The sequence below is a fragment of the Balaenoptera ricei genome, chromosome 1, assembly GCF_028023285.1.
Source record: "Balaenoptera ricei isolate mBalRic1 chromosome 1, mBalRic1.hap2, whole genome shotgun sequence".
Lineage (NCBI taxonomy): Eukaryota > Metazoa > Chordata > Mammalia > Artiodactyla > Balaenopteridae > Balaenoptera > Balaenoptera ricei.
This window is the reverse complement of record NC_082639.1, coordinates 15,752,918-16,036,432: the sequence shown is the minus strand read 5'-3', so window position 1 is coordinate 16,036,432 and position 283,515 is coordinate 15,752,918. Positions and strand designations below refer to the sequence as shown.

Sequence of the window (283,515 nt, the reverse complement as noted above, 5' to 3'; positions counted from 1 at the left end):
CTTTTTTTGTTAAATAGTGAGAGCAAAATAACTTACTGGAATATAAAGATAAGAGCTGAATGAGCATGCTACTAATGGAGAAAAGGGGGTATTTTCACAGAACCAGTATTTTTCCCCATCCGATCTCCATTTGATGTCGATCAAAACATACCATTGGCCATTTAGTTTAAAAAAAAAATGCAATATGCTTGTGCACATACACCAGTTACTTTATGTACGATAAAGGAATGGGGAAGGGGAAAATGAAAGAATAGAGAAACTATACTGTAATAGTCAGGATGTGGTGGAACCAAATTGCGGTTTTCTGATTGAGAACATCTTCTTGGTCTGGAGGAACAGAATTCTGGAGTAAAGTAGCAGGTTCCCTCTTTAGTAGACACCTCCTGTCTGCTGTTGGAACACATCAATTGCATCTTCATCCTACACCTCCAACTGTGCAGGTGTGTCTGTTTCATTGATTGGCTGCCCATCAAATCGGAACCTGATCTGCCTCATTGACAAACCCTGTCGTTCACAGTAGGCTTTCATTATTTTACTAAATGGTGTATGCCTGTTAATATTAAACTGCACCACGGAACCATCCTGCCCTGCCACCTTCAAATTAATACAATCATTGTTCTCCGTCTTGATTCTTTCCTTGGGCTTTTCATCGGCCATGGTGAGCACTGGAGTCTCCTCAGCTGCCGCTTCACAAAAGAGGTACCAGGTCTGCCCTGAACAAGCACACAAGCAGCACCAGTCAAGCGTATGTTTTTAGCATCTATTATGCAGTACCATTTTCATCATCAAGATTCTGTTATTCTTCCTTACACAATAGCCGGAGGAGAGGACAAGGCTTCATGATGAACTAGAAGAAGCTAAGGATAAAGCCCGGCGGAGATCCATTGGTAACATCAAGTTCATTGGAGAACTCTTTAAACTCAAAATGCTGACTGAAGCCATCATGCATGACTGTGTGGTGAAGCTGCTAAAGAACCATGATGAAGAATCCCTCGAGTGCCTGTGTCGCCTACTCACCACAATTGGCAAAGACCTGGACTTTGAGAAAGCAAAGGTAAAAACCCCAAATCTCAGAAACCTCCGGCAGGGACTCTTTGTCAATTGCGGAAGAAGTAGGCTGTGAACACAAGTGTCCATCTTGCCCCAGCAGTCTAGGCTGCTTGTTTTTCTTCTTCTGTCCTTCTCATTGTCATTGTTGGGCCATCATGCTCCTTACCACATTTTCATTAAAGTCAGAAGTGAAGAAGGTCCCAAATTACATAAAAGCCAGTTCATGAATTGAGATTATTTGTCCCTTGTCCTTTTTCTGCATGACTGTTTCACAGGTCATTTGTATGTGTATGTATAGCAAATTGTGGACAGAAATTTTGGAGAGAAAAGCTAGTAAGGGCCAGGACTGAGGGTAAGACAGAAACAAAGAAGACCCGATAGCTTTCTCAAGTTTATGTTCTAATTAAATAGAACATTAGCGACAGAGCTGTCTAACCATAATATAAGAAATCATTAAAAGTATTATAATTCAAATATAACGTGGTACTTTCCAAATAACGGGTAGGGAAATTAGAAATGCATCAAAGAAATAATGTTAGAAATGTTTCATAACATCAGAATCAGCTAGGATTATGTTTGACTATGACAGAAAACCGCAAATATCAGTGTGTTATACAAGACTGAGGTTAATTTCTCACCCATGTAAATGAAGTTCAGGGGTAAGAAGTCTGAGGCTGGCCTGGTGGCTAAGTGATGATAAGAAATTTCAATTCCTCCAGCTTAACATTTTGTCATCACTAAGGTGTAGCCCTTGTCCTTACTGATCTGATAGCCAAGAAGGTTGGAAAGTGGCAAAGGACACAGCCACCCCTCTCTTAAGGTTCCAAGGAGCTGCAGTATGACATTTTCATTTATATTTTGTTGGCCTGTGACTGTGACCAGCTGCCTGGAATATGTAGCCTTTATTTTGGGTGTCATGTTCAATTAAAAATTCTACCACATGGCCTTTTGGCTATAAGTTGTGTTTATAGACCGTTTAAAATTCTACATGGTAAAACCACATTTGAATTCCTCAGCCAGGAATACTAATGATTTTGTATCCTGCAGCCACGTATGGACCAGTATTTTAATCAGATGGAGAAAATTGTGAAAGAAAGAAAAACCTCATCTAGGATTCGATTCATGCTTCAGGATGTGATAGACCTAAGGCTGGTAAGTAGAAAAATAAGCCTACCACTACAGTCTCTCTTCAGGAGTTGGCTTGGGGAGGATGTCCTAAGATTTACATGTATAATAATTTAATGCTTTTGCTGCCTGACTCTCAGAACTTGAACTGACAAACTTTCGTGAGGGAATTATGTGAAAGGACAAAGGGCATATACACCTACCTGTCTGTTACTTGTTTCTTTTCTTTATTCTGATTTTCAAACCACATTGCAGTTTTGAAATCAGCCATTCTGAGTTCAAACTGTGGTCATTTAAATTTAGTCTTAGCATGCTAAATAATCAGGAAGGCTCATGTTCAAAATGAATATATTTAACTTCCCTAAGCCTTACATTTTAGCCTCTGAAATGGTGATGTTGCCTACTTTGCAGATATGTTACGAAGATTCACTGAGGTAATTATGTATTGTACCCAGCTCAAAAGAGATGTTGATGTTTTCCTCTCTGTTTTTCTTACTGTATACCCTCTTGTTCTGCTGCTTTTTTTTTTTTCTCATTTCTTATACCAGGTATAGTTTTTACCACTACCACCTCTTTTCCCTTTTCCTATTTTAACTCCTACAGGGAATATACTGCAGCTGACCCTAAGCTAGAGAAAGTGAATATAGGCCCCCCCTCTTCCCTGCCCTGCACCCAGACCAGATAGTATTGATGACGATTCTTTATCTTCCTAAGCCGAGATGTGACCTCAGGATCCTTCTTATTAACAAAGCCACTACCAGTTGATCAGAATTTTGAATGCTGATTTAAACCTTTTTGCCATTCTTGCCTCAAGCTAATATAAATGTTAAAAACTTCTCCACCTGTTCCTTCAGTCACTCATATTGGTATCCGATGTTGAGACTATAGCTGGGAAGGGAAGTAAAGGGAGAAGTGTAACTATAAGGAGACAACTTGTTTTGTCCTTAGTAGAGAGGATAACCAAAGCTTAGAGTGGTGTGGCATTTTGTGTAGACACCAGAACCTTGATATGGGAGGAAGAAAAATGCTAGTCATCCTCGATTTAGAGCCCCAGTGGAGTGTGCTATGAACTGAGCAGCAATATACCAGACTAAGTCAAGCCCAAAGAATCCTGATCTTTGTTGATTCCCCTTCTCGCTCCTTTCAAAAAATACAAAATGATAAAATGCATAGATAGGTAGGTAGGAAGGAAGATAGATAGATAGATAGATAGATAGATAGTTGGGCCAGTCTTTCACTCTGTCTTTATCCATCAGCTATTGGAATGCTCAGTATACAGTAGCTCAGGATTGATTGAGAAAAATTTAATTATTTGGCTGTAATGAAAAACTGCCACAGTACCAGATTTTATATGTATTTTATACTTTTCCAGCAGTGAAAGTATAAAACAGATTTTCAAAATTTTCCTTTGTATTTTTATTTTCCTTTGTATTTTTAGTTATCTGGCTGATAACTTCATTTTCTCCTTTTATAGTGTAATTGGGTATCTCGAAGAGCAGATCAAGGGCCTAAAACTATTGAACAGATTCACAAAGAAGCTAAAATAGAAGAACAAGAAGAACAGAGGAAGGTCCAGCAACTCATGACCAAAGAGAAGAGAAGACCAGGTGAGGGGTGGAGTCCACCAGGCATTAGAGAACTTGGGAGTTTTGAGAGATAGATGTTTAAGAATTCTATTTTTAAATATGAAATGAGAGCAGAAAGACTAACCCAAAGAATGGAGTGGTGATTGGTAAGTGAAGCAGCTTCACCTGGAGACTGGTTGTTGAGTAAAAGCAGAGAATACAGGAACTAAACATGATTTCTTTGACTACTTCAAAGGCAGTAATCAATAAGACTTTATTGAGCATCTTCTGTATACTCAGTATTGGTGAGAGATGTAAAAAGAAGTAGAAGATATAGCTCCTTCCCTCTAAAAGCTTTCAGTTTATCTGGAAAGCCAAAACTAATAAAGGGGACATTTTCAAGCAAATGGAAGATACTATCAATTATGAAATGTATTCTCCACTAAGGCTGTTAAAATTCAGAAAAGGAGAGGTAGAAACCTGAAGGAAATCCTTATTTGAGGAAGGGGCACTTGAACTGGGTATTGGTGGATGGATGATATTTGGAAGGGAAGGAAAAATTTTAGTCATGAAATTAAAATAAACATATACTGTAAAGAGGAATCAATAAGCCTGATAAGAGTAAAATTTAAGTGTTCAGAAGGAATGGAAACATGTTTGCCCAGAAGAATGGAGCCAGATTAGGAACTTTCGGCTTGATTTGACATTAAGGAGCCATTGTGTGTTTTTGAGCCAAAGGAGTAATGTCATCCTAGAGATACATAAATAAAATGAGTCTGTTGCTCTTCACATGATGAATCAAGGGCTACACTGAACTCAGAAATGTTGCTGTTGCCTGAAATCCTATGTGGAGGAAGGTAAGATGAAAGATGAAATAGAAGGCATTTTACACCTGAGAAAATAGAAAGTCTATTGACTAAGTTTAGGAACATTGGAAGAGGAAAACTTTTTCAGAAAGGAAATGATCTTTTTTTTTTAAGCCTGTTTCTTCTAAGATGACATCAAAATGAGAATGCTCATTTTGTCCACTGTACAGTTAAGTGATCAGTTAAGTGACTGGGTCATATTAGTGTAGAGGTTGAGAGCATAGACTCTGGAGCCAAGCTGTCTTGGTGTGAATTTCAGCTCTCCTGCATCCTAGCTGTATGACCTTGCACAAGTCACTTAATCTGTAAAATTGATCACATAATAGTACCTAGGATTTGTGTGAGGATGAAATGAGCTAATATAGGTAAAGTGTTCAGCATAGCAACTGCCACCTAGTAAATACTCAATAACCATTAGCCCTTATTTATCACAGACACTGTATAGCTCATAGTGAAGTTCTGAGAGATGAATCCTCCAGGGAAGAAAGTGTGCTTTTCCATTTCACAAGAACAAGGAATAAGCTAGCCTGTTCATGATCATTAATACCATTTAGCAAAGAGAAAATCAAGAAGTATGTGAGGATTGGAAAAGCTTTTGGATAGACAGTTTGGTGGTCTTTCATTCATTTATTCAATAAATATTTATTGAGTGCTTGTCACTTAACAGGAGAGACGAAGTCCCTTACCTCATGCAGCTTACATCTTACGGGGAGTGGGAGGTGGGGTGGGGAACAAATACATAAATATACAGTTTTGCCAGATAGATATGTTCTATAGAAAAGCTAAAACAGAGAGGGAGGGGGTAGGAGTGCAAGGTTTGATGAATAGAGGTTACAGTTTTAAATAGGGAGGTTGGGCAGCCTATTAAAATTTGGTGGTGTTTGAGCAAAGACTGAATGAAGTAATGAGTCATGTGGATATCTGGGGAAGAAGGTTTAGGCAAAGGGAATAATAAGTACAAAGGCCCTGAAGCAGCCTTTTCAAGGATCAGCAAGGAGGCCAGTGTGGCTAGAGCAAAGGGCACAGGGGGAGAGCGGTAGGACATTGAGTCCGAGAGGCAGGGGCCAGATTATTTAGAGTTTGTAGGCCATTTATAAGGAACCTGTCTTTTTCTCAGAGTGAAATAGATAACAGAAGTGTTTTGAGCAGAGAAGTGACAGGACCTAACTCACACTTTACTAGGGTCACACTGGCTGCCATGATGAAAACAGGTGAGGGTGAAAGCAGGGAAGCCAGTGACGATATTTTTATACCAGTCAAGGAGTGTTGCTGGCTTAAACCAAATTTGTAGTGTTGGTAGTGATGAGAACGGACCAGGGCTTCCCTGGTGGCGCAGTGGTTGAGAATCTGCCTGCCAATGCAGGGGACACAGGTTCGAGCCCTGGTCTGGGAAGATCCCACATGCCGCAGAGCAACTGGGCCCGTGAGCCACAACTACTGAGCCTGCGCATCTGGAGCCTGTGCTCCGCAACAAGAGAGGCCGCGACAGTGAGAGGCCCGCGCACCGCGATGAAGAGTGGCCCCCACTTGCCGCAACTAGAGAAAGCGGTCACACAGAAACTAAGACCCAACACAGCCTAAATAAATAAATAAATAAATAGCGTTCCCTTTAAAAAAAAGGGTGTGGTTCATCTTGGTTGGTCTGTTACTCTAAAAAAAGAAAAAAAAGAAGAAGGGGCTAGATGCTGAATACATTGAAAAGGTTGAACTGACAAGATTTGCTGACAGATTAGGTGTGACGAGTGAGAGAAAGAGGAATCAAGGTTTTCTGCCTCAGCGGCTGAAAGTTTGGAGAAGCAGGTTTTGGGGGGATGATTGAAGCATAGTGTGTCATATGACACCATTAAGTGAAATAAACTTTGCAATAAATTATTTCCATCTGATCTCTCCCAAAATGTTCTCATCATTATCTCTATAAACATTAGATTTGGCCCTCCCTTGTCTAGCAGTAAATCCCTATTCATTTGTATCAGTTGGTTTCTTCTAGGTCAGTAATGTTTCATGGGAGATGGATACAAGCAAAGTACTTCTACTTGATACTTTCATGTTGTGGGTAGTAAAGAGACTGTCAGCAATGCTTTTACAATTTCTTTTGTCTTTTTCCTGGGTTTTGATTGGAGCTGCTGAGTTGAAAATATTGCTTGCCCTTTCATTGTCAAACTGATTTGAGACAGATGAGAGAGCGGCTCGCTCTGTTTTCCCTGCAGGTGTCCAGAGAGTGGACGAAGGTGGGTGGAACACTGTTCAAGGGGCCAAGAATAGTCGGGTACTGGACCCCTCAAAATTCCTGAAAATCACTAAGGTGAGTGTGACATTTAAACACAACTTCAAACAGCCCCAGAACATGGCTCTCAAACTTATTTCTCATATAAAATAGCCATATTGCAGATTTTATGGGGTGGTGGTTTTTAATGCAGATGCATTTCTACAGGTCAGCATCATCAGTAAGTGTATTCTTACCTACTTGTCCTGGCATTAGTCCTTTTATTTCTATGAGTGTTTATTAAGGAGGACTAGGTTAATTAGGTTTACTAAGGCTTACTAAGTGACTAGGTTACTTCTTAAAGGTATGAGATGCTTAGTATAAGAGAGATGATAACAAAAATTCTTGAGAAGCCATAGTTAATTGCAAGCTTTTATACAGTGTATTCTTAGCTCTGAGAAAGAAGCAGGTACCTGTCTAAGTCTAATCATGAAAGGAATGAATGGTTTGCTATATCCAAGGCATAAAAGAAATCACAGAGGACCTACCAGAAATTATTCTCTGATAAAGATTTAATGTATTCTCTTTCCTTCTCTTGAGAATCCATGGGCAGTAAGAGGAAAGAATTTTCTCCTAGCAGATGTTTTCAGCAGTGGAAGTTGATCACTATAAGTAGAATGAAGAACCTTTGAAAAGATAGAGAAAGTAGAATTACATTTTGTAAAAGTGGAAACTTCTACAGCCCAGTGAGTTTTGCAAATCACTTGCAAGTGTAGTTTGATCCTTACTTGTAATATACTTTCCATAGTTCTGAAAATTGGCAACCTGCCAGTAGGATAAAGACAACCTAAAGCTAATGCTGAAAATATCAAATGGAAGAAGATGGGCTATGTTGTTTGCATCTTTATGGTCTTGTCAAGGCATTGCTTCAGGATAGAACAGTCCCTCTCTGGGTCTCTTTTGATGTATCAGCTGGGATCCTGTTCTCTAAGATTCTGGTACATTCTTCCAGTTGTTTATGTCTCAGAAGGAATTCCATTTCTGAATACAACTTGATTCCCATCCACTTCCGTTTCCAGCAAGAGACAGTTTTAACCAAAATCATTTGTCTGTGTTTTACAATATTGTTTCTGTGCATGGGCACTATGATAAGCCTACAACATTATTTCCTTAATATTTTGAAAAATATATAAATTAAAAAGAATAAATGTATATATTCAGGTAGTTATACTGTAGGTACTCTATATAAACATCTCATTAAAAGTTCAAAACCATTAAGCAAATTCACTGTTAGCTGTTAACTGTCATATAGCAAACAGTACTGTCAGAATATAGTAATACCTTTGTTACAAGGTGCTGCTTTACAGCTTTTGTGTTGCAGTGTGCATTTTATGAGTAACTTGTATTCATTTATACTGAAGTTGTGCTGGGAGGGTTAAACCTGAGAGATATCAGGCACCTTAACTCCCTGTCTTAACATTTCATTCTCTTTTGTCTTATGCCTCTTTATTGAATGCTCCTATTCCACCTCTCCTTCCCTGCCCCACCCTATTTTAGGCTTTGCTAAAATGTGAAATCTTTGTGTCTTTCAACCTGTTTTCTGACAGTCACTTGAAGAGATTAATGAGTTAATTTTGTAGTATTTGTGTACTCCTTTTTTTTTTTTTTTTTTCCTTTTTTAAATCCCTGGGCATTATTGTAAGAGGGGAATCACTAGAAACTACTTATGTTTAGCAGATTGGCATGCCGTCTTAGAGGATCTGAATGCATTCTCCAGACCAGTGGTTTCTAACTGTATTTTGCGGAAGCTGGATTCCAGTGAGTCCTTCAGGGGTGATGGGAATCCCAGTTTAATGTGAACAGCTCCCATTTATGTTTCTTATGTGGGCATTCCAGGCAAAATTTTGTTGCTGAAATTGGTTTTATTTCACGGAAAAAAAAAGGTAAACTGTTCTTCTAAAATATTTCCTATTGTTGACTTGTGGTCACTTATGTTACAGCCCACAATTGATGAGAAAATTCAGCTGGTACCTAAAGCACAGCTGGGCAGTTGGGGAAAAGGCAGCAGTGGTGGAGCAAAGGCAAGTGAGACTGGTAAGTATGGAGTGTCCCTTCTTGGGAACCTGCATGTGGTCTATTAGCATTCACCTTACAATGCTTTCTGCAGTCATTTCATAAATAATTTTAGGAAAATATCTATAGACTAATCAATCGTGACTGGATTTATTGGTGTCCCACTCTAACATAATTTGAGCATTTCCTCCTCAGTAAGGATCCTTAGGTATTTTGAATATTTAAAAACTTTTTTTTTTAATTCAGTTAGGTTATTTAAAACTTTAATCTATTTGATTCCTTTGTTGCTGTTGTTATTTTTCACAAATTCAATATAATTAGAAAAATTACTGGGACTCCAAGTTAAAAAGGGAAACTCATATTGCTGAGAAAAATAATGTTATTACCCAGAAGCATTTAATTTCAGGGAGTTGTAAAAGAAAAAAGAATTAGATTAAAATATTTTTCAAAATCTTTGTCAAAAGTAGATTTTGAGAGATTTGGCTTTAGGACTGAAATATTTGGATCATTACAAACACATCTTAAAAGCTAAAGAAAGACCAGTGGAAAAAATGTAAACTTCATTGTTAACCTCCTTCCCGTATTTCCCTTCTACTATGTAATTTTGACCTTTTTTCTTTTAAATTAGAAAAGAAATTGTTCACTTAAACTCACATCCATAATTTTATGTAAATGACATCACAGCATTTATGTTAGTTAGCTTTTTTAAGTGAAATATTTTGTTTTGCTTTTGCTTGCCTCCTTCCTTCCTCTATTTACCATTCCCATGCCCTACTTAGGATAATTTAATTATATTTTTAAAGGAGCAAATGATTGTAATGAACAAAGATTCCTAAATCCTTTTTTGCATACAAGATCCCTCTAACACTGTGCTTCTGAGAGTGTGGTCTGTGGACCAGGAGATTGGTAACACCTCGTTAGGCTGGTTAGAAGTGCCTAGTCTCAGGCCCCACCCCAAGGAGGCAGATCAATTAGAAGCTGCATTTTAGTCATGTGCTTTGTATTTTTTTCTCACTTCTCAATACCTATAGATGCCTTAAGGTCAAGTGCTTCCAGTTTAAACAGATTCTCTGCTTTGCAACCTCCAGCACCCTCAGGGTCTACATCATCCACGCCTTTAGAGTTTGATTCCCGACGGACCTTAACTAGGTAAGATGCTCAGTCTGCCCATTAACTCAAGACTGACCTGCTTGTCAGACTGTTTCTGTCTGTCTCTCTCTCCCCCCCCAACACACACACACACACACACACACACACACACACACACACACACACAGATTATGATGATAATCCCTATGGATAGATTCCTTTCATCCCTAAAGTTGATTTTCTCCAAGATAAGGAAATTATAGATTTAGGGTGAGGTGGAAGGGAAGGGCAAGTTATCTGACAAATATCTAATACTTTGCTCTACTAAGCAAGCCAGGCCCACCCAAAGAGCCATGGAGGCTTGTGTAGGGCTCTCCAAGGTAATGCCTCAGGATGCTCTAGATTAACCTAGCACTCTCAAGCTGTGAGTTAAAGGGCATAACAGCCCACCTGTATATTTCTCTGTCACACTGTCCTTGGAGTTATATTTGAGATTGTCTTTTATTTTTCACAACTCTCTATATTCTACTGTCTTTCTACTTTCATTTTTGTAGGATTTATACAGTCAAGTGTTCCATTAACTAGTTTACAGAGAGTGGATGGGGACCTGTAATATAGTGACAGAGAATAAAATTTTTTCATGTAAACACTTTTAGAGCTGAGTTTCTTTAAACTCTCAAATTTTTGTTTTTTATTATAATCAGTATAACTAGGTAGATTTTCTAAGCTGCATTACTATTCTCTTGGCTTTTGAAACAAAATATAGCACAGGTCAACTTTTTAACGATGACATAGATTGCCACTGAGCATCGGCTGTGCTATTGAGGTGTTTGTGGCTCTTTGCCCTGCCACAGATTTCCCCTGATGGCCCTGCTTTTTGAGTACTGTGTATGTTCTTTCATAGTGGTTAGACCGTTATCATTCCTCTAGGTCGTCCCTCTTTTCTACTTTTAAATTCTCTGTTTCTGATCTGCCCTGGGCCAAGGACCTATTTGCCCAGCTGGTTAGAATTGTCTGAAAAAAGAGTAGGAAGATAGGAAGATTCTCTCTTAAAATGAACGAAGTATGCGATTTTGGCTATTCAAAAACTGTTTCTACTACTTGGTTCTCAAATATTTTCCATGTATTTGAAGTTTCTGAATAAATAAAGTATCATTGAAAGTTTTTAAGATTGTGATACCATGTTCCTTTGGTACTCTGTTTCCCTTTCACTCATTTAGCTCATACATTCATTACTGTCTTCTTTTTTCTTAAAAGATTATTTTTAATTTAAATAAGGAATTGCCATTGGCATTTAAAATTTTTAAGTGGTATCCCTTTAACATTTAAGAAAAAAAGTCGAACACATCTTAATATTCTCTTTAAAGCATGATTTTACTTGTTTATATAAATAATTATACTTTGAAATATAATTGTTGCCTCACACATCTAAAGTTATCTGTGAAAAATTCTTCTGCATACTTTTAGAAAGTCTTAGTGTTATTTTATAATTTGAATACAGAGTGGATGGGGTGGTCTTTAGTTTGAAAATTGTTGTTTTGTCTTTTAAGTCGTGGAAGCATGGGCAGGGAGAAGAATGACAAGCCCCTTCCATCTGCAGCAGCTCGTCCGAACACTTTCATGAGGGGCAGCAGCAGTAAAGACCTGTTAGACAATCAGTCTCAAGAAGAGCAACGGAGAGAGATGCTGGAGACTGTGAAGCAGCTTACAGGAGGCATGGATGTGGACAGGAACAGCACCGAGGCTGAGCGAAGCAGAATCAGGGAGTCAGGTGAGAGGCTTTATATGAACAGGTACAGGTGAAGATTGGGCCCTTAAATTTGGAAGGGAAAAAATGCAAAGGAGACTTTGTGCCTGAGTAGATTTCAGAATCAATACATGATAACAGCACACACGCCAGTGCCTTAAAAGTTAAAGGGTATCTTCATAATCTTATAACATAGTTCTCATTCCCCAGATATCCCTTTGTTCAGCAATTTGTAAATTTTCCCCTTTCACTATTAAAAGTGATGATGATGAGGTCCTCTTGCTGTATATTAAGCAGTGAATTTCTTAGAAGTTCCCTAAATTATACCCCAGTGTGCATTAGAGTGCCTGTCCTTTGTACAGCCCCTCAAATGTATGAAAATTCTGACACTCTTGAGCCACGACAGGGCAAACCAAAGAGAAAGTATCAGATTGTCTTTAGTTACCTTCATCTTGGAACCTCTGTGGTTTTTGTACATGTTGAGCATGTATGTGCTTAGAGGACCAACTCAGATGGTGCTCTAAAAACTGCCTCATGTATTTAACCTATCTGTGTTTCAGTGTCCTCATCTGTCATATGGGGATAATAAGTGTACTAACCCTGTAGAGTTGTGGAGATTAAAAGTGAGGTTAATACATGTAAATACTTAGGACATTACCTAATAAATACAAAGTTTGCAAAAGGTATTAGATGTCTTGATGATAATGACAGTGATGAAAAATAGTTTTAAATCTTAATCCTGAAGTAATACTGGTTGTTTTACAACATTTTCCGAGCTTTCAATTTTGTTTCGCTATTTAAATCGTGTCTCCCAACTGTAGTTTCTAAATGGATTTCACAGGCAAATTGAAATGTCTTCTCCCAACTGATAAAGACTTCAGATCATTTAGTGGTTTTTTTTAAAATTTTATTTATTTATTTTTTATACAGCAGGTTCTTATTAGTTATCTATTTTATACATATTAGTGTATATATGTTAATCCCAATCTCCCAATTCATCCCACCACCACCACCCCAGATCTTTTAGTTTTAAGGACATGTGGCTTTCTAATCTGAGCTAGTTTATTTTGAGAACATAACAAGTAGGGTATGAACATAATCTTGTGTGTAGTGAATAATGTAGCACAGCTGCCCTCTGCATGTTTATTGTCTGGGCCATTTGTTCATTTGCCACATGCACCTGAGCACCTAGTGACTTCTGGGTACTCGATCCCTGCTCTTGGCCTTCAGTCTGCTGGATCAGGAAGAACTTTATCAAATAACCCCACGAAAGATGATATATAAATACAAACTGAGCAAAATGCTATGAAAGAAAGAAATATAGTTCTAAGAGAGTACTTAACAAAGGAGCTAAGTACAGTTGACACAGAGGGATGTTAGGGAAGGCTTCCCTCAGGTCTGAAGGACCAAGAGGAGTTAAGACAGGTTTGCAGGGAGGGACGGATGAGAGACAGAGAGAAAGATGATTTCATACAGGAGGAGCACCGTGAGCAAAGTATTAGTAGGTGGAGCCATGGCGTATTCAAGCAACTGCCAAAGGCCGGTGTGGCTGCAGCTCTGTGCACAATTGTGTGGGCCTCATGTGCTCTTCATCATAGAAGCAATGGAGAGGAATCAAAATACAGAAAGGAAATGGAGTATAATCTAGAAAAATGTTGAATTACTATGTTGTATACCTGAAACTAATGTACTACTGTAACTCAACTGTACCTCAATTGAAGAAAAATACAGAAAGGAACAAAACTCTAATTATAAAAATTTATCATATCCCTATACCTTGTAGCTGTTGTGGATTATGAAGTTACTTAGTGCATATCTACTCTAAAAAAATGTTTCTGTATTCTGCTTTTAGGTAGCTTGCTTTGTCAAATTTGTACCTATTTTAATGCCTTTACTAAAAAAACAATGTAGCAACACATAAATATTGTCAACCATAATCCTCCCATTTTAATGATAATTTTTGTCGTTTTTACTTTCTCACTTTTTTTATCCTCACTAGTAATGAAACCAGAAATTCCAACAACGCCAGTCCCTGACAAGCCTGCCTTGTCAGAGGAGGAGATGGAGAGAAAGTCCAAATCTATCATTGATGAATTTCTACACATTAATGATTTTAAGGTAAACGAAATTTTTAAAAAAGAAAGCAACAACAACACAGAAAGCCCTGTGGCAAGAGACAGAGGAACTTGGTTCTGGTATAAATCAGTTATTGTGAACTGACGAGACTTAGAGTGAGTAATCCAAGCCCTGCACAGTTCGGTTTGCACAACTTTGATGCATTTCGGCCAAGTACTCTCTTTTAAATTGATACTGTAGTTCACAAGATCAATGGTTAGGAAGGAAGAACGGGCATCAATCCATTCCCACTATGGAGTAACCAAATTGACTTTGATATTGATGAACAAAAAACAACACATTATCATTATGAGGAATTCCTGGCTCCTTATATATTACCTGTCATTATATTTACAGTCATTTTATCATCATTCTCATATTAACTTTAAAGTACAGCTGACATTACTTTTTCTTTATTTCGTAAGTGGAAAACTGAGGCACAAAAGAGTAAGTAATATGCCAGGGTCAGACAGCCTAAGTGAAACATTTCAAGATGTGGCTTTCCATTTGCCCTTCTTTAACCTTAACCTTCACCTTGATCTTCATTTTAAGATAGCAGTGAATAAGATATACATACTGCCTGACTTCACGAGCCCTATAGTCTTAAGCTAGAGACAGATCATAAACAGATAAATTCCATAAATAGTTAAACTGTAGTAGACCTATAGGGTCTTAGGAGAGATCATATAATGAGGCCTAGTTTAGGGATCTGGAGTCAGCAAAGGCTTATCTGTTAAAATATTTGTCAGATACATTAACTACTTTTGCTTTGGCAAAAGCTTACTGAAATTGTCCAAAATTAACAAGAAGTAGGAAGAAGTTTTGCTCATGAGCGAGTTGGAGAGGAATACTTTGCAGAAACCCTTGGAAATGCAACAAAAATAAGTGAACATTAGCTGGAATGAGCCAAAGAACTGACTTCATATACTGTGATTTGATAGATTCCTGGAAAACGAGGAGTATTCTTACAAATTGGCAGCACAGCTTTTTTCTTATGTGGAAGTAGGGAAATGCGAAAGAAGAAAATGGAAAGACTAAGAAAAGATGAAAAACAGAAACAGTAAGGAAGAAAGCAGTAGAGATTGTCTTTAGAAATAATTTAAAGGATATACAAAGTCAGTGAGCAACAAATACTTTGAAAGAGGAAAAGTAGGACCCTGTGATGAACTGGAGGTTTAGGAAGAAAAAGACCTTCGTAACACTTAGGTGTTAGGTGCAACAGGAGGACCCTTTGAAGATTCTTTAGCCCTAGACCAAGCCTGCACTACGGAAGGGACAGAGTCAGTTATGACTCATGAATGTCATTATGCATTGTACAAGGCAGCTCTGCTGCTGAGTGGCAATAAGAACCAGGTGATAATGTTGGACGTAGTGAGGACTTACTATGTGCCAGGTGCTACTCCATATTTTATGTGTATTAGTTTATTTAATCCGCATAATACCATCCAGACATTAATATTATTATGATAGCCATTTTTACAATAAGGAAACTGAGGTGCAAAGATGTAAAGTAACTTGCTCTAGGTCATACTGCTGGTAAGTGGTAGACTCAGGATTCAAATCCAGGCTTCTAGCTTCAGAGCATAAACTATACTTTTTCTTATTACCTTTAGGGTATTAGTGTTCATGCTAAAGGTTTACAGAGCTCATTCTAAGGAAGTTTTTTTCCCTAATATTTTAATAGGTGCTAATATAAATTAATATTTATTGAGCCTTTGTTTTGTGTTTGGCAATGTGCCAAGTGCTTCTATCAATATATACATATTATATGCAATCCTCATAGTAACCCTATGATAGGAAGTCAAAGCTGAGATTAAGTTACATCCCTAAACTCATACAATAGTAAGTAAGTGGCAGAGCCAGGGTTCAAACCTTCGTTTGTCTGACTCCACATCTTGTGTTTTTAGCCTATGTGATACATATATGTATTGAGTACCTGAAATGTGCCAGCCACATTTTAAGGAGTACTTCCTGGAAATATTGTAGTATATGTAGTGAACAACATAGTCTGTTTTTATGTTTCTTTTATGGAGTTTATGTTCTAGTGGGAGATACAGACAAAGCTGCCCTAAAAATAAATAAACAACTACTACAAAAAAACAATGTTATAGTACAGAGAAGTAAAATTAGGTGGTATGATAGCTGGTGATTGGGCGGTCACAGGGACTATAGGAGGTGTCATTTCAGCTGAGAGCTCAAAAACAAGAATCAAACCGTTAGAAAATCAGGGAGAAGGGTAAGATTATGAACTGCTGTGAAATTAGAAGCTTCTCATTAGAAGTTCCATGATGTAGTTAGTTGGCCTGGTAGGCAGATTCAGTGACTAAATACTCACTGGAAGACACTTAGTCACTTCAGGTTTAGTACTGAGCACTGAGTACTTGCATTCATTTTTACTCTCTCCTGGAAAGGTCTTTTAATGACGATGATAGGCTTAAAATGAGGTAAAAACCCACAAGGATAAAGAGCATAAGGAATAGAGAGCAGCAGCATTCTGGAAGTTAGAAGGATGAATGGTAATTTACTGAGCAAACCATGAATGTGCGTGAGGTGCAGATGGGGCTGGAATCAGAAGGACTGATTGGTTAAAAGTGTATGTAAGAAACAGCTTTACATGACAGTTGTTTCAAAAGTACCAGTGTCATAAAAAGACAAAAAAGAGAAAGGACTGATCTAGGCTAAAGGAGTCTAAAGCGGGAATTGGAGTTCCCTGATGGTCCAGTGGTTAGGACTTGGAGCTTTCACTGCTAGGGCCCTGGGTTCAATCCCTGGTTGGGGAACTAAGATCCCTCAAGCCGCACAGCAAGGCCAAAAAGAAGGAGTCTGAAGAGACATCATGACATGTGATGTCGAGTTTCAGTTGGATCCTAGAGCAACAACAAAAAAAAGATATTAGACATTTGGGGACAATTGTGGAAATTCGAATATGTACTATATATCAGATATTTTTGTTGACATTATTGTATGAATGTTAAATTTCTTGGATATATGAAGAGAAAGAAAGCTAACAACTGATGAATCTAAATTGAAGTAAAGGTATACAGGTGTACCTTGTATTATTCTTTAATTTCTCTATAGTTTGAAAATTTTTTAGATAAAAAATTGATGTGGGAGGTATTAAATAAAGTAGCAGAGGGGAAATAAAATAGCAGTGAGACACCCAGATATGCCTTACTCCCTTCTTCAGTCAGGAGGCTGCCCTTCTCACATGCATCTTCCCCCTCAGAAGAGCTACTCTCTTCAGATGTTGAACCAAAGGATTTTGGACTCAGACAAAGTTGAGGTAGCTGAGCGCAGGGAGGCACACTGCTGTATTGGTGATTCAGTGACCCTGGCTGCCAGGCTTTTATCCTCCAGATCAAAGATATTGACCTAGCTAGATCATCCCATGGTAAGGACCAGTTTACAAGCCCCACATCCCAAGATCTTCCTAAAACATTTTTAGTACTTCAGCTAACCATGTCAACTTTACTATGAAGGAAGACATTTTTCATTGAAGATTTTGCAAATATTACATACCCAAACAGAATTACCTCAGTTGCCACATTAAGGCCTTTGAATCATGACATTGAATTTCTATTTAAATATTATTTCATAATATACCATTTCCAGTTTTAAAATGATCATAATGTAGGTAAATATTGTGTAGAAAAATACATTTTTGCCTCTGGTCCTTTGAGTGATCTTTAATAAAATTGTTAATCTAAACACATTAGCCTTATAAAGATGCACTATTATTTTTAAATATGCCTAATAATATTGCCCATATTAGCCTGCATTTTACTGAGCTATATTAATGTTTAACTATATATATATATATATGAAAACTGTCTTGTTCTTAGAGTTGTTTACTGACTTTGTCATAAGTAAAAGATTTTAAACTTATTTTTACACTCTGGTAATTCTATCCATATTTTGGAGTAAGCTTTTATTTGCTATTTGAACAGGAAGCCATGCAGTGTGTGGAAGAGCTGAATGCCCAGGGCCTGCTATATGTGTTTGTGAGAATGGGTGTGGAGTCCACCCTGGAAAGGAGCCAGATCACCAGGGATCACATGGGCCAGTTACTGTATCAGCTGGTGCAGTCAGAAAAACTCAGCAAACAGGACTTTTTCAAAGGGTCGGTATATCCTACTCGAGAGTGGTATTCAGTTACTAGGCTCTTAAGTAGTCTTTAATTTTAAAAGTACATATCTTTTTAAGTGTTTAGCTGTTTCCGTAGATTAAAACTGTATCTACCATAATATGTTGATGTATATTATATTGATAATATGTTGGTTGATATGATGGCATTGTATAGATTGTGCTAGGGCATAATGGTTATTTTCTGATTTTCTGTATCTAGTTGTTAGACATATATTATGATGTAGGTAAGATAGCAGAGACCCCCTTAACTGTCGGGAAGCTCTGAGCTCATCAGCCCATTTATATGTAAACCCCTGCATGTTCTCTAGGAAAAAGCTTTTCTTTGTGAGAAAATTAACTTAAACCTAAAAGCCTTATTCTTTCAGTAAACCCTGGTTCATTTTGGACAGGAAGTGCTTGTCTGTTCACTGTACCCCCATAGAAGCATATGTAACTCCCAAGTTGTTAATGATATAGTTTATTCCAAGTTGGTTTCATTATGATTTCTCTTGATGGCTGGTTTGATGAAGCCTGGCTGTCACTTGTGTTATATCCTTATTGGATCAGGTTCTGATTATCTTTGTGATCATCACAAATGCATGGGTCAGGTTCTTTGTGGTACAATCACAGAATCTTGCCCAGGCTTATGTTCTAAAATCAATATTTAAGGCGAAAATTGCATATGGTAAAAAATTTTGTTTTAGGAGCCATGTTGTGCAAAGGTAAACATAGAACCACACCCAGGACTGACAGGTACCCACTTTCTAAGAGAAAAGGAACTAAGACCTCCTGAAGGATAAATGTCAGATGGGATAAATCTCACAACTCATACTCACTCGGGGTATATGCTCGTTGAGCGGGATGGCCGTAAGAATTCTGCACTGTTTAAGTTATTTTTCTCATTGTAAGTCTTCTTTGCCAATCTTTTTTGTGTTCTTGTAAATTAAATGGTGGTGATCACTGTATATCTTTCAAATATGGCCAACCTCTTAGAATAGTGTAACCATTAAATGCCAAGGTCGAATGTACTTAGGAATATTCATTTGATTTTGTAAGGAATGATGACATTGTCCTCAAGGTCCCAGAAGATGTATATTTGTTCCTAGGATCATTAAGAAGTTATCCTTCATCAATGAGCTAGATTTCTCTTGATTCAGTGACTTGACTAGATTAAGGCCATCTGACCCAGTTAACTTATTAGTAAGAAACTTTGGCAAAAGTTGCTATGGTTGTTGGCCTTTAAAAGCCAGGATGTTTTTTCAGTTTTAAAAGAGATATATGAGATTCACTCCAGTAACCAGCCAGTGTAAATAATAAGAGCAAATGAGGGTATTTACAGCCTCACACATTGAGTTTTGCCCCTAGCCAACTTGAAGCTATAGTTTCAGTAATACCTATTGTATTAATTTATAAATATTTGCTTTTTACCAGATACTATGATATATTCACCAGCAAGTTTTGGAAATGAGAATGCTAGATTACTATTTACCATTTTCTGTCTCTCTTCAAACTATACTCAGAAGTTGATTCATACCTGGAAAGCCCTCAAAGGAGTGTGTTCTAGCTTCATTGGCCTTAATTGAACTTGTGAGGTGCTAGCTTGGTTTCTAAGCTACCTCACACATTTTCATTTCTCTTTGTGGGATTCCCTGAGGAAAAAGTGTCACATCCAGACATGGTGTCCACACTTTCATGGTGGTGCTGTCGCCGCTGCTGGCAGTACAACCACAACCACAGCCTTTTATTTAGACCAGAAATGAGATGAACACTTCTGTGTCTCGGTAACTACTTCATCTCTCTCTGTCCCTCCTTCCTCTGCAGCTTGTGATAATGCAGCGGCTTCAGGCCCAGCTTTTGATACTTAGTTAGACCTAACCATCCTTAGACCAAGAGCCCTATGAAGACCCCTGTTCTTTTCTAAATGCAGAGGCCTGGCACAGTGGAAACAAAGAGATAGCCTCTTGGTTATTATTTACCAAGAGCCTTCTTGCAAGTAGATCGTAGTTTCCCAATTGCTTCTGAAGCCTAAGTTATAAATAGATCATATTGTCCAGAGAGGCACATTTCACTGGAGCCACAGAAATGCCCTGTCTTCTGTCTCTTTAGTCCCAGTATCCAAAGATCTGTGTCCTTACATAGCGCTGTGGAGGAGCACAAGGTCAGCTTTCTTGGATGTTGATACTGCTTAGATGCCAACTTCTGAGCAGTCATTAAAGCTGTGATGGTTCTGGAAAACAAAGGAGAAGACCTCCAACTGTCAATCTGCCCCTTCTCCTACAGTTCCCCAAAGCATGCACTGCTACTTAAATAGTAAGATAGACTAGACAGAAATTTCAGATAGGCTCTTTGTGTCAGGTGGTTTATAAATAAAGCTTAGATCCTTTGGAATTTTCCTTACAAGATGCTGTATCAACTCTGAGCATAATAGTTGCTGTATATAAATAACATTTCCACAACATCAAGCCATCCTCTTGGAAATTTCAGGACTTGAATCTAAATACTTTATGATGCAGATTAGATAGGTAGGTACGTGGGCACATTACTGTGTAGGTGCATTTCAAATAGTGTGGTACAGTCATTTAATATCATGGCCTCAGAAGACTTCTTTTTAAAAACTGTCTACTAAAAGTAGTTGAGTGTAGCTCAGTGTTCACCATGGAATTGGAATCTCTTTGAAAGTGTAATAAACAAATGAAAAACAGGACAGTAAAAATTGGAGTTGACTAGAGACATAAAATATGTGCCCTTCAAGGAATCTTGATATATTAATATTTCATTTTGGGAGATGCTTATTGGAAAGGAAATTCTTATCTCCTCCTTGGCTACTTTTTTGGAACTTTTTTGATTACTTTTTTGGAACTTTTCTTGCCACTTAAGGCAGTTCTGCTTTGGTAAAAAGATACTATTTGGCACTTACATGGACAAGCAGACTAAGTTCCATATGCAAAATGGTAGAGGTGCTAGTTAGCAAGCGAAGACCCCATTTGCTCACATAGGTAAGATTTAGTTTAAATATTCTCTTTTGTGGTATTCCTTTGAAGATGGTACTGGCTTTTTAAACCTTTTTATTTATTTCTTCCTTTTACCTGTAGTTAGATTCTCTAATGATCAGTCATAATAATACTTGACCAGTCTGATTTTGAGATGTCTTCATTCTTTCTTCTTTGATTATCTACAGTAAGATTTATATTTTTATTAAGTTATCATAATGCAAATTGTAGAAGATGCTGCTTGACAATATCATTTCCAATTGCGGTAGATTATTTTGCCTTTTTTAGCAGATGTCTAATCAGAACTTTACTGAATTAAAAAATATATTTCTAACTTTTAACAATGTATTGCTTTCTTTAATTAAATTTTAGACAGGAACCCAATATATAAAGTAAATAAAAGTAGAGTTTCTGTAGTTGAAATGGGGGAAGGGATGTCCTAAGTCCCACTTGTGGACCTCACGGAAGTGCAGTTTAGTGGGTGTGGTGGTCACTACATGCCAAGAAGCAAGGCTACGGTGTAGCTCTATTTCATTTATTCAGCCAGCTTCTGAATGTATATTATGTAAGGCATAATATACATTCAGAATATATATAATATATAATATATTATGCAAGGCATTGTTACAGGCTAGGTAGTAGTCCAAAGACATAAAGATAATTATCTAGCAGCTTCTGCACACCTAGGATTTTTCTTTTAAAATCGTACAAAAGGATTTAGGAACTGTAAATCTGAAGAGAAATAAGTCTCTTACAAGCTTTTGCTTCAGATATCCTATGTTCAGCCAAATATTTTTTTTTTATCAGCAGTATGGATTTGATCAGTGATTGTGTTCTGCAAATTATACCATGATAAACTGACTAATCAAGAAAGTAGAAAACCGGGGCAAGAATATGGGTATCTCTTTGTTGTAATATGAGATGAAAAGAAGAGCAGATACATTGCTGCAAGACCAAGACGGCTACGGTTGTCTCATGGACTCATTAAACAGTTTAATCTATACCGCTAACCCATGGAACATGAATAGGCATTACAGGTGATCAACCCAGAAATCCTGGAGCCCGGCCAGATGATGTTCCATCATTGGCACATTAACCGAGCTGAAAGTGGACATAATGAGAGAACAGTCAAGAATCTGTTGTATAGCAAATAGATGTCAAATAATTGCAAGCTGTGAGGTCACAAAATTGTCATTAAGGATTCATGAAGCCCAGAGTTAGATAATGTGGCTGAGCTGTCAATTGTTTTGAAATGGCACCTTCAGGAAAAGGGACCCTGCCTTATAGTTTTTAAGTGAAAAAGTGTTGTGTAGGCCTCTGAGGTAGGTAAAAAGAATGGCACACTCTGGCTAGAAACTGGAATTGCAGTGAAAAAGCACACATTTTGTGTGTGCAGAGATCTAAAAGGATAGGAAGACTAATACCACCTGCTCTTGGCCCCTTCATTCATTCGCCCTTTCCTTCTGATTATGTGTATTTCCTTGTAATTATGTATATGTCTCCTATAGTTTAATTCACTTTTGTTTTTGGACTTTTTAATGTGCTCTATATTGGAACGATTAACAAAGTCTTGAGTTATGTTTTTATACTTAAAATGAATAGCTATGATTTTCAGCCTAAATAAGACTGTGCTGATGTTTTGTATTTGGTGTTTCTAAATTTTATATAGAAATTCCATTTATTTTACTTCACATTGAGAAATATTCCATAGCATGAAAGCCTGAAACCATTAGCTTTTCTTTAGAGGTCGAACAGTTTGTAACATGTCGTAATGACGATGTTATATAGTAATGTTGTCAGGCTCTTTTGTATCCATCCAGTTATCTTCCCCATTGTAAGCTCCTCATTGACAAGGATTTTTGTCTTTTCTTCTCCTTGTGTCTGGTCTGCATTACACTAAGTTTTTAGTCAGTGCTTCTGACTGACTCAGAGGATATGATACTCAACTGTGGTGAACTATTTATAGTGGGGGAGTAAATAGAATAGCTTGTTACCCTAGAACATCATATAACTGCCCCATTTTCATCATTTAAGTCTTTCAGATGTCACTTCCATACAGAGGTATTTTCTGATCACCCTCTAGGGATAGCCTAGTACCATAGTTCATGTTCTTCAGAGAATTAGCCCTGTCTGCAAATAGGCTTTTGGTTGTTTTGTTTTCCTCCCCACACTAATATAAGCTCTTTGAGAGCAAAAACTTGTTTACTTGATGCCTAGAAGAGTACCGAACATAGTAGTTGTTTAATAGGTATTTGTTGACTGGTTTATGGTCTGTTTATTTAATGTTAACTTTTGAATTACATTTGCATGTGAATTTTTTTCCTGTTCTTTTTCAGTTTTTCAGAAACATTGGAATTGGCAGATGACATGGCCATTGATATTCCCCATATTTGGTTGTACCTTGCTGAACTGGTGACCCCCATGTTAAAAGAAGGCGGAATCTCCATGAGAGAACTTATCATGTAAGTTATACTTGTTTCTTTTGATGTATATCCAGTTAAAATGACTCAGAGCTTACCAGCTGGCTTTCTAGCATAGTGCTCTTGCTGTAGTGCTTTTGAAGACTCTCACACGCAGCCTGTGGCTCTTTAAGACTTTTAATTTCAGTATAAAAATGTTATATTTTTCTAAATTGGAGAAGTGATGGGGATATAATAGCCCTGTGGTCCATTAAGGTTAGATATGGCTCCAGAATCATGTAATTGGAAGGTGATTGCTCCTGGAAGCTTAATGTTAATCTGACTTTTATGTCTCTCATTGCTCCAATGCTGTAAGAAGTTATAGTTCCACATAGTAACTTTCAGACTGTGGTACCTGCATAGCACATGCTCAGGTTGTTTTAAAAGGAGCTGAGCTCTTAGGCATTTCTAGATTTGGACGTGAGTGGGAAATTGTTGCTACATTGTGTAGACTAGTATTTCCCAAACTCTTCTTCAAAACATTAGTATTTCCCCCAAAGCTGTTCACATAGTCAAACTCTACATACTATTGTGTCCCTTTTCTTTGAGATTCACAAAGCGTATTATAGCACATTAAAGGTTATGAGAATCCTATAGTAAAACCAAGCAACAAATAAAAACTTTAGCTTTGTTTAAGTCAGCAGTGCTTCACTTAATTGACTGTAGAATCGTTTTTTGAGGAATAATTATTGATATCCTGTGGAACACAGTTTGGGAAATACTGATATAGACTGTGAGAAAATTGGTTCCTTTCTGTTTCATCTGTATTCTAAAGAAAAGCTTCCGTTCTTAAAAACACTTCATAGCTAAGCTTCACAACTCCCTGCTACCTAAGGTGCTTCTCTTCTTTCGGCTTAAGGTGGAGCTCATGTAAATAAACAGATTGTTAAGTGAGACTTATCTTTGCATTGCTTCTGTCACTGAAGCAGTTAGAGAAAAAGGCAAAACCCAGGAATTCTAAAGTCTCTTTCCAGCTTCCCCATGAAGCGTAAAGTGAACCTGAAGTCTCTGAACTACTTCCGAAAATTATTACTTAGAGATGTTCTGGAATTTTGGCTTGCCCAGTATTATTTAGGTTGCACAGTATCTGTTCTTTCGGCACACATTGTTTGCATACTGTTCTAGAACAGAGAATTTGTTCAGAGGTACTTAATCACTACTCCTATCTTTTACAGAGAATTTAGCAAACCTTTACTTCCTGTTGGAAGAGCTGGAGTCTTGCTTTCTGAAATATTGCACCTTCTATGCAAACAAATGGTGAGTGTTAAACTGAGTGTTGGATTTAGCAGCCTATTGGGAAGTGTAGTGATTTTGGTCTTGGGTTATCCGTGAAAAGCTTAGGTATCACTGTGCATGTAACTCTCTTAACTTCTATTATTTGAAGAAAAAAAAAAAAAGTGAGGTTTCTGGTTCAATCTAGTTTCTTCCAAAGGTATATTTGTCCTTCTGTTTTCTTGTAATTTGGGAAAGAATTATCTAATCTCAGATTTGGTACAATTCTAAAGAATCTCAAGATGTATTTTATTTGTGGCTAATGATTTTATCTTCTCTTGAAACAAAATGGCTATATTATTTATACTTTTTAATAGATTTCAATTAAAACTCCTCTGCTTTCAGAGAAAGATAAGATTCATAAAATGATTAATTTTACAATATTTTTGGATCACAGGCTAGGTAATCTGATTAGAAATAGGTGGTAAAAAAAATCATATTGATATCACTTACATGTGGAATCTAAAATACAACACAAATGAACTTATCTACGAAACAGGAACAGACTTACAGACATAGAGAACAGACTTTTGGTTCCCGGGGTGGGGTGGGGGTGGGGGAGGTAGGGGAGGGATGGACTGGGAGTTTGGGATTAGCAGATGCAAACTATTATATGTAGAATGGGTAAACAATAAGGACCTACTGTATAGCACAGGGAACTATATTCAATATTCTGTGATAAACCATAATGGAAGAGAATGTGAAAAATAATGTATATATATGTATAACTGAATCACTTTGCTGTGCAGCAAATTAACATACCATGATAAATCAACTATACTTCAATAAAATAAATTTTTTAATGGCAAAAAAAGAAATAGGTGGTAAAAATGATTCTGCAGGATTGTGAATTTCTATCTTAAAGTTGCATTTATTTTAGTTTAATAAATACTGCATAATTCTCTGCAAAGCTCTATGCTAGGATTTTAGTCTGCAAAGATAGCTAAACCTTCAAAGAATTTATAGACTGGAGAGGGCGACAAACAAATCTAAACCAATAGTTTCAAAAGAGAGTGTCAGTGCTATATTAGAGGTCTAAGACATTTGGGAAAGTGGTGTAGCTTCACAAAGGTGATGTAACTCCTGGGGTGAGAAACGTCAAAACAAAACAACTCACGTATGAAAATTTTAGAGTGATTTCTGACTTAAACTATTATACTTACTTGTGTAATAGTTATTCATAGATAGGTGTACTAAACAGTCTCGTCTCTAATTCTAGTTGATTATCTATTTGTTCTTAATATTCTTTGCTTGATGGCACTAAAGTTTTTATTGAACCCTAATTTGTAGCTCCAGAATTTTCTCCTCTTCTACCTACTTGACTTTAGTCCTTAAAATTCAAATTCTTGTTAACTTTTATTTGTATAAACAGAAAGCAAATTCTCACTTCTCCTAACTAAAACAAAATTCTCATAGAATATAAGCTCTGGAATTAGCCTGAGTTTAAATCCTGACTCTGCCAGGTTATCAGCTATACCTTGGGCAAGTTAGTCTGTGAAATAACTAGTACATGTTCCTTAGATGACAGTTGCAGCCTCAAAGCCTGACATTTTCCTTTATCACTGTGATTTTGTTCAGGCAGTGGACTTGTATCTCCTCATCAGTTTTCCACCTGACAGCAGCTCTTCTCTGTTGTTTCTTGGGCTCAACCTTCCACTTTTTCTTGCCCTTGAAATAATTCTCATTCCTTGATCAGGAGCAATGACTTCCTTAGTTATTCTCATGTTAGGTAGCATAATCATAATCTACTTTGAAGAGGGACTCCAGGGAGGCTTATTGAATGGCTTTAATAGCAGATGCATATAGCACTCTCCAGGAAAAGAGACAGTTTTGAATTTATAAGCTCTGTGAATTGGATTCTTTTTAGGTGATTATATTCATAAACCCCAAACACCAGCTTGCAGATCCCCAGATTAGTCATCTGGTAGAAGAAATTATTGAACGTTAAGCAACTGTACTTCATTTACCATTACATTTATGAACATTCAGACACCTCAGTTTGAAAGCTAAGAGTCCTAAGAAATTAACTTCATATCAGCAAGGAAAAGTTTCAGTTTTTTAGCCTTCCTTCAAACTTCTGTACTCTTGACTTCTTTTTCTCCTTCCAATGTAAAAGTAAATGGATTGGACTTAATCTCTGTTTTAGAGCCATAAGAAAGTGGGAGCCTTATGGAGGGAGGCTGACCTCAGCTGGAAGGAATTTTTACCAGAAGGGGAAGATGTACATAATTTTCTCTTGGAGCAGGTGAGTAAGAGCAAGGCTTGTACCTTCCTGTTTGATCGTAGTTGGTCTGTTTCTTAGAGGAGATAAAGGTATTTGTACTAGTATTCCAGTTATTAAAATTAGACCAAAATAGGAATCATGGTCAAGATGTCATTGTAAGTCCATGCTTTAAAGCCACTTTACCCAAAAAAAACCTTGTGATTCCTACGGACAAATATTTTCTGATCTCTCGTCAGAATCAATCCCGATTCTCACCAGGCAACTTTTAACAACATCGTAGCTTTTTGTCTTTGCATTCATTAGATGATAGATAAAAAAGGAAAGAAAAATTTAAGGACTTAGCCACACTTAGAAAACAAGCTACACGTCTCCATGAACCAGAAATGAAATTGATAAATAAAGCAGGGTTAATAGGGCTAAAGCAGCAAGTCTTCTGAGCTCTGGGTCTGAAAGCAAATAGAGACAGGTAGAAGTTATTTCTGTGGAGTAATAGGGTCTAGATGCCCCTTTCAAGGTAGAAGATTGGAGACAGGCTTACTGCATGTCACTGAGTGGAAACTCGATAAATAAATACAAGGAAGTAGATATAGTCTTATAGGCAGAACCTTAGCTAAGCTGCCTACTGACTTGGTAACTGGATTCAGAAATCCACAACAAGGCAGACGGCTCCATAGTCAATATAATCTGGTCCTAAGTAAAGAATTGTGGGGGATCAAATAGAGGCAACCATAAAAAGAAGAGTGACAAAACAAAAAAACTTCCTCTCAAAATGATCCTGCAAGTCAGAATCCTAAAACACCTGAGGAAAATAAATGCTAAGACAGCCAACAAAATCGGCAATAAGAAGAAAAAAATCACTCTTAGGTAAAAAGAAAATAATAAAGCAATCTGAAAATGACTTTAAGTATATTTTAAGCTGGATATATTTAAGCTGGATAAAGACATTAGGTTAACTGTGGACTTTAGCTTCCTTTTGGTTGTAGTCTAGATACACTGAGGAGCACTCCTGCCATGATAATAAGAACCTACATAAGGCATAATTTATCTTGCATAGCTGGGCTTATAAAAAGTGGAAGAAATTCCCAAGTAACAAAACGAATAAGGGGGAAAAAAGCCAAAGATGAAATCGACTCTGAGCAGTAAGCACATGTAAAGGGTGTGTTGCCTATAAGCGCTGCCAGAGATCTTGAAGATGTTTTGAAACGGTCCTAGTTCAATATTACCCTGGCTCCAAGAAGCAGCAAACCAAAATGCTCTTTGGAGAAAACTATACTCAAGAACTATAAAGCTCTTACTTTCTACAAATTAACATTATCTAAATATATGAGTTAATACTGAGAGTTCATTTAACGTATAACGAAACAGGTAACCATGAGTGACAGTAAACAGACAATAAGTGCAAGATTTAGACTCCAAAGACGTGAGATAATGGAATCATCACTCAGCGTATAAAATAACATTACTTTAAAAAGAGGGAATCACAAAAATGAGCAAACATGAAGAGAGTAGTCAAAATGACTGGGCAGATATAAAAAAAGAAGGAGAAGAAACTAGACAGAATTCTAAGAGATGTTATGAAATTTAGAGGATAGAATGAGAAAGTCTAACGTGTGTCCAATTGGAGTCCTAGAAGGGGAAATAGGGTGAATGGAGAAGAGGCAATATTTGAAGACACTGTGGCTGACTTTTCCAGAACTGAAAAATATATGAATCTATATAGAAAGCTATGTATACTACATAGGATAGTTACATTTTAGTGAAACTGCATAATGTCAAAAACAAGCAAAAAAAGATTTTAAAGTAGCTAGAAAGAAGGAGCACATTACCTACAAAGGAAAAGCAGACTTTGCAATAGCAACAATGAAAGCCAATTGTTATCAAAGTATACATAGATAACAATGAAAGATGGTGGCGTAATCTTTTTTTTGGGGGGGGGGGCTGCATCGGGTCTTAGTTGAGGCACATGGGATCTTTCATTGAAGCGCGCGGGCTCTTTGTTGCGGAGCGCAGGCCTCTCTCTAGTTGTGGCGCACAGGCTCCAGGGTGCATGGGCTCTGTAGTTGTGGCGTGTAGGTTCCAGAGCGTGTGGGCTCTGTAGTTTGCAGCACGCAGGCTCTCTAGTTGAGGCGCACGAGCTCAGTAGTTGCGGCGCATGGGCTTAGTTGCCCCATGACACGTGGGACCTTAGTTCCCTGGCCAGGGATCGAACCCGTGTCCCCTGCATTGTAAGGCAGATTCTTTACCACTGGACCACCAGGGAAGTCCTGGAATAATCTTAAAGTGCTGAGAAAATATCAGTTAATCTAGAGTTGACTTCCAAATAAACTAACCTTTAAGGATAAGGGCAACATATATTTAGAAACTTAATAACACACTTCTAAATAACCCGTGAGTCAAACGAGAAATCATAAAAGATTTTAAAAATATTTTGTACTGAATGAAAATGAAAACACAACACATCAAAATTTGTGGGATGCAACTAAAGCCATACTTAGAGTAAAATTTTTAGCACTGAACACCTGTATGTAGGAAACAAGTAAGGTCACAAATCAGTAACTTCAGCTTCAACCTTACAAAATTAGAAAATGGAAGAGCAAATAAAACTCAAAGTAAATAGAAAAAAGGAAATAACAAGAATCAGAGCAGAAGTCAGTGAAACAGAAGAACAGTAGAGAAAAGTCACTGAAGTCAAAAGCTGGTTCTTTGAAAAGATAAAATTGATAAACCCCTAGCCAGACTAATCAGGAAAAATAAAAAAGAGAAGGCACAGATTTCTAATAAAAAGAATGAGAGAGGTGACATTGTATAGATTCTACACATAACAACAGGTAAGAGAATTTTGCGAATAATGTTTATGCCAATAAATACATCAACTTAGTTGAAATGAGTAAATTTCTTGACACAAACTACTAGAGCTGACTCAAGAAGAAGAATAGATAACCTGAATATCTATGAAAGAAATTGAAATAGTTAACGTTCTCACAAAGAAAACTCCAGGCTCCGGTGAGTTCACTGATGAATTCTACCCAACATTTAAGGGAGAAATAATGCCAATTCTGCAAAGAATTCTACACCAATTCTTCCAAAACATTGAACAGGAGAGACTTATTTTCCAACTCATTCTGTGAGGCCAACATTAAATTGATAACAAAATCAAGGGCATTTCAAGAAAAGAGAACTATAGACCGGTATTCCTAATTAACACAGAGAAAATCTTGTCAACAAAATCTTCACAAATCAAATGCAACAGTATATAAAAAGGATAATACATCATAACCAGGTAGGTTTTATCACAGGAATGTAAGGTTAATTTAAAATTTAAAAATCAGTGTATGGATGGAGGGAAGATGATGTAGTAAGAAGGTCCAGAATTAGTCCCTCCACTGCAACAACTATTGAGCTGGGAAGGTCTGTTAGAATCAGCTATTTTGGAATTATGGAGTGGAACACATGCACTACCAACACCAGGAGGATGCTTGATGAAAAAAAGAGTCTGGTAAATTCCAGTGATTTTGGTGTTTTGCATAGAAAGCAAGCTATCAGCCCCCAGCTTTGTGACAGACAGCTGAGGAGACAGTAGCACCTTCTTTCTGGCGCCATGTTGAGCAGTAAAGACCTTGTCCTCTGAAGATTGGTGTTGTGTCTTTTAACCTGCCTAGCAGTTCACCGAGTATCTTGTGCAGGACCTTGATGTCGTTTCAGCTCCTCACCCTGAAGCAACTTCTTGGATGGGGTCTGTCAAAGAACTTAAACAGAACACATTTATGTCTTCCCCACGCCCCCACACCCCTCTCTTTTTCTCATTGGATCCAGGCATTCACTGAAATCTCTGAAAGGTCATTGGCTGACTGCAGAGATAATGGATCAGAGACTTCAGTACCCATATATGAGAAGGAATATAGTCCTTGTCTAAAAGTCACTAAACAGATGACTGCAACATCATACTGGGTGAGGGAGAGAATCTGATGTCCAGACTTACTACATTACACTGTCTAGTTTTCAACAAAAAATTATAAAGTATTCAAAGAAACAGGAAAATACAGCTCATTCACAGGGGAAAAAAAGAAAATGACAGAAAGCATCCCTGAGGAAGCCCAAACATTGGGAATACTAGACAAGGACTTTAACTGACTTAAATATGCTCAAGTTGCTGAAGAAAACCATGGACGAAGAAATAAAGGAAATCAGAATGATGAACCGAACAAGTTGAGAATACTGGTAAAGAGGTAGAAATTATAAAAAGGAACCAAGTAGAAACTGAAAAATGATAATAGCTGAAATGAAAAATTAGACTCTTTCAACAGCAGGTTTGAGCAGGCAGAAGAATCAGTCAGTGAACTTGGAAACAGGGCAATTGAAATTGCTCAGTCAGTCAGGAATCACTGATTCAGCACTAATTTACTATGATGAAAATCCATCTTCAGTATTCACAACAGATACACTCTTTTACTAATTGTTTTGGTAATGAAATTTCTGGCATTGTTATATGAAACTGAATATCACTGAATTTTTTAAAAAGTGCCTATAGTTTATTTTTTAAAGAAAACTTTAAATTGTAATAATACATATTGAAAAAATAATCCATTTAACATATAAAGAGGCTTTGAAAAAAGAAATTGCTCAGTTTGAGGAGCAAAGAAAAGAGAATCAAGAAAAATTAACAGAGTCTAAGGACCTAGGGGACACCATCAAACACATCAGTATATACATAATGTAGTCCCAGAGAAGGGAGAAAGGAGCAGAAGAAAGTATTTAAGTATTTGAAGAAATAATGGTCAAAAACTTCCCAAATTTGTTCAAAGATATGAATCTACACATCTAGGAATTTCAACAAACTCCAGGCAGGATAAAGTCAGTTTCACATCAAGATATAATGAAACTGTTGAAAGACAAAAACAAAGAAGAAATCTTGAAAGCATCAAGAGAGAAGAGACTAGTCAGATACAAAGAAGCCTCAATAAGATTAACAGTCAATTTATCATCAGAAACTATGGCTGTCAAAAGACACTGGAACGATATTTTTAAAGTACTGGGCTTCCCTAGTGGTGCAGTGGTTAAGAATCCGCCTGCCAATGCAGGGGACACGGGTTCGAGCCCTGGTCCGAGAAGATCCCACATGCCGCAGAGCAACTAAGCCCGTGCGACACAACTTCTGAGCCTGAGCTCTTGAGCCCGCGTGCCACAACTACTGAAGCCCGCGCACCTAGAGCCCGAGCTCTGCAACAAGAGAAGCCACCGCAGTGAGAAGTCTGTGAAGCACATTGAAGAGCAGCCCCGCTCACCTCAACTAGAGAAAGCCCCACGCTCAACAACGAAGACCCAATGCAGCCAAAAAAAAAAAAAAGAATAACTAAAGTACTAAAATTTAAAGACTGCTTATATCTGGCAATATTTCCTATAAAAATGAAGAAGAAATTAAGACATTCCCAGATAAAAACTAAGTGAGTTAGTAGACCTCCCCTGCTAAACTGAGTCTTTCAGGCTGAAGCAAAAGAACACTAGAGTGTAACTCAAAGCCATACAAAGAAATATAGATAACTGGTAAAAGTAACCACACAGGTAAATATAAAAACAAGTATTATTATGTTTTTGGTTGTAGCTCCTCATTTTCTTTGCTATATGATTTAAAAGGCAAATCCATAAGAAAATAACTATAAATATGTGTTAATGGGAATACATTGTATAAAGATGTAATTTATGAAAATAACTACGTAAGGATGTTTTCTCACAGAATTCCCATGAGACCCAGCAGTTGTACTTCTAGGTGTATATCCAAGAGAAATGAAAACATATGGCACCCTGATTTGAAGTCAAATAAACCTGGATTCAGGTTCCAGTTTTCTACCATTTAAGACTTTAAGCAAATTACTTGATTTCTCTAAGCGTCATATTCCTCACATATGAAATGCTTATAATAACTATCTGGTAGAATTTTTATGGGGATTAAATGAGATAATGTTTAAGAAGCACTGAGCATAGAGAGGAACTCACTCAGTTACAAATGATGTTGTTATTAATAAAAATGTTTAAAAGACAAAAAAATGAGGTTCCAGAAAACTTGGCCTTCTGTATCCTGAATTTTAGCTTTCTTCTAAAATGGCTGGTTTAGGGACTCCCCTGGTGGTCCAGTGGTTAAGACTCCACACTCCCAATGCATTGGGGGCCTGGGTTCGATCCCTGGTCAGGGAACTAAGCCTGTGTGCCGCAACTACTGAGCTGGCATGTTGCAACTAGAGAAGCCTGTGCACCACAACTAGAGAGCCCATGAGCCACAACGAAGACCCAGCACAGCCAAAATAAATAAAAATTAAAATGGCTGGTTTAATGCCCTTTTTCTGGAAACCCGAGTACATTCTGCAAGAGGTAGTGATGAGCTGGTCCATAAATTTGAAGCCCAGCCTTCTAGGTTCTAGGAGGATTAGATAACGTATACAGAAACACAGGGATTCTGAGAAATAAATGTTTCTCTCCAATGACCAAGGTAAACTTTACAGCTCACCACTGACTCTGTTTGGCCATGGTAAAGACGTTCACTTTCACATTTTTATGTCATATTAATGAGCAATGTAATTCATGTTTGACTTTGCTGTTGTTGTTAATCACTCTCAGACCTTCAATCATCTATGTAGGTTTAGGGTAGCTTAAAGAGGTATTCTGTGGGGCTTCCCTGGTGGTGCAGTGGTTGAGAATCTGCCTGCCAATGCAGGAGACACGGGTTCGAGCCCTGGTCTGGGAAGATCCCACACGCCGCGGAGCAACTAGGCCCGTGAGCCACAACTACTGAGCCTGCGCATCTGGAGCCTGTGCTCCACAGCAAGAGAGGCCACGACAGTGAAAGGCCTGCGCACCACGATGAAGAGTGGCCCCCACTTGCCACAACTAGAGAAAGCCCTTGCACAGAAATGAAGACCCAACACAACCATAAATAAATAAATTTAAAAATAAAAAATAAAAAAATAAAGGCAGAAAAAAAAAATTAAAAAAAAAAAAAAAAAAAAAAGAGGTATTCTGTGTAGGTGTTCAAACACCTAAGAGTGTTAGAACAAATTTGGAGAATGTTTCAAGGCTGTGAAAAATTGCCTGTTCTTAAAAGAACTTATGGCCATCTTCTTGTGATTTTGTATGTATATTGAAATGTGGTGGTTGGGATATTTATCAACATTGAATCAGAAAAATTGTAATACTGAATCATGTTTCTAAACTTTATAGGAATATATTTTAAAATGGACATAAGTGGTAAAGACAATTAAAACGATAGAATGAAATTTTTTTTTCACAGAAATCAAGGTAGTTTTTTCTTTGTGGATCAAAGGAGGGTATAGGAATATATCAGAGTCTTCTAAGATATTAGAGGAAAATATGTTAATAATCTTTAATATTTTAATATTCATGGTTTTTGCATAGAGAAACTTCATAAGGCAAAACATACTTATGTACCTCATTTCCTTATACCCTTGAAAATGAAAAATCATTTTGATTATTGATTTTTTTAACTACCCATCTAAGAGTTAAACAATTATGGCATCGTTTCTCACACTCAGGATTCAGAATGGTCAAGAGGTGTTTGAAGGACTTGACAAAACTAAAACTGTAGAGTTTTTGACAGCTCGGTGGTAATAGTGACACTAAATCATCAGCTGCAGAAAGGGAGTTAAATTGTACCCTTGCCAGTACTCCCGCCCTGCCTTAGAGCTATGTAACAGCTAAAAGCCAGACTGAAGCACCCAAGGGTATTATGTTAAATGAAATAAGTCAAGAGAAAGACAAATACTGCATGGTTTCACTTATATGTGGATTCTACAAAACAAATCAAAACCCATAGATACAGCGAATAGGTAGTTGGTTGCCAGAGGGGAAGGGGTTGGCAGGGGTGAAATAGGTGAAGGGGGTCAAGAGGTACAGACTTCCAGTTATAAAATAAATAAGTTATGAGGATGTAATGTATAGCATGGAGAATACAGTCAATAGTATTGTATTGACTTTGTATGGTGACAGATAATGACTAGACTTATTGTGGTGACCATTTCACAGTGTATACAAATGGCAAATCACTGTTGTACACATGAAACTAATATAATATTGTATGTCAGATATACTTAAATTTTTTAAAAAGACTGAAACTCAGAATGATTTGGAGGAGAAGTAAGCTTTTGTTTTTAAGAAGAAGCAGGGCTATGCAGTATTAAAAAATGGGGAAATATTCAGAAGGATAATGGAGTGAGAATCTTTTAGAACAATAAATATAGAATGGCTTCTGCTGATCATTTTGATTCCATGTGCAATAGAAAAGATAGCCCATGACTTTGTTTTCCTCTCAGGGTGATAATAATATTGAATTATGTTAATAACGTTTAACACTGTATGTTACAGAAGTTGGACTTTATAGAGTCTGATGGTTCCTGTTCCTCTGAAGCACTTTCAAAGAAAGAACTCTCTGCCGAAGAGCTGTATAAGCGACTTGAGAAACTCATTATTGAGGACAAAGCAAATGATGAACAGATCTTTGACTGGGTAGAGGTATAAAGACTATGTCACTTTCCCTGATATCTCTGCAAGAAAGATTCTTGTGGGATCCCCTTCATTCACATATTTACCCTCGCACTTAATGGGAGTTTTTAACTTTAATGAAGTTAGTTTTTATTCTTACATGTTTATGTATTTGAAACTAATCCTGTTTTTCTATTTTTATAAGATTCGTAGTCTTTTATAAAGTCAGGTAAAAATATTCAGAACATAAGCCATTTTTCTGGACCTCTCATTAGTTTTGGATACACCCTGCATTTTACCATTCAAAAATTTGCATTTCTTTCTTAATGTTCTCATGTTTTAAATACTAATCTGGATAAAATTAATAAGCAATATATAATTATTATTAAATGTGTTGACTGAGATTTTCATAACAACGCTCCCTTCTGGAAACTTTATATCTTATTTATCTTGTGTTATGGAGTCTGTTGATCATGTCCGTTTTTAATTTGTTACTTTATTCCTTTAAATAGTAACTTCTGTTTATGTACATGTGTTTTATTTGTGCACATTTCCATGGGATCATATACTAATCCAAGTTGAAAGAAAGCCATTGAAGGCTAATCTAGTTCTCTCCCTCTTGTATATATCTTGTTTTGTAGTCCTTCTAATGGGCTGTTGTTTTTTTAACAACTCATTTCCAGACACTGAGAAATAATGAAGCTTCTGATAAATTGGTTTTTTTACCTATTTTCCCTGCTGTCTATATGATAATCTATCATCTCACCTAATTCAGAATCTTTTTTAAGTAATTTATACTAGTCAGTAAGATATATCCCTATCTCCCCCTCTAGGTTCTTTCATTCCTTCCTGAAATCTTGATATCCAGACCCTTGTCTGGTTATTCTCATACAAACATAACCTGGATTTTGAACATTCCTCTCAAAGTGACATGTGCAAACTGAGCATGATCACCAGGTGTGGTCCAACAGTACAGAGTTAGGTGGTGCTTTTTGCTTTTATTTTTTTTTTTTAACTCTGTGCTTCTGGCAGGCTCACTACACTGAGCTCAAACTGCTCTTTCAGTCTTTTTTTTTTTTTTAACATCTCTATTGGAGTATAATTGCTTTACAATGCTGTGTTAGTTTCTGCTGTATCACAGAGTGAATCAGCTGTACGTATACATATATCCCCATATCCCCTACCTCTTGCATCTCCCTCCCACCCTCCCTATCCCACCCCTCTAAGTGGTCACAAAGCACCAAGCTGATCTCCCTGTGCTATGCGGCTGCTTCCCACTAGCTAGCTATTTTACATTTGGGAGTCTGTATATGTCCATGCCACTTTCTCACTTTGTCCCAGCTTCCCCTTCCCCCTCCCCGTGTCCTCAGGTCCATTCTCTACATCCGCGTCTTTATTCCTGTCCTGCCTCTAGGTTCTTCATAACTTTTTTTTTTTTTAAGATTCCATATATATGTGTTAGCATACGGTATTTGTTTTTCTCTTTCTGTCTTACTTCAGTCTGTATGACAGACTCTAGGTCCATCCACCTCACTACAAATAACTCAATTTTGTTTCCTTTTATGGCTGAGTAATATTCCATTGTATATATGTGCCACATCTTCTTTAGCCATTCATCTGTCAATGGACACTTAGGTTGCTTCCATGTCCTGGCTATTGTAAATAGAGCTGCAATGAACATTGTGGTACATGACTCTTTTTGAATTATGGTTTTCTCAGGGTATATGCCCAGTAGTGGGATTCCTCGGTCATATGGTAGTTCTATTTTTAGTTTTTTAAGAAACCTCCATACTGTTCTCCATAGTGGCTGTATCAATTTACATTCCCACCAACAGTGCAAGAGGGTTCCCTTTTCTCCACACCCTCTCCAGCATTTATTGTTTTTAGATTTTTTGATGATGGCCATTCTGACTGGTGTGAGGTGATACTTCATTGCAGTTTTGATTTGCATTTCTCTAATGATTAGCGATGTTGAGCATTCTTTCATGTGTTTGTTGGCGATCTGTATATCTTCTAAGGAGAAATGTGTATTTAGGTCTTCTGCCCATTTTTGGATTGGGTTGTTTGTTTTTTTGATATTGAGTTGCATGAGCTGCTTGTAAATTTTGGAGGTTAATCTTTTGTCAGTTGCTTCATTTGCAAATATTTTCTCCCATTCTGAGGGTTGTCTTTTTGTCTTGTTTATGGTTTCCTTTGCTGTGCAAAAGCTTTTAAGTTTCATTAGGTCCCATTTGTTTATTTTTGTTTTTAATTTCCATTTCTCTAGGAGGTGGGTCAAAAAGGATCTTGCTGAGATTTATGTCATAGAGAGTTCTGCCTGTGTTTTCCTCTAAGAGTTTGATAGTGTGTGGCCTTACATTTAGGTCTTTAATCCATTTTGAGTTTATTTTTGTGTATGTTGTTAGGGAGTGTTTTAATTTCATTCTTTTACATGTAGCTGTCCAGTTTTCCCAGCACCACTTATTGAAGAGGCTGTCTTTTCTCCATTGTATATTCTTGCCTCCTTTATCAAAGACAAGGTGACCATATGTGTGTGGGTTTATCTCTGGGCTTTCTATCCTGTTCCATTGATCTATATTTCTGTTTTTGTGCCAGTACCATACTGTCTTGATTACTGTAGCTTTGTAGTATAGTGTGAAGTCAGGGAGCCTGATTCCTCCAGCTCTGTTTTTCTTTCTCAAGATTGTTTTGGCTATTCGGGGTCTTTCGTGTTTCCATACAAATTGTGAAATTCTTTGTTCTAGTTCTGTGAAAAATGCCATTGGTAGTTTGACAGAGATTCCATTGAATCTGTAAATTGCTTTGGGTAGTATAGTCATTTTCACAGTGTTGATTCTTCCAATCCAAGAACATGGTCTATCTCTCCATCTGTTGGTATCATCTTTAATTTCTTTCATCAGTGTCTTATAGTTTTCTGCATACAGGTCTTTTGTCTCCTTAGGTAGGTTTATTCCTCGGTATTTTATTCTTTTTGTTGCAGTGGTAAATGGGAGTGTTTCCTTAATTTCTCTTTCAGATTTTTCAGCATTAGTGTATAGGAATGCAAGAGATTTCTGTGCATTAATTTTGTATCCTGCTACTTTACCAGATTCGTTGATTAGCTCTAGTAGTTTTCTGGGAGCATCTTTAGGATTCTCTATGTATAGTATCATGTCATCTGCAAACAGTGACAGTTTTACTTCTTCTTTTCCCATTTGGATTCCTTTTGTTTCTTTTTCTTCTCTGATTGCTGTGGCTAAAACTTCCAAAACTATGTTGAATTTTAATAGTGGTGAGAGTGGACAACCTTGTCTTGTTCCTGATTTTAGTGGAAATGGTTTCAGTTTTTCACCATTGAGAGCAGTGTTGTATGTGGGTTTGTCATATATGGCATTTATCATGTTGAGGTAGGTTCCCTCTATGCCTACTTTCTGGAGGGTTTTTATCATAAATGGGTGTTGAATTTTGTTGAAAGCTTTTTCTGCATCTCTTGAGATGATCATATGGTTTTTCTCCTTCAGTTTGTAAATACGGTTTATCACATTGATTGATTTGCGTATATTGAAGAATTCTTGCATTCCTGGGATAAATCCCACTTAATCATGGTGTATGATCCTTTTAAGGTGCTGTTGGATTCTGTTTGCCAGTATTTTGTTGAGGATTTTTGCATCTATGTTCATCACTGATATTGGCCTGTAGTTTTCTTTCTTTGTGACATCTTTGTCTGGTTTTGGTATCAGGGTGATGGTGGGCTCATAGAATGAGTTGGGGTGTGTTCCTCCCTCTGCTATATTTTGGAAGGGTTTGAGAAGGATAGGTGTTAGCTCTTCTCTAAATGTTTGATAGAATTCGCCTGTGAAGCCATCTGGTCCTGGGCTTTTGTTTGTTGGAAGATTTTTAATCACAGTCTCAATTTCAGTGCTTGTGATTGGTCTGTTTATATTTTCTATTTCTTCCTGGTGCAGTCTCTGAAGGTTGTGCTTTTCTAAGAATTTGTCCATTTCTTCCTGGTTGTCCATTTCATTGGCATATAGTTGATTGTAGTAATCTCTCATGAACCTTTGTATTTCTGTAGTGTCAGTTGTTACTTCTTTTTCATTTCTAATTGTATTGATTAGAGTCTTCTCCCTTTTTCTCTTGATGAGTCTGGCTAATGGTTTATCAATTTTGTTTATCTTCTCAAAGAACCAGCTTTTAGTTTTATTGATCTTTGCTATTGTTTCCTTCATTTCTTTTTCATTTATTTCTGATCTGATCTTTATGATTTCTTTCCTTCTGCTAACTTTGGGGTTTTTTTGTTCTTCTTTCTCTGATTGCTTTAGGTGTAAGGTTAGGTTGTTTATTTGAGATGTTTCTCGTTTCTTGAGGTAGGATTTTATTGCTATAAACTTCCCACTTAGAACTGCTTTTGCTGCATCCCATAGATTTTGGGTCGTCGTGTTTTCATTGTCATTTGTTTCTAGGTAGTTTTTGTTTTCCTCTTTGATTTCTTCAGTGATCTCTTGGTTATTAAGTAGTGTATTGTTTAGCCTCCATGTGTTTGTATTTTTTACAGATTTTTTTCCTGCAGTTGATATCTAGTCTCATAGCGTTGTGGCTGGAAAAGGTACTTGATACGATTTCAATTTTCTTAAATTTACCAAGGCTTGATTTGTGACCCAAGATATGATCTATCCTGGAGAACATTCCATGAGCACTTGAGAAGAAAGTGTATTCTGTTGGTTTTGGATGGAATGTCCTACAAATATCAATTAAGTCCATCTTGTTTAATGTATCATTTAAAGCTTGTGTTTCCTTATTTATTTTCATTTTGGATGATCTGTCCATTGGTGAAAGCGGGGTGTTAAAGTCCCCTACTATGATTGTGTTACTATCGATTTCCCCTTTTATGGTTGTTAGCATTTGCCTTATGTATTGAGGTGCTCCTAAGTTGGGTGCATAAATATTTACAATTGTTTTATCTTCTTGGATTGATCCCTTGTTCATTATTTAGTGTCCTTCTTTGTCTCTTGTAATAGTCTTTGTTTTAAAGTCTATTTTATCTGATATGAGTATTGCTACTCCAGCTTTCTTTTGATTTCCATTTGCATGGAATATCTTTTTCCATCCCCTCACTTTCAGTCTGTATGTGTCCCTAGGTCTGAAGTGGGTCTCTTGTAGACAGCATATATACGGGTGTTGTTGTTGTATCCATTCAGCTAGTCTGTGTCTTTTGGTTGGAGCATTTAATCCGTTTACATTTAAGGTAATTATCGATACGTATGTTCCTATTACTGTTTTCTTAATTGTTTTGATTTTGTTATTGTAGGTCTTTTCCTTCTCTTGTGTTTCCTGCCTAGAGAAGTTCCTTTAGCATTTGTTGTAGAGCTGGTTTGGTGGTGCTGAATTCTCTTAGTTGTTGCTTGTCTGTAAAGGTTTTAATTTCTCCATCGAGTCTGAATGAGATCCTTGCTGGGTAGAGTAATCTTGGTTGTATGTTCTTCCCTTTCATCACTTTACATATGTCCTGCCACTCCCTTCTGGCTTGCAGAGTTTCTGCTGAAAGATCAGCTGCTAACCTTATGGGGATTCCCTTGTATGTTATTTGTTGTTTTTCTCTTGCTGCTTTTAATATTTTTTCTTTGTATTTAATTTTTGATAGTTTGATTAATATGTGTCTTGGCATATTTCTCCTTAGATTTATCCTGTATGGGACTCTCTGTGCTTCCTGGACGTGATTGACTATTTCCTTTCCCATATTAGGGAAGTTTTCAACTATAATCTCTTCAAATATTTTCTCAGTCCCTTTCTTTTTCTCTTCTTCTTCTGGGACCCCTATAATTCGAATGTTGGTGCATTTAATGTTGTCCCAGAGGTCAATGAGACTGTCCTCAATTCTTTTCATTCTTTTTTCTTTATTGTGCTCTGCGGTAGTATTTCCACTATTTTATCTTCCAGGTCACTTATCTGTTCTTCTGCCTCAGTTATTCTGCTATTGATTCCTTCTAGAGAATTTTTAGTTTCATTTATTGTGTTGTTCATCATTGTTTGTTTGCTCTTTAGTTCTTCTAGGTCCTTGTTAAACGTTTCTTGTATTTTCTCCATTCTGTTTCCAAGATTTTGGATCATCTTTACTATTATTGCTCTGAATTCTTTTTCAGGTAGACTTCCTATTTCCTTTTTATTTGTTTAGTCTGGTGGGTTTTTACCTTGCTCCTTCATCTGCTGTTTGTTTCTCTGCCTTCTCATTTTGCTTAACTTACTGTGTTTGGGGTCTCCTTTTCACAGGCTGCAGGTTTGTGGTTCCCGCTGTTTTTGGTGTCTGCCCCCAGTGGCTAAGGTTGGTTCAGTGGGTTGTGTAGGCTTCCTGGTGGAGAGGACTAGTGCCTGTGTTCTGGTGGATGAGGCTAGATCTTGTCTTTCTGGTGGGCAGGACCACGTCCGCTGGTGTGTTTTAGGGTGTTTGTGACTTTATTATGATTTTAGGCAGCCTATCTGCTACTGGATGGGGTCGTGTTCCTGTCTTGCTAGTTGTTTGGCATAGGGTGTCCAGCACTGTAGCTTGCTGGTCATTCAGTGGAACCTTGGTCTCAGCGTTGAGATGGAGATTTCTGGGAGAGCTTTCGCCATTTGATATTATGTGGAGCCGGGAGGTCTCTGGTGGACCAGTGTCCTGAACTTGGCTCTCCCACCTCAGAGGCACAGGCCTGACACCTGGCCGGAGCACCAAGACCCTGTCAGCCACACGGCTCAGAAGAAACGGGAGAAAAAAATAAATAAATAAAATAAAATAAAGTTATTAAAATAAAAAATAATTATTAAAAATTAAAAAGTAATAAAAAAAGAAAAGAAAGAAGAGAGCAACCAAACCAAAAAACAAATCCACCAATGATAACAAGCGCTAAAAACTATACTAAAAAATAGAATAAAAACGGACAAACAGAACCCTCAGACAGATGGTAAAAGCAAAGCTATCCAGATAAAATCACACAAAGAAGCATACACATACGCACTCACAAAAAGAGAAAAAGGAAAAAAATATATACATCTATATATATATTAAAAAAAAAAAAGGAAGAAGAGAGCAACCAAATCAATAAACAAATCTACCAATGATAATAAACTCTAAATAGTAAACTAAGATAAACATAAAACCAGGAACAAATTAGATGCAGAAAGCAAACCCCAATTCTACAGTTGCTCTCAAAGTCCACCGCTTCAATTTTGGGATGATTCGTTGTCTGTTCAGGTATTCCACAGATGCCGGTACATCAAGTTGATTGTGGAGATTTAATCCGCTGCTCCTGAGGCTGCTGGGAGAGATTTCCCTTTCTCTCATTTGTTCGCACAGCTCCTGGGGGTTCAGCTTTGGATCTGGTCCCGCCTCTGTGTGTAGGTCTCCTGAGGGAGTCCATTCTTCGCACAGACAGGATGAGGTTAAAGTAGCAGCTGATTAGGGGGCTCTGGCTCACTCAGGTCGAGCGGGAGGGAGGGGTACTGAATGCGGGGAGAGCCTGTGGTGGCAGAGGCTGGTGTGCGGTTGCAACAGCCTGAGGCGCACAGTGTGTTTTCCCGGGCAAGTTTTCCCTGGATCACAGGACCAGTGGCGGGCTGCACAGGCTCTGGGAGGGGAGGTGTGGATCGGATAGTAACCTGTGCTTGTACACAGGCTTCTTGGTGGCTGCAGCAGCAGCCTTAGCATCTCATGCCCATCTCTGGGGTCTGTGCTGATAGCCGCAGCTCGCACCCATCTCTGGAGCTCGTTTAGGCGGTGCTTTGAATCCCCTCTCCTCGCGCACCCTGAAACAATGGTCTCTTGCCTCTTAGACAGGTCCAGACTCTTTCCCGGCCTCCTTCCCGGCTAGCTGTGGCACACTAGCCCCCCCTTCAGGCTGTGTTCACGCAGCCAACCCCAGTCCTGTCCCTGGGATCTGACCTCCAGAGCCCGAGCCTCAGCTCCCAGCCCCGACCCGTCCCAGCCGGTGGGTGAGCAGACAAGCCTCTCGGGCTGGTGAGAGCTGGTTGGCACCGATCCTCTGTGCAGAAATCTCTCCGCTTTGCCTTCTGCACCCCTGTTGTTGTGCTCTCCTCTGTGGCTCCGAAGCTTCCCCCCTGCCTCCCCCCCTACCCCCGTCTCCACCAGTGAAGGGACTTCCTAGTGTGTGGAAACTTTTCCGTCTTCACAGCTCCCTCCTAGAGGTGCAGGTCCTGTCCCTACTCTTTTGTCTCTGTTTTTTCTTTTTTCTTTTGCCCTACCGAGGTACGTGGGGAGTTTCTTGCCTTTTGGGAAGTCTGAGGTCTTCTGCCAGCATTCAGTAGGTGTTCTGTAGGAGTTGTTCCACATGTAGATGTATTTCTGATGTATTTGTGGGGAGGAAGGTGATCTCCACGTCTTACTCCTCCGCCATCTTGAAGGTCTCCTTGCTCTTTCAGTCTTGTAGTACCCATTCTTTTATATTCTACAGGTTAGTCATCTCTCCCATCCTGAACTTATGCATTTGGTTTTGAACCAAAATGGTGTTTTAAAAATTTATTTCTTTTTTTTAAATATTTATTTATTTAATTTATTTATTTGGTTGCACTGGGTCTTAGTTGCAGCAGGCAGGCAGACTCCTTATTTGCGGCTCGCCGGCTCCTTAGTTGTGGCACGCAGACTCTTAGTTGCAGCATGCATGTATGATCTAGTTCCCTGACCAGGGATCGAACCCTGGCCCCCTGCATTGGGAGCACGGAGGCTTATCCACTGTGCTACCAGGGAAGTCCCTTAATAATTTAATTCTGTTTACATTTATCTTCTTAAATTAGACAGTTTTTTTTTTTTAATCTTGTCAGGACATTTTAGATTCTGACTTGTTCATAAATTTTGCTTGCCATCTTTTTCACTTTGTATCCTCCTTGCATTTCATTAATATGTCAACTTTGTCCTCATTCGAGTTATGGGTAAAATGTGTGAATGGGGTAGGACCAAGGACAAAGCAGCATACTTTTTAGGACCAAATGTCACCCCACCCCTGTGGACATTTCAGCTATTAACTTGTTTATTATTTCACATCATTCTTCTGTCTAGTTCACCTTTTCATCTTGTCCATAAGGGCATATCTCTTATTAGATAATTTGTCAAATGTCTTGCTAAAGTCTAGAAAAGTGAAGGGTGTATCCATCTGAGCTACCATATACTGATTGTATCAGAAAAGGAAAGAAGGTTAGTTTAGCATGACTTGTTTTTCATGTATGTATTTATTCCTCTTAACATAACCATCTCTTTACTCTCTAAGACTTTTAAACCATTCATATGATAGTTATAGATTTTAGCATAGAATCAGCATCAGGCTTTCTGGTATATTATTGACATCAGACACCTTCTTTTATGTTTTAGAAGTCAGGTCAATGTTTGCATACTTAACATCATTCTCCTTCTCCATGATTTTTCATAGATTTCAGCAGTTTGGTCTTTTATTTCTTCTATTTCTCATGTATTGCAAAATGATGCTGTTTTTACCTCTTCGTCCATGTTGGGTTTTATTTTTTAAATATTAGTATTTATTCTGCCTACTCCAGACTAACAGTTATTCTCCTTAAATAGAAGATGAAGGGTAAATTTTACTGAATGTAAATTATACCTAATAAAGGTGACTTTTAAAAAAGGAGCAAGAAGACAAAAACGTGATGGTCACTGAGCTGACAGTACATATAAGGTGTTTGTTGCTCTGTGTCTGATACTGGTACTATATAATAATCTGATTTCGCTTATCAATTCCAATTAGCAGACCCATCTTCCTTATTGTTCTTGTGCATTTTTGTTAACATCTTTGCTTAGTCTTTAGTGTTCTTGATACTTTTCTTCGTGTCTTTTCTATTCTTGAATGTTAGAATTACAGTATTTGGCTTTATTTGGTAGAAGAAATACGCAATTTGTTTCTTTAAAACAGAAGAAACAGTCAGATGGTTTGGAAGTGTTATTTATTATCTAATCACATTTAGCTAATTTGTTTATTTTTCTCAGACTCTGCTTGAAGTCTAATCCTTGGGGATTTCAAATGATATTCAGTTGAAATAGCTCTACAACATGTTTATAAAGTATTGTTGGGCCAAAAAGTAATGGTGTGTTTTTATTCTCTCATTTATTCTTCAAAAATAATTGTTCAGACTTTGCAGAAGTAATTTCTGGGGCTAGACCAGCTTTGGCTTCAGCCTGTATATTTTTTTAAAGAGGTATACCAGCAACTGGCTATAACAAATAAATCATCATGAAATCTTTTATGCATAGTTCTTGCCCCACCCTATCCTCAGCCTTAGCTGTCAGCAGTGCCACCACATGTTTCTGTCCTGTGGGAAAAGATTGGTAACAAAAGGTATCATGGCCCTCTGTGTTCAGCTCTGCCAGTGTCCCGCAGAGCTGGCCATCTGACTTGTTAACCACTCTTAATTCTGCTCTCAGGAATCCGCCAGTTCCTCCCAGGTGATGTGCGAGGTTAGGTATTCAACAAAGAGAGAGCTGCTGGTTAGTCTGTGTCAGTTCTAAAATTCATAAACATTAAACTGATCTCTAAATATCTTTGAAATTCTTAGCTTTCTAACACGTACGTCTAAAATGGCATCTTTAATTTTTTCCTAGCCAGTCGTTTTAAGGCTGACTCTTTCAGTAGAAAATACTATGCTATGCTATTAAAAGAAGCTGAGATAAGCATTAATTCTGTTCACAGGCATAAGGAGTATAAACTCTGGAAAATATTTGAAATACCTGCCTAGGAAATGGCTGCTTTTGTTTGTCTTTTCCTTTTGCTAGTCACCTGGTTTAGTATAGTGGGTTTTTTTTCTTTGAATTTTAATTTATTTTATTTTTATACAGCAGGTTCTTGTTAGTTATCTGTTTTATACATATCAGTGCATATATATCAATCCCAGTCTCCCAATTCATCCCACCCCCCCGCTTTCCCCCCCTGGGTGTCCATACTAGTGTAGTGTTTTATAACAAAAAGATAAGATCTTAAGAGAAACTAAAAAATAAATTGGGGGCCCATTTACTCTATTTACCTTATCTCTAAATACATTTTTTTGCCATCCTTAGAAAAGCGTAATAGTTTTCTCACCACCACCTGAAGGGTTTGTTTGAGGTAATGCTTGAAATTAACCTCCAAGTCACATTAAAATTAAGATGAGAAAGCAGTGTTAGTACATCTAAACATAGTTGCACACTACTGAGCAAAGTAGGCTTTAAAATACTGTGTAGTTGTGGTGTAGTTGTTCTTTCAACTTTATAGATTTGGATAGATCATCTTAATATGGCTTATTTATTGAGAAGGGAAAATGCTTTTAAATGGTTACATTTCTGAATGTATATAGTACACAGCACTGTTTAACTGAATGAGCAAAGGATAGGGAGTAGTAAGCTCTCTGAAAATGAAATACTGCTACTGAGAGCATTTTCAGACAGAACTGGCGATAGCCCCAGTATTTTCTGGTGAATTAGGAGACTAATATTTACAAGAAAGTTGAACATGATCCCCTCTGACCTTAGTGCCAGACAAAGCCAGGTTTAGGGGAAAACAATTTCTCTGGTGTGCAAGGGTACCTTTAACTATTCTATTTACTTTTGATTTCAGGCTAACCTAGATGAAAGCCAGATGAGTTCACCTACATTCCTTAGAGCTTTAATGACAGCCGTTTGTAAAGCAGCTATTATAGGTAAGTAATATTTCTGAAGGCAGCTCTTAACACCTGAAATCCCCCGTATGTCAACTACTGATGAGATGATATGGGTCAGAGTTTATATTGCCTTCCAAACTTGCCCTGTAAAGCTCAGTTTCTGTGCCAAATGGATACCATGTCTCTCTGTAATGCCTGGCTGTCTCGGGCAGGGGGATGAATAGCTGCACTGCCTTCAGAGAGCCCAGATGTGAGCATTTGCTGCGTGCCTTGTGTTCCTCAGTTCAACAGGAAGTTGGTGCATGCTCCTTGGGTTGTTTTATACTCTGCTACATGTGACCTTTCCTTTACTTTTCACCTCCAACATTCAAAGCCTCCTGTCTTCCATTGAAGAGTTCTAAAGAACAGTTTGAATATTCTTATTTAATACCAATGAAGGACTAATCTCAACAGAAGAGCCATTATATGTAAATACATATATGAGGAAAGAAAATACCAATTATTTCTCCTGCTTTATGTTGACTTTATATGGTAAGACATAGGTGGATAGGATTCAGATTGGTAGAAAACCTAAATGTTCCAAGCTGCATATAGTTTTTACCAGTACTTGATGAGATCATCAACTTAGTCTCAGATAGAAATCCACATTTCTGTCACTGAAATAGAAAAAAAAAAAAAATCTGTCAGCTCAAAAGTTGTTCAGAATTTCAGGTCTGTCTTTATCATTATAGAGATAGCTTCAGAGTTTAAGATTTTCTGTCACATGAATGTGTTTTCAGATGAATGTTTTTTCAATGTTCTTTACCAAGGAAAATAACAGGCTAAGTGGAAAGTCTTCATTAAAATTTTTAAAATAATTTTCAGTATCTATAGAACCATAAGACTTTGGTGTTTTAATATCAGAGTTGTAAAGTATAGAAGCTGCTTTTAAAAACAAGATTGTGTCCCAGTGCTAACTTACAGAGGAAATAAAACTGCATACTTAAGCTTGCACAAGCCTCTTAGATAGTCTCATCCACTAGAGGGCAGACAGCAGAAGCAAGAAGAACTACAGTTCTGCAGCCTGAGGAACGAAAACCACATTCACAGAAAGATAGACAAAATGAAGAGGCAGAGGACTACGTACCAGTTGAAGGAACAAGATAAAACCCCAGAAAAACAACTAAATGAAGTGGAGATAGGCAACCTTCCAGAAAAAGAATTCAGAATAATGATAGTGAAGATGATCCAGGACCTCGGAAAAAGAATGGAGGCAAAGATCGAGAAGATGCGAGAAATGTTTAACAAAGACCTAGAAAAGTTAAAGAACAAACACCTAGAAGAATTAAAGAACAAACAAACAGAGATGAACAATACAATAACTGAAATGAAAAATACACTAGAAGGAATCAATAGCACAATAACTGAGGCAGAAGAACGGATAAGAGACCTGGAAGACAGAACAGTGGAATTCACTGCCACGGAACAGAATAAAGAAAAAAGAATGAAAAGAAATGAAGACAGCCTAAGAGATCTCTGGGACAGCATTAAATGCAACAACATTCGCATTATAGGGGTCCCAGAAGGAGAAGAGAGAGAGAAAGGACCCGAGAAAATATGTGAAGAGGTTATAGTCGAAAACTTCCCTAACATGGGAAAGGAAATAGCCACCCAAGTCCAGGAAGCGCAGAGAGTCCCATACAGGATAAACCCAAGGAGAAACACGCCGAGACACATAGTAATCAAACTGGCAAAAATTAAAGACAAAGAAAAATTATTGAAAGCAGCAAGGGAAAAACGACAAATAACATACAAAGGAACTCCCATAAGGTTAACAACTGATTTCTCAGCAGAAACTCTACAAGCCAGAAGGGAGTGGCAGGACATATGTAAAGTGATGAAAGGGAAGAACCTACAACCAAGATTACTCTACCAAGCAAGGATCTCATTCAGATTTGATGGAGTAATGAAAAGCTTCACAGACAAGCAAAAGCTAAGAGAATTCAGCACCACCAAACCAGCTCTACAACAAATGCTAAAGGAACTTCTCTAAGTGGGAAACACAAGAGAAGAAAAGGACCTACATAAACAAACCCAAAACAATTAAGAAGATGGTCATAGGAACATACATATCCATAATTACCTTACATGTGAATGGATTAAATGCTCCAACCAAAAGACACAGGCTTGCTGAATGGATACAAAAACAAGACCCATCTATATGCTGTCTACAAGAGACCCACTTCAGACCTAGGGACACATACAGACTGAAAGTGAGGGAATGGAAAAAGATATTCCATGCAAATGGAAATCAAAAGAAAGCTGGAGTAGCAATACTCATATCAGATAAAATAGACTTTAAAATAAAGAATGTTACAAGAGACGAGGACACTACATAATGTTCAAGGGATCAATACGTAAGGCAACTGCTTACAGCTGTAAAAGAGGAAATCAACAGTAACACAATAATAGCGGGGGACTTTAACACCTCACTTAAACCAATGGACAGATCATCCAGACAGAAAATTAGTAAGGCAACACAAGCTTTAAACGACACAGTAGACCAGATAGATTTAATTGATATTTATAGGAGATTCCATCCGAAAACAGCAGATTACACTTTCTTCTCAGGTGCACATGGTACATTCTCCAGGATAGATCACATCTTGGGTCACAAATCAAGCCTCAGTAAATTTAAGAAAATTGAAATCATATCAAGCAACTTTTCCGACCACAGTGCTATGAGATTAGAAGTCAATTACAAGGAAAAAAACGTAAAAAACACAAACACATGGAGGCTAAACAATACGTTACTAAATAACCAAGAGATCACTGAAGAAATCAAAGAGGAAATCAAAAAATACCTAGAGACAAATGACAACGAAAACACGACGATCCAAAACCTACGGGATACAGCAAAAGCAGTTCTAAGAGGGAAGTTTATAGCAATACAATCCTACCTCAAGAAACAAGAAAAATCTCAAATAAACCATCTAACCTTACACCTAAAGGAACTAGAGAAAGAAGAACAAACAAAACCCAAAGTTAGTAGAAGGAAAGAAATCATAAAGATCAGAGCAGAAATAAATGAAATAGAAACAAAGAAAGCAATAGCAAAGATCAATAAAGCTAAAAACAAAAACAAAAACAAGAAACCATGCATGCTTCCAGGCCCTGAGCATGCTTTTCTTAGCCCCTTTTTTACTGTGCCTTTTCCTCAGAAGGCTCAGATTAAATGTGTTGTTTGCCACTGTCACAGTTAGTCCTTATCCTGATAGTAATAATAAAACAGTTTTAATTCTTTTACCCTTGTGAAAAGATTTTATATGAACTGTCACTTTAATTTCCTTTCTAATTCCTTTTGTAGTTTAGAATGTCATGAAACCACTGTCCCTGTTTCATTACGATTAAAGATAAAGAACTGAGTGTGCTGCTCTTGAGGGAACCCCGCACTCTAAATATATCCCCCACCTCTGTATTTTTGTTTGTTTGTTTCAGGGAGAATATCCCATTAAGAATTTCAGAAAATTTTGGGTTTCAAAATCTTTGCCTTGGACCCCGTTGCTTCCTCTTTCCTTGCAGAGTCTTGTGTGTCTTATCGACTCAGAAAGTTGAAAATGGCTCTGTGTGTTAATGCTCAGTTCTTCTATCACCTCCAGCCGACTGTTCTACCTTCCGAGTAGACACTGCTGTTATCAAGCAGAGAGTGCCGATCTTAATCAAGTACCTGGACTCAGATACGGAGAAGGAACTGCAAGCACTTTATGCACTACAAGCATCAATAGTAAAACTTGATCAACCTGCCAGTAAGTTTACCTCTTGCTACAATTAACCCAACCAGAGGGTGAGATTGATCCAGGCCAAGACATGAGAGATGGTTGGATGGGCTTGAAGAGTGGATAATAGAAGAATCACTAGTTACAAAAACTCAGATAACCAATAACTTTAATAGACCTGAACGTTTTTAAGTGTTAGACTTTTATGAGAAAATGATAACAAGAACACTAGTTTATATTAGAGATTTAATCCTCATTCTAGGGCAGGTCTGGCTAATAAGACTCTCTGCAATGATGGAAATGTATCTCTGTCATGCAGTATGGTAACCATGAGCCACATATGTCCGTTGAGCACTTAAATGTGGCTATTGTGACAGAGGAAATAAATTTCATTTAATTTAAATGTAAATAGGCACATGTGGTTAGTGGCTACCCTATTGGACAATGCAGGTCTAGGGCACCTTGGCATTAGCATATGTGCAGTACAGTTTTTCACCTTCTTTGACACAGGTCTTAATAATGAAAGAGGATGATACTCTTCAGAATCCTCAGATACCCAACAAAGACATTAAGGCAGTTTAGACTAATTTTCAGTTACGAGTTATGATTAATTCTGGCTAACCAGACAAATAAGGTAACCTGAACACCATAGTCTTAGTGATGCTGGTAAATTAACTGAATTGTGTTAAATCTTGAAAATTCAGTTGAAACTTGTGAAAGTGGATAGTAAATATTTGGCTGTTTTAGAGATAGCACTGAAGTAGTTCTTTGGCATTTCCTTAGGTTGTAGCTTTTTCAGAGTTTTCCTTCTTGGCTAGTGCTGTTAAATCCCTCTGGGAAATAAAGGAAAAGATTGAAACAATCCTCAGGGTGTAACTGAAGAGACATTCTATCTATAAGTGTCTCTTTTTTGAACAACAATATAAGCTAAGTTTCCACTGTGAGAGCAAAACAGAGGATTAAAATTGCCCAGATCATCTGAGCATTGAAAACAATAAACAACGACTATCGTTTCACTGGATAAAATCCAGATGAGATAGTTTTTACCCATTTTTTTCATATGAATTATTACTCTTCATTTTGAAAACAACATTAGAGGGGGGGAAAGTACATTCTGCCTTTTCCTCCCAAAATTTGTAAAAATAGTATATTTTTATTGTAAAATTTCAAACAAAATGTATAAAGAAGAAAGTAAAAAAAAAGAAGTATTCTTGTATTTAATTTTTAAGTGTTTAGGTTGAGAACTACATAATATCAAACAGCTCAGCAATATCAGAAAATAGTTCAAATTGAACAAAATAATAGGAATAGGAAATAGTTTAGACTGCTTAAATCTTTTCCCCTTCTTTAGACAAATGGTTTTGCTCTTATGCTATCAAGAGGGAGTGTGATGAAGTGTCATGGATGCTCTTATCCTGGGGAGTTCACGTGCATCCGTTCACTGCTTGGAAGTACAGTCTTCTCACAGCTACAGTGCCCCCAAAACTGATGGTTTATTTTCACCTCCTTGCAGATTTGCTACGGATGTTTTTTGATTGCCTGTATGACGAGGAGGTGATCTCTGAGGATGCCTTCTACAAATGGGAAAGCAGCAAGGACCCTGCAGAGCAGAATGGGAAGGGTGTGGCCCTGAAATCTGTCACAGCATTCTTCACGTGGCTGCGGGAAGCAGAAGAGGAGTCTGAGGATAACTAAAACTTCAAATACACAAAATGAAACAAAAGAAACAATTTAAGTATTTTTATAAAAAGTGTCACGTCTTCGCCAATCACAGTGCAGCAAGGCCAATTCTCGCAGAAACCCCCACGTGTGCACGAGTGGGAGAGGGGAAAGAGAAAGAAAGGTGATCATGGAGGAAAAAGGTACTGGAAAAAAGTAAACTTCAAACCTGAGGGCGGGAGCACTAAAACCAAAATACATGTATTATTTATAGAAAGTATTTTCTGTTTTAATCTTTTCTTTTTAAACGAGGACTCATACTTTAAAAAAAAACACATCTGTTTAGCAAAAAAAAAAAAGTTAAGAACTTTTAATTTATTTTAAGGACTGCAAATGCCAGTGTAATTTTTTAATTTGCAGTTTCTGTAAACAACTTGTATAATAGAAAAGCAGAGAAATAAATTTCCCTCCCCTTCAGATGCACCTCACGTTTGTTTTAAAGCATAGTATTTAGTCCAGATTTCAGAAGGTTTGGGGTGAACAAGGTAAGAAAGATTTTTTTATTTTTTTTTTGGCATCAGATCTTTCTGCCTGCCTCTCAGCTTGCTTCAGAAAATAAAAAAATCAAAATAGTAATCAAAACATACATAACCTTGGAACAGAAGGAAATGCTGTGGACCAGAGAACTCCAAGAATTGTTTAAAAAAAAAGTGCTACCCTGGGAAAAGTACTCTTAATACTTTTGAAATCTTTAGAGCAACTTTAAGGCTTGTAAATACATAGAACAAATATTTAAAAAAACAAAAAGAAATTGACTCAATACTATTTCTTTTCACTTTCAAAATATAAAGAACAAAATAAAGACAAACATTGCAAGTTTAAAAGAAAGTAAAGTGACTTCTCCTTTTGACAGCTGCTGCATGTGCGCCCATCTCTGGGAGGTGCTGTCTGGCTTCTCGCTGTCTAATCAAAATCACTTCTGAAGTAGGGGAGAGAGTGAGAGAGAGAGAGAGTGTGTGTGTGTTTGTGTGTGTGTGTGTGTGTGTGTGTGTGTGTGTGTGTGTGTGTGTGTGTCTGTCTGCCTGCCTGCCTGCCTGTGTGTCTGCAGTTGGAAAAGGCAAGCTACTTTGAGGGTAAAGGAGGACACTTGTGCTTGGGTGGGAGAGCTTCTCTGAAGTCCAGGGGATGCTTCTTTCCAACACCAACTAGAAATGCATTCATGGTAGGAACAAACCTAACAGCAATATTTTAAATAACCACGTGTTCCCTCTATGTATTTGGATTAGGGGCACTAATTCAGTTTGATACTACCACTACCACTGATTTTTAAAATCATCATTGCTGCCAGTGCTTAAGAAACCCAAAGATGTCTTCTAAAAAATGAAAGAAACCAAAGCTAAATTACACTTTTTAAAAAGTGGGTGTGGGTCTAAAACCAAACCAATACCATGTGTGAAAATCACATTTTTCCCCAACTTCAACTTCACTCAAGCCATTCTGGTGAGTATAAAATGAACTGTGGTTTGGGCCTCTGTTTCTCCGACAGATATTGGAGTGCTGTGCTGTGCTTTGTTTTTTGTCTTCTTTGATGAAGTTGTAGTCTCTACAGGTGGCTTTCCATTTCAATTGTTTGTAGGCCATCACCCTACAAAATGTATTATGAAGAAAGCCATGCTGCTCCCAAATAAGCAGTCTTGTATTTTGTATCTGGATAACCAAAGGGTTCTTCTAGCTTCCATCTCTGAAGAAATAGTCACATTAAGAGACTTGGCAAGACTTTTGATGCACAAGAACAAAATTTTCCATAGCAATAAAAAGTTCTTCTTCAGAATGTAGTTGAACACAATACAGGATCTCACTACATGAGCCCACTGAGCCCACTGCACAGGGGTGGAAAGCTGTTCTCGAAGAACAAAGTCCTGAAAGTCTTGTGACAGGCGTATGACAGCAGCTGTCATCAGAGATGGGGCCTGAAAAGTTTCAGGGTCTGGCTGCAGGCCCTGCCTGGGAACCCTCAGTTGGAAGAAGCAACTTGATTCTGTGTTATATTGAGTTTTTAACAGCTGCCAGAATCAAAAGTGCAGAGGATTCTGATCCAGGAATCTCCTGACTGATGCAGTTTTAGGTGTCGGCAGCACTCACTCACAGGGGTGAAGGGTGGTGGGTGGGGATGGAGAAGCAAGGTGGTGACTGCCTCTTGGAAATCCGTGGCTGTTGTTTGCAGGGGTCTAGCCAGGACGGAACCTCAGGTGGTAGTGATGGCCTCTTCATGGGTATTTTAGATGTGGACAAGTGTAAGGATTGGAGGAAAGAGAATAATATTGGGGGGAAAATAATTCAAGGGTTGAAAAAATCTTCAGCTATAAACGTCTATAGTACAGTAACAGAAATAGTGTTTGAAATCTCACCTATAAGTGTGAAGTGTGATGAGGAGACTACAAAGTAATTTATGGATAACTTGTTGCTTTATGCACAGAACGTTAGATGGGATTAGCAAGATTACCTAATGGCAAAATATGAGCCAAGTGGGATAATTGATCCACACTTATACCAGCTGAAATGCAAAACACTGTCATGAATCTTACCCTGTTCACAGTTTTCTTTTTTGTTCTTGTGTTTTATTTTTTATTTTATTTATTTATTATTTTTTTTTTTAATTATTGGCACCTTTAATTATTATTATTTATTTATTTATTTATTTATTTGGCTGTGTTGGGTCTTCGTTTCTGTGCGCGGGCTTTCTCTAGCTGCGGCAAGCGGGGGCCACTCTTCATCGCGGTGCGCGGGCCTCTCACTATCGTGGCCTCTCTTGTTGCGGAGCACAGGCTCCAGACGCGCAGGCTCAGTAGTTGTGGCTCACGGGCCTAGTTGCTCCGCGGCATGTGGGATCTTCCCAGACCAGGGCTCGAACCCGTGTCCCCTGCATTAGCAGGCAGATTCTCAACCACTGCGCCACCAGGGAAGCCCTATTTTTTAATTTTTAAATTTTGATTGGCGTATAGTTGCTTTACAATGTTGTGTTAGCTTCTACTGCACAACAAAATGGATCAGCCATACATACACATATATCCCCTCCCTTTTGGGTTTCCCTCACAGTTTTCTTACTGGAAAGCAAGGTTTGGTTGTTTTTGGTTTAAAGTAATAGGTGACATGGCCAGCGCTGACATGGCTGCAACTCCTTCAAGCTGTTACAAAAGCTCTTTCACCCATTTGAACTTTGGGAAGAGGTTCATTAATTAAGGTTTAGTTCACTGATTAAGGTGCTTTACGCCTGTATTCAAACCAGCTAACTTATAGCTACTCAATAAGTTTAAATGAGAGTTTTTCCCTTTCTAGAAAAAGAACATGATGCCAATTTTCAAAATAAACCCATTTTAGATTCTTACAAAGACCAGCAAGCCTGTTCATGGCTGCATCATGAACTTGGTTCATTCAACAAATATTTACTGAGCATTTACTGTGTTCTAAGTGCAGGGAATAAAACAGTGAACAAAACAATCTTTACTCACACGGAGGTCACATTTTTCATGGAAAAAAGAAAAAAAGAAAGCTAGAAGTTTGCATTGCTACATCAGCATACTGTCCCACTAAGATGTGGGACAGATCTTTGATTTGGTTTTTGTCTTTTTTAATATATTTCAAAATACAATCTAGATTATTTACAACAATTAACCCAAAGACAGTTTTATCTGGTCTAGGACCACTCTTCAAACAAGTTATCATTCTGGGGTTTTTGACATCTTTTTGTTTCAAATGGCTCCATTCAAGGAGAATTTCCTTTTATCACTCTGTGAACTTGATCCAGTCAAAAGGAAACTTGATCCAGTCAAAAGGATTCTAAGCTAGAAGAACTAGTCTTGGGCTATTGGGTGTAATTCTGTGTTATCATTACTTAAGTTTTATAATTTTTTTTCTTTTTTCTTTTTTTGGCCGTGCCATGCAGCTTGCAGGATCCCAGTTCCCAGACCAGGGATTGAACCCAGGCCACAGCAGTGAAAGTGCTGAATCCTAACCACTAGACTACCGGAACTCCCTTAAGTTTTATTACTTTAAAAAAAAAAAAAAAGGGATCCAGTTTTTCAGTTTTGACCATGCCATTGGCCCTTATACACTCCTACATTCCCCATTTTGGAGAGAAGAACATTTTGCATTCCTTTATTTTTGTGTTGCTTTTTTTCTTATTGAGATATATTTCACATACTATAAAATTCACCCATAATTTACTATATTCACAGTTATGCAGCCATCACCACTATCTAATGTCAGAGCATTTTCATCTTGCCAAAAAGAAGCACATATCCTTTAGTAGTCTCTCCTCATTCTCTACTCTCCTCAGCCTCTGAGAGCCACTTATTCTATTTTTTCTTTCTGTGGATTCATTTAGATGAAATCATACATTGCATTGCTTTTTGTTTTGATCTCCAATCCAACATTTAGCAAATGATCAAACCTCACAGGTGTTTGCAACATCAGGGACCTGACAGCAAGGTTTAGACCCTGATTTTCCCCTGTTTTTGACTTAACTTTTTGTTCTCTGTCACTTCTTTAGGTATAACTTAGAAATATGTTTACAACCATCAGCTAATTCTGAACAAGTTCCTGAGAATTTTCTTTTGTCACTCTGTGAACTTGATGTATATGACCTGGGATATCTGACATCCTAGCACTGACAACTAGGGTCTGGTCATTTTTGACCTCTCATGTATTGCTACTTGAATAACTTTTCCATGGGGTTGAAATTCCTGCATGAATTAGAGGCTACTACAGTGTACCCTAGAAAAGTTAAGATGTAGCTTGACTTGGAGTCTGAGGTTTTATTTGTCGTCTCCATTGAGGCACATTTGGACATAGTGACTGTTGAGGCTGCTTACTTGTCATGAAAGTAAAATTACTCATTAAGGAATAAAAATGCCTTGAAACAGCCCCTACTACCTGTTAGTCCCAGTTTATTAGTCTTATAGAAGATTACTTTTCCTATTCAATAAACTTGATAAACTTGAGCTCTAAGTCTCCACATCCTCCAGTAGTTTAGGGAGAGATACACTATATGCTCACTAGCTTCAAATATCACATGTATCCCTCAGAGGGAAAAATGATAATCTGTTAATGTCGGGGCTACCAACCATCCCCTCCCCCCCCCATAAAAAAGAAGACATCATTTTGTATTACCAAATCATGAAATGACTTAACATATCAAAGAAAAAAAGCTACAGAGACCCATGTGCCAAACTTTTAAAAAATGTTTTATTTTGAAATAATTTTACTCTTACGGGGAAGTTTCAAATTTAGTAGAGAGAGTTCCATACACACTTCACCCAGTTCCCTATTAATGTCTTACACTACCAGAGGACATTTATCAAAACTAAGAAACCAGCATTGGTGCATTGCTGTTAACTCCAGACTTTATCACTACTGTCCCTTTTGTCCTTTTTGTAGTCCTGGATGCAATCCAGGATACCACATTGCGTTTAGTCATCATGTATTCTTAGTGTCCTCTGGCCTTTGACAGTTTTTTAATCTTTCCTTGTTTGTCATGACCTTGACAGCACTGGTCAGGTACTTTGTAGAATGTCCCTCAATTGGATTTGTCCGGTGTTTTTCTCATGATTATAGAGTTTGGGGTAAAAATACCTTTTAAGTGAAGTGCCCTCCTCATATCATATCAGGGGGTATGTGATGCCCCCATGACGTCATTGGTGATGTTTAACCTTGACTGCATGGTTAAAGTGGTGTTTGTCAGGTCTCCAGTCTAAAGTTATTTTTCTTTTCCCCTTTTCTTACTCTGGTCTATTTGGAAGCTAGTCACTAAGTCTTGCCCATATTGGGGGAGGGAGGGTGGAATAGGAGAGAATTATGCTCCACTTCCTTCCTGGAGTTGGAGATACCTGCTTATTATTTCGAATTCTCCTGCAAGAAAGATTTGTCTCTTCTGTTTGTTTCTTTATTAAGTCGTGTGTAAATATACACACACACACACACACAAACATATATTACTATATTATATACATACATATATATCAGTACAGATTCATGTATATTTATCTTAACACTTTGAGTTATAATCCAATACCACATTATTTTGTCACACAGATTGTTCCAGCTTTGGCCTTGGGAGCTCTTTCAAGTTGATTCATGTGTCTCTTCGACATGTCTTCATCTGTTTGTTTTTAGAGCACTTATTTTGTGACAGTACAAGATGCCACTGGAGTATCTTGTATTTTTGTATTTTTCCTGCCCTAGTCGTAGAGTCAGTCATTTCTTCAAGGAGCCTTGGTTTCTTTAGGAGAATAGTATTTAGAAACCAAGATCTGGGCACTGGGTGAGCTCATTACAACTGGGGTTTCTCTGCTTCTAGTTCTGCCAGCACTGTAAACTCTTTTTTTTTTATATACTGAATGTGAGATCTTGCCAGTTTCACAGGAATACTGACTTTTTACAAATACTGCTTCATTTTTTATATGATAACTCTGGTACCCAAAAGACTTCACCCTATAGATATTACAATTGTGCTTTTGCTCACCCTACATAACAAGAAAAAAGGATTAGAAGTATTCCCTCTCTTTCCCTATTATGATAATTTGTTTTAACTTTCCCTTAGCTAGCAATATTCAGACAGTCTACTAAAGTACCATACAGTACAGTGTTAAAGTCTTACCTGAGAGACTTAACTCAATTAAATAATAATAATGGAAATTGCTAAATAACCAGAAGTTAACTGACAATGGAAACCATTGTACTGCATATCAAAACTTGATGAGATGCAACTAAATTAGTACTTTGAGGTAAATGTAAAGTGTTAGATTTATTCAGGAAACATGAAAGAGTTAAACAAATTAGGCCATCGAAAGGAACCAGCTGAGTAAAAAAAATGTTACCTGAGTGGATAGCAAGAGTTCATATAGGAAGAAGTTGTATGCTGTAGTGGAAAAGAGATCTTGACTAGAGTTAGGAGACTTGTGTTCTGATGCTAATGCTACTGTTTACTGCTAATTTGTTCACTCTCACTTGTATGGGCCCCCACTGTCCTCTCTAAAAAGGGTTCACTCATGCCAACCATATGAGCACATCCAGAATCACTTTAAATACTGTTTGCCAAGCTTAACAGTGAATTAAGTCTTGGTAAAATAGGATATTAAACTTTTCGAAGAAGTAAGAATATCAAGATTTTCTGAAATTTTCACAACAAATGACCATCCAGCAGTTGAACTTGTTCTACCGGTGATTTCCTTTCTGACTCTTCTGAAATATTTACCTCTTGTTAATCAAAATACGTCTTCTGACCTGAAGTCCTAGGAAACTATCTTTGCCAAAGCTCTAATAGCTGTCCTATCTTAATTGCTTCCTAGAGCATAGAATAATGGGGCTCAGCATTGTTGTGTGTTAGAATCACCTGGGAGTTTTCAAAAACACAAATCCTGGGACTCTACCCCAGACTAGTTATTTCAGACTCTCTGGGGATGAAACCTTGGCATCATTTTTTTTTTAAAGTTGCCTAGGTGATACTAATATGAGCCAGGGTGGAGACCACTGTGGAATGGTGAAAATAACCTGATTTACCAAACAGTTTAGAGAACAATTTATATTTTCAGATTTTTTTTTTAAGCTTCAGTCATGTTACAACCCTTTTTCATATCTTCATTGTTTTTTTGGTTTTTTTGGCCACACCTCCCGGCATGCGGAACTTCCCTGACCAGGGATCAAACCCACGCCCCCTGCAGTGGAAATGCGAAGTCTTAACCACTGGACCACCAGGGAAGTCCTCGGATATTTTTAAAATATTTTTAAACTGCAAGGTGTTGGTTGGACACACAAATGTGGCATTACAAATGGCACATGTTTTGAAAATACAGTGCTATGAGAGCATATAATGGGTGCCCTGTGTAAACTGTGGGGTTAGGGGACGCTTCCCTCAGGAAGAGAATTTTAAACTGAGAAATCTAAAGAATTAAATAGTTATGGGGGTGGGTTCAAGTAGAAGGGATCATGAGTGCAAAGGCTCTGTGGTAGGGGGGATGCAGGGTGTATTTGAAAAATGAAGAAAGAGTGGCAGGTATGGTGAGAGTCCATGCAAAAGTAGAATTTAAACATGTCCTGTGACAAATTAATCCAGACAAACCTTCTCTGGGCAAATGGGTAAAAGAACTTTCTGAAAGTTGCCGTATTCTCTCAATTTAGTAGAATTCACTAGAGACCAACCTTAGTTGGGTTTTTTATGTTTTGTTTTGTTTTTTAATAAGTTGTCACTCAGTAAAAGGAATGGCAGTACTTTTAATCATTTCCAGTCCCAAAATTTAGCCACACAGTTAGTGGATGGGAATAACTTCTGGCTCTTTAGAATGAACAGTTAAATTTATATCTAAGATTAAGGTCATCTATAAACACCATCCACCTCATAAGGTTATTGTGAGGATTAATTAAAGGAGATCAGATAAAGCCCCCAGCATTCTGCCTGGAATACCTGGGGCATGTCCTCCCTGTGTCCAATGTTCTTTTTCTATCCCATTCTGCAACCTTAGTCATATTCAGCCGCATACAAAATTAAACTACACTACCTTGGAACCCATGCCCCCTGCAGCGGAGCATGGAGTCTTAACCATTGGACTGCCAGGGAAGTCCTTCCATCACCATTCTTTTTGGAACTTCAGGTTTGTGTTTTTTTGAACAAATGGATCCAATTTCATAATTCTGACTTTAAAAATCTGTCTTCTTTCCAGTCATAGATTTTGATTCATGTTTTCCTTTAAATTACTGGGTTTTATTGGGAAAAATATCTTCCCCTTTAAGCTTAAAGAAACTTTCTTAAACTTCCCCATAACCATGAAGGAAAGATGTGTTATGGTGACCAACTCATTTTGCTGGGATTTTCCTGGTTTAAAACCCGAAAGTCCTGCCTCCCACTAACTCTCAACCTCCCCATCAGTAAACCCTGACAGTCACCACCCTAGGTGTCATTGATCTGACTCTCACTTATCTCTGGCCACCATCACAGGCTTGGTTCCCCTTCAGGCATCTTCCTGCAAATAAGATTTACCTTTTAAGACACAAAGTAGGAGTGGAGAGAGAAGAATAGTACTGTTGGCAAATTTACTTCCTATTACACTGTCAAAACTGGATATATTTTTATTTTTAGTAAATCTGATAAATGAGTGTCTTTATTATGTCTAAAATGCGGTTGTCTTGCCTCTGGTGTTTAAAAGGGGTAAAAGACGGCTCAACACATACAATTCCCAGAACCTGACATGAACCAGACTTGAAAGCAAATCCTGTTGCTTTCCCTAGAGATGGCAGGACTAAGTACCTTAGGGACCTTAATTCTAGGTTCTAGTTCCCACTGAAAGACACCTGTAATAACATTCCCAAGTGTTTTTGTTCCTTCGAAGGCTGAATTGTAACTCCATCCAATATGTCAGATGTTTCAAACTTAAAGGGTAGCTTTTAAAACCCTTATCCTCAAAATGACAGTAAACTCTTGGCACTAACACTTTTCAGACCCCCTCAAGAAGCTAGAAACGTTGACTCCAATTGAACACCGAAGGGCTAATGACATCTAGGACAGAGGTTCTCAAACTGTGAATGACAAAATTAATGGATTACAACCAGCATTAAATATATATACGTAGAGAGAGAGAGAGAGAAGGGGGGAACATACAACAGAAAATGTTATTTTGTAAAATGTATTTGGTTTTTATATTCTGATTTATGATCCTTTATGCAAAACGATTGGGATCAGACATATTTTAGGCTCAGAATTTTTCAGAGTTTAGAAAAACGTTTTTCAGTTCGATGACTGCTATGCTGAATAGAGTTAAAATTATTGCCACCAGTGAGTAGAAGAAAGTGCAACATCGGCAGAGGAGGATCCAGGGGTGTTGCTTATCTCTAAACCAGGGTCTTGGCCTCAGATAATAACAAACAATAAAAGAGAAAACCATTAAGGGGGTGGCAGTAGTGAAGTAGTATTAAATCTCTTCATCAGTCTCCACTTTCTGCCTAATCGTATAAATTAATTCTCTTACCATCCCTTTCCAAGCTGCAGCCAAATTGAGAGCCATTTCCAGTCCTTCTGGCTGGAAACCAGAAAAGTCAAGTGACCAACAACCCTACCAGGACAATACCTTCTTAAGGGATTGAAGCTCCAGCCTGGCTTTTGGTTACTGCTGTGTGAAATTGCAAGCCCTCAGCCTTGATTTGTGGGGAAAATAAAGATCAGGCTTGCTAGGAACAGAAACTTCTCTCCCCACCAGGCAATCAAGAATTATTCTTCAAACATCTGTGTTAACACGAGGTGGAGTGTGAGTAAAATAGGTTGATGTATCTTTCATGCTCAACCTTGTGAGGCAGTGTCATAGCTGTGGTCTGGAATATTCTTGGAATATGCAATTGCTTCAACTTCCTCTATCCTTATGCCTAAATCTCCAAAGTCACATATTTTGCTTTTCTATACAAAACAAGACCTTTTAGCCTAACAGACTTAAGTATCACTTAGCTTTAAATTTGTGGAATAGCAAAAAACCTATTACACTGACAACAGGCCATGAAGTCTGCAAAGCTTGCTGTATGCTAAAGTTGCAACAGTGACTTGGCTTCTGAAGAAAATGGGTGTTTTTGTTGAAAACTAGAAATGATGCAGTTGCATTTTGGGGACTTTTTTTTTAAATTTAATTTTATTTATTTTTTTATACAGCAGGTTCTTATTAGTTATCCATTTTGGGGACTTCTTAACACTTGCTTTTCTAGTTCACAAAACCCTACATTTCTTCATGTTTCTGGGACTCCAGAGTCAATCCTCTAAGCTGGTTGGCCCTGGGCAGAAGTGTGAAGTCATCACAGAGGACAGCACGTTTACTCCTTTTCTCTCTCCTGGAAGCTCTTCCTCTAGTCAGACACCCGGAGTTCTCACTCTTCTGATCCCTGACTGTCCAATGGAAAGCTTTAGATTCTCAAGTTCAGAGGTTAAAACAATGAATTCTGAATTATTAGTTTGAGGCCTGTATGTTAGCTCTCCTTGATAGCAGCACTTTAAAATTGCTATAGAAGAGATTAAAAGGAATGAATGGTGGAACTTCAGGGACTTTGATATCAGTGTGAGAGGTCTCTGTGCAAGAGGGTCTTACTGGTGCTCTGACCGTAAACTCCACACACTCCGTAAGAACTGAGCTGCTCTTAAACTTGCCAAGATGCGTGTTCCCTCGGTGCAGAACATCAAACAGCCAAACAGCTTAAGTAAAGGGTGCAAAATTCATCATGTAAATCTGTTTTTAACAAACACAACTGAATGATGTTTTTACTAGTATAGCTCAAAGAAAGCCAAGTGAGATAAACTATAAAACCATACCCCATGTCATCTTAACTCGGATGCGGCTAAGTATAAAAAGCAAAACTGACCAGATGTTACATTTAGCAGAGGTAAAATGCCTCAAGCAATATACATGTCCAATAAAAACTTCAAATCCCTTTGGAAGTGAAAAACTTACAGCTTCAGACTTCAGCGAGTGGTAGCTTTAGTGCATGGTTGGGGGGCGGTTGTGTGCAAGCGCCTCCATGCGCACACTCTGCAGAAAGAATTGTGTTTTCAGGGTTTTCCCTCCTTGGGTGTACATGTTGTAAACAACAGATAAGTTGTGTGTGTGTGTTTTAAACAAAAATCTGTGGAGTGGAGAAATCTAGTTTGCCCTTAATCTGTGTCAGCTTCTTGCATGAGATGGGGCTAAAGACATTTCCGGGAAAAAGAAGAAAGGTAGGACGTTTTAAGCATATGAACACATAAAAATGGAAGAGTCTTTAAAAAAGGAGACAAAAGATAGAAATGTTGGTAAGAAAGGAAGTGAGCAGGATGAAGCTTGGGCACAAAATGACCAAAACGCCTTGTGAACATGTTTAATGGGACACCAGAGTGCCAGGGCATTGGTAATGCCATCGGGACATTAATGGTAACACTAACCTTGTAAGGAATTTTTGGTGGTGGTGGTTAAATTTTTATATACCTCCCTTTGGAACTGATGGAGTGGATGGCTATGCCTGGGAAAGCTGGTGAGACAGTTAAAGTGCTAACGGCAATGCCAGAGCCTGAGGACTGGACTAGCAAGTGCTTAAATGGTTTCATAATAAATCTTTGGGATGACAGGCACATGCGTTTGAGTGCTAGTCACACTGCTCTGATCCTCAAGGCAATTGTAGTGTTTATTATTTCCCTATATTCATTACCCGAACCCCCTCTATCCCCGACAAAACACCTACTACTTCAGGTACATCTAATTTTCCCAAACCGACTTTGAAAAGTTACATTTTTAAACAGTACGTACAAGCCGAAGTACGCTGATACCAACGTAAAATGGCAATCCAAAGGGAATTCCCTGTTTTCTAATGCCACGGTTTCCTTGTTGAGAACCGTCCCTGCATATGCAGATTAGGGAGCCAGGGAAGACCGTTTCATTGATTAGAAAAATCAACTTTTACAGTTCTTTTCCTGAGTCATTACGCTACCCTGTACTGTATGGATACTTAATGGGAACGAACGTGAGGTACTGAATTTTCCGCTCTCTGGGTTTCTAATAATTCCAACCGCCTTCAAAGAAGTGTAGTTCTTGTGCTGTGGCTAAATTCAGAAGCGGGAAATGCCAACCCCTCTAAAGGCAGACGACGGATCGCCAAAACCAGGGACTGAACCAGAGTAGAGAAGGGTTGAGTGAAAAGAGTGCCCTTCCGAGGAAACCGAAACCTCATCACCCAAGCTAACGGACGCCACCCGGGAAGCGCCGGGTGGAAGGTGCGAGGATACACAGACCCCGCCCGGGCGTGCCCACATCCCGGAGCGCCCTCTCGCGCCCCCGCGCGCCCGACCGGGGAGGCAAACCTCGCGCGCTCCCTCCGCTCCCGCGGGCTGGGGGTGCGGCCGCCGGCGCGCGCGGGGGCGGGGCCGGCTTGGGGGGCGCGCGCGCGGGGCCGCGGGCAGGGGGGCGGGGCGGCAGAGCTCAGCGGCTGGGCCTGGAGGACAGCGGCGGCGGAGGTGACGAGCGGCAGCGGGAGCGGCGCCGAGAATCCTTGCGGGACGCGGGCGACAGGAAGGGGGGAGCGCAGAGGTAACTCAGGACGGAAAAGGCGGGTGGGGAGTGGGCGCGGGCCCGCTGGACCCCGAGGGCGAGTGGCGGAGGCCGCTCGCCCGGGGCGCCGACGCCGCTCCCCGAGAGGAGGGGGCGGGGCGCTCGCGTCCCCGGAGGTGGTGCCTTTTGTCTGCCTTCCCCGACCGCTCCGCCCCCTTCCCTTCCCCCCACTGCGACCTATCCCCCTGCCCCTCTCCTGGAAGCCTCCTCCGGGGCCCTCTGGCGCGCGCGCTCCCGCCCTTGTTTTGTTTGGACGGGGGAGGTGGGGGAGCTCTTCCCTGATCGAGGGCCCTGCGTCCCAGCGCGCCTGCGCCAGCGTCCTCCCGCCCGCTCCGATTGGCTAAGGTCTTGCGCATGCTCCCGAGGCCCGCGGTGGGCCCCGCTGTCCGCTCCCGCCCTCCCCCTCACCCCACTCAGCGGTTTTCGGAGCCGGTTCGAAAGATGCCGGCGGCGGTGACTGGCTGTGGCGAACCCGCCCCCCGGGTTCTCCGCCCCCGCCGCCGCCATTACGGAGCTCCCAGCGGTGAGTGCGCCGGGCGCTGGGACTCGCGGTCCGCAGCCTCTTGCGTCGCGCGGGCGGGCGCTGCTCGGGTCGCGGCGTCGGCCTTCCCGCGCGCATCCCGGAGCTGGAGCCCGAGCTGACAGCTGCAATGAGCGCGCACCTCGGTGTCCGCCGCCGCTGAGCCCGCCGCCCTTTGCCTCGCCGCCTTCATCCTGGCTCCGCTCTCCCCCCCGCCTTGTGCTCGGCGCCGCACCGGCCGCTCCCCGCCTTTGTCTCTGCTGGTCTTCCTGCCCGGTTCTCTCGGCGGTCCGGGCGCGGTGTCAGCTGTTGGCGCCCCTGAAAAGCCTTTGCTGCTGCTGCCGCTGCCGCCGCGACGCGGGCCTAAGCTTTCGTTTTCCCGTATGGCTTTCCTAGAGCTTGTTAGTCACTGCTCCTTAGGTGATGGGAATTTAGCTAATAAAGTCAAACCTGTGAATAGGGGCGTTTGTAAAGAGCTGGAGGCAGGAGTGGTGAAGTGAGAGGCCCAGATTTGAGATTTTGATACCGAATTGACCACTGTCTGTGACCGAGGACGAGTCACTTAACCACTTTGAGGGAGTGTTCACCCCTGCACAGAGGACGGCCAAGGTGAACTTTACCGCCCTTTCCGCGTATACATTTTCTCTCTGTTGTTTATCATGCTTCCCGACTTTATGTTACATTGAAAAGTGAGAATCTAGTTAAAAGTACAGCTAGGAATTCACCTGGGACTTTATGGACAAAGCTGGCTTGTCTTAGAGTGAAGTTACACGTGTCTAGTTTTATTTTGGAAGATAGTTTAGTTTTGTTTAATTTGGCATAGGCATAAAACTGTTAAGAGCTTTTAAAATTCTTATTGCTTTTTTCAAAAGTTTAGTGTAATGTGTTTCAAAGTAGAAGTAACATTTTTAGAGGTTATTTTTGGCCTTGTTTTTAAGCTTAATTGGAAGATTGAGGGCGAGAACTTGGAGGAAGTGTCCTGAACTCTTCGTGTATAGATGAAAATCCTAACTCTTTAGCCAGTTAGATTGTGCGTGTCTTAGGAATAGGTCCCTGTAGTGTCCATATCATCTGTGCCCAATATAGACACTGATATATTGAAATAGGAAAGCGAAAAAGAAGTTGCTAGCTAATTATACGCATGCTTTTTGTGACATTACCCGTTAAGTCTGAATATAGTTAAAGATTTTAGATTGGGAACAATTTGATGTAATCAATGCATAGCTAATGATATTATAGTGTACAATGTCTTGTGTACATTTTATGGTAAAATATGAAATAATAATACTTTCCCTAAAATGCTTACTTTCAAGGATATCAGTAAACTGAAATACATTGTTGAACTACTTATTTTTCTAGTGCTTTCTCAATGTAGAGAAAGTAAATTAGAACTCTGAAATTACAGACTTTCTACTTTTACAACCTTTTCTTTATTGCCTGCATTTAAACAACTTAGCACCTCCCTTGACAAAAGCTAATCTTTGTTATGTTAATCTGACATTAAATTTAAAAAACAAACAGATTGATGACCACAGAAAGACCACATAAACCACAGGTAAACTCAGATGGCACATATAAGAACCCAGATGAAAAACTTATTCAAGTTTCATCTATTCATTCTTTCACTTAATAAATATTTATTAAGCACCTATTCTGTGCCTGGCATGTTTCTTAGGCACCAAGTATGCAGCAGTGAACCAGCCAGATAAGATTCCTGCCAGGAAACAAGTGTGGCGGCCTAAAAGTCTGATCATTCAGAAATGTAGCAACGAAAGTTAAATTAATGGGTACGTGTGATGTTAAGGTAGTGTGAATTAACCATTCATATAGTTTTGTTAGCTCTGTGATGAACAGTAAACTTACGGAATAACTCATTAACCAACCTATTATAAAGAAAGTGCTATAGACTGAAGCCTTAAGTTTCATGACCTTTACTAAGGAAATGAAGAGCTGAGGCAAACGTTTCTTAGTATTTATATTAAGTTTTAAATATTTAGTTTTATTTTTTAAGTGTTCTTCACACTTGCTGAATATAGTAATAAGTACTGTCAGGTGTCATTGTTCGTTCAACTTTTTTTCCCCAATATTTATCCAGCACCCAGTATGTGCTGGGCATCCTTCTAGGTGCTGGGAATACAGTGATGAATTAGTCCTAGCCCTTGTAGTGCTTACATTTCACTGGAAGAGACACATAATAAAAAAGTAAATAGACATATATTGAATTACACGTGGTGTTAAATGCTATTACAAATGCAATATAAAGAAACCTGAAAAAGAATAAGAAGGATGGGAGGGCTTTCTGAGGGGGTGACACTGAGCAGAAATCTGATTGAAGTGTCTAGGAAAAGAATGTTGCAGTGTAAAAGAAGAGCATGTGCAAAGCACACACTGAGGACCAAAAGAAGATCTGTGTGTTTGGAGTCAAGAGAGTAGAGTGGTGGGTGGAATAGTAAGGGGTGAGATTACTGAAATAAGGGGTGGTGGTGATGGGGAGGTTTTAAGCAGGAAAGTGTCAGGCCCTGTTTTTTTTGGTGGATGCAGCCAGGAAGACTGGCAAACCAACTTATTTCTCAGTTATTCCATCCTGGGCATACTTCTTACCTGACCTAATTTAAACTAACATTCTTGTCCTCAGGTTAATGTTGTCTAATGTCTTTATGGACCATGTACTTGTTGCCCTGATTTCAGTCAATTTTATCATCTTGGCGTTGAGAGTAGTTTCCCTCGCACCCCCACTCCTTTTCTGAAACCTGTTTGTTTCAATTTTGAGCAATTAGTAAATATAGAGTTGACTGGAAGGGTTTCGACTTTTTTTTTTTTAGTATTTTACTTTCAGGGAAAATATTTTTTAAAGATCCTCTACGAACAGAGACTACTGAAGGTTTTGCTGACTTCACAGTATCATTTTCAACCTAGCTAGTATTATCATAGGTTAAGAAAGATGAATTCATTAGTATCACTTCACCAAGAATAACCTGATCATGAAATTTTACTTCTGTATGGTATTTACATGTAAAAGTATCATCAGTTTTGCTTTTTTTTTTTAATCGAGGAAAATATATTACTATGTTAAGTTCTAGTTGGATGAGGGAGCAAGTTTATGTATTGAAATTATTCCAAGATAGACTTTTAGCTTTCACAAACCTAAATAATGCCCTTAAACCCAACTTTTCACAAATGAGAAAACAACTATTTTTATTTTTGTGTTTTATAGTTGTTGAAGTGAATTTCTATATGAGCATTTTAAGTAGTTTTTGTAACAGTTAATAATTTTAAAATATTCATGGATATTCCTAATTTACTCTTGATAATAAGTTTTTAGCGTATTATATGATCTTGAATTCTTTCAGCTGCCTTTCATTGCAGTTGACGGATAGTTCACAAGTCTGGCATTGCTCTTGGTGTTCCCATAAAAAGGTTTTCCCTGTAAACGTGAAAGCGTCCTGTATGTTTGGAGCTTGAAACTATTACCTGACAAATTGAAAGTTCTTAAATTCCTAGACAGGGTTAGAGCTTAAAGTAGAAGCTGAATGACTAGTCTACTCTTTCCCAAGTCTTCATTAATGTTCAATGGCACAAAGATCTAAACGCCTAACTGATGATTTTCTTATATTTTGGAAGAGTTTTTATTATAAAATGTTATTGAGTCCCAGATGAGGATGGGCAGGGCAGAGGGTGTTAATGATCGGGTAAATTTGAGTGATTTACGTGCGTTTTATTTTTAAATCTTTAATTTTGTTCTTTTGTGCTAATTTTGCTTAGCATTAAAAATATGACAAACAAGGTCTTAGAGGCATACTTATTCTCCTAGGTGATGGTCTGAATTTGCTTTTCTGAGTCTGGAGGCTCTTAGACTGTCATGTTCTTCAGCAGTATTTTTGCCCTTGTATTACTTCTCTGATGGAGATGGAGTTAAGGTTACAGTTAAGTTTCCTGACCCCTTTGAGAACAGTAACAACAATAGCCTCTCTCTTTAGTAAACTGATCTTTGAGTAAACCTTGACTAAACTGTCTCTAGGTCTCCTTATTCTGTTCTTTCTAAGTTCCTGATACTAACAGGCGGGGATGGGGTTAGGTCCCTTATGAGCTTTCTTGTCCTTGTTGCCTTTGTTCGTGTGGAAGGTGCAACAGCTGCTGTGGCTTGTGCATTTGTCTTAATCGCTGCTTTTACATAGTCTATATTTTGATAGTGATTTTATCTTTCTGAATGATAACTGACCAAGTCATCTGTCACTTAACTATAAGTTTTATAGTGAATTTTTTTTCCCTTTGGATGTATATGAAATTTAGACGTTTTAGTTTAGTTTTGTTTCTGTTAATCTTCATACCAGGTCTTTTCTGTGCTTTAGGTTGATTCTTCACCACACTGAAACCATTAGGAAAAATCCTTGTGGTTAACAGCAGAGGCTTCAGAGTGTAACCTGTACTCGGGCCTAGAAATTATTTTAAATGGCGACTGATACGTCTCAAGGTGAACTCGTCCATCCTAAGGCACTCCCACTTATAGTAGGAGCTCAGCTGATCCACGCGGACAAGTTAGGTGAGGTAGGGGCTGACACATTCTTGAAGCTCACTCTTGGATCAGTCCCTGACTTCAGGCCCTGCTGGGTCCTTCTTGGTACCTGTTCCTTCCTCTGCTTGGGGGAGTCTGGGTTATGCATCTGAACAAATCAAGTAGATACAAAGTTCTTTTCATCTTCCCTTTCCCCTCAAACTCCTGAGAAAACCTCCAACCTTCTAAATTTATTCCAAATCAAGTATAATTACTTATTTCCATTTGAAATTCTAGCTAAAGTAAAATACATTGAAAAGTACTTCTTAAGAATCATATTTCATTTCAAAAAACCTTGTTAAAAGTAATTTGCATCAGATCCTGGAGTCGACTTGAAGAATTCTCCTACATCTTCTGACACCCAGTTAGGCCCCTTGAGAAAGAGAGAAAAGAGAAATTTTGTTTGCATGTGTGATTATGGCCATTTCTTTTCTTAGAAGGTAGAAGATAACACCATGCCGATTCGTCGAGCTGTGAATTCTACCCGGGAAACTCCTCCCAAGAGCAAGCTCGCTGAAGGGGAGGAAGAAAAGCCAGGTAAAGTAAAGCGGTGGACAACTTCAAAAGGCAAAAGTTTCTGCTCCAGTTTGGAGTGTCCCATAAATTCCCTTGAACTTAATTGTTCTTTTTTTATGCCTCAGTGTTTGGGGGGAGCATTTAGAGAGAGAGGTGGTACGTGTTGGTATGTCATTTCCAGACCATGTGGGCAAAGAAAGAATTTCATCTTGTCTCTAAAGATTTTTAGAAGGTGAAAATTTCATGTTCTTGGAATTAAAAAACAGAAAGATGGTTGGAGAGAACAGGAATGGTCGAAGAGTAGCTTCTGGGCATACAGTGTCATGGGGATGAAGACCCTGCAAGAATGGAGGACTTGGGCCTTCAAGGTGGACATCAGAAGGCTCAACCAGAAATCATCAAGAGACCTTAAGGGAGCAAATGGGCGATCAAAGCATTGGTTTGTAACTTTGGTGTTGGTGGAGAGAAGATTGGCCAGGCAGAGGTGGGAACATAATCAAGAGAAAGGTAGAACTGTCAATCTGGAGTATTTGTGCTCCTTTATGGCACCTCTAACCACTTCTTCAAGTGGAACTGCTTTTCTTGTTCTTGTGACCTTTTTCTTTTTCTTTTCTTTTCATTGCCAGGGACGAGCACTTGGTGCTGTCCCTGTCGTGGCTGTTAGAACCAAATATTTGCTGACCAGCATATATTACGAATAAAATAATACATGCACCTTTGATGCCTCTATCCTTGGTGCACTAGGGATCTGCTCTTCTCCAGCTGAGCCTGGATTTTGTCTCCGAATCCTCAGACGAATACTACAAGCATTTGGGGTACTCTGGCCTAAGGCAGTGAGGAGATGTGGGAATCAGCATATTAAAAAAAATAATAGTTGCTGGTGAGTTGAGGATAGGTTATTTTTTTCAACACTGAGATAAGCCACTTGATGGCCCATCTTGAGCCACATTTAACAGCCAGCTAAAGTCACTATGTCACTAATAACGTGAGTTTTCAGAATACACCAGAGTGTTCAGGTGTAAGGTATTAGAAAAGTCAACCGAGAATTTATAAAGGACCAGTAAGACACTTCACAAGTTGTGTTTGTTTATCTTATCTCTGTCCCATTATAGTATTTTATACATGAAAATAATTGGACTTCACTCATGTTTTAAATTTTATAAATCCAAAAAGGCAGACACAATAGTTCTGTGAGTTGGAAACAATGTCTCATATGTAACAATGTCTCATTATCTGTTGAGCAGTTGAACCTTTATTAAACCGTAAGCTTTAAGCGAAAATAATGTGGAATTTAATTTGTAGCCCTGTTGTTACAGTAAAACTCAGTAAATGGTCTTGGCTTTTCAATTTTTTTAGAATAAGGCAATGTAAAAATAAGTAAACATGACTAACTAAAAGTAAGTTCTTACACAGACAGTTAGATCGGCCAGTTAGGTCAGATCGTTGGGGCGAAGGGTGGTAAAAGATACATCGTGATTAAAAAAAAATACATCTTGTAGTTATCTGTATCACCAGATACCATTGTTATACTGAAGTTCTAGCCTTAATATTTGCATAACAGCTCTAGAAGCAGTAAAAGAGGCCAGAGGAGGATGGGAATCAGTATGAGTGGTAGCCTACAGGTTTCCCCTAAAGCATTTTGTATAATGTTCATAATAACTCTGTGAAGTAAGGGTACTGAGATTTGGAGATGTCAAAGAACTTTCCCTAAGATATCAAGCTAGAATGTTAGAAAGTCTGAACTTGAATCCAGATATATCTGACTCTAGAGCCTTGATTTTTGCTGAGCATATATGGGAGGATTTTTCACTTACCTGCAAGTCTGGTTGAAGAGCATAATCCAGGATGATTTACAAATTATAGTTGACTATCCTGAAACTTGAGGTTTAGAATTTTAATTTGTAGAATTCCTTTAGCATTGTATGTATATGTGGTTTGGCTATCAGAAGGAAGTGGCATTTTTAAAAATTCTCTTATTTATGTGAAGGCCCCAAAGAAGTCTTCATTATGCCAGTAATGAGTTCACATAATTTAAATGACGAAACTCTTCAAGCATATCCTTTTTTTTTTTTGCCTAGTTTTGGCCACTGATGCCCTTTTCTTTGAAGTCTCTGCTTAACCATTTCCTGGGGTTCTGTCTTCTGTAGTGGCTGCTCAAGGAGACCTACTGAGAAAAGACACAGACAAGCAACTGCAGACCTCAGTATTTCCCCCTCTTATATTTCTACGCTTGCCAGAATCATTTCACTTGGAAAATAAATATTAATTTTCTATTATTTATTCCCTTACTAATATTAGCCTGTTAAATTATGAAATGACTAATTTCTTAATTATGAGTCTCATCATTAATATTATAGAGTAAAACACTCAAGAGATTTGATTTGGGGTAAAATGAGTTTCCCTTTCTGTACGATTTCCTGATCCTTCTTTTCTCACCTAATGGTCTGGATCAGCAACCCCTTATATAGGCAGTTTGCGTGACATAAAGCAGGAAAAAAAACTGTACTCATAGTCATTTGTTCATTTTAGGATACAACTGTTAATTGCAACATTTGGCTTATCTGTTTAAAGAGATAAACTTTTACCTTTTTATTGACTCAGGTTCTAACGTATTTACTTGATGCAGTTCTACTCACCTGATTTCTTTTTTTTTTTTTTTTTTTTTTAGAACCAGATGTAAGTTCAGAGGAATCTGTCTCCACTGTAGAAGAACAAGAGAATGAAACTCCACCTGCTACATCTAGTGAGACAGAGCAGCCAAAGGGGCAACCTGAGAATGAAGAGAAAGAAGAAAACAAGCCTTCTGAGGAAACCAAAAAGGAGTAAGGACTTATGCCTTCTTGCTATTTATAAGTGAAGACTATGTAAAAGGACTGTAGGTCAGATTTTTTTTAAGTGATACAACTTAATTTATGCTAGATACATGCTATTTGGATTTACTTTTTTTGCAATTATCTTTTGGAGTAGGCTTACGATGTAGTCATATGGCCTATTAGGATTTGTAGTAGTTACCAGAACAGTGGTTTGACTGATGCAAAATTCATTCTTTCTGGCTTTGGCATGTGTTTTTGTGCTTAGAATTCATTGTGGGAGTGTCTGCTATTGTAAACATTGACATAATTTCAATAAGAAATGGGACGTGACTATAAAAATCTGACCTGAGAGATTCTTTTTCGTTATATTCCTCCCTCTGTGCAGGAATGAGTTATTTTTACGTGCTTATGTTAGAAAGCATTAATCTATACCAAGACATTGCTAGAGTGATCTAAAACTCTGTATATATTTGATGAAGTATTTAATTGGAGGGTGACTTTGAGAATCTGAAGGCAGAATTCGCTATTGATAATCTGTATAATGTGATGGTGATTCTTTTTTAATTTAAATTTTTTTTGCAGGACAGCTGGTAGCATTCATTCTATTCTTTTCATAATTGGTGAAAACAGGAATTACTTTTTAAATAAAAGAATGACTTAGAAATAACTATCCCTTCCAGGTATAATCCTCAGGGAATCCTTCATCCCAGTTTCATAGGTATATGTAAGGTCTGTGGAATTTTTAGCAGCTACCCTTTCTTTTAGGTACATGGAGTGTTATTATTACTTAGAATAAAATTTGTGTAATGCTCTATGGTTCACAAAACTTTTTATAAACATAATATCATTTCTTGCAGCACCTTGTGAAGTATTTGGTATTATATTACTGTTTTACAGCTGAGGAGATTGAGACTCAGGTCACTTGCTAAGATCATATAGCTAGTAAATGTTGGAGCTGAGACTCAAACCCAAGTTTTCTGACTTCAGAACTTGAGTTCTTTGCACTGTACTGAATCGCATCTGTTGCAGTTGTTACTAGAATTCATTTTAAAATTCTCATTTCTGTACTGGCCCTTCATACTAGTGCTGATTTATATGACTCCTCTCTCCTGTGTGCAGCTGGGAGAACACACCTTTTTGGTTCATTTGTAGAACCCAATTTTTAAAAAATGTTTTATTTTGTAAAATGTTGCTTATTTTACGTATCACCTCAGTGTGGAAATGAATTAAAACATTGATTTTTATCCCTCTCTGGTCTTTTCTTCTTTCTGACTTTATACTTCTTTCTGAAGAGTTTATCTTGCATAATAACAATTCTTTGTTTTAAAGTGAGAAAGATCAGTCTAAAGAAAAGGAGAAGAAAGTGAAAAAAACAATACCTTCCTGGGCTACCCTTTCTGCCAGCCAGCTAGCCAGGGCCCAGAAACAAACACCGATGGCTTCCTCCCCACGTCCCAAGATGGATGCAATCCTAACTGAGGCCATTAAGGCAAGTTTTTATTTCAAGCAGTTCATCTTAGATTTATTCTGTTTGTCTCTTGCGTATTTGAAAATGGCATACTCCTGTGCAGACATCAGAAATCTTGCTCTGCTTCCTAAAAGAGATTTAAATAGAAGAAAGCCATTGCTAAGTTCATGTTTTTATAATATTATCACATTTGGTGAGCACTGTTAATTTTTTTAAAAATTCAGATTTACTATAGCAAGTATTTTTAACTTATCTTTAGATGTTTTTTTTTTAAACTCAGTTTATTTTCAGTATAGTTTTTATTTGAAGGCTGAACATGTTAATTCATTTAACAAACAATTAAGGACTAGCTTCTCTGTAGCAGGCAATCCTACTAGTGATATAGCATAGAATAAGACAAACAGAGTCCTTGCCCTTATGAAATTGAATTGTGACTCAGGGTAACTGAATAGCATTGAGAAAATTTTTATTTCAAAAAAGTATGCTATCTTTAGGTTCATTTTCAAAGCTTATGTCTAATATTAGTAGTTGGTTATCTTTCACACCAGAACTCTTTTAGAAACCTCACTACTTTGCTTCATCACCTAGTCATTCCAAAATACTTGCAAAATCTATCCTCCTTTCATAGCTTTATAACTTTGCTATAATTCATTGACTTTCATTAGCTTGTGTGATCATCAGATACTGTTTTCCTGTTTTAAGGGTATCTTCTAATCTGACCTTGCCTTTTTGTGTGTAAATTTTTCTGGTTCATTTTGCCATGTTTATTTCACATGATCAGATGACAAGAGGAGTTAAAGTAGAAGCCATAGACACTCTGATTTCAGGGACCTTGTTGTTAGGATCTGAGTCAGAATTGGGGAGAGAAGGCTACAGATCAGTTTAACCAACGGTGGTTTACATAGGAAAGAGGAGCTTGGTGCTCATTCTTAGAATTTGAGAAGACGGCACTGACAAACTGGAAAAAGGTTTGCCTTCAGACCTCTCCCTACACTCCTTCAAGACAACTCTCAGCTCATTAAGAAAACTTTCCTGGTTTATATAGCTTGATTATATAGTGAGATCTCTTTTCTTTGTGTAGCCTTTCTTCAAGGATTTCACTTTGTGACCGCTCAGCCTAGGTTTGGAGGAGCAGGGTTACAGTGAGGGTGGAGAAGGGACTAAATTTTAAGATAATAAAACAAAAAATTTAAACAGTATAATTAGGCCTGAAAAATAGTTTGAATATGATTATGCATATTTGTACAAATGAAATACATATATATATATATATATATATATATATATATTTCATGTGTATTCCATGCAGTGTAAAAAATCACAATTTCAGACCATTGACACCATTTTCTGAATTGAACAGGAATCTTGATACCTATTTTCATCTTATTCAGTTTGGTGGAGCAAGGGATTGTTTTAGCATTAGAATGTGCTTTTCTGCTTGATTTTCTTTACTCTGTGTTTTCTTATAAGATCAGGAGAAAACTTCAGTAGGTTGTAATAGGTCAGAAACATTTACTTGAAGCAGGTGATTCATTTCAACACAATCCATATTAAATTGTGTTGTACAGTCTTTTCTGGTCCATCTGTCTGTGACTTATTTTTCTTTATTGTCAGTGTATAAAATAACATTCAACCAAGTCTTTATGCAACGACAGTGAGTAAATCCTATGGTCATTTTATAGACAATGGCTACGCAGAATTGGTGGACTAGCTCATTAGGTAATAGATGCTGCTTGTGTGCTTCAAAATGTAAAGCTTTTGAAACAAAATTGCTGCCTTTGTGACGTAATGACCTGCTTGAGTTTTCCATGGGCATTAGTCAAATGGAATATAGATAAATAGGATGGAAAAGGAAGAGGGCACTTTAAATTGCAATCAAATGCTCTCATTGTTGTCCAAAACTCCCCTTAAGGCTTTGCATCTGTAAACCCAGTTTTGTGCCATTTATTCAGATTATCTTTGCTTATGGTATCTGCTGGCATTCACACAAAGCCTGCAGAGGAATACTGGTTCTGGTGTGCTGAAGTTCATTCCATAAAATGGGCCAGATCCGTGAACCTACAAGGGATAGAAATGCCCTGCTTTCCTCACTTTAATGCTAAAGATCTGTCTTCTAAATACAGAATAGAATTAGAATGGAAAGAGCTTCTTCATTAACACACAGAATGTTGTTCACATGTTGTATCTTCTCTTTGGCTGTTTTGAACAATTTAAAATTGTTGCAGAAATATTGTTAATTCTGTATTTCTCCACAGCCATGATGAACTGAAGTTACCTGCAATACTGTTCACTCTTTCCTGCCATTTTTATCATCCATTATCAAGTTCACTTCCAAAATAATTTATTTTGAAAACATAGGTGTCAGAAAACATATGAAAAACAACTAGTTTAAATTAATGTATATGGTTTGATAAATCTGTTTCCTAGGCATGCTTCCAGAAGAGTGGTGCATCCGTGGTTGCTATTCGAAAATATATCATCCATAAGTACCCTTCTCTGGAGCTGGAGAGAAGGGGCTACCTCCTTAAACAAGCACTGAAAAGAGAATTAAATAGAGGTGTTATCAAACAGGTATTAAATGGTTGTTTGTAATAAGATCATTTCAACATGTATTAGCTATAAATCCATATTTAGTAACGTTTAGGCTTTTTGTGCTTTGTGAATTTGTTAGTTAAAATAAGTTAACATGATGATGAAAAGCTTAAAGATAACTATTCTAGAGAACAGAAGCAGTATGGTAGTGTAACTTTTTTTCTAGCAGCCTGTACTTTTAATTGGATTTTTGTGGGGCTGCTTGTGCTTGAGATTATGTAGTGCTGCAGATTAGAAGTGGGGTTGAGGAGTCCAGTTACTGCAGCAGCAGAAAAGGTAATTGTTCTTGTCTTAGGGTTGTTAGTTTTAAGGCCTAACTTCTGTGGCTAGACTGGTTATCATTATAAATTAGATTTGCACATAGGTTCACCTTAACTTTTTAGTATCTGAAACTATTAAGGCTTTTGGGAGCATCAGATAAACCTGAGTAAATTGAGAATAATACTAAAACCAATATTGATTTCAGGCATAAATCCATGTTACTTTGCATAGTACATCAAAACTTTACTTAGAGCTATGAGGATATTTTGTACAACACAGTGAATATAGCCAATATTTTATAATAATTTTAAATGGAGTATAATCTATAAAACTTTTGAATCACTGTATTGTAACCTGAAACTAATATAATAATTGTAAATTAACTATACCTCAACTTAAAAAAAAAAATTGTTTAAGATCATAAAAATCTAAAGCTAGAATGAACTTTCTTGTCAATCTTAGAGGTCCAGAGGGAGGAAGTAACTACCAAGGCGCCATGGTAATAGCAAAGATGGTTCTAAAGATCTAGTCCACTGCATTTCCAGAGTCCTATTGCCTTTTTTCTATATCTTTTTGCATGGTTTGATTAATATAGAATTCTGTGCCACTCAGGCATTTAAACTCCTCTTAGGAACTTTCAACAAGTGCTTAACTCCACAGATACATTATTGAGTGTGTCCTGTGTGCCAGGTGCTTGGGGGTCCATCTGTGAGTAAAACAGATTCCTGTGATGGAGCTTACATTCTTCCTTTCTCAAAATGTTGTAAGACTGATATTTAAATGGCCTTTAAAATAATCATTGCTTAAAATATATTATCTAACCATTATAATTAGTATCATAGTATATGTCAGCACAGTTTATTAGCTGGCTTCATGTTTTTCTTTTTGAAAATATAGTTTGTGACCTATTTTGCCTCATAGGCTGACCCTCAGTTTGATGCTTCAACAAGTTTATAGGCTGAAAGCATTTCCGTTTGATTGCTGTATTCACAGCGGTGTAGGTGAAGCTAAGGTGTGGAGGACTCAGGTTAATGTGAAGTTCTATGACAGCACTTCGTAAACTGTGGAAGTATGTTCTAAGACTTCCACATACCGTCATGTGCAATGTCTAAAATTGCTAGATAACCTTTCCCATATGCAGTAATAATCTGTAACGGGCGAACTGTAGGAAGCATTGTGGCCTGAGATTAACCAGGCCTGAACTTTTGCCAAGGAGCTGTCTTCCTTTCAAGATAGAGGTTTTCTCACTTCTTTTTTTTTTTTGAAAGCTTATAGTAGACTGTTTAACCTGGTATCACCAGTTTTGTAGATGAGGAAACAAACGCTCAGAGGGTTTATGAGGTTGTCCAGTATTGAATAGCTAAATGGTACCATAAATAGGATTTGATTCCAAGTCTTTTGACTCATCCATTCTTGTTTCTCTGAGGAGTTCAGCAGCACTTTACATTAGTTCTTGCATCACCGTGCCCTGTAATTCGCTTAGTCTAGTATAAAGTTATCAATATGAGTACCAGAATAATTTAAAATAAAAATACCTGTTATTGCAACTAAAGTTAATTTACTTTAGGTAAAAGGAAAAGGTGCTTCCGGGAGTTTTATTGTGGTCCAGAAATCAAGAAAAGCACCTCAGAAGTCCAGAAACAGAAAGGTAAGAAGTCTGTACCAGTTTGAGCACTGTAATACTATTACTACTACTAACAATACAGTGCTGACTGAGTGTTCACTGTGTGCGCTGTGCAGGATGCAGCCTTTCTATGAAGGCCTGGAGAGGTTATCATTCATTTGCTCATTATGGTTCAGCCAGAGAGTAGACGGGACAGTGTGTGACTCCAGGCACTCCAGCCCTGGGCCCTTGGGCGTAACTGCCCTCTGTTGAACTATGGGCAGCTGTATGAGTTACACTGCTTTTTTGTGAAATACCTTTTAAACTAGAAGAGGCATACAAGTACATGTTTACCCAATATTAGATCCTAAAACTATACCTTAAGCCAGTTTTTCTTTTTTGTAGATACTAACACTCCCCCTCCTCCAGACACATAATTTCATTTATGGGAAGTATACGATAATAAAGTGAAATATGTAATATTTCCTGTGTGTCAGTAATTGAAATCATGACTATCCCTCTGCATCTCCAGTGTTACAGCACTGGAGATTTTTGTACTTTCTTTATAAGGCTTTCAAACTTTCAAAATGAACTTTTTTGTACATTGCTGTCTGGTGCTGCATGATCCTTTTCATTCTTTGTTATTGAAGGCCAACAATGTATTAAGACTTTTAATACCTTTTAATTTTTATATGTATTTTTAACTCTCCCAGTTCAATTTTTTTTTTATTATGATTATCTTTGACTGCATTGGGTCTTCGTTGCTGTGCGTGGGCTTTCCTAGTTGTGGCGAGTGGGGGCTACTCTTCATTGTGGTGCATGGACTTCTCATTGCGGTGGCTTCTCTTTGTTGCGGAGCACAGGCTCTAGGTGTGCTGGCTTCAGTAGTTGTGGCTCGTGGGCTCTAGAGCGCAGGCTCAGTAGTTCTGGTGCACGGGCTTAGTTGCTCCACAACATGCGGGATCTTCCCGGACCAGGGATCGAACCCGTGTCCCCTGCATTGGCAGGCTGATTCTTAACCACTGCACCACCAGGGAAGTCCCTGAAACTTTTATCTCCAAGAAGTTGCCACTCAAGTGACATTACACCACTGTGGTATGAATTATTTGAATATTTGCTAAAAAGGGATAGCTTTCTTTTGCTTACTTGATTTGGCAGTCAGCTTGGGAAAGCCTTTGAGTTGAATATAGAAGCATTAGAAAAGAAAGCTCTATATCCTGTAATGATGATAATTTTTGATATTACATTTCAGAACAGGAGCTCTGCAGTGGATCCAGAACCACAAGTAAAATTGGAGGATATCCTCCCACTGGCCTTTACCCGCCTTTGTGAACCTAAAGAAGCTTCCTACAGTCTCATCAGGAAATACGTGTCTCAGTATTACCCTAAACTTAGAGTGGACATCAGGTATGAGCCAGAGGCCTGGACTTTAAAGCACAGATGTCTGTGTTACTTCCTTAGCCCCTTTTTCATGAGAAAGGAGAAAGATTAAATATTCAGTAAGGATTACTTTCCGTTGAGCTAGGAATAAAACCTTTTTTTGTGGGTTTTATTTTTTGTCCCATTATATTTTCCTTTTCATATCTCCATATGTAGTTTCTTTTTGAAACTCAAACCGCATGTTGACTTTCACAGGACTCTGATAGAATAACTCTTTTCATGATGTCAGCTGCTAGAATATTCAGCATTAAACTGTGTCCATCTCAGCTGCTTATTATTTTTTTAATTTTTTCTAATTTTTTTATTGTGATAAAATACACATAAATATAAAATTTACCTTCTTAACCATTTGTAGTGGTAACAGTGTTTAGTTGTATTAAATACTTCCATAATGTGCTACCATCGTCACCATCCATCTCCAGAGCTCTTTTCATCTTGTAAAACTGTGACTCTGTACCCATTAAACAAGAACTCCCTGTTCCCACTTATCCCCCAGTCCCTAGCAGCCACCATTCTACCTTATCTCTACAATGTTTGACTCCTCTAGGTGCATACTTCATACAAGTCGAATCATACAGTATTTTTGTGACTGGCTTATTTCACTTAGCTTAATGTCCTTAAGGTTCATCCATGTTGTTGTGCGTGTTAGAGAATTTCCTTTCTTTTCAAGGCTGAATAATATTCTATCGTATGTATATACTACATTTTGTCTGTCCTTTTGTCTCTCCGTTCATCTGTCATTGGACACTTAGGTTGCTTTCATATTTTAGCTATTGTGAAATAATGCTGCTCTGAACATTTGTGTACTAATATCTCTTTGAGACCCTGTTTTCAAATACCCAGAAGTAGAATTTCTGGATGATATGATAATTCTATTTTTAACTATGTAAAGAACCACCGCACCATTTTCCACAGTGACTGTACCATTTTACATTCCCACCATCAGTGCACAGGGGTTCTGATTTCTCCATATCTTCACCAACACTTATTTTCTGGTGCTTTTTTGTTTGTTTTTTGATAGTAGCCATCCTAATAGGGAATGAGGTGGTTGGTGGCTCATTATTTTTTATTTAGAGGTATAACTGAGAACATAGGAGAATTCAGGCTTCTGTAGCACTTCTACATAGAAATAGCATAATATTTTCATCATTTAAACATTTAATGTAAAATTCTGAGAGAATTTTGATAGTAATTTATTTGTAAAATAATTGCCACTTAAAAGCATCTAGACTGATTAGACTGTCACATTTGCTTGTGGATTCATGCAGACACATTGTCTAAATTTGTAATTCACAGAGTTTGTGTTTTGAATGTGTTTGTGTAACATCTTTGTTATATTGACTTCTGGGAAATTGGGTTTAATCCAGAGTCCTTTCTACAGACGATTTCTGTATTGGATGCACATTGTCCTGATATAGTTTAGTACTGGTATTTACTTTGGATTACTGAGGCATACAGTTAGAATTGCAGGGGTTTCAGCCCAGAAGCCACATTTTCAGAAGAGCACTTAGTGGTCTTCAGAGTGGCCAGTTAGTGAAAGTGCAAGTGCCAAAGAAAGGGGAATCATAGAAGCAGAAAATTTGAAATTAATATCCTGATTTTTTCATGCTTCTTATACCCTGATTATGAGCCACAGATATAACTTTTGGTCCAATACGCGTTGTTTGGCGCATTTAAAGATGGAAATACATTTCAGTCTTATCTCCTGTTACTCTGTTTTTGGTGACTAGAGACTGTATCCTCCCCCAGCTTTTTTCTTTCCTTACGGTTCTACTTTACTTACATGAGACATGCTGGTGATTGCAGTGTAACTTTGCTCTATGTCTTTGGGAACATGTCCTGTTGTCATTTTATGTTGAAACAAAATTTGCCCGAAAATAGGTGGGTTGTCAGCCCATAGATGATGATGAACCTGAAGACCTTTTCTTACTACCTTATTAAATAGTAACTTCTTTCTTTGAAGCTCTTTTTTCCTTTACTTTGATTTTCTCTACCACTGACTGTAGTGGAGTCCTGCCATGCATACATTTAACGTGAAAGTTTAGCCTACTTAACGCTTGACTGACCAAAAGAACAAGAAAAGTACAGTTTTAAAATATGAGTTGTCTGTACTTGCTGTCTATAATTTCTCTCCTCCTACTTTCTCTTAAACCCACTTTTGTCACACTTTACCCCCACCATTTTACCTGAAGTATTTCTTCCTGTCAGTGTCACTGAGGGCCTCCACATTGCAAATTACAATAGTCAGTTCATAGTCCTTGACTTACTTGCTGGTCTTTCTACCAGCATTTGACACAGTTGATGGCTCCCACCTGCTTGAAACACTTTCTTCACTTGCCTTTCAGAACACCACACCTTTCTGATTTACCTCCAGCTTCACTACCCACCCATTCTTCCTCAGCCTCCTAAGGATTCCTGATTTCCCATCTCCTGACTCCTTAATGTACGAGTGCCCTGTGGTTAGACCTTAGGCCCCTTGTCTTTTCTGTCCACATTCACTTTGAATGAATGGTAATTCTTTCCATTCTCAAAGCTTTAAATAGCACCTCTACAAGATTAGTGTACAGGTATATAAATCTGGCCCACACTTCCCTTCTAACTCCACATTTATATATACAGACACCTATTTGACATCACCGCTTGTGTGGCTAATTTCACATGTTCAAAACTACACTCCTAAAACTCTTGATCCCCACCCCACCCTTGCCCCGCCCCTCCTGCCCCATCTCTGCCGCCCCACCAGAAAGGCCCTGCACTTCCCATACCTCCTCCATCTCAGTTAGTGGCAATAACATCTTTTCAGTTGCTGAAGCCAAAAACCTTGGGTTTGTCCTGGTCTCTTTATCTCACACCTAAATGTAATCTATAAAAAATTACTTTGTCTTTAAAATATATTCATAAACGGACCTCTTTTCATTACCTTCACTATTTTCACTCTTTTCGAAGCCACCATCATCTCTCACATGTATTAGAGCAGTAATCTCCTGCTTCTCCCATGCTCCCTCCCTTTCAGTCTGTTCTTAACATAGCAGTGAGAGTGAGACTTTTAAAATGTAAGTTAGACCATACCACCTTGCTACTCAGACCTCCCAGTGGCTTCCCAACCACCTCACAGTCAAAAAGTTTAAAGCTACAGTCTTTAAAATGGCCTACAAGACACTATACTTCCATTGCATCTCCAGCCTAATCTGCTACTACTCTTCTCTCCCTTACTGGCCTCAGAGACTTCACACTTGGCTGTTCCCTTTGCCTGGGTGGTTTTCCCCCATAACCCACCTTGCTCACTCTTTTACTTCCTTTAAGTTTTTACTCTCATATCATCACCACATGCCTGCCTTGATTACCGTACTATTTTTTAACATTTTATTTTGGAAATTTTCAAACATACACATAAATGTAGAGAGAAGATAACCATCATACTAACCTAATTCCTAACTAAATTAATAATTCCTTAACATTATCCAGTACCCAGGCCATGTTCAGATGTCCTCATTTGTCTCCAAAATGACTTTTCACAGTTGGTTTTTTCAAGTCAATATCCAGACATGGTCCACTCATTGCATTTGGTTGATAGGACCATTTAACTTACATTTGCAACCTTTCCCTCCTCTCCCAGCGTGCAGAATTCTATTTCTCTGCCTTATTTTTCTCCATAGCACTCATCATGTTCTAACATACTATGTATTTTATTTGCCTTTTTTTAAATTACCTGTTTACCCCATTAAAATGGCAGATTTTTATATTGTTCACTTCTGTTTTTCCCAAGCCTAGCACACAGTACATGCTCAATAAATATTAGTTGAATGAGTGAACTAATATGGGCACTTCACCTGGCCATTTCACTCCAGGAACTTTTGCCCTGGCACATATGAGATGAGACATGAATTTCTGCTACCATCCACTGGAGGCTATAGAGCATTGTGGTAAAGAGCACAGACTTTGGAACCAGACCCTTATGTTTAAATCCTGAGTCTTGTCATTTCTAGCTTTATATCCCTGAATAAGTTAATCTCTTTGTGTCTTGGTTTCCTCATTGATAAACAGTGTATAAGTCATAGAGTTGTTAGGAACCTTAGTATGTGTTAAGCACTTAGAACAGTGCCTGAGACTTCCCTGGTGGTCCAATAGTGAAGACTGCGCTCCCAATGCAGGGGGCCGGAACTCGATCCCTGGTCAGGGAACTAGATCCCGAATGCTGCTGCAGCTAAGAGTCCACATGCCGCAACTTAAAAAAAAAAAGATCCTGCATGCCACAACAAAAATCCCACGTGCCACAACTAAGACCCGGCACAGCCAAATAAATAAATAAATAAAAAACAGTGCCTGGCACGTAATAAGAACTCATCTAATGTTAGTATTATTAGTCAGTCTCAATTCCAATGTAGTTCTCATGGTATGAGCATCACACCATACTAAATATGATTCTAATGTTTAAAGACTTTTTATATAACATGCAAGTCACCTCCTTTATTTGTTAACAATGTTTTTTTCAACCCTAGAGAAAAATGGGGTATGTTGGCTTTATATAGGCTTTGGGTTGGCCTCTAAGAAGGTGCTCTCAGAGGTAATTCTGTCATATGACATTAGAAATCAAATTTTAATATCTAATCCTTGTGTATGGTATAACTTCTTCATATTCTCTTTGATTTTTCTCTTTCTGTGCATACCAAAGTATGAGCATAGCCCAAGATTCAGTTTTACCCCCTATACTTTCCTCTAAACATATTAATTTCTTTGGACATCCCTTAATTTCTTAACAGTTTAAACTCTTTAATTTCAAGAGTCTTTTGATCTTCTTAATTCTGTCCATGCGTTGCTAACAGATTGATGTAACTCTTAGATTCCTGCCACTCAGAACCCCTCCCTCCCTTACCTTCCATTCGCTTTGTGCATTGCTTTCGTTTTTATCTCTCAGTGCAGACTAACTTTCTCCACAGTTGAAAAACACAGCCACCAACAGTCACTCACTATTCCCTGCTTTCTAATTAAACTGGTCTATTCATCTTATTTTTAAAAAGAAAAACTTGTTACAATAAATATAAAAATTTGTTATAAATTTGTTATAATAAACAAATTTGTATAAAATAAATTTGTATAGGGCTTTTAAAAACATTTTAGTTTGCATTGTTTTCTGTAATTCTCAAAATAGACTTAAAAATAGGTATTCCTACCTCAATTTTGCAGACAGAAATCTTACCCTGGGTTACCTGGCTATTCACTGGTGAAAGCAGAACTTTATTTCATTTTTCTATTATAACCTCTTGCTTTTTCCACTGTCCAGGGCTGTCTTATATTGGAAAGTGCAGGCCTACCTAGCATAGTAAGTAAAAATGCAAAATCTGGAATCAGACTGCTCACGTTTATAACCTGGTTCTTCCACGGCCTGGCTATGTGACCTGGGAGAAATGACTTAATTTTTCTGTCACTTAACTTTTCCCCTTCAGTAAAGTATGGGCAATAGTAGTACCTATTTCTTGGGGTTGTTGTATTCTCTTGTTTATTCCACACATGTAAAACATTTACAGCAGCACTTAGCACTATCATAAGTACAAAATGGTGTGATACAGACTAGAATTTTTTAGAAAGAGGAGTTGTGCCTGGGATTTAGCAGTGAGTTAAAAAGATGGGGATTGATTGGGCTCCGTCCAGTCAAGATGAGGATCCAGTCGGGTCCCATCCCATTGAGATGGGTCTAGAGAATGTGTAGAATTTAGATGGGATGATAGAGTGGAGAAGGCATCTTAAAGGAGCTTCATGAGAAAATTTCAGAGGCAGGAGTTAGCATTCTTTTTGGGGAGTGGAAAGAAGCCTGTGTCTGACTGGATCTAGACTAACAAGGGCTGGCACCAGGCCATGGAAAGCTTTGAAGCTGGGTGGAAGCATTAAGACCTGACACCTGATCAACTGAGTAACACATTAAAGGAGGCCTTTATAGGCTTATTGACCTAATAGTGGTGTGCACTATGAAAACAGTAGCATAGTGCCCAGAAGGGAGACTATGGTGGCTTGTACAGTGATGAGAGAGAAAGGGTCAATCTGAGAAGCTTTGAAGCACTTGGTAAGTGTGGTTTTACCTGAAGGTAGGAGTGAGTGATAGAACTGTGAGATTTCTAAAGGCTCAGGATAAAGGTGTATGCTAAAGTAATGATTGGTATTGCTGAGAAAACAAAAATATTAAGGGAACCGATTTAACTGATAACTCATTCCTGAAGCATTTGAACCTTGGTTAAGAAGATTCTTCTCAGGGAATTCCCTGGCGGTCCAGTGGTTAAGACTCCGAGCTTTCACTGCCAAGGGCCTGGGTTCAATCCCTGGTCGAGGAACTAGGATCCCGCAAGCATCGCGGCACGGCCAAAAAAAAAAAAAAGATTCTTCTCAGATTAGTTGTTTAATTTGATACAAGAGACTAGGGTTTCAGGGCTTCCCTGGTGGCGCAGTGGTTGAGAATCTGCCTGCCAGTGCAGGGGACACGGGTTCGAGTCCTGTCTGGGAAGATCCCACATGCCGCGGAGCAACTAGGCCCGTGAGCCACAATTACTGAGCCTGCGCATCTGGAGCCCGTGCTCCGCAACAAGAGAGGCCGCGATAGTGAGAGGCCCGCGCACCGCGATGAAGAGTGGCCCCCACTTGCCGCAACTAGAGAAAGCCCTCGCACAGAAACGAAGACCCAACACAGCTGTAAATAAATAAGAGACTAGGGTTTCAGTGGTTAACTTAAGCTCTATGATCCTCCATTGGAATCTAACTTACAGAGCAACCAATAGTAAAATTGTTTGACACTTAAATGATTCCTTCAATTGTGTTCCCAAAGCTCTATGCACGTGCTTCAACACTGAACCTTATCATTCTCTACCCTAATTATTATTTATTCATCATCTCTTAAATTCCTTGAGTTTAGTGACTAGATCTAAGTGTTTATTCCTGCATAACCATAATAAATACTGAGTAAATACTTGTGGGGTGAATGACTTTGAGTGTGTTTTGGGTTATGGCATAAATCATATTTGTCCTGAATGGAATAGCACTGGCTTAGACATACTTGGATTGTGATTTGGCGGAGAGGGAGTTTCTTCATTTGGAGTGTCAGGATGTACAAGATTTGATAGCATGGTTTCTGGTCTTTAGCACCCTGTTAGAACAGGGGATCCCCTTCACCCTTCCGCCCCAGACATGTGGATAATGTAATTAATAACTCTAGTGTCAGCTCAGGCTCTAATGCTGAGTGGTTAGAGAAAAGATTTAAAATTTCTTCTCCAAACAAAAGTATCAAAGCTCGATAAAGCACCTCAAGTGGTAATAGTTTGGCCCTCATCGTTCTGCCCCTCAGTGGGCTGCCAAGTTGTTAATCTTTTCAACTTAACTTATCAAGTAATCAGTTTCAAAGAAGTCTCATGATTTTCTGCTCCTTGGGTGCTATTCTAGTAATTCTGGGGAGGTGTGGCAAAACACATCTCTTAACTTTTGGGTTACGATTAACCCTTTCTTCAGATGTCCTGTCGTTGGCCTGGGTGTATAGCTTTCCATTTTGTCTTGTTCCATACCACAGACCCCTTTAAGCCCTAAGTCAACTTGATTGATTTCTCCCTGCACCTGAGATTCTTCACCCACCATTCAGGCCATTGCTCCTTGACAGAGCAGCTTTTGCCTCAACACTTTGTTCTTATGTGTTTCTATTTTGTTTTTGTTTTAATATTTTATTTTACTTACTTTTATTTTTTTGGCTGCGTCAGGCCTTGGTTGCGGCACGCGGGCTTCTCTCTAGTTGTGATGTGCAGGTTTTCTCTCTCTAGCGTGGCGCGCAGGCTCCAGAGCGTGTGGACTCTGTAGTTTGCGGCACGCGGGCTGTCTGATTGAGGCGCATGAGCTCAGTAGTTGTGGCACCCGGCCTTAGTTGTGGCATGTGGGATCTTAGTTCCCGGACCAGGGATCAAACCTGCATCCCCTGCATTGGAAGGCGAATTCTTTACCACTGGACCACCGGGGAATTCCTGTTCTTATGTTTTTAATGATACTCAATTTCTTCTTGCCTGCCATTTGGTTTTGATGACCTAGTTTTTTGTTTTTGTTTTTGCTTTTTTTAATACAACCCTCTTAAGGCAGAGATACTATGTTAAAAACAACCTATTTTCTTTCTCAGGGAATTGTGTTTTATTAGGCTGACTTTAGATACTGGTTTGTAAAAAACAACTCCATTTTTTGTTAATGTGTATATACTTTTAAAAAATCAGGGGCTTCCCTGGTGGCACAGTGGTTGAGAATCTGCCTGCTACTGCAGGGGACACGGGTTCAAGCCCTGGTCTGGGAAGATCCCACGTGCCGCGGAGCAACTAGGCCCGTGAGCCACAACTACTGAGCCTGCGCGTCTGGAGCCTGTGCTCCGCAACAAGAGAGGCCGCGATAGTGAGAGGCCTGCGCACCGCGATGAAGAGTGGCCCCCGCTCACCGCAACTAGAGAAAGCCTTCGCACAGAAACAAAGACCCAACACAGCCAAAAATAAATAAATAATTTTTTTTTTTAAATCAGGAATTTTGCCGCAGAGAATATCAGAATTAGATGGGACTTTAAAGATATCCATTCTTTGCTTGATTACAAAGTTTGGTTGCTATTATAGTCTGATGGTAAAAAAGAGGCTTTTGGAGTGCCCTGGCAAGTTGGAAATTGGTTCTGTATGGTTCATGGTTCTGTATGTACAGGTAATGACTTAGCTTCTTTGCTTGAAGAAAAAAGAAATACCACTTACTAAGGGTGCCAACAATTTATTACTTTACTGTTTTAACAAAGTACTACACATCTAATAGGAATCAGAACTTCAGTTCTTTAGAATAACCCTGGTTCTGTTTTTTTCAAATCTTACCTTCATTAATATATTTATTATTTTATGTTTTCTCTGCAGGCCTCAGCTGTTGAAGAATGCTCTGCAGAGAGCAGTAGAGAGAGGCCAGTTAGAACAAATAACTGGCAAAGGTGCTTCTGGGACATTCCAGGTTAGAGGCTAAAAAGGCTTGGTTGTAGAGAAGTAGTTCTCAAAAGTTGTGGTTTCAGGACCTCCTTATACTCCAAAAATGTATTGAGGGCCCCAAGAGCTTTTGTTTATGTGGGTTATGCATATCAATATTTACCATATTTGAAATTACAACTGAGGAAAATTTTAAATATTAATTCATTTAAAAAATAATAAACCCATTGCATTTAACATAAATAACACTTTTTATGAAAATTATATTTCCCATAGGACTTTCCTGGAGGTCCAGTGGTTAAGGCTCTCTGCTCCCAATGCAGGGGATACGGGTTTGATCCCTGGTCAGGGAACTAAGATTCTGCATATGCCACGTGGCACGACCAAAAAAAACCCTGTATTTCCCAAAATAAAAAAAATTTTAATGAGAAGAGGATTACTATCTATCACATTTTTACAAAAGCTTTACTGTCTAGCTTAATAGAAGACAGCTGGTATCTGTTTTAATATATTTTGGGTTACATCTGTGAAGAAAATCCAGCTCACACAGGAGTACAGTTAGATAAATGTGGAGTATTTTAAGATAATTTTCAGATAGAGGTTGATACTGTTCTTTGATAGTATACCAAAACTCAACAAATGATAGTTTTTTGTAATAGCTTTATTGAAGTATGATTTATACACCATAAGATACAATCATTTTATGTTACAATGTATAATTCAGTGATTTTTAGTAAATTTACAGTGTCATATAACCATCACCACCGTCCAATTTTAGAGCATTTCCATCACCCAAAAAAGATCTCTTGGGCCTGTTTGCATCACTCCCTGTTCCCATCCCCATCCAACCTGTTGATCTATTTTTTCTCTGTATAGATTTGCCTTTTTACATATTTCATGTAGGTAAAATCATACATTATGTGGTCTTTTGTGTCTGACATCCTTCACTTAGCATCATATTTTTTTAGGTTTATCCATGTTGCAGCATGAATCAGTACTTTCATTCCTTTTATTGCCAAATAGTATTCCACTGTATGGATCTGACACACTTTGTTTATCCATTCACAAGTTGAGTTATTTCCACTTTTTAGCTATTATGGTTAATGTTGCCTATGAACATTTATGTCCAAACCTTTGTGTGGATATACATTTTTATTTCCCTCGGGTATATAAGTAGGAGTGTGGACTGCCTGGACTATATGGTAAATTTGTTTTAAGAAACTGCCAAAGTGGCTGCATCATTTTGCATTCCCACCAGCAATGTATGTATAAGGGTTCCAGTTTCTCCTTATCTTTGCCACCCCATGTATTGTCTTTTTTAAATTATAGCCATACTTGTGAATACAAAGTGGTGTCTCATGGTTTTGGTTGGCATTCCCCTAAGACTACTGATGTTGACCATTTTTTCATATGCTTAATGGACATTTATTTATCTTCTTTGGTAAATGTCTATTCAAATCCTTGGTCTATTTTTAAAATTGAGCTATTTGTCTTATTATTGAGTTATGAGTTATATAACTAGATACAAGTTCCTCATCAGATACACAGTTTGCAAATATTTTCTCCTAAACCCATGCTTTCACTTTCTTAATGGTGCCTTTTGAAGCACAAGTGTTTAATTTTGATGAAGTCCAGTTTATCATTTTTTTTTAATTGCTTGTATTATTGGTGACATATCTAATAAATTATTGTCTAGCTTAAGATCAGGAAGATTTACTCCTATTTTTCTTTTAAGAGTTTTATAGCTTTAGCTCTTACGTTTAGGTCTGTGATCCATTTTGAGTTAAGTTTTGTTTATGGTGTGAGGTAGGGGTTATAAATTCGTGTTTTTGCACGTGGACATCCAATTGTCCCAAAACCATTTATTGAAAAGACTGTCCCTTCCTCACTGAATTGCCTTGGTACCTTTATCAAAACTTAATTGACCATGAGTGTAAGGGTTTATTTCTGGATTCAGTTCTGTTCCATTGATCTGTATGTGAATCCTCATGCCACGATCATGCTGTCTTGATGACTGTAGCTTTGTAGTAAGTTTTGAAGTTGGGAAATATAAGTCCTCAACTTTTTCAAAATTATTTTGACTATTCTGGATCTTGTGCATTTCCATATGAATTTTAGGATTCACTTGTCAGGTTTCACAAAAAATCCAGCTAGGATTTTGGTAGAGATTGCATTGAACCTATAGATCAATTTGGGAAGAATCACTGTCTTTACAATGTTGAGTCTTCCAATCCATGGACATTCACTGTCTCTTCATTTATTTAGATCTTTAACTTCTCTCAGCAGTGTTTTGTAGTTTTCAGTGTACAGGTCTTATATTTCTTTTGTTAAATTTATTCCTAAATATTTTACTCTTTTTCCATGCTATTGTGAATGGAATTTTCTTATTTTCATTTTCAGATTGCTCATTGCTAGCCTATAGAAATACACAGTTGGTTTGTCTTTTGATCTTGTATCCTGCGACTTGCTGAACTCATTTACTAGCTCTAGAGTGTTTTTTTCTATAAATTTTTTTTTTAACTTTTATTTTATTTTTGACTGCTTTGGGTCTTCGTTGCATGCGGGCTTTCTCTAGTTATGGTGAGCGGGGGCTACTCCTCATTGTGGTGCACGGGCTTCTCATTGGGGTGGCTTCTCTTGTTGTGGAGCACGGGCTCTAGGCACACGGGCTTCAGTAGTTGTGGTGCATGGGCTTAGTTGCTTCGCGGCATGTGGGATCCTCCTGGACCAGGGCTCGAACCCATGTCCCCTGCATTAGCAGGCAGATTCTTAACCACTGTGCCACCAAGGAAGCCCAGTTCTAGAGTTTTTTTGTGGGTTCCTTGGGATTTTGGGGTGGATTCCCTAGGATTTTCTACATACAGGATAATGTCATCTGCAAATAGACCATTTTACTTCTTCCTTTCCAGTCTGGATGTCTTTTTTTTTTTTTTTGTCCTCCATGCCTGATTGCACTGGATAGAACCTCCAGTACAGTGATGAGAGTAGATGTCTTTGTCTTTTTACCCATCTTAAAGGGAAAACATTCATTCTTTCACCATTAAAGCTGTGGGTTTTTCATAGATGCCTATTATCAGATTGAGAAAGTTCTCTTCTGTTACTAGTTTGTTGGAAGTTTATTACGAAGGGCCGTTGGATTTGTCAAATGCTTTTTCTAAAACTCTTGAGATGATCATATGGCTTTTGTCCTTTATTCTGTTAATATGATATTACATTAATTGATTTTGTGGTATTAAAATACGTTAAAGGTGCCATGTGGAACCTGAAACCGTATCAGTGAACTCCTTGTACTCTTACCTTAAAATCCTTTGCTCTGTCTTGAACTTTGAGTGTATCTTTTAACCATGATTTTATCACTTGGTCATTTGAAGAATAGTAGTTCATTGAATTATGCAGTTTAAGTATTGGTAAATTATTGTGCTCATGATGGTAGATACAAGTTTTCCACAATCTAAATTTTCTCTTGAAAAGTTGAACTTATCATTGGCAACAAATACTCTTAGTTGTTTTCCTTGATATGACGGGCTCACTTAATTCATTTTCAAGAAAATGTCTACCAGATACCCAAGTCTGATTAACCATAGTTTATCTGTTAATTGTTCCTTCAAATAAAAAGGATATTCCATGAAAAATGCAGCTAATTCAGCTCACAACTCAATCACTAGGTGCTTTTCCTTGAGACTACCACCATCCCTCCAGATGCAGCTGACATGCTTTATAAATTCTTCCCACTTTGCCCCATCAAAGTATCAAAAAGACATGCATTGGAGTTGAGATTTAATAAAATCATTTTTATATCAAGGACATTCCTAAGTGAAACTGGGTTTTTTTGGTTTTTTTTTTCTTTTAACCATAAGCGTATAGCAGTAAAGAATGCAGTAACTACTGGTACATTTCTGTGCCTCCACCTTGATTTGTAGTAAGGTAGCAGCGGTTTTACCCATCATTGTTTTTCCACCATTAGTGCAAATGTCATCACAGTGAAAAAAGCAAATCACATCTTAGTATTATGAAAATAGTTTTAACCTTGCAGATCCTCTGAAGGGATCTCAGGAACCCCAGGGGGTTTGTGGACCTTTCTTTTGAGAGTCAGTATTGTAGACCATACCTCAGTTTGTCCTTTAACCTTTTGGCTTATTGGTGCTAACCTTTGTTCCCCAGCCTTTTGTCCTTGAAGTATGCTATATAATTTTCTTTTGTATGATACCCTAAATATTTATCAAACTTTTCCTTTGCTGTTTTCCTTACAGGATTAAAAAGGCTATTTATTATTTTTATAAATACTCCATTTTTCAGATTCAGAAAAAAGGAAGTATTCTCAAAAGTGTTAATTTATTGTGGTCATAACAAGTTAACCTTCTTATTGGAGTAGAGCTGTCACTCTCTTTGGGTTAGGTTGGCTTTTGCTATCTTCAGTTGGATGGAGGGGTGGATAGAAGGAGGAAATATCCCTAGGAGGGTTGGGACTCCTCAGTTAGGTTGAATACCTGAAGAGTGGGAAGAGAAAGTCCCTAACCTGACAATTTATTGTAAAACATATCTGTGCTAATGCAGGAACTCCGACCCACCTGGTGCAGAGGAGTCTTGTCTTGACCTGCTTTGGGAGAGTGTTGTCTTGATGCTTTTCTCTTCCTCCTTGGAAAACAGCTGAAGAAATCAGGGGAGAAACCCCTGCTTGGTGGAAGCCTGATGGAATATGCAATCTTGTCTGCGATTGCTGCCATGAATGAGCCGAAGACCTGCTCCACCACTGCTCTGAAGAAGTATGTCCTGGAGAACCACCCAGGGACCAATTCTAACTATCAAAGTAAGACTCAGAGTTGAGCACATTTAACGGGGATCCAGGGGATTGTCTTGTGAAAGGATCCCTAGAGATCATGCTGTTAATGATAAAGCACTAACTACTGACTGAAAACCAAGAGGGAACAACTTTACAAACTTATTTATTATTTACAAAAAAATAATCAAGACTTATCCTTGATTTACAGTGTCTGCTGAGGATCAGAATTTGATTTTACTTTGCTATAAAGATTTTTCTGATATTTATTTTTATTATAATAGAGACAAATTTCTAGGTTCGAAACACCTCTCAAGTATAGTATCTTTTCACCGACTTCTGAATGTTTACCAGAACATCTAATATCACCCTGAAACCAAGCCATTGTTTTAAAATACTTACCACTTAGGTTATTTCTTATTGACTTAAGCCTTAAACAGAAAATACTTTTTTTCAGTAAAGTATATTTACCCTTTCAGGTGGTGATTTGAGATTAGAAACCTTGCCTTAGCAGCATTATCACATATAGATTAGTGAGAGTGTATATTTTCTCAGTGAACTATGAGAGTAGGCACAATGGTGTAGGGTGAGGAATATGAAAATTAAGTAACAGAAAATGCATACTAGAATATATTGTTTTAAATGAGAAGCTAATTTTGAAGTCTTTTTTTTTTTAATAAATTTATTTATTTATTTATTTATTTTTGGCTGCATTGGGTCTTCGTTGCTGCACGCAGGCTTTCTCTAGTTGCAGCGAGCAGGGTCTACTCATGATTGCGGTGCGTGGGCTTCTCATTGCGGTGGCTTCTCTTGTTGCGGAGCACGGGCTCTAAGCACGCAGGCTTCAGTAGTTGTGGCGTGCACGCTCAGTAGTTGTGGCTCGCGGACTCTAGAGCGCAGGCTCAGTAGTTGTGGTGCACGGGCTTAGCTGCTCCACAGCATGTGGGATCTTCCCGGACCAGGACTCAAACCTGTGTCCCCTGCATTGGCAGGTGGATTCTTAACCACTGCGGCACCAGGGAAGCCCCTGTATGGCTGTTTTTTCTCTTTCCTTACTTTAGATATGTACTGTGTTTAATTGTGCATATTGACCCTGTAGATTATTCTGTGGTTTTCTCTTTTGACCACGTGTTATAAGAGAAGATGGATTTGGTTATTAACCTTTTCAGTGTCACTAATAATTGTGGCAGCTATTTATTTGGACACTGAATCACTATAAAATGTATTTTTAAGTGTTTTTATATGAAAGATGAGAACTGGTGAGGCCTTTAGGAGCCATGATACTGTTTTTTTACTATTTGCTGATTCTTGAGAAATTGGTTTTCTCTTTATAGATATCCTTCTAAATGCTTATCAGTACTTATAGGCACTCAATAGATGTTCGAATGAATAGAAATGAGAGATTGAGTTTTAAGTTGGCTATTAACCATTTATGTGCGACTGTAGGGTAAGGCATTACCCACCCTTGGCTACTATTCCACTTTTGTGCAATGAGGAATTTGACACAGTGGTCTGTAAAGTCTCTTCCCGTTACAATTAACTCTTTCCAAATTTATGGACACTTAATAATAATTTAGTGAATTAGTTAAAAATCCCTATGACCACAAGGGATTCACTTAGCACATGTCAGGACAATAAATTGAGGTATAACTGATTGTGGTTGAGGGAATTATCAAATCTGAATAAATAAGTACTTTCTTCATTTTTGAATTTATTGTTCAGTGCATTTGCTGAAGAAAACCCTACAGAGATGCGAAAAGAATGGGTGGATGGAACAGATCTCTGGTAAAGGATTCAGTGGCACCTTCCAGCTCTGTTTTCCCTATTACCCCAGGTAAGCACCTAGCCCATAATGTGAAGTAGTGGTCATTGCAAATTTAAAATCTGACTCCAGATTAAAGGTTTGGCTTAACTTATTTTGCCCTTATTATTGTTATACTGAACTGAATATACTTGAAAATAAAGACTACTTAAGGCAGTATTGTTTTAGAGCTGAAGGTTTTCATATAAGAACAGGGGGATTGGGGCTATCCTGCTGGAACTTATTGTTAGGCACATGTTCCTGAAATCAAGCGTTGAATTCTTTGAGATCCTTGGCCAGTCATTTAGATGTTCATTCCTTCTAATAAAGAATGAAGTACATGGTAATGACAGGAAGATTATTAGAGGATTATATATGTTTTAATGGTCCAGCACCAAGTAGGGAGAGCATTGGCTACTTCTAAGAATCCTAGTCTGCCTCTTCATACTATAGAGACAAGGCTATTTATTTGAAAACTTGTCTCTTATACATATCTTATTTATTCATTTAACCAAAAAAATGTATTGAGCACCTCCTATGGACCAAGCATTTTTCTGTGTACCCGTGCTTTCGCCTTCTTATACTTTCATGTCTAATAAAGTGCCATGACATGTACCACTAAAACCTATTTCAGCAGTATAGTGTAGCTTTCTTATATGGTTCTTTGTGCATAAACATAAGTGTTACTTGATTGAATGTATATTATTTGAGTTTTTCAAATGTTTAAATATTCTTAAAATCATACACGTACAGTGTTATTATTTAAGGACTTATTAATCAGTGGGATCAAGTTTTCTACCATTAAGGACAAAGAAAATTTAGAATATCCTTGCTGAATTTCTCAAAAACTTTGAAGAGATTCAGGCTTTATGACACTTTTTGAGGTCTTTTGCCAGTATCATAAAGGCAAAAAATATATACTGCTGTGTAGGCTGTTCACCGCTGTATAGACCATTCACTGCTATATATTCAATGGCTGATAACAGTGCCAAACACATGTCAGGCGCTTAAATAATTGTTTACTAAATAAATGATGGAAGTATCAGTTTTATTAAATGGAGAGAGGAAGGGAATGAGGTATGGTCTGGGACTTTTATAGATTTGTCATAACTTCATATGTTTGTTCAAAATAGGTTAAATTGTACCTGACATTTGTAACCTAACTTGACATAATTGGGGAGGGTGGGAGGAAGTGGGTCATGTCCAGGGAAGAGCATATCTAGGTTCACATTCTTTTCCTTGTCCTGATGGGACTTCTCTTTACCTTTTTTTTTTCTTACTAGCCCAGGAGTTCTGTTTCCAAAGAAAGAGCCAGATGATTCTAAAGATGAGGATGAAGATGAAGATGAGTCATCAGAGGAGGACTCTGAGGATGAAGAGCCACCACCTAAGAGAAGGTGGGGACGTGTGGAAAACGCTTCTCAGAGCTGAAAATGACAGCACTAGGAGAGGCTGTGGAAAGTGTTTGAACAGTTCAGGATCCTTCTCAGATTCTTTGTGTATCATTTGAATTTGTCTTGTTCTTGAGCATTTAGAGGCTCTAAACTTGTGAAACACTGTGAATATGTAATTACTCTTTGGTCAAACCTGTGTGTGTGTGTGTGTGTGTGTGTGTATGTATATCCATAGTTTGGTTATTTGAAGAAAAAGTATTCCATATTTTTCTAGGAAAAACATGGAATTATGTGTAGACTTCAGGAATTGGTTGAGTTTTTATACAATTTTAGTAAAGCCTTTAAGTAAAAAGTAACAACCCACATTCCTCTTCTTAGCCTAGGTGACTTCTACCTGTGCTGTTTCTTTTTTGGCAAAGTATCTGGTCATCCTGGTGAAGTGAATCTCTCAAGTACTAAGTAATTGCCTTTGCTCTTTGGTTCTCACAGGTTGCAGAAGAAAACCCCAGCCAAGTCGCCAGGGAAGGCTGCATCCATGAAGCAGAGAGGGTCCAAGCCTGCACCTAAAGTCCCAGCTGCCCAGCGAGGGAAAGCTAGGCCCCTGCCCAAGAAAGCCCCTCCTAAGGCCAAAACTCCTGCCAAGAAAGCCAGACCCTCACCCCCAGTCATCAAAAAACCTAGTGGTAGCTCTTCAAAGAAGCCTGCAGCCAGTGTGAGAAAGGAAGTGAAATTGCCTGGCAAGGGCAAATCCACCATGAAGAAATCTTTCAAAGCAAAAAAGTAAATTTTATATGAAAAAAGGGTATCATGATGAAACTCAAAATCTTATTTTCTAAGGTCAGTGTGCATTTGTTTTAGTTTGATGCTTTTAAAATTACATTTTTTTCCTCCCCTATGAACGTTATGGGGAGGGAATATAAATAAACCAGTTTAGCCATTTGTTAGCTTTAGGTGCTCTTCTTGGTGCCTGCCCCTCCCCCCGCACCCTCCCTCCCAGTCATTTTAATTTCTGCGATAATTCTGGACTTCCCTGAACTGTATAATCTATACTTGTCCTTTTTTCTCCCCCCACCCCAATCCTCTTTCTTTTTTTATGGTCAGCTTTGGCTTTTTTTTTTTTTTTTTTTTTCTTCCAGTTTTATCTAAACAGTTGCGAAGATTTTTATATTTGTTAGAAAGCATCAAGAATGGGATGCTAGTCAGGTGCTGGAAGTGAAAAGGAGGCAGTATAGCACTGGCTGAATCATGAAGCCTCCTGCCTGGAGACTTCAGTTATAGCTATAATAACTAATCTTATTTATAAAACCACTCCACTAGCCCTTTCTCTCCAACTGTAAACACAGAGATGTCTTAGCTTTGGGAATAGGCCAAAAACATTATGATCTCATTCAATTCTGAAGATGCACGACTCCTTTGGGCCACTTTTCACATTGATCAATTTCTAGGTATTTTTCATTGGCCCCTGGGCATTGCATTCCCTCAATAGCAAGCACAAGATCTCTCCACCACTTGGTTTTTGACTAAAGGGGAAATACAGGAACATACTGAATTTGTGATTTCTGGTGTCACCTGTGTTACCAAAAATCAAAACATATAAAATCTTCTTGATCAAATATTTAAATATATTTTTTAATATTTGGAGCATGAGTTGTCACTTCCTCTTTGCCTTTTTTATTGGAGAGTTACACCATTGCTAATGTAGAAATGTTAAGTGGAAAAACATACAATTTGCTAAAATAAACTGTGGGTTTTTTCCCCTTCTTTCTTTCCATAGCACTTTTGATAACAAGCAAGTGGCTTCCTTTTTGAGTTATTTAAAAAGAGAAAAGAAAAAACAAATGAAGGCCGACTACCTAACCCTTTCTTATTTGTATTTGTTTTAGTATTGTGAAGTTGTGTTAAATAGCACTAGCTTTCTAAGAAATATTGATTTCTGGTTATCATTTATCTTCCCTGTGGCACTTGACATTTTAATTGTCTTAAACTTTTTGGTGTACATCTTCTGGCCCCTTGAGTGCTGCCAGAGGCGAAAGATGTTTGTTTAATTCATTCCATTTGCATTGTCTCCTGGGATCCCATCTGCAGCCTAAAGTGTGGCTGGGAATTGGACTTGAGAAGATTGGCTTGAATTAGATCCATAATCACGTGTGATCCCATCATGAGTTTATTGGAATTTGTGTTGCATGTAAGGCAATCTTTCCTGTTGTAAATCTTCCTTTTTTTATGTACATATATTTTGAAAAATATGAATAAACATGAAATTTTAAAAGCTGCTGAACTGTAGCTTACATTTAAAAGTTTCCAGTATATCCTCTGAAGTAGCCATAAGTGTTACACTTACTTTGAGTCTTTTCCACTCCTTGCACTAGCCACCATCCATTTTCTGTTTAAATACAAGCTCCAGTTTATTTGCTTTTTGAATTTTTATATGGATGGTAAATGTTTCTAACTACATTGAACCTGATTATTTAATGCATAAGAGATTTTTAAAAATCATTTTGTATTAAGGTCCTTGTTTTCAAGATCATAAATTCCAGTTTTTCATGTTTAATGTCTACATATGTCCTTGGACTAGAAAAATACAGCACTGCAAAAGAGTTGATAAACCCTAGAGACCTAATTCTAGAAAGTAATTCTAAATTTCTGTTATGCTATTTAGCAGGTAGTAATTCTTAATAGTACAGTTGTTAGGAACCTGTGCTAAGAATACTCTTATGGAATCAAAAGTGGCAGGATTTTGGTTGGTTTCTGTGTTTTATGATACTGTTTTATTTTAAAAAGAAGGCCTGAACAGTCACCTGGTGGCTATGTTGTATATCAGGTACTCTACCATAGAGTGAGACACTTAGATCATTTAAGGTCCCTTCCTACCCTGACACTCTGTTAAATTCACAGAATTCAGGTAAGGACAAAACTGTCCTTGCTTTCAGCATGGGAAAAGACAAGAGGGCCATTGCACTCTTCCAGGGAAAATCCCCAGCTGTCAAAGACATGCACCTTCCTGACGTTGACACAAAAAGTTGTTTGGGTTTTTTCCCTTCCAGCCATTCTCAAGGAGCAGAACACAGTTTTTACTTCCATGTTACATAAAGGAAAACAGCAAACCCAAGAGATAACCCAGCAATTCTTCGTGTGGATCAGTGGCTTCAGTACTCTCTGTTAGTGGCTTTTAGTGAACTCAGCTACAGTGTTTCATATGTCCTTAAACCACCTACAAACTGCCTTTGATAAATGAATCTCACAAAGTGCTGGGAGAGAGATTGTTGGCTTCTTAAAGCTCAAATGATATACCATTGCAGGAAGGGTGGAGTCTCCTTAGTAACGTGACAAAAGCATTCAACACAGGTAGAAATCTATCCTAACCATCCACACAGATTTAACTACAGGAGGCCTGGTCCAGTCATGTCTATTGCCTATAACAGGAAAATTACTTGGAAACAAGAGCTAGGTAATATACCAATACCTTTGATGTTTTTTCCATCGTTGCTCTTTTATAAAATTTTGTCAGCCCCAGGATAGGCTTGCTAACCTATCCTTACACCTACTTTATTTATTTTTTAATTTTTTTTTTTTTAATTTATTTTTGGCTGCTTTGGGTCTTCGTCGCTGTGCACGGGCTTTCTCTAGTTGTGGTGAGCAGGGGCTACTCTTCATTGTGTTGCGCAGGCTTCTCACTGCAGTGGCTTCTCGTTGCGGAGCACGGGCTCTAGGCGCACGGGCTTCAGTAGTTGTGGCATGTGGGCTCAGTAGTTGTGGCTCACGGGCTCTAGAGCACAGGCTCAGTAGTTGTGGTGCACAGGCTTAGTTGCTCCGCAGCATGTGGGATCTTCCCGGACCAGGGATCGAACCCTTGTCCCCTGCATTGGCAGGCAGGTTCTTAACCACTGTGCCACCAGGGAAGTCCCCTTATACCTACTTTAAAGAACCTAAGAAGTTATTCTTGCTCAGGCCGAGATACCCTTGCCATCCTGATCTGTCAGGAGAAAGAGGTTAAGCCGGCCTTACACGTGAACTGCTGTACTTAGCCAATTAAAAGAAACCTTAATCCAAAAATTTAGGATTATAATTGAAGTTTCTCATCTTTGGAACCTGATAAATCACAATTCTTTGGGTTAAGCAAAAGTTCTAATCTTATCCATGAAGAGAAATTCTATTCTTAATTGGATAAAGACCATTATTAAACTGTTTCCCCCTGTCAGTCAGAGGTTCTGACGACATTACTTTCCAGCGTGTAGAGTTGCTTTTGCATTTTTGTGGTAGAACAGATGGTCACTCAGTTCTGCAGAGCTGAAGCTGAAGAGCTAGAACTGTTGAAGCTCTTGGCTTAGGAACTCCTTGATGAACACGTGCTTGGAAGCCAGGAGAGATGCTAAACGGCATCCCTCAGCTGCATTGAGTTTTCCTTTTTTAAGAAACTAATCTCTACCATCTTTATTACTGTATTCTATCATTTCCACAAGATTCTTAACTTTGAAGGCTTTTTTTTTCTGTTGGAGTAATTTTCTACCTTTATTTAAATCTATTAGCTTAGTTTTAACTGCTTCTAATTTGTTTTGTCAACAACAGGTATGTCAAAGGAGATTTCTAAAGGTACCTTCCCAAGCTGTTTTCCTCAAAAAATTGCAACTCGTGGGACTTCCCTGGCGGTCCAGTCGTTAAGACTCCGCGTTTCCACTACAAGGGCGCAGGTTCGATCCCTGGTCTGGGAACTAAGATCCCACATGCCCTCAGCTCAGACACACACACACAGACACACAGACACACACACACACACACACACACACACACACACACTGCAACTCTTGATATTGTATGTAAATGTAGAATTTACACCATTTGCTTTTAAATCTTTATTAGAGGAGAGTTCTTTCTCTAGGGGGCCTTGAATATGTTTGACAAAGCGTAGTTATTATTTTGACTTATTATTTAAATAATAATAGTGACAATAATAGCTAACACTAAATGAATTTTTTTTATGTGACAGGCTCTGTACATATATCAACCTTGTTTAACCCTAGCAACCCTATGAAATGGTCATTGTTTATTATTCCCATTTTACAGAAGGGAAAACTCAGGCACAGAGTGAGGCTGAGAAACTTGCCTCAGGACACAGTAGGTGGCAAAGACAGAATTAAACCCAGGCACTCTGAATGCAGAGCCATCTCTAGCTGCTCTGCTCCATTGTCTCCCCTTGACAATTTTTCAAGCTTCTGAATTCTCCCTTTATCTTACAGCACAATGACGCTATGTTCTATTCATGGAAAAGAAAGGATTTAAGAGTGCAGAGGATTTGGAAATGAGATTAAATTATTAAATTTGCTAATTAGGAGTCAGTGTGACTTTTGTCTTAAGAAGTTTGGTAAGAACTATTAAAATTAGATCTTGGATTACTGGAAAATGTTAGCTAGGCTGCCCTAAGGTAGTCTTTTGTTTGTTTTTCTTTTAGGACACTATGCAGGCACTTGATCACTCTCAAATCCTAGCCATGGGACACTTTATGGTTTCCTCACAATTTACTTATTCCAGGCAAATTCTTTGAGTTCACAGGATGCTGATAGTTGTGAGCACTTTCCCTCCAGGGGTCACAGCTTCTATCAGAACTTTTGTGTTGCTAAGTGAGCAGTGCTCTTACCCTTTATAGACTGTAAACTTGCATTCCATGAGGCCTACCAAGAGAAATTCCAGAATGGGGATTGTCTGACAACTGAATTTTTTGTAATAATACCGGCTTAGTAATCATGAACTGGAATATTAGAAATCCTTGCCCTTGATTCTGAAAGAAACCTTAGTCATCCGGTCTCTCCTACCATCTCTGTCTGCTTTGTTTGCCCAATTCCAACAGATAATTCCTTTTCCTAAAACCCAGAGTTGCACAACATCCTTGCTCGTCCATTTTACTGTTTAAGAACTTTTACTCTGATGAAATTCTTCTCATGTCAAACCTAAATCCTTACGTTGTAACTTAAATTCGCTGGTATGTAGAATAAGACATTTTCACTAATTCCAAATTGGGATTGACCCCTGGTTAGAGTATATGACTCAGCCCAGCATACTAATAACATATTTAGCTGTGGTCTTGCACAGTGGTCTTTGGGGGCTGTATCACTTACCAGCTATGTGACCTTGGCTAAGACAATCTCCCTGTGCCTTGATTTCCTCATCTGTAAAATAAAGGGGTTCAAATCCACAGTTCTTGGGGTTTTTTTAGAATAGCCATCCAAAGGCAATGTGAGATGATCAAGTATCAAAGAAAGACTGAACCATGTTCACTAAGGTTACTAAGGCATTTTAAAATTTTAGGAAAGACTTTTTAAATGAGACAGAACATCCAATTTCACAAGAATTCGGTTTTGTTGTTTCAACTACCATTCATTGTAGTTTCCTGTTGTTAGGCACTTTAATCACACTATCTCAAATCGTCACAAATATATTCTCAAAAGTATGTGATATTGGACTTCCCTGGTGGTGCAGAGGTTAAGAATCCGCCTGCCAATGCAGGGGACACAGGGTTCGAGCCCTGGTCCGGGAAGATCCCACATGCCACGGAGCAGCTAAGCCCATGCACCACAACTACTGAGCCTGCGCTCTAGAGCCCGCGAGCCACAACTCCTGAGCCCGCGTGCCACAACTACTGAAGCCCATGCGCCTAGAGCCCGTGCTCCGCAACAAGAGAAGCCACCGCAATGAGAAGCCCGCTCACCGCAACGAAGAGTAGCCCCAGCTTGCCACAACTAGAGAAAGCCTGCACGAAGACCCAATGCAGCCAAAAATAAAAATAGATAAATAAATTTATTTTTTAAAAAGTATGTGAAATTATCCCCAATTTTCAGAAGCAAATTTTGCTAATTTCCCCTCAATTAAACATGTAGTAAGTGGTGGAGTTAGACGTAAACCAAGGCGTGGCAGACTCGACCAATCACCTTGCTGCCCCACCTTCCTTAGCGGGTTTATACACTGAGAGCTCAGGTAGGAAGATGTCTGGCAACAAGTTACAAGAGGGACAGACCATAGATGAATTGGCAGTGGTTAACAGAATTTTTTTTTTCCAGTTAGCAGATATTTAAACCACTAGGAGCTTACTTGTTAAAAGATGAGCAGGAAAAAAGAAACATATACAGCTTTGAGTTACAGATGCCAGGGAGCAGGAGAGAAGAGCAGCCAGGTGGACGAGAGAAGTGAGTTCCTTCTAGGCTGGGGTCACCAGAGGCCTAGGTAGCCATCGGCTGCCACCTGGGCCAAACCTGGGGCCTTAGCTGGCTGTGGATGAAGAGCGGGGCTGCAGAGAAACTGCAGCTACTCGATGTGCAATCTTTTTAAAATCTCCGTTAAATATTACTACCAGCTTATGTTTTCAACATAGACGTTATTTTGGATAGTATTTGATATTACCTGCCTTTCTTTACTTTCTGAAATGCATCCCTAGACTCCTGTCTGACAACAAAGCCTCTAATGAGTGTATCTGGGGAGGGGTCCTCTTTAAACCTGTACTTTTCAGTTGGAAAAGTACTAGGAACTATTCCTTGTTCCCCTGCTTCTCAAATGGGGTACAGGTAGCAACAAGATTAAATACCTATTTCTGGGGCACTCGTTTTATTCCAAAGTATGGGGGCAGTGCTTTATGTTAATATCAAAAGAAGTAGAAGGAAGTCCAAAGTCCACAATAGTCACTAAGATAAAACAAGATTTCCTAGAAATAAAGCAGCGGCGGCACTGAGGCTCTACCAGGTGATACCCAGGGAGTGCCCGTTCCCTCTTCTCCAAAACCACTGGAAGCACTGCCCTAACCGTGACTGAGAGGGTGGGTGGAGGTGCCTGCATTCTGTACCCCTTTGGAACTAAGACTGCAACTTCAGGCAAGCCACAGAACCTTCTGGTTCTCAACTGGAAACGAGAGAGAGTTGAACTAGATTAGATAACATTTCTCTGATCCTGTAACCTCCACACTTCCTGCCACCCAGAAGACACCAGAAAGAGAGAGGATCTGGCCATAGAATGTTGTGGTCTAGTCTGCTTTGTGAATGAATGAAAAGGAATCTTATTTTAATCACTGTATTAGTCTCCTTGGCCCATAACAAATACCACAGACCAGGGCGCTTGAACAACAGCAATTTATTTTCTCAGTTCTGGAGTCTAGAAATCCAAGATCAAGGTGTCAGCAGGGTTAGCGCCTTCCGAGGGCGGAGGGAAGGATCTGCTCCCTGCCTCTCTCCTTGGCTTGTGGTTGGCTGTCTTCTCCCTGCAGGCACGTCATCTTCCTTCTGTGTGTGTCTGTGTCCAAATTTCCTCTTATAAGCATACCAGTCATATAGGATCAGTGCCCACCCTAATAACCTCATTTTAATGTAATTACCTCTTTACAGACCCTATCTCTAAATATAGTCATGCTCTGAGGTACTAGGTGTTAGGACTCCAACATATTAATTTGGGGAGAAAAGACACAATTCAGCCCATAGCATATCTTAGAATTAAAAAAAAAAAAAATCTGTTCTAGGTCACTTACATGAGGGGGTGTGTAAGATGTTGGGGGGAGGAGGGTAAGTTGCAGGGATAGCCATTAGGACACACCCGAGGGAAGGAAAGCATGGTGCTCAAGGTTGAAAGTAGCTACCAACATGGGAAGGTATTGCTGAGGAAACATGGAAACGTGCACTGTAAAAGCCAGATGCGTATGGGATGCTGTGCTGAGGCCTGTTCCAAGCTCACCATCTTAGCTCCAGTTTCAGTCCTCTTGTTGCAGACGGGCTTGGAAAGGATGTGATGTTACTTCCCACTCACATTCATCAGCTGGCAACTCCAGTACCAGATGCTGGGGTTTCTAGTGAAAAGGGAAGATTGTGATAGCAAGATCACACCTGTATGGTTTAGTCACTGTCACTGACTCATCAGGAAATGCCATGACAGGGCCATGCGCCCTCACCTGTTCAGGGATCACGACCCCACCACCCTAGCTTGCCTTGTCATTCCTTCCCCTGCTTAATAGAGATGATTTCTCTGGTCTTCCAGCAAAAGTGAGTCATTAATCCAGTGGTTGAGGTTCTATACCTGATGGCTCCCAAGAGCTGTCAGGAATGTAGGATGAGATATGTGGGGCAGATAATGATGCGGTGGTGGCCGTTTCATGCTGCAGCCCTGAGCGGAACTAGCTTGGCTCACCCAGGAGACGGCTGACTCCCACTGAAGTTTGTTTCCCTTGGTGCAAACCTCGGAGCTTGTACATCTATTGTACATTTACTAAGGCTACATGCATGGTAGAAGCTCAGAGTTTCTGTGCTTTTGGTGGAATTAGGTCCACTGAGTGTGGTAACCTGAGCTCGGGCGGTTACATTACTCTGGTACACAAATAAAAATGAAGAAATGAACTTCAAATGTATAAATCCATTTGGTTTTGAAACATCATATTCCTGAGTGAGTGTATTGGTGAAGACCAATAAGAAGAGGATCCTTGGTGGTCACAAAGTCAGGAGTCAATGTCACATACATTTTCCACACATGTATCTTCCCAGGTCTGGTTTTTGTGATGTTCTGTTGTAAATTTCTGTGTCTCGGGGATCTAGCACAGTGCCTGCCACTCAGAACTTCACCCTCTGTCCCTTTCTCCTGAGAAAGATTTAGAAGGCAAAATTCTCCCTCTGGTTTTAACGGTTTCACCATCTGAATTTAATTCCTTGGTCTTTTTTCATTTTGACCTGAAACAAATTCCTGTTGCTATTTTTAAAATTATGGGCATCAGGATGAATTGTGTGCCTCAGGAACTCATTAGAGCCAGTAGTTAATTCTGCTGTGGCTTGTGTTGTTTTCTCTGAAGAGTATCAAAATGGGGACTGTGGTCTAGTAATTGGCAAGTCCTCTATTTAAAATTTACATGCTTTTTAGGAAAGCTAGTAAGAATTAACCCTTCATCCTTTGTGTACCCTGAGTTTCATAAATTGGGATTTTCGGAAAGCAGGACCAAGTTGTAAATCAATCGATCCTTCTCATCAATGGGCTCAGGGTTGTCCCATGGCCTCGGTGAAGGGTTTTCCAGAGCACCTGGCATGCGAACTCAACAGACACTTGCCGTTCAATAATGTATAAAAGAAAAATAATAATGTATAAAAGAAACTCAAGAAAAACAGCAAAGTCTAACAGCAGCTAATATCCACTGAGCACTTCACTTACCGTGGGTCAGGCACTGTGCCAAGCACTTTGCCCACGCTAACTCGTGGGAACCCTCACGTCCCTATGATTCAGGTGTTAGTAACGCTTCCAGATGAGGCGCAGGAGGATTAAAGTGATTCAGGTGCTTGCCCAAGGTCCCACACCTAGTCAGAGGAAGTGCCCAGATTTGGGACCAAGCCTCGAAGCATTACACCTCGCTGCGGCCTCTTGGAAGGGCATCCAGGTGCTCTGGGGAGACAAAGCAATGCCCCGCAGGCCAGCATGGCTCACACGTTCCTCCTTCCCAACTCCCCTGAGGCCCGCAGACCTCTGCTGTGCCCGCCTACCTCTGTCAGGGTGCCCACCTGCGGGGGTGCAGCCTGTGCCGCCCCTGTGTCCCTGCTTTCCTGCCGTGTGGCAATGCTGGTGTTTCCTCTGCAGAATTCAGGTGTCATACCCGCCGAAGGCCGGACTGAATCGGGCTTGCTGTTTATTTTTTGGCACCTACAAGGTTCTGGGCCCTTTGGGAACAAAAGCGCTCTCCATCTCCAAGCTGTGGCTGACACCCTGGGCTGGATTTGCTCACCAGTTTCCCCCCATCTCAGTGGATTTCCGTGTAACCCGAAGGGCATGGTCACGGCCCCGTGCAGTGATAAGTGATAACGTTCGTGCCGAGATTTCTCGAGCGGGCTGGGCAGGCTCAGTTAACTCTCTCACAAGAAAGGCCCAGAACGGCCGGCGGGAAGAGGGCGAGGAAAGGGATGCGCCACATCCCCACCCCGCTGGGGCTGAGGGAAGGAAGGGAGAGACTGGCCGAGTTCCCCAGAGGCCGGGCCCTGCGCGCATTCATTCACTCATCAAGATGACAACCCCTGAAGGCCTCCTGCGGGCCAGGCTGTCCTGCGCACTGGGGATGGAGGCCCTTCTGGCCGAGGCTGCTCGCACTCTAGTAAGAGGAGTAGGATGACGGGCAGGAGTGGCGAGGGCTCTTCAGGGGGTGGAGGAGTCACTGGTTGTCAGGGAAGCTTCTCGGAGGAGTAGCTGCCGCAGCCGCCGCCGACAGGACGAGGAGGAGCTAGCTAGGGGGCGGGAGAGAAAGACCCTTCAGGAGGAGGGAACCTTCGGCGAGGCCCGAGGCACGAGGCACTCGGGTGCCCCACCCGGGAAGAGGCGCCCTCGGCGGGAAGGAGCTGCCCCTCCCTCCCTTTAAGGCGGAGCGCCGGGGTGCGAGACGGCGGGGGCGGCACCAGGGCCCCTCGCGGCCGCCGATTGGACGGCGCGGCCGAGCGGAGCCGCCCCGCGGGCGCCGATTGGGTGGGCGAGGGCCGAGGTGACCCGGGCGCTGGTTCCCGCGGCCACGTGGGGGACGCGCGGGGAGGGGGGGGGACCCTGAGAGGGAGGCGGTAGGGGCGGGGCGGGCTCCCGGGTGGGCGGTGGAGACGCTCGGGGCTGCGCGGGGGTCGCAGCGCCGAGCTGCAGGACGGGGCTCGAGACGCGGCGGCCGCGGTGAGTGAGCGCCGGGGAGCCGGGCGGGGGCTGGGACTTGGACTGGCTGACCGGCGGGAGCGGGACTCGGTCCCCAGGCGCGGAGATGGGGGAGGTTCTCGGATGGGGAGAAGCACCTCTGTCCCTTCCCCATCACCGTCATCATCCATCACCTCCACCATCACCATCCGTCACTTCCACCGCCCCTCCGCTAGCGTCCTGCCTCGGTCGCCCCTCCGTCGGTCCGAAGACTTTCTCCGCCCCGGGCCGGCCGTGGACCGTCAGCTGAAAGCCCTGGCAGCGCTCCCCAGGAATAAATACCCACGCTATGGAGCGCTCCGTACCGCCTGGGCGCTTGCCCCGTATGTGGTTTGGCCCCACTTAATCCTGAAAACAGCACTTTCCGCTTAATGTCGTCTGTATGGAGAGACCGCCCTGTACTGATAGTACCACCTTACCCACTCCACACGCACACACACCTCGTATCTTCTTCACCTTGCTGTATTTTCCTCCAAGTAACTGAAGCCCCCTGAAATGTTTGGGGTTTTTTAAAAATTTATTTATTTTACTTTTTATTTTGGCTGCGTTGGGTCTTCGTTGCTGCGCGCGGGCTTTCTCTCGTTGCGGTGAGCAGGGGCTACTCTTCCTTGCGGTGCGCAGACTTCTCATTGCAGTGGCTTCTCTTGTTGTGGAGCACGGGCTCTAGGCGCGCGGGCTTCAGTAGTTGTGGCACTTGGGCTCAGTAGTTGTGGCTCGCGGGCTCTAAAGCGCAGGCTCAGTAGTTGTGGCGCACGGGCTGTTGCTCTGCGGCATGTGCAATCTTCCCGGACCAGGGCTCGAACCCGTGTCCCCTGCATTGGCAGGCGGATTCTTAACCACTGCGCCACCAGGGAAGCCCCTCCTGAAATGTTAATTTCTAGTACCGTCCCCCCAACCCAGCTTGGGTGCTCCGTGAGGGCTGGGACTTTGTTTTGTTCACCTGGCACATAGCGCTTGGAAATATTCTCAGCAGGAACAGATAGATGAACAACTCCAGGAGGCAGCTGCTATTACTACCCCACTTTAAGGCTGAGGAAATGGAGTCTCAGAGGTTGTGACTTGTTGGTTACATCAGCCAACCTTGTGGGACCCCACAGTCCACGATCTTGACCCTAGGCTGCATGGTTCAATCTCTCCCACCCTGTGGTCCAGGCAGGTAGGGGCGGCACCAGGGGTTGTACTGGGGGCAGGGGGCTCTTCTGTGCTGCTGAGCCAAAGCCAGTGGAGGTGAGGCAGGTGACTGGAGTGGCCCTGGCAGCCCCAGACCATCTGGCCCAGGAGGCAGTCAGAAAGAAAGCAGCTGTTTTGCTGATCAGATCCGCCCCCAGCACCGGAGGTGTTCCGGGCCACTGCCGCTGCTTCCTTGCCTCACCTGCCCCTGGATAGGCTGGGACCCACCAAACTCCAAAGGTGGACACCCTGCTCACTTGGGGGAGGGCGCTGCCATGGCCTGGGGAAAGAGCCCCCAGAGACCCAGGCTTGCTTCCGAGCTCTCCCCTATGCTGTGTGACCTTGGGCAAGTGACTTCACCTCCTGAGCCACCATGTGCTAAGCACAGAGTCTGCAGGCTGAGTGGTCTCCCACGATGCTGGAAGGTGGGCCCTCCTTATGACAACCATTCAGCTACAGTGCAGTGCAGCAGAGGGCCTCTGTCCGTGACCCTCGAGGTAGTCAACTCATCCAGTTCCCTGTCTCTAAGCAGGGCCACCTGGAAAACCTCAGAGGAGCAAGAGAAGTGCCCCAGTCTCATTTCAAATGTGTCCGCTTAGGAAGGTTCTGGCCCAGAGCCAAGCTCCTGTGCAAAACCTCAGAAAAACAGGTCTGATCCAAAGGGATAAGTGGGTGTCTGTGCCTGGAACAGGTAAGCGGGTCTGTTTCCAGGGTTAGGGTGAGCCTGCACCCTCCCTGCTCCCCTGGGCAGCCCCCAACTTGAGTCCTGGGGCCGAAATGCACTGCACCTCTCAGGCTTGGGGGGAAGAAACTTCCAGTTTTCCGGGGTGGGGGAAGGATCAGGTGATGGGGGGTGAGGGGGGACCCATAAGAGGGCCAGTGGCCTCCCCACCCGCACCCCGCAGCCTGCACCCTGGGGTGTCCCCAAGGAAGCTGCGGCTCTGGATCTGGAGGGAGGAGGCTGTGCACAGCCTTAGACACAGCAGTCCCGGCCTGTGCGTGCGCACAGCCCTCGTGGCTCCTTTCCATCTTACACGCTTAGCGTCTGCGGGGCTGTGTCAGCAGCGCAGGCAGCATGTGAAATGTGCTCCCCATCTCTCCCTCCTCCCATCTCTCCTTTATCTCTTTGTCTACTGTCTTTCTTCCCACTCCTCTGTTCCCACTTCTGTTGGCTGCCTTTTCATCCTGGGTTCCTTTGCTCTCTCCCTTTTGCCCCGTTTGGTTTTTGGTCTTTGCCTCCTCCCACCCCCTTCTCCCCGCCCCCGCCCCGCCCACGGGTTCCGGGCATCCCAGCCCAGGATGTGATTATGAAGTTGAAAGGCGAGTTCCCTGGAACCGAGGCCACGTAGCTCTTGTGCCAGTTACACACCTAACTTGCTGTATTTAAACGTAAAATGACAGTAGGTAATGGACGTGATGTGAAAAATAATTAGGATCAAAAAGTAGAGAGGTGCCAGGAGGGCGGAACCAGGAAGTCTTCAAAGGGACCATGCAGCCTTTATTTGCTGGCTTTTCCCTTACTGGCCGCTCACCGGATGTGGTCGATTGCTGCTGGTGTCCCCCCCTGGCCTGAGCCTGGGGTTGAAGGTCAGGGGCAGGCTGAGGTAGGGGCCGTTCCTGGGCCCTCGGCGCTGAGTCAGCTCCAAAGCACCCAAACCCTCCTTCTCCAGGACTCCTGCAGGTGCGAGAGCACACCTGGGATGCACCCATTTCCTGCCCAGCGCCCTGTCTGATCCCTGCTTTCTCCTGGCGGGAATCATGACTCCCAGGCAGGCCCCCCCACTCCTGGACCGGGTGGTCTCTTCTCAGGTGTGGCCCGGTGCAAGGAGGGCACTGAAAGTGGTCTGACCTCGCTGTCCTGCCAAGCTCCTGCCTGACCATCAGGTTTGGGGGTTCCCCATCCCTCGTGAGACTGTACTTGTTGATCACAGCTCTGAGCCTGGCAGGCATCGTGCTGGGTTCTGCGCCTCCATTCAATTCTCATTGACTCTTCATGTCATCCCAGGTTTGGGGACAAGGAAATGGAGGCTCAGAGAGGTGAGGCAGCTTGCCCAAGGTCACACAGGATTTGGACCCAGGTCTCTCTGATCCCAAGTGCAGTGATTACAAGTAGCCTGGTGAGACGGAGCCCGCCAGGATGGGGGATGGAGGTGGGAGTCTAAGTTGGCCCCAGGGAAGCCTGAGGGAGCTGAGTCCCTGGGACCTAGGCAGAGGCATTCAGCCATTCTGTCTGTGACGCGTTTACTCCACGTTCACTGAGCACCAGCTGTGGTCTGAGCTCTGACAGGGAGTAAGTGCTCTCCCTGCCCTTGAGGATGGTCTAGAAGGCAGCTTTCCTCCTCTTCCCCCCCTGGTGGATCTGGGAGAGGGGCCCCAGGAAAGACCAGAACCTGGGTGGCAGGGCTCCTCAGCACCCCGGGGGCAATTGTGCACCCTCCCTACCCCCTGCCTCAGCATCAGTGTCCGGTCTGGTTGGGGTGGGGTCTTCTGGCAGGGGCTGGAGTCAGGCTGGGTGGAAGGAGCCCGGGCCCCGTGACGCAGCCTTGGCCATCCAGTGCCCCCTGCCCCTGTGGACTCCAGAGCTCCTGCCCTGGAACCTGCTGTGGCTCCCCACTGCCCACAGGGCAGAGCCCCAGTGTGACATTTAAGGCCGATCCCAACCCGGCTGCTGCTCTGCTAAGTTCTACCTCAGGGCCCCAGCTGCCTTCACTCCTCCGTGCCTTTGCAGACTCTGTCCTCGCCGCTGTCACATCCCTCTTGGGTGCTGCCCTCCCAGGCTGTCCCCCTCCCCTGGCGCTTTGCACAAGCTGGTTACATGTCTGCACCCCCTTCCTCCAGCTCCTTCCTGAAGCTCACTCCTCAGCGAGGCCTTCTCGGCTGTAGTCAACCCCAGCCTGCCCTTCATTTCCTCCTCTCTGCTTTATCACCATCTAGCATATTCCATATCTTACTTATTATTTAGTTTACTGTCGGCTCCATGAGGGCAGGCAGGGAGTTTGTCATATTGGTCAGGGCCGTGTGTCCCCTGGGTCCCAGCGCCCGGGATGCTGCCTGGCACACAGCCAGTGCTCAGGCAGCATTTGTTGGATGCAAGAGCTTGGCGGCCTCTGACGGGCGCTCTGAGGCTCGACCGCCTGGGCACCAGCCCTCCTCCCCCGCCCTTTGCAGCCTTCTCTCCTGCGGACCCTGAAGCCGGGCACCCTGGGGGCCATGCAGAAGGCCGGGGCAGGGGGCCGGAGAGCCTCCGACTGCGGCCCTGCCCCTCACCGGCCCAGGTGCATCACCAAGTTTGCCCAGGTGGGTGGGCCCGCCCCGCCCCACCCCGCCCCACTCGGTGGGCTCCGATGGGCCGTGACTGGGTGGCAGGCCCTGGGGGTGGGGAGGATTCGTGGGTCACGGGCCCATTTCGGTGGCCCCAGCTCTGGAGTGTGTGTGCACGGATGAGGTGATGGGGCCGCAGAGGGGCCGAGTGGCTTCACCAGGGAAAGTAGCAGAGCCTGGACTCCGAGTCCGCGCTCTGTCACCGTCCACAGCCTGCCCGACAGAGCGGAGTGTGTGCGTGGAGGGCGATTTGGAGGACGGGGGTCAGGAGCCATGGGCCTGACTCCCCGCGCCGTCCTCCCACCCCCCACCCCACCCCACCCCACCCCCAAGCAGTACGTGGGCTCCTTCCCCGTGGACGACCTGGACACCCAGGAGAGCGCATGGCTGGTTCAGCAACAGCTGTGGACACTGAAGGTAGGGGCTGGGGGCTGGGGAGCGCACTTCCCTGCAGGGGATCACAGCCTTGGGGTGTCGGCCTGGGAACGGCCCCGAGACCCTGTGATCCGTCCCAACCCCCATTCTGAGAGATGGAGCAAGTGAGGCCCAGGGAGGGGCAGCACCAACGCCATTCCGAGAGATGGGTCCTGTCAGGACCACACCCGGGCTCCTGGAGCCACGCCCCTGAAGCCCTGGGGCCCCCTCCCTTGGGCGGTCATGACCTGTGCCCCACAGGTGGAAGCCACAGGTGGGAGAGATGCGGGGTGGTCACAACATGGCCCAGGTTGGCCTGCCAGGAGCCATCCACACTTCCCCGGCTCCTGGGGGCTCCCTGTCCAGGGCTCAGTCCCCTGGCCGCTGGGGTGGAGGTGGCTGACCAGCCCAGGGGGACTAGTACAGAGGCTGGGCTGGGCAGGGCAGGGCCTGGGAGGTAATGTCTGCCCCCCACCAACTGTCTCCCCCCCAGGACTGTCCCCGCCGCCGGGCTGTCATCCTGAAATTCAGCCTTCAGGGCCTCAAGATCTACAGCGGGGAGGGTGAGGTAGGAACCCGTGTGGGTGCAGGTGAGGACCGGACAGGTGTCCTACTCCCTGGGGATGTACTCGCCTCCACCCAGCCCTGCACTGCCCCTCTAGCCTCCCCGGCTGCCCAGCCTGCTCTGGGCCTTTGGACGTCCTCTCTCCAAGGCCCTCCCTCCCTGGCAAGCGTGGACGACAGTTTCTCCTCCCTCTCACCCCCCCGGCCGCCAGCCCTCCAAAATCTCCGGGGGCCACCTCCTGGCCTGAGCATCAGGACCAACCAGCCCCATGAGGTTTCTGTGGGTCCCCGGGCTTGGCCAGTGGGCTGTGGCTAGCCTCTCAGGACTGTGGAACAGGGCCAGGCAGGCTGGAGGCCAGTTGGGAGCCCCTGCTTGGTCCGCCATCCTCCTCTTGGTGCAAACCAGTGTTTGATGAACACTAAACCGCGTGCCAGACTGTGAGACCCACGACTCCGGCGCCGCTCACCTAGGACTGGTGCAAATGTGTGCAGGGCTGTGCATTGCGGGGCCCTGGGTTCAGGGCCTGTGCCACCTGCACGAGGTCTCGCTCACCCCCCAGCCCCACTTGTCACAACAAGGACTCAGAGAGCTGCCCTCACCGGCCCAAGTCACCCGGAGAGTGAGTGGCAGAGCCAGGATTTGAACCCCGGTCACCTGACTCCAGAGACCAGGCATGCAAGCCCAGGGCTGGCCACAACTGCCTGTCCCCGTGACCCGCAGGCCGTGAACCCTCTGCCCCTCAGCTCCGTATCTTGGCATGACCACCCCACCCAGCAGGTTGGCAGCAGGGAGCAAGGGACCCGAGCTCAGGTCCCCTGTGAAGGATGAGGGTTCCCACGTGAAGCGTGGTTTGGGCAGGCCTGGAAGGAGGGCAGAGTTCTTCACCCCAGGAGCAGGGTGGGCCCGAAGCTGGGCATGCAGGCTGGAGAGCAGACCCGGGAGGCCTGCCAGCGGGTGTGCGGGGCCCTCGGGGCTGGCACACGCTGGGCTGGCAGCTGCAGGCCACGCGGTGGGTCTGATGGAGGCCGGTGTGCCTGCTGCATCCCCAGGTGCTCCTGATGGCTCACGCCCTGAGGCGCATACTCTACTCCACCTGGTGCCCAGCCGACTGCCAGTTTGCCTTCATGGCCCGAAATCCCCGGAGCCCGGCCAGCAAGCTCTTCTGCCACCTCTTTGTGGGCAGCCAGCCTGGAGAGGTACCTGGGGCCCAGGGCAGAGGGCGCAGCACTGGGGGGTGTGCTGTGCTTCAGTGTGGGTTCCAGGGACCGAGGCCGTGGACGGCTCAGCCAAGCTGGCCTGCGCCCCCTCCAGGCATGCACCCCTTGCCACCCTGGCTCCTTCTGTGGCCCTGCCCTCTGAGGACTCCCTCAAAGCGAGTCAGTGGCCTCAGCATTCCCCGAGCTTGGAGGTGGGGACCAGGCTGTGCCCTTAGAGATCGGAGGGTCACACTGCCAGGCCTTTGCCCTTGCTGTTCTCTCTGCCTGCAACCCCTTCCCCTTCTCATCCTGGCAAATTCCAACTTGCCCTTTGAGGCTCAGCCCGTGTGTCTGTGGAGCCCACCTTGAATCCTCCAGACCGCCCCCCACACCTTCTGCGGTCCTGTGACACGAACTGCACTCTGTCATCGGTCTGTCCCTAACTACAGTCACTGGAATTCTTTGAGAGCAGAGGCTGGGTCCGGGTCTTGAACTGTTCTGGTGCTTGGCCCCGTGGGGAGAGTGGGTGGGCGGGTAGATCCCGAAAGTCAAAGCCAGTGTGGCCGCCATGAACAGTGGAGCCTCGGCAGCCAATTGTTTGGCAAGCAGAGGCTGGGTTTGGTTCTGCGCAGCAAGCATTTGCCATCACCCCTGTATGTCAAGCCCTGTGCCGGCCACTGGAGTGACAGGTGGCTGAGACATGGCCCTTGATCATCTGGAGCTCAGAGTTCCAATGTGTTGGGCCTGGATGATGTGTGTGGTGGATGGAATGTGTGGGCCCCAGAGTGCTGGGCTTCTCCAGGGGGTCTTCTGTGGTCCATTTCATTAAAGGGGCACAGGGAGGTGGGGAGGAGGAAACTGAGGCGCAGAGATGCCATGCTGTACCCAGGGTCACACAGCAGCTCCTAAGTGACGGAGCGAGGATTGGATCCCAGGTTCTGTGACTTCAGGGCCTGGGCTCTTAGCCACTCCTCCAAGAGGGTACAATGCACAGGGTGAGGGTAGTAAACCTAGGGGTAGGAGTGCATTTAGCCCATGTCGTCCCAGCTCCAAGCATGATGCCTGGAACAAGGTAGATGCTCGGTGTTTGTTAAATGAATAGAGGAAGCTGGCAGGGGATGCTGCATGGTGGTGAGGTTTTGAGGGATAAGAAGTTTTCCCCGGAAGAATAGGGAAGAGCATTCCAAGCCAAGGGGCTGCATGCCCCCCTGGTGAGTGGGCCGATGCCTGAGGAACCCCCCGGGAAACCTCCCCCCGCTGAGCCCGCCTCCCTCTCCCTCCCCAGGTCCAGATCCTGCACCTGCTGCTCTGCCGCTCCTTCCAGCTCGCTCACCTCTCGCAGCACCCTGAGGAACGGGCACGGCCTGAGCCCTGCCCGGGACCCGTAGGGGACGTGCCCCTGAAGCCCCTGTCCGGCCCTGGGGGCACCCCTGGCCTAGCACGGGAACCCCTCGGCGGTGATCAGCTCTCACGGAACATTAACGCGCTGGTCTCCTTCGGGCGGCTGCCAGCAGAGGGGCCTGGGGGCAGTGGGGTACGCGGCACCCCAGCCAGGGAGTGGGCCATGCACAAGGGAACTGGGCAACGGTTTGGGGATCAAGAGGGGCGGGTGCTGGACTTCCGTGGGAGGGGCTAATGGCTGGGCCTAAGTCTGGCCGCCCCTGCGGGGTCCTCTTGGTGCCCTAGAAGGAGCCGCCGGAGTCGGAAAGCCGCGGGGGCGCCCGCCACGCCCGCCTGGGGAACCCGTACTGCTCGCCCACGCTGGTGCGCAAGAAGGCCATCCGCAGCAAGGTGATCCGCTCCGGGGCCTACCGCGCCTGCACCTACGAGATGCAGCTGCAGCTGTCGGCTCGGGAGGCCTGTGAGTGGCCGGGCACGGGTGCGCGAGTCGGCGAGGGTGGGCCTGAGTGTCCGTGTCTGCGGGGCCGTGACTGTCGATGCCTGCGCCTGGGAGTGCTGAGGCCTCGTGTCCACGCGAGGGAGGGCAGGAGGGCGCAGCCGGGGCTGCGTGCCCAGGGGCCTGCAGAGGCGACTGCGTAGCTGCCGATGTGCTGTGACTGGGGCGCCGCTGTGCTTTGGGGAAGCAGGATGTGTGCAGACTGGGCCGGGAGCAGGAGGCTGGGGAAGAGACGAGCGCGGGGGTGATGAGGCCTGTGGGCGTGGGCCGGGCTGGGCGCGGGAGGGGACCACCTCTCTTCCTCTGTGCCCTGGATGGTCTCCATAGTTCCTGACGCGTGGGAGGCCTGGCCCCGGGGTCCTGGGGGCCCCCCATGCCTGGTGGAGAGCGAGGGCAGCCTGACGGAGAACATCTGGGCTTTTGCTGGCATCTCCAGGTAGGAGGGGGTGCCCAGCCCTTTGGGGGGGGGGGTCAGAGAAATAGGCTGTGGGCTCCCCCAAGGCCCTGAGGTGTGTCCATCCCTGCACTTGGGTGGAGGCCTCCTGACCTCGGGACCTCAGGCCAGGGGCTTCCCCCCGTGGGCCTCAGTTTTCTCAAGTGTGAAGTGGGGTTAATAAAAGGACCTTCATTGAAGGGCTGTGGAGAGGATCAAATGAGTTTATTCAGGTAAAGCCTTCAGCGCCTGGCCTGTCACAGGGTTCAGCTCCCTAAATGCCAGCTCTCTACCGATTGGGTCTTGAAGTTGTCAACAATTAGGATCCCCTTGGAAACCTTTTAGAAGGGAAGGCTAAAAGCTTCCTCCCGTTGCGGGCCTACTCTGGGGCAGGCGCTGTGTTTACGATACTGTGGAGCTGCGACGCCATTAAGCAAGCTGAGGCTGGGTCCTGACTGGGGGGCCCGCCCTCAGCCTCTCCCCTCTGCCCCCCCAGGCCCAGTGCCCTCGCCCTGCTGCGGAGAGACGTGCTTGGGGCCTTCCTGCTTTGGCCTGAGCCAGGCACCAGTGGCCAGTGGTGCCTGTCGGTGAGGACACAGTGCGGCGTGGTGCCCCACCAGGTCTTCCGGAACCACCTAGGCCGCTACTGCGTGGAGGTAGGAGTACTCCTGGCCCTGCCCCTCGCCCTCCAGCCCCGCCCTTTTCTAACCACTGAGGTCCTGAGCCCGCCTCACCCTCATCCCAGGTCCCCATTGGCTCTCTCTGGCCCCACCCCTTATTTAACTCTCCATCCAGCTCTTTCGTCCTTGGCCCTTCTGGCCCCGCCCCCACTGGCCTATTGGCCCCACCTGTACTCTGCTGGCTCCACCCTAAGGCCTCTCGCTCCAGCGAGGTAGAGCCTTGGGCTAGGGTGGTGCCTCACATTTTTACGGAAATCCCGGCTTTTAAAAAGTCACGCTTTCCCACACTTTAACTCATCTTTTAGCAGTAGAGGAAACTGATCAGAGAGGGTAGAGGCTTGCGTGAGCTCACACAGCCTCCGAGTCTCTAGGTCTGGAGTCTTGGCCTGATCACAGGTTTCCAGGGACAGGGGTGGGCAGGAAGGACTTTTTAAATGTGTGGCCTTACTTCCACGCTGAGTGCCTCAGTCCTGTCCAGGCTGGGAGGAGAGAAAGGGAGGGAACCGGGGTGTGGTTTCGCTGTGAGCAGGACAGCGTCCTCTCTGGGCTGAATATCCTCCTCCCTCCTGGGGCAGGATCCTGTGTGAGGGGGCGGTTGGTGCGCTCGCCCGTGTGGAAGGGGGAGCTGGAGCTGAAGTCCCTTCCCCTCCTCCCCCCCACCAGCACCTGCCGGCTGAGTTCCCCAGCCTGGAGGCCCTGGTGGAGCATCACGCTGGGACGGAGCGCAGCCTCTTCTGCTCCCTCGACATGGGCCGCCTGAACCCCGGCTACGAGGAGCAGGACTGCGGGCCCGAGGGCAGGCTTCCCCCGACTCTCCGGCCCCTTGGTCATGCCAAGTCCGAAGCAGAGCTGCAGGGCCTGGGCTAGGACGCTGAGCCCCACGCCAAGAGGCCCCGTCTCATCCTGGCTCCTGGGCCTCAGCAGGCTGCTCTGCTCTGCCCTTCTTCCACCCCGCTGGGCACCAGTTCCATCCGGTCACTGCCCTTTGGACCAGTCTTCCATCATTACCCTGCCTGTGGGCGGAGCCCTGAGAGTGGGGATTGCCAGTGGCTTCTCACAGGACACGGCCTGTCAGGATTGCAGGAGGGGCAGGCAGAGCTCCAGGCTTCCATGAACTTGCTGGGTGACTTTGGATGCTTGTCTTCTCTGGGCTTCACCTTACTCCTAGGTGGGGAGCTTTCCAAGGTGGGCAGGAAGGTTTGCTCCAACAGAGGTGCAGCCCTCTCCTAAGGAGGCCAGGCCTTGGGGCCCTGACTGGGCATCTCCAGAGAGCTCCTGATCAAGGCAGCCAGACACGTTGAGGGAGAGGTATCTGGGGAGGCAGGAGCGAGTTCTCACTTTGGGCGAAGGCGTGGGGACGGGCCACCCTCTCCGTGAGAGAAACAGGGGTGACGTGGTGGAGCTTGGGGGCTACATCCAGGCTAACGGAGCGAGGCCTGTTTCCCATGTCCTTTGAGGCTAAAGGAGTCTTCCCCTGAGTTCTGAAGAGTGGGGGTTAAGAGGGTGCAGAAAGGGCAGGACGGACAAAGAGCCGTGCCACCCAAAGCCCACACGCAGGTGGACGCCTGTGTGCAGAAGGGGACGTGAATGGGCCGACAGGGCAGAGAATCGCAGTGAACCTTCAGACTAGGAAGGCTGCTTTTTCTCCACTCAAAACCACGGACTTGTGGTTCCTGCTTACTTGGAAGGGATGTCCCAGTCTCATCCCCGCCAGCACACCCCTGCCCCCCCAGGCTCACTTTCTTTGGCCATTTGACTGGGAGGGGCCAGCAGTGAGCTGCAGGCTTAGAGGGGTGACCGGGGTCCTGCTCCACTCATCCTGCAGGCCAGACTGGGTTTGGTGGCTGCCTGGGAAGCCCCCCAATGGTGGCATTTCCCTTAATGGGCATCTGTCAGGGGCCACTTCCCTAGGCCAGCCCCCTTGGGGATGGGGGTCAGGGAGGAATCATCCAAAGGTAGAACTGATGTGGGCCCTGCCAAAGGGTATTTGGCCTCAGCGGGCAGTGGGGGTCCATCCAGGGAAATAACACTAGTCTAAGGCAATGGCCCTGCGGTGATTGACGGATCTGGGTGTTCCCCTGTATAAGTAAACTTGACAGACAGGCATGAATCTACCAGATTAAGATAGGGAGCAAGTTCACTTTGGATGAACTTCTATTCCTGAGGCAGAGGCCAAGTCATGAGTCTGGGGGCTGCCCTCTCCCCCATCTGGGGAGGGGATGTGACTGCTCAGTGCCTTGAAAGTAACAGACTTCTGACTCCTGCATGGAAGAGGGCAACCCCAACGGAATAAAAAGAGGGGAGGAGCCTCAGAAGTTCAGGCCTGGTGTTCCCAGCTTACAACCTCCAGCTCAGCAAATGGTCTTGGCTGCGGCCTTGTCACTCTTGTCACAAGGGATAGGAGGAGGCTGTCCTTTGGGGGCTCTTTTCACTGGAACCACAGCACTGATTTTATACTGAATGTGAGTGGGAACCCAGCCTCATTTTACGGCCATTACTACCAGAACCCATCTCCTCCCTGGGCAAAGCCCTGGCCCCTCGTGGGAGGCACCAGGTTCACATTTCCCTGGCAAGGAGAGGGGTTTGGTGACATGGGGCCCAGGATTACAGCCCTGGAGTCTCACACATTTAAGAAGACCTGATAACTGGTCTTAACCTCTATAAGGGATGGATTTTGTTGCACAAGTTATCTGTGTGGACAGGGTGTCAGGAATGTTCCCAAAGTACTTTAACTTCCTTCTCACAGCATTTATGGATCACACAGTACACAGGTTTTTGACCCACATGTGCAGATGCCTCAATGTCTTAATTATAGACCGCAGTTTTCTGTTCCAACCAGCGCCACCTGGGTAGCCCAGCTCTCCTTACTGTGTGGACTTGAAATAAATAAAATGCATTTCTTCGGATTGTATAGTACAGACTTTTCCTTTGAAAGGCAAGGTCTTTGCCAGTTTGCCGGCTTCGCTTTTGTTTGCCAACCATACCTTCCACTGGTGCTGAATGATGAACCAGACAGAGATCCTGTCCTCCGGGGCTCAGGAGGTCTTGAAGGAATTGGGTAGGTAGGTTCAAGCAATGATTATACTGCTTAAAACCTTCAGTGGGTATTTCCTACAGGAAAAAGACTCAAGTCCTTATATTCTGGCCACTCGGGTTTTCCTTCTGCTCCTGCAACATGCCACAGGGTCTTTGCACAGCCTGCACAGGCCTCCTTGTCTTCCTCTTCTTCCTTTACCTGATTAACTCCTCAACCTCACCATCTCTCAGTCTCAGGAAGCCCTGCCCTGACTGCCCCCTGACCTCCTGCCCGGCCTGGGTGAGGTTTCCTGGCTAGATATTCCATAAAACTGGTCCTTTAGTTTGTTAATACTCTTACTTATGGGATTTTTGTTTGTGGGACATTTGTTTCAAATGTCAGCCTCCCCCACTAGACTGTGGGCTCCTGGAGGGCAGGGACTGGGCTGTCTCCCGGCGTCTATCACTGTGCCCGACAGGCATGTAGCTGACAATTTCTGTGCAAAGGGGAGCGTAGAGGAGGTGTGACGGCCGCTATTCTGGAGGGACTTGTGTTCGGGGTGGGGGTGGGGAGAGAGGCCAGACAGCCTCTCCAACCAAAAGACCAGCTTTCAAAGTTTTTTGTTCTGTTTCTCAATCTTGAGTCTTAATAAAAACAAGGGGCAGCGTTTGAGGGAAGCTTTGCTCTGTCCCCGGGGCTGTGATAGGCTCTGGGGCAGCCCTCCCGAGTCAATACAGGGATGTGGATAAAGGACAGCAAGGTCCTGTTGCCTTTCTCGGTAGGTCTCTAACCCCCGGGTGAGGCCGCTACTCTAGTATTTCTCTCCGAGGTGGAGTCAAGCCTGGCTTCCCCTGGGCCACCTCGGGCAAGTTGCTTAACCTCTCTGAACTGGGGCTGTGGGGACTGGAGAAGAGAACGCTGTGCAGCACCTGGCACCGAGCCGGCAGATGCTCCAGCAAAGTCAGTGCCGGTCCTCCCCGACGGCCACTCCCGCGCGCCGGCCTCCAGCCGGGGGATGCTCTCGGGGCCCGCCGGGCGCGGAGAACGCGCGGACGTTCGGGAGCCACGGGCTGTGACGCCAGGGGCGTTGCCCAGCAACCGCGAACGCCGTGGCAGCGTGCGTGCTAGCGGGCGGCTGGGGCGGCTCCGGGGGCTCGGGTCTTGCGGTGGCGCCTGCAGCGCTGATCCCCCACTGCTCCCGCCCGGTCCGGGCCTCAGGGACGGGCGAGCCCGGGAGCGTGAGGAGGCGGCGGCTCCGGCTCGGGTCCTCAGACTCCCCCGCCGCCCCTTCCCTCCTATCGAGGCGTCCCCTCGGCCGCGAGGCCCCGCCCCCCGCGCCGGGCGCTGGCCCCGCCCCCCCGGCTCCGGCGCCCCGGCGTCCCCCGCCCCGAGGTCCTGTGTCCTGGTCGCGGCGTCCACGTCGGGCCGCACCCCGGGGACCCCCGCCGCGGCGCCATGGCCTCGGAGTCGGTGAAGGTGGTGGTGCGCTGCCGCCCCATGAACCAGCGGGAGTGGGAGCTGAACTGCCAGCCTGTGGTGACGGTGGACTCCGCGCGCGGCCAGTGCTTCATCCAGAACCCGGGCGCCGTCGACCAGCCCCCCAAGCAGTTCACTTTCGACGGCGCCTACTACATGGACCACTTTACCGAGCAGATCTACAACGAAATCGCCTACCCGCTGGTGGAGGTGAGGACGCCCGCGAGGCCGCCTCCGAGGACCCGCCGGGCAGGACCTGGGGCCCCTCGGAGGGGTCCTGAGGGACTGCCCTGCCCGCAAGCCGGGCGGGAAGGCCCTTCTGGAGGGGCGCAGGTGGACAGCAGCAGGTTGGTCTGAAGACTTCTGTCCTGTCAGCAGACAGCTGGAACCCGTCTACAATGTCTGTCCGGGTCTCCACTGCCCCCGGTGCCAAGGCTGGTCCTCACCCCCATCCTTCCAGCCTGCTTCCCACAGGAACTCCAGCCCCCAAGACCACTTGCCCTCCACCCTCACCCAACACCTTCAGGACTTCTCTAAAAGCTCCAGCCACTTCCCCAGCCTCCTCCTCTTCTCCCAAGAGCCCCAGGTCTCCTCCTCCTCCCCCTCCCCCTCTCCTTTCTCCTCCGCCCCCTCACTAGTTCCCTGCTTCTGCAGAGAGAAGGCTGCTGGCCTGGCCTTGGTCTTGGAGAACTGGAAACCCTTTACCTTTGGTCTGACTTACCTTCCTCCTTGGCGGCTGAAGAACAGGGAGGCCACAACAGTTTCTGCCCCTTATAGGGCTTTTGCTTTTTTTCACACTCTCACACTAGGTAGCTCCTTGGTGCTGCATGACAGGGAGGTTCACATTTCACAGATGGGGAGACTGAGGCCCATAGGGAGGAAACATGGCAAGCTCCCACAGTGAGTTTCTGGCGGAGGTGGGGCTGGAGCTACTCCTGGCCCAAGGCCTCTTTCCTTGCTACCACCATCTCCCCAGCTGTGCATCGAATCGCTAGTGAAGTGAGATGTCACAGGTTGTTTCAGGAAAAAAGGAAGTTTGGGAAGTGCGGCATACACCCTCCCTCACTTGAAGCTGCACATTAGGGTACTTGAGGCTCTGGGGAGCCTTGCAGTGGAGAAAAGAGTTTGGCTTATTTAACCCAGCATTTCCAAAAGGTATTTGCCCATGGAACCTTTTTGTTTTGGCCGGCAGGCCAGTTAACATCCCCCAGAGCACCTCCTTTGGCCGCAGTCAAAACCGCCTGTGAGGGTGGAAGTGTTCTGGAACCCAGAGCCCCCCAGTGGTGAGGGCGTGACTGTAGAAGATGCCCAGGGAAAGAGAGCAGCTCTCCCCAGAGGGTGGTACCACGCTCTGGAGATGGCCAGGCTGTCCTACCATCCTGGACTCCCAGGCTGGAAGGACCAGAATAGGTCCTCTGGTCCAGCTCCCCCCGCCTACCCCGGGTCCTTGAATGTCCACCCTGTGGCAGGAGCTCACTCTTCCCAGAGCTGCCTGCTCCACCTTGGCTTCTTAGCTCCTAGAAGCCCGTTCTGCACGGTGAGTCAGAGTCAGCCACCCTGACGCTTCCAGCAACCTGCCGTAGCTCTGTCCCCAGGGCCCCTCTGCTTCCTCGTCCAGGGTTGCCCCTCGGAGATTGGAAGATTCCGAGATTGAGTTCTCCTTGGCTTTGCCTTCTCCAGGGCCTCAGCCTTGCTCATGGGTTCCCCTCCGCATCCTGGAAATAATTCCCCTGAGCAAGCCTCCCTTGTCAGGGTTCCCAGGAAGCCCCAGCCCAGAGGGGGAGACCTAAGGAGACAGTGGCTACCTCAGATCTCCAGTTCTCACTTCTGTCCCGAGTTCACTGCTACAGGGGATTCTGTCAGACCCCTACCTCCAGTCATCCCACAGAGCCTCAAACTCAACATGACATAGGTTCCTTCTCATTCATTCATTCATTCAGCTAACAAATAGTATTCTCATACCAGGCCCCATCCTAGGCATGGGGAGCGCCACCCTCAGCCAGCTCATGATCAGGTGGGGGAGCAGCTAAGCTAGTAGCTACAAGCCAGGGTGATGAGTGGGAGGAGAATCCTGGGGGACTTTGGCAGCATAGAGAAGGCTAGCAAACCTGGGCTTGGAGGGGATGGGAAGGCAGGGAGGACTTCCTGGAAGTGGTGAGATCTAAGCTGAGACCAGAAGGATGAGAGGAGTCAGCCAGGCAAGAAGGTGAAGGAAAGGGCCTTTCAGGTGGAGACCAGCATGTAGCATTTGATCTTCACCAGACATATGTAGAGCTGGGGGCATCATTCCTGGTGAGGAAACGGAGACCTTGAATGTCACAGAATGAGTTAGGGGTGGTTTTGCTTCCCAGCGCAGTGCCAGGTCCCCATGATCCGTCCTGCTGCCTCTATTAAATGAGAGGCATGTGAATCATATGCAAAGCACAGTTCAGCAACTTGGAGCCAGGAGTAGCTGCACCCTTAGGCCGGGCGGCTGTGTGTCTGTCCTGCTGGGCTCTGACCACCTCCAGGTGGCCTCCTGCCCAGGCGCTTCCCTTCAGTTCCTACTGCACGAAGCCCCCAGCACTTTGGACTGACCCTTCCCTTCCCTACCCCCCACCCCCACCCTTAAATCCAGGCTCTGTTCCTGATCTTCTCTGTCACTGGGTGACCTCTTCCACTCTCCTGGGAGCTGTCCAACTCAGCATGTCCTACCCTGAGCTCCTCACCTCCACACCCGGCCCACTGCCTGGTCTGTGGGTTCTTTCCCAGCCAGTGGCTTTGCCATCTCCCCGTCCTCCCCACTTCACACCCATGACCTTAGAGTTGCCTCTGATGACCCACCACCCAACCCACCCAGGGACCAGGTACTGTAGCTTCTACCAGGACAGACTGAGGACGGGCCTGGTTTCCAGAGACATCGATGCGGTAGAATTTGGCCCCTGGATGGAACACAGAACTGTTCATTTGGGAGAGGACAGAAAGGGGACATGAGGCAATTTAGCACAGATGCTGTTATTTCAATTTCAATAGTTATGCGTTGATTTTAATGGGAAGTAGAAGAAATATTTAGCACGTCCAGCCTGTAATGCAGCTTCACGGGAATTATTGCTGAGGATGACATCAAGTTAAGTTAAAAAGAGAGTCAATTAACAGTTTGATTTCATGAAAATCATTTAGTAAATAATAATACGGGGAACATGGCAGAACCCGGGGTGGACAGAGTGGCTGACACGTAGGACCTGCTCCATGTGTGCGCACGTCTCTGGTGGGTCTGGAGGTATCAGTTGATGGGTGAAGCGTTTCTGAAATCTTATGTTTTGCCTTAATGCATGTAAAATTGTCTTCTGCTTCACTCCACAGCAGCGTGGTTCTGCAGAACTTTCTGCAGTGGTGGAAATGTTCTGTATCTGGGCTGTCCAATTAGGGACTACCAGCCGTATGTGGCAAGTGAGCACTTGACATGAGGCTAGTGCTTTTGACGAACTGAAGTTCAGTTTTATTTGATTTTTTTTTTTTGTATATAAATTTATTTATTTATTTATTTATTTATTTTGGCTGCATTGGGTCTTCATTGCTGCTCACAGGTTTTCTCTAGTTGCGGCGAGTGGGGGCTGCTCTTCCTTGCGGTGCACGGGCTTCTCGTTGCAGTGGCCTCTCTTGTTGTGGAGCACGGGCTCTAGGCACATGGGCTTCAGTAGCTGTGGCATGCAGGCTCAGCAGTTGTGGCGCACGGGCTTAGTTGCTCCGTGGCATGTGGGATCTTCCCGGACCAGGGCTCGAACCCGTGTCCCCTGCACTGGCAGGCAGATTCTCAACCACTGCGCCACCAGGGAAGCCCCTGAAATTAATTTTTTTTTTTTAATTTTATAGCTACTTTATTTATTTATTTATTTATTTTTGGCTGTGTTGGGTCTTCGGTTCGTGCGAGGGCTTTCTCTAGTTACGGCAAGTGGGGGCCACTCTTCATCGTGGTGCGGGGACCGCTCTTCATCGCGGTGCGCGGGCCTTTCACTGTCGCGGCCCCTCCCGTTGCGGGGCACAGGCTCCAGACGCGCAGGCTCAGTAGTTGTGGCTCACGGGCCCAGCTGCTCCGTGGCATGTGGGATCTTCCCAGACCAGGGCTCGAACCCGTGTCCCCTGCATTAGCAGGCAGATTCTCAACCACTGCGCCACCAGGGAAGCCCCTGAAATTAATTTTAATAATACATTTTATTTGACACAATAGTATCCAAAATATTATCATTTCGATAAAACATAATAATAGATACTATCATGGCATAATAGCTATTAGGGAGATATTTTACATTGTTTCTTCATACTAAGTCTTCGAAATCGGGTGTGTGTTTCATACTTACCGCACGTCTCAATTCAGTTGCTTAAGTGTCCATAGTTCAAATGAAATGAAACACAAAAAAATAAAGTTGTGTTTGATGGGAAAATATTTTACACTGCTTCAGTTTTTAAATGTAAATTAACATAAATTCAGTTCCTCAGTCGCATCAGGCACACTTCTGGTGTGGCTTGTGGCTGCCCTACTGGACAGGGCATATAAAATATTTATTTTGATATAGAATCCCTTGTCAGGTCTGGGTGACATTGATGGTCCAGGCACTGCACCGTGTTGTCCCTGGGGCTTCGCATGCCCTGCCTCTGAGGCTCCTGGTTGGGTGACTGGTCTGCCATGGCTCTCCCACACCTCAGGGGGCCCATCCTGGTGTGTCGCATCTGGCCCTCTGATGTGCTGCGGATCGTGACTTCCGGTCTTCCTTCCCCAGCAGTCCCTGGAGATCCCGAGCCCCACAATGGTCGACAGGATGGGTCTTTTGTTTTGTTTTTTTTTTAATATTTTTAATTAAAAAATTTTGGCTGCATCTGGTCTTAGTTGCAGTACCTGGGATCGTCGTTGCGGCATGCGGACTCTTAGTTGCGGCATGCGTGTGGGATCTAGTTCCCCGATCAGGGATCGAACCTGGGCCCCCTGCATTGGAAGCATGGAGTCTTACCCACTGGACCACCAGGGAAGTCCCTACAGGATGTGCCTTTGCAGTGGTAACGGGCACAGATGCCACCTGGGCCCTGGGGGCCTGGGCACAGCTCTCTGGGCCCACATTCTAACACAGGATTCCCCTGCCCCCATACTAAGTTCTAGAATTTGTGATCTCATGATCTGGGTGAGGGCAGGGACTAGGGTGTCTTCCTTGTTCATGGCTCTGTCACCAGCCACAGTCCCCCTCAGAGAAGAGAGTCAGTACCTGTGGAAAGAACAGTCGCATCAGTGAATGAAGGATGCCCTTGGGGATGCCACCTGGTTTGCCTCCTACTTCCTCCCAGCTTCGTCTCCATCCCCCTCGCCCGAGTGCCACCTGCTCTCAGCCTCTCACCTCTCTGGTCTTTGCTCAGGCTGTCCCCTCAGCCTAGAATGCCTTCCTCTCCCTGTCACCTGTTAAAATCCAAGCCACCCTTTCTGCTCCCCCTTTCTTCTCCACCTGCCCAGGAAGCTTGGCCTGGCTCTTCCTGCACCTTCTGTCTCCCCCTCTTGGCACTCTCTCTCCTTGCCCGTCCTGTACGCCACCATTACATGCACCTCCACCTCATATGAGGATCACGTGTATATGTCTGTCTCCCGCACGTTCCAGGCAGACACTTAGGGAGCACCTACCTCTGTGTGCCAGCACTTCGTGTGCCAGCACGTGAAATCATTCCTGTGTACGCCTCCCGACAGCCTCAGAGGAGGTGCTGTCCTTACCCTTTGTTGCAGGTGAGGAAACTGAGGCTCCACGTGCCTGAATAAGGACAGGCCAAGGGCACAGTCGGTAAAGGATGGCGGCCAGGCTCTTAGCCTTACACAGGGACAGTCTCCTACCCCACCGGGCAGTGACCCCCTTGAGGACAGAGCTGTGCCGCCTTCATCTCTGCACTGCCCTCCCCCAGCCCTGTGCCACCGTGGTGGGAGAACCAGGGAGGGACCCTAAGTCTGTGAGTCAGGAGGCAGCCCTGCAGCCCCGGGCCTGGCCCCAAGCCTGGCTGAGCTCGGCCAGCTGAGCCCTGGGCTGTGTCCTCCCACGCAGGGTGTCACCGAGGGCTACAACGGCACCATCTTTGCCTACGGCCAGACAGGCAGCGGGAAGTCCTTCACCATGCAGGGCCTGCCGAACCCCCTCTGCCAAAGAGGCATCATCCCTAGGGCCTTCGAGCACATTTTCGAGAGCGTCCAGGTATGGGCCTGGGGGATGGAAGGGGCAGGGTTGGGCTCCCCAGGCGTTACCGTGAATGGTCCCAGAGCGCTCTTGACCTGGGCAGCGGTTGTGGGATGCGGTCAGAGCGGCCTTGACGCGGCACGGATGAGCAGACCCAGGCTCTGGTTTCTGAAGAGCTGATGGGAGAACTTAAAGCTGAGAAAATCCTACCTGCTGTGTTTTCCTCCAGCCATTTTTGGATTTTAACATTTCGTATAACACTTCACATGGATATGATGACGTAGAGTGCTGGCCCAAGAAATGGCTGTAAACAATCATAGCTTCCTTTTTTAATTGAGCAGTTGCTACAGACCAAGCATTGTGCAAAGCCCTTTGCATAATTATCTCACTACCACCCTGGCCCAGGAGGTAGCTGTTATCCTCATTTTTGAGACAGGGAAGCCAAGGCTTGGAGCCCTTATGGGCTGGACCCAGACCAGTTATCCCAGTGTCCAGGCTGCAGCTGAGACGTGCCCTGCTGACCACTCGTGAATGCGCAGAGATTACTGCATCTGGGAAATGGCAAAGCAGGGACCAGTCAGCTGCAGAGCCCACTGTACTACACCTGGGACTCATTTTGATGACCCACAGGAACATCAGGCAACTGGAAGAACTGCCGGGGATTAGCCCAGGGCCAGTGCTTGGTCCAGGCCTTACCCGTGGCCTTGGTCTCTCTACCTGAACAGTGGGGAGGCCTCTCCCATTTCCTTTGCCATGAGGCTTGTAGAGAGAGCATGAGTCCATAGCAGTAAGAAAATGATGCCACTCTGAGAAGCCGGAGAGGAGGGGAGAGCTTGCCAGGCAGGCGGGGCCAGGTGAGGCTGGGGACACCTCCTGCCACGATGTCCTCTTGTGATGTCCAGGCAGCGGGTGCTCAGGTATCTTTGCTCTCCCTGCAGTGTGCAGAGAACACCAAGTTCCTGGTCCGGGCCTCCTACCTGGAGATCTACAATGAAGATGTCCGTGACCTGCTGGGCACTGACACCAAGCAGAAGCTGGAGGTGGGTGCAGCCCCAACAGGGGTGGGTGGGGGGAGCTAGAGGGGGAGGTTGGCATTGGGGGTGCTCCCTCAGAAATATGGGGAAGGGTCCTGAGGACACAGGTGCTGGTTCAGACTAGAATGGGAAGTTTTGAACTTGAATTTTGGAGTAGTCTCAGAGTCTTTGAGGCAGGGGAGGGGTTAATGGGCCTACCCGCACCACGCAAGGGGAGGGGAGGCCTTCTCTGGGGCAGTGACACTTACATCTGTTGAAATAGATGGAATTTGGTGACGGATTTCATTTGAAAAAGAGTTCCACTTCTAAAAAAATATATTGAAACATTCTAAGGGACTTTCAAGCTAAAAAGGTAATAGTGATCATTTATTGAGCACTTACTGTTTACTGACTGCTTTAGGCACGTTATCCCATTTAATACTCCCAGTCACCTCGTTAGGTAGATACAGGTCTCCCCCACTATCGGAAAGCAGAGAGAGTGTTTTGTAAGCTGAAATGGCATAAAGGGAAGAGTATCCCCTGCTTTCCAAAATCTTGTTTCCACTTTGCTTTTATGAAAGACTGACATTAGTACGACAAAGGCTTTTTTGGTAAAAGTGAAAATTGGATTTCTTTCCGACTTGAACTTAGAGAAAGTTGAGGATACCCATATTATTATCCTCAGTTTACCGATGTGGGAAGGGAGGTTTACAGAGGGGGTAATTAACTTGCCCAAGCTTCAACAGCAGGAAGCTGGCCAAAACTGGAGTTGAACCCAGATCTGTCTGGCATCAAGTTCCTGCATCGCAAACATCCCATTTTACCGCTGAAGATGGGCTCAGATTCTGGGACCTTGTCCCCCTCTGAAAGGGGTCTGGTGTGGAGGTGTGCAAAGATCGATGATATGACCTCAGAACGTTGTTGTGAGGATTGAAGAGGGTAACAAGGGTGAGCTGCTGAGCAGAGGGTCGGCGCATAGTAGGGGCTCGATGTGTGAGCTCTTTCGTGCCATTGGGATTCCGAGAAAGGATGAGGAATATGACCTGGGGGTTGCAAAATGGACTCAAGACAGAAAAAACTACGGCTGGCCCAACTGGTCACTGAGCATTGCTCATCTTGTAAATTGTCCTCAGTCTCCTGAAAGGCTAGAATCAGAATGAAAGAACATCATTTCCCAGCTGGGTGAAGCAGAATTAGATGCTTTGAGGGCTCTATCAAGATGGACAGAATGTGGCTGACCCTTTGGAGAGCCCAGCGAGGTCAAGTGACCTGCCAGGACTGGACAGCCAGGTGGTGGCAAGGCTGGACCAGGTCTGGGACCTTTGGGCAAGTCTAGGTTATGTCTGCTGTCTGGGACTCTCTGAATGCTGGATGGGCCAGGTCAAGTCCAAGGAGGAGGGACTTCCCTGGTGGTCCAGTGGTTAAGACTCCTCACTCCCAATGCAGGGGGCATGGGTTCCATCCCTGGTCGGGGAACTAAGATCCTGCATGCTGCGTGGCGCGGCCAAAAAAAAAAAAGTCCAAGGAGGAGCCCAGTGAGGGGAGACTGATCCAGATCTGTGGCCAGCATGCTGGTGGCTGCCCCCAGACTCTGGGGCTTCTCATCTGACCAAGAAACCAATGCCCCCCTCCACGCCCCCCGCAAGAGGCCCGCAACCAGCGGTGGAGGTTGACCTTACCTCCTTCAGAGTCAGAATGCCTGAGCTGGCGGAATGTCAGTCATTAATGAGCAGCAGTCCTGGGAGGTTGCTATGGAGATTCCCATTCTGCAGATGAGGAAAGGAGGCTGGGAAAGAGGCGGTGACTTGCCTGTGGCCACTAGGTTAGGAAGCCACAGAGTCAGGGTTGGACATTTTCTGTGGCCGAACTGCCTAAGTCTCCCCAGGGCACAGGCCTTGACAGCCACGGGAGGGGGCGCAGAAGCAGATAAAGGGGCTGCTGCCGACGCCGCCCAGTCTTCCAGACCCTCACTGACCTCTAGATTGGACAGGACGTTGGGATCACCTGGGTCCCGTCCCACCCCATCCATGTGGGGCAGGGCTGTTTCCCTGCTCAGATCCAGAGCCCCCCACTTGCCCCTAGGCCCCCCGGTTGTCCTGGCTTCATTTGGAGGGACTGTGAGTTCCTCTCTGACCCGCAACCATCGTGTGGCCCAACTGAACAAATCCGACCTCAGGGAGCAGCTGTTTTGAAAAAAAAACTTGCTTGTGCTGGCCAGATAGTGGAAAAATCCTTAAAATTTTGAGCCAGAAAGACCCTTAGAGAGCTTCTAAGTCCAGTCCTTTCATGGTACAGATGAGGAAACTGAGTCCCAGGGAGGGGAAGGGACTTGGCCAAGGTCACACAGCAAATTACTAGTAATGGCGCTAAAACCAGAATATGTGGGATCTGAGTGGTCAGGTGCTTTCCTCCCAGACTTTTCGGGGTGGGAAGTATAGGAAACCCGGGGGGCAGTGAGAAGCGAGTAGTGGGGTTCCATTTGAGGGGGGAACATTCATGAGTTGAGTCATCCATTCAACAGAGACTTACTGGGAAGACCCTGGAGGTCAGGCCACAGACTGTAGCAGGTCCACATGGGTGTGAACTCCCCCCCACCAGTCCCCATCCAGACCAGGACTGGCCCCCAGCCCCCTCCTCCTCAGCTCCTCACAGACACAGCAGTGCTCTGCCCTTTCTACACAGGCACCTCCAGCCACCCACCTGGGGTCTTACCACTGTCTTCTCTCTCCTGGAGCTGGAGCAGCTGAGTCATAGCTCAGCCCCCAGACAGGGAAGTGGGGAGGGGAGGGAGGCACAGGGAGTTGCTCCGACTTGTCAGCCGGAAAGGCCAGCCTGCAGCATCGGGGCCCCTGCCAGCCGGAACTGGGGCAGCAGGGCCCGCCCCCCTCCACTTCCTCCATACCATGGACCCTAGGATGGGTTCGGTTACCCAGGCCCTGCGGGCCCAAGGGCTGGCAGCTGCCTGTACGTGGTCCAGCTGGACCGCGGGCCTCAGGCTCGGTGAGCCAGGCTGCCTGGGTTTGAGGGCCGCCAGTGACAGATGTGCTCAGAGCCATTCCCCATGGGTGCACGGAGCTCTCTCAGAGGAGGGACAGCTGGGTTCTCTATAACCCTCACAGCAGCCTTAGGAGGAGCTGCTGTTCAAGAACTGGCCCAAGGGCACAGTCAGTAAAGGGTGGAGATGGACTTTGCACCCAGGTGGCCAGGCGCCACAGCACAGGGCCTGGTAATTCTGGTAATGAGAGTGGTTAGATCAGCGAGGGCCAGCAAGGGATTTGGGGAAGCAGATTACACCCCCTCCCCCAACACCACGAACCACCATCATGGAACCCAGCTCAGTACTGGGTGGCGGAGGTGGGGCCCTCAGGGGCCTCTCCAGTTGGTTCCTGCAGCCAACGTCGGGCCATTGGCAGGACCCCGCACCTCCGTGGGGGCGTTTCCCGGCCAGCTGTGGTCCCGTCCTGCATGCGCGCCCCCCGCACCCGGTTGCATCCCAGCTGGTTGCCATGGCGACCACGCTCGGCCTGGCATCCGGGAGGAACAGTTACCAAGGAATGCGGGCACGGCTGGCGGCTGACACTCGGGAGGTGGGTGGAGGCCGGAACAGCAGGGGAGTGGTGGAGGGATCCAGGAGGTCAGGAGGTGAGGGGGGCGAGCCCTCCTGGGCCTAAAAATAGGGTGGGTGGGAGACCCCTACATTAGGTGTTGCCTCCCCTGCCCTCCTTTCCTGCTCGTGAGGTTGCTCAGGCTGGAGAGGACGGCCTCATCCTCTTGGTATCCGTGTTCACCGAACCCCCCCCAGAAACCCCCACAGAGCTCCTTTCACGTCCATTCTCTTTTCAATCCTCCCAAAGGTCTTGTGGAAGTAGGATTTATCATCCTCATTTTACAGATGAGGAAACTGAGGCAGAGAGAGGCAAAACGACTTCCCCAACTAGCAAGTCACAGAACCCGGTTTCTAACCCGGGTCTGTCTGACTGAATAGGAAACTGCGTTCTTCCTGAGGCCAGGAGCAGCCATCCGTCACCTGTGCCTACCATGTACCAGGCAGGTGTCTAGGCTCTGAGAGTGTGGCAGTGACTGAAGCAGGCACACAGCATCCCAGGCTACCATCAAGCCCTGCTCTGTTTGCAGGGTCTCCTGCTCCTGTCCTTTGAGCTCCGTCCTCACAGCCACCTTCTAGGTCAAGGTCAGCCCTTTGTCATATCAAACTTCAGTTACTCCAGGATGCTGCAGCCTCTCTCCAAGCCCTGCCTCTGGAGTCTTCCACTGCCGGTGACCCCAGTGCTGCCCTGCCACTAATAGCTGTGTGACCTTCAACAAGCCACTTAACCTTTCTGTGCCTCCGTCGCTTATCTGTTCCATGAAACCCAGTCCTTCGGTCTGGGTCCGGCTCTTTCTCCAGACTTGGAGAGATAGGGCAAGCCTGTGCTTGCCCCTCCCCGCCCCCTGCCCTGCTCTGCAGCAGGGGCCCAGCCCCACCTGGGACCCTGAAGCTGCCTGGGGCAAAGCCTCTGAGCCTGCTCTGGCTCAGACCAGCGGACAGATGACTTCTGTCCTAATTCATTCTGCTCTTCCCAGAGTGGTTTTACTTCCTCTCACATTGCCTTCCACAGCTCTGTGTCAGCAACAAAACAGCTCAGCTGCCTGGAGAGCAAGCAGGCAGCAGTCAGATAAATTGATTTACTCGCTGCCATCGTGCTGAGGGCTGGGGGCCAGTGGGAGTTCTGGGCAGCAAATGGCCCTTCACCCGCCATGATCCAAGGGTCTGGGAACGTTCTTGTTGCCGTGGAGCCGCGGCAGGGAGGCGAGCAGAAGCCACGTTGGCAGGTCAGGGGAGAAGCACTCAGAGCCCTTGGGTGAATGACTACAGACAGGGTTGGCCCCTGGGAGCTGAAGCCCCAGACCAGAAACCACCTTCACAACCACGGCACTAACAACAACAGTGAGACCGCGGCTGCCATTTATGGAGCAGTTACCATGTGCCAGGCATCATGCCGTGCGTTGTACGAGCCTTAGTTTACAGAATCCTCACCACCTCCCTAAGGAATAGGTATCTTGTACCCATTTTACAGATGTGGAAATGGAGGCTCAGAGAGATGATGTCACTGACCCAAGGTCCCACAACAAGGAAGAGGCGGGGGTGGGTTTGAGGCTCGTTCTACCTAGGACAAACCCCCAGCCTGTGACAGGGAATTCGAGGTGCCAACCCGCCCTGCAGGAGGGCAGAGGTGGTGGGAGCTGGGCCCTTCCCTCAGGTTCCCCGGGGAGCCCTGACCCGTGCCTCTTGCCCGCAGCTGAAGGAGCACCCGGAGAAGGGGGCGTACGTGAAGGGGCTCTCCATGCACACGGTGCACAGTGTGGCCCAGTGCGAGCGCGTCATGGAGACGGGCTGGAAGAACCGCTCGGTTGGCTACACGCTGATGAACAAGGAGTCCTCCCGCTCCCACTCCATCTTCACCATCAGCATCGAGATCTACGCGGTGGGTATGTGGGGCCGGGCGGGGGCGGAGGGGGCCGGACCACCAAGCCGGGTGCCTGCTCCTAGTAGCCCAGACCCTTCACCACTCGGAGCCTCGAGGGCCCCAACTGGGAAGAGATGCTGGGGTCGCCTGGAGGAAACACAAGAGGACTGTCCCTGTGCCAGGACCCGTGTTTCCAGGATGAACAGCATCATCAACAACAACAGTAATAAAACTGGTAGCTACCATTGAGCACTTACTACGTGCCATGCAATGTATTTGCATTAACTCATTTGCTCCTTCCAACAACCCCATGAGGTGGATACTCATATCATCCCCATTTTACAGATGAGGAAGTCGCGGTCACACAACTAGAAAGTCTTCGAGCTGGGCCTCTATCCCAGGGGTCTGTCCCCAGAGTGTGTGCCACCCAGAACTTTTGGATTCTCCTCTTTCTTTAACATTCTCTACTCCAAAGCCATCTCACTCTTCCTTTATTTCTGGAAGAGTTACTGAGAAAGAGAAGAAGAAAAAAAGGAACTCGTTTATTTCAGGCCACCTATAGACGCTGTGCTGAGTCCTTTACACACCTCATTCTATTTAAAGCCCACAAGAGTCCTAAATGCAGGCATTATAATTCCCATTAACAGATGAGGAAACGGAGGCTCTGAGAGGTCAAGTGACCTGCTTGTTCAAGGTCTTACTTAAGTGCTTCAAGGTACCGCTTAACTGCTAAGTGGTAGAGCTGGGATTTGAACCCAGGTTTCTCTGGCATCTGGGTTTTTCCCACTAACACTGCAACTGCCTCCAAGTTTGTGGTTCATCACAAACAGAACCCTGGAGAGCAGTGGAGCAGGAAGCAGCCTCAGCCCAACTAGGAACATAATTGTGGAGAGATCCCAGCCCAAGGTCAAGGCCTGGGTTGACGGAACCCCCAGCAGCACACTGCCCACCTGTGTGGTGACCTGGCTCCAGGCCAACCCCCTGGTGCTGGCTGGGTCAGAGTCTCCCCCAGGGGTGATGATATGGGGAGGGCGGGTGGTGTGATCACATCCTCATATGATGATGCTGTAGGTGGGGGCAGGGACTAGGGCCTGAGAGGACAGATCAGGAGGGAGGAGGAGAGAGCGGCCCTGTGGGGTGCCTCGTGGTCTCTGCAGATGGGTTTGAAGGATGAGGCAGGCTGCCTGCAAACAGGCTTTTAAAAAATTTTTAAGATTTTTAAATTTCCATTATAAAATAAGTTCAATAAAGATATTTGGGAGTTAGAGAAAGGTAGGGGAAATTACTCATAAACACAACCAACTGTTAACATTTAAGCATATGTTCTTTTGGTCCTTTTTTTCCCTATGCAAATTTTAAACACACTTGAAATCTTCTGCTCTGTATAAAGTTTCTTCCCCATGTTTCATTTCCCATGCCATCCCTAAGAATGTTCCCACATCGTTCCTGCCATGTCTTCCTGACCATGGGAGGTGGCTGAAGGACCGTGCATCAGTCACCACCCTCTTCTACCCAGCCCTCTACGAGCTCTTAATGCTGTTTCCGGTTTCTCAGTGTTGTAGATAATGCCATGATGAACATCTTTGTGCACAAAGCCTTTTCTGCTTTTATTTATTTATTGTTAAACATTTATTTATTTATTTATTTTTGGCTGCGTTGGGTCTTCCTTCCTGCACACGGGCTTTCTCTAGTTGCCGCGAGCGGGGGCTGCTCTTCATTGTGGTGCGCAGGCTTCTCATTGCGGTGGCTCCTCTTGTTGCGGAGCATGGGCTCTAGGCGCGCGGGCTTCAGTTGTTGTGGCTCACGGGCTCAGTAGTTGTAGCTTGCAAGCTCTAGAGCACAGGCTCAGTAGTTGTGGCGCACGGGCTTAGTTGCTCCGTGGCATGTGGGATCTTCCTGGACCAGGGATTGAACCTGTGTCCCCTGCATTGGCAGGCGGATTCTTAACCACTCTGCCACCAGGGAAGTCCCCTTTTCTGCTTTTAGAGTCATCTCCTCAGATTAGATTCCCTGGAGCGGGCCTCCTGGGGCAAGGGTACAGACCTGTTTAAGGCTCCTGGTACATCCTGCAAAGAGCTTTCCAAAAGGGCATTTCCAAGTCCCTCCTTCCTGCTGCTCCTTAAGAAAAATATAGCCCAAAGAATCAAGCCCCCTGCATGTCCAAGCTTCCACTGGGTGCCAGCCAGACCTTTTTACTTCAGGTAGCTGTGCTCACGGGCAAAACCAGGCCAATTCTGGTTTCAACCAGCAGGAAACTAAGGAGGAAGCCCCTGCCCCTCCCCCCTATTTCATTTGGAACCGTTTACCGTGTCCTCTGGTGACAGTAAGAATTATTAATAGTATCAAGAGCCGCAAGCTGTCATTTAAGGAGCACTTGCTGTGTGCCAGGCACGACCCCGAGCTCCTCGCGCCCGTGCTCTCTGTGTAATCCTCACAACAGCCCTCAGGGTGGGTCTTAGATTCCCATGTTACTAAGAGAAGGCCGAGGCTCAGAGTTAATTTCCCTGAGTTCCACAGCCGCCGAGGGGTAGAATCAAGATCGGATCCCTCAGGTCTCTGCCTTCAAAACCTGTGCTCCGGGCCCCTGCTCCCAGCCAGTGGCCGGCTCCCGTCACCCCCGGCACCCGGGTCTGCCCTGCCAGCACAGCCGCGGTCGCTGCAGAACTGGGCCCGTTCTCAGGGCGAACGAATCCCTGCTGTGTGCTGGGCCCTGTGTGGACTCCGTACAAGCGTGCTGTCTGTTTACTCCTTCCACCAACCAACGCTGGTGGGGAGCTATCCTTAGTCTCATTTTGTTGATGTGAGAACTGAGGATCAGAGAGGTGCGTGGCTTTGCCAAGGTCACACAGCAAGTAGGAGGCAAGACTTGGATGGGAACTGGGTCCAAGGTTCTCCAAAGCCGATGTTTTTTGCATTGAAGGATTCAGCTCCCTAGTGACCCAATCACATCCCCTCACTGCCGCCCACTCCCCACCCCAACCCCGCCTCGCCCCGCCGTTGCCTCACAAGAAATCTGTAAGAGCTGTCTCAATAACCGTAAGAAATCCTGCAGCACTCAGAGAACAGTCTGTACCTCCCAGCCCCTGCTCCCTGGAGTCAGTTGGCCCTGGCTTCTGCTCTTGGAAGCTGTGTGACCCTAGGCATGTTAAATGCCCTTTCTGAGCTTCACTTTTCTCATCTGTAACGGCACAATCCTAGCACCCCCTCCATGGGGCTCCTGTGCGGCTGCAATGAGACCCTCGGTGGGTGGGGAGCTCCCAGGGCCTCCTTACCGTGGGGGCTCGCCCCAGGGCCCTCACCCCTCTGCCTGGTCTGTCTGCAGATGAGCGGGGCAAGGACCACCTCCGGGCAGGCAAGCTGAACCTGGTGGACCTGGCAGGCAGCGAGCGGCAGTCCAAGACGGGTGCCACGGGGGAGCGGCTCAAGGAGGCCACCAAGATCAACCTGTCGCTGTCGGCGCTGGGCAACGTCATCTCGGCCCTGGTGGACGGGCGCTGCAAACACATCCCCTACCGGGACTCGAAACTGACGCGGCTGCTGCAGGACTCGCTGGGCGGCAACACCAAGACGCTGATGGTGGCCTGCCTGTCGCCCGCTGACAACAACTACGACGAGACCCTCAGCACGCTGCGCTACGCCAACCGAGCCAAGAACATCAAGAACAAGCCTCGCATCAACGAGGACCCCAAGGATGCCCTCCTGCGCGAGTACCAGGAAGAGATCAAGAAGCTCAAGGCGATTCTGGCTCAGCAGATGAGCCCCAGCAACCTGTCAGGTGGGCGGCAGGGGGAGGGAGTGGAAGGGAGGGCCCGGGACGAAAAAGGCCCTCTCCCTTTGTCTTCCCGCCTCCGGTTTCCCATCTGAGGGGTATGGAAGCAATGTCCCACCTCCTCGCAACTTCACGTGAGCATAGGTTTTTGAACAGCCGGGGAGAGCCCTGGTTGGTGACGGCCCAGATGGTTTCTGCTCACCGATGACCCAGCATGAGGTCCGCCTGCCTGGCCTGTCCCATCATCTGGAGGCTCTGTCCCCCGTTCCCTGCCTCTAGGCTGCACATCCGTCCGCCCTCCTGTCTGCCTGCTGTCTCCATGGCAGCGTCGTGATGCTGTGCTGCTTAGCAGCTAGGTGACTCACCCTCCCCCGACGTCACACGCCCACTCCCAGTTAGGCACCTTGTGATGACTGCTCTCACACCCCGGTGTTTGGCTGTCAAATGGCAGGTAGAAATCTATACCTGGAGCATGGGCCTGCAGGGTCCTTGCAACCAAGGGACTCCACAGAGTTTTCTTTATCTGAGAATCCCTTGGGAGAAGGGAGCATTAAAGAGCCTGAGTCCATCTGTCCGTTCAGCCACCTCTCCACCCACCTTCCTCTCTATCCATCCATTCTACACACCCATTGATCTACTCATCCACCCATGCATCCATCCATCCACCCAGGCATCCATCCATCCACCCAGGCATCCATCCACCCACCCAGGCATCCATCCACCCACCCAGGCATCCATCCATCCACCCAGGCATCCATCCATCCACCCATGCATCCATCCACCCACCCAGGCATCCATCCACCCATGCATCCATCCACCCACCCAGGCATCCATCCACCCATGCATCCATCCACCCAGGCATCCATCCATCCACCCAGGCATCCATCCATCCACCCATGCATCCATCCACCCACCCAGGCATCCATCCACCCATGCATCCATCCACCCACCCAGGCATCCATCCACCCATGCATCCATCCACCCAGGCATCCATCCATCCACCCATGCATCCATCCATCCACCCAGGCATCCATCCATCCACCCAGGCATCCATCCACCCACCCAGGCATCCATCCACCCACCCAGGCATCCATCCATCCACCCAGGCATCCATCCATCCACCCATGCTTCCATCCATCCACCCATGCATCCATCCACCTACCCATGCATCCATCCATCTACCCATCCATCCACCCACCCAGGCATCCATCCACCCACCCATGCATCCATCCATCCACCCATGCATCCATCCATCCACCCATGCATCCATCCACCCACCCAGGCATCCATCCACCTACCCATGCATCCATCCATCTACCCATCCATCCACCCATCCATTCAACCCACCTGTCCTCCCACCCACTCCATTATTTATCCATCTACCCACCCATCCATCCCTTTAATACACCCATCCATCCATCCATCCAACCCACCCACCCTCCCACCCACTCCATTGTTTATCCATCCACCCACCCCATCCATCCTACTGTCCACATGTCCACCTACTCATTCACTCTGTCCTGTCATCCATCCTTTTATCTATCTTTCCTCTCACCCCGCCCCCATCCATTCATACCTGCTCTGTGTGTGGACCTGTGCTGGGCATGGGGGCACAGAGATGAATGAGATCCAGGCTCTCCCTCATGGGAATACCCGGTTTCCTCAGGGAGAAAGACACTCCAGCAGACCATCGTGTGCATCTGGGGCAGAGAGCTGTACAGGGCACTGCAGGGCAGAAGGGAGTGTGTGGCCAAGGCTACCTGGGGGTAGGGTGTGGTCAGGCAGGGAAGGCTTCAGAGAGGAGAAGGGGTGATTGAACAGAGTCTTGGGGGATGAGAAGTCTCCTGTTAGACAGGATGAGAGTGGTCAGTCTGTGCAGAGATGCACAAAGCTCTAAGGTCTGTTTGGGGACCCACAGGTAGGTCTGCCGACTGCCTGGCGGTCGGGTGGTGGGAGATGGCTACGTAGGGGTTGGCCGGGCCTGGAGTGCAGAGACCCTTGAACACCACTGTGAGCGGTTCCACTTGGGCAATCTGCCTTCCTCCTCTTTCCCTCCTGCCCCACCCCTGACCCTGCTTAGCCCCCCGATCAGTGAGGGGAAGCTAGATGGAGGAATGGCGAGAGGTACCAGGAGGGGGTTGGGGCAGCTCTGCCGGCGGCTCCCCTGACCCAGCAGCTGAGATGCCTGCAGACTTCCCTGGTTACCACGGCAGCCTTGTGGGGTAAGCGCTCTTAGCACCCCCTCTTCCTGAATTTGGAGCATGGAGCCCAGCAAGCTGAAATGACGGATGCAGGGCAGGCAGAGAGCTGAGATCAGGGCAGTAATCACCAGTTCACATCCTGGCTCCTCGGGGAAGCAACTTAGCCCCCCTGAGCCTCAACGTTCTCATCTGTAAAGTGGAGATAATGACAGCACCTGCCTTGTTATTGCTGTGGGGTGGTTGAGAGGATTGCACGAGATGATTCACGTGTGGGCTTAGCACGGAGCCTGACACGTAAGGCTCAACAGACGATACCAGATGCTTTAACTTTATAGTTGGGTCTTAAAACCAGGTGTGTCTGAATCAAAGCTCCAGGTGTTTCCACCACAGGCACTTACTGTTAGCCGTTGCCCCCTCAGCCCTAATTCTCCCTCTGGTCATTGGCATATTTCTCTCTCCCCACTTTCAGCAGAACTGGAGACATTTGTCTGTTTTCACTGGCCCTCCGTGCTCTGCTCTCTTGCCCCTAGTCCAGGCAGGCCCTGCGCCCGCATCCCACTGAAGCTGCCCTTGTCATGGATGCCCTCCTGGTTGTTAAACCCAGTGATGGGGCCTCAGGAGGCCTCACCTGTCCTCTCAGCGTCAGTTGACTCAGATGATCCCTTCCCTTCTCCTTGAAACCCTTGCTTCCTGGACACCCTTTGTCCTAGTTCTCCTCCTGCCTCTCCGGCCGCTCCTTCTCAGCTCCCTTGTGTGAGTCCCCCCGTCCCTAACCTCCTGATGTCAGGCTGTCCCAGGGCCGGTCCTCTAGCCTTTTCTGTCTCTATGCTCACTCCTAAGGTGGGTTCATCTGGTCTCATGTCTGTATTTTTTTAATTCTTATTATTTTTTATAAATTTATTTTATTTATTTATTTTTGGCTGCATTGGGTCTTTGTTGCTGCGCGTGGGCTTTCTCTAGTTGCGGCGAGCGGGGGCTACTCTCCGTTGCAGTGCGTGGGCTTCTCATTGCGGTGGCTTCTCTTGTTGTGGGCTCTAGGCACGCCTAGGAGCTCTAGGCGCGTGGGCTTCAGTAGGTGTGGCAGGCGGGCTCAGTAGTTGTGGCGCACGGGCTTAGTTGCTCCATGGCATGCGGGATCTTCCTGGACCAGGGATCGAACCCGTGTCCCCTGCATTGGCAGGCGGATTCTCAACCACTGCGCCACCAGGGAAGCCCTGGTCTCACATCTTTAAACACCACCTCCGTGCTCATGATTCTCATATGTGGACCCCCTGCCTGGCTGTGTGATGCGTGTCCAGGTCTTAATTTATAAAGGTGACTGAGTGGTGACACAGAGAGATCAATGTCATTGAAAGAAAGGGTAATGAAAGTGAGAGGCACGCCATGCAGGGCCACAGGGGGAAGCAGCAGTGTGGGTCAGGAGGCAGAGAGGAGCGAGGGACAGCCCGGGCCAGAGCCTTTATCGGGGTTTTGGTGGAAAGACACAGCCATGCAGGAAAAACAGCTCAGGACTGGCTAGCTTGAGTAAGCCGGCAGGATTGGGGCATAAGGGCTGTCCCTGCTTGCCTGGTCCAGGCCCCGGTTGACTTTGGGCAGGGGAAATACTGGCTGTGTGGGAGAGTTAGATAGAGGTGGGTGTGGACTCGGAATTGGTTGGTTTGCATATGAAAGGGGGGCTCCTCCGGACAAGCTGTTTACTCCCTCTAGGAATTGGCTGGCCCTGGGAGGGGCAGTCTCTTCCTGGCCATCAAGTCCCCCAGGCTGTCAAAAACATCAGGAAATAAAACCCAAACCTGATTGATAAACCATGTCCTCTGATTTCCAGACTTGCACATCTGGCCATCTATCTAATTGTCATTCCAAACTTAACATATTGGACACTGAACTCTCGACCTTTCCCAGACCTGCTTGTCCTGCAGCTGTCCCCAGCCAGTGACACCTCTCTCCTTCCACGTGTTCAAGCCAGAAACCTTGGGGTCATCCTGGGCTTCTCGCTTTTGCTCAAACCTCAATCCAATCCAGCAGTAGATCCTGTTGTCTCTACCTTTAAAGCAGGTCCAGAATCTGTGCCGTTGTCCCCCCAGTACATTCTCCACACAGCAACCAGGGAGCTCCTGTTCAAATGCGAGTCCTTTCACTGCCCTGCCCAAACCCTCCAATGGCCCCGTTTAACCCAGAGTTGAAGCTGAAGCCCTCGCCACGGCTTGCAAGTTTCCCTCTCTGACCTGCTCTTTGCTCGTACTCTCCCTCGCTCACTCTGCTCCAGCCTCAGTGGCCTCCCTGCTGTTCCTGGAACAGTCACAGCCCCTGCCTGCCACAGGACCTTTGCACTCACCATTCCTTTCTGTCTGTCCCCAGGATCTCTGCCCGCCCCACTCCCTCACTTCCTTCAAATAACTGCTTTCCTCCCACCTTGTCTAAGAGGTCTTTCCTGTCCACACTATTAAAATTGCAGCCCTTCCCCCTGATCCTTACTTCTCAGCACCCTCCCTACTTTCCTTCTCTTCTTAGAAAATATCACCTTGTTAACATGTTATGCATTTTGCTTACCATTCTCCCCCAGTTGAAAACAATGTGTGTGTGGAGTCTTGTCTGTTTTTTTTTTTTTTTAATTTTTATTCTATTTTTGGCTGTGTTGGGTCTTCATTGCTGTGCGCGGGCTTTCTCTAGTTGCGGTGAGCGGGGGCTACTCTTCGTTGCGGTGCGCAGGCTTCTCATTGCGGTGGCTTCTCTTATTGTGGAGCACGGGCTCTAGGGTGCACGGGCTTCAGTAGTTGTGGCATGCGGGCTCAGTAGTTGTGGCTCACGGGCTCTAGAGCACAGGCTCAGTAGTTGTGGCGCACGGGCTTAGTTGCTCCGCGGCATGTGGGATCTTCCTGGACCAGGGCTCGAACCCCTGTCCCCTGCATTGGCAGGTGGATTTGTAACCACTGGCGCCACCAGGGAAGGCCTGTCTGTTTTGTTTAGTGCCAAACCCCCACGCCCTGGAACATGTAGGTGCTCAGGAAATACTTGTTGGATGAGTATATGAGCATCTTACACAGAGACATGCTTGAAATAAGTTCAGTATTTTGAGGTCTTTTTTGAATGAGCACGCAGTTGCCTTTTTACGGATTTTTGCTTAGTTCCTGCAAACCATGTGCACCTTGGTCTCAGCCCCTCATTTTTGCTTTTCTCCCAGCCCTGCTGAACAATCAGGTGCCCCCAAACCCCGTCCAGATTGAAGAGAAGCTGTTGCCCCCATCTGTGATCCAGCATGACACGGAGGCCGAGAAGCAGCTGATCCGGGAGGTGAGGCCCTGGGCAGGTGGAGAAGGGGCAGGCAGGTGGGGCCCAGCAGGAGACCGTCTCCAGAACGATACCATTTCCCCGCCACCATCACCTTGGGGTTGGTACTCCAATCTCCCTTTGGAGCTCAGAAAGCTGAGGCTCAGAGAGGTGCCATGACCTGCCCAAGGTCACACAGCTAAGGAGAGTCTAAGCCGGGATTTGAACTCAGTTTCCTGACTCCAGAGTACAGTCCGTCCCCCGTTGGTGCCTCTGTGCGCAGAACAGAGAGGGCTGTGGGCGTCTGCAGGGGCGCCATCTCTCGTCTGTACTGCATGAAGGGCTGGCTGTGGATTGATGGCAATGGAGAGGGCATCCCTGGTGGTAGGGATGGCCAGTGCCTCGGCGAAGAGGTCAGGGTGGAAGGGCTCTGGGCTGAGAGCAGGCAGCCTGGGTGGGCCGTGGGGACCCCTGGGCACCCATTTGACTTGACCAGTGGATAAGTGGGGCGTTAACCTCCCAGCAAAAGCTGTCACCTCGGGGCACCTGGGTCCTCCCACAACTGTGGCTTCCAGCACACTGGGACCCAGCAGGGTAGGTAGCACCCTGATTTACAGATGCGGAGCTGACCCCAGGGGCACTTACACAGCCAGACACGCAGCGCCTCCTACCCCTGGCTTAGGCTCTGTCCCGACTCCAGGCTCTGTTGATTTCCGGAGGTTCCTGCCATTTGAGGGCCGCATTCTGAGACCTGAGCATGTGGTGGGGTTTGACATTTGATGGTCCCTGTAGGTAGGGCACTGGCTTCTTCCTGTTGGAAAACCTAATGCCAGGGAAGGACAGCTCTGCAGGGACTGGGGCCTGGACGTGTCTGCAGCTGGGCCTCTGCCACTCAACTATGACCTCAGATGGGAGCAGCCCTGGGGCCCCCAGAGGCCCTGGGCAGGCTGCGGGGGCCTGAGGCCCAGCCTCTGGGAGGCAGACCGGGTACGGCCTGGGGGAATCTCGGTCCTGTGGGCTGGAAGGCTGGGAGAAATCGACCAAAGAGCCCCCAGGTGCTGCCCATGACAGGTGGAGGCTTTCACTGTTTGGGGAGAGGCTCAACTGTAGCTCCTGGACGGCCCCATCCAGGCCCCTGTCAAGGTTCTGGGAACTCAGCCGCTCATTCTGCCTTTTCCTCTGCTGCTCTGGGAGCTCCTGGGGCAGGGGCAGGTTAGCTCTGGAGCCCTGGGCCCGGCTCCCCGGGGTGGGGTGGGGAGGTCCCGGGAGGAGGGGGCCTTTGGGGATGGCTGAGCGCAAGCCCACAGGATGAGAGAGGTTGCGCTTCAGGGTGTGTTTTGGAATCACGTAGGGACAGGTGGACGCTGGTCACAAAGCAGTATGGGGAAGGGGGGCGGGGGGCGGGCCTGGGGCTGGGATGGAAGCCTCCTCCCTGAGGAAGCCGGGTTGGGTGGGCAGGCATCCTGGCTGTGTGATATGCAGGGCGCTGTCGCCCCCTAGTGGTCATAAGGGAGAAGAACGCTGTCTGGGTTGGCTGCTGGAGTAGCCAGTGATTGGAGGGTCCTTCTGCTCTGGGGATGGGGGTCGCCTGCCTCCTCCTCAAGGGCAGCCTAGTGGACGCTGCGTCAGACCGCTGTCCCCTGGGGCTGCCACCACCAAGTCTATTTTATGGCCCTGGAGTTTCTTCTGTGAGCCACACTCAGAGGAAGAGTTGAGGGGGTGTGTCCTCCCTCCCATTTGTTCTTTCACTTAAGACTCTCTGTGTGCCTAGACTGTGTTTTCCTTTCCATTCCTGAACCAGTCAGGATGCTGAGGATGAGGGAGGTGGCCCCTGTGTGTAACAGAGAGGGTGCCGGGCCAGGAGTCGGCTCAGCCATGGGCTGCAGCTTTGACTTCGTGGGCTTCCGTCTCTAGCTGCACCAGGGGATTTGGACGAGAAGATTCCTAGGGCTCATCCGGCTTTTACATTCTGTGAGTCCAGTTCTTGCGGGCTCTGTGCCCGGGCAGGTTGTTTAAGCTCTCCAAGCCTGTTTCCTCATCTCTAGAGTGGGTATAAGGCGGCTTTCCTGCTGCTGGAAGAGGCTGGGCTGTGTAACAGGTGCCAGCTGGGGCTCGGAGGTCTGGATTTGTGCTCTAGCCCCCCTACCCCATTCAGTCATCAACAAGCATTTTCTGAGCACCTACTAGGCGCTGGGCGCTGGAGCCAGAGGCGCAGGTAGGCCCAAGGCAGAGTTTTATTGTTTTTAATATTGGAAGTAGCATGGGAATTCCTTGGTGGTCCAGTGGTTAGGATTCCGCTGCCAGGGCTTGGGTTGGATCCCTGGCTAGGGAACTAAAATCCCGCAAGCTACATGGTGTGGCAAAAAAAAGGAAGTAGTAGAGCATGTTTTGTGGATTGTGGGGAATGATCTAGTGCCAAGGGAGAAGTCCGAGGTATAGGAGGGAGGGGGGACTGAAGGAGCAGAGTCCTTCTGTGGGGGGGTTCGGCTTTGGATGGTTTGTCCTCCGTCACAAGAGGACACAGAGCTTTCGGGCAGAGGGAGGGTGAGGGAGTTCACCTCTGCCCTCTTCAGGGCTCTCTGTGGAGGACGAGACAGGAAATGGGGGGAGCGGAGGGTTTCGGAGAGAGGGAAGCTGGAAGGACTAGGAAGGGGTGGGACACCACTTAGAGGTCCTTCTGAGATTCGGGATCATACATTTACAGGTAAGAAAGGAAGCCGGTGCTGCCGTGTGTGCGTGTGTGCAGGTGCGTGTGTGCAGGTCCGTGTGTGCGGGTCCATGTGTGCATCTCCAGCCAGGTCTTTGAGGGTGTAAGTGCCACTGGGCCTAGGCCTGGGTTTAACTAGGGTCAGGGCTGTGCTGGAGGGAGCAGGGGAGGGTGCTGAAGTGAGGGAGTCAGGGGTGCTTGCTGAGGGATGGATGTAGTGCTGGGCCCTGGGATCCCAGCTGGATGAGGAAGAAGGCGAGGGCGGGGGCAGGGGCAGGAGAAAGCAGATGGGGCGTGGGCTACAGGTCTCCACGAGGCCATCAGAGAGCTGCGTGGTTCTGGGCAAGTCTGGACCCTCCCTGGCTCTCAGTAACGTTGCAGGTATCGCCCTGAGGCTCAATGCATCTCAACTATGCTGCATAAAATTGTTACATTTAAAAAAAAATATTCATTTGGCTGTGCCGGGTCTTAGCTGCGGCACGCAGGATCTTCGTTGCCACGTGCGGGATCTTTAGTTGCAGCATGTGGGCTGTTTATTTGCGGCATGTGGGATCTAGTTCCCTAACCAGGAATCGAACCCAGGCCCCCCTGCATTGGGAGCGCAGAGTCTTAACCACCAGACTAGCAGGGAAGTCCCAGAAAACGTTAAATTCTAATGGTTGTCTGTCTCCTCTTCCACCCCGAGAGCCCAGGTCTTGCTGTCTGTGTTGTTGTAGGATTCTGTGCTGGTTCTGTACTTCCTGGGGGATCTGGAGGGGTGGGCGTGTGCAGGGGCTCTCCCATCTTTAACCCCGTCCCGCCCCTCTGGCTTACTGCCGTTGCAGGCCCCTCTGTCAGGAGCAGCTCCAGAAGACAGCGGGTCACAGACGAACATTAGTTCATAAAGGCCCGGCCCTCCCTGTGGGGGACGCATATCAGACACCTGAATAGCCTGCCTAGCAGTTCTGCTTCATGCACTTGCTGATTCAGCAGCGATTCCCCGAGTCCCTCCTCTCTGCTCAGCACCGAGGCTGCAAGACGGGAGGGTGCGTGTTCTCTGGTGGGGAAGCTAGACGGTTAATCTATAATCAGACAAATGCAGAGAATGATGGAACTTATGATCCAGGCTAAGAAGAAATAAGCGAAGTGACAGAGAGTGGTGGTGGCGATCTTCTGAGAGGGTAACCAGGGAAGGCCTCTCTGAGAGGTTGTTACCAAGCCGAGGACTAAAGGGAAGAGCTTGCCAGGGAGTGAGGGCAAAGGCCCTGAGGCTGGCGGGGTGGGGGGCATGGGGGGGAGTGGGCGTGTCTAGGAGTGGAAAGCACCTGGCATGCCCAAGAGTGGCAAAGATGGGGTGGGCTGTCCAGATCACTGGTGACTGGAGGTCAAGTTGAGGAGGTTAGATTTTTATCCTCCAACTTGGGAAGCCACTGAAACATGATCTATGGATGCGTAGCTGCCATGTGGAGAAAGGTTTGGAGCAAGAGTGGAGGTGGGGAACCAGGCCCGGACGACAGCTGGTGGTGATGGCAAAGATGGAGAGAGAAGCAGATGCATAAAAATACATTTTGTCTTTGATGGCTTGAGGACTATTTGGTTAAAACATATTTTTTGATGCAGAAAGGTGTTCATGATCTATTGCTTTGTGGAAAAAATAGATTACAGACAGATATGCATATTATTAGCCCATTAAACATGTATAGAGAAAAGTGCAGAAGGGTCTTCACCAGCCAGGAATCATCTAGTGTTGCGGAGGTAATTTTAATTTTGTTCTTTTGGCTTATTTGTATTTTCTGGATTGTTTGAATGACAAAAGAGGATTACTGAAAGCTGCGTTTTGAAGTGGTGGTAAAATGCTGCCCCTCTTGTTATCCCCCCGCCTCTGCCAGGAGTACGAAGAGCGCCTGGCCCAGCTGAGGGCCGACTATGAGGCAGAGCAGGAGTCCAGGGCCCGGCTGGAGGAGGACATCACTGCCATGCGCAACTCGTACGATGTGAAGCTGTCCACACTGGAGGAGAACCTGCGCAAGGAGACAGGTGGGCCCCCGTCCCCCCAGCCGTCAGGAGGGAGGCCAGCCTGCTCTCCTCCTCACCCCACTGACTGACATTATAGAGCACTTTCCATGCACCAGGCTCAGTTCTATTTAGTCCTCACAACAGCCCAGCAAGGCAGGCACCACAGTCACCCTCACTTTGTAGATGAGGAAACTGAGGCCCAGAGAGGCTAAGTAACTTGCCCATGGTCACACAGCTGGTAAAGTGGAGCCAGGACTTGAACCCAGCAGTCTGATTCCAGAGCCAGTATTCTTACCCACAGCACTGCCTCGTGATGCCTTGGCCACAGGCTGGATCACCGCCCAAGGTTGACTTAGAGCTATAACATATCACCCATGTTTTATGGGTAAGTCCTTTCCCCCAGTTTCTACATCTTCTACAGTCTCTTTTCACATTTGAGACCATTTGTTACCAAAGCAACCACATCCCCAAATAAGCATTTAATCATTAGCAAGAACTTTTACCTTCCTGGAAATTTTTATCTTCTATTTGACATTCTAGAACGTTCCATCCCACCACTATCTTTCAGACACCTGTGCTGCCAGGCAGCCCAAACTTCCTAATACTCAAATACTATACTCAGTTACTATAACATCCACCTCGTAATGATGACAGTATGTTCATATCATTGGTACCGTTTATTGGGCATTGTGTGTGCCAGGTACTGGGTAGGTAGGTGCTTCTCCCGAACTCCCTCAGTGAGTTGGGACTCACCGCATCCTCACATTGCAGGTGTGCAAACTCAGGCTTGGAGAGGGTCAGGCCATGAGCTAGGGAGTGGATGTCTCTTTCAGCAAAGGGGACATCAGGACTTTCTCAGGGGAGCCCAGGACACGGTGACAAAGAAGAGGTTGGGATGTAAAGGAGCTGGTCTACTGCCCATGAGCTGGGAGCAGGAGGCCTGTGCGATCATCTCCCATCCCAGATGGCAGGGAGATGCCCCTCTTGGTGTAGACCTGGAAGAAGAGGGAAGGGCAGATTCTAGCACTTTCTGTCCTTGGGAGTGTTCCCTCCAGGCCACTTTGAATATCAGGCCTCCAAGGGATTTTATTTGGTCTCGCTAATATCCATCCACAGCATTCATTATATCCCATGGCTCTAGCTTATCCTGTGGATAAGGGCCCTGAGACTCCGGCGAGGCCCCTGAGGGTCTTGGGTGTGGAACCTGCTGATCGGGAGCTCTCTGCCTTGGAGACAATAATACCTGCAGGGAAGTCAGTTTATGTATTAAGAGCAGACCCAAGGCAGAGTGGTAAGAGCCCAGCACATAATGGCTGGCTGGGGAGGTCAGAGAATGGAAAGATCATGGAGCTGGTCAGGGAAGGAGCTTCCTGGAAGAGGTAGAAGGAGACAGGCCTTGAGTTCTGATGCGCAGACGGGCAGAGATGGGAAGCCAGTATTTGGGGGCCTGGGAGGCTCTGACTCTTAAGCTGGTCTCTTGGAGATGGTGAGCTTGGGGCCGGCTTCCAGGGAAGGGTCCCGCCTGTCCACCCTGTAAAAAGCTAAAGGAAGGTCTCTACTTGCAGAGGCTGTCCTGAAGGCAGAAGTCCTCTACAAGGCCGAGGTCATGTCCAGGGCTGAGTTTGCCAGCAGTTCTGAGTACTCACCTACTTTCCAGTACAAGATGGCCGTGAAACCTGAGATCTACTCCATGCCTGGCACCCTGCCCAGTGAGGGTGTCTTCAAGACTGAGGTTTCTTCCAGGTTTGAGGAACTGCCCAAGGTGGAGGCCTCCGAGTCGGAGGTTTCTCTTGGGTCTGATGAGTCTCCCACGCTCGAAGAAAATTTCATCTCCACGGCTTTCCCTGGGCCCAGGGAGCCCTCCAGCCTGGAGGGCCCTGTGCCTGAGGTGGAGGCCCCGAGTGGACACTTCCTGGATGAGGATGTCAGCCGGGAGGCCACGGAGCCCCTGTGGGAGGAGGAGCCCTTCCTCCAGGGAGAAGAGCCCCACCTGAGGGCCCTGGAGCTACTTCCGGGCCTGCACGACCCATTTGCCGAGGTGGAAGCCAAGCTGGCCAGGCTGTCCTCCACGGTGGCCGGGCTGGACGTGCCCCAGGCAGACGTACCCAAGGTCACCATGCAGGTAGCTGATGTCATGCAGGATGCCATGGGGGCAGAGCTCAGCTGGGGCACAGAGGTCATTGGGCACGTGCAGACGTCTAACCTCTGCCGCTCCAGCACCGCCGGCGCCATCTCTGCGGTGGCTCTGGCGTGGCGACAGCTCAGGTGTTCAGGGGTCTGGGAAAGAGAGGCTCTGTCTAACGCTCTGTAAATCAGTAGGAAGGTTGGGATTGAGATCCCAGGCGATGCCAGCTGGGCACCTGTTTTGCTGACGGAGGGACATCTGTGCAGGGAGTTTGCTGGTTGCCATCGTTACACTGAGCTCCAGGCCTGAAAGAGCTGGAGGTGGCCTTGGTCAACCCTCATGCTCTTGTGGGGGAGGAGTTTCTGTGAGAATCCAGCTACCTTTCAGGGGCTACCCAGGAATCCTGAGATGCTGCTCTTCCTCCGTCCTGCCCCTTTGTCCAGTGCCTTCTCCCTTTTCAACCCTCTGTTTTTATGTTTAAAAATCTTTTTTTCTCTTTTCTCCCCTTTGTCCTTCCCTTCCCGTGTGTGTGATTCTGTGGGTATAAAGACCACAGGCCTTTGAATCGGACCTGGGCTCAGATCCCAGCTCTACCACTCACTCAGTTGTGTGACCTTGTCCAGTCACCTTTCTGGGCCTCAGTTTCCTCATCTATAAAATGGGGATACTGACACGTGCTTCACGTGAGGTCATGCAGGTAACGCTCCTGCAACATAGCAGTGTCTCTCCTCTCTCCCCCATTTCCTCTCTCCCCTGTTCTCCCCCCTCATCTAGTCTCCCCTCCTTCCCTCAGGAAGAGGTGGTGGGGTTGGTGAGCAGGTGGGGAGCTGAAGGGGGAGGTCAGGGCAGGGCAGGGCAGGGCAGGGCAGCAAAGGATGATTCTGGCCCAACCACTCCTCTTCCCCCTGCCCCCGTTCTCCGGCAAGCACCCCTCCCGGACAGATCTGCTGGAGCCTGGTGACCTCAGGTCTGAAGCTGAGGCGGCCGACGACCTCCTGCCCAGGACTGTGAGTGCTGACGGGTGGGGGCATTTCCAGGGGCCTGATTCTTCCCGGATGCTTCCGCTTGTCTCCTCCCTCTCTGGCCTCAGTTTCCTCACTCGTAAAACTGGAACAACAGGGACTTCCCTGGTGGTCCAGTGGTTAAGACTCTGCACTCCCAATGCAGGGGGCTCGGGTTTGATCCCTGGTCAGGGAACTAGATCCCACACGCCGCAACGAAGGTCCTGCACGTGGCAGTGAAGATCCCATGGGCCGCAACTAAGACCCAGTGCAGCCAAATAAATAAATAAATAAATAAATAACAAAAACAAAACCAAAAAAAACTAGGGACAACAACCCCAGCCCTCCCCCAGCTTATTCCCATCTCAAAGCAGCGTGCAAACCAGAGGAGCCATCACCTCTCTTTTTGTTGATTTGTCAATAAGAGGCCACTGATCCACAGCGATTTTCAAACTTTCCTCAGCCGTGGAGCCCTTGTCTAAAGCATAGAGGCCCATCATATGCAGTGGAGGAGGGCCGCAGAGCAGGGGCTGGGGGCCCCGGAGGCACCATCAGGGAACCCCTGCGGGGGTGGGGGGCCCATTTTGAGCTCTGCTGCTCTCAGACCCCACCCTTGTTTTCTCTTCTGCTTCAGAGAACACAACGGGCCAAGGGCAGTGGGAGGAAGGCTTTAAATCTGCCCACATTTGTGGAGAGAGAAAGCGATCTGCCGGCTTCTGGACCTGATCTCTGGGTAGGAGCCGGTGCTGCAGGTTCTTAGGAGATGGTAGACAGGGAGGTTGGGACGCCCCGGCCGGCAGGTGACATTGAGATGGGACCGAAGCAGGAAGAAGGTGCCGGGGGGAGCACCAAGCAGGGGTCAGCAAGTGTCAGAGTCCTGGGGTTGGAAAGATCTTGACTTTCTCAGTGACAGAAAAGGAGGTCAGAGAAGTGGCAGGATGGATGGGGTTGGGGGGAGAAGGCAGGGAGCGGGCACGGAGGGTGCGGCAGCCCATGGAAGAAACTGGATTTTACTGCAAATGTGATGGGAAGCTGTGAAGGATCAATTTATATTTTAAGAAAATCCCCCTGGCTGCCGTGTGTAGCCTGGAGGGTGAGGGGTGGGAGAGGGAGCTGGGGGACCGTTTTGGGGGGCTGTTGGTGGAAATGGTGCATTTTTGTATAACTGGGTGTGCCCGAGCCAGAAGTGATCCGTCCCAGACTGCCAGGGGCCGGGCTGCCCCCGTCTGGGATTGAGGCCGCTGTGAGCTCGTGTCCAGGAGTTGGCCTCCCGCCTCCACCTGGGTTTCTCTTTGTGCTCAGGAGGTTGACCTGGGCCCGGGAGTGACCGAGGAGGTGGTGTTGGCAGCAGAGCCCAGTGTGGGAGCCGAGGGTGAAGCCCAGGTGGCCTTGGAGGCTCAGCCTCAGTCTCTGCTGGCCATGACAACTGCTAGAAGGGACAGTATGGAGGTGGCAGTGCTGACTGATGACCTACTGCCCACTGTGGACCAGCAGCAGGTGCTTGCCCGGTAAGCACCTGAGCCCGGGGGGTGGTGGGACCCCACGTGGGGCGGGAGGGAGCTATGCCCTGCGCGCAGGGGTGGAGGTGCCCGTAGATTCTTCCTGAGCCCCACCCAGGTCTTCTCCTGATGTGGCTGATCCTCTCCAGGAGCAGCGGGGCAGGGATGGTCACTTCTCGGGGCAGCCAGGTGGCAGGGCTCTGCTCACAAAGCAGCACAGGTGCCACCAGATCCCATCAGGGCGCCTGCGGGGGATCAGCTGCTCCAGGAGGGAGGGAAGGGACTGTCCCCGCCTGGTTTTCGAGGGGCCAGGCCTGCAGGCTTCAGGAGCTCAGGGCAGGTGATGCAGGCTTTCCCCAGGTCCCAGCCAAGCCTCCAGTTCCTCCCTGTTGGAAGATGTGCTCCCCCTAGGGACAAGCCACCCCAAACACACCCTGGGGCCGCCTGCGGGGCCGGGCTTTCCTCACTTGCTCTGCGGCTTTGTGCAAGTCACTTAACATCTCTGAGCCTTGGTTCTCACCTCTGTAGATGAGATTACTGTCAGGCTCACCTCCATGACAGAGTCAGCCCCACGGCCAGGGGTTCAGCCCCCTCCGGGCCCCACAGTCCACGGTTCAAACATTAACTGAGCAACTACTACGTGCTGGGCACCAGGATGCAAGCATAGATGGGATGTCGCCTTGGCCTTCAAGGGGCTCTCAGTCCAGGGGCAGGCAGGTACACGAGGCCCGGGGAGGCAGGTTCTGGAGCAGTTAGAACCAGGTTCTGTGTAGTCACTGCCTGGGTTCCCGTCCGCTTCCACCACTTCCCAGCTCTGCCACCTAGGCTGAGGTTAACCTCTCTGTGCCTCAGCTTCTCGTCTATACAGTGGGTGATAGTGAGAATCTCGAGAAGCTTGTTGTGAGGGTCAAATGAGACGACGCCTACAGAGGCGGGAGCTTGGTGTCGCGCACAAAGAAAACACATGGCTCATGTGGCGGCTTTCACGGTGTGTTCTGGAGTGTGGTTGAGGAGGGCTTCTCAGAAGAGGGAACACCTGAATAAGGTTTGCACGAAGATGCCTCAGGGGTGGCATTTGAGGTACAGGGCACACCTAAGGTGGCACAAAGGTGCAGGCGTGGAAACAGTCTGGATGTTTGGAGAAGCAGCCGCCCTGAGTTGAAGCTGGAGTGAGTTAGGGGTGGTGGCGGCAGAGGGAGGTGATACAGGGAGGCCCTGTGTGCCCCCAGGGCTTGGGCTTCATCCTGATGGGGACCCTACAAGGGTCTTAAGCAGAGCAGTGACTTGCATGTGCCTCCCCTGTATCCTGGCTGCTGTCGAGCTGAGAACTGAGCCTGAAGCGGGTCTGGGCCCGGCTGCTCGGTTTGCGTGGTCCCGTTCTTTCCCTTGAGCATGAGCTCCTATCCTGTTATGAATCCTGGGAACATCTTTGGTTATACTCCCCTTATGTCCCTTTGGAAAGAGGCAGAGTCTAAAATACTTCTGTGGTGCTTTATTAGAGAGTAGGGAATTCTACATAAGCCTTTGTAGTTATTTCAAATTTGTACTTTTAGAGGCAAAACTCTAAACTTTTTTTTAGCATTTTAGATACAAATATTAAAGAAAACAAACTGTTCATAATGTTCCCTGATTAAACATTATGCACTGACTGTATGGAACATTCTCCACAACCCAGGGGTATTCTGATCCTTGAGGTTGCCTGGGAGCACGGCCGCGAGCCTGCTCTGTGGTGGCACCATCAGTCCTAGGAGGCGGGAGGCGGGTGGAGCAGCTCTGGCTCCAGAGGGAGACTCTCGCCCTTCCTGTGGGGCAGAACCAGCTGGGTGGCTGAGCACACAGGCTTGGAGTCAGGGGCATCTGGCAGGAATGCGGGGTCTGATTCCGAGCCAGCAGCTTCACCTCTCTGGGCCTCAGTTTACGTGTCTGTGAAGTGGGGTTGTTGGAAGGAGTCGATGAGATCAGGCTGGACATCCAGTGCTCAGTGCTCGGCAGACTTTGTCACGTTTGCTTTCTCCTTCGTGAGGGCAGCTTGCAGCTGTTGGAGCAGCAGGTGGTCGGGGGGGAGCAGGCCAAGAACAAGGACCTGAAGGAGAAGCACAGGCGGCGGAAGCGGTATGCGGACGAGCGCAAGAAGCAGTTGGTGGCGGCCCTGCAGAACTCGGACGAGGACAGCGGGGACTGGGTGCTGCTCAACGTCTACGACTCCATCCAGGAGGAAGTGAGGGCCAAGAGCAAGCTGCTGGAGAAGATGCAGAGGAAGGTGAGGCCCTGGGCTCAGGCCGCGCCCCCGCTGGCCCCGCCCCCACACGCAGGCAACGCTGGGCGGGGCCTTCACACCCGGTCTTGACAGCTGCGTGTATGTATTCGGTACCTGCTGTATGACACGCCCTATTCTGGAAGCTGTCACGGTGACAGGTGCGTCTCTGCACTCTTGGAGCTCGCGTTCCAGGGGAAGTGTGTGTGTGTGTGTGTGTGTGTAAGAAACAACGCAGCAGAGAAAGAAGCAAGAGACTCTAGGGAGGGGTAGCCCGATGAAGAGAATGGGGGGCTGGCAGGAGGTAGGGGCGGCTTTATTTTTATGTTTTTACTTTTTTTTAAGTACCAATGCCCAAATCACAAATGCACAACTGAATTCATTTCCACAAAGTGAGTGCCCTGTGCAACCAGCACCCAGATGGAGGCACCGAGCATTAGCAGAACCCCAGAAGTTCCTGGGGCCACCTTAGATGGGGGGGGACAGGACCGTTCTGGTGGAGGTGGTGACTTCTCAGGTGGGACCTGATGGAAGAGCGGTCTGGGCCGAGAGACCGTCCAGTGCCCGGAATGAGGTCCGAGGTTCGGGGAACAGAAAGGCAGCTACCCGGCTGAGCTTGGGGAGTGAGGACAAGAGGAGAATGAAGCTGTGCCATCTGTGACGGACACTTGTGTGTCGTTCAGAGCATCCTCCGGGTGATCTGGGTCTCATAACGTCCTCCTTGGCCACCTGCTCCCCCTTCCTCATCCCCACTCAACACAGGCGACCAAGGGATCTTGCCAAAGCATAAAGCTGATACTTTTTCCTCTTTAAATGTCTTTAGTTTTAAATTTTTCTTGGCTGTTTTCATGCCTTTTCTTAATACCCTTTATGTCTTTAATTGAATTTGGTCTTTCTTGTACTTTGGTCTACATATCTTAAGTTTTTGAAAAATTCTTTCCTCGTTTTGTGTTAATGTCCCACTTGACATCTTCTTCATCTTTGTCCATTTCAAGATTTTGGATTTCTGATTTGAAAATTTCACATCTGTGAGTGCTTGTTTAAGGAAACTTTATTCACACTGGGGTGTCGAGTTATATTTTTAATCTGTTTGGTTCCGTGTGCTTTTGCTTTGGGCGGAATTTTCTTCTGCTGAAATGCTTTGATTTTCATTTTCTATATCTTACAGTAGCTTTGATTAGATACATCTGCTCACTTCTGTTTATTTCATAATGTCTTGTTTTTCTGCACTCTCAGTGACAATTGAATGCAGAGGTTGTTGGAGGATGGAGGGAACAAAAAGTACCCACCAAACTAAGATACCTTGGGACAGAAAAACGAGGCAGGCAGCTCCATATAATCAATGGATCAGTTGATTATAGGGTAAGGTACTCACAGGGTGGGATTGGGCAGGTGACAATTTGGAAGCATTCGCAGCTGCGCTCTGCAGCACCGAGGGGCTGTTGGGACAATTCTGTATTTACCTAGTGTGTGGGGGTAGGTACTTGAAAACAGGAAGAGCACTTTTAAGTCAAGATTTATGAATGGGTAACTAGTCTTGTGGGCAGTGGGAATGCATCAGGGAAAGTCTTCATCATTGTTTGGAGACTACCAGAGCATAGAGGCCACCTGGACTTAATCATAGTTAAACAATACCTATTAACTACAAAGCCCTACACAGAAGAGATTTACTACCCTGTACAGCCCTAGGTAGGGTCCGTGAAAGGACAAGAGGAACTGAACGGGCCCAGGATGGCATCAGTTATGCTAACAGCCATACAGAGGTAAAGGTTCTGGGTGGCTTGCTAGGTTTTCCTATTTGATAGCACACTCTTCTAGCCATATGGAAGCGCAGCTTTACATATAGAGCTTTTCATTAGTGTCCTATGGCTGCTGTAGCAAATTACCACACATTTAGTTGCCTGAAACAACACAGATTTATTATTTCACAGTTCTGTAGGTCAGATTCCAGGTAGAGCGTGGCTTGGTTTCTCTGCTTAGAATTCCACAAGGCTGAACTGAAAGTATGGCAGGACTGCATTTCTTTCTGGAGGTCCTAGGGGAGAATCCATTTGCAGATTGTTGACAGAATTTATTCCCATGTGGCTGTAGGATTGAGGTTCCCATCTCCTTGCTGGCTGTCAGCCATGGTCATTCTCAGTTTCTGGAGGCAGCCAGCATTTCCTGGCGCCTGTCCCCCTTCAAAGACAGCCTGGATGATAGAGTTCCTCTCTTGCTTCCAATCCCTTTTTTTTAAAATGGATTTTTAAAAAAAATAAATTTATTTATTTTATTTATTTATTTTTGGCTGCATTGGGTCTTCATTGATGCACGTGGGCTTTCTCTAGTTGCAGCGAGCAGGGGCTACTCTTCGTTGTGGTGCGTGGGCTTATAATCGCAGTGGCTTCTCTTGTAGAGCACGGGCTCTAGGCACGCGGGTTCAGTAGTTGTGGCGCATGGGCTTAGTTGCTCCAAGTCATGTGGGATCTTCCTGGACCAGGGCTTGAACCCATGTCCCCTGCATTAGCAGGTGGATTCTTAACCACTGCACCACCAGGGAAGCCCAGGAAAAAGTTTTACAAAAGAAGTACAAAACTTATATTCCAAAAACTATAAAACATTGTTGAGAGAAATTAAGAATACCTAAATAGAAACTTCCCTGGCGGTCCAGTGGTTAAGACTCTGCACCTCCACTGCAAGGGGCGTGGGTTCAATCCCTGGTCAGGGAACTAAGATACCCTGTATGCTGCGCAGCGTGGCCAAAAAAAAAAAAAGAGAGAGAGAGAAAAGGATACCTAAATAAATGGAAAGATATACCATGTTCATAGATTGGAAGACTTAATTTTGATAAGATGGCAATACTTCTCAAATTGATCTGCAGATTTCAAGGCAATCACTCTCAAAGAACCAGCTGGCTTCTTTGAAGAAATTGACAAGCTGATCTTAAAGTTCATATGGAAATTCAAGGGACTCAGAATAGCTGAAATAATCTTGAAAAGAACAAAGTTGGAGGACTCATACTTCCTGATTCAAAATTTACTACAAAGTTACAGTAATCAAGGCTGAGTGGTACTGGTGTAAAGACAGACATATAGAATCAGTGGAATGGAACTGGGGGTCTAGAAATAAACCCTCACATTTACAGTTAGTTGATTTTCAGCAAGGGTGCCAAGATGATTCAATGGAGAAAGGATAGTCTTTTCAACAAATGATGCTGGGACAACTAGATACCCACATGCCAAAGAAAGGTGCTGGACTCCAACCTCGTGTAGTATACAAAAATTACCTCAAAATGAGTCAAAAACCTAAATAGAAGAGCTAAAACTATAAAACTCTTAGAAGAAAATGCAGGTTTAAATCTTTATTACCTTTAATTAGGTAATGCTTTCTTAGGTATGATACCAAAAGCACAAACAACAAAGAAATAAAAGATAAATTGGGCTTAATCAAAATTAAACTTTTGTAGGAATTCCCTGGCGGTCCAGTGGTTAGGACCCCACACTTTCACTGCTGAGGGCCCAGGTTCAATCCCTGGTCAGGGAGCTAAGATCCCACAAGCTGCAGGGCGCAGCCAAAACAAAACAAAGCAAAACAAAAAAAGTACCAGCAGGTATTTAAAAAAAATTAAACTTTTGCACTTCAAGGAACACTATCAAAAAAGAGAAAAGACATCTCACAGAATGAAAGAAAATATTTTCAAATCATATAGTATGATAAGATGCTTACATCTAGAAAATATTAAAAAAACGTACAACTCAAGAATAAAAGACCACCCAATTTTAAAATGGGCAAAGGATCTGAACAGACATTTCTCCAAAGAAGATATACAAATGGCCAATAAACACATGAAAAGATGTTCAACATCATTAACCATTAGGGAAATGCAACTCAAAACCACAGTGAGATACCATCTCATACCCACTGGGATGATTGTAGTAAAAAAGACATACAATAACAAATGTTGGTGAGGATGTGGAGAAACTGGAGGCCTCATATACTGTTTGTGGGTATGTGGAGCCCTCATACACTGCTTTGGAAAATAGTCTGGAAGTTCCTCAATTGCTTAAACATAGTGTTACCATATGACCCAGCAGTTACACTCAAGAACAACAAGAATATATCCACACAAAAAATTGTACACTGATGTTCATAGTCGCATTATTTATTTATTTATTTATTTATTTATTTATAAATTTATAAATTTATTTATTTTTGGCTGCCTTGGGTCTTCGTTGCTGCGTGTGGGCTTTCTCTAGTTGCGGCCAGCGGGGGCTACTCTTCGTTGCGGTGCGCGGGCTTCTCACTGTGGTGGCTTCTCTTGTTGCGGAGCACAGGCTCTAGGCACATGGGCTTCAGTAGTTGTGGCACTCGGGCTCAGTAGTTGTGGCTCGCGGGCTCTAGAGTGCAGGCTCAATAGTTGTGGTGCATGGGCTTAGTTGCTCCGTGGCATGTGAGATCTTCCCGGACCAGGGCTCGAACCCGTGTCCCCTGCATTGGCAGGCGGACTCTCAACCACAGCTATATCTCAATAAAGCTGTTATAAAAATCATTGTGAATGATTACAAATGTACAAAAATATATTAAGATTGTTACCATGAATGCCATGTATCTACTATCTAGCTACATTCATGGAGCATAATTAATTTAGTTGAAGGCCCTGTGTACCCACCCCTCCCTGATGGCTCCCCGCCCACCTGTGTCCTACCAGGCATCCTCTGTTCTCAGGTGGTTACATGTGACTCTCATTCCCATGAATTTATTTTTAAATTTTTTTAAAATTTATTTTATTTTATTTATTTATTTATTTTTGTCTGCATTGGGTCTTTGTTGCTGTGTGCAGGCTTTCTCTAGTTGCGGTGCGCAGGCTTCTCATTGCGGTGGCTTCTCTTCTTGCGGAGCATGGGCTCTAGGCATGTGAGCTTCAGTAGTTGTGGCACGCGGGCTCGGTAGTTGTGGCTCACGGGCTTAGTTGCTCCGCGGCATGTGGGATCTTCCCGGACCAGGAATCAAACCCATGTCCCCTGCATTGGCAGGTGGATTCTTAACCATTGCGCCACCAGGAAAGCCCTCCCATGAATTTAAAACAGGCTTCTTTACTAATCAAACTGTCCCTGCTCTTTGAGGAAACAGATTGCGCCAAGGTGTCTTGGGGTTCAGGGAGGGCCTGGTTGGAGTTGGGAGTCCCCAGCTTAGGAGGCTATGGAGGGCCAGTCTGGCAGACCTGGGCAGGAGATCAAAAAAATCTGGAACCCATGGTTAAATCAAGGTGGGTCTGATTCTTAAGTCTGGTGTTTGTCACATCATAACAGGATTGTGGCAGTGGGAGAGCAAGGACTGTTGAGTCTGAGAATTTATGCCTATTGCTTCTTTTAGAAAAAGAGTTTGTGCAGTTCTCTGAGATCTTGTAGGACTGTGGTGACTACAGTGTTATGTGTGGAGCCTTCTGAAAGGCTCCTGAATAAAATGTATGAGTGTGGGATGGAGACTGAGGGCTGGCAGTGGGGGCTGATGATCAGCCTCTCTTCCTGCTTTCTGCAGGGCTGTGGACCCTGTAGGTGCTCATTTAAACCCTGAGTGGAGAGGTGGGAGGGAAGGTGAATGAATCAATGGAAGGATGACAGGACAGATGGTGGAGATCAGAATGGACGGGTGAGTGGATCAGTGAGCAGAGGATGAGTGGCTGGCCGGAGGGGCAGGGAGTGGATGCAGAGGTCAGATGGATGGTAAGATGTGTCCATGTCTTTCCTGCTCACTGCTTGTCATCCTTTGTGTTTAGCTTCGGGCGGCAGAGGTGGAGATCAAAGATCTGCAGTCAGAGTTTGAGCTAGAGAAGATCGATTACTTGGCCACCATCCGTCGGCAGGAACGTGACATGATGCTCTTCCAGCAGCTCTTGGAGCAGGTGCAGCCCCTGATTCGCCGAGACTGTAACTATAGCAACCTGGAGAAGATAAGGCGCGAGTCCTGCTGGGATGAGGATAATGGCTTCTGGAAGATCCCCCAGCCCATCATCCTGAAAACCCGCCTCCCAGTAGGTCAGGAGCTCTGCTGCGCTGCCCCCCACCAGTTGTCCCCGCCCTTCTCCACAGTTTGCCCTCCTGCAGGCTGACAGGTGGCAATGCACCTCTCCCTGCTGGCTGTGGGTGCAGCAGACATGTGACTCTGGGTACCCAAAATGTTGGGGACCTAAGAGTCAGACAGATGTGGGTTGGGATTCTGGCTCCACCATTCCCTGTGTGACCTTCTGGGGACTCAGTGCCCTCCTCTGTGAAATGGGGATGAATAACAGCACTTTCCTTAAAGATTGCTGGGTGGCTTAAAATGTGTTAGTACACGTAAAACCCTTAGAGCCATGCTTGGCACATTTTCAATGTGTGGTACATTTTCTTATCGTGATCATCATTGTCATTATTTCATCCTACAATAACCCTGTGAAGGACAAAGATTTTTTACACCTGTTTTACATATGAGGAAACTCAGAGAATGTAAGTGACTTATCCAAAATCACAGTCATAGCGGTGAGTTGTAGGCCAGGGACAGAAACGAGCTGTTCAGAGTTTCAGGCCTGGTTCACCTTCTGCTTTTGCTGCTGACCTCCTGTGTGACGTTATGTTGGTCAATGTCCCTCTCTGGGCTTTGGTCCCCTGATCGTCACAAAGAAGGGGTTGGAAAAGATGATCTTGAAGACTCCCCCACCTCCACTGAGTCCGAGTAGGGTCAGACTTGCAGTGGATCCTCTCCAGCCACCTGCTGGCTCTGCCCATTCAGGGAGCAGCAGTCTCCTACATCCCACGGGGCCCGCACTGGTCCTCACCTGGTCAGAGGGTACCCATCCAGGTCCTACATCTCTGACAATCACGGATGGCACTGGCACCATCCCTACTGGAACTCCAGCCACCCCATTTCCCACAGTCTGCAGGCAGAGTGGCCTTTCTCCCTGCGCCCACCTGCTCTCTAGCCTGGAGGCAGGGGAGTGGCTTCTTTGGTCTGAGCCCTCCTGTTGTCTGTTTCCCAAAGCCAGCCCCTTGCTTGGGCTGGAAGGTGTCCTCCCCTAGCTCCAAGCCTGAGCCAGGCCTGAGCGCCCAGCCCCCCGTCCCTCTGGCCCTCATTCCAGGCAGCAGTGACCTCAGCTTCTGTTTTCTCATAGCAGTTTCAACAGGGCTACAGAACAGATCAGCCCGCAAAACCTCCACAGCGGACAACGGTGAACCAGGCACGGTAAGGTCTCTGGGAGAGCGAGGGGAGAGCTGGCATCGGGCAGGCTTGGCCCCCAAGGCGCAGTGGGTCAGCGCTGCTGTAGAAACTGGACTCTATTTCTGTCCACCTCATGATTAAAGTGGGGGGCTGAGCCAGGACCCTTTCTGTGTAATTCTTTGTACCCAGACCCTCCACCCCCTCTGGCCCTCATTCAAAAGCCCTTTATGCGCATAAAGACCAGAGGAAAAGCAGGGGTTCAAGGCAGCCCACCCTGCTGGTGAAGGACAGAAGCTTCAGCTTCAACCCAGTGGCCAAGGAGTTCATTCTGGTTCCCTTGGTCCCAGCTGGTACCCTTGGACTGAAAGCATCCTCAGAGTTTCCATAAATAGTCATTGGGATTCTGAAGTCACTTTATTTCATATCTCCCTTATTTTGTATTACAACAAATATATATCCTTAAAGCAGAGGTCAGCTTTTCTCTAAAGGACCAAACAGTAAATATTTTAGGGTCTGGGGGCCATATGGTCTCTGACACAACTACTCAACTCTGCCATGATAGCACAAAACCAGCCATACGCAATATGTAAACAAATGAACACAGCTGCGTTCCAATAAAACTTTACAAGAACAGCCTGTGGGCCAGATTTGGCCCATAGGCTGTAATTTGCTGATCACTGTCTTAAACCATTACAGATATTTTGGAAAACCTACACAGAAAATACATTTGCAGTCATGATAAGGCCACTCATAGGTTAATGAATTCCAGCTAAGCATCTCCGCCTGAGCAACTCAGGCTGGTTAAAGCTCTGATTGGCTGCTTTTGATGCCTTAACTTTGTAAAAAAAAAAAAAAAAAAAAAGTGTTAAGTTGTTCCTGAAACAACCATTCTTAACCTGGGACCACAAATGGGTTATATTAGAATGCTTTTAGTTCCAGTAAGCAAACTAGGGAATTTATTGGTTCATGTTAAGTGTACCAGTTTCAGGCATGGCTGGATCAAGGGGCTCAGCCAGTCCTGGTTCTGTGTGTTTCTTGACCTTTTGGCTCTGTTTCACTTGGAATCCTAGGTTTGGACTCAGGCAGGCTTTCTCCATGTGGCAGGAAAGATGGCTGCTAGCAATTGGTGATCCAATAGGAAGAGAGACCTGGTCTTTTAGAGCATCCTTAAACCAATGCGTGTGGCAAGATTCTGATTGGCTCTGCCTGGGTCATGGGCCTACTTTTGGACCAATGACTATATCCAGAAGATGTAGTTCTGTGATTGGCCCAGTCTGGATCACATGTCCAGCTGTGTAGCAAGGGGATGGGCAGGTGGGAGTGGTGATATTAGGGTGCTATGAATGATCACCCCACCAGGACCATGTCAAGTGGGAGAAGGGTAGTTCCCTGAAGGAAGAGATTCAGGCTGAAGAAAAGAAATCCACTATAGCAGTGAAAAATACTAGTCCTTGGTGATAAAAATGTTGGGACTCCAGTTCTCATGATCATAAGTGAGCTCACGAGTTGAGTACTGTATTACCTATTCTGTGAATATATTGTGATGGGTTTAAGGGTGTGTAACATCATCCTTGCCCCGATGGACCTTGTTTTGAGCTTTGCAGGAGGAACAAGGCACTTCGCGTCCCAAGGAAGATGGGGGTGGAGGGTGGGGAGGAGCATGTGTAGGCTTGGCTGGTGACTGTGACCCTTTTGCCCTGAGCTGCCTGGATCCCACTGCAAGTGTCTGGGGTCTGAAGTGTAGGGTACACCAACGTGGGCAGTGAGGTTCAGGGCAGCCCTGCCACCCAGGCTGGCAGAGCCTGCTGAACCCTGGGTAAGGGCCCAGATAAGAACTGCACAAACAAGGGGTCTTAACCTGTGAGGATTTGGAATCTCAGCAGGAAGAAGACCGCTACAGGCTGATGCTCAGCCGGAGTGACAGTGAAAACATTGCCAGTAACTACTTCCGGCCCAAGCGGGCCAGCCAGATCCTCAGCACGAATCCCATGAAGAGCCTCAGTGAGTACCCTGCCCACCTCCTGTCCCCCAGGCCCTCCCTGAGCGCTCTGGAGGATTTGGAGTCACACAGGCCTGGGTCAGAAACCCCTTTCCCTCTCTGAGCCTCAGTTTCCTCAGCTGTAAACTGAGGGGGTATGCCTTCTCCTCAGGATCAGGTGAGATGAGGTGGGAAGTGCTCAGTACACAGCCTCCCCTTTCCTCCCCCGCTCCGTCTCCCGGTGGGGAGGTGCTGAGCTGGATCCTCTGTCTCCCCGACACGCAGAAGGTCCTCAGCACACAGCTTGGGCCCCGGCCTGGAGTTGTCTGGGACTTGGTCAGTTGCTCACCAGCTTCCTCAGATGCCAGTATGGTGACTTTCTCCCACTGAGCCAAGTGGGGGCAAACAGGACCACAAAAGCAAAACACATTTTTACAAGCAAGAATCGAAAATCACTTTGTTCCTCTGCTTTTAAAACTAAAATCAAAGTCCACAGAGCTTCCAATAAAATACCAATAAAAAGCAAATCTCAGTTCTACACAGAGGTTATTTGAGAGACAGAATGGGTGGAGTTGAGGAATAAGGAGGGAAAAGCTGGACAGGAAAGAAACTGACATCAGCTGAGTAGTTGGCATCGTGCCCATGTTGCAGATGAGGAAACTGAGGCTCAGAGAGAAGTGGCTCCCTAAGGTTATACTTCCAGGAAGTGGTGGAGCAGGGATTTGAACCAGGCTTGTGTGGCTTGACAGTCCAGGCTGCCTCAGCCTGAGGCTTTAAAACTCCATGCTCCCAGCCCAGACCCTTTGGATGCAGATGTAGTGCTGGGTCCAAGGCCTCAACCAGAGCAGCTTCTCAGAGCTTGGGGTCCCAGCTGCGGGACCAGGGCCTCTGGCTGTGTGGGGGGTGGACCAGACTTTGCACCCCGCACACACGGAGTCTTTTCTCTCCATCCTCTGTGCTCCTGGCTTACCAGCGCTTCTGCCCTGCTTCTCCACAGCACATCACAGCTCGCCGCCAGGCCTCAGCTCCCCACTTGGCAACAGCTCTGCCATCCCACCCACCCAGGCCCCTGAAATGCCCCAGCCTCGGCCCTTCCGACTTGAGTCCCTTGACATCCCCTTCACCAAGGCCAAGCGTAAGAAAAGCAAAAGCAGCTTTGGCGGTGAGCCTCTGTGAACACATTGCCTGCTGCTGCCCTGCCTCTGGGCTCCGTGAGACTGCCAGGCCCCTCTGGGGAAGACCCAGCTAGGTCTCCTCCTACCTGCCCCCCACAGTTCTGGGGGCGCCCGAGGGGGCCCTGGCCCTGGGAAGGCACAGTCCCCTCCCTGCTACCCAGAGAGCCCACTCTGCCCGGGGCATGAGCTCCTTGGAGGCTGGACCATCCTTGGAGAGACGTGCTCCGGCTCTCCACGCCACGTCAGTGTTTTCATCTGCCCGCCACTGTGCCCACCAGTGTTGTCCTGTGCCTCCATGGGCTCAGAAACCTCAGCTCTGCCTCAAGGCCTTCACTAGCAGCCCGATAGAGTGGGGCAGTGACTTCCACATGGGTCAAGCTCAATGTCTTGGCGATTGAAAATTGTGCCTCCATCTAGTAGGCCCCGCTTGGTGAGGAAGCCCTGTGGGACGGGCACAGGAGTCTTGGAGCAGCTGTTCCCGCGCTGCCCACTCCCAGCGGGTCTGCGGCCCAGAGGAGGCCACTCCACATTAAGCTGCCCTAATAAACTGCCTTTAACTGATGAACTGCCCTTCTCTGATCCTCTGACAGCATCACTGGGGCCCCTCCCTGCCACTGCCTGGCCTTCATGGGGAAGCTCTTTCGGAGCAAGGATTCTTTTTTTTTTTAAATTTATTTATTTATTTATTTTTGGCTGCGTTGGGTCTTTGTTGCTGCACGCGGGCTTTCTCTAGTTGCGGCGAGTGGGGGCTACTCTTCCTTGTGGTGCGGGGGCTACTCTTCCTTGCGGTGCACGGGCTTCTCATTGTGGTGGCTTCTCTTGTTGTGGAGCACGGGCTCTAGGCACGTGGGCTTCAGTAGTTGTGGCTCACGGGTTCTAGAGCGCAGGCTCAGTAGTTGTGGCACACGGGCTCAGTTGCTCCGCTGCATGTGGGATCTTCCCGGACCAGGGATCAAACCCGTGTCCCCTGCATTGGCAGGCGGATTCCTAACCACTGCGCCACCAGGGAAGTCCCGGAGCAGGGATTCTTAACTGCCTGTAGGCTCCAGGGTTCCTGCAATCCCCTGTAATTGTGAGTGTAAGTGCATTTTGTCTGGGGAGAGCATGTGAATGTGAACTGTCGTTAGATCCTCGAAGGATCTGTGACCCAGGAAAGCAGAGTCCTTGTTTTGGAAAATAGGGGCCACATCTTGCTGAGGCCCAGAGAAGACCCAGGTCTTGATGGCCCTCAGGGGCTGTGCTGGAACTGCATGTCCTAACATGGCCAGAAATGAATCCAGGCCACCCCAGCTGCCTAAGACAGACCCATCCCTTTGCCCATTGTATCCCAGGCCTGCCCTGTGGGAGGGGCCCACAATCTGAGGGAAAAGTCTTGGCCTTTGGTGCTATCCTAAGCCTCATTTTACGCTGAGCCTCATCTGTGATATGGGGATACCAACCTCATAGGGTTATCGTGAAGGTTAAATGAGATAGTGTGTAAAGTTCCCAGTGTGTAGCAGGTGCTCTGTGTTAGTCCCCCTAAATCCTCCCCCTCCATATTTTGTATTAATTACTGTGATACCTGCCACAAGCCACATGTCTGGCCCAAGGAGCTCACGCTCTGGAGAAGCTAGGGTGGAAGGTGATTAGGAAACTTTGGAGATCAGTCTAAGGAGAGTCAGGCCGCAGTGCATACTTTGAGCAAGAGGATGTAAGATCAGGTCTTTATGGGGAACAGAGTGCCCTTGTGAAGGGAGCAGCAGTGGGTAGGGCTACCATAAAGGATGGAGAAGATCGCGGGGCTTAAGATGGGAATGTGAGAAGAGGGTTCCTGGTGGAGGGGGCTGCATGAACAAAAGGCAGGAGGTGGGGAAGCTCAGGGTATGTTAAAGGTGGGAGGAGAACTGTTCCATGGAAGCCCTGAGCAGGGATGGAGAGGCTGATGAGGCTGCCCAGATGCGTTTAGGTGGAGACCTGCGTGAACAGCCTTTGGGTGCCCCTGAGCTGTGGCAGGCTGCTCAGCAACGGCCGGCACCATCAGGTCTGAGCTTGAGGTGGATTGACGTAGCATTGTGTGCAGAAGGGCAGGCGGGCTGGGCTGCGGGGCAGGAGCTAGGGGCAAGAGGCTTAACTGTCCGTGCAGCCCTAACCTTCCATGCAGGGGATGGAGGTAGAATCCATTAAGGAGATGCACAGAGCGAGACTTTGACTTTTGCCCCCGCATTCTTGGCTTGGTGGACAAGTATAAGAGGTCAGAAAAGAACGGCTACCTTCGCTCTCCACAGTTACCGTCACCATTTGCCCTGGGATTGTGTTTGGGACCCAGAGAATAGCTGAAGTCTTGGAGATGCTTGTGGTAGCTTTTACTTAGAGCCGTGGTGGGACTGAGGCAGGTCTGAGGTGAGCGGGTTGCCCCCGTGTCAGTTTAGAAGGGGCGGGGGCCAGCAGTACTGAGTGGAAGCTCAGACTGGCTCTGCACGAAGTGCTTCAAAACCCGCCCTAGTCCTCCCACGAGCCAAGGCTGTTCCAAAGGCACACAGGTAAGTAGGAGAGCTGGGCCTCGCCAGTGTCTATCGCCAACCTAGGACAGTGGCCTGGAGACCAGGGAAATGCCCAGGTAACAGGGCTAGTGAGAGACGGGGATTGGAAATGAACTCAGCTAGAGCTTTTGATTGGTAGGCCAGTCCGCCGCCCATCCACACTGCCTCCAGTGTGGTCCACCAGGCCGGGGAGGACAGGCTCGCGCCAAGGCCCTGGGCCCGTGAGCAGCAGGACAAATTCCCCACCCCCTCCGCGGTCCCTGATCTTTTTCCAACCACTTTCTCCCTGGAGACAGTGGGGGTGGGGCCTTGTTCCTAGTCGAATCTGTCCTGGGCCAGTGAAGACCGAGGAGGTGGCCCGAGTTGACGCCGCCACTGCCCCAGATCCTGTCCTGAACGCGACGGCTCAGACCAGGACCAATAGGTTGAAGAAGCGGGATCCGCCCATCCGTCCCAAGCTCCGGCGGGAAGCGGGTTCTGGGCTCCGGGCGGAAGCCCGGGATGGGCGGAACCAAAGGGCTATTAGCCCTGTTGATTGGCCGCGGCAGCAGAGCTGTCTCTCTAGGATTGAGCCTTTTCCTTTCGAGAGTCGGAGCCGCGCGCCCCTTCCACCAATAGCGTTCAGAGTATCCGCCTCCTACCGGTGCACTTCCGGTCGCGCTCCCCGCTCCTCACCGGTCCGAGCAGCGGCTCCGAACGCCCAGCCCCGACGTACTCGGATCACTTCCGGGTGGTACTCCACGACCACGGGCCGCGATTGGGCGACTGTGGAAGGGGCACTTCCGGTGTCCAGGTGCTTGGGTTCTTCGGCAGGAGCAGGAAGATGGGGCTCGGCGCCGCGGCCCGTGCTTGGTCCCTCTTGTGGCTGCTGCTGCCCTTGCTTGGCCTGGTCGGCGCCAACGGCCCCCGCACCTTGGTGCTGCTGGACAACCTCAACCTGCGGGAGACGCATTCGCTTTTCTTCCGGAGCCTGAAGGGTGAGACTGGGGCCCGGGAGGGCGGCAGGTGAAAGTTTGGGGTTGGAAAGGTCCCCAAGCCCGAGGACATTGGCCGCCCTCCCTCCCACTCGTTTTCCATGAGCTGGCCGTCCAGGTCTGACCTGCCTCTAGTGGGGCGGGAGGGTGGGGGCGGAGAACGGTCATGATCTCTGTCTGCAGCGGTGGTTTCCCTTTGCGTCCCCGTCTGCCTCAGCTCGCTGTTTTCTTCTCCAGATCGGGGCTTTGTACTCACATTCAAGACCGCAGATGACCCCAGCCTGTCCCTCATTAAGTACGGGGAGTTCCTCTATGACAATCTCATCATCTTCTCCCCTTCGGTAGAAGGTAAGGGCTGCCGGTCGCTCCCAGAACTGGGATTCGAGGCCCAGGACTGATTTATCCCTTTCTTCAGGATCTTGGGCATGTTCTGGGATGGGGTGAGTCGCCAGCCTTGGGCGCTGCTGCCACCAGAGAAGAGGAAAATGTTAACTTCTAACCTGGGCTTAGGAGAGGACATCTCCTTTCCAAAAGACACAGCTGAGGATTGTGGGATCAAGTGTTTTTGCAGACCGTAGAACTCCGGGCTCGGGATTCCCTGGCCGTCTGGTGGTGAGGACTCTGTGTGCTTTCACGGCCGAGGGTGCGGGTTCAATCCCTGGTCGGGGAACTAAGATCCCACACGACGCCCGGTGGGACCAAAAAAAAAAAAGAACTCCTGGCTCTGCTACTTAGGGAAGGGAGTTTTCTCTGTTAAAGGGCCTGATAAGAAAGATGGACACTCCCCCCACCCCGCATTGGGTTTGCCTGTGTGGAAAGAGGAAATGGCGTGCTATAAATATGGTTTGCTGTAAAGGGGCACTGATGGTAGTTGATCCTAAGAATTCAGATGGAGTCATAGTTAGGCTGAAAAGAACCTTTAGTGATTACCTAGTCTTACCCCCCATTTGAGGCTGGGTGGATATGTCCAGGGCTTAGCAGAAGGCTGGTTGTTGAACAGAATGAACATCTTCACTCGATTTTCCAATTGACATTCCTGTGACGGAGAGCTTACTATCTTATGAGGCAACCCACTCCACCACTGGACAGCTCTGTTAAGAAGTTCTTATATTTAACTGGAATTTGTCTCCCACTTCCTGCTTTGTTTATTTGGGGGCAGGGAGAGAAAGGGTTTCTGATACTCCCCAGGGCCTTAGAGAATAGGTCTAATGCTTATTTTGCTTACAGACGTAGCCTTCACATAATCAGGGCCCATTCAGGTGTTTCTTCTCCAGACTCAGTATCCCCAGTTCCTTTGGCTGTTTCCCTTTTGTCCTGCTTTTTCTGTGAGCATCCCAGTCGTTCTCTTCTTTAGTGGCTTCAGTTGATCTTTTTCTCAGAGGACGCAAGTTGTCCCTGTCCGGGGTAAGACAGTACTGCCATCTCTTCCTTCAGTTGATGAAGCTTAGGAAGGCTTTCACTTCACTGGCATCAACTTTATGCTCTGTGGTTTGTGTGAGACGGGGTTCTGCCAAATCCCTGACGTATTTTCCCCAAGTTCCCTTTACTTATCGAGCTGCCCCCACCTCCCCTGCAGCATGTGCCTTTGGAATTGGCTTTTTGGAGGCAAGTGTAGTACCAGTTAAAACCTTCAAGTCACTAGGCAGGCGAATGGAGCCTTTAGCAGGTTAATTGGCGTTTGCCAGGTTGCTGCTGTGGTGGAACTCTGAAATCGGTACCGAAGAGTGACAGAGAGCCTGCCCTTGAGGAGTTTTTCAGTGTGTCTCTGAGGAAATAAAAATAATTAAAAATAAGGACTTGAAAGGAGTTACCAAACCATGTGTCGGGATGTCCAAGATGGAGTGGCGGAACCGCCCAGGTTGTGCTCGGGAGTGTCTCTGAGAGGGAGGGAAGCAGTGGCAGGTGGATTGGGAGGAGGCTGAGGTAGGCTGCTGTTGGTGGGAGAAACGGCGGAGCCTAAACAACTGCTTCACAAATCTCAGTCAATTCTATACTCCCTTCATGATTTTTACCATTTTCCATATCATTTGTGCTAATAAAGTTTTTCTTCAAATTGACCTGCTTTAAAAAAAAAAAAAGGGCTTCCCTGGTGGCGCAGTGGTTGAGAATCTGCCTGCCAATGCAGGGGACACGGGTTCGAGCCCTGGTCTGGGAAGATCCCACATGCCGCGGAGCAACTAGGCCCGTGAGCCACAACTACTGAGCCTGCGCGTCTGGAGCCTGTGCTCCGCAACAAGAGAGGCCGCGATAGTGAGAGGCCCGCGCACCGCGATGAAGAGTGGCCCCCACTTGCCACAACTAGAGAAAGCCCTCGCACAGAAACGAAGACTCAACACAGCCAAAAATAAATAAATAAACAAATGTGGGGTTTAAAAAAAAAAAAAAGATTGGTCATGAGTTGATAAGAACAGAAAGTACGTTTTTAAAAAAAAAACAAAACAAAACACTAAAATACCACTTTAAAAGGAGACTAGTAATGAACCCATTATCACCACTGCAAATGGAAAGCCAGTGCTATCATTTGCTGTCAGTAGCGGGTACCTGTAAATAGAATGAATGCAGTGCTGTCAAGTTCTAGCTGATTCTCAGTCTGCTGAAGGCTTTGGGCCCGAGGCGTCCTCTTAAAAGAGGAGGTGAGCTAGCTTAGAGACGCGTTAAGACCAGTATCGGACTGTGACCATTCTCTTTGATCAAGAAGGCTGAAAAACTAACTGGAAAGGGAACGACGTCTCTGAGGTGCAGTGCTGTTTGAAGCCCTGCCCCACATCTGTTGTCACCCTGTCTGCCCTGCAGGGTGGGGAGCGCTGTCATGGGAAACCCTCCCGGGCGCCCGGGGAGGAGGCCACCGTGCTGGGGGCTGGGTTCAGGGTAAGGGTTTGGCCCCCGCCCCGAGGGCCCTCCTGTGCTACCACCGTGGTCCCCTTAGGTGTGAGGACGCCGGCCTGGTTCCCGTCTCCATGTATCGGTGGGTTCCTTGCCCTCTGGGACCCGGAAGCTCCCAAGGCACACGCGGTAACGGCTACAGGAGAAGGATCCTTCGCACATCCTCTGCACCCAGGAAACACTGGGCTCCTGTTTTACAGATGGGGAAACGGGCTCAGAAAGGTGAAGGGATTGCCTGGATCGAAGCCCGGGTATCTCAATTTCATAGCCTGTGTTACTATGCTAGAGTTTCAATGGCAACACTCTTGACGTTTTGGGCTGGACAGTTCTGTGTTGTGGGCGCTGTCCTGGGCCCCTACGCAGCAGATGGCAGTAGCCTCCTTCCCCTTCGTGACGAGAAACATCTCCGGGCATTGCCCTGAGCAGCACAGTCGCCTGGCTTGGGAACCACTGTGCTGTACCACGAAGCTGTCTTTGTGTTGTCTGAGGATCTGCCTGGCCTCTCTGGAGGAGGGTGGATGGATGGCTTAGCGTGCTGTGAGGGGTTGAGTCCCCACACACAAGATGTTCCGTCTATGCCTGATGGAAAGGCACGACGCTTTTAGTTTTTTCTCCTGAAAATTACCCCGCAGAAAAGAGGGCCGTTCTCCTATTCACATCTTCACAAAGTTATATTGTGGACTCATTTCTGACTGCCTGGTGGATGTAATGGACAGACTTCTGTGTCCAGTCCTAGTAAGTGGTACCTGCAACCTTCCAGTTGCTCAGGCCAGAAATCTTGGGGGGTTGTCCTTAGTGCCTCTCTCCCTCTCACACCCCACATCAGGCTTGGCCTTCAGAATGCAGGTGTAGGCCCGTCCCTCCTCCCCATTTCCCCTTCCCACCTCCCCTCTTCCCCTTCCCACCTCCCCTCTTCCCCTTCCCACCTCCCCTCTTCCCCTTCCCACCTCCCCTCTTCCCCTTCCCACCTCCCCTCTTCCCCTTCCCACCTCCCCTCCACCCCTCCACCCCTGTGGTCCAGTCACCACCCTTCACCGCCTGGGGGATCGCAGTGGCCTCCTAACCCATCACTCTGCTTCCACCCTCACCCCCTTGTACCCCATTCCCCACCTAGCTGCCAGAACCATCCTTTAAAGATATAAACAGATCACGTTGGTCTCCTGCTCAAAAGCCCTCCAGTGGCTCCTCCGCGTGGCCATTGTCGTCACGGGGCCTACAGAGCCTGCAGGAACCGGCCTGCTCTGCTGCTTCTCGCCGCTTTGCTCTCTCCAGTGGAGCCACGCTGGGCTCCTCGCTGGTGACCTGTTCCCCGCTTCGGGGACCTTGCCCCTGTCGTTCTCAATGCCTGGGATGCTCGCGCCCCCATCTGCCCAGCTCGCTCTCGCACCTGCTCAAAGGCACTGTGCTCTCCCAAGGGCTTCCCTGATCAGCGTACATGTATTACAGCCCCTCTCCCCCCTTTTTCTTCTCAGCACACAGGAAATAATTTTCATGTAATGAATAAGTGAATTACTAAGCACTCCCACCATTACTTTATGTTGAATGTCAGGGTGCACTTCGGGGAAGACTCAGGAGCCTGCAGTAGCCCCACTCAGTGCTAGTTCTGGATGCTTGTGGCTGTCCCAGCTGACTGACTAAAAAAGGGTATGCTCTCGCAACTACAGGTGCTGGAAATTAATGCACCTTTTTGGTGATCACTTTCAAACAGTATGTGAAGTGGTCCTGTCATGGCTGTCCTGGATCTAAATCTGTAGGATTAATAGGGAAAAAACCTCTCATGTCAGGCAGAGGCGTCCTAGTGTCAAGTGACAGCATCATCCTCAAATTCAAAAGGGCTGTTTCTCAGATGGCTTAGATGGAAGTGAAGTTGATGGGCCCTGGAAAACTGTGTTAGGTGACCCCAGAAGTGGCTCAAGTGAAGACAAAGATACTGATGTGAAAGGTGCAGGTGATAAGTTTGAATGAAATTGTTTCATGAAATGTGAGTGGGAAAATGTGACATTTCTAGATGAACAGTTTATGTGTGACTTGAAATATGTATGACTAACTTGACAGCTATAATTGGTAGGTGTTTGATTATTTCACTTGTACTTCTAAAGGTTTATCAATTTGAGCCATTATTTTTGGCTCTTCACACTGGGGAAGCTGGGAGAATTGCCCTGTGTCGGGGCATGCATGGTAAAGGTCCCTCTCGTTTTGGGCCTCCAGAGGGTGCTATCCCGTGATTGATTGCGGCTGGTCTGCGGGCCACCTTCCCCGCCCAAGTGTCAGAGGAGCAGTTAGAGGAAACTTCTGGGTCACGCGTCTGGTGATTCTTTCAGATTTCGGGGGAAATATCAACGTGGAGACCATCAGTACCTTTATCGACGGTGGAGGCCGTGTCCTTGTAGCTGCCAGCTCAGACATTGGTAAGTCTGACCTGGGAAGTTCTGGTGTTTTCCACCATTTCTCCAGGGAGCTTAGAGAGCTTTACAAATGGAAGCTGCTAAATTGGCACTCACGGAGCGGGGCCTCAGCCAGGGAGGGAGTGAGGGAACTCCAGTGCCATTTGGTCCCTCCTGTGCTTTCCTGTGACCGGAGCCCATGAGATGAGAAGTGGGTCCTTTAAAGGACTGGGGTCCCTGTTTGTTTGTTTTTCCTTTCTTCTGTTTTTGTCTTTTTCCTTTGTTTCTTTCGTGTTGTTTTGGTGGCTCTTCTTTGGTGACAGATTATTTTTGTGTTTCTTACATTGGACATTTTCAGAGATACGTAGAAGCAGGGAGAGGAGAGTTCCAGTGTTCGGAGTCCCGTGTACTTACCACCCAGCTGCACCAGTGAACACCACTGACCAGTCTTGTTTCATTTCTTCCAGTGTTGATAGGTTTTTAAAACCATATTGGGTGGGGTTCTTGGTGGGGCGATGATGAGGAAGAGAGAAACCTTGTAAGCCCAGGCTCATCCAGATCAAGTTCGCCCGTGGCAGTCACTTTGCTTCCAAGGAGGTTTCTTCGAAGAACCAAGGTCACTGTGCTTGCGGAGGGAGAGGGCCAGGTGGTGGCACTTGTCAGTTCAGGGTCCGACTCCCGCAGGCAGAACACCAGGGGTCCAGTGGGCGCTGCACCCGGACAGCTGAAGCTGCAGGGCCCCGGGGCTGACTGGTAGAGAGCGGCTCGTGAGGACGCTAGGACGAGGGGCACTGCTTAGCCCAGGGCCTGCCTTAGGGTCAGTCAGGCATCTCTTGGGTCTGTGCTGCAGGTGACCCTCTTCGAGAGCTGGGCAGTGAGTGTGGGATCGAATTTGATGAGGAGAAAACAGCTGTCATCGACCATCACAACTATGACATCTCAGACCTTGGCCAGGTAATCAGGACTGTCACCTTCCAGGTTTCAGGCCTTAATAGCAAAGTTCAGCCTAGAAACCGGGAGGGGGTCCGGAGAGGCTCCGTGGCTTGGGGTGCCTCTTCCTGACCCCCGTCTTCCCTCTGCCCCTGCAGCATACGCTCGTCGTGGCCGACACGGAGAACCTGCTCAAGGCCCCGACCATCGTGGGGAAGTCGTCTCTGAATCCCATCCTCTTTCGAGGTGTCGGGTGAGTGAGCAGCGAGAAGCCCGCAGAAACCCGGGGGGAAGGAGGAATTGCTTTCTTTTGTCAGGAAACCAGCCCAAACTTGTGACTGTTGGGGGGCTTTCCTTCCCCCAGAGGATGTGGATGAGATTAACATGTGACATTAAGAGTTAAGACTCCGTTGTTACAGCAAGAAGAGAGCTAGGTGTTTGGCTGTTAAAAGTAGGATTAATTCTTGTGAAGAAATGGCTCCTGGAGGACCCCAGGTCCTTTGGGCTCCGTTCTTGGGGTCAGGGTTGGACCGTTCTCTTTTCCTTCTACAGGATGGTGGCTGATCCTGACAATCCTTTGGTGCTGGACATCCTGACGGGCTCTTCCACCTCCTACTCCTTCTTCCCCGATAAACCCATCACCCAGGTGAGGGGCCTTTGCAGCCTTGAGGCCTCCTGGGCCTGGGCCTGGTAGCAGAGCACTTTTTGTTTGAAAACGAGAAGCAAGCAGGAGAGCACCCGTCTCTGAGGCAGTGAAATGAGAAGTTGGTGGGAGGGGGACGAGGGCAGCAACAGCGGGGGAGGGGGGTGGGTCTCAGCTTCTGCCCTCAGCTGGGGTCTGGGTGGTCCTGAGGCCCCGCTGCTGGTCCTTCGCCCTGGCTCTCCTGGCTCACGGCCTCGTGTCGTTCCCAGTACCCCCATGCCGTGGGGAAGAACACCCTCCTGATCGCGGGGCTGCAGGCCAGGAACAACGCCCGGGTCATCTTCAGCGGCTCCCTTGACTTCTTCAGCGACGCCTTCTTCAACTCGGCGGTGCAGAAAGCCGCGCCCGGCTCCCAGAGGTAGATGCAGGGGGTGCTTAGGGGTGTGGTCTGGGCGGTAGGTCTGCGTGGATGGGGAGGAAGGAGGCTTTTAGCTAAAAGTGTCAGAGGCTACGTATCTTCAGGTGCTTTCAAATTATTTGAAGACTTTATATTGTTGGTGTTGGTAGTCCAGACTTTTCAGGGTAGTGACGGCTTATCTGGAGATGTTTTGATAATTGTGTATTTATTGTGCAGGTGACATCCAAAGCAACACCTTGCACCTATCCTTTCCTGTGTTCCTGTTCACCAGCATCCCTAGATGTGTATGGCCTCTAGGCAGAAATTGGCTGTGTGTGGTTTATCCTGGTGGATAGTGATTGGTTTACCAGGCGCCACTGGAAGCAAGCTGGTTCCAGCGCTCCAGCCTCTTCCGTTTCCCCTTCTGCAGGTATTCCCAGACAGGCAACTACGAGCTAGCTGTGGCGCTTTCCCGCTGGGTGTTCAAGGAGGAGGGTGTCCTGCGTGTGGGGCCTGTGTCCCATCATCGGGTGGGCGAGACAGCCCCGCCCAACGCCTACACTGTTACTGACCTAGTGGTAAGAGCTCCTTGGAGCGGGAGGGCCCCCGGGTTTTGGCCAAGTTGATTCCGCTCAAAAGCACTTACTGAACATTTCTGTGTTGGGCCTGAGGGACCTAAATAAGGCTGAATAAGTTCATCTTCACTGTAAGAAAGTCAGTTGAGGTGTTGAGAGCCTGGCAAGTAAACCCGTATCCTAACAGGCGGCCTTCTTTGGAGGAGGTGTGCTTTCGCTGTGGGAATGCAGGAGTGGGAGGGGCTTTGCTGATTCACTCTGCTAGGAACGGATTTCACAAGAGAAACCACACTTGAGTTGGGTCTCGAGGGTGAAGCTGTCAGGAAGAGAAGTAGGGAAAGGCGAGAGCGGTGAACATGGAAGCAGGGATGCCCAGGAGTGCCCGCTGCATTCGGGGAGGGCAGCGTCTGGGTGCAGGCTTCCACGGGCTTGTAAAGGGGTGCAGGTACGGGTCAGAGGGGTGAGCCAGCTGGGTGGCGTCCTCCATCACTGTCCAGGGGTGGTGGGTGGGGCTTGCCCAGGTTTTCAGAACTCCTGGGGGTTCCTGCCAGACTCACGGTGGAGATTCAGTGCAGCTGAGGGCTGGGGGCGCCCCGCCAGTCCCCGGCCACCCCGGCTAACCGGCCTCTCGCCTCAGGAGTACAGCATCGTGATTGAGCAGCTCTCAGACGGCACGTGGGTCCCCTTTGATGGTGATGACATTCAGCTGGAGTTTGTCCGCATTGATCCTTTTGTGAGGACCTTCTTGAAGAGGAAAGGTGAGTGCAATTCTTGCAAGAGAAAACTCTGGGAAGCCTGTCCCTGCCTGGGGCTGGCTCTTGTGTGGCCGACAGATGCCGTGGGAAGCCCCTCCTGGTTACGTGTCTCGGCTCTTCCCCAGCTGGCAAGTACAGCGTCCAGTTCAAGTTGCCTGACGTGTACGGCGTGTTCCAGTTCAAAGTGGATTACAACCGGCTAGGCTACACACACTTATACTCTTCCACTCAGGTAAGCCGGCTCGCAGCCCCGTCCCCAGCCAGCGCTTGCCCCGCCTGGGCCTCCGCGTGGCCGGGGCCTGCCACCTCTGTCGTGTCGCAGGTGTCCGTGCGGCCCCTGCAGCACACGCAGTACGAGCGCTTCATCCCCTCGGCCTATCCCTACTACGCCAGCGCCTTCTCCATGATGGTGGGGCTCTTCATCTTCAGCGTCGTCTTCTTACACATGAAGGAGAAGGAGAAGTCTGACTGAGGGGCCGGCGCCCCGGACTCCTTACAACAGAGACGGAGGGTTTTTATAGGATTGCTTTTTCTCCCCTCTATGGTGGGTTTTTCTGGGGGGTTTTGTTTTTTTAAAGCTACGGACAGTGGCACAGCTTACCTCAGCGGGAGATGGAACATCGAGTACCAAGGGGTTGGGGGGTTAGGGAATAATTTCTGAGTTTTTCCACCTTGAATGCTAAGTGTGTTTTTCACATGTGAAGTCAGCTCTCATTTCTAAAATAAAGAGAAACATCGCCCTCAAACTTCATCTGGCCCCCATTGTGCTTTGCTGGTGTGGGTGCTGCTGAGAAATGACTGGATACAAAACAGTAAGTAAGTAAGTGGGCCTTTTTTAGTTTTGCTGAAAATGACAGAGCTTCTAAACGTCAAGGGATAAAATAAGGTTAATAAAGGCCAGTGGGGAAATCACTGAAATGGGAAATCTAGGAAATCAACAGTGCTTGACTTTGTAACAGAATTACAGAACTGCTTGGTTGAAAAGAACCTTAAATTTTGTTCACCTTGCTTTAGGCAATAATTGTGTTCCTAAAAAGCATGTGTAAAGTTGTATATAAAATCCCTTCCCCATTATTGATCGTTTCTTGTCTTTGTGGTATAAGAATCACTCTCAAAGCCAAGTATTCAGTTCCAGGCACATACATGTTCTGCAGTTGTAAATATGCATTTAATTCTTCACAATTCCTGTAAGAAACGCTAGTCAGAAGGGGAAAATCAGCAAGTTTAAAACACTGCCCTGTTAATTCCCATTTCATCAGTCATGTTAGCTCTGCTAGACTCAATTCAGTAGCTGGACGAGCTCCGTGGCGACGCTTCCCCCAGACCACCCTCAGAGCTGTTCCAGGACGCGTGACTGAAGTGCAGAGGCTCCCGCATCTCGGGCCTTACTTCAGCGTTTTTCACTCTGGTACCTGCATACCCTGACCTGTGCGAACATTTGCCTCAGCGCAGGTAACACGCAGACTAACGTGGTACGCAGGTCTAACCCGCCTCAGCTCGGCCTCACCTGCTCGGTCACTGACTTTTCAGAGGTCTGTGAAGACAGGACACGAGCTTAAGGTGGGACTTTTTGGTCAGCAGCTTACACCCGAGTAGCCCCTCGCCTGGTACAGTGGGCTCATTCCTTTGGATTTGTATGCAGAGTCACATTTTTAGCGCTGATACACAAAGGGGCCTAGTGATTAGCCAGCGCTTCTTTTTAGAGTTAGTTAGGCCCTCTGAATTCGTCTAGACGAGGGGTTGGCAAACTTGGCCTGTGGGTCAGTCTGGCCTGCTGCCTGTTTTTTGTAGGCCTGCAAGCTAAGAACAGTTTTTACGTTTAAGTGGTTGAAAACAATTGAGACTATTTAGTGACACGTGAAATCCAAATCTCAATGTCCCTAAATGAAGCTTTATTGGGAAGCCGCCACACTGACTTGTTTACATATTTAAGGCTGCCTTTGCGCTGCAACGGCAGAGTTGAGTAGCTGCAACAGCCTGAGTACTGGCCCTCTACAGACAAAGTTTGCCGACCTCTAGCTAGACCAGTTTCTTCATTTTAGAGGTAAGAGAACTTCAGTCCACACAGGTTATATGATGCATAAAGAATCACACTGCTTGAGCGAATTAGTAGCTAGACTGTGAACTCAAGCTGTTCCTTCCGCTTGCCAAACCCGAGGCCTTCTCTCTGCCTGACTGGCCCGCCCTGCACCATCTTTTCTCCTGACCGACTCCCCCACCCCTCACCTAGGAGCCCCTCCCTCAGCATTCACAGACCATCACGACACAGATACTGGAAGTCCTTTTAGTAATTCACCAGCTACATCGGCTGTCACGGGGCCGCCCTCCACGAGCAGAGGAGGAGGGCTGCCTGACTCAGCGCTTCATACTCCAGGTTGGCCAGAAATAACATCTTCATTTTTGTTTCCACACAGTTCTTCTCTGCAAGCCTGCTGGCCAGCAGAGTGGCGGCTGATTGCTGGAGGAGCCAGCCGATCATCCTGTCTGGTTTCAGGTTCTTCAGGGCTAGAGTACGTTCACCCCAGAGGCTTAAATGAAGCACGTTAGCAGCCACTCGGGCAGATGGCCTCTGTAACAGGAAGGGAAGCTGACGCTTAGAACACCTGTGACAAAGTCTTCACCCACAGCCTGCTTTGTTAATGCATCCTTGATGCAGGGCCTTCCCTTCTCTGGCCCCGAGCAAATTCTTCTCCACCCTTCTATCTCCTACAATACCCTGCACTCACCTGACACACACTCCCGGCTTTTCCATGGGTACAAATTGGTGGGGGGGGGGGGGGGCAGGGGGCAGTGTGCATTGCTGGAAGAGCCTCCCCACCCTGGAAGGCCCAGGAGCCGTGTCTGGGGTGAGGGGAGTTGTCATGACTTAATGACGGGCAGCAGCGAGCACCTACCGTGACCATGACAGCCTGCAGCACTTGGTGAGGGGTGAGGGGTAAGTGGTTGGACAGGAGTTTGAGCCCTGGTCTGTCCAGGCTGTTTCCACTAAACATGCCACCTCAACCGGACCTGCCACTCCAATTCAGGTTTCAAATATGTTAGCCTTTGTAGTAGTTTCACAATGTCCAGATCTCTTAGGAGATGTCATCACATCTGTCTGATTAGATCTCAGCTGATTCTTTAAGCTACATCTTCATTACATGTTTCTTAAAACTGCATCTCTTTCCCTCTGAGTAACTTTAAGCAACTAAAACCAAGAGGAGTTGAACTGCTGGAATCCTGACTAATTTGGTGGCCAGCTCCCATACTCCTATCTATACGCAAGTCTACTTTGTATTCTCCTATACTTGGCCTTTACCTTTGTAAGACAGAGGAGCTGCCTGTCACTCTAGTGCTTGCCCAGCCCTGACCTTTACTCTGGAACATGAACCGAGGTTTCCATCCACACAATCCCTGTAAACCTGGGGACGGCCTCACCTTGCTGGCATCTCGCTGGAGCAGTGACCTCACCAGCTGTCTCGCCTCCAGAGGCACCGACTCGGGCAGTGCTGGCAGCTGAGCTTCTTGGTAACTGCGGCTTTCAAGGTGGGCCCTGCCCTGACCGTAAAAGGGATTGGGGAGCCCGAAGATTTCGTAGGCGAGCGCTCCCACCGCCCAGGCATCAGCCTTGCTGTAGTCGATCACTGCCCTGGGGCCAGGGCAGGCTGTGGACACCTGCTCAGAAAGCAACCGGTGAGCAGTCATGCTGCTGGTACTTCTAAACTATTCATGCTCCTGCACGGCACCCGATTCACAGACTAATCTGAACTCTGTCCCAGGGAACCCAGAACCTGAGTGAACTGTAGCTCAGATGCAGGAGAATCTGCTCAGCTCTGCTTTGGGCTGATGACAAAACTCACATCTCCTGGAACATCAGACAGATCCAGATTTAAGCAAAGAGGCAGGGAAGGGACTTCTGATAAATTGTGGGTCAGAGAAGATGAAAGTGTTGAGTAAACAGTGAGGAGACCTGGTGGGAGAGGCTCTGCTGACGGCGCCTGACACGCTCAGCAGGACTCACCTCAGGGGCCATCAGGCAGCTGTTTCCACCACGGTCCACATACCAACTGGTGAAAGGCAACCGCAGGCCGACGCGCTCGTCAGCCAGGCAGCAGCCGAAGTCTGTGATCACCAACCAGGGGCAGCCGTCTGCAGACGGACAGGCAGAGGTGAGTGGCCGAGCCTCTCCCCACCAACCGCCCCCCCGCCCCGAGGTCCTGTGTTTCCACTAAAGCCACCCTCTGGATGTGGGTACGAGGGGCTCACAGGGACTCCGTGTTGACCCAGGAGCACAGGCCAGCAAGGCCTGGACAGCTGCCCGCTCGCCGGAGAGCCGAGCGGGGCCAGCCACACAAGTACAGATGTGCCTCTAGGAAATCAAGGTCCCCAGGCAAAGAACGGGATAAAATTTGGCTCAATCTAAATAATCTAGTAATTGGAGCTCTCCCAAGATTGAAGGAGCAGCTCTTGTTTTACTCATCAGGTGGTGCTGGCTCAAATGACCGCCAAGAGTCTTTGAACTGGAAACCTCAAATCCAAACCTAAAAAATAGGTGCGTTATGAATTAGTTATTTGTAAAAGGATTCATACAGACTTCCTTTAAAAAGCCAGTTCCTTAGAAATGCATATTTAGTTATCTTTAACCTTCTAGTTCAAAACTGACCAGAGGTATGACTCTTTTACAGGATCCCCAGGCAAGTGGCCATCCAGCTTCACTTGAGTGCTTCCAGTGACGGGGAGCTCACTGCCAGGGGCAGCTGGGCTGACATTCAAGCAGTGCTCACTGTTTGAAAATTCTTTCTTATATTAAGCTAAAGTCTACCTCTTTTTCACTTTATTCAAGAAAATGTCCGCCACTGAGGTTTCTGTTCTGTAAGCGGACAACCGAAAGGAACCTGGGAACCGTTCACCACCGCTCCGCGGCTCCTACACAGAGAACAAAAACCTCCATCTTGAAGGAGGGAGTGCTCATCTCCTGTGTACAGAGCTAAGACACAACAACTTAGAACATAAAAATCAAAAAAGACCCAAAGGCTCCTAAATGTCCCCAGACCTAAAGTCCAGCGTGCCCTGGACCGCCTGGAGGTGCAGCGGGGCACCTACCTGCGTCCAGCTCCACGAGGACGTTGTCGGATTTCAGGTCTCTGTGTGCGACGCCCTGCTGCACCAGGTGAGCCACCCCTTCCAGGAGCTGCAGAGTCATCACGGTGGCCAGGCGGGGGCTCGGGCTTTGCCCACGAAGGTACTGGCGCAGGGTACAGGAGTAGCTGCCAGAGAGGGCGACAGGGCCTCGGCTACTGTGCACCAAGATCACGAGCACCTTATTTCCTATTAGGGGGATGGCCTTTCCTCTTCTTCCTGAACTTTTTGATTTCTTTTTTCCCCAAGTATCCCTTCTGTTCCCACCCACCATCTTGAAATTAGGAAGTAAGAACTGGGGCCTCACATATTAAAAGTAACAGTACAGATACTTGTTTCCTTAAAAACCCATACGGCAATGCCAGGGGTGCAGGGATGGAGGAAGGAGCAGTTTGTGTTAAGAAACCAGGTAAGGTGAGCACAGAGGGGGCAACAGTCAAAGGTACTAACAGCACTAGGGGAAAAGTATGTTCCGACTCAACACGTGTTTCTGTTTTCATGAAAAGTTGTCCTACAGGGAAACTGCTCCACAGGGCAGACACGCCCTCAGCCTGGCCTCCCAGAGGGCGGGGATTCCTCTTCCCTGCAACCCCGGGCTCCAGGCACACCGCTACTACAGGTCCTGCCACACCCCTGCCACTTACTTCTTCATGACAAGGAAGAGTGTCCGCCCGTGGCCCAGGCCTTCGGGGTGAAGGCGCGGGGGCAGCACGTCAGGGTAGTCGAGCAGGGCCCCTGGCAGCAGTGGCACAGACGATGTGAAGGCGCGGAAGACGCGGATGACGTTGGGGTGTGCGGCCAGCTGCTTGGGACCCCCCTTGGATCTTCTTTTTCAGCCAAGTGGGACAAACATGAGGCCAGTAGCAGATATGACACTTGGAAATATAACAGTCTAAGGCCACATTCAATACTGACATGCATTTATGCACCCAGTTCCTCATATCAACTCTGCCCCAGGTGCAAAGCCTGGTTTTGGAAGGAAAAGCCACAATGACTCATCGCATTCAGTGACTCCACCAGCCCGTCCCCTGTCCATCCATCCCAGGTGGCAGAACACAGTGTAGGAGACCCTGGAATCGGACTGCCTGGGATTGAATCCCACCCCTGCCACTCCAAGTCCTTGGCCAAGTTGCTTAACTTCTCTGGGCTCAGTCTCAAATGCAAAAGGGGGATAAGGTGGTAACATGCCTCATGAAGTTGTTAATGCTTGTAAAGGACCTGGAATCTCCTCACCAAGTTCTAGCATAACACTTGGCATGGAGTATGAGCTCAATAAACCTTTGAGTGAATGGATACACATGCAGTTCATAGTAGAGATGTCACCTGCTGCCACGCCCACACCTACCGCTCAGACAAAATGGCCACGTTCGGGACGGCATGACCAGGGCTGCAAAACCACCTGCTGTGTACCAGCCCTGCCCCTGGCTCAGAGCTGCTGGGACTAAGGGTAAGCACCTACCCCAAGGGCAACAAGCCTGCAGTCATGTCTGAGGCCCAGTGGCTGGCAGGAAAAGGGGAGAGTCTCTCTTTGTGGAGTGAGTGAGTGAGGAAATGTGGCAGTAACTGGGCAGTCAGCAATGGAGCTGAGGGTGAAAGGATGCTGTTACAGAGCAGGACCCTGTGGGGCCTTCCCCTGAATCCTCTGCTTTAGCTCCTCTCCGAAGTACCTGGATAACAGTATCTGATGCACATTCCTGAGCTGTTTTACAGATGTGACAACCCCCCCCCCCACCATATGGAAGATGCTAACTACGTGATGACCACGGGCTCACGGCCCCCAGACCTACTGGCGCCTGAGGATCAATAATGTGAACCTGTGACACCGCCCTGCCACCTCACCGTCAGCCAGTCAGAGAACTGTGCACGAGCCACTCACACACCCTGTGACCCCCTCCCCTCACCTGGCCTTTAAAATCGCTTTGCTGAAACCCTTGGGGGTGTTTGGGGGTTTTTTGGGCATGAGCCATCCTTCTCCTTGCATGGCCCTGCAATAAATCTTTCTCTGCTCCAAACTCCGATGTTTCAGTATTGTTTGCCCTCACTGTGCTTTGGGCACATGAACTTGAGGCCTGAGGGAAGCCAGAGGTGTAGCCATGGGTAGGAAATAAGGATGCTGGGTGGCAGAGGAGGAGGAGGGAGCAGAAGCCCAGAGACATCAAGACAACACAGAGAGTTCGACACATGCCCCGTCCTCAGAGCTGCCTCACTTCTGAGCTTTGAAGCCAGTCCACCGTGTGGCCTTGTACAGCTCCTCTGGACTCCACCCAAATGGGCCCCTGTCCTAGGCGATCAAAGGAATCAAAGCATTGTTCCTAGCCTGGGGCCATTGAGGCCAGTGGGAGAATCATGATCACAGCACAAGGCTGTCAGCGCCACAGTGGGAAAGCGCTGCCTGGTTGACACGAGAGCCCAGAGGAAGCGTGTGGCTGTGCTGGGGAGACGTGTGTGTGTGTGTATAGAACTGGAGCGGGACTGGAGTGTGTGTGTGTGTGTGTATAGAACTGGAGCGGGACTGGAGTGTGTGTGTGTGTGTGTATAGAACTGGAGCGGGACTGGAGTGTGTGTGTGTGTGTGTATAGAACTGGAGCGGGACTGGAGTGTGTGTGTGTGTGTGTGTGTGTATAGAACTGGAGCGGGACCGGAGTGTGTGTGTGTGTGTGTGTATAGAACTGGAGCGGGACCGGAGTGTGTGTGTGTGTGTGTGTGTGTATAGAACTGGAGCGGGACTGGAGTGTGTGTGTGTGTGTGTGTGTATAGAACTGGAGCGGGACCGGAGTGTGTGTGTGTGTGTGTGTGTGTATGGAACTGGAGCAGGACCGGAGTGTGTGTGTGTGTGTGTATAGAACTGGAGCGGGACTGGAGTGTGTGTGTGTGTGTGTATAGAACTGGAGCGGGACTGGAGTGTGTGTGTGTGTGTGTGTGTATAGAACTGGAGCGGGACCGGTGTGTGTGTGTGTGTGTGTGTATAGAACTGGAGCGGGACCGGAGTGTGTGTGTGTCTGTGTGTATAGAACTGGAGCGGGACCGGAGTGTGTGTGTGTGTGTGTATAGAACTGGAGCGGGACCGGAGTGTGTGTGTGTGTATAGAACTGGAGCGGGACCGGAGTGTGTGTGTGTGTGTGTGTGTGTATAGAACTGGAGCAGGACCGGAGCGTGTGTGTGTATAGAACTGGAGCAGGACTGGAGTGTGTGCGTGTGTGTGTGTATAGAACTGGAGCAGGACTGGAGTGTGTGCGTGTGTGTGTGTATGGAGAACTGGAGCAGGACCGGAGGCTGTGGTGGGGGTCTAACTGCACACACAAGAGGCCTGTGTGCATCTGGGGAGGGCATATGAATTCACCATGGTGGAGCATAGGGTGTAAACGGGAGAAGATCACAAATCAGGTGGGAGAAGCAGCCACAGGAGCAGATCACAAGGGCTGAGTCTGAGGTCCCCAGATGAGCAAAGGCTAGGAAGAAATCCACCCAGGCTCTCAGGGTCTCGGAGTCTTTCTCCCGAGACAGAGTTGATGTCATCAGTACTTTAGGTAACAGACCTTCTGCCATATTCATCTAATCATTCCACAGACATTCCCTGAGCTGTTGGGTGTACACAGTAAACAAACACAAAAGCCCTGCCCTCAGAGAGTGCGGCCGGAGAGACGATGAATAAATAGACAAAGACATCTACAATTTAAGAACAGATGGAGATAAACACTGTGAAAAAACTAGAGTGGGTAGAAGTCTGCAGAGCGACAGGTTTGCACGCAGCGCCATGTCAGCTGGCTGACGCTTCCACCGCAAAAGGAAGCACCAGAGGATAAACTTAGCCCCTAGGAAGCAGCTGACACCCACCCTTCCCTACAAAGGAAGCCGGAGAAGAGGAGGACAGGGCTAAGCCCCCCAAGCAGCTACTTCCCTAGGCCTGCACCGACCCTCAGTCACACTAGAGCCTTCCAAGCCCTGGAAGGGGTCTTCCATGTATGTTTCCTAAAGTCCCCATTTCCACCTTCCTGCTTCTGATCTACAGACCAACCCTCTAGTAAGTCACCAAAAACGCAGCGGGCCACCTCTTCCTGGTGGTCTACAAATATTAAAGGGAGCACAGCGTCTCCTCTGGCACAAGTATTATCTTTTACAACCTGTGGGTTTGCAAAGCCAAGGTGAGCTTAGGCTGCCATCCAGACTCTTCCCTCTGTGGAGGGAGCCTCTTTTCCTACTTCTTTGCCTAGCTAATGGCTATCCATCTTCCAAGAGGCAGAACTGTCCCTTCAAGAGGCCCTTCTGAATGGCCCCGAACCCCTGCAACACACACACCTCTGGGCTCCCTTAGCACCTGAGCGTACGCCATTCTAGCACTTACCACGCTAGACTCTGCTCCCGACTTCTCAGGCTCCTCTGTCACATGGAGAACAGGCCATTAAAAAAAAAATCTCTTGGCACTATCAGGTCACGGCAGCTATTCGTGAAGTGAGTGTTGCCTCCGCTGGGGACAGAGGTCGATTTGTTTCTACCTGGGAATTACTTAGGAATCAGAAACCAGATCCGTTTTCCATCGTTCTGAACTGGGCAGCTTTGGACGGCCTTCTCTCCCTACTCCAGCATGAGTCAGCCACCTGCATCTTCCACCGGAGTCAGACCGTCTACAATCTTTCCCAATTATCCACCAACTGAAAATCCATCACTGACTACATCATTCAGTGAGACTTTATTATCTACTGTGTGTCGTGTCAGACACTGTGCTGAGTGGTGAGGGCACAGGTGGGGATTCTGCTCTGTGTGGTGGGCAGATGGGTGCTTACCTGTGAGTGACCGCTCCATACTCCCCGGCCAAGGCCACTCGACTGGCTGGGACGAGCTCCTGGCTCATTGTGCTAAAGATGGCTTCGCTGGATGAGCCCGCCTGGAACACAGCCATAATGGATCCAGGGTTACACAGGCCCAAGCAAGTCCAGGCCCTCCTTATAATCTGGACCAGGACGGCTACTGCCTAGAATTGGCTTTGACCTTCAAGCTAAGATAACCTCTCCGGAGTGGGAAGCCAAGCTGAGCTTCTCCTGGGAGAGAGAGGGCAGAGGTGCCATCCATGCCAACCCAGAGGGCGCTTCCCACATCTCACACTCTTTGGCAGCTCAGGTGCCCACGGCAGGAGGAGATGTCAAGATGATCAAGGCAGGGACCCTTCTTCCTGCCACAGATGCCTCCGGTCACCACCAGGCTCAAACCTGACCACCGAGCGCTAGCGCGCACCCGCGCAGGCTCCCTTCAGCAGACAGGCCCAGCCCGACAAGCCCCCGCTGGATAAACTCGTGCCGAATCACGGAACAGCCCTCTTCATCACCCGGTAAAAAACAAAAAACAAGGAAAAGCACCCTATTTTCCTCATTTCATTATGAACAGCTCTCAGGACTTGTGAAACCTGTCAAGAATCCTTTAAGAATCAAGTCTTTTAGCTTTTGTAAATGCATTTGCTGTCGTGCCCCAACCAGTGGGAGTTTTGATACTAAGACTGGATATTTCCTAGGCCGAGGATTTGGCTACTTGCTAGCTATTAGCCCAGCGTGGAAGTATAGTCTAATAACCTCCATTCCCCAAATCGAAACCTGAACCTGCATCCTTCAGTGTCCAGCATGAGCTGTGTGGCTGTGTCCCACCTTAGCCTTGGAAAGATGCTCTGGGCAGGAGGAAACGCATCAGGTCTTGATGAATTTCCTAACCTCTCCTCCCACCCCCCATGTAATGGCAAGATAAATTACTCTAAATGGACAGAAGTCTTTGTTTTCAGGTGGGAAAAATACTCAATTTCCCAAAGTCTCGAGTTCTGCAAGAGTTGAGAGCAGAGAGGCGACAAGCCAGCCTTGGGTCTGCAGGGGCGGTGGGAGGCGTGCGGCCCCTCGTGCCCAGCGTGGCAGGTCAGGGAGAGAGAGGCCAGTGCAGACTGCAGCCCTGAAATTAACTGATCGGCCTGGATGCTTTAGGCACTTGCTACTCAGTGTGGCTCACGGCCCAGCAGCGTGGGCATCGCCCGGGAGCTCGTTAGGGAGCGGGAGTCTCAGGCTCCACCCCACAGCAGCTGCCCACAATCTGCCTTCTGACCTGACCCCAGGTGATGCATGGACATATTACAGTCTGAGACACGCTGCTTCAGACTCTTGTGCAAGAGCGTGAGGCACCTGTACTGTGGAGAATCTGTGTTGTTTCCTATTTACTGCCTGGGAAAAAGCGCCATGAGGTTCCCCCAAGATCGGCATTTTGAGCAACGCCGGCTTTAAAGATGGAAGGCCCCACCCTTACCGAGATGTTCCACATCATCTTGATGGCCAAGGGAAAGGTAGGGGCCAGTGGGGCTTGCTCCTCTTCTCCTCGTGGAACGATCTCTGGGCCTCTCCCTGGAAGAAGCCCGATGCTCCCTGCCACCTGCTGATCCTGGGGCAACACAGGCATGGTGGCCTCATAGACAGCGGCACTGCAGCCCTTGCCAATGGACTTCCCGATCAGATACTCCTCCAGCCGGAAACCCTGCCAGCGTCTAGCGTCCAGTGGGTCAGGGAGCAGCTTGTTTTTCTGGGTGAAAACTGCCTGTGAAGAAAAAAAGCAGGCACCGTGAGCCAGGGAGCCCAGTAAGGCTTCAGTGAAGGGATGGGGAGGTACAGTGAGGCGAGCTCTTCACTGACAAGACCAAGAGCCAATAAAAACACAACCAAGTTGGGTTTCACTGCTCGTCCTGGGCTCAGGCCATCCTGCTTTCTCTCTCATTACTCAGAATAATTTTTCTCGAAGTGTCACTTCATTGCAGTCACCGAGACAGCCCAACACAGAACATCATGAATTAGTTAAGAGGTCAGAACTCTCAAATTCTGCAGCCGGCATATCACTCCTTTGCTGCCTGTCAAGCTCCCAGCACAAGCTTGGAGGTTTCTGATTATGGAGACGGCTCCTTCTGCAAAGACCTCGGCAGGCAGGTATTGGATGGTTCCCAAGAACTGTGTATGGGCAGAAGCCTGTGGCCAGCAGCCACCCCTCCCACTTGTGAATGACCTCAGGCTGCTTTTGCAGGCAAGGGGGTAAAATCAGGGGGCTCCCTGGAGCCGAGTCATCAGGTCCTGTTGTTGGGCTGCACCCCACAGGCCTGCAAGCCTTGTATCTGCCCAGCCTTGAGACGACTGAAGAAAGAGTCTGGAGACAGTGACAAAGACATCAATGGTTTATTGCACGGGGCATCTCACACGTCTGCAGCATAAGGTCCTGGAGCAACATCCCAACGTGTGTGGCAGACAGCAGGCAGGACACGGCAGCAATCTTCACTAATCTTCACTTGGGGGGAGGGGTGAAGGAGGCTACCATTTATAGGGAAATTGGTATCAGGTTGGCTCATGAGTTACCAGGGAAACCGGCGACTGGGGCACATCCCTCACAGCCCCTCAGGATAATGACCATCACGAGGGCAGATGTTTCCCTTTAATAAACTAGCAGGTGGAGCTGTTTTGGCCTAAGGCTTAGAACAATCACTAGCTGGGGCAGGGGGCAAGCACCTTCCTGTGAGTAGGATGTAAGTGAAGCAGGGACTGGTCCAGCAGGGGATGTACAGAGAGCAAGAGGACGGCCATCTTGAGTGGCCTGACCATACATCTGTCTTCCTGTCTCTACCTCTTAGGAATCTGGTGGGCCATTCTGTTTGCAGAAAGGAAACAAGAATACAAGAGTTCTGATGGACATAGATGGAAACGCAGGTGCTGTGGGGAGGCACTGGGATAGAGGCTACTTCCCCCAAATCGGGGTTCTTGCCTACTTCAGGCAGGTGACATCATTTCTCCAGTCACCCAAACTCTGCCTTCCCCCTCAAATCTCGTCTGATCTGCTGATCCCCCCTTTTCTTGGTTAGTCACTCAGCTCCAGACTCTCCCACTCACGTCCTCCCTTCCACCTGCTTCTGAGCCAGATGAAACCACACTGCTTTCACGTGTCACTCATCAGGTTCAAGACCTGATAGGTTATTCAGTACCTTGTCCTGGTACTTCCTACATGGGAAAATTGTTCTGCAGGCTGGTCTGCACTGGCTGTACTGGTCTCTCACATGCCTCTCCCTGAACCTTTGCCCAAACTATTCCTCTCCCCTGCCCCCTATCTCTACTGTCTTCACTCTACCTGCTCATCCTTACTCATCCATCAAGTCCCAACTCAAGCTCCTGCTTCCCCTATAACCAGTCCTGACAACCCAGCCCACAGCAACCTTTCCTTCTGGAGGATTCCTAAAGCACTGAGACCTTATGAGCTAATACACCTCGTATGATAACTTCTAATGTTTTTAAAAAACGAAAGTCTGTCTTGCCTTGCCAACTAGCTTCTAAACTCTGTGGAGTGGAAGCAATATCTTGTAGAGTAATCCTTTAGCAACCATGGTTTTGAGAATGAGATACATGTTTTAAAACTTTTAATTTTGAAATAATTATAGACTCACAGGAAGCAGCAAAAAAAAAAAAAAAAGTACAAAATGTCCTGTGTACCCTTCACCCAGTTTCCCACAAGTGACATCTTATAAAGCACTAGTACAATATCAAGCCCAGGAAAGTGACAACATACACTACTGTTAACTAGACTACAGATCTTACTCAGTTTTCACTTTTTTTTTTTTTTTTGGCCGCACGGCAAGCGGGTTCTTAGTTCCCCGACTAGGGATGGAACACGCGCCCTCTGCGGTGGATGCGCGGAGTCTTAACCACTGGACCACCAGGGAAGTCCCTCACCATCTTTTCTGACCTGCATTCTTTCGTGTGTGCACGCGCGCGTGCGCACGTGTAACTCTATGCAATTTTATCCCCCGTACAGATACATGCAATCACCACCACAATCAAGACAGAGGAGTGTTCCGTCACCACAGAAGAACTCTGTGCCACCTCTTTGTATTTGGGCCAACCCCACCCGTCCCAGTCCCCTGGCAACCAGTGATCTGTTCTCCATCTCCACAGTTTTGTCATTTCAAGACTGTTACATAAATAGAATCGCACAGGATGTAACCTTTTGGAACTGACTTTTTTCACTAAGCATAATGCCCTTGAGGTTCATTTAGGTTGTTACCTATCAATGGTTGACTCCTTGTTATTGCTTAGTATTCCACTGTATGGCTGTACCAGGGTTTGTTTAACAATTCACCTGCTGAAGGATGTTTGGGTTTTTAATATTTTGCTATTATGAATGATGCTGCCGTGAACATCTGTGTACAGGGTTTAAAAATTATTCTTAAGAATTGTGGTAAAATACACGTAACAAAATTGGCCATTTTAACCATTTTAATTGTACAGTTCAGTGGCATTAAGTACATTCACACTGTTGTGTAACCATCACCACCATCCATCTCCAGAACTCTTTCCATCTTGCAAAACTGAAATTCCATACCAATAAACAGTGACTCCCCAGACCCTCTCCACTTTCCATCTCTATGAATTTGACTAAATACCTCATATAAGTGGAATCATACAGTATTTGTCTTTTTGTGACTAGCTTATATCACTTAGCATAATATCCTCAAGTTCCTCCATGTTGTAGCATGTGTCAGAATTTCCTTTCTTTTTAAGGCTGAATAATACTCCATTGTACGTATATAGCACATTTTGCTTATTTTTCACCCACTGACGGACACTCGGGTTGCTTCCACCTTTTGAGTACTCTGAATGATGCTATGAACATAGGTGTACAAGTATCTGTTCAAGTTCCTGCTTTCAATTCTTTTGAATATATACTCAGAAGTGGAATTGCTGGGATATGATAATTCTATTTTTAATTTTTGGGGGGAACTGCCATACTGTTTTCCATAGCAGCTACTCATGTACAGGTTTTTGTGTGAACATAAGTTTTCATTTCTCTGGGTAAATGCCCAAGACTGCAATGGCTGGATCATACAACGAATACATGTTTAGCTTTGTTAAGAAACTGCCGACTATTTTCCAGAGTGGCTGCACCATTTTATATTCTCACCATTGGTCCGGTTTCTCTGCATCCTCACAGGCATTTGCTACTATCACTAATTTAAAAATTTTAGCTGTTCTAATAAGTATGCAGAGATATCACATTGTATTTCAACTTGCATTTCCCTAATGGCTAGTGACGTTGAACATCTTTTCATATGCTTATTTGGCATCTGTATCTCCTCTTGGTGAAATATATATTCATGTCTTTTGCCTATTTTATATAGGTTTCCCCCACCCCCCCAAATGCTTTCCAAATGCATCTAAAGGCACTGGTCAGTGTTCTACCCCAGTATGACACCATACAGAATTTTAGCACTAGAGTTGCCAGATCTGGTGATTTTCTTTCAAAAGAAGTCAAATGCCCGAATTTTTTAAATTGGCAACTAATTAAAAATTTTAAGTCACAGAAAGGTGAAGTGTGAGGAAAGGACATGGAGGATGGTAAGCTTAGGGGGTCAAGCTCCTCAGTTTAAAAACAGCCTCCCTAATTTTAAGTAGGATTTGTCAAGTTGGCCGCCCTTGGCTTCTGCCAGTTGAGCTGTAGCAAAAGACAAGTACAGAGGCTGGGGACTAGGTCAGGTGTCACCTGTTGCCCCAAAGGGGACAGAGCGCAAACGTGAGACACTCTGGTGATGAGTAACACGAACTGGGCTGAAAACCAGGAAACATGGGAGACACTGCTTGGTTTTCAACCAGCTGTGTCCTTGGGCAAGTCACCCCACCTTCCACCACCTCAGCGCTAAGCTGTGAAACGCAGGGGCTGTACTAACTCAGTGAGTGTTTCCAAACCCCAGGAAGAATGGCCTCCCTGGAAGAGGAGGGAATCCTGCCAGCAGATGGCCTTCAGACTTGAACTCAACAATGGTTCTTCCTTGGGTGTCCAGCCTGCCCACCGACCCTGCAGATTTTGGACTTGCCAGCCTCCAGAACGGCAGAGCCAATTCCTTCAAATAAATCTCCCTTTTTATAAACACATCCTATTGGCTCTGTTTCTCTGAAGAAATACAGATTTTGGTTGAGCAGAAACAGAATTCTCTGAGCTATTTTAAACATTTAAAAAGCCTAAGAACCCCTATGTATCTAGTCACCTCTGATAACTCTATCCAGGTTAACTAAAACCCATTAGGTCTGCTGTTTTCTCCTGCTGTTCTTGCTTTTTACTGTGGCTTCAGTTATGTCACTAATTGGCTAAACTGGATGCAGCCTGGCTGGCACAGTGGTTTAAGGGCACAGGCTCTGGAAAGTCAGACATGGGGCACTGCCCTTTATTAGCTGTGTGACTTCAGCAAGTTACTTCACCTTTCACCTCTCACCTCTCTGAGTATGTTTCCTCATCCATAAATTGTGGATGACAGCTACCTCAGGAATAGAAGTGTTATTATGATTTAGTTGTCCTTAAATTTTAGAAAATTTATGGAAAGTCACTGGCCTCGGTGCAAGAGGAGCTATAATTAACATATCTTTCAAAACATGCTGAGGAAGGGAAGACAGTAAAACAAAAGTGAGGTCCTGGCCGGGTATGAGGAGATCAGTAACAAAGAAAATGAGCCTTAACCGATGACTGCCAAGAAATTCCAGCTCCGACAAGATAAACCTTGACCCAGGGCCCCAAATCAGTACATGCCTCCCAGCCCCGCCCCTCACCACACCCACATCTGGCCCCGCCCCTCACCCAACTCGGGACCCGCCCACGCGCTTAGTCCCGCCCCCCCCCGCCTGACTCCGGCCCGCCTCCGCTCCAGCCCCCGCCCGCAACCAGCGCTCACCTGGATCTCATCACAGGCCGAGGCCGCCCGCCGGCCCTCCGCTTGCTTCTCCTCGATAAGACCCAGCCCCAGCCCGAAGGCCAGAAAGACGGCCCGGCCGCAAGGGCCCGCGCCGCCCCGGGGCCGCCCCACGAACTGCCTCTGGAGCCGCGCCGCCAGCCCGGCCACCGACTGGCGGAAGAAGCGGTAGCGGCCGGGGAGCCCGAGCCCGAGCCTGCGCGGCTCCGCGCCGGGTCCCGCGGCCTGGCCCGGGCGCTCCCCGCGACCCCAGCCCGCCGCGGGGCCCGGCCGCTCCGGTCGCCCCCAGCCGTAGGTCGGGCCAGGCTTGGCCGTGAAGCGCAGTAGCAGCGCTCGGCCCAGCTGCAGGCCCCGACCCAGCGCCTGCCGCACCGCCATGGTCTCCCCGGAGCCCCAGGCGTCGGTGACGCCAGGCAAAACAACAAACCTCGGGGGCGGTGCCTCTGCGCAGGCGCGGTCGCTAATGGGCGGGGCCGCCACTCTGGCGGTTTCCTGGCTGGGCGCGCGAGGGCGCTGTGCGCGCACTTGCGCGGCGGGTAGTTTCTTGCGCTTTTGTACCCAGGGTCTAGGAGTCGCGTGTCAGGGTGGTCCTCAGTGTGAACATCGCTGGTTCTGGGCAAAAGCGAATAATTAAGAAAGGAAACTTATATTTATTATCATCCACCGTGCCAGACTCTTTACATTTGTTAATTTTCCCACCAATGAGATAGGAATGTCATTTTTATAGATACGAAAACAGGCATGGAGAGGGCAGTGAGGGTCCCAGGTCGTATGTGTCAGAGCTGAGGTTAAAGTTCACGTTGCCCTGATTGTTGGGTCCTTGTCTCCCAGTGCCCTTAGGCTCCTCTCAACAAGCCCACGGTCCCTGCTCGCTTCTTAGGACCCCAAGAGAAATCGCACCCAAAGGCCACATTTTTCAGATTAGTGAACTGAGTCCCCGAGACGTGGAGCGACTTGCCCAATGTCGCACAGCTTGTTAGTGGCAGAGCCCTGTTACCCAAAGCTGCTGTTAGAAATGGCCGATAAAGGGATTCGTACTGATTTCTTTTTTCTTGCCTTTTTTTAAATGGGAATTTTCAAACACACAATATTGGAATAGTATAGTGAACCCCATGTACCCATTACCCAGCTTCAACAATTCTCAACAACTGGCCGTTATTTTATTCATCTGTGCATACCTTCCTATGCCCCATTCCTCCAACTTTAAAGCAAATCCCAGACATCGTATTGTAATGACTTTATATTATAAATACCTAAATATCTATTGCTAAGTGATAACTCTTTTAAAGAAAACATAAACAATATTATTATCACCTCTGAAAATATTAACATTAGTTCCATAATATCATTTACTATCCAGTCAATATTCAGATTTCCCTGTTGTTTTGTCTTATTTTACAGTTATTCAAATTGGGATCCAGACAAGGTCTACATGATTTATTTGGTCAGTGGGTTATTCTTTAACAAGGGACTATGCCTTCCCCAGGCTAAGGAGGTATATTTTGTGGTGCTGCCATTTAAAAAACGTTGCTGTAATCATGGGTACCTCTATTCTCTTTACCCCTAAGGATAGTTGTGGGTAAGAGGCCCTGGAAGAGATGTAGAATGTTTTTGTAGGCGTAGCCCTGTATCTCTGTGTGTGACAGGTGAGCTTCAGGGCAAGGAGACATTTGTCTGGCCTGAGACCCACCTCAGCATTGCTTGGGTAGAAAGGCACAGCCTAATCCATTTATTTTTGGGCTCATTTGCAACGTTCAGCACAGCTCTGGTTCTGTGCTGTATAGTAAGTAGGGATAGGAGTAAATACGAATAAAAATAAGGCAACTGCAAAAAGATCCATCTTTGAATTGGTGAATTTAAACATATTGAAATATATATATATATATATATAGTGGGGAGCTGGTAATTTTACTTTTTATTTTATGTATGCATTTACCTATAGAAATGCATACATAGTTTCCCCAAGAATGTTTATAGCAACACTATTCCACATAGTGTAAAACTAGAAACAACTCAAATGGCCATCTACAGTAGACTGGATAAATTGTGGTATATTCACCCAATGGAATACTAAACAGCCATACAAGTGTCTACAACTGTAGACAACAACATGGATATATTTTATAGATATACTGATCAGTTAAAGAAGGCAGACATAAAAAGCAATAAATACTATGTGATTCCATTTATATAAAGCTCAAAGGCCGACAAAATTAATCTACAGTGTTAGAGGCCAGTATAGTGGTTGCCCTTGGAAGGGTAGTTACTAGAAGGAGACTTGAAGAGGCTTTTGGAGTGTGGTGATGTTTTCTTTCCTAATCCGGGTATGTTCATGTCATGAAAATTTACCTAGATGTACACTTTGATTTGTGCAATTTTTCTGTGTGTAATATTTCTGTAAACATTTTACATAAAGCTTTTTAACATAATGAAAGCTTTTTTGAAAAATTCAGTCTATCTTGTCTCTCCCCCCTTCCCTCTTCCCACTGGTAACCACTAGTTTGTTCTCTAAATCTGCAAGTCTGTTTCTTTCTTGTTATATTCACTAGTTTGTTTTATTTTTTTAGATTCCACATATAAGTGATATCATACAGTATTTGTCTTTCTCTGTGTGACTTATTTCACTAAGCATAATACCCTCCAAGTCCATCCATGTTGCTGCAAATGGCAACATTTCATTCTTTTTTTACGGTAGAGTAGTATTCCATTGTATATACATACCACATATTCTTTATCCACTCATCTGTTGATGGACACTTAGGGGTAGGGGATTAAGAGGTACAAACTATTATGTATAAAATAAATAAGCAAAAAGGGTATATTGTACAACACAGGGAATATAGACAATATTCCGTAATAACTATAAACTGAATATAACCTTTAAAAATTGTGACTCACTATGTTGTACAACTTACATAATGTTGTGCATCAACTATACTGCAATAAAAAATTTTAAAAATAGACACAAAAAAGAAAAGGTGGAAGCAAATTTAAAAAATAAAATAAAATAAAGCATTTTGAGGGAATTCCCTGGCAGTCCAGCGGTTAGCACTCTGAGATTTCACTGCCGAGGGTCCGTATTCAATCCCTGGTCGGGGAACTAAGATCCCGCAAGCCACACGGCGCGGCATGGCCAAAAAAAAAAAAGTTCAGTCTAACTCATTCATGGTCTCAAATTTTTTTGAAAAATGAACTTAGTTTGAATAGTGTGATAAAGTTCACAGAATTTACTTAATTGTCTTTGCACTCAGTGGTTTCAAACAACAAATACATTTTAATAATGAGCTTTGTTGTGTCATAGACCTTGAGTTGAACTTTGCTCTGTTGTAGCACACATCTCAGTCAGCCTTTTCCTGAATGAACAGAGGATGGGACTTTCCACTGTTTAAGGCCAGCCAACATTAGGGAGCATCTTCACTTTGATTCTTCTGATGATGGTGTGATAGAAAAGGCGGGACACCAAGAGAGAGCAAGCAAAAGGCTTCACACTCCTTCCTTCCTGCTTAAATGTGAAATTAAGGGACATGTAAATAGCAGCTGTTGCTGGAGGGATCTTCAATTATCTGAAGAGTTCTGGTCCCAGGCTTGCTTGGCCATGGTGTGGACCCCTGGTTAGAGACAGGTGGCCAACTGTTTCAGCAGTTTGTGTGTTCTGATCTCTCCTATGGGGAGAAATAGCAGGCCCCTTGTCATATGCAATCATATTTATTTGGGAGAGACATAAATAAATAAGTAGATGAATTTCCTTCCAATTTATTTATAGAGGCACATGGAGATCAGATATTATCTTTAATTTTTTGATCGATCTCAGAGAATTTTAAATTACAATTTTAAAATGTTCCATTGAAATTGTCCTTTGGAGAAAGGTTAGGAAGAGAAGGTTGGAGAAACTTCACACTCCAGTGACCACAGGCTCAACTATGGAAACTTAGTCAGTTGGGGCAAAGATCTCCTTTAAAGTTTAAATCTACCCATCTGCTGTGTGTCATTATCATTACAGCTCTTTAATGTTTACTGAGAAGGAACAAGAAGGTCTCCGAGATATTTAATATTTTAACGAAAAAGATTTTCTTTACCCTCCTAGGAATGTAACCTTTTACCATAATGCTTGTAATGACCGTGCAGCTTGTAAGACATTCACTAAAGGGACATTGCATCGATGTTTTTGAGTTAAAGAGTGCAGTTGTTACTGGCCTTTGGGTTTGTTCCCCTAAGCTGCAAATAAACCTGCTGAACCTGTGATGCTTAATCTACCCACCTGTAGAAATGAAATCTCCAGGCTCATATTAATTAACCGTCCATTGTAGACAGTGCAGTTTCTTGTTCAACAGAGAGCACTGGACTCATTCATTTCTCCTTCTGTAGAAAAATCTAAGGTGCTTGTGACATGTCTAAACCAAGCACAGAGTGAAGCTCAACTCTTCAGCAGACCTCTGTATAGAAAGGGCAAGCAAAACAAAACAGAAAAAACAAAACAAAAGAAAGGGCAAGCAGGTGGATTTCTACACAGAGAAGCTTCCAACAGGGATCACAGGGTTCCATGTTCTCCCTTCTCAGGGTAGAGATACAGCTTTATCATGTGGGGCCCAGGGGCTGCCTTTCGTAGGGATCATGGCCCTGATTCCACTGTCCTCATCTGTCCTCCTGAGAAGGAAGTCTTCCATGGTGGTACCATGTCTCAGGTCTCAGGGGAATCATCCTGAGTTTCTCCCATAATGGTATCCCACGCAGGTGAAGTCAGGGATATGGCATATGCTTTTCTGCTAAAATATCTGTTTATACTGCAGATTTAATATTCTGTCTGAGAGTCTCATTCATTCAGAGAATATTTATTAAACATCCAAGGCAGCCTTTACTATGCTCAGCCACAAGAATTAGAGGAGAATGGAAGGGGTTGCTGGAGAGGCCACAGGGTTCTTTTCTGGTATACTCTCTGCTCTGTGGCATCCTGTGTCTTCATTGTACCCTTTTCCCTCCAGGCAGCAAGACTGTATAGTTTTGATAAAGTGCATAATATTCCTAAGAAGCATCATTTAACCTTCCCCCAAAGGACATGGGGGTGAAAAAGGCTGATGCTAATGGAAAAATGGAAAAAGACAAGACTTAAAAAAGAGAACTGTTGAGGGCTGTTTGACCTTCCCTCGTGGACCATGTCCTTTGGCACCATTTCAATGCTCTTTGTCTCCTCCTGGCAGGAGACAGACACGTTTTCCCAGGGCAGCAACATCCTTTATCCACAGACCATTTCAGAAATGTTATCTGTAAATTGCCAGCAGAGGTGGAAGGGGTTTTTTGCTAAAACTGTTGACAGAGCAAAGCTGCTGCCAGATCAAAATCCAGCTACTTGGAACTCCTGGGCTGTAGTTTTTGGAGGTTAGAATCCGACAACGGTGGGCAGAGAGTGAGATTTCATTGGGAAGAAGTGTCTCTGTTTTTCCTGGGCAAGATGGATGCAAATGTGGTGGTGATGGATTGTGGAGGTGTGGTGTTGTTGAGACATTCAGACAGTCTGTGGTTTATGCAGTCCCATAAGTTTGCTGCCCTGCGGTGATTATTCAAAGTACAAATATGGCTATGTCACCTGCTGCTTAAAATCCTTCACAGGCTCTTTGCCCTTGCCTATTGCTCTCAGGATAAAGCCTAAGCTCCTTAGCCTGGCAGAGAAGGTGCTTCACTCTTTGGCCCTAGCATCTTTCTTGCTGTCCCCCTTCCCTGCCCTTTGTGGTCCAGCAATACCGAATTACTTGCAGTTGTCCCAAGCATCATGCTGATCCCTCTTGTCTTAATTTACCTCTTTGAAAGAATCCCCATTCACATTTGAGGTCACCTCCTCCAGGAAGCCTTCTTTGACCTTTCCTAGACTGGGCTAGATGCCCCTTCTCTGTCTCCCCTTCTAAACAGTCAGTTCTGTAAGGACAGGGATTGTGATTTTTAAACCTTAGATCCCCTAGCACCCAGCATGGGGCCTGCTGGATCTCCAGCCCTCCCAAGGGGGTGGAGAGAGGAAGGGGCTGGGCTATCTTTCAAACTCGCAATCACATGACTCACTCCACCTTCCCAGGGGTGAGCCAGAGGAGAAGTCAGAAGGAAATAACAGGAATGTCAAATAGCTCACTCCCCAACCCCAACAGAATCAACTGCTGTGTTTGCTCTCTAGAATTTACACTACATTATTGCTAAATGAACCTCCTTTCTACAAGCTTCTTTCTTTTATTCTTTCTGGTTTTTTAAAAATTAAAAAGTCTTTTAAATAAAAGTAATATGCATCCTTGGTTTAAAAAAACACTAACAGTATATAGAGATGGGTTCATCATGAAAAGCAAACGGTCTCCTGTTCCAACTCCCTCTAAACCCAGAGGCATGCTATTTTACTCCTTTGGCTATTTCTTCTATGATTTCCATCAGTTCTCTACTATCTCCTGATTTGGCAGACTGAGCTATTTAAGGCACAAAGCTGACCATGTCACCCCACCCCACCCCGTCTGAAACTGATAGCTGCCCTTTGGAATAAGGTCAACTCCTTAACAGGGCCAACCAGGCCTGCTTCTTCTGGTCCTCCTGCCGCCCTTACCCACTTTTCTGTTTTCTTTTTTCCTGTCTATGTGCATTTTCAATTTTTACATCTTTAGAGTGACACCCCACCCCACCCCCCGCACCCCATATCCATGGCTTTGTGGAATCCCCTCCCCTTGACTGTGGGCTGGACTTTAGTTACTTCTTCTAAGGAATAGAATTTGGCAAAAGTGATGGGATGTCACCTTCATGGTTAGGTTACCAAAAGACTCTGGCATCTGTCTTGCTCCCTTTTGCTCTCTTGCTTGCTTCTTCTGAGGGAAGCCAGCTGCTGTGTTGTAAACTGCCCTGTAGAGAGGTCCACGTGACAAGGAACTAAATGGTAACAGCAACAGCCCCTAGGAATCCTGCCAACAACCACACCTGTGAGCTCTGAAGTGGATCCTTCCCCAGTCGAGCCTTTGGATGAGCCTGCGGCCCCAGCTGACACCTTAACTACAGCCTTGTATGAAACCTTGAGATGACCTAGATTAGCCCAGAGTCCTGACCTGCAGGAACTGTGTGATAATAAATTTTTGTTGTCTCAAGCTGCTAAATTTTGGCATAATTTGTTATATAGCAATAGGTAACTAACACAATCATTATGCCATTTTTTTTCCTTTTCAGTCATAGAACAGGAAACAGGTATTTAATTTCCCCTCCCTTAACTTCCCCTTCCCATACCCCCTCAAAAACGATTTACAGACTAGGTGTTCCTTCCACGCCTGTTTCTGTGCTCATATAATTGTATAAAAAATACTGTGTGTGTGAGACTTATTAGGCCATTCCATTATTTATTCTTGAACAGCATTTTCTGGCTTCATTTCTGACACAGGCACCCAAAGTACCCCTGGCATCCGTCAATCATAGTTGTGCCCTTCTCCCTCCCAAAAGGAAATCCTAAAGAATCTTGTAGTTTACATAAGCAATTAGCAGAAGCTGGCAAGAGCCACAGAAATATACATGCTTCTATTGGAACATGTCCATGGGAATCTGGGACTCAGCTTTAGAGTCCTAAAAAACACAGACAGCCCTGAACAATAGAGCACGTGCTGCTCTGAAATCACAGCCCTCAGAACAGCAGGACTGCAAAATGAAAGTGCTTTTATTTTAAACAAACATCCCAGCTTCTCTGCAGCCAAATGAGTGTCATTCTTCCGAGGGGACATTGTTCAAATAATTTCTGGAATCCTTCTTTGCAAATTGCCTTCCCCAGTCTGTTTCCATGAAGTATAAGAACACTGGGCTTTGTCCTCCAGACAGTCCTCATTCTTTGACCCTCCCCAAACCCCATTCCCTAAAGGGCTGACCCTTCTTGTGCCCTGGCTGAAATATCCCCTCCTCAGGGCTGCTCTGCCCATTCTCAGGCAAGCTCCACTCCTCCTGCGACCTGCCCCTGGAGCACTTTCTTCCCCTTGGGTGACCCTTGTCATGAAGTACTAGAATCATTTAGATGTCATTTGCCACAGGTAGACAGAACCCTGTGAGGGCAGGGATTTTATCTGTCTTATTTACTATTGTATCCCCAGGGTCAGGTCCCAGCCCTGCAACACAGTAGGCACTCAATAAACAATTGTTAAATGAATGTAAAAGCCTGTTTGCAAAAATCAAATCCATCATCAAAGGACCCAAATTTGTCACCCTTAATAAAAGGAACAGGTGGCATGTATCAAGAGTTTGCTGAGGACCCAGCACTGGGCTCTCAATAGGGCATTATTTCCTTTGATCCATACGACAATGCTGTACGCTGGGAACTGTCATCCCTGATTTACAGATGAGGAAATTGAGACTCAGAGCAATGAAATCGCTTGCCCAAAGCCACACAGTTTGGAGGCTGTTCAACTCTGAAGTTCAAACTTTTAACCATTGTGCTATACCATTTTTTTCTTGTTAAATAGAAAAAAAATGTTTTGGAAATTTAAAAAATACAGACATGTACAAAGGAAAAACCCCACTAATCTAGATCCCCATCAAGCAGAAGTTTAACTGATGTTAACATCTTGGCCTATTTTCTTTCACCTTCCTTTCTTCTTTTTCTTTCTCCACTCCTCTTTATTGAGAACATTCAGAAGAGTGTGCTGGAGGCCACAGCAGCCATTTCTAAAGAAAGGCAGGGTGGAGTTTTGCATCATGCAGCAATGTTGGAAATACTTTCCTGTATTTCCTGGTTACTGCTCCCAGGTTGGCAGCAGGTAGGTCTGGGTGTGTAATGAAAAAGCCAGTCTTACCAGACAGTAACCCCTGCAGATGCTCTGATCTCAGTAGAAAGGACTCCCAGGGAAGGGGTGAATTACCTGTCCACCTCCTGTGCCCTCAGCAACTTGCTTGCCTGGGAAAGAGGAAATCTACACCCTATTCGTACCCCAGCCACCAAAGCTCACCCCAAGGCCAACTCCTCCAGGGAGGACCCCCAGAGCTGTCAGCCCCCTTTACAGGGCCAGCCTAGCTCCTTCCCTTATTTAGTCCTCACCTCCCTAATTGTACCAACAGACAGTCCCCTTCCTGAGCCTCCTCACTCCCCAAAAGGCAGCATGCCCCCCGTAACCATGCCCACCCTGCACTTGGTACCCGCCTGGACCACAGTGTGTATTTCTGTGCATTAGTCCTGTTTGCACCTCTCTCTCCCCGTCAGGCTGCAAGTTTCTCAAGGGCAGAGACTGTTTCTTATACATCTTTCTCTCTGCAGTATTTGGCATATAAAAGAGACTCAGTAAATAAAGGCAGCCAGACATCAGCTGTGGGAGAATGGAAAAAACACTCAGAGTCAGACAGACCTGGTTCAAATTCCAGATCTGCCACATCACAGCGCATGGCAAAGAGCAGGCACTGTTTCTAGACCACAGTGGGAGTTACAGGACCTGGATTCTGGTTTGAATTTTGCTGCAGTCCTAAAGCAAGTTACTCAACCAGGGCCCTCATCTGTAAGAAGGGGGAGATAGCTACTTCGCCAAGTTGTCAAGTACTTTAAATACAAAATAATCCACGCAAAAGTACTTGACACAGAGTAGGTCCTCATAGAGACATTTGCTATGCTGTCTAGACAAACTCACGCCTCCCCCTTTATAGTTGGGGGTGACAGCACCCAGTGCCCCGGTCTAACCGAGCCCAGAACGACTCTAGAAATGGCCGTTGGCAGTAAGATCCAGCCCAGTGGCCTCCCATCTGGAGAAGGCAGGGGCAAGAAGCCTAAAAACTCAGCTCTCCACACCAGCTACACAGGTCCAAGGTGCCTGTTTCCTCTCCTGGAAGAAAGAATCCAGGTCTTTCTATAAAGACAAATCACCCTGCCCCTCCTAAGAGCTACAGCAAGGATTGAGACAGAGCAAAACGTGCTCTCCTGAATCAGTATGTTCTGTAATGTTAGAATTAGAAAAGTCGCTCAGAGCAGGATAGAACCTTAGATAGGATAGAACCAAGCAGGATAGAACCTTAGATAGGATAGAACCAAGCAGGATAGCACAGACTTGGCTGGAATTTGAAAGAGGGCCCACAGGAAGGAAGAGAGGGTCGGGGTGCTCTGAGTCCTAGGGAGGACAAGGAGGGTTGCAAGGAGGGGCTGTGGCCCAGGCTGGAGTGAAACCCTGTATCACTTCAGTAGAAACCCCAGTGCTTGAGTGTAATTTGGAAAAGTCATCTCTGCCCAGCGCCTGTGGGGTTGGGGACCACTAGGCAGGCGTCCCCAGGTCTGTGAGTCCGTCTTCATGAAGTTCTCTGGGTGGCTGTCCCCTTAAGCACGTGTGGGAACCCAGGGTCTCCCAGGCGGTGGGTGTTCCCCATCCCTCACTGGATCTTCTGCAGGTCCTCGGGCCCAAAGGAGGCAGGCAGCAGCTCCTGGACTGTCCTGACAACGTACGTGCCATCTGGCTTGGTCATGTAGACAGCCCAGTCAGTGCCAAACTGGAAAAGAGACAAAGCCAGTGTGAGGGAAGCAGTGTGGCCAAGGGGTGAGGGCTGAGGGCTGACCTGGGTTTGAATCTGGCTCTACCTCTTACTGTCTAACATGCCTCTCTGTACCTCAGTTTTCTCACCTGTAAAATGGGAATGACAATAATCATACCTGGTGCATAGAGCTTGAGGGAGGAGCCCATGAAAGATGGCACGTTAAGCAGTTAGCACAGTGCTTGCACATTGCTAATGGGCACTCAATGCTCCACTCTCTGATTAAGGACTCACCCAGGGCTTTCCAAGAACAATATCTAACCCCTGGGGCCAGATCCCCTCCTGCTGTGACAAAGAACAACTAATATCTGCTTCCCTTAGAGCCTCTGACAACCAGGAGAGGTGGCACGCCTGCCTCATCACACACCCAACATTGAACATGCAGGACTTCGCCATCTACCCTTTGAGGGAGGGGGATATTATCCCCATTTTACTGATGAGGAAACTGAGGTTTTGCAGGGTAACGTCAGGAAAGCAGAGTTTTAGCCCAAATCTGTGTCCCCATCTTTCTCTTACATAACAGGAGCTACCACTTGCTGGCTGTGTGATGTGGGGCAAATGATTAAACTCTTTGGGTCTCTGTGTGTGTCTTGATCTGTGAAGTGGTTTTAGAGACAAAAGACTTATTAGGAAGGAAGATAGGTGTCCTAGGTGGAGAGTTAAATCAGCTGTGGTGTAATGGAGAGAGTCCTGGAGTTGGAGTCAACAGCCCGAGGCTCTGCCTGGCCAGTGCTGAGTCCTGGAGGTGCCTGCACGCAGTGTGTGGCACGTAGTAAATACTCCATCAATGGAAGCCATTCCTACTGATGACTTGCGTTTCCTAGTGACCGCTCAGCTTTGCCGCCTGCTGTTCACGCCTCAGTCTGAATCACCAAGTTATTACCAGGCACAATCCGTCTCTGGCTTTTTATTTTATTTTACTTTATTATTATCTTTTTAAAATTTAATTTTATTTATTTTTTTATACAGCAGGTTCTTATTAGTTATCCATTATATAGATATTAGTGTATACATGTCAATCCCAATCTCCCAATTCATCCCCGACCCCACCCCCACCCCACCCCGCCACTTTCCCCCCTTGGTGTCCATACGTTTGTTCTCTACATCTGTGTCTCTATTTCTGCCCTGCAAACCGGTTCATCTGTACCATTTTTCTAGGTTCCACATATATGCGTTAATATACGATATTTGTTTTTCTCTTTCTGACTTACTTCACTCTATGACAGTCTCTAGATCCATCCGTGTCTCTACAAATGATCCAATTTCGTTCCTTTTTCTGGTTTTTTAAAATTAATGTTTTAAGGATGGAAATTTTTCTGCTTGGCGGGCTCTGCCTGACGGTATGGGTGAGAGTCGAGTGGAGGCGAGTTTAAGCGCCAGGCCCCTGGCCCCCAAGCTTCAGCTCTTATTATTTGCATTTTGGTTTCAGTTTTGCCTCTCCCTCCTTCAACTTTTCCATTCCCCTTCTCTCATCTGCCAGCATCTAATCTGTTTGGAGAAAACAGCAATGAGCAATTAGACTGAGGCAGGGCCTCGGGAGGCAGGGAGTTGGCATTCTGATGTGCTTTCCTTATGTGGCCTTGGACATGCCACGGTGCTGGGCAGCCATTCGTGCCCCTCTAACGGGAGGTGAAGTGCCTATTGTGAATTCAGTGCCTTCGTGGTGGCATTTTTCATCTGGATTTGGGACATGGGTTCTGCTAATTGTGCCTGATTTGCAGTCCTGGCAAGAAACAGAAGGAAGACGGAGATGTTTGCATGTTCGAGAGATGCTTTGAAACCCCCAAGGCACAAAAGCAAAACTGAAGCAAGCCCCACTTCCCCCCATTTCAGACAGCTCCCAGAGCAGAAGCCCCCATGGAGCAAGCAGGTCCTATTCTGCAAAGCATCATTATGTCTCTACTGGGGCTGAAAATAATTTGTTCCATTTATAGGACCGTAAAGGCAGGGAGGCATCCGGGGGGAGCGTGGGCTTTTCAGTCAGCCTGAACTGCCGTGAACGCCAGCTCGCCACTGACCGGCTGCGTGCCCTTCAGCAGGTCATTTCACTTCTCTGAGAAATGGGGATAATGACCCACACTTCCCTCCAGGTGGGGGGTGGAGATTAAATGAGACGCTCTATTTACAGGGGCCAATGACGTCACATCAGAGCCCAAGGGCCTGGGGATTCTTTAAACTGGTGGCTTTAGCCTCTGGGGACTCTGGAGGACACAGGCCCCTTTGCGAGTCCACCACAGCCACGGACATCCCCCCTCCCCCAATGTACGTTTACACATCAAAAACTTCACTGAGCCCAGATTCAGAAGCCACGACCAAATCCACCCCTTTGTTTTTAGGATTGAAGAAACTGAAGTCTTCCACCAAGAAGATCTTTGTAAAAAGTACATCAGATCCTTTAAGTCCCCTCTTAAAAACATCCAGTGAATTCCCTTTATTCTTTTCTTCCCCCAACTTTTGTTTTAATGTCGTAAAATCATTTTAACCATTTTTAAGTGTACGATTCAGTTGCTAATGGGCAATCAATCTTTATTCTTGGAATAAAACATACCCGCCATTCATGGCCTACTGTGTGGTCTGACCCCTGCCCACCCCTCTGACTTCCCCTCCTATCACCACCACCCCCAACCCCTGCCCCCGTGTTCTAGCCTCTTTGTCCTTCATACGACTCATCCAACTCACCAAGTATATGGGCATTAAACTTGCTGCTTCCTCTGCCTGGAAATCTCTAGACCTTGGTCTGCCTCATCTTTTCTCATTATTTGTATCTCTGCTCAAATGCCGTCTTCCGAGGGAGGCCCTTCCTGGCCATCTAAAGCAGGGTGTTGGCAAACTTTTTTCCATAAAGGGCCAGGGAGTCAGCAGTTTAGGGCTTGCAGGCCATAAGGTCCAGGTTGTAACTCCTCATCCCTCATGTGGTAGGACCAAAGCAGCCAGAGACAACGTGTGAGTGAGTGGGCATGCCTGTGTGCCAATAAAACTTTATTTACAATAACAAGCAGCAGTCAGGATTTGCCCCTGGGATGTTGTTTGCTGACCTCTGACACTGATCTAGAGTCAGCTGCCCCTTCTGTCACTCTCAACTCCTTTTTTCTGCATTCTTTTCTCTGTAGCCCTCACCCCTCTCAGGAACTCTACTGTTGATTTATTTTCCTCCTGTTCGTCTGTCTCCTGCACTAGACTATAAAGTCTGTGAGTGCAGGGCCTGGCCTGTCTTTTCACTGCTGTCTCCCCAGAGCAAGGTCAATGCCCAGCACAGAGCAGACACTCAGTAAGTATTTGTCGAATGAAAGAATAATTTCCAGTGATTCATGCAAGCTTGGGAAGGCCTTAGGAGTCAGCCAACCCAGCAAACAGGACAGTTGCTGTGTCTCCTCGCTGGCAGCTTGGCTCAGCTCCCAAGGCCTGGGGAAGAGCAGGGAGGCATCCGTTCCAGAAAGAAAGGGAAGCTGCTTACCTCTCTCATGACCTGCCGGCAGGCCCCACATGGGGAGATAAAATCATCTTGCAAGTTACTGCGGAAACAGAGAATCAAACACGGATCAGTCTCTTCGGAGGCCAGAGGACAATTGCTAAAATTCAGGCCCCAAGTCCTGCCCGCCTCCAGATTAAGTCAAATCCCACCAGGCAGTTCCTGGTTCACAGGTGTGCTGCGTCCTAGAGGCTGAGAAGAAGCGCACAGAGCTTTCCGCACTTGCAAGAGGCAAGGCCATGTGCAGGACCATTACTTTCATCAGTGAGTTCAGTAAACGTTTAGTGAGCACTTACTCTCACCAACGCCCCAGGGACACAAAGGTTAAGGAGAATTTGTCTCTGGCCTTCAGGAGATTGCTTAGCCCAGTGGGTGACATAGAAAACTAGATGAGTTATCATTTCAAACAAAATGCAGTAAGAATGCATGGTAACTAGGAGACCCTCCCTGACTAGGGAGGGAGAGAGAATATTTTATGGTGTAGGTGGCATTTGGCCCGGTCCTTGGAGGAAGTGTAGAGTTCATATGTCACCATTAGTGAGCACCTGCTCTGCCCCAAGCTCCTTGATAGACATTATTTCATTTAATTCTCAGTATGACCTGAGTGTCAGAATGACCATTTTACCTTCAAGAACATATATTCAACTTTGTTATAAAGCAGAAACTAACACACCATTGTAAAGCAATTATACTCCAATAAAGATGTTAAAAAAAAAAAACATGTATTCAGTGAGATGAAGTAACAGAGTGCTATTCTGAAGCTCTGGGGTTTTCTGTGTTGCAGGCAAGGGATGTAGTATGTGCAAAGGCCCTGAGACATATGTGAGTCAATGAGAAAACTGGGCTCCCTGCATTGTAGAAAGTCAGAGAAGAGAAGCTTACAGCCCAGGGGTTACCTCTGAGAGTGAAGGCACCTGAAGGCAGTCCTCCAGCCCTGAGCAGGACAAAGGATGGTGTTTAAAGAAAGAGTAAACTGTAAGAGCCTCCAAGCCTGATGAAGCACCAGACGTTAAGCCAGTGGCCACCATCATCCTTGCTCTTCTGAGACCCAAAGCTCTGTGATACCTCTGGACGATTACAGGATTTAAAATTTGGTTCTTGATCAGTTCTACCTTTTGCTAACTACGTGTGACTATGACCAAGTCATTTTAACCCATGCAAGGGTCATTTCTTTGCCTAAAAAATGTGGGGAATAATGTCATCCACTTTGTAGGAATGCTTAGAAGATAAAACAAGATCAGGTGTGCAAAGGCCTTGGTAAACTTTAGAATGCTATACACACATTGTTATCACCTCTGCTAATCACGGGCACTCTTCCTTCACATATATAAGCTCTGTCATAATTTTAGTACCTTGTCATATACAGTTTTATTACATACTGTGTGCTTTATGTACTATTATATAATTAATTTACCTTATTGTGTATTAACAATAATTATCATATTGTTTAATAGGTGCCTAGAATGTGCCAGGCATCCTCCGAAGTACTTTATAGTCATTATCGCATGTTAATCAACAAACATTTATTTACTGAGCACCTACTCTGTGCCAGGCACTGTCAGTGCTGGGGATACAGCAGTGAACAAACCAGGTAAAATTCACTGTTCTCAGGAGTTTTTGACTAGTGAGATAAGCCAGATAACCAACCAACCAATCAACCAACCAGTCAACCATGATCGAGTGGAGACAGAGACAGATGCTATGCATTGAATAAAGCAGCTGAGGGGAGAGAGAGTGGAGGGGTGCTATTTATTTAATCCTCATGACAATTCCCTTTTACATGTGGAGGTCCAGTCAAAGAAAGCTTCTGCTCATGGAAAGGTGGGTCCTCTCTGAACACACTCTCAGCTTCAGAGTGATCCCATGGGAACGTGAGAGGGTGGGGACCCCTGCCCAGGAGGCACCCTGAGCCAAATTAACCCATCTGGTTACCAGGTGACCGATGTTGCAGCCAGAGCCTCTCTTAAGCTCTTTGGAGGCTGGACTCTGTTATTTTTTATTTCATTGCACACATGTTGGCTCAGAGTTTGCTCTGTGATAGGCAAGCATGGGAGGGAACAACAAAGACCAATCAGAGAATCCCTGACTGCAGGGACCTTGCCGTCTGGAAGGGAGATAAAATCTGCGTGCCAATGTCATAACTACAGGCAGACTGTGGTTAGGGTCACGGGAGAGGTGTTCTAAGTGAAATTCAGCCTCCCTTCCATGGCCTAGAAGGCCCTGTATGATCTGGCCCCTACCAAGCTCACCACTTCCTTTCCCAATCTTGTGACATGCATGGCTAACTGCCCAAGGGACAGCCCCTTGGAGAGGGTGACCTGCATTGGGGTTTTCAAGGTGGGGTATGAACATGCATTCCACTGGAATGTTGGATTTGGTCTCAGGTTCAACCACCAAAAGTCACAAGATGGTACATCCTGGCAGCAGAGCTCTGAGAACTGGGAGACAGCCCGATAATAATGGCTTACACTTACATTGCACTTCTCTGGGCCAGGTACTGTGCTAAGGGCCATATATGTATTAACTCATTTAACCCCTTATAACCTTATAAGACAGGAACTATGTAGGTACTCTTACCATCTACATGTTAAAGGTCATGAAAGGTGAAGTGACCTGCCCAAGGTCACAGAGCTGGTAACCAGGATTTGAACCCAGGATCTGTCTACTCTGCCTTTGGTAGTTCTGCAGCTTGTAGAAGTAATAATGATAATGTTAAAACAATAGTTTTAATTTATTGCATACCCCCAGTCCTCCCAACAGCCCAATGGGTAGGCATTACTCTCCTCCACTTTACAGAAGAAGAGCTGGGCTCAGATTGTTGAAGCAATGTGCCCAAGGTCAGTAGTGCAGCAGGATTTGAAACCAGGTCTCACTAACCCGGGAACCTGGGCTCTTAAGCATTACTCAACATTCCAGCCAAGAGAAAGAATGAAAAGCTTGGGAAAAGAAGCATCCCAGAAGGTCCTGGGTGCATGGGGACCTTTTCTCCTTCCTTTCCCTTTCTCCCTCTCCGCTGCCCTTTGCCTCTTCCGCCTTGTGCCGGGTGTTGACAGTTTCCTGTGGTTTGTGCTGACCTTAGTCACACACTGAGGCCAGCTTATCAGACTTGACAGGCTGGAAACCTATCGACTTTGATGATGACAGCTGGGACCCCAGTGGGGCAAGCTTATCTCCCTGTCAGCAAAATCCCACCTGAGCTGTGCACTTTCTACTTTACAGATCTCGAGGGGGCTCTCTGAGACTGTTCACACTCATCAGTGTTAACAAGGGAGCTGGCACCTCCCATTCACCCTCTAAATCCACACTCTCAATTTAACAAATCATTAGTGCAGTAATGACTGCTTTTCTGGCTCGGGAATGCTGGCACAGCCTGAGTACCCGGAGAGGAGCAGTTGGGTGCTGGAAAAATGCGGTTTTTGTGTAAACAAGGACATTTGCTAATCATCACTAGCAAAACTCAGTCATGTTTTTTAAGAGTAGATAATGACCAAGAGAAAAAGCCTTTCATCTGGAACATTCTAAACAGAGCAGGGCCACCTTACCATTATCCTTTTGTTGACTTTGGCCTCCTTTTCCCCAGAATATCATTATTTTCTTGGATCAGCTTTGAAACTGAGTTACCCCCACCCCTGTTTTATAAAGTGTAATTCACATCCTGATCTCTGCTCGTCCGCACAAAATGTTCCCAGGGCGGCCTCATTTATTCCTCCCAAAGCCAGAGGGAAGCCGGGACAGGCCTTGGTCACAGGGAGAGCTCTCGGAAGCTGGGGCCCTTCTCCAGAAGTGCATCCTTGGCTTCCGTTACTCAGGGAAGAAAACCTTCAATAATGTGGACCACCTTGCGGGCCAGACTGAGGCCAAATTTAGGATCTTATAAAAGAAACAGAGGGACTTCCCTGGTGTCACAATGGTTCAGACTCCGTTCTCCCAATGCAGGGGGCCTGGGTTCGATCCCTGGTCAGGGAACTAGATCCCACATGCATGCCACAACTAAGAGTTCGCATGCCGCAACTAAGGAGCCCACCTGCCGCAACTAAGACCCGGCTCAACCAAATAAAAATAAATAAATAAATAAATACTAAAAAAAAGAAAAAAAGAAATGGGGACTTGTTTCTGTCACACAGACGTCATAGGCCTTGCTCTCAGCCCCTACATTTCTACCAGAAAGGTCCTGCATCTCCACCACAATGAAGAGATCATTCACACCTAGTCCATGACCCATGCACCCGGATGTCCCTAAAGACCAACACTTGGTCAGCCTTGCAGTCTCTTCCTGGGTGGATTCAAAATTTCCAAAGTTATTTTCCCTGCACCGTTATCTTGCTACGAGAACTCTCTCTCATAGACAATGCAACGGTACACACAGAAACAATTCGTCATTAAATCAGAAGCATAATGGGGTCCAAATTAATAAAAGAGCCCATTCATATGCTTTGAATCCTGAAGACACTGAGTCTGGGTCCAGGGCCAGTAAGAACTCAACGAATTCCCTTTGAGGGCACACACGTGGGAACTTGGATAATTATGCCTGCGGCCTGTAGAGAGAGTTAACAAGTGCTCTTGTTCAGCCAGAACCTGGGCTGGAATCTGATCAGTTTAGACCATAGCCTGGGTTTGCCTGGGTGTCACCCCACCAGCTTGTCCTTTTATCCTGGTTCTTGCACCTAGAGGTGATTGATGCCAAGTGAAGGAGCTGGCACAGTGAAGGACGGATCTCAGTATCAGCTCAAGGAGAGCAGGGAAGAAGGTTTCCTTTCCTGGCACAGCATGGCACAGTGGAATGAGCCCTGGAGTCAGACTCTAGATATGTATCTGTCCCGGCTTCTCCACTAATTCCTAGGAAAGTTGTCCATCGTCTCTGGGTCTCAGTTTCTTCAACTGTAAAATGGGTATAGTGGCCAGGCAAGTCTATACCAGGTGATTTTTAGGTCCCTCTAGTTTTAAGTTTCTATGCTGCCTTTCTATTGTATCTTATAGGGATTCTGTTGTGTTTTGCGCTATTATTAGAACAAGAGCGCGCCTGCTTTTGTCTTAGAGTTGTCTTGCTTGTTTACCTGCTCTTCAGGCTCACCAAGGGCAGAGTCCCTTTCTTATTTATCTTCTACCCTCAGCACTCAGCCCAGCCCTAGAGTGCCCCACACCATAGGAAGCGCAGTATAAACACATGTTAGATGAATGAATGGATGAGTAACTGGTGTGTGGTGGATGTTGGCTGAATAGGTGAATGAATATTGCTGTGAGCAGCCTTTCCCACTCACCTGGAGATAGCAATTGCCCTGAACTCTTTGTACCCTTCTGAGATGGCCTTCTGGATGGCGGTTCGTTCAGCACAGACGCCCAGCGGGTAGCAGGCATTTTCTATGTTGCACCCTGAGAAGAGAAGAGAGGCCAGTGCTATTTGCAGCAGAGCCACTTCCTGTGGCATGTGTAGAGTAAGAGGCTTGCCCCATTCCAGTGCCGGGAGGGAACTGCTACTAGAAACAAGGTGCAGGCAAGGAGAGGGCAACCTGACCAGAACTGGGAGACTCTGTGACCCACTGGTGCAGGGGTTCTTCCCAAGAACCTCCCACTCTCATCACGTATCCGATGCCTGCATTTCGAAGCACAACCTGGAAGCAGGGGCAGCATCACAGGGCAGATTAGCTCAGCCTCATCTCCCCAGCAGAGGTCAGGTCAGGGCCAAGGGAGATGCCAAGGCTTAAGAAGGTGAGCAGAGCCCCCCACCCTGGGTCTCAGAGACAGAAGCCACAGGGTGGGGTGTGGTGGTGATCCTGATTCAAAGATTGCACCTGAGTAAAAAAAATATATATATATTTTTTTTTAAATAATTTTTGGCCATGCAGTGTGGCGCGGCATGTGGGATCATAATTCCCCAACCAGGGATTGAACTTGTGGCCCCTGCAGTGGAAGCGCGGAGTCTTAACCACTGGACCGCCAGGGAAGTCTCCAAAATTTTTGGTGTGGATACCAGCTGTCAGAGTTCAACCAGGGTTCTCTGTGAGTTGTATTGCAAAACAAAACTGTCAAAACCAACGAACAAACAAAAGCTCTCAAGCTTTGCAAAAGGTGTTCGTGATTGCCCAAAGGGATTCCACCCCAGGGGCCTCTCTGGAGTGTTCCTGGGGACAATGGGCAAGGGCTGCTCCCAGGAGACAAAGCACTGGCATAGCCAGATTGGCTGACTGACAGACTCTGCATTTTCAGGGAGGTGAGACCATGAACCAATGGCCACAGGAGCTGGGCTTTCCCCTGACCATCAGGGTGTCATATTCAGTATGTCACTCTTCATAGCTTGCCCTTCTCCCTGAGGCAGGATATTCATTGTTCCCTAGTATTCATTTTCTCCTTCTCCCTTTAAGTAATACAAGTGATTCCCGTTCCCATATGGCTGATCACATGGCCACTCAGAGACTATATTTCCCAGCCTCCCTTGCAGCAGAGTATGGCCATGTGACTAAGTTTTGGCTAACGGGATGTGGCCCAAAGTGAGGTAGGAAACTTCTGGATCACATCTTTTGTAAAGAGACTGCTTGCCTTTTACTTCCTTTCTTTCCCCCTCCATAGGCTGGGTTGGGGTGGGACAGCTTTGACCACGTGCTTTATGTTCATAGGGATGGAGGAGTAACAGCTCAGAAGGAACCTGGGACCCTGGCCAACTCCTGGAGCAGAGTTGAGTTGCCTACTTGCCCTGGACCAGCTGCCTACTCTGAATCATTATGTGAGAGGAAAAGAGAATTCTGTCAGGTATGAGTCATTGTATTTTGGGATCTTTTTGTTACAGTAATTTAACCTGTATCTAACTAAAACTGAAATTTGTGCTAAAAATAGGATGTAGCTTTGACCAAAAAAAAAAAAAAAAAAATCAAAAATATGTGGCCTTGGCTTAGCAGTTGGGCAATGTGAAAGAAAATACAGATGTGGCAAGATGGAAAGCTGATTGATGGCCCTTGCTACTCTGTGGCAGATTATTCGGTAAAACCCCACCCTGCAATAACCTGGAAGGCAAACCATGGTACATACTCTTGGGACTTTTCTACCTAGCAATGTGAGTCAGCCCTGTGGCAAAGATCTGACTAAGGCTGTCATTTCCACCCAGTCATTGTTTCGGGTGCCTCAAGGTAGCCACCGTTACAATGAGGCAGCAGGGCTGGGCTGGGCAGGGAAGCCAGTTAGTAAAAAAAAAAGGGAGTTGGCCGGCTTAAGAACTATTGCACAGAAAGGATTCTTTGGGTGTGCTACTCCTGTATGAAAGTGGAAGCAAACAGACCAGAAGGTTTCTAAGTTTTTGATAGATTTGGATAGCCAGAGAAACCAAAAGTCTGGCCTACAAAAGCCTGTGATTGTTCAATTCCTAAAGAAATCTGGGGCCCCCAAGACTCCACCATCAGAAGTAATTTGAGAGAGCCGTGTGCCCCCAAGGAGAGCATTCTCTCCGACACCCACTTCAGAGGTATGGCTGAGGAGGATAATGGTCAAGGAAGAAGCTGCCAGAGGGCAAAGCCAGGGGCCCCAGTGGGCAGTGGACAAGGGGGTGACCCCCAGGGCAGAAAGGGGAGGCAAGGTGTACCCCGGGGCAGGGAGTTTTCACACTTCTTGCCCAGCAGGTCTGATAACTGCAGGGACTGGTGGCCAGCAGGTGTTCTGTTCTCCTAATGGGAGATGTGATGACTGTTAGCCTTTCCTGCTCCACGCTGTATATGGCCAGAGCGGGTGTGACGTGGGGGGCAGATGATTATTTTTTAGTTTTCAGGCCACTGGATTAGCAAGGCCACACCCGACCTGAGAAGGGGGACTGTGCCCCAGCAAGGGGTCCTGCTCTTAGAGCAGGCTGCAGTGACCGGGTGGACTTCGGGTTGTCACCCTCAGAAAGTTCAAAAGTGGGTCTTACGTGTGGGAAGAAAGATGTACAGATACTTACAGGCCACAGGGGGTCTTGTGGCAAAGACTAATTGTTCCCAGTGTTCACACATTCAATAGAATCCTTTGGAGTTTAGTTGGGCACATGCCTACCCAGCTGGAGACGATGTTTCCCAGCCTCCCTAGAAGCTTGGGGTAGTCCTATAGGGTTAGCCAATGGGATGTGTGAGTGGAAGTGTTAGGTGAAACCTGACCCACACTGGGCCAATCAGAGTAGAGCACCTGACCCACACTAGGCCAATCAGAGTTCTCCTCTGTGAGGGACCATCAGTCCCTCTCTAACACCAGGAGTTGGGCCTGGGCCCAACTAGTTTCCTTTCTTTATGGAGAAGACCAATAGGAGGCAATGAAATGGACACTCAGACGAGAGATGGTGGGAAAAGAGTCTGGCCTCCTGATGCTAGTTGCCCTTGAAGCCCAGAAACACTCCAGCTCTGCCACCATTTAGTTATAGGAACCAATGCACCCTCCTTTTGCCTAAAATAGTTTAAAAAATAGTATTCCTGGGCTTCCCTGGTGCCCCAGTGGTTGAGAATCTGCCTGCTAATGCAGGGGACACGGGTTCGAGCCCTGGTCTGGGAAGATCCCACATGCCGCGGAGCAACTAGGCCCGTGAGCCACAACTACTGAGCCTGCGCGTCTGGAGCCTGTGCTCCGCAACAAGAGAGGCCACGATAGTGAGAGGCCTGCACACCGCGATGAAGAGCGGCCCCCGCTTGCCGCAACTAGAGAAAGCCCTCGCACAGAAACGAAGACCCAACACAGCCAAAAATAAATAAATTAATTAATTAAAAAAAACAGTATTCCTATCATTTGCAACCCTACAGAAATCAGTTAATACAGTTGGGATACAGGACAGGGAGCCATCAGGGAGCTGCAACCATGAAAGACGTGGTTGATATTTATCGACTGCCTACCTTGGCAAAACATTTGTTCATATTCACATGTGAGTTACTGTAGCCTGGATAAGTGGCCCCTAAATGCTCAAGCTCTCTGCTAGGTCAGTGAAAGTTAAATGAATAAATGAAGGAGTCTTTCTTGCTCCCTACCTAGTCTCCCCAGCCAGGTTCCTGATGCCTGCTGGAAATGGCTTCCTTTAAACATACCCTTGCCTGCTCATACCTGCCTGCCCCTCCCACCTTCGCTGACCTGTGACCTTGCTGCATTTGACTTCTGCCTCTCCCAGAAGCAGAAGAGTTGCTCCCCACTCCACTTCCCGTCTAGCAACCCTCCCACCCCTGCCTCATCCCTGACTCAGGGACACTTTTCCCATTAGACGTGATTCACATAAACCTTGGGTTTTGCTGATGTGACGTTAAAGCAAACTGCCAGACTGCAAAGGGCCCGGGCTCTCAGGATGATTGCCTGTGTCTGCTTTTGAAGTTCACAATGACCTCATATAGAGAACTCTTCCTTTACTGTGTGTAAAAACTTCAATGGGCCAGTTAAGGAGAGGGAGAGTTTGTTCTAGAAGGGAGTGCACTCACATACCCTACTGTTCAAATAGACTTTTGTAGAAAGATCCGGTAGGTTTTGTTCTGCCCTGGGACCCTTAGCCCTCCTGGCTCTGAGAATTTGGGAAAGGGACTGAACCTCCTTGAGGCTCAGCATCCTCATTTGTAAAATAAAGATGACAGCACCTTCCTCGCAGGCTTCTAGTGAGAATGAGTTGAGATCGAGTGTGTAAAGCAATGAGCACAAAGCCTGGCACAGAGTAAGTGTTCAGCAGCTGGAGCTGCTGTTCTTAACTGCATGCAAGTCAAGGCTTTGGTGGTGGTAGGCCTGTATGACTGAGCTTCTGTTCCTTCCAGACAAGGTGTCACAGTGGCCCTGTCTCTGTCCTTCAGGCAACTTTGAAATTCTTTCCATGACTACAAGGCCCTCGTAATCTGGTGCCAACCTGCCTGCCTCCTGGACCTCAACTCCTTTTGCTTTCCAGCTGTTCCCCGAGTATATACCTGCTACAGGGCCTTTGCACTGGCTGTTCTAACTGCCGGGAACTCTCTTCCCCCTATAAGCACATGGCTCACTCTACCCAGGTCATCTCAGAGAAGCCTTCCCTGATCACTCTATCTAAAATTGTTTCCTCCCCCCTCACCTCCCACCCTCTTAATCCATTTATCCTGTTTTAACACTTCACACTTTCCTGAAATGAATGTCTTTAATATCTAATTCCCCCATTATCCCCCAAGTAGAAATTCCTGAGGGCAGGGACTTTGTCTATATTGTACATCGCTGTATGCCCAGGGCCTAAAACACTGAGGCCAGTGAGGCCTGTTATTGAAAGAGTGGAATTCCCCACTTTAGTGCTAAATCTCTGAGCTGCAAAGGAATAACTGTATGTGGGGCCTCTAGCAAGTTCAAGTGTAATTTCCGAGTCTTGCTTCTAAAAAAAAAAAAAAGAGGAGGAGGAAGGGAGGAAGGAAACCCATAAACTGCTGATCCTGAAAGGCCAGACAATTTTGTTTTGCTTCCCTAAAGCCCAGAGCACAAAACATCTTCTATACAGGCAAACCAACTCCATTCCCTGTGTTCCCTTCACTGACTCTGAAACACACAGGAGAGACGGGCTGGGATGGCACCAAGTTAGAAATCCATAATTATAAGATTGGACCAGAAATAACACTATGATGATAGTGCTATTATCACTCATTGCTTTCTTTTAATCTTTTCTTTTATTGCTCTCCTTTTATCTGCCAGGCACTAGTGGAACACTTTATCTGCATTCTGTTGTTAATCTTTTTAACAACTCTGTAAGGCAGATCCTATTCTAACCCCATTTTACAGAGGGTAAATCTGAGGTGGGGGTCAGGGAGTCAACTCACATCCTGGCACGGCAGATACAAAGAAGTGTCTTTCTCTGTGGCATTTCAGTGAGGCCATGTTCTGAGGAGGTTTGTTGCTTAAGGCAGGGCTGGAGTCCGATGTCATTGAGACATCAGCCAGGAAAGAAGTTCACAAGGTGACTGGGACCCAGTCCCCCAGAGAAGACAGCACTGCCAGAGAGCATGTCCCCCTCTCTGCGTCCGCTCTGCCTTCCGAGGGATCTTAAGATTCGAGCAGGGGTTCATCACACTCAAGCAAGTGGGCCTCGGCATCTTCTGGAGGGCTTCTTAAAGATTTCTCAGCTCCACCCCTGGAGTTCCTGCTTTAGTAGTTCTGGGTTGGAGCCCGTTAACTGGCACTTCTAACAAGTTCCCAGGAGGTGCTGAGGCTCTGGGTCTGGGACCACACGTGAGAATCCCTGGACTAGAGAACTGTCACGTTCGCGTGCTTGAAGAAATACTCCACTCTCTCCAAGTTCCTGCCTCTGCTGCAAATGCAATGCACAGTTTCACGAATGGATTCTATTCCAACTCAGCTATAGAGTCGAGGGATTTTAGTGAAGCTCATCTTTGTAATAAGCTGCTTTCGAGTGACAGTGCAGAGGACCAGCGGACGAAGCTGGGGTGGGGGGCACAGCGGGAGCGAGGCGTGGAGGGTGGGCGTGGAGGGTGGGAAGGGCTGTAAGGAGAGGACGCTGGTTAGGGAAGCCTGCTTTGACTCACCTAGAAGTGCTATGGGTGGGGCGGGGAGGCGTGGAGGGTGGGCGTGGAGGGTGGGAAGGGCTGTAAGGAGAGGACGCTGGTTAGGGAAGCCTGCTTTGACTCACCTAGAAGTGCTATGGGTGGGGCGGGGAGCCTGCGTTGGGTCAAACGCTGTGGAGCGGGGCCATATAGAGCTCAAAGGGTGGTCCTGGGGAAGAAAGGGAGCCCAGGGAGGGAATCAGGGGCTGGTCGGGGGAAGACAGATGAAGGATTAGGTTTAAAGGTTAAGCCAAGACAAACCAAATTCAGCAATTAACCAGGATGTCCTTAAACGTTTTTTTTGTTTGTTTTTTAATATGGTTTTTTTCCTCCCAAATTAATTACACGTGATCCAGAAAAGTGCTCCCCTTGCCTCCCCGCCAAATGGCAATGAAACATATGGAGTGCTGCAATCCCTCTGAGGAAAGGGGGAGACAGACCACCATCCCAAGAGCATGAACTGAAGAAGAGAAACTCCCCCATCCCTTGGGTGATGCCCGCAGGGTGGTCCTCCATGGGTTTCCTCCACCCCCTCCCACCCGGCAATCCACCACCGCTGGCTGAGCTCCGTCACGTGGGGGGCCCCGGGCTGACTTCGTCTCCGCCATCCCCCTTGTGTCCCATCTTAACTCTTCTCTCTGTGTCCTCACTGCCCCTTCCCCCAGCATCTGTTTCTTCCCCGGTGAGCTCCTCCTCTCTCTGTCGCTCTCCCCACAGCAGTGACAGAAGGTAATTGTTGTAGTTATTAACTACCATCCTGATGGCCCAGCTGCGAGGGGCACAAGGCCCTGGCTGGGGTCAGAGGTAATAGAGGAAATAAGATCATTATTATGAGATTGTGACAGCAAAGCTCTCAGACTTGCTTTTGAATTGGACAGAACACCAGCTGCCTCTGAGGGTGCAAACTCCACGGAGGCTGGTCTTTTGTTCAGCGGGAGACAGTCACAGAACTGGGCAGACTTGTCCCGCTATGAGTTGTAAACTCAGTGTCTAAGTTCAGCTGTGCCCTCTCTGCCTCCTAATCGTCTCTAATTCACCCCCTGATGCCCTATCAGGTTTCCTCTGGTTGTTCAAGGTCCCTCCTCTCCAAGCCCTGCCTCACTGCCATCTACCCTCCCTTTCCTTCTAAGTAAGGAGATCCAGGGATTCTGGTAAATGCCCTCCATCTGTCCCCCCTCCTCAGCACAACTCTCTCTGCCCCCTTCTGTGTATCCATATATCCTCATGCAGCGAGGGGCAGCAGAAAGAGCAAGGAATTTGGAAGCAGATAAAACTGATCCTCAGTTATCTCATTTATAAAATGTGCGTTTGGCTCTTGGTTTGGTCTGCTTGGCATCTCCGAAGTCCTTCTTGTGGTAATAGACCCACCCACCCTGCACTGAGAAGGAATATGTGTGTGAATCAGCTGGCCCCATCACACTACCCCATCACGACAACAGTGATTGGCCCAGGGATGTGCATGAGATTGGAGATGGACCAATCAGAGCCCTTCCCTGGAATTTTTCCATCTCGAGCTAGTGGGAAAGAGTTCTTTCCTCTCTGCTTTTAAGGTTGTAAGAATGTGAACTAGGAATGCCTGCACTCATGTTCCCTGATGCCTGGAGAAAGCCCACCTTTAGGATAAGAGAAAGAAACCAGCATCCAGAAGGCTAAAGAAGAGCATGGTGGCAGTTCCTGGATCCAGCTGTCCCTGAGGCAAGATCTACCCTTGACCATTGTGGTTCTGTTTGGTTTCTGACATTTGCAACTCAAAGTGCTCTGACTAATGCATGTGACACTCATTGTCTCCTCTCATGTGGTGGCTGTGAGATTACAAAAGATCTTTCATGGAAGTGCTTAGAGAATGCTTAATCCATTGTAGTTATTAATATGGCTGTTGGTCCCTGCCCACCATGTCCCCAGCACAATCCAGTTCTGTCTCATCCTTTCCCTGGTCTCCGTGGCTGGAAATCCTAGAACCATATTCCTTTCCTTTATTCTAATACTGCCCACACTAGACCCAGTCCATTAGTCCTGTACAATCCCTCTCAGATCTTTCCTTCTTCTTCATCCCACCTGCCACTGTCCTAGGCCAAACCACTCATTCACACATTCAACGAACCTTAACTATAGGCCAGGCAACATGCTGTCAGTGAGTAAGACAGACATTGTCCCCCTGACACTCTTTCCTCTGTCCCAGTCTTCCCTGAGTACCTGTCAGACTCATTGTCCTCAAACCCCACGTTCCTGCCACTCTTCCTGGCTCCCCACTTGCTGCCTCATCAGATCTCAGTGTCTCTACCTGGCCTTCAGAAGGGCTCCACAATCTGCCTCCAAATCATCATCACCATCCCATTAATAGTAGAAGCAGCCGCCATTTGTGATATTTTTATTTTGGTCCAGAAACTGTGCTAAGCACTTTAGCTCCTTTAAAGGCATTAGCTCATTTAAAGCCTCACAACCGGGGGTGAAATTCAACATCTTTAATGACTAATGCAGCACAGGCACCAACAATCAGGGAGGACCGCCAGGCCAGAAACACCAGCTTTGTTCACAGCCATCCTGAAAGGCCGGTATTGTGATCTTCGGTTTACAGATGTGTAAGCTGAGACTCAGGAGGGTGAAGGGTCTTGCCCAGGGTCACACAGCTGAGAAACAGCAATGCCAGGATGCAAACCCAGGAGCCTTTAACTGCTCCAGGGCCTGTACCCCATCCCATAAGAACTCCATAAGTGCCCAAGGCATGACCCTTTTTCTGGCGACATCAGGTCCTTCTCCGCCCTTTATATAGGCCACACCTCTGCTCACTTCATCCATTCTCTCCTGCAGTCATTGGTTGAGGCTCCCACTTTGAGCCATGGCCTGTGCAAGAGGAGGGGACCTCCATGGGGGCAGGGACTGTCATTTCTGCTCACAGTGGTATCTCCAGCACCTGGTACATTACCTAGCACATAATTGGTGCTTGGCAAATATCTGTTGAATGAATAACTCAATGCAAGGATGGGGAAGGCCCCTCTCCGTACACCATCTGGAGGGGACATGGAAGTGCTGGAAGGAATCAATGGCTGATTGCATGTTCAAGGCCCTGAGACACGGGGCAGTGTGGATTGCAACGTTGTTTGAGGTGGTGGTTAATATTTAATGCTCATCTGAGCCCCCGGGCCAGCACTGAATTTCCACATGACACTCAGAGATTCTTTATTCCCCACAGGAAAGCAAACTTGGGAGTCAGGGGAACTCTGGGTTCCCATCTCAGCTTGTGATCTTGGGCATTTAACCTCTCTGAGCTTCAGTTTCCTTCTCTGCAAAGGGCCGATATAATAACTGCCTTGCAAGACTGGAAAGGTTAGATGGATAACGTGAGTCACGGTCCTTTCACATGGTAGCACACACTCAAGGTCACCTCTCCAGCTCAAAGATGTTTAAGACCCAGGTGACTCGTGAAACCAGAAAGAACCACAAAAGACAAGAGATAAGATGAACATCAAGGACAGCCCAGAGGGGCCACTATAGAGGGGGAGGTGTGGCTCCCAGCCAGACTGGCAGCTGAGCAGTGGTGGAGGCGAGGGGCTCACACCTGGCCCGGGGCTGCTGGGGGTGTGGGTGGGGTTACCAATGAGAGGCACACAAGCGAGCCTCCGGTCCTTTAGCTGCTGCCCAAGCGGAAGGGGCACTCCTGGCAGCAGGGCTGGGGCTTCCCATCTATCACTCTGGGCCAATTCTCATCTGCCCTGCGGGCAGGGCGGTGGTGGGAATGGGAGGGGGGAGGGGCACGGCTTCCCTGCCACCTCCATGCCCTGTTCCCCACTGTCCTAAAAGAGGATGTCCCTAAGCTTAGCAAAAACAAGTCTGAATTTTTGTTCAAGTGAGCTTTTCTATAAGAACAACAAACCAAAGAAAAGGAATTTAGGAACAGATTAGTGCCAACTCAGATTCCTGTCCCTCCCTCCCTCCCCAGGCCGGCGGTGCTCAGTGCTGGTTACCCAAACCCTGACTGCCTTCTTTCCCTTAAGACCCTCTGTAAGGCCCACACCCCACTAAGGAGTAAACCCTGGATTCCTCGATTTCACCCCCAGCCATCCCCCTGGATGGTAGGTGACAGGAAGAAAGCAGGGTTTGAGGGACCCTAGCACTGGTCACAGCAACCTGTGTGACCTTGAGCAAGTCAGGTCACCTCCGGACCTCAGTTTCTTCATTGAAAAATGGGCATAACACCTGGCTCAGTGCGTGGGTGGTGAGGACTTGCCTTGTAGCAGTGGAAGCCTTTGTAGGGTGCCAGACGTAGAGGAGGGCTCAGAAAGTGTTAACCTTCTCCCTCCCAGCTCAGGGACTGCCCATGCTCTGCGTCTATGGCATCCCTTTCCTGCTTCCCCTTCCCACTTCCTTCCCCATCTCTCCGCAGCTTCCCGGTCCTCCAAGAATGGAAAGCCACTGGATTTGAGCAGAATATTCATCCTCACTGTCTGGGACAGCAAGCAGGGCAGGGGTGAGTGGCAGAGTTACAGGAGAGGCCCAGGAAAGAGGGGAGAGAGTGCCTTCCTTCCGCCCTTCCTTCTTGTCCTCCCCTGGCCTCCCACCCAGGCTGCCACGGAGGGGGACCCCAAGGCGCCGCCCTTACCCGAGAAGACTCTCCCGTCCCCGGTGAGGAGGGCGGCCCCCACGGGGAAGCGACTGTAGGGGCAGTAGGCGGACTTCTTGGCCTCCCGGCAGGAGAGCAGCAGCCGCTGGACGTGCTCGGGCTCCAGGGCGGGGCTGGGACTCTTCTGGGCCATGTCGGTCCCCTGGGGCCAGCGGAGGAGCAGAAGGGGAGCTCCCAGCCAGTGTGGGCTGGGCCCCACCGCGACAGCAGCTCCTCCCCCGGGGAGTGTCCCTGCCGAGAGTCTCCCAGGTGCGTGCCTCTGGGGAAGCTGGGCGGGGCCAGGTGAGGGAGAGGAGCCCCCCTTGGTTTGGGGACAGAGGGTGTGGTGTGTGTCCCAGTGTGGAAGGATGCCACTGTGTCCACGTGTGCTTCACACTCTCCCTTGGTGAGACTCCCACTGCTGACACGCTGATGGGCGAGAGGGTCAGGGGATGGGTGCCACTGTGATCTCAGCTGGAGGGAACCTCTGAGATCATCTACTCAGGACGCCTCACTTTTTGTTGTTGTTGTTGGCAAAATAGACGTTGGGCTGCTGGCAAAAGAATTGAGTTTGCATCCTGGCTCCACTATTTCCCATATGTACAACTGTTGGCACGTGACTTGCCTTTCTGAGTCAGTTTCCTCATCAGTACAGTGGGGATAGTGACCATCTCTGTCCTGCATTCTAGGATTACAGAACAGCTCCAGCTTTGGAGTTTAGTAGACCCTAGTTTGAATTCCAGTTCTGCCATTTATTAGCTGTATGACTTTGGGAAGTTAACACCACCTCTCTAAGCCTCAGTTTTCTCATCTGTAAAATGTGTGCACTAACAGTATCATGTAGCGTTTGTAATGAGGATTGACTGAGATATAATTTGTTACAGTGAGCATGGTTGGAGGATTCCATGACGTCATGATGTGATCATCCTTTGTGATTCCATGCAAATGGGGTTTTTGTCATTAAGTGACCTGGCCAAGATTATATAGGAAGGGCAGAATACCAGTTAGGGCATCCAGAGGCATCCAAATGTCCCCAGACCCCCAGCAAACAGGCGTGAATCTGCAGCTTCTCTTAGGGCTTAAATGGGTGGTGTGGGGAAAGGGAAGGGGAGGGGAGGTGGGAAATGAAGCAGCATCTCCATGCCCTGCACGCTGACATCTCTGGGTTCTGCAGTGTAGCATCTCTGTGTCCTGAGCCTGGAGCTCTCAGCCACGTGGAGACACAGGCAAACACCCAGCTGTAGAGTTTCCTCTTCCCCTTCCCTCCCTTCCCTCCTTCAGATTCCCTACACCTCCTTTCCACACATTTGGCCCTCAGAGAAGCAGCTGGTTCCCTCCCCCTCTGTTGCACTCTCCTCCTGGATTTATACCTTCGGTATCTAGAGCAGTTTCTGGGATCTGAGGCAGGGCTGGTGGAGAAAGCAGCGAGAGGGCTCTCCTGCCTCTTCTACCCCTGTACAGCCCAGGCACCCCAAAGGCCCTTCCCCCAAGGCTCGAGGAAAGAAAGCAAAGGATGTCCTGGGACCATGTGCACCCACTTGACATAGGAATAATTCTAAGGCTTTTGGTAGCCAAGTAGAATCACAATTGGGAAAAGACTTATCGTGCCCTGCTGGCCTGCCAGGCCTGTTAAGAGACCTCACTAAGCAGCCCTGTATCTGTCCCCTGCCCTGTCTTGACTCACCCCAGCTCAGCTCAGCCCAGCCCTGCCCAGGCCAGGGGCTGGACTCCTTGTCTCCACGGTACCAAGAGAACATGGATGACCTCCAGGTACTTATGGCCCTTGGCACCTTCAAAGCTCTTTACCTGCCCATGTCATAAAGGGGGACAGTGACCATTACAAAGCCAGCTGTGTGGAGCTTGAGAGGCAGCGGTAGCTCTGGAATTCCTTATAGAGGGGGCTTGGGGTGGCCATCTGGATAGAAGGAGAGAGTAGGCCTGGAAACTTGTTTAGAGCTAAGTTATAGATCAACTATAGATAAATACGTATATAAAAACATTTTTTTTTTGGCTTGCAGGATCTTAGTTCCCCAACCAGGGATCGAACCTGGGGCCCCGGCAGTGAAAGCTCCGAGTCCCAACCACTGGACCACCAGGGAATTCCCAAGATGAACAATATTAATGGCATTTTCTAAACATGCTTTAATCTCCACTTTACATAAAATTAAGAAAACTTAATTGCCCAGATCAAAGAATAGGAATATTGAAGAAGATGTTTTGAGTGGCAATGGAGATTATCAAGGTCTCCAAACCCTCTCCAACCTCCGCCCCCAGGCCTTTGCTCAGTGAGAAAAACCACCCAGAGTCCCCACGTTAGAGCTCAAATACCATTTACTCACTTATTTATTCAATAAGCAGTTACTCATGATCATAGCTAACTCTTTTTTTAAAAATAAATTTATTTATTTACTTATTTTTGGCTGCGTTGGGTCTTCATTGCTGCATGCCAGCTTCCTCTAGTTGCAGCGAGCAGGGGCTACTCTTCGTAGCGGTGCACGGGCTTCTCACTACGATGGCTTCTCTTGTTGTGGAGCACGGGCTCTAGGCGCGTGGGCTTCAGTAGTTGTGGCGCACGGGCTTAGTTGCTCCGTGGCATGTGGGATCTTCCTAGACCCGTGTCCCCTGCATTGGCAGGGGGATTCTTAACCACTGCGCCACCAGGGAAGTCCCCATAGCTAACTCTTATTTTGCTCTTTCCATGTGTGTGCTAGGGCCTATGCTAAATGCATGATTTGCTTTATTTCATATAATATTCACCACAAGGTAGATAATGTCAATATTGCTCATGTTTTACTGATGAGGACACTTGAGCTCCTGGAGATCAGAAGTGGATCTCAAATCTGAATTTGCTGGGCTCTCATCCATCCCAGAACTCATCGGGAGCTGGTTTAATGGACATGCAAGGGGTGCAGGTTTTGGCATCAGACCAATCAGTTTAAATCCTCCTCTGCCTCTTGTTACCAACTGTATACCTAGGCAAGTTAGCTCATTACTCTGTTCCCCCTTTCCTCGTTAACACAGTGGGACAGCACTGCTACTCACCTATGGTGAAGCATGGTGACCAGAGTCAGATTCTGCCCAGGAAGCTTTCCCATTTCTTTTATTTTGGTTCTTTAAGGGGAGACCTCCTGGTGAGCTGTCAGTCACTGCGCTCCCACTCCCTGGTAGGTAGAGGCAGTTGACACAAGATGGCCAGTCAGAGACCTCACTTTTCTGCTGAGTCAGTGGGAATGCTGGTTTCTCCCACAGTCATTGCTAAACTAGGAGGATGTGACTATTGCTGACAGCTACTTTGCCCTCTGGGTAGAGAGAGCCTGCTTGTGAAGTGAAGCCAGGTGAAGAGAAGCAGAACTGAGAGATGAAGGGAAAGAACCCTGATTTCTCTTTGAGCTTCTGGATCCAGCCCTGCCTGAAGGCACACTTCTAGACTTTCCTTTAATTGAGCCAATAAACTCACTTCTTTCTTAAACTTGTTCGAGTTTTGTTTGCCAACCTGGTGGCATCTAGACTAACCTACTACCTCCTAGGATTGTTGTCAAAATCAAGTGAGATAATATAGGTGCAGCTCTTAGCATAGTTACTGGCATATGATAAGTGTTCAAAAAGTATTAGCTCATATTATAATGAATACTGTGTGCCAAGCCCTGTGCAGGACACTAAGGAATCAGGTGAATGAGACTTAGTATCTGCCTTTGAGAATATCACACTCTAGTGAAGGAGACAGACAAACCAATAGACAGATATAAAGCACTTAAGACATGATTAAGTACTGGGTCCCATGGCAATACTGAATAACTAATTGTCTGGAGGGAGTGGTGGGTAGGTGGATTGGAAAAAGAGTCCCAGATGACATGAGGTTAAGAGGAGTCTTAAATGATGGGTGGTTATTCATAGTGGACAAGGTGGGTGTTATGGGGTGAATTATGTCCCCCCCGCCCCCCCGCAAAGAAATGCTGAAGTCCTAACCCTCAGTACCTCTGAATATGACCTTGTTTGGAAATAGTCATTGGAGATATAATTAGTTAAGATAAGGCCATACTGGAGTAGAGTGGGCCCCTAATCCAAAATGACTGGTATTGTTATAAGAAGATGATCATGTGAAGATACAGAGACATAGGGAGAATACTATGTATGGATGGAGACAGAGATTGGAGTAATGCATCTACAAGCCAAGGATTGCTGGCCATCACCAGAAGGTAGGAGGGAGGCATGGAACAGATTCTTCCTCCTAGCCCTCAGAAGGAACCAACACTGCTGACACCTTGATTTTAGATTTCTAGCCTCCAGAACTGTGAAAGAATACATTTCTATTGTTTTAAGCCATCTAGTTTCTGGTACTTTGTTATGGCGGCCCTAGGAAACTAATAAGTGGATATAGCAAATGCTGTCAGTGCTTCACCTACCTGTACCCTCAGCCACCTCAGAGGTCACCTCCAGTTTTAGTGGATAGATCCTGGCTTCTACCTAAAGCATACCCTAGGCTCAGCCCATACTGAAGGAAGGCCAGAAATGTCAGGGAATTAACACCTTTAGAAGGATTAGGATCAATAATTTATCAAGAATCCCTAAAATCAGTAAGAAAAAGACAAACACCTCAGAAGGATAATAGGCAGAGACTTGAACAATTTTACAGAAGAAATGGGGTGAAAAGAACTCTACAAGTTTTCAAGATTTCAAACTTGGCCACATAGAAATTAAGGAGTTGTGTTCAATTGAGGACTTCATAGACAAAGCTATCAGAAGGTTGAAAAACTGGGGGAAAAAACTATCTTTTTCATGGCTAGATAATAGCAAATGGGTAACATAGTCACTATGTAACAAACTCATGGCAAATTAACAAGAAAAAGACAGGAAACTCTGTAGAAAGATGGACAAAGGATATGAGTAGGCAGTTTACAGAAGGGGAAATGCAAATGGCCAGGAAGTATTTGCTCAACCTTCTTATAGTCACAGAAATGAAATTAAGACAATGAGATGTTACTTTATATCTATCAAAGCAGCAAAGAGAAAAAAAAGTAAGAGGAGGATAAGTGTTGGCAAAGATGAGGGGACACTGGAAACTTCTGTACTCCTGCTGGGATTTCAAACTAGCACAGTTTTCTGGAGAGCAGTCTAGCAGGACTTAATGAAATTATGTATGTGTTTACCTTGAGATTCGCTGATCCCAACCCTAGGTAAACAGAGACACTATTACATATATCCATAAAGGGATTTGTACGAGGATGTTGTCTGAAAAGTTTTAAAATTTTACTTTTCACTTTTAAGTTTTTCATTCATCTGCAATTAAAATTTTTATTAATTCTGGTGTGAGGTAGAGGTCCAGTTTAACTTTTTCCCATATGGATATCCAGTGATTCCAGTACCACTAACTGAATACTCCGTCCTTTCCCCAGAGATCCACAATGATGACCATGTCAAATTTCAATTCTGTATGTGAGTGGGACTTGTTTTGGACTCTATTATGTTCCACTGGTGAATTTTTTCACTCCTACACCCATACCATACCTGTCTTTATTATAACTTTATAATAAGTATTGATTTCTGGAGGCCAAATACCCTCACCTGCCCCCATGCCCGCCTGCCACTTGAGCCTTTGCTCTTCTCTGTGCATTTTATAATCAAGTTTTCAATATCCACTGAAAAGTTTCTTATCTGGCCTCTGAAGGAATTTGTAAAATGTTGGAGTAATCTATTTGACTTTTTGGAAGAATTTTCCGTAAGACCATCCTGAACCTCATGTTTTCTTTTAAGAAAAAAAAATTAAACTATCAACTGAATTACTTTAACTATTATAGAGCTATTTGAGTTTTCTATTGCTTCTTGAGTTGGTTTTAGTAAACTAGTTGTGTGTGTTTTTTTAAAGGGTTAGGGCCACTGTAGTGAGAGCCCAGAATCCTAACCATTAGGCCACCAGGGAACTCCCCAATAAAACTCTTTTCAAAATAATGTTTTAAATGCTTAGAATTATAAAGCAAGCCAGTTGTATTGAAATACAGTTATCAGAATAGTTAAAGTATTTGTGTACTTTTAAATTAATGCATTAAATAACAAGCTCTAACAGTAAGCCTAATAACTACTGTGATTTTGAAGTCATGATAGGAGTAAAATGTGTTTTGGAATACTGCAATAAAGTGATGTGAAAATATTTATGATTTACATCGGTGACAAAGTCACAGGTACTGTAATATTTCTGTGATTTGTTGTCTACCTTTATGAATGATGGGAAGGCTAAACTTTAGTTAGAAGTTAGTAAAAATAAAGGCATATTTTTTTCCTTCTAAGGTCATGGACTCCCTGAATTCTATCCAATGACTCAGTGGGAGTCCATGGGTCCTACAGTAAGAACCCTTGCCTCGTTTTTTAATCTTTTCTTCCTTTGCTGTGAGTCTGTTATAAATGACGTAGTATTGGCTTTAAAAATATTTCTTCTAAAAGTCTCTGTCTTTTGGTCAGATACTTCAATCCATTTACACTTGCTGTAATTATCGTTATATTTTAGATTTTCCCTGCCATCTTTTTTTTTTTAAATAGATCTTTATTGGAGTATAATTGCTTCACAATACTGTGTTAGTTTCTGTTGTACAACAGAGTGAATCAGCCACATGCATACATATGTCCCCATATCCCCTCCCTCTTGAGCCTCCCTCCCATTCTCCCTATCCCACCCCTCTAGGTGGTCACAAAGCATGGAGCTGATCTCCCTGTGCTATGCTGCTGCTTCCCACTAGCTAGCTATTTTACATTCAGTAGTGTATATATGTCAATGCTACTCTCACTTCGTCCCAGCTTCCCCCTCCCACCCTGTGTCCTCAAGTCCATCCTCTATGTCTACATCTTTATTCCTGCCCTGCAACTAGGTTTATCAGTACCATTTTTTTTTTTTTTAGATTCCATATATATGTGTTAGCATACAGTATTTGTTTTTCTCTTTCTGACTTACTTCACTCTGTATGACAGACTCTTTGTCCATCCACCTCACTACAAATAACTCAATTTCGTTTCTTTTTATGGCTGAGGAATATCCCATCATATATATGTGCCACATCTTCTTTATCGATTCATCTGTCGATGGACATTTAGATTGGTTCCATGTCCTGGCTATAGTAAATAGTGCTGCAGTGAACATTGTGGTACATATCTCTTTTTGAATTATGGTTTTCTCAGTGTATATGCCCAGTAGTGGGATTGCTGGGCCATATGGTAGTTCTATTTATAGTTCTTTAAGGAACTGTTTTCCATAGTGGTTGTATCAATTTAAATTTCCACCAACAGTGCAGGAGGGTTCCCTTTTCACCACACCCTTTCCAGCATTTATTGTTTCTAGATTTCTTTTTTTTTTTTAAAGATTTATTGATTGATTGATTGATTGCTATGTTGGGTCTTCGTTTTTATGAGAGGGCTTTCTCTAGTTGTGGCAAGCGGGGGCCACTCTTCATCGCGGTGCGCAGGCCTCTCACTACCGTGGCCTCTCTTGTTGTGGAGCACAGGCTCCAGACGCGCAGGCTCAGTAGTTGTGGCTCACGGGCCTAGTTGCTCCGCGGCATGTGGGATCTTCCCAGAACAGGGCTCAAACCCACGTCCCCTGCATTAGCAGGCAGATTCTCAACCACTGCGCCACCAGGGAAGCCCCTAGATTTCTTGATAATGGCCATTCTGACCAGCATGAGGTGATATCACATTGTAGTTTTGACTTGCATTTCTCTAATGATTAGTGATGTTGAACATCTTTTCATGTGCCTCTTGCTCATCTGTATGTCTTCCTTGGTGAAATGTCTGTTTAGGCTTTCTGCCCATTTTTTAACTGGATTGTTTGTCTTTTTGATATTGAGCTCCATGAGCTGTTTGTATATTTTGGAGATTAATCCTTTGTCTGTTGTTTCATTTGCAAATATTTCCTCCCATTCTGAGGGTTGTCTTTTTGTCTTGTTTATGGTTTCCTTTGGTGTGCAAAAGCTTTTAAGTTTAATTAAGTCCCATTTGTTTATTTTTGTTTTTATTTCCATTACTCTAGGAGGTGGGTCAAAAAAGATCTTGCTGTGGTTTATGTCAAAGAGTGTTTTTCCTATGTTTTCCTCTAAAAGTTTTATAGTGTCTGGTCTTATATTTAAGTCTTTAATCCATTTGGAGTTTATTTTTGTGTATGGTGTTAGGGAGTGTTCTAATTTCATTCTTTTACCCATAGCTGTCCAGTTTTCCCAGCACCACTTATTGAAGAGGCTGTCTTTTCTCCACTGTATGTTCTTGCCTCCTTTGTCATAAATTAGGTGCCCATATGTGCGTGGGTTTATCTCTGAGCATTCTATCCTGTACCATTGATCTATATCTATGTTTTTGTGCCAGTACCATACTGTCTTGATTACTGTAGCTTTGTGGTATAGTTTGAAGTCGGGGAGCCTGATCCCTCCAACTCCATTTTTCTTTCTCAAGATTGCTTTGGCTATTCGAGGTCTTTTGTGTTTCCGTACGAATTGTAAAATTTTTTGTTCTAATTCTGTGAATAATGCCATTGGTAGTTTGATAGAGATTGCATTGAATCTGCAGATTGTTTTGTGTAGTATAGTCATTTTCACAATATTGATTCTTCCAATCCAAGAGTATGGTATATTTCTCCATCTGTTTATGTCATTTTTTATTTCTTTCATCAGTATTTTATAGTTTTCTGAGCACATGTCTTTCGTCTCCTTAAGCAGGTTTATTCCTAGGTATTTTATTCTTTTTGTTGAAATGGTAAATGGGAGTGTTTCCTTCATTTCTCTTTCTGATTTTTTGTTGTTGGTGTATAGGAATGCAAGAGATTTCTGTGCATTAATTTTGTATCCTGCAACCTTACCAATTCATTGATTAGTTCTAGTAGTTTTCTGGTGGCACCTTTAGGATTTTCTATGTATAGTATCATGTCATCTGGAAACAGTGACAGTTTTACTTCTTTTTTTCCCATTTGTATTCTTTTTATTTCTTTTTCTTCTCTGATTGCTGTGGCTAGGACTTCCAAAACTATGTTGCATAAGAGTGGCCCTGCCATCTTAGTTACTAAAAATATCAACTAGAATGAAGTTTGACTTATACTATAGAAAACTCCAAATAATAATGGTTTAATTAAGATACAATTTTATCTCTCTTTTAGTCTAGGACTCCATAGTCATCAGGGATCCATTTTCCACCTTCTTAGTTGTAGCTTCCATCTTCAAGTTTATCCTAAGATTCAAGATTGCTGCTGGAGCTTTAGCCTTCACAAACTCATTCCAAGCAGCAGGAAGGAAGAATGGTGGAAGAATAAAAAGGGTGCACCTCCACTTACACTTCATTAGCCATAACTTAGTTATCTGGTCTCATTAATAGTAGCAAAGGATACTGGGAAACGCTTTTTTTGGTTGGGTACATTGATGACCTGAATAACATCAGGGTTATTTTATTAAGGAAGAAGAGCATGGTGGACTTTAGCAGTCTCTGCTTTAGTCTCCCGACCACAGGTGTGTCCAACTGTCAACAGCAGTGGCTCTGAACCTTCAGTATGGTACCTGACCCATAGAGGACTGGCCTGCCATCTGGTGGCAGGTTGGTTACATTGGATTCCTTTCATTGTGCAAGTGGCATAGATTTGCCCTCACTGGAATAGACATTTATTCTAGCTATGGTTTTGCATTCTCTGCTGGCCATGCTTCTGCCAGCAACATCATTAGTGGATTTACTGATGTCTTATTCATAATCATGGTAGGCCAAATAGCATTGCTGTTGACCAGAGACGTTTTTCAGCAAAAGAAGTAAAGAAATTGGCAGATGAGTATGAGATTCACAGTTGTTGCCACAAACTCTTATCATCAGAATCATCTGGCTTTATGGGTTGGTGACATGGCCTACTGGTACTTGGTTAGTATTGGCTAGAAGACAACTTTGTACAAATCTTAAGTGCTGGCCCAAGTTGGCATATGCTCTGATTCAGCAACCAATGCAAGTTGATGTTTCTCTCTTTTCCAGAATCCATGGGTCATGGAATCTTAGGCTGGATCACTTAAAAATTTTTTGCTCCCTTTTCCCAAGGCCTTGGGCTCTGCTAGTTTAGAGGTCTTGGTATGCAAAGGAAGAATGTTTCCACCAGAGCACCACCGAGGTCCCATTGATTTGGAAATTGAGACTGACATCTGGCAGTTTCAGACTCTTCATGCCCTGGATGATTCCTCCTGAATGAAGCTCAGGTGATTCCACCAGGTAAAAACCTTTGACCACATGAAGTGCTTGCTGAAGGCAAAGGAAAAATGGAATGGATAGTAGAGGAAGGATGTTATAAATGCCTCATGACCAGTAACAGAAATGAGAATTATATCACTTATCTATATATTCTTCCTTCCTTGCTATGCCATGCATATATTTAGTGATGGTGCTAATTGTCTCTCTTTCTTCTTCTACCATTTTGTATAGGGTCAAATGTTGGTGGTAAACTGTACAGTTTAGTGCATAGATTATAGAATATGGAATATTGTGGGACTGAGGTTAGAGAAGTGAACATACTCAAGCTCCCCGGAGTGGGAGCTGGGTGCAGTTACTGCTGGGGCTTTGGATTTTTTTTTTTTTCCTAAGGAAAGGATAAGAATGTTCTTTTTTGAGATACCTTTGCATTAATTTGGGCAGTAACATGTTGTGGTTGTTTTATGGACGTTTCAGAATGGAAAGTAGGGTGGAAATGGATGTTGAGGAACTAAGGAGTGAACTGTGGCAAATACTGAAGACCGACCCTACTCAGCATCTCTTCATAATGACTTCTACTGTAGAGGCTGGAAGGCTAGAGAAGACATTACCAGGCTCTCTTGCAGCTAGGATTTCCATATGTCACCTGGCTTCTGCCAGGAAGATGCAAACAAACCAGAAATGGAAAGTAGAATTGAGCACTGGGAGGAGGTAGACACATGGCTCTTCTGGAGGTACTGAAGTGGAGGCATTTCAGTTCTTCTGAGGCAGGTGTGGAGGAAGCCCTAGGGCCAGTCCAGTTCCCACCTTCTTGGTGCTAACAGGAGTGTCAGCTGCTTCCCACCTTGGCAGCTTTCCTGACTGTGACTAGGGCAGTGAGATTCTTGAGTCAGCAGTGGTGGCAGTGGTGGCAGAAGCGCCCCTGAAAGGCTAGTTTTGCAATGAGGTTTGGGGATTATTCCTGGAATAGAGTCTGCTTCTCAGCCCTTCTAATGAGTTTGAAACCAACCTAATCACCTTAGTTAACCTAACAGTAGTTCCCATGCTCCAAACATCCCAGGGGAGCTCCCAGGCCAGTCCTTTCCCTACTCAGAGCCCAGGGACAGAGGAGTGAGGGCAGAGCTGGTAGGGGAGAAACAACTTCTTCTGGAACTCTCTGCGCAGTGGCCTACTCCGGGTAGCACCAGGCACTTGCAGATTAATTTTTAACATGACCCAGGGGAGTCCAAAGGGCTGAGTTCCCACCTCTGAGATCATGAGATCCTATTCCCTTCCAGGGGTCTCTGGCCCGTGGGGGAGGCAGCAGGAGAGCTGGACCCAAAGGTGCACCCTCTGTGGCAACCCTCTGTGCATCTCTGACCAAGGTGAGCCAGGATATGTCTGCGGTGTTTCCCTCCCCTCACAGGTCATGGCTGCAAGGACACAGGGGAGGAGGAGGAGTTTGTCTGCCTGGGGGTGGGGGGCAGCAGGAAAAGCCCCAGAGAGGAGGTGATACTGCAGCTGGATCTTGAAGGACAAGTAGTTCACCAGTGAGTTGAGCAGGGAAGGGCATTCCAAGAAGAGGGAACAGCTTGAACAATGGCTCAGAGATGCTGTCCACTTCTGTTTCCCTATAGTGATTAATGGTAAAATCTTTAACGCGTCACGTGTATGGGGGCTTGTTCTGGGGCCTGCAGAGGAAGATGCGGGGGAGGGTATTCTAGGCCCTGCCAGTCTCAGTTAAAACACATCCCAAATGATTGACTGGATCGGGCAGCCGTGAAATGGGGGACATCAGAGTTTGATGGGTGCCTGTCAAGTGTGAGGTCTTGCGCTGGGCGCTGTGACACACCTGCCATCCTCACAGCCGCCCTGTAGGGGAGGAGGGCTGCCCATTGTACAGATGAGGATACTGAGGCTCTGAGAGATGAAATCTTTTGCACAGGGTCCTTCAACAAGCAAGAGAGTGGCAGAACCAAGATATGACACAAGATTTTTATGACCCTAAATGCCATCCAGGGAGAGGACAACAGGTTCAGTAAGACATGTGGCAAAAATGCAGCTGCGTTTTCCTCCTGCCCCTGGGCGGCTCAGTGGAGCTTGGGCTGTTCCCGTAGCAAGCCTGGTTCTTAAAAGAGAGGGGCCTTCTGCTCTCGCTGGGGTGGGGCTCTGGGGGTGCAGAGGGCCCCTTTGCTACACAGGGAGACCACATTCTCCTGGCTTTGCTCCTACTTCTCTGCCGTCTCCATCCTTGGCTTCTTCTCTGCTCAGCCACCAAGCACAGAGAGGTCTCTGCCTCTGTCCACGTTCACTCCTCTCCTCTCCCAGGTGATTTCATCCAGAATTATGGCTTGAAATGCCATCAAGAATCATCACTTCCAAACTTACATGCCTCGTTCTTGGAAATAGTCCTGCTTATCCAGCTGCCCACTTGGCCTCTCCGTTTGGATGTTTATTAGCATCATAACTCGAGGAGATCTAAAACAAAACTTCTGTCCTCACCCGATCCCCGACCTGTCCCTGCCCCTGCCCTGGTCTGTGCCTCAGTTAAAGGTAAGATCAGTTACTCAGGCCGCAAACCTAGAAGTGACCCTCTATGCCTTGCTTTCCTTCATCCCCCATTCACTCCATCACCAGGCTCTGGCTCTACCTTCAACATACATTTTGAATTCAGCCACTCCTCCCCATCTTCACCGCTGCAGCCCTGGTCTACGGCACCACCGGCTCACAGCTAGACCTCTAATTGGTCTTCCTGCTTCCTCTCTTACTCCCTCTCCCAATTCCATCCTTTAAAAAGGGGTCTGAGTGAGCTTTTGAAAACACAAACAACCCCGTAGTTTCCACTAATTGGAATAGAACCCAAAGCCTTCACCGTGGCTTATGCAGCCCTGCCCACCTCTCTGGCCTCATGTCCTGTGAGTCTCCATCACCCACTAGCCACATTCAACACACCAAGGACGTTCTCATCATAGGATCTTTGTGCAGGTTGTTCTCTCTCCTGGATGTCTCTTCCCGGGGGGCCTTCAAATGGCATCTGCTTTGAGAGCCTTTCCTGACTGCATCTCCCTATTACTCTCTCCTGTTACCCCACTCACTTTCCTTCAGAGGGCGCTTCACTATCTGATAACATTAGCTATGGGCTGACTGTCTGTCTAGAATGGCAGATGGATGTCTATGTTGTCTCCTGGGCACCTATGGCCTGGCACATTGTAGAGGTTCAAAAAACACGTGAAAGGGAGGGGAGAAGCCCCCCAAAGTACAGTTCAGGGCAAACTCTGGGGCCCCAGAAAAGACCCAAGAGTCATAGTAGATTTGTCCACCTTGGTTACTTAACCTTAAATAACTGCCCATTGGGGCCACCTGGTCTCTGTCTGAAATTCCTTTCTCCCTGCATTCAAGAGTAGTCAGGATAAAGTCCACCCAAGGCAGCCCTTAACCTCCTAATCTGCAGCCACCACAGGCAGATTTAAGGTGACCTCACAGAATTCTCCAATATCAATTCACCTTACACTGGGGTAACTAGAAGGGCCAACAGAGAGGGTTCCCAAAGCAAAGAAACTTGGATCCATAATATGATAATGACTACATTTGACTGAGCTATTATTTCATGCCAAACAAGATATAATGCTTTCCATACATTTTCTCATTCAATCCTCAGAGACACACCTTGAGGCTGTTGTATTCATTATCTACTGCTGTGTAACAAACCACCTTAACATGGAGTGGTTTAAAGGAATAACCATTTTACTTGCTCGCAATTCGATAGGCCAGCAATTTGAACTGGACTCAGCTGGGAAGTTCTTTTGCCGGTCATGCCTGGGGTCACTCACGTGCAATCATCCAAGGGAACAAATGGGTTCAAGAGGTTTAACATGGCTTTGCTCACATGTCTGGAGGTTGGTGCTGACTGTTGACCAGGTCAGGTGTCTCCAGCAGGCCAGCTTGGGCTTCTTCCAGGGGATGGCAGAGTTCCAGGACAGCAAGCCCCAGTGTGCAGCATTTTTCAAGACTTTGCTTGAGTCACGTTTGCTGATGTCCCATTGCCAGAGGAAGTCACACTGCCAAGCCCAGAGTCAATGTGAGAGGGGACTTACACAAGGAGAGATAATTCATCAGAGGCCATTATGGAACAATCTATCATGGAAGTTAGTATGTTATTATCCATGTTTTTTAAGTGAGGAAACGGGGAATCAGAAAGGGTAAGAAACATGCTCCAGGTCACATGGCTATGAAGAGGCAGAGTGGAACAGAAATCCTTGGCTCACAAGCCTCAGGATCTCCACTGCTTTGCAAAGGCAATTAAGTCCCCACTGTGAGGAACCAAATTCCCACCAAGGGAAATGATACCAAGCTCATCTTCACCAAGCTCTCAGGTACACTCCTTTTATTACATCCAGTCAAAATCACATCAGCTGGGACTTTCCTGGTGGCTCAGTGGTTAAGAATCCACCTGCCGGGCTTCCCTGGTGGCTCAGTGGTTGAGAATCTGCCTGTTAATGCAGGGGACACGGGTTCGAGCCCTGGTCTGGGAAGATCCCACATGCCACGGAGCAACTAGGCCCGTGAGCCACAACTACTGAGCCTGCGCGTCTGGAGCCTGTGCTCTGCAACAAGAGAGGCCACGATAGTGAGAGGCCCGCGCACCGTGATGAAGAGTGGCCCCCGCTTGCCGCAACTGGAGAAAGCCCTAGCACAGAAACGAAAACCCAACATAGCAATCAGTCAATCAATCAATAAATCAATAAATCTTAAAAAAAAAAAAAAAAGAATCCACCTGACAATTCAGGGGACACATGTTCAAGCCCTGGTCCGGGAAGATCCCACATGCCGCGGAGTAGCTAAGCCTGTGTGCCACAACTACTGAACCTGTGCTCTAGAGCCTGCGAGCCACAACTACTGAGCCCATGTGACACAACTACTGAAGCCGGCGTGCCTAGAGCCCATGCTCCTTCCGCAATAAGAGAAGCCACCACAATGAGAAGCCCGCGCACCGCAACAAAGATTAGCCCCTGCTCGCTGCAACTAGAGAAAGCCCGCGAGCAGCAACGAAGACCCAACGCGGCCAAAAATAAAAATAAATAAATAAGATAAATTTATAAGGGCTTCCCTGGTGGTGCAGTGGTTAAGAATCTGCCTGCCAATGCAGGGGACCCAGGTTCGAGCCCTGGACTGGGAAGATCCCACATGCCATGGAGCAACTAAGCCCGTGTGCCACAACTACTGAGCCTGTGCTCTAGAGCCCATGAGCCACAACTACTGAGCCTGCGTGCCATAACTACAGAAGCCCGTGTGCCTAGAGCCCGTGCTCCACAACAAGAGAAGCCACAGCAATGAGAAGTCCGCACGCTGCAATGAAGAGTAGCCCCCGCTCGCTGCAACTAGAGAAAGCCTGTGCACAACAATGAAGACCCAACACAGCCAAAAATAAATAAGTAAAATAAATAAAAATAAATGTAAAAAAATTTATAAAACAAAAATCGCATCAGCTTAAGTTACTTCTGCTTCTCAGGCTGCTCATCTGTAAAGTGGGTCTAGTAACAGAGCTCTCTTTTCACTATTGTGTTTATTGTCTGTTCTTGCCCTGCTAGAATGGAAGCCCCTTGAGGGCTGGGATTTTTGTCTGTGTTGTTCACTGCTCTAACCCCAGTGCCTAGAACAGTGCCTGGAATAGGGTAGCTTCTCAATAAATCTTTGTTGAGTGACTAAATGGATGGATGGATGAGTGGGGGATTAGGAGCAGGATAGATGGGAGAAGATGAGGAAAGGATAGAGCCATGGCTTTGAGAAAGCTTAAAAAAAAATTGAAAAGCCGCTGGCTTCTCTTCTCTGCCTGGAATGGTTTGCAAACCACCTGCTTGGTCTTCAAGCCTGTGGTGAAGCCCCTCATCCCTCATGCAAAGTCTAAGCAGGTGGGGCAAGGGGGTCGCCTCTCTTCAGGGATGCCCACTTTTTTTTGGCTCTGCCCTCCTTAGCGCTCAGCGTCCTCTCCATTCAGCTGGCAGATGAAGAAAGCAAAAACAAGGCTCACTCAGGGCAGGAATGTGGAATAGGCTCACATGCCATTGTCTAGAACGTAGTCACATGGCCGCACCCGGCAGCAAGGGAGGCTGGGAAATGTGTAGTCATGCCTCTGCAGGGAGAGGTGACGGCTTTGGGGATCATCTTGCCAGTCTCTTCCACGACCATTTCTAGCCCAGAGATTTCATAACCTTGGAATTTTCCATCTCGTAGCACCCACTTTCCTTACACCACTCTACTTCTTCTTTTCCATACATGTGTCTCCTTCTAACAGAATGTATTCATTTACTATGTTTCTTATTTATTGTTGGCCTCTCCTCACTAGGATGCGGGCTCCACAAGGGTAAAGGTCTTTGGTGTTCTGTTCACCACTGTCTCCTCAGGACCCAGGACAGGGCCTGGCGTGCAGAAGGCACTCAATATTTATCAAAAGAAAGTTGAATGGATGCGAGTGTGGCCCTCTGGCCTGCAGCCTCATCCTGAGAGCACAGTAAGCCCTAGACAGATGGTAAGTCTCTCCTCTGCCTGCTGGGAAAGCCACAGTGGGGTCTGGGGAGTGTCCGGGCCTGGCTGAGAAAGGGCACTGTGCCTGAGCCTTCCCAGGTGACTTGCCCTGTGCAGGTTGGCAGCCCTCTTCCCTGGCACAGCTCCACACCCAGGATGCCCGGACTCCTGACTCCATTCAGACCAAGAGGCTTACCTCTCTGGGGAAGCGGCCATTGCGGCCGAGTCACCTGTACTCCGTGCGGTCCTCATGCACAGGGCAGCCTATACCAGTTCATTTTCCAAGACAGAACCTGATTTTTTATGTTTATTAAAAATATTTATTTTATTTTATTTTTTTATTTTTTATTGTTTTGGCCACACCGGGAGGCTTGTGGAATCTTAGTTCCGTGACCAGGGGTTGAACCTGCACCCTCGGCCATGAAAGTGTGGAGTCCTAACCACTGGACTGCCAGGGAATTCCCTGGAACCTGGTTTTTTAAATGTAAAACACAGAAGGGAGCTTGGTTCCTCTTTTCCAATTTTAGGGGACAAACACAATGGTCAGGTGGCAACTTCAGAACATTCGAGCTATAGAGCCGTCCAGCTTCCGTAGCCTTCCTGTGCCTCATTTTCGAGAGAAGGAGACAAAGCCCAGAGAGGTAAAGAGACTTGACCAAGGTTGCCCAGGGTTCCGGTGACCAAGAACTCCCGGGCAGTGCCCACAGCATGCTCCCAGAGGACAGGTGTCTAGGTCCCCCTCCTGGCTGGTTCCCTTCTCTGGGCAAGGCACCAGTGATGGGAAGGGCACAAGGAGACAAGAAGAGATGGCTTGGGGTGGTGGGGTAGGGGGGTGAGGAGAGACCACCCAGAGCTCCTCCTGGAAGCACACAGTGTGGTCAGGGACCAAGCAGAGAAGAGGGTAGAGGCAGCAGAGAAGGGTGGTGGCCTGAGGGCTCAGAGAGAGGCTCTGGTCCTGGTTTTGAAGGTGAAGAAAGAACATCATCCTGACTTGTTGCATTTTGACTCCTTGCAGGATCCCTACCCCCTCCCAACCTCTACAGAAGCTGGCAACCAGCACTCTCTCTAGGACCCAGGGCCACCAGCCTCCACAGCCCTGTTGTAGCACAGACACCTCTTGGTGCAGAGGAAGCACCACTGGACAAGCAATCAGGAGACTTGGGCTCTATCAATTCAAATCATTACTAAGCACCTACTACTTGCCAGGCACTGTCTTCAGCAGGCAAGGGCTCTGCCTCATGGGGCTTCTATTCTAATAGGGGAGACTGTTGATGAACAGACAAACACACGCCTGAGATCATTACAGATGATGAAAACAAGCAGGGTAATGGGACAGATGATGGCTGAACAGGTTAGTTTGAGTTGTGGGGAGGGTGGAAACAAGGAGGGCCTCTCTGAAGAGGTGACATTGGAGCTGTGATCTGTATGTGAGAAGGTGGCAGCCATGTAAAAATCTGAGAGAGGTGTGGTCCCTCCCTGGGAAGTGGCAAGTGCAAAGGCCCTGAGGCAGAAATGAGCTTGTGTTTGGGCAAATATGACCGGTGAGAGGGACAAGAGGAAGAGTATAAAAAGAGGCTCCTTCCCTTTGTCATTATCTCTGTGGGATTTGAGTACATCTTATCTCCTTATTTGACCCCTAAATTTTGGGCATCTGTAAATTTAAACAAACCTTTCTTGGTCCTATTTCCAATTTTTATTTTAACATCTTTTGTACAGAGGACAGGATATTATTAGTCTGAGAGTCAGAAGACCTAAATTATGGCCCCAGAGTTTTCAGTAGCGAGCAGTGTGACCTTGGACAAATCCCTTTTCTCATCTTTAAACCAGGAGATTGGACCACAAGCTCTAAAGGCCCTTCCGGCTGAGACATCCCAGCACTGAGAATTCATGTTAACTCTTCTTGATCCTATTTATTTTCAGCCCACATGTGGAGCTGCTCAGGATACATCTGCTCCTTCTTCCAGGATCTGCACACATTTATTAGATGCTTTTAAAAACGCGAGACAACCTGCACAGACATTAGCAGGAGATGGTCGAATATATCATGCAGCTATTAAAAGAAGAATGACTTACACTAAAATCCCCTGAGCTGGACGGAAGCGCATGATGTAAGTGATAAAACTAGCTGTGGGATGTTAGAGAAAGACTCCGTTTTTGTGAAAACCAAACGACACAATCTCTGTGTGTGTGTATGTGGGTTTGTTTATGCTCACAAGTCAGGAGAAAGGTGGGAGAGAATAAGCAACAGTCTGCAACATTAGTTATCTAGGAGTGTGTGTGTGTGTGTGTGTGTGCGTGTGCGTGCACGTGCACACGTGTGCATGCTTCCTCTAAAGGCAGCAGCACACTTCCCAGAACCCATCCCACCCTCTGGGTCTGTTTATCAATGAGATTCTGGCAGAGGGTACGTGATGCCGGTCTCCGAGTTTGTGTCCTTTGGAGACTGAGGGAGGTAGAGAGGAATAGGTGTGGGCAGTGTCCACTTTGATCTTGGAATGTCCCTCTCACCTCCTGGCACCTGCGCCTCTATTTCAAAGGCTGCTGAATGATCACAATCTGAGGCTGGTTTTGGTGGCAGGAGATGCACCAGAGCTGTCCAGGGCCTGTGGGATCCAAGATCACAGGCACGATTACAACATGAGAAGCAGATGCTCCAGCCTGCTGTTTCCTGCTCCTGCTTTAGGACTTCAGAGGCAGCTTGGGCTGCAAGGGTCTTCTGGGGCCTCCCTGGCCATCCCTCTGACTGCAGATGGGATGAAACCAGCCATCCCTCCAGGCTACCCTGGGGGGGCGGTGTGTGTGGGGAGCTTATTGTTTGAGCTTCTTCTTGGTCATGTAACTCTCCCCTCCAGGGAATCCCTGCAGATGTCTATTTTAAACCTCCCTTGCTGCCGTCTGTGTTCATTTCCTTTGCCTGGGCTCCTCCCCCCAAATAGGAACCCTTCAGCTTGGATGTTGTGGAGCGGCCTCACTCCAGCTTTCTTGTCCGTAAGGAAGTCCGTAAGGAAGCACCCTGCCCCGCATATGGTGCTTGACGCTTTTCAAAGCCTCTCATGTTGCATCCCATTTGAATGGCCCCTTACAAGAATCCTCTGAGGCAGAAATACCTAGGAGTACTGCCTCCATACTACAGAAGAAATGGGGATGCAGAGCAGTTAAGTGACTTGTCCATGTCCCAGAATGAGTAACAGGCAGTTCTGGGTCTTGGACTCTGAGATCAGCCTGCTCGGGTCCCAATCCATCATCAGAGGTGCCCCCCTCCACATTGAAGTTCTCCTGGGAGATTGGCTCAGTGGCCAAATTTACATCTGATGAGCCGACTCCCCAGTTGCCGGGGAGTGGACCAGGGTGGGCTCATGATCTGGGGTGACCACCTAGAGCCTCGTGCTAGCATTTGAACGAAGGCCAGAAACTGAGTGAAGAGGCACGTGGAGTCAGGGTCAGAGCCATGTGCTGATTGAAGGCGTGGAGGGATGGGCACTATGAGCTCCATCCACAGAGGGAAAACTGGGAAGGTGTGCGAGGGGCAGCCCGGATGGGAGACCAGGTGACCTCGGAGAGGGGCAGGGCCTGGGGACTTCTGGATCCCCTGAGCTGCCTGATGTCCCACAATCAGGCGACCCTGGCAGACCCTGAAGCTTTTCAACAATCCCCCTCTTCCAGAGCTGGGGACCTGATGAGAGCAGAGACGGCAGGGCCAGGGCTCTCTTAGATGCAAGCAACAGAAGGCCCAACTCACACTGGCTTAAGCAAAAAGTACAGCTTAGGGGCTCAAGGCACTGAAAACTCCAGGGGCAGACCTGGGCAGGTCCAGTGAGATCCAGGGGCTCAAGTGATGCTTCGGGGCTTGTGGCCTGCTCTGCTTTTCCCTGCTGGCCTCTCAGGCTCTCTCTCCTCATGGTGGCAAGATAGCTGCCAGCAACACCAGACATACTCCCTACCTCTCAGCAACTCCAGCAGAAAGTGAGCGTCTCTCTTCCCAAGAGTTTCAAAGAAAGTCCCAGAACTAAGTTCCACTGGCTCTGACCATGTCACGTGCCCGTTCCAGAACCAATCTCTGGGGCTAAGGATACAGGATATTCTGATTGCTCAGGCCTGGATCACACGTTCTCCTCTGGAGCCCATGTGTGTGAAGTCAGCTCCACCCAAAGCCCAGGGACCAAGAGCAGAGAATGATGGTTTCACCAGGAGCATCAGGGCAGTGGGTCTCAAGAAGAGTGCGTTAGTCAAGGTAAGCTACGTGCTGCAATAAACCCCCCAACATGTCAGTGGCTAACACAGTACAATTTCATTTCTTGCTCCCATTGTTGGCAGGGCTGGGGCTCTACTTCACATGCCCATTCAGGGACCCAGGCTGGTGGAGGCTCTGTCATCTTCATCATATAGCTTCCAAGGACACCCTGGGTGATGCCATCCAGCAGGCCAGCAGGAGAATAAAGCAAAGGTTACGTTTTGTTTGGTCCAGGCCCTGGGAGTGACACTCATCAATTGGATTGGGCAGAACTCAGTCACATGACCACATCTCAGTGCAGGGGAGAATGGGGAGGCAGTCTCTACCATAAAGGGGAGATGGAAGGATGCTGGGCAGACAAAAACAAGATCCACCTGAGCTTTCCAAGTCCTTTAGCCTTTGTCAAGGGTTCCCAGCATGCCGCAGTACCGGCCCAATCTTCCCGGCTGAGGTCTCCTTTATGATGGCTTGAACTCCACCTTCCCCCTTAATGCCTCACCTGCCCAACCTCTTTCCCTCTCAAGTTGAGTGGTGAGGAGGCTCAGTTATTATGGATCAGTTGACAAACCCATATGTGCTTTACGAACAGGAGGCAGTCGAGCAAAGGGAGAGAGAGGACAGTTTTGGCTCAGAGATTCGTCAGATCTGCGTGTCAGCCCCGCGATCCTTTTCTGTCCTTTACTGGTCCTTAAGCCAGCAGCCCCCTCCTCTTCTCCATAGCCTGTAGCTAAGGGCAGACAGGGACTTGAGGGAAGCTGATCCGTCACTCACAAAGGACTGGCATCTCAGCTTTCTGTAGACCTTAGCTGGGAAGACTATGTGACAACATTGCTGCCGGCAGCAGCTGAACATTCATTCATTCATTCATTCACTTACCTCTGAAGTGCTTACTGTTTGCCTGGCATTGCGCTGGGTGCTAAGGCGAAAAGGAGATACAAAAGCTTAAGATATTAGATCTAATCTAGTGTTAAGGCGATCAGGCTTATGTCAGTTGAACAACTGGTGATGAAAATAAGACAAGCTGAAGCTGAATCTTCTACCGTGATTTAGAGATGATGCCACCCCAGGGCATGAACAAGCAGCATCTTTAGTGTCTCAGGGACCAGGCACCTGATCTCCTCATCCCAGAGCTGTCAGTAAGGGGAGCTCCAGGTAAAATGATAATAATCAACATAATAGCAGCAGCTACAACTTATTATGTGCGCCAGGCACTGTGCTAAATAAATTATCCAAGTGCAAAGCTTTCATTCTCCCAACAACCGTATAAAATCTAGACTCACCCACCCCTGTTTTCACAGATGGAAAATCAAGGCTCTAAAGCCTTCAGAAACCTGCTCCAAGTTATAAAGCCATCAGGTGGCAGCTCTGGGAAGGGCAGTCAGGTCTATCTGATGCTCAAGCCCAGGTTTGACCACCTGTGTGTTAAATTAGAGATGGCATCTGTCTGGATGGTCCTCCCGCTGCCCAGACAGCGCACCTGGAGTTGGTTGGTCTCCTCCAGGAGCTGCTCTGTATTGTGAGTGGCAGCCCTTTGCTGGGGCTGGGCTAGACCAGAGAGTGAGAAGGCCCAGTCCTGGGGATTTGGAGCTCAGAGCAGACCCTGGGGACAGAGGCTTCAGTTTCTTCCACTGGCCTCATCTCTTGAGCTGCTGTTTTTCTCCCCAGGAATAGCCATCCATCTGAGCAGGGCGTCTGAGGATAGCTCTCTTTCAGCATCTCCAGGCGGAAGCCTGGCAGAAGGAACACTTCTCCACCCACTTGGTTTCCTATTCCATGTGGGCTCTTCCATCTGGCTCATTCATTCATGTGTTCATTCAACAAATTAATATTGAGCCTCACTCTCTGCCCTGCCGTGGTCAGGGTACTGAAGGGGGTGGGGAAATGAAGATGGATCAGTATGAGAGACAAGACACTTCCATATAAACAGGAATCCCAGGGGTAACCTGATGAGGACCACGAGAAAAGTATAGGCCACATCCTGTGTGTTTGAGAGGAGAGATCACCCCCAGGTTTGGCAGGAGTGGGGGAAGGGTGTGCATTAAGGAAAGTTCTGAGGAGGTGGGATTTGTGCTGGGCCTTGAAGAGAGGGTAGGATTGGACACGTGCAGCGGAAGGAAAGGACATTTGCGGTAGTGAGAATAGCAGGGGCACGAGCCTGGAGGTGGGAGCACGTGGCCACGTCTGGGGCCTGGGAGCACGTCCATGTGTGGAAGAGAAGCAGCAGGAATCAGGATGGCATTGGTGGGCCAACTCTATCCTGTAAGCTGTGAGCTGTGGCACAGTCACCCCAGTCACAGCCCAGCCCCTCCGGAGCAGGATCAGGAGAGCAGGAAATAAGGCCCCAGAGGCCCCGGGAAGAGGCTGGCCCAGCTGAGACACACTGTCTGAGTGGTCCCCGGCTGTCTGTTGCTCTTGGAAAGCCCTCCATTGACACATTCACACTCCAGCGTTACTTCTCAGGCCTAGTTGACCCAATGGACCTAAGACACACACAGCATGGGGGCTGGAAGGAAAGTTTAAAGGGCATCTCACCCAGTGTTTAAAACTCGAAAAAGAAAAATCTGTAGGGTCCCCTTATTCAACTGGAATCGCATAAACCCCAAAGGGAAAACAGAGAAGATGCTCCAGCTAAAGCAGGTGGGGGGCGGCCTCCCCATTCTGTCTCCCCATCACTCCCCACAAGCAGCTCCCGGGGCACCCCTGGGAAATCTAGGACTGGGAGAACTCTCCCATTTTTATTTTACAGGTGGGGACTCCGGTGCTGGAAAAGAGCCACAGGGACACCAGATGGCTTGCCCAGTGCTTCAGGGATCTTCTTGAGCTTGTGTCTAAGATCGAGGGAGAAGGTCAGTCAGTGCATAGGTGGAGGGGATCTGGTTTTCCAGGATGCATCTTCCACCTTTGGTAGCAACGATGCTTGGGGCCTGCTGGCTGGGGCTGCCCTCAGCACCCACTCTGTGGCCTGGTGGCAGTTGGCACTGTGCTGGGTCCCCTGTGGCTTATCTCATCCTCAACCCACTGTGGGAGGCAAGGTGGACCAGGCCCTTCCTCCATCACACGCATTGAGAATGGAGATGTGGAAGTTAGGATTAGTGGTTAGGATTCCGGGCTTTCACTGCCATGGTCCTGGTCAGGGAGCTGAGATCCCGCAAGCTACACAGCGTGGCCAAAGAGAGAGAGAGAGAGAGAGAGAGAGAGGGAGAAAACAACTGATAATCACCGTTACCAGGGAGAGTGGAGTGGACGTGGGGGGAAGGCACACTAAAAATCCTAATCTAAAGAGAAGAATCCTATGGGTAAAATGGTTGTTCTTCACATGTGCTGGGCATTTTATTATCTGCCAAAGCTTTTTCACAGACATGATTCTATTTACTTCTTATAATCAGCCTGTGAGGTAGATATTAGCCCCCTCCCATTTTACCACTGATAATGGTGAGGCTCAGAGAGGCTGAGTGAGTTGCCCAACATCATACAGCTGGTAAGGAGGCAGGGACAGTCCTTTCACTCTGGTCTTCTAACTCCAGGTCTAGCGAGCATACTGTGAGCAAGGAAAGGAAGAAGGCAGTTCTCTCTGTGTGTGTGTGTGTGTGTGTGTGTGTGTGTCTATGTTTTGGGAGGCTGCCAGAGAAGCGTGGAGGAGCAGAGGCTAAGGCTGGGAGCGTGCTTGTGAATTATTATATTGCAAGTGTTCCTTTAATTGTATGCATTTCACTTGAGAATCTAAGAGCCACAGGGAAGGGACTCCTGGACCGCTAGGACCTAGCTTAGTGCCTGTCTCAAGGCAGGCATTTAGTAAATTTCTGCCGCAAGCATCTGATTAAAGAGGGTGTGCTTATGACCTCGTTGCTGGGTGAGGGTGTCTCTAACGCCAGAGGCAGCCCATCCCCCTCTCCCAGGGCTGACATCTTCCCACTTCCTTCTCTCCTTCTGCGTATGGGGAGAAACACCAGCAAATCCCCTGGGAATGCGTAAGAGGGAAGCAATGAACATGCCGGCCATCCCTGTCACCCCCCAAACATGTGAAGTCAAGCCCAGCTTTCCCCTTCAAAGTGCACCCTCCGACCCTGCCTGGGTTCCTCCAGGGTGACGCGGCAGTGGTACCCTCTGTTCCAGCAGCTCCAGGAAGCAGAACAATCCTGATTGTTGGTGATTGCAGAGGCCACTCGTCTGGGCTCTGGACAACTCTGGGATCAGTGCCCAGCTCAGCACAGAAGTAAAGAAGATATCCAGGCTCAGGACTCCTGCTGTTATAATGGTCTGGACAGATCTCTCCAGCTCCTCTGAAAGCAAATTGGGTTGCCCACCCCTCTCCCTTACATCCTTGAGGAGACCCAGCAAATACCACCTGCTTTGGCATACATACACATGAATCTTCTCAAAGATACATGGCTGATGAGAAGGCCCCAGCCCAGTGACCCCTCCCTGCCCAATGTCCCAGAGACACTTGTGTTTGGTGCCCAGGCAGAGAGACATTCTGGGACGCCGAGACAGACAGCTGACACCCCTTCCAGGCTTGGCACAGGTGCTGTGCACCTGCTACTGTCTCCTTTCCCGACATGAAGGGAACAGCTTCCTGGCAGCAGCCCCTTCGTCCCCCCATATCCTGAGAGTTGGCTCCAGCTGCTAAAGGGGATACTTCCTGGGGTCTTCTCCTGCCCTTTAAGGTTCTGATGATAATCTTTTCACCCCCAGCAGGCCTGGCATCAAACACAACACAGGAGTGGTGACAGGCTGAAAAAGCAGGAACACTTTATTTACAGTGATCATTTGGTGACACATAGATCTTTGGGCTTTTGGTGGCCTTGCTGAGAGACACGTGGGCAGGGGCCCGCTCTCTCTGTTGGGTTCCCGCATCCTCCTGCCTCATCGTGCTATGAGAATCCAGCTGCTGTCAGGACCCTCGCGCTCTGACAAGCCTCAACTTGGGGGCATCCCTCCTGTGTCCATTTTCTGGGTAGCCAGTGTCCTCAAGCACTGCCAGAGGTCCTCCTTACCTCCTCTGGAGGCCTCGTCTTGGTCCTGGTTGTGGGGCGCCTAGGGGGGAACCACACACATCGGTATGCAGAAAGATGGGGTGGGTGAGGAGTCCTGTGGCGGGTGGCAGGTGCCAGGGCACAGGCTTGGACAGCCATCTGGTGCAGGGAGCTGTTACCTGGCCCAGCCTGTGGTTGGGGTTGGTAGGAACGTCCCAGTCTTCTCCAGAGCCAGAGGAGTGAAGTCCCAGAAGTCCTCCAAGGGGTAGAGAGGCCAGGCATAGAGAAGTCTTCCTTGTGTGTACGGCAGCGGACTCAGTTGCCACTTTGGGCCTGGCCTCAATTCTCCGGGGCTACTTACTCTTCCCCCTACAAGAATGCCTCGCCAGCGTTGGTCTCATCCCAGGGAGGAAGGCTAGCCTGGTCAAGGGCAGGACCACTGCCTCCACCTGGCCAAGATCCAAGGCCACCCTCCTGGATTTCTGGAAACGTCTCCCCCCCTTCTCTTGAGAGGATGCTTGGGGAGGGAGGGCGTGGTCTATGGGTAAGGAGACTTGGTGTGAAGCGTAGGGGGCAAATCCACAATGGAGGGCTCCGGGAGACTCAGGTGGGGGGAGAGGTGAGCACTGAATCCTGTGGCTCCCTCATCTGGTTCCCCAATACAAGGGCGTGTCAGGCGTCACCATGAGCCAAGACGAGGCTCGAGCGGACAACAGAGACCATGAGGGAGGCAAGGGCCGGGGTACCAGGGGGAGCCGTAGCGGGCAGGGCCGGGGTTAGAGGCTGTAAGTCAGGCCGGCCGGGTCTGGGGCCGCAAGTCCTGTCCCTTCGGCTCTCAGCGCGCCTGGCCCGCCCGCTCCCGGTGGCCGGCCTTCCAGCGGCGAGGCTGCGAGGGCGGCGGAGGCGCCGGGGCGCCCCGCAGGCTGCACGTCCTCAGCTCCCGGGCCAGGCTGAGCACCTCCGGCCGCTCGCTCTGGGGGCCTCCTTCCTCGCGCTCCTCCGCCTCCTCGTCCTGGTCCTCGTCCTCCTCCTGGATGCTGCTAAGGCGCGGCGCCCCGCGGCCGCGCTCGGCGGCCGGCGGCCGGTAGGCGCACTTGGCGTTGAGCAGCCGGCGCAGCGGGGCGCGGGGCACCGAGGCGGCGGCGCCCCCCGCGAGGAGGTGCTGCTGGCGCACGTGGCGCGCGTCGCTCTGGCGCTGCAGGCGCTTGAAGTCGCTGAAAGCCGCCAGCGCGGTCTGGCGGAGCAGGCGGGCCAGGGCGCGCGCCTTGTGCGCCCGCGCCAGCAGCACGGCGTGGCAGCGCAGCACCACGGCCTTGTGGCGCGCCTGGTGGCGATAGACCCAGGCGAAGACGCGCGGGTGGCGCCCGTCCGCCGTGCAGTAGGTGATGCGCGGCAGCAGGTAGGCGTGCGCCGGTCTGCGGCCCCCCGAGCCCCCAGAGCCGCTGCGCTCGCACGGCTGCATGCGGATGCCGTGGGGCCCTAGCGTCAGCTTCATCTTGGTGCCCCCGCCCGGCCCGCAGCGCGCCCAGATCTTGCCCACGGCGTCGTCGGTGCAGCCGTCGCCCTTGGCGTGCAGGGTGACGGCGTTGCCCAGGTACCACACGGTGTAGGTCGGGTCCTCCTTGTTGAGCTCCACTTTCTGGCGCCGGCTGCGGAACATGCGGCCCAGGCGCTCCAGCGGCCAGTCGGGCAGCAGGTCCGGGCAGGAGCGCAGGAAGCTGGAGAGCAGCGACGTATAGGCGAGCCCCGGGCTCAGGCTCTTCGCCTTGCACTTGGCCTCGTCCTCCACCAGCACGAATTTGTTACGTCTCCAGGGCAGCATCGCGGCGGCGCCCAGAGGGGCTGGGGACGCCGCGAGCTCACGGGCGTCCTGCCCCGCGGCCGGGGGAAGGGAGGGCGCGCAGAAGCCCGAGGCCCCGGGCTTTCGAGAAGCTGGGCGGCGCCGGAGACAGTCGGTTCCCAGAGATGCCCAATGCCAGGCAGGGCTAGCTAGCTTCGCAGATGCCCGGTGCCCAGCCGGGCTGGCAGCCGAGATGCCCGGGCGGCGGCCGAGCGTCCGGGAACAGCGTCCCCCGGGAGTCGCTCCAGCCGTCCGGGAAGCAAGGAGGGGCAGGGACTGGGCGGGGAGGAGACGCCCCCCCAGGCCCAAATAGGGGGGATCCCACGGTCCCCGCCGCTCAAATTGCGGCGGCAGGGAGGTCGCCGGAGCCGGGGCTGGCGGCTGGCTGCTCGGAGGGGTAGACCGAGAGAGCGCGACTGCGGTGGGGACTCCTTCAGGCGTCGCGGCTCCACCTCCCCGGGCTGCCTACATCACCGGGCGGGACCGCTAGCTCTCTTGTCCCCTCCTCTCGCCCTCCTCTCTCTCCTCCCCCGCGCAGGCTAGCAGTGCTCTTCGCCCGAGACCCGGCACAGGCGCGGTGCATCGGGTTTAATCATTATCGTCGGAGGGGAAGGCGTGGAGGGGGAAGTTAAGGAGTAGGAATCTCCTGAAATCCACCCGAGGGCTTTGCCAACGCAAATTTCTCAGGTCTCACTGGTGGTCTCTAAGCTCCTCCTGGAGCGTTCGGTATTCCCCTCCTCTTTCTAGGATTCCCATTGCCCCTCACATCCCTACCCGCATCTCTGAGAGTGAGTTCGGGTGGGTTCCTGATGGGCCGGCCTGGCTCACTTTGCCTCTTGTCTGCACAGCAGAAAGCCAGATGAGGTGGCCGAGCAGTGCAGTGGAAAAGTACTGTCGCTTGGTGAAGCTTTCTCCCAGGTTCTTCCAAGGTCGTGGGCCAGGCTCCTGCGCCTGAGCTGGGAGACCAGTCACAGCTCCAGCGGCCAGTAGTGGCCCTCGCCTGGACTAAAGCCGGGAGGGTACTCTCTGAGGGTGGGGAACCTTCCAGAGTGGTCCTGGGTCTGTGGGAATTGCAGATTAAAAGCTCCTTTGGCCAAAGGGCTGCCTCTGGACTCTCCCGGGATTAAACAGATACCACTCCTGTGTGTGATCACCTCTCCTCCTCCCTGCCGCCACCTCCGGGGGTTTGCATTCATTATCTCATTATCGCAGGACTACCCAGGCTCTCAGTTAAGTGACTTGCCCAAGGTCACAAGGCTGACAGGAGGTGGAACTGGGGCTCCACTCAGGCTCGGGTGACCCACCACAGGGCCCTCACTCTTCTATGAGTCCACCGTATGCTGCATATGGATGGGGCGTTTTCCACCCTCCCCTGAGACCTTCCAGTGGGGCCTCTTACTAGGGAGGGGTCCTAGTGTACTGGCAAAGAGACACTTGTCCCTGGGTATGGGGACACACCTGCCCCTTTCAGGATTTGTTAAATCACAAGCTCCCTAGAATCTCAGGACTGCTCTGATGGGGGCCCAGGAGTCTCCTACAGAGCCAACACCCAAGCCCTTTCGGTGGCTTCAGAACAGGTCATTCGGGGAGTCTTCCAGGTCAGGAATGAGCCCAGAGGCTTGGGCTAGGCCAGGCCAAGCCAGGTGACCTCCCAGAGTGGGGACAGTGGGAAGATGATATGTCCCACAGCCTGGCCACATTCGTCCCAGGCCAGCCGGTTGGGCTCAGAATCCCTGGGGGGATGGGGTGGGGGGATAAAAGCAACCCTCCCCCTCACAAGGCTGCCTCACTGAATGCTCCTAAAATGACATGCAAATAAAGAATAGGAAATTACTTGGAACTGCAGAAGCTTAGCTTCAGTGGGGGCCTCAGAGACTACCTGGTCCACTGCAGCCTCATTTTATTTTATTTTTAAGGTAGAAATGTCTTTATGGCTTGTTGCTGATTATAAAAGTAATACATGCTTGTGGTAAAAAAAAATCACTCCAGAAGGACATGGAGGTCTCCTACTGTCCCCACGCCATAGCCATGGCCTTATTTCTCCATAAGAGGACAGGCTCTGAGAGGCACAAGGATCCACCCACTGGACCTCACTGCCTCGGGGTCCTCTTCGCCACAAGCATCAGGAGGCTGGTGGGAGCAGCCAGCAGCAAAGTTTCCACTTGCAAGGCTGAGATATCTCCAAGCTTTTGGGAAGGCGTAGCCTCCTGGGGTTGCTAGAGTTAATGTATCATGACACAGGAAGCCCAGTTAAATTTGAATTTCAGCTAAATGACCATTTCTTTAGTATAAGTGTGTCCCAAGCATTGCCTGCATTCCACCAGTAACTAAGCCTCCTGCCTCTCAGAGAACAGGAAGGGGTGGGGCGCTGCACTTCGGAGCCGAGTGTAGGCTCGCTCACCTAGTCCTGCTTCTGTTCTGTTCCCACTGCTTTTGGAATATCCTGGCAGGGGAGTGGGCGTGGGGAGGGTTACCCAGGACTGCGCTGAGATCACAGTGTGCAAGGGTCTGTTTTGTTTGTTTGTTTGTTTTTAATTTTTATTTTTGGCCACGCGGCATATGGGATCTTAGTTCCCTGACTAAGGGGAACCTGTGCCCCTGCAGTGGAAGTGCAGAGTCTTAACCACTGGACCACCAGGGAAGTCCTGCAAGCGTGTGTTTATGTTAAGTCCTCTGGACCACAAAGCAGCATTTGACATTGTTAGCCATTTTGTTACCTTGTGGACAACTTACCTTGGCTTCCGTTGCAGGGATTTCCTCCCTCTGGCACCCGCTCTGGGACCATTCCTCCCTTCAGGGGCTCCTCCTTACACACTCGGGCCTGATGTCCTGCCTTCGGCTCCTCTTCCTCTAAACTTGTCCCTTGGAAGGGTTCAGCTGCCCTAGAGCTCCCACTGTCCTTTGTCCTTTCTATTCAAAAGACTGGAGAGGCCGGCCTGGTCCCATTCATCCAGGCAGAGCTCAAGGCTGCCCCCTCCCTTAAGTCTTCCTTCCCTTCTCTCCCGTCCATGGTAGGAGCTCCCAGCTTTGTACCAGAGCAGTACCATCACGGCTTCACAGACTGGCATGTAGTTGGATTTTTTTTTCTTTTTTCAATTTAATTTTTAGCTCTAGCATATTTATACTGGTATTAGTTGAAAAAGTCATATAACTGCCTTATAGTAGACATATAATTAAAAAATCAGTCCCCTACCCCATGCTTTCCCCAGTCTCAAGTCTCACTTCCAAAGACAACCCCTCTTTCATGCATTTTAGATGGTACTTCTGTCATATGCCTCCTTATTTTTAAATAACACACCTAATTCAGATTTTCCACTTTTTGAAATTTATCTATTGCCTCTCTTCTATGGAAGGTGAAGATTTAATGCCCTTTCATCTACCCGCATCCCACACATTATTTTCCCTTCCTTCCTCTCAGTTTAGTTATATCATTTTGTTGCTGTGGCATCAGTATTCAGTGTTTAAGTATTATGACTATGTAACTGTTGTTCATAGCTGAGCCTTGAAGTGTGTTATGATTTCATTTTTCCTTACTGGAAAACATTTTTGCTTTTCTAGAGGTATTTAATCACCTTATTAAAAAACAAAAACAAAACAAAACAAAAAAAACTTCCTTAGGTACCCATCACTAATTCATCCCCCAACTGTCCAGCAGTACCGTAAAACGTCTCTCTACCTGGTTGAACACACCAGGTGGTCCTTCAGGTCTCTGTGTTTCTTAGAGACACCCCTCCTGAGGCATCCTCCCTGGGCTCCAACCTGGACTGCTTACCCTACAGACCTGTAGAGCTATCGTCCTGGGACCTTGTTTTACTACCACCCTGGAAATTTCCTTTGATTCTTTCCTGTGTTGGATCCTGTTTTCTGGTTCCCTTGCTTTCTGCCTTCCCCCCCACCCCCGCTCCCAAACAGGGTTTATTTCCTTGTTTTAGTAGAGCATGTATTCCAGTAGCTTTGATTGCTAGTTCTGCTGGGTGTAGAGTTCTAGATTGGAAATAAATTTCCCTCAGGATTTTGAGGAGTTGATCCATGGTTGCTGTTGAAAAGTCAAGTGACATTCTGATACCCGATCCTGTGCGTGTGTGACTTGATTTTTCTCTCCGAAAGTATTTAGGATCTCTCAGAGGTCTAAAGTTTCAAATGATGTGCATTTACTACGGGCACTTCTTGGGGAACCTTTCAATCTGGAAATCAATCTCTTAATCTGAAAATCAATTTTGGGGGCATTTCTTTGTGCTTATTCCCTCCATTTCATTTCTGTTTTTGTTTTTTCTATTTTAGTTGGATGTTGGACCTCTTGGATTGATCCTCTAATTTTTCAAACTGTTCTTTCCAATTTTCCATTTAAAAAATGTTTGTTTTATTTTCTGGGATGTTACCTCAACTTTATCTTCCAACTTTTCTATTTGGATTTTTTTTTTACGTCTCTTCTCATAATTTTTCACTTCTAAGAGCAATTTCTTGTTCTTTTTTTATAGCATCCTCTTCTTGTTCGTGGACATATTATCTCCTGTTCCTCTCAAAATATTAATTATAGTTGCTTTAAATTTTTTTAAAATTTTAATTGTGGTAAAATACACATAACACTTACAATCTTAACCATTCTTTTTTTAAAAAAATTATTTATTGATTTATTTATTGGCTGTGTTGGGTCTTCATTGCTGCATGTGGGCTTTCTCTAGTTGCGGAGAGTGGGTGCTACTCTTCATTGCGGTGCGTGGGCTTCTCAGAGCGCAGTCTCAGTAGTTGTGGCACACAGGCTTAGTTGCTTCGTGGCATGTGGGATCCTCCAGGACCAGGGCTCAAACCCGTGCCCCCTGCATTGGCCGGGGGGTTCTTAACCACTGCGCCACCAGGGAAGTCCCGATCTTAACCATTCTTAAGCATACAGTTCAGTATTGTTAAGTATATTCACATTGTTGGGCAACCGATCTTTAGAACTTTTCATCTTGCAAAATCAATACTTTGTGCTAACAAAACAACTCTCCATTTCTCCTCCAGTCCCCACCGCCCCTCCACCCCCAGCCCCTGGCAACCATCATTCAACCCTCTGTCTCTATGAATCTGACTACTCTATGTACCTTATATAAGTGGAATCACACAGTATTTCTCTTTTTGTGACTGGCTTATTTCACTTAGCATAATGTCTTCAGTGTTCATCCGTGTTGTAGCATGTGTCAGTATTTCCAACATTTTTAAGGCTGAACAATAATCCACTGTATGTATATAACATATTTTGTTTAGCCATTCATCCACTGATGGACACTTGGGTTGCTTCCACCTTTTGGCTATTGTGAATAATGTCACCATGGACATGGGTGTATAAATATTTCTTGGAGGGACTTCCCTGGTGGCGCAGAGGTTAAGAATCCACCTGCCAATGCAGGGGACACGGGTTCGAGCCCTGGTCTGGGAAGATCCCACATGCCGCGGAGCAACTAAGCCTGTGTGCCACAACTACTGAGCCTGTGCTCTAGAGCCCGCGAGCCACAATGACTGAGCCCATGTGCCACAACTACTGAAGCCCGCGCGCCTAGAGCCCATGCTCCGCAGCAAGAGAAGCCACCGCAATGAGAAGCCCCTGCATGCACTGCAACGAAGAGTAGCCCCCGCTCGCCGCAACCAGAGAAAGCCCGCGCGCAACAATGAAGACCCAACGCAGCCAAAAATAAATAAATAAATTTATTAAAAAAAAAAAATTTCTTGGAGACCCTGCTTTCAATTCTTCTGGGTGTATAACCAGAAGTGGAATTGCTGGATCATATGGTAATTCTATTTTTTTAAAAATAAATTTATTTATTTATTTATTTTGGGGTGGGTCTGCGTTGGGTCTTCGTTGCTGTGCGTGGGCTTTCTCCAGCTGTGACGAGCAGGGGCTACTCTTTGTGGCGGTGTGGGGGCTTCTCTTGTTGCGGAGCACGGGCTCTAGGCACGCGGGCTTCAGTAGTTGTGGCACGTGGGCTCAGTAGTTGTGGCTTGCAGGCTCTAGAGCACAGGCTCAGTAGTTGTGGCGCATGGGATTAGTTGCTCCGCGGCATGTGGGATCTTCCCAGACCAGGGCTCGAACCTGTGTTCCCTGCATTGGCAGGCAGATTCTTAACCACTGTGCCACCAGGGAAGTCCCTCTCATTGTGGTTTTGATTTGCATTTCCCTAATTAGTGATGTTGAGTATTTCTTCATGTGCTTGTTGGCTATTCGTATATTTTCTTTAGAGAGATGGCTATTCAAATTTATTTTTTTGTTGTTGTATTGTAGGAGGTCTTTTTAGATTCTGGATATTAACCCCTTATCAGATATATGATTTGCAAATATTTTGTCCTGTTCCTTAGGTTGCTTTTTAATTCTGTTGATCATGCTCTTTGATGCACAGAAATTTTAAATTCTGATGTAGTCCACTTTGTCTGTTTTTACTTTTGTTGCCCATGCTTTGGTGTCATATCCAAGAAATCACTGCCAAATCCAATGTCATGCAGCTTTCCCTCATGTCTTCTGCTAAGAGTTTATAGTTTTAGGTCTTATTTTTAAGTCTTTGATCCATTTTTGAGTTAGTTTTGGTATATGATGTAAGGCAAGGGCCCAACATCATTCTTTTGCACGTTGATATCTAGTTTTCCTAACGCCATTTGTTGAAACGATTGTTCTTTCCCCATTGATTGGTTTCGGCACCCTTGTTGAAAATCATTTGACCATATATGCAAGCATTTGTTTCCATCTCTATTCTAGTCCATTCGTCTATATGTCTGTCTTTATGCCAGTACCACACTGTTTTGATTACTATAGCTTTGTAATAAGTCTTGAAATCAGGAAGTGTGAGACCTCCAACTTTATTCTTTTTCAGGGTCCTCTGAGATTCCATATGAATTTTAGGATTGATTTTTCTTTTTCTGAAAAAAAAAATACCATTGGGATTTTGATAGGGTTTGCATTAAATCTGTAAATTGCTTTGGGTAGCATTGGCATCTTAACAATATGAAGTCTTCCAATCCATGAACATGAATGTCTTGCCACTTATTTGTGTTGTCTTTAATTTTTTTCAGGAACATTTTGTAGTTTTCAGTGTTCAAGTCTTTCCCCTCCTTGGTGAAGTTTATTCCTAAGTATTTTATTCTTTTTGATGCTATTGTAAATGGAATTTTTTTCTTAATTTCCTTTTCAGAAATTGTTCATGGCTAGTGAATAAAATGCAACTGAGTTTTGTGTGTTGATTTTGTATCTGGTCATTTTGCTGAATTTATTTATTCTAAGGTTTTTGTGGAATCTTTAGGGTTTTCTAATGATAGTTGTTTTTTTTGTTGTTGTTGTTTTTTTATTTCTTTGGTGTTTTTATTTTTGCGTTGGGTCTTCGTTGCTGTGCATGGGCTTTAGTTGTGGCGAGCGGAGGCTACCCTTCGCTGCGGTGCGTGGGCTTCTCACTGTGGTGGCCTCTCTTGTTGCGGAGCATGGACTCTTGGCATGTGGGCTCAGTAGTTGTGGCTCATGGGCTCCAGAGCGTAGGCTCAGCAGCTGTGGCGCACAGGTCCCTTTGCTCCGTGGCACGTGGGATCTTCCAGGACCAGGGCTTGAACCCGGGTCCCCTGCATTGGCAGGTGGACTCTCAACCACTGCGCCACCGGGGAAGTCCATGATAGTTGTTTTTAAAAGCTTTTTTTTTTTTTCAGTTTCATGCATTGCTCTTCTCCCTGAGTTCTTTCTGCATGTTTAAAAAAAAAAAAATTAAAAGATGTACATCTCTGACTGTCATGCTTACAGCTTTCCTCTAATGTCTGGTAATCACTATCATCTAGCCCTATCTGAGAGGCACAAACACTGATTGGAAACTCTATATATGGGAGGTGCAGGGGGATGAACAGGACTTGTCATATATGGGCCTCCTTATCTGATGACATGCTCAGCAAGGTTACAAAGAAACCCTGGCAAAGACTCTCTCCTTGACCAAACTTGGCTCAGGCTCCTCTGAATCCTTTTCTTGACTAGGCCCCCTCCTTGTCCACCCTGCATCACCCAGTTTTAGCAAGAATCTTGTTAAGTCAGTTTAGACAGAATCCCCCACCCTGGATATCTGATCACTTTCCTCACCCTCCCATCACCCCCTCTGTTGATAGCTGATCACCCGGGTCGGCCTTCAGCAAAGATCCTGCAAGTCGGTTTAGTCAGAATCCCTTCTTAGCTCTGACTTTTCCTCTTAGTAATTTGCCCTCCACTGACCCTCCTCCCTGCTTCTTGGCTCTAAATGCCCCCTTGTTCTTGTTGTATTTGGAATTGACCCCAGTTCTATCCTGAGGTTTCTGTATTGCAATCGTTCCTGAGTAAATCTGTTTTTAATCACTTTCCTTCACCCCTCCCCCCCAAATCTGTTTTTACCACTTTAACCACCATCCAGCTCTGTTTTTTTTTTTTTAACAGCCCTCCAATGTTGAGGTCTGTAGGTCTTTTCTTTTGGGCTGGCCAGGGTCCCCAGGGAGAACTCCTAGAGCCTCCTGGCCATGGGGGGAGGGAATGTATAAACCCAGCTGCCAGCATTCTGGGGGCGGAGTAGAGATGGGGCCTCCTGGAGGTCTCACTGATCAGTAGGCAGGCTGCCACTTCATCCGTGTTCAGGATGGTGCCTCCCTGCCCTTGGCCACGCCTGGGGTCCTCAGTCCAGAGGCGCCTTGGGTCCATCTCCCCAGAGAAGAAAGCTCCAGTCTTCTGGTGCAGGGGTGGGGTGGGAATCTCCATGCTGCTCCAGAGAGGGGAAGGTACCTAGGGCTCTCACTGCAGACTCTCACTGATCCTCGGTTTTTACATCTGACCTGCTGTCACCAGAGATGTCTGGTGCGTGGGATTCCTGGGTTTCTGGGGCTCCTCAGCATGACACGACTTGATTGTTTCTGGGTTTCCATCCTTTGCGCTCCAGCGAGCTTGCTACCCCTTGTCAACGTGACTTCCATCCTCCAACACGTTGTTAAAGCCTCTCAGCGGCTGTCATCGCCTCCTTCTTTTTCTTTGTCAGTTTATGCCACTTTTGTTCCTTTATTGTCGTTTTAGTGAGGCTTGGGGAATGAATGGGGACTTTATCTCAATGCTCCGTGTCTAATGAAAATCTCTCCTCAGTACTTTTCTGATGGTTCATTATTGTGCTCAAGATTCATGTATCACATTCACTTGGTCTCATTATCATTTGTTCCTGGCAATGTAAACGTACCTCAATGCATACCAATCGATTAATTAATTCATATTTATTTATGCATTTATTCAGCAGCTTTGTTCTGACAAATGAGGAAGTTGGACTAATCGCCACAGTTCCTTCTGGTTTGGACATTCTACCATCATAGGAATCATTTTATTAAGTGGGTGCTGAGTTCAAAACTGGACACCGTGGGGGCACCTAGAGATAGGTAGAGATGTGTAAGACGTTCTCGTTGGAGCCATCCTCCACGACGGCTCCCAGTGAGCCTCACCTCCTCGTATTCATGCCTGTGTGTGGCCCCCTCCACCCCGAATAGGGCTGACCTGAGTAATGAAAAAGATATTGTGGATATGACACTGGGTGATTTCTTTTTCTTTTTTTAAAAAATATTTATTTATTTATTTGGCTGTGCCGGGTCTTAGTTGTGGCATGCGGGATCTTTTAGTTGCAGCAGGCAGGCTCTAGCTCCCCAACCAGGGATGGAACCCGGTGGGCCCCCAGTATTGGGAGTGCGGAGTCTTAGCCCCTGGACCACCAGGGAAGTCCCCAGCACCAGGTGATTTCTGAGGCTAGAACTTGAAGGACATTGTGGCTACTGCCTTGTTCTCTCCTGGATCACTCTTGCTGGAAGATACCAGCTGCCATGTCATGAGGACACTCAAGCAGCCCTACGGAGAAGTCCTCATGGCAAGGAACTAAGGCCTCCTGCCAGTTCACCACCCATGTGAGGAAGCCATCTTGGAAGTGGACCCTCCGCCCCAGCCAAGCCTTCAGATGACTGTAGCCACAGCTGACATCTAGGCTGCAACCTCATGAGAGACCCTGAGCCAGAACCACGCAGCTCCCAAATTCCTGACCCATAGAAACTGTGAGATAATAAACAGTTATTCTTTTTTTTTTTTTAAATCCTTCATGGGTTAGGTTTTTTTTTTTTTTTTTTTTTTTTTAAAGAGCTCCTGACTTATTTATTTATTTATTTATTTATTTAATTTTTTTGGCTGTGTTGGGTCTCCGTTTCTATGCAAGGGCTTTCTCTAGTTGTGGCAAGCGGGGGCCACTCTCCATCGCGGTGCACGGGCCTTTCACTGTCGCAGCCCCTCTTGTTGCAGAGCACAGGCTCCAGACGCACAGGCTCAGTAGTTGTGGCTCACAGGCCCAGTTGCTCCGCTGCATGTGGGATCTTCCCAGACCAGGGCTCGAACCCATGTCCCCTGCATTGGCAGGCAGATTCTCAACCACTGCGCCACCAGGGAAGCCCTAAACAGTTATTCTTGTCCTAAGTCACTAAGCTTTGGATTTGTTTTTTAGCAAAAGATAACGAACATAATCCCCAGTCTGTCACACAGGCCCCCAAAGCTCTGATTGCATCCCCCTCTCCCTGCTGCCCAGCTTCCCTCTAAGACCCTCTTGCCTACATCTCTGTGACTCAGCCATGCTTTACCAGACTCTTCCCAGTGCTCTAACCTCTGAGTACCATCTTGCCCCAGGTCCTTTCCACATGCTGTTCCCTCTGGTCCTCATCCTTCTTTCTCATCTCCTCTTCCAGCCTATTCATCTTTCAAGCCATTACTTAAAAGTCACTGCTCTTAGGGAAGTAGTTCCCTGAACTGTCCTGACTTCCTTGGTTGCGTCCCTCAAAGCACCCTTCAAAGCATTTATCAGAATTGTTATCAATTCATTATTTGTCTTTTTGTTGTTTTTTTTTGGCTGTGTTGGGTCTTTGTTGCTGCACACGGGCTTTCTCTAGTTGCAGTGAGCAGCAGCTATTCTTTGCTGCGGTGCACAGGCTTCTCATTGCGGTGGCTTCTCTTGTTGTGGAGCACGGGCTCTAGGTGTGCGGGCTTCAGTAACTGCAGCACGCGGGCTCAGTAGTTGTGGCACGTGAGCCCTAGAGTGCGCGGGCTTCAGTAGTTGCGGCGTGTGGGCTCTGGGGCGCGTGGGCTTCAGTAATTGTGGCTCGCAGGCTCTAGAGCGCAGCCTCAGTAGTTGTGGCGCATGGGCTTAGTTGCTCCGCGGCACGTGGGATCTTCCCCGACCAGGGCTCAAACCCGTGTCCCCTGCATTGGCAGGAGGATTCTTAACCACTGCGCCACCGGAAGTCCCTCAATTCATTATTTGTGTAATCATCTATTTAATGACTGCCTTCCTTTACTCCTAAGCCTCCAGGTACTCTCAGGGCAGGGAATGCATCCGTCTTTTCCACTGCTAACTCCACACTGCCCTGGATGGCATCAGGAACATAGTAGGTACTCAAAAGATAGTTGCTGAATAGCTGAGAGTTTGACTCAGTTTTCATTCTCTCCACTATGAGAAAAACAGCTTAGAGCAAATCCCTAATTGATGGCAGGTCAGTACATTATTCTCAAAGGACAGCACATACACTTTTATTTAAAAAAAAAAGTCTCACTTCTGAAAATGACTCATTTTGTGACCTTGGGCTGCTTAGCTTTCCTCTCTGAAAAAGGTAGATAGCAATTGGTAACAGTGCTTCTCTTGAAGGCCAGGAACTATTTCATTTAGAGAGATTTTGGCAAGGTTTTCAATGCTCTTAAAGTACAATTATCTTAATATCCAGGTGGTTGTAAATGATTATATAAGTGATGAATATAAATGCACTATGATTTACCACGTGGATATATTTCAGTTATAAGGATGTGTGTGTGTGTGTGTGTGTGTGTGTGTGTGTGTGTGTGTGTGTGTATGCATGCCTTTTGGTGCTAAATTGGTAAACATTTGTGTGTGCATATGTCTTTTTAAAGAAGCATTTACTCTAGAATGCTCATGAACATCCAAAATTCTGCTGTAGATTTGTTTGAAGCTGTAATTGTTTGACTTTGCTCAAAGCTGTATTCATTTCTAATAATAACAAACCAATATTTATTTATGTGTCCAGAATTATGCAAAACCTTTCCCTTTATCAGAGCCAGTCCTCATGACTACTTTTGCAAGATAGGAACTATTATAATTCCCATTTTACAGATGAGGGAACAGAGGCTCAGAGAGGTAAAATAACTTCCCTAAGGCCACATAGCTAGTAACTGACAGAGCAGTAACTAAAATCTGTTTGGCACGTTCTTAACCTTTGGAAGGATCATACATGTGTATTTGTACTAAGAAATAAAGAAAAAGAGGAAGGTGACCCAAATTACTATTCATTCTGAAGGATTTTAAGCATAAAGGAGCCTTCAGAATAGCATTAGTCTGTAATCAGATACCCCAGTACTGAGTGGTATGAATGTAGGAGGTGAGCAAAGGTGATGGATGAAAATGTTACCTTCAGCGCACCTGTATTCATGAGATAAGCTCGTGCATCCATCAAATCATAGTCCAGTGCAAAGCAAAATCATGTTTGCATAACAAACAGAGCAGCCTAAATAAAGGCTGGTATTTGGATACAGCTGGATCTCAGGAATGCAGGCAAGAGGAGACTCCTGCAGCCCCCTGGGCCCTGAGCAAGATGGGAGCAAAGACAGGGTCAGAGGAGGGGATTTAGAGGTCGGCTTCATTTTGTACTGACGCTGATCTCACTGTGAATCCCTCTACTTGACCCCCTCTTCTAACCACATATAGTCACTCTTTTTTAATTTTAAAATTAAAAAAAATTGAAGTATAGTTGATTTACAATGTTGTGTTAGTTTCAGGTAATTCAGATATATATATATATATATATATATATATATATATATATATATATATATATATATATATATTTCAGACTCTTTTCCATTAGAGGTTGTTACAAGATACTGAATATAGTTTCCTGTGCTATACAGTAGGTCGTTATTTTTTATCTATGTTATATCTTCATTCACTCAATCAGCCATTCAACAAACGATTTCTGACCACTTGATATGTAGGCACAGGGTACGGGAGAGAGCAAGGAATACGTGGGCCCTCTCCTCTGGAGCTTACAGTCCTGCTTGGGAGAGGGCTGTGTGTCACAGGAATATACAGTATGAACTATTATGCAAATAATTATGTAATTATGTGGTGAGAGGATGGAGCGCTCTGAAAGGGGCTCCTAACTTAGTCAAGGGGATCAGAGGCCACTTACCTGAGGAAGTCATTTCTTTAGAAACATAGAGGAGTTGTTGGGGGAGGGACTATTAAGTAATAAAGAATTAGTGTCTTCATTATCTATGGGTAATAAATCACCCCAAAACATAGTGGCTTACAACAGCAATAATCATTTCATTACCTCTCCCGGTTTCTGTGGCTCAGGAATTTGGGAGCAGCTCAGCAGGGCAGTTGTTGGGGTCTCTCATGAGGTTTCAGTCAGATGTTGGCTGGGGCTGCGGTCATCCGAAGGGTCGACTGGGGCTGGAGGGTCCACTCAGACACGGCTCACCCGTGTGCCTGGCGAGATGCTGTTGGCCATTGGCTGAGGCCTCAGTTTCTCTTCATAGCTCTGCTTGCATGCCCTCATGGCCTGGTGGCTGATTTTTCCCAGAGTGAATGAGCCAGGAGGCCAAAATGGAAGCTGCAGAGTGTTTCTCTGCCATAGTCTATTGGTCACACAGGGCCAGTCCTGATCCAGTTGGGGAGGGGACTACATCAGGGTGAGTGCTGGGAAATTGGATCATTGGGAGGCATTTTGGAGGTGGGTTAAGAAGGACACATCAATAGGGGTTAAATGATGGTGCTCCCATGCGATGTTTTCCTGCAGCCCCCTCCAGGGAAGGGTGGCTTCTGTCCCACACCTCTAACCACTGGACCAGCAGTGGGACAGATGTCCTTGTTGCTCCCAAATCAAAATCCCCTTTTCCTCCCTAAAATCTCCCAGGTCACTAGACCATGCCATCCAATACTCCTCTTTGCTACAGTCATCTACCAGCCCAAGGGGCCTTCATTCCTAACATCTGAGCTCCTGGCTCAGTGTTCTCTGCTCTGCCACTCCTGCTTAATTCTTGGTGACTTCAATATCCACAAAGTGATCCTCTAACATTCCCACCTCCCGGTCCCTCCTCTGAGGATCCTGTCTTCCACCCATCTCAGTACTCATCCCCACTGTCATACCCTTGACCTTGCCATTATCAAAAACTGCAACCCCTACATAATGTCAATTTAAAGCATCCCACAGTGTAAGAACTTACCTTCTAGTGTCTCATCTCCAGCACTGCTTTGACCCCACCTGGGCCTCCAATTCACGGATCTTGCTACCTTTCCATCCTTCTCATAGCTCATTTCCCTCCTCCCTCAGCTTAAATCCCACAACTTCCTTGCATATCCCTGTATTAGTTTCCTGTTGCTGCTGTAACAAACTGCCACAAACTTAATGGCTTACAACAATAGAAATTTATTCTCTTATAGTTCTAGAGGTTAGAAGTCTGAAGTAGGTCTCACTGGGCTAACATCAAGGTGTCACTAGGGCCACGTTCCTTCTAGAGGCTCTAGCGAAGAATCTGTCTCCTTGCCTTTTCCAGCTCTTAGAGGCCACTCGTATCCTTTGGCTCATTGCCCTTGCCTCCATCTTCAAAGCCAGCAACGTTGGGCTGAGTCTTTCTCATGCTGCCATTTCTCTGGTTCTCTCTTTCCTTCCTTCCTCTTCTGCTTATAAGGACCCCTGCGATTACCTTGGGCCTATCTGGACAACACAGGATAACCTCCGCATTTCATGGTCAACTGATTGGCAACCTTAGTTCTATCTGCAGCCTTATTTCTAATTCTCTTCTGCCATGTAGTCTGCTATATTCAGAGATTCCAAGGATAAGGATGTGGGCATTGGCGGGGGGGCCATTAATTTGCCTCCCACAAACCCCTCAAATGCTTTTCCCGTCCCCCGGGTTATTTTACTAACCTGAGCAAAATCCCAAATCTCGTTTCATCCAACTGTCTACTTATTCCGTGTCTGTACCCACGCAGCTCAGCCTGGCTGGAGAAAGACAGAAACCACAGCTCGCTCCACATTCATGACCACTGGGCTTGAGTAGACTCTTAGACCGCCAGGCAATTCTACTACATTTCCCTAGTCCATTCACTCTCCCTCTCCTGCATGATGATCTCACACCTCCTCCTCACTCTTCAAATCCCCACACTTCCTTCCTTGTCCTTACTCTCAGCTGAGGCTCTTGCTTCCCCGAGAAAATTGGGGCAATAAGAAGAGAACATCCTCAGACTCAGCCGTGCATCCACCTGCCCACCTGCATCTGTGCTCATATCCTGCCTCCCTCTCACCGCTTTAGACCAACAGCCCAAAGCCAGCCCCTCTACTGGAGCTTGGAGCCTGTCCCTGCTCATGTCCTCAAGGTCGTCACTCCAGAGAGCCCCTGCACTTCCTTCTGTGGTATCAGTACCCACACCCCCTCTTTTGGATCATTTTCCCGTCAGCACACAAGCATGCTATCATTTCTCCCATCACACAAAACCAAACCGAAATAAAACCCCGTCTCGATCTGACATCCTCTCTCCAGCCAATGCCTATTTCTCTGCTTTTCTTTACAGCAAAACTAGAAAAAGTGCTCTCTTGCTTCTTGGGTCCAATTTCTTGCCTCTCACTTTCTTGGATCTGCTCACATCCAGCCTTGGCTGCCACTGAGCTTCTCAAGGTCACCAGCAACTGCCAAGCTGCTAAATCCAGTGGTGGATTCTCAGTGCTGACCTTCCTGGGCTCTCAGTGCTGACCTTCCTGGGCGTTTGATACAGCTCACCCCTTCCTCCTGAACGTACTGCCTTTGTGCCCTCACTTGGTGTCCTCTGCTCTCAATGGCCACTCGTCTCAGCCTCCTCTGCTGAGTTCTCCATATCTCCTTGACCTTGAGATGTTGGAGTGCCCCATGCTCCCTTGGTGATCTCATCCAGGCTCTTAGCTTGAAATACCGTCTTATAAGCTAACCACCTCCAAATTCTGTCTATAGCCTGGACCGCTCCTGAATCCAGATTCTTTCCTACCCTCCACTTGGAGGTCAAATAAACTTCTCAAAATTAAAATGACCAAAACCAGGGATGGCCATGCCAGCCTCTCAGTTAGTTACTCAGGCCGAGAATTTTAGCATCGATCTTGACTCTTGTCTTTCCCTCACACCCTTAACCAATCTGAACCAGTTCGTGTCAGGTCCCCTCCGAGCACATCCAGGATGTGACCCCTTCCTGCCACCTCCACTCCTCCCACCCGGGCCCACCCACTTTCACCTCCTGCCTGGAGAGGGATGCAGCAGCCTCCTCGCTGCTGTTCTGCCTCTGCCCTGGGCCCTACTCAGTCTATTCTCAACACAGGGACCCTTCTAGAAGGTAAATCCAATCAGGTCCCTCCCCTGCTCAAAGCCCTTCAGTGGCTCCCTGTCATAGTCTGTTTGGGCTGCTGTAACAAAATACCATAGATCGGGTGGCTTATAAGTAACAGAAATTCATTTCTCACAGTTCCAGAGGCTGGGAAGTCCAAGGTCAAGGCACAGGTAGATTCGATGCCTGGTGAGGGCCCACTTCCTGGTTCATAGACGGTCATCTCGTTGTGTCCTCACGTGGTGGAAGGGCTGAGGGAGCTCTCTGGGGTCTCCTTCACAGGGGCACTGATCCCATCCATGAGGCCTCCACTCTCATGACCTAGTCACTTCCCAAAGGCTCCACCTCCTAATATCATCACATTGAAGAACACATTTGAACACATGAATTTTGGGGGGAGACAAATATTCGGTCTATAGCACTCCCCATGGGCTACCAGGCCTCAAATGAGCAGCCTAGCTGAACTTGTCCCCTGCTGTCCTTTTCCTTGATGTGATCACTCCCCACTGGCCTCCTTGCTGGTCCTCTAATGGGCCAGGCACACCTCCACCTGGGAGTCTTCAGACACCCACAGATCCCCTTATCTCTGCCTTCACATCTTTGCTCAAATGCCACCTTCTCAGACCAGCGTGCTGACCATTCCATTTAAAACTGTGACCCCCTGACCCCGACCCTGTGCCAGCACTCTCTGCCCTCATCCTCTGCTGTATTTTTCCCCACTGACCCTTGTCACCATCTGCGTTCGTTTCCTGTTGTCCCTGTAACAAATGACCGCAAGCTTAAAACAACACAAATTTATCCTCTTACACTCCTGGAGGTGAGAAGCCCAAGATAGGTCCACAGAGCTGTGTTCCTCTTGGAAGGTCTAGGGCAGAATCTATTTCTTTGCCTTTTCTACCTTCTAGAGCTGCTGACATTCCTAGGCTCGTGGCCCCTCCTCCACCTTTAAAGCCAGCAGCATAGCATCTTCTCCCTCTGACCTCCTGCCTCCCTCTCATAAACATCCTTGTGATTACCTTGGGCCCGCCTGGATACTCCAGGATAGTACCCTCATCTCAGGATCACATACGCAAAATCCCTTTTGCCACGTAAGGTGACATATTCACAAATTCACAGAGATTAGGATGTGGACATCTTTGGAGGGCAGTATTATTCCACCTACCCACCTTCTGCTAAACTATATTTTACTTCTTTATTTGTTTATCATCTAGCTCCTTGAGGATTTGGACTCCTCAAGGAGGATTTTGGTCTGTATCCCCAGTACCTAGAACCATCCATGGCTAGTAGTAGATGCTCAATAAATATTTTTTTGAATGAACATCTGTTGTTTTGGCCATGGCTGTGTTTGCCTGTTCTTGAGATATGTACCACCAGCAACAGCGACTCTGTTTGAAAGCACGTACCCACTATGTGCCAGGCGGTGTCAACAGCGCCTGGAGTAACTTTGAGGAGTGCATTGGGCAGCCCCCCAATCCAGGCAGCCTGATGGGAGCTGCATTTTCCTTCCATCAGCCATTTTTTTTCCAGGCTGCTTCAGTGCAATTTGATTGAATGCTTTGATGTTTATCAGAGTCCCGAGGTGGAAGGCTTCGTCCCGCCCCACCACTCCAGGAGATGTCCAGAAAGAACCTCCTCTCTCTCAGATCTGAGCCGGAGATTCATCTTCAGTCTCGCAAATGGTATTTTGTTACCATGGCAACCGGACTTCTAAAAAAACGATGTCAAGTAACATGCGGATCCCAGTGCTCATGGCAACCACCATTCTGCATATTTTGGGGAGAAAATGTGTCTTGCCTTCTTCCTGCCTGAGTTGAGGAGGGGGAAGGTGAGCTTAGCAGCACCAGGTTTCCTTCCAGAATTGATGAGACGTTGAGATTTGGGGCAATAGCAGGGTCAGAGGCTGGACACCTCCTCCAGTGTAAAAGCAGCTCTTTTCTACAGGGTCGCATAAGCAGTGCCTTCCACCCCACCCCCCATGCTTGAACGGAGATCTGTCTCCTGCCTCTCCTGTCTTTGATGTTCAAACCTCTGGAGACTTGCTTGGGTTCTACCAGGGAGATACATGGTAACACACACACACACACATACACGCACACGCACAACCCTGTGGGCTGAGGATCTGAAAGGTGTAGGTATCACTCTTCCCTCATTCTTGCATTTATTTGCTCATTGATTCATTCATGTGTCCCCTCAGTAAATATTCACTAAGAGCCAGGCCCTGTGCTGGGGCCTCTGAGGCAAATAGGACGTGATTCAGGATGTGATCCCCATTCTCCAATCCAGAACCTTACAGAGGAGATAAGTAAACACACAAATTACTCTGAAGCTTGAAAGAAAAAGGCGTACATAAGGCACAGGAAGGAAGGGAGTGATTAACTCTGGCAGAGATGTAGGTGGGAGTGGAAAACAAAGAACCCAGCCTTGTTTTAAGTTCTTTTACAGAAAAGATTGACCAAACTATATACATTTGAGGAAGATTTAAGAAAAGATCTCTGACAAGTCTCTCAAAGGCATTTTTCACAACATACTCCATTGCCTCAACTGAAGATGAACATTTTCCCCATTATAATGTTTCTGAAATCAGGATGTGTTTTATGATCAAGTATATATTCAATGAAATGTTTCTTTTCCTAGTCCCAATTAAATTGATGGTGTGTCTTAGAATCAAGGAAGTATGAGATTTCCCTTTTTTCATTCCCAATATTCATTAGTAACTGAGCCTGAGACCTCAGAGAATCTTCTTGGGCTTGGACTCCTCCTATTTCTTCTCTGAAGAAGTGCAGCCTTTCCCATTAGAGACAGGGTGTGGTTCAAGTTACAAGGATTTTGAGGGGTTTCTCCGCACTGGGTGGCAGATTGGTTAGTGTTTAAGAGGGTGGGTTCTGGAGCCACACTACCTGGGTTCACGTCACATCAAGGCTCCATCACTTTCTAGCTGTGTGGCCCCCTCGGAGCCTCAGTATCCTCATCAGCAAGGTTGTACTACTACATACTGTTAGGGCTGGTGATCCTTCAGTTTGTCCATTCTGGACAAGCCAAACTCTGTACACTGAATACAACAAAGCAGAAAGATGAGTTTACTGCAAGGCTTTCAACCTGCGAGCTGGAAACTCAGGGCCACAGGAGCAATGAGTTCCAAGTTGCTCACAGATTAAGGGATTTCGGGGGGGTAAATGCTGAAGATACTTGGCTTTTTCAGCTGATTGGTTGCCTTAGTGGTCTTTTTTTCCTTGTCTCTCTCAGGTTTGAGCCTGAAATTCATCTGCAGTCCTCTCTAGCACATGGGTTTTGTTATCTCTCTTCCAGTCCTGACAGGTGATGGTCACACAGTTTGGTGACTTTTCAGCAGTTTCTTTTACTCTGACATGCCTCTGCTCAAAAGCTCCGTGCTGCTAACAGAAGAGAGTCCGGACTCCACGGTTCCTGGCACCTAAGTCTTCTGATACAAATTTATTGAAATATTGAAAGGACCTCCATGATCTTGCTCTAATGTGTCTTTTCAGCCTTTTCCTCCACTACCTCTCCCTGACCCTGGGTGGAATCTATTTTTCTGTAACTCAACTGGTGCATTTTTTAGGAACCTCAGGTTATCAAACTGTGTTGTTTAATAATAATTGTTTCAATAGAAAAATAATAAAGGCTAGAGTGTTTCGGTTTTGGGTTTTTTTTTTTGTAAATTTATTTATTTATTTATTGGCTGCGTTGGGTCTTCGTTGCTGTGTGCGGGCTTTCTCTAGTTGCAGTGAGCAGGGGCTACTCTTCATTGCGGTGCGTAGGCTTCTCATTGCAGTGGCTTCTCTTGCTGTGGAGCACGGGCTCTAGGCGCGTGGGCTTCAGTAGTTGTGGCACGCGGGCTCAGTAGCTGTGGCTCACAGGCTGTAGAGCGCAGGCTCAGTAGTTGTGGTGCATGGGCTTAGTTGCTCCACGGCATGTGGGATCTTCCTGGACCAGGGCTCGAACCAGTGTCCCCTGCATTGGCAGGTGGATTCTTAACCACTGTGCCACCAGGGAAGTCCCAAGAGTGTTTCAGTTTTAAAACACTGAGAGTTGTCTTTGTCTGCTCATCAGACCCTCCTCTCTTCCAATCCCAACCTCCAGCCTCTAGACCACAAGGGTGAACACATGTCCCAGATTGCGCAACCACATTATCCTATCTCTTGGCCACAGTGATTGGTCCAGGCAAAGACATATGACCCAAGACAGCCAATGTGAGGTCTTCCCTGAGATTTTTCCCTTGTCATCCATCCCCCTCCCCACCCTGCCCCAGTTCTTTTTGCACGATGAAGAGCTTAACCTGATACTTCTTGCAACTATGATCTAATTGAAAGGAGAAAGACTAATGGTGCTAGGAGAGACTGAAGCAAACAGGCAGAGGAAAGCAAAGGAGGGGAGGAGGGAGAGGGGAATGGGAGAAAAGAAGAGAATGAATAAATACTGGTGAATTAGAGCCCTGGATCCATGTGTCCTAGAGGCCAGCTTCACAACTATGCTTTTCCTACTTAGAATATTGGGTCTATAATTCTTCCATTTTGGCTTAAGCTAGTTTGAGTTGGGTCTGGCAAGGACTACAGCAAGGCAAGCTTGCTTGTATGCTCCTGAGAATGAGTGTCCTTAAATTTGTACCCTAGACTCCTCATTGCCTAGTCTTGGCCTGAGTTAAGTTTCAATGACTTGTAACTGAATGAATTCTTGGCTAATAAAAACTCTGCTTATATTTTGTAATTGCAAGTTAGAAACATATTAGTTTCTATTTGATCAACATATTAGTTGATCAAATTAGCCAAATACATTTAAATATATATATATATTTTAAAAATTTTTATTTATTTATTTTTGGCTGTGTTGGGTCTTCGTTGCTGTGCACGGGCTTTCTCTAGTTGCGGCAAGCGGGGGGCCACTCTTCATCGCGGTGCGCGGGCCTCTCACTATCGTGGCCTCTCTTGTTGCGGAGCACAAGCTCCAGACGCGCAGGCTCAGTAGTTGTGGCTCATGGGCCTAGTTGCTCCGCGGCATGTGGGATACTCCCAGACCAGGGCCCAAACCCGTGTCCCCTGCATTGGCAGGCGGACTCTCAACCACTGCGCCACCAGGGAAGCCCCATTTAAATATTAATGAGAATATCCTGAAGAACACAGACAACTGGGTCAAAGTCAGTGGATTTCTAGGCTAAGAAGGTAAACTGTAGCCCATTTCACAACTGCCAACCACTGGCTTGGTTATAACAGAAGCTATGAATTAGAAAACATGACTGTATTGGTTATAACTTGGTCAGATATCATTTGTAACCTTCTCAGAGCTCCTGTCACTCTGACCTGTCTTATGGCTGGTAGAATGGACACTGAGAACTCATTCCTCCTTCCCCAGTAACAGTGCCTAGAACAGTGCTTGTTGCATAGAAGGCACTCGATTGGTATCTGTTGGATTGAACTGCATAGCACCTGATCTCTGGACACCTCCCTCCTCATACACGTCTAATAGCGGGTATGTCACTTCTTGGCTAGTCAGTGTTTTTCCTCCCCTGGCTTCAGTGATTAGCTCAGGGATGGATATGTGACCCAAGGCAGTCCATGAGACTCAGATTCCTGGACTTTTCTTGAAACTAGTGGGAAAGAAAAGTCCTCTTCCGCTGGGGTTGCAAAGCTATGAGGATGTGGTTCCGGGGCTCCCAGTGGCCATTTTATGACCTGGGGAATGACTGTCAAAGAATGGAACTAACAGGAGTGAGACAGAGAAAGGTGAGTACTGATTACATTGATTTGAGTCCCTGCGGGGTTCGGGGGGGCAGCTGTGGCTCACCCTGGGGACACAGATACTGGCAGCAGCCATATTTGAGAGCTTTGGGCACTGCTGCCCACATCTTAGGATCCTCCCTCTAGTTCTTTAGTGCCAAGACCTGACCCCACCCAACAGCCTGTGGGCACCAATGCTGAGACTCCTCAGGCCAAACAACTAACTGGGCGGGGACACAGCCCCTCCCATCAGCAGACAGGCTGCCTAAAGACCTCCTGAGCCAACAGTCACCTCTAGACACGGCCCCCTAGACAGTCTGCCTGCCAGACACTCTGCCCCCCAGAGGGCCAAGACCCAGCTCCACCCACCAGTGGGCAGGCAAAGGCCCTGCCCTCCAGGAAGCCTGCACTAGCCTCTAGACCAGCCTCACCCACCAGGGGGCAGACACTGGACAGTAGAAAACCATGATCCCACAGCCCGTGATACCTACCCTGGGACTAGTTGGGCCCCAGTCCTGCCCACTAGCAGGCCAACGCAAGCTTTGGGACACCCCGGACCCCATACCCAGTTGTGTCAGGAACTGGTCCCCCTTCTGCCAGTGATCTGACACAATCTCTGGGATCCCTGGGCTCTGCAGCCAGACTCCAGGACCCAGCTCTGCCTGCCAGTAGTTTAGCACTAACCCTGGGACCTGGCTTCACCCACCAGTGTGTGGGCAACAGCCCCGGAGTCTTTGGAACCCTGACTCCACCCACCAGTGAGCCAGCACTAGCCCTGGGGTCCTCCAGGGTTCTGCAGCCAGGTTCCTCATGACCAGGCCCCGCTAACTGGCAGCCAGCAGCATCTGTACAAGGCAGGGCTTGGCAACCAACAGGGCTAGGGGCCAACCAAGCCTACCAGACGGTCCACACAGTCAGCCCTCTACAAAAGAAGGACCCATGCAGCCCTCTCAGGAGGAACCCCTAGAGCATGTAGCTTGGGTGATGAGAGGGACACATAGGACATCTCCTACAAAGGGCCACTTCTCCAAAGTCGAGAGCCATAACTAACCTACCACATACATAAAAATACAAATAGCAACTTAGACAAAATGAGGTGACAGAGGAATATGTTCCAGACAAAGGAACAAGATAAAACCCCAGAAGAAGGACTAAGTGAAGTGGAGATCGGCAATCTACCTGAGAAACAGTTCAGAGTAATGATCATAAAGATGATCAAAGAACTTGGGAGAACAATGGATGCACAAAGCGAGAAGTTAGAAGTTTTAAACAAAGAGTTAGAAAATATACAGAACAACCAGAAATGAAGAATATAGTAACTGACGATTACACTAGAAGGAATCAACAGACTAAATGATATAGACGAACAGATCAGTGAGCTGGAAGATGGAGTTGGGGAAATCACTGTCACTGAACAGAAAAAAGAAAAAAGAATGAAATGAGGACAGTTTAAGAGACCTCTGGGCAGGGCTTCCCTGGTGGCACAGTGGTTGAGAACCTGCCTGCCAATGCAGGGGACACGGGTTCGAGCCCTGGTCTGGGAGGATCCCACATGCCGCAGAGCAACTAGGCCCGTGAGCCACAACTACTGAGCCTGCGCGTCTGGAGCCTGTGCTCCGCAACAAGAGAGGCTGCGATAATGAGAGGCCTGCGCACCGCGATGAAGAGTGGCCCCCACTTGCCGCAACTAGAGAAAGCCCTCGCACAGCAATGAAGACCCAACACAGCCATAAATAAATAAATAAATAAATAAATAAATAAATAAACCCAAAGTTTAAAAAAAAAATTTATAAAAAAAAGAGACCTCTGGGACAACATCACATGCACTAATATTTGCATTATAGGGATCCCAGAAGGAGAAGAGAGAGAGAGAAAGGGCCTGAGAACATATCTGAAGATATAATAGTGGAAAACTTCCCTAACCTGGGAAAGGAAACAGTCACCCAAGTCCAGGAAGCACAGAGTTCCATACAGGATTAACCCCAAAAGGAGCACACACCAAGACACACTGTAATCAAAATGACAAAAGTTAAAGATAAAGAGAGACTATTAAAAGCAGCAAAGGAAAAGCAACGAATAACATACAAGGAAACTCCCATAAGACTATCAGCTGATTTTCAGAAATTCTGCAGGCCAGAGGGAGTGGAACAATATACTTAGAGTGATTTGAGTCCCTGGATCCAGCCAACCCTGAGCTTTTCAGTCACTTGAACAAACATATTCTATTTCTTCTTAAGTGTATTAGATTTGGGCTTTTGCACTTGTCTCTGAAAGAGCCCTCATTAATGCAGATAGTTTTTAAAATCTGTTAGTTTTTAAGATGCTCTTGGTGGTGGTACTTACCAATGTCAGTTCACTGGGATTACACAATGAGGTTTACTATCTCAGTGACAAGAAGTTCAGGGATGCAGTGCCTTCAGGCACAGTTTGATTAAAGCTCTGGCTCCACTTCTCTATGATTCTCTTAGCCTTGCCCTTCTCCATGTATTGGTCTTGGTGGCAGCAAGATGGCTTTGACAGTTGCATTACCTCCAGATGCATTTGTCAGAGGAAGAAAAGGGACCATGTCTTTGCTTCTCAAGAGAGGACTTCCCCGAAGCCCCTCAGCAGACCTTCCATCCAGCTCATTGGTCAGAACTGGATCACATGCTCATTCCCAAGCCAATCCCTGGCAAGGGCAATGGGACCACCATGATTGGCTGGGGCTGAGGCCAAGGTCTGCCTCCCTGCAGCACAGGGTCCCACAGCGGGTCCTACATTTACCCCTTCCTCTCCAGCATCTACAGTCTGTTTTCTTTTCGAGTTCCACCCTATGTGTTCACACAGAGACAACTCCCTCCCATCTTAAGGAAAAGCTCTTCATTCGACCTTGCACCCTTTCTAGCCACCATGTTTCTCTCCTGACTTCCATGAGAATGAGGTGGGCTCATGGTTGACAGAACTCAAAGGAAGTTACTGAGGTGTGCAGAAGGGCTCTATATTCAGCGTCTTCCTCAAAATGGACAGAGGCTCAAGAAGGTAGAACCAGGGCCGAGGAGGTGAAGTGTCAGAGATACAAGATGGCAGTAGACTCTTTGTGAGGTGATGACTTCTCCACCAGGGGAACTATTCAAGCAAAGGCTGGATGACCCTCTCTGGGTCAATGTAGAGAGCTTCTCCTATTGGGAGTGAGTTTGGATTGAGTCTATTCATTCATTATTTATTTATTCAACAAATATTTATTGAGCACCTACTGTATGCCAGGTACTGGGCTAAATACTGAGGATGCAGCAGTTAACAAGACAGAAACGCTCCTGGGGTCACTCAGCTTAGGGGTTAGCAGGGGAGATGGACCTTAAGTGAATAACTATACACATAAAAATATAGTTACAGGTATTGTAGAATGACCCTCAAAATTCCTTCGAACCAAAGATTTATGATTTTTACATATAATGCTTAGCTCAGTGCCTGGCACATAGTAGGTGTTCAGTAAGTGTTAACTACTATACGTATTCCCTAACCTTGGAGCCTATAGCAATGTTTCCCTCCTCCGAACCTCTGTATTATTTATGTCTGAGTGGTACTCATTTGCCATTCAGACATACTTTTATTATTAAACTTTGAATTTGTTTATCTGGTGACTACAGTAAACATTTTTTCCCCCCAGAAACTATAATATTAACCTACCAAATGATGCTGAACAGATTCAACTGGTTAAAAAACAAGAATTGTTCACATTCATCCACTTCCTTGCCTATCTTTTGCAAGCCAAGAACACAAATAATAATTAAAAGGAGAAGAATTCCTAATATATCTACAGCACTTTCCCACACATCAGCTTATCTGGGCCGACAGCAATCCTGTGCAGAGAGCAGGAATATTATCCCCCCTTTCCAGCTGAGAAAACTAAGGTTTAGAATATCAGTTTTCCAGTACCTGGGGAGGAAAGTGCTTCTTCTTCCACTTCTCAAGCGGCTTGAATAGAACCCCTGCTAGAAGACACCTGGGGAATCATCTACTTCTCTCTTCCCACTTTACAGATGAGAAACTGAGACTCAGGAAGGTGCTGGGACTTGACAGTCATCACGTGGCTAGTAAATGGCAGAGCTGATGTAGGACTCAGGACACCTGACTGCCAAGCCTGTCCTAATTCACCCTTTCCTAATACACAGGGTGCTGGTCCTTCCCACTGACCAACAGGTGCTGTTAATAATTAAGGGTGAGTGGGGGGATGGGGGATGGGGTGGGGAGAGGGGTGGGAGTGAGGGGAGGGGTAGGGAGGGGGATCCCGCATTTCCCAGGTGAGGCTGGAGGTAAAGGTAGTCACAGGGCTTGAGGCTTACCTGGGTCCCTGATACAGCTCAGTGTGGAGCCACAGTCAGCCTCAGGGCTCCGCTTGCATCTCCAGCCCCCGCCATTCCTTCATCTCCCTTCCCTGGGCCCTGGGCCCTTCTCCCTCGCTGTTTGCCTTCTACATCCTGTGCTCTTGGCGCCCCCTTGTGGCTAAAAGTATCCACTGCCGCATTGACTGCACCTGTTCCCGGGAAAATCCCAGAGATCATGGAATGTGGAGATGAAGGACCCTTAGAGATAATTTTACAAATTGTTTCCATTTTTCTTGGTGGAATCCTGTCTTCCAGACTAGTTTCCCAAATGCATTGTTATTGACTAACTCTCTGAATAGGAATAACGTGTGTGGTTCAGGGTAGGAAATGACTCCCATCAATCACCAAGTTGTTTGTAGTGCCAAACAACCTGAACGAGATAGAAGTCGGTATAGTTTAGTGCGTAAGCATGTAGCTCTGGAGAAAGATGAAGCTGGGTAAACTCTGCCACTTCACCTCACTGAACCTCAGTTTCCGCATCTGTAAAATGGGGATAAAAATAATACCTAACTACTTCGTAGGGAGATGGGAGAATGGCATGGAAAGCAGTGCCTGGAACACCATATACAAAAATTAACTTGTGTGATATATAGGGCAGTGGTGAAGATACCAGATCCTAAGAGACCTCATCACATGGAGAATTTTTTTCTTTTATTTTTATTATCTATATGAGATGATGGATGTTAACTAAACGTATTGTGGTAATCATTTCACAATATATGTAAATCAAATTATCATGCTGTACACCTTAAACTTACACAGTGATGGATGTCAATTATTTCTCAATAAAACTGAAAAAAATTAACTCAAAATGGATCACAGACCTAAATATAAAACCTAAAACTATCAAACTTTTAGGAGAAAACATAGGAGAAAAATCATTGTGATTTTAGGTTAAGCAAAGATTTCTTAAATGCAACACCAAAAGCTTGATCCATAAAAGAAAAAAACCGATAAATTGGACTTCATAAAAATCAAGAACTTCTGCTATTCAAAAGACAATTAAAGAGAATGAGAAGTCAAGCCACGATATTGAAGAAAATATTTGCAAATCACATATTTTGTAAAGGACTTGTATCCAAAATATACAAAGAACCCTCAATAATTAGAAAACAACTCAATTAAAAAGTGGGGAAAAGATTTAAGCAGATACTTCACTCACAAAGATATGTGGGTGGCAAGTAAGCACATAAAAGATGTTTGACATCATTAGTCATTAGAGAAATGCAAATTAAAACCACAATGAGATGCCATTACATACCTAAGAATGTTTAAAATCAAAAGACTGATTATACCAAATGTTGCTGAGGATGTGAAGGACTTGGGATTCTCATATACTGGTGGGAATGTAAAATAGTACAACCATTTTTGGGAACTTCTGGGCAGTTTCTTAAAAAGTTAAACATATATCTGCCATATGACCCAGCCATTCCTGTCCTAGGAATTTACCCAAGAGAAATGAAAGCATTTGTCCATACAAAGACTTAAACATGCGTGTTCAAAGCAGCTTTATTTGTAATAGTTAAAACCTGGAAACAACCCAAATGTCCATTAACAGGTCAATGAATAAACAAATTGTGATGTATTCATACAATGGAACATTATTCAGCAATAAAAAAGGAATGAACTATTAGTGATATATACAATGATATGGATAAATGTCAAAATAATTATTCTGAAGAAAGAAGCCAGAGAAGAGAGAGTACATACCATGTGATTCTATTTATACGAACTTTTAGAAAATGCAAACTAACTTACAGTGATAGAAAGCAGATTTGTGGTCGCCTGGGGATGAGGTGGGGTTTAAATCATTATAAAAAGAAAAAGGTCTCCCTGATACCCTGCATGAGGTCAGGGGGCATGTCCAGCATAGTATCCCTGGGTCCTACCATATCTGGGAGAGTACATTGGATGGGTTGAATGCTCATTAAAAATATGTTGACATTCAATAACTCCTAATAATTATTATGTTAGGGGCTCTCCCAAGGGAAAGCTCTGTAAGGAAAGTGAGTGATAACCTGATGTGATTGTCAACACTTTTTCTATTTTCTATTTCCTTTGGCACACCTGTGTGGCAACATCAGCACAGGATGCCTGCTTTCATATTTATTCATTTTATTTATTTATTTTTGGCTGTGTTGAGTCTTAGTTGCGGCACACGGGGTCTTCATTGAGGCATGCGGGATCTTTCATTGCAGCATGGGGGCTCTCTCGTTGAGGCACGTGAGCTCAGTAGTTGCAGCGCACAGGCTTAGTTGCCCCCAGCATGTGGGATCTTAGTTCCGCGACCAGGGATCAAACCCGCATCCCCTGCATTTGAAGGCGGATTCTTTACCACTGGATCACCAGGGAAGTCCCAGCCTGCTTTCAAGTCTATCAGGTGCCTGGACCCTGCCAAGTGTCTCACTGGAATGGACAGCCTATGAGGGCATTTACCCAGAGACTCATAGGGAAACCAACAGCCTAAGTTTGGAACTCAGTGCTTCCAGTGGTGATGTTGTCCTTAGTAACCCCATCTCTCCCAGGTTT

General features: G+C 46.4%; 9 protein-coding genes across 31 annotated transcripts in view; 5 read left to right on the top strand and 4 right to left on the bottom strand.

The window, feature by feature from the left end:
- EIF4G3 (eukaryotic translation initiation factor 4 gamma 3) overlaps positions 1-53,301 on the top strand; it is a 399,095-nt gene extending 345,794 nt beyond the window's left edge. For all 12 annotated transcript variants that reach the window (XM_059915394.1, XM_059915429.1, XM_059915351.1 and 9 more), the window contains 16 exons: positions 818-1,054; positions 2,098-2,202; positions 3,650-3,782; positions 6,814-6,908; positions 8,810-8,903; positions 9,914-10,031; positions 11,522-11,742; positions 13,718-13,836; positions 17,781-17,953; positions 23,285-23,410; positions 24,583-24,664; positions 26,826-26,924; positions 35,274-35,420; positions 46,952-47,033; positions 50,633-50,779; positions 52,263-53,301. In XM_059915394.1, coding sequence (XP_059771377.1) covers positions 818-1,054; positions 2,098-2,202; positions 3,650-3,782; positions 6,814-6,908; positions 8,810-8,903; positions 9,914-10,031; positions 11,522-11,742; positions 13,718-13,836; positions 17,781-17,953; positions 23,285-23,410; positions 24,583-24,664; positions 26,826-26,924; positions 35,274-35,420; positions 46,952-47,033; positions 50,633-50,779; positions 52,263-52,444 — 2,160 coding nt within the window. In that variant the 3' untranslated portion in view covers positions 52,445-53,301. The remainder of the gene's footprint in view (positions 1-817; positions 1,055-2,097; positions 2,203-3,649; positions 3,783-6,813; positions 6,909-8,809; positions 8,904-9,913; positions 10,032-11,521; positions 11,743-13,717; positions 13,837-17,780; positions 17,954-23,284; positions 23,411-24,582; positions 24,665-26,825; positions 26,925-35,273; positions 35,421-46,951; positions 47,034-50,632; positions 50,780-52,262) is intronic.
- On the bottom strand, positions 129-657 carry LOC132348169 (small ubiquitin-related modifier 2-like). The gene has a single exon (XM_059895463.1). It carries the CDS (start codon positions 655-657, stop codon positions 421-423), a length of 237 nt encoding a protein of 78 aa, XP_059751446.1. The 3' UTR covers positions 129-420.
- Positions 53,302-65,368: 12,067 nt separating the features above from the next.
- Positions 65,369-100,474, top strand: HP1BP3 (heterochromatin protein 1 binding protein 3). Of its 9 annotated transcripts, none has more exons than XM_059915275.1 (14): positions 65,369-65,487; positions 67,704-67,815; positions 70,378-70,573; positions 71,018-71,117; positions 73,765-73,918; positions 75,239-75,398; positions 77,805-77,948; positions 79,798-79,878; positions 81,086-81,240; positions 90,168-90,258; positions 94,878-95,037; positions 96,730-96,841; positions 98,092-98,205; positions 98,692-100,474. In XM_059915275.1, the coding sequence occupies exons 3-14, from the start codon at positions 70,478-70,480 to the stop codon at positions 98,984-98,986; spliced, it is 1,662 nt and encodes a 553-aa protein (XP_059771258.1). In that variant the 5' UTR covers positions 65,369-65,487; positions 67,704-67,815; positions 70,378-70,477; the 3' UTR covers positions 98,987-100,474. The 9 variants fall into 9 exon arrangements, with proteins under 9 accessions (XP_059771258.1, XP_059771250.1, XP_059771286.1 ...); XM_059915289.1 differs by lacking the exon at positions 65,369-65,487 and adding an exon at positions 66,080-66,637; XM_059915267.1 differs by lacking the exon at positions 67,704-67,815.
- Positions 100,475-114,243: 13,769 nt separating this feature from the next.
- SH2D5 (SH2 domain containing 5) lies at positions 114,244-120,486 on the top strand. The gene is made up of 9 exons (XM_059895448.1): positions 114,244-114,330; positions 114,691-114,771; positions 115,262-115,336; positions 116,383-116,529; positions 117,815-118,063; positions 118,216-118,390; positions 118,754-118,862; positions 119,356-119,515; positions 120,203-120,486. The coding sequence occupies exons 1-9, from the start codon at positions 114,244-114,246 to the stop codon at positions 120,404-120,406; spliced, it is 1,287 nt and encodes a 428-aa protein (XP_059751431.1). The 3' UTR covers positions 120,407-120,486.
- A 3,524-nt stretch (positions 120,487-124,010) lies between these two features.
- On the top strand, positions 124,011-167,911 carry KIF17 (kinesin family member 17). Of its 2 annotated transcripts, none has more exons than XM_059895433.1 (15): positions 124,011-124,241; positions 130,082-130,228; positions 131,149-131,250; positions 136,521-136,710; positions 140,011-140,463; positions 145,840-145,949; positions 150,501-150,648; positions 152,193-152,749; positions 153,679-153,759; positions 155,056-155,261; positions 157,281-157,512; positions 163,262-163,520; positions 164,636-164,703; positions 166,563-166,680; positions 167,655-167,911. In XM_059895433.1, exons 1-15 carry the CDS (start codon positions 124,011-124,013, stop codon positions 167,831-167,833), a joined length of 3,081 nt encoding a protein of 1,026 aa, XP_059751416.1. In that variant the 3' UTR covers positions 167,834-167,911. The 2 variants fall into 2 exon arrangements, with proteins under 2 accessions (XP_059751416.1, XP_059751408.1); XM_059895425.1 differs by having other exon boundaries at positions 164,633-164,703.
- A 3,195-nt stretch (positions 167,912-171,106) lies between these two features.
- DDOST (dolichyl-diphosphooligosaccharide--protein glycosyltransferase non-catalytic subunit) lies at positions 171,107-180,643 on the top strand. The gene is made up of 11 exons (XM_059915259.1): positions 171,107-171,328; positions 171,563-171,673; positions 176,530-176,616; positions 177,443-177,546; positions 177,681-177,775; positions 178,075-178,168; positions 178,435-178,583; positions 178,993-179,140; positions 179,775-179,895; positions 180,018-180,124; positions 180,215-180,643. Exons 1-11 carry the CDS (start codon positions 171,175-171,177, stop codon positions 180,362-180,364), a joined length of 1,320 nt encoding a protein of 439 aa, XP_059771242.1. The 5' UTR covers positions 171,107-171,174; the 3' UTR covers positions 180,365-180,643.
- Positions 180,644-181,016: 373 nt separating this feature from the next.
- On the bottom strand, positions 181,017-197,165 carry PINK1 (PTEN induced kinase 1). Of its 3 annotated transcripts, none has more exons than XM_059915252.1 (8): positions 196,721-197,165; positions 191,284-191,568; positions 189,792-189,892; positions 185,655-185,834; positions 184,975-185,138; positions 183,893-184,020; positions 183,310-183,546; positions 181,017-182,461 (listed from the first exon to the last, which is right to left on the bottom strand). In XM_059915252.1, the coding sequence occupies exons 1-8, from the start codon at positions 197,114-197,116 to the stop codon at positions 182,204-182,206; spliced, it is 1,749 nt and encodes a 582-aa protein (XP_059771235.1). In that variant the 5' UTR covers positions 197,117-197,165; the 3' UTR covers positions 181,017-182,203. The 3 variants fall into 3 exon arrangements, with proteins under 3 accessions (XP_059771235.1, XP_059771228.1, XP_059771238.1); XM_059915245.1 differs by having other exon boundaries at positions 185,655-185,837; positions 196,721-197,164; XM_059915255.1 differs by lacking the exon at positions 183,310-183,546 and having other exon boundaries at positions 185,655-185,837.
- A 6,910-nt stretch (positions 197,166-204,075) lies between these two features.
- On the bottom strand, positions 204,076-227,039 carry CDA (cytidine deaminase). Its single transcript, XM_059895412.1, has 4 exons — positions 226,779-227,039; positions 215,957-216,068; positions 210,684-210,741; positions 204,076-207,187 (listed from the first exon to the last, which is right to left on the bottom strand). The coding sequence occupies exons 1-4, from the start codon at positions 226,930-226,932 to the stop codon at positions 207,071-207,073; spliced, it is 441 nt and encodes a 146-aa protein (XP_059751395.1). The 5' UTR covers positions 226,933-227,039; the 3' UTR covers positions 204,076-207,070.
- Positions 227,040-252,424: 25,385 nt separating this feature from the next.
- Positions 252,425-254,889, bottom strand: FAM43B (family with sequence similarity 43 member B). Its single transcript, XM_059895397.1, has 2 exons — positions 252,845-254,889; positions 252,425-252,726 (listed from the first exon to the last, which is right to left on the bottom strand). Exon 1 carries the CDS (start codon positions 254,485-254,487, stop codon positions 253,501-253,503), a length of 987 nt encoding a protein of 328 aa, XP_059751380.1. The 5' UTR covers positions 254,488-254,889; the 3' UTR covers positions 252,425-252,726; positions 252,845-253,500.
- Between the last annotated feature and the right edge of the window lie 28,626 nt (positions 254,890-283,515).

What these genes read in the sequence shown, in the direction of transcription:
- DDOST (XM_059915259.1), top strand. Translation starts at nt 171,175, where the DNA reads ATGGGGCTCGGCGCCGCGGCCCGTGCTTGGTCCCTCTTGTGGCTGCTG. An exon ending in ACATCTCAGACCTTGGCCAG is followed by an intron (nt 177,547 to 177,680) that starts GTAATCAGGACT and finishes CTGCCCCTGCAG; the next exon opens with CATACGCTCGTCGTGGCCGA. An exon ending in ATCCTCTTTCGAGGTGTCGG is followed by an intron (nt 177,776 to 178,074) that starts GTGAGTGAGCAG and finishes TTCCTTCTACAG; the next exon opens with GATGGTGGCTGATCCTGACA.
- SH2D5 (XM_059895448.1), top strand. Translation starts at nt 114,244, where the DNA reads ATGCAGAAGGCCGGGGCAGGGGGCCGGAGAGCCTCCGACTGCGGCCCT. An exon ending in GCTTTTGCTGGCATCTCCAG is followed by an intron (nt 118,863 to 119,355) that starts GTAGGAGGGGGT and finishes CTGCCCCCCCAG; the next exon opens with GCCCAGTGCCCTCGCCCTGC. An exon ending in TAGGCCGCTACTGCGTGGAG is followed by an intron (nt 119,516 to 120,202) that starts GTAGGAGTACTC and finishes CCCCCCCACCAG; the next exon opens with CACCTGCCGGCTGAGTTCCC.
- LOC132348169 (XM_059895463.1), bottom strand. Translation starts at nt 657, where the DNA reads ATGGCCGATGAAAAGCCCAAGGAAAGAATCAAGACGGAGAACAATGAT.
- FAM43B (XM_059895397.1), bottom strand. Translation starts at nt 254,487, where the DNA reads ATGCTGCCCTGGAGACGTAACAAATTCGTGCTGGTGGAGGACGAGGCC.
- PINK1 (XM_059915245.1), bottom strand. Translation starts at nt 197,116, where the DNA reads ATGGCGGTGCGGCAGGCGCTGGGTCGGGGCCTGCAGCTGGGCCGAGCG. An exon ending in CCTCGTGGAGCTGGACGCAG is followed by an intron (nt 184,021 to 184,974) that starts GTAGGTGCCCCG and finishes GTCCGTCTGCAG; the next exon opens with ACGGCTGCCCCTGGTTGGTG. An exon ending in TCCAGCGAGATGCCAGCAAG is followed by an intron (nt 182,462 to 183,309) that starts GTGAGGCCGTCC and finishes TTCCTGTTACAG; the next exon opens with AGGCCATCTGCCCGAGTGGC.
- HP1BP3 (XM_059915267.1), top strand. Translation starts at nt 70,478, where the DNA reads ATGGCGACTGATACGTCTCAAGGTGAACTCGTCCATCCTAAGGCACTC. An exon ending in AGGGGAGGAAGAAAAGCCAG is followed by an intron (nt 71,118 to 73,764) that starts GTAAAGTAAAGC and finishes TTTTTTTTTTAG; the next exon opens with AACCAGATGTAAGTTCAGAG. An exon ending in TGTTTTCCCTATTACCCCAG is followed by an intron (nt 96,842 to 98,091) that starts GTAAGCACCTAG and finishes TTTTCTTACTAG; the next exon opens with CCCAGGAGTTCTGTTTCCAA.
- KIF17 (XM_059895425.1), top strand. Translation starts at nt 124,011, where the DNA reads ATGGCCTCGGAGTCGGTGAAGGTGGTGGTGCGCTGCCGCCCCATGAAC. An exon ending in CATCGAGATCTACGCGGTGG is followed by an intron (nt 136,711 to 140,010) that starts GTATGTGGGGCC and finishes GTCTGTCTGCAG; the next exon opens with ATGAGCGGGGCAAGGACCAC. An exon ending in GAGCCCCAGCAACCTGTCAG is followed by an intron (nt 140,464 to 145,839) that starts GTGGGCGGCAGG and finishes CTTTTCTCCCAG; the next exon opens with CCCTGCTGAACAATCAGGTG.
- CDA (XM_059895412.1), bottom strand. Translation starts at nt 226,932, where the DNA reads ATGGCCCAGAAGAGTCCCAGCCCCGCCCTGGAGCCCGAGCACGTCCAG. An exon ending in GGACGGGAGAGTCTTCTCGG is followed by an intron (nt 216,069 to 226,778) that starts GTAAGGGCGGCG and finishes TTCTCTTCTCAG; the next exon opens with GGTGCAACATAGAAAATGCC. An exon ending in AGGGCAATTGCTATCTCCAG is followed by an intron (nt 210,742 to 215,956) that starts GTGAGTGGGAAA and finishes CTGTTTCCGCAG; the next exon opens with TAACTTGCAAGATGATTTTA.